At 40.1% G+C, this 202864-nt stretch overlaps 1 protein-coding gene and 1 pseudogene across 4 annotated transcripts; one reads left to right on the top strand and one right to left on the bottom strand.

Annotated features, from left to right (window-relative positions):
• The first annotated feature begins 61889 nt into the window (after window positions 1-61889).
• On the top strand, window positions 61890-201842 carry TMEM131 (transmembrane protein 131). Of its 4 annotated transcripts, none has more exons than XM_036225043.1 (41): window positions 61890-62350; window positions 92977-93038; window positions 101603-101643; window positions 108941-109009; window positions 120815-120938; window positions 131762-131878; window positions 134075-134197; window positions 138450-138530; window positions 140954-141104; window positions 141201-141257; window positions 142476-142537; window positions 149140-149248; window positions 151211-151319; window positions 152140-152293; window positions 152374-152544; window positions 153403-153513; window positions 153608-153742; window positions 155755-155859; window positions 157152-157238; window positions 160390-160542; window positions 160638-160713; window positions 160895-161012; window positions 162724-162862; window positions 162962-163071; window positions 163514-163580; window positions 167832-167983; window positions 168380-168522; window positions 168940-169126; window positions 170120-170305; window positions 170978-171136; window positions 171526-172100; window positions 180554-180729; window positions 183292-183419; window positions 188022-188143; window positions 188342-188488; window positions 192052-192217; window positions 193292-193413; window positions 193519-193612; window positions 194398-194495; window positions 195154-195314; window positions 200816-201842. In XM_036225043.1, exons 1-41 carry the CDS (start codon window positions 62173-62175, stop codon window positions 201089-201091), a joined length of 5601 nt encoding a protein of 1866 aa, XP_036080936.1. In that variant the 5' UTR covers window positions 61890-62172; the 3' UTR covers window positions 201092-201842. The 4 variants fall into 4 exon arrangements, with proteins under 4 accessions (XP_036080936.1, XP_036080935.1, XP_036080937.1 ...); XM_036225042.1 differs by having other exon boundaries at window positions 62139-62350; window positions 170978-171148; XM_036225044.1 differs by lacking the exon at window positions 153403-153513 and having other exon boundaries at window positions 62139-62350; window positions 170978-171148.
• Window positions 184216-184334, bottom strand: LOC118605775 (annotated as a pseudogene).
• Window positions 201843-202864: the final 1022 nt, after the last annotated feature.

The following is a 202864-nucleotide window of genomic DNA, read 5'->3' as shown; positions in this document are numbered from 1 at the left end:
TCACCACCAAAAAACAAAAACTCAACAGTACTAAAAATTCTGTTCAGAAGGGAGATAATACAGCAGCCACGCCCATATTTGCTAATGCCACATCAATCTCTGCTGTCATCACCCTACCAGACTCATATTCCTGGGATATATGGGTGTGGTAGAAAACATAGCATCCGCACAGCCAAACCCACTGCCTCCATTGTCCAGCCAGGTAGTCCCGTCCCCACCTTCAGCTCGTGCATTCTACCTTCCCTGGGACACTTGCCACTTACATGCAAGTAACTGCAGATGACTCTGCGTTTCTGTCAATTATGTTTATGTGTCTGTAAGCATAAATTCTCATAAAAATTTATAAATACTACTTAAATTTAGACAGATGATTGAGCAGAACTCTAGGTTATTCTGAACTATTACATAGCTGATACGGACTTGAGTTCAGCTACCTATAGGATGGTTCACCTCATTTTTGTTTGTTGAGTGGTTTGGAATAATACCTTTAGCACCATTGTGATATATCACTGTACTGAACTTTAACAAATGTGATTTGAATTTACATTTTACAGATCATTTGTATTCTACCCCCAACCTCAGTAATTGACACTCTTCCTATCAATCTCATCCTTAATGTCTAACCTAAGTGTGCCCTTCAGGGCCTAGATTATTCTTTCAGCCTCTTTGCTCACTGCCCACAATGCAAACCCTCCAGCAGAGATGCTGACCTGGTCCCTGCCTCTGCCCACAGATGCCTTTACTCAGACCACCCCCTTCACCAACCCTGGATTACTGAATTTTGGGGGCCACAGCCCCCCAGGTCTTTCAGGGTCAGCTCAAGTGCTTCTCTCTTCACAAAGCCTTCCATGGACACTCCAGCCCCAAACATTTCTCTCCCCCTATTCAGACACTACATCAGTCATCAGCACTGCACTTTGTCAACTACACTGCCTTGTGACAGCACTTACATTGTTATTTGACCTTTATGCTATTTACTTTTCAGGTTGGATGGTTTTTCTTTAAGCACGTCTATGACTGGCACTAGTTGGCCTTATGATCATGATTAGAATTTGAGGGGAACAGGGAGGGTGATAAATGAAATAAAAGGAGGAAAAGCAATTTTCCCTAACCCACCACAAAAACTGAGGCCAGAGAAAAAATAGAACATTCATTCAAGGGAATCGCATGTATGAGTGAAAAAGAATCTGAGATGGAATTCACAGAAACACTCCTAAAGAGGGAAGAAGAGGATGGAGAAAGCAGGGGAGTGGAGCAATGAAATAGGTGGCAGTTGCTGGTGAACCTTGGTTGGCACTGTTACTGCAGGGTATTTGGCTGTCAGGGCCTGCCTGAGAGAGGTGGGTGGGAGTGGAGGGAGGCAGAGTCTAACAGGCACTGTGTATATTGTCATGCTCTTCAGTTCAGTGTTTAGTATTTGGGGAGTGAATGCAGCCCATGGCTCTCAATCTAATACCCTTTGTGAGGGACAGAGCTTTAAGGATCATGTCCTACCCTTAACAATGACTCTGTTCTGCGTTGATCAACATTTAATAATAATAGCTAAAATTTATTGAATGCCAGACAATGTTCCAACCACTTTATCACTTTATTCAATCCTTTTGAAAGCTCGGTGAGGGAAATACCTTAATTACCCCCATTTTACAGATAAACTGAAACACAAGATTAAGCACCTTCTCCAAGACCACTCACTAGTGTAGGGTGGCTCCAGAACTTGAACCCAGGCAGCCTGCCTCAAAACCTTTCCCCCTTAATTATATGCCACATTGATCATTTGTTGGATTTCGTTTCCCCCAAAGAAACCATCTTGTCATCTCAATTGTACAGTGTTTATTTAGAACTGGATATAATGAAGACCTCACTGGATTTGAAAGGATTTTAAACGGCGTAAAGCTGGTCTATTCTCTAATTACCATTCCCTCCCACACTTCCTGCTAACCAATGTCTTTGCAATGTGGCCCTGCTTCCAAAGAACTGGATGCCTTTTAGTCTACTATCACATCCCAATGGCTAAATTAAGAAGAACTAAAGAAAGATACTTTATTTAAACAAAAAGTTTCAAACACTTGGAAATTTAAAAATTGCTCTTCAAAACAGATGCTCATACTAAAAGCTGCTGAAAACCATACTACTGGGATGTGATTTTGATCCTATGGATGTGATATTCAGGAATGGGCCTGTATCTTGCTTTGGCCCTGTCATCCTCTTTCTGTGACTCCTCAGGAGAGGAATACACGTGCCTGATGATGACGGTGAACAGTAAGTCATTTCCTTATTTTAAGTCCCTCTGACCCTAGCATAGGGCAACCTGGCAACCCTGTATGGGCACAGGGCTTGGGCACAAGTCTAGGACCTCTCTTCTTCTAAATTCAGATCTTTGTGCCAGATCCTTGCCAAGTGCAGAGAGACACATGTGTGGCACTGCTGAGTTGGAAGGAAGAGACAGAGGAGGTCTGCCACCACAAGTGGCAGGCTCTGGTCTGGCTGCTCTCTTTTCCCTTTTGAGAATGAGCTAAGTGCCAGAGGGACGACCACACCCAGGTGTGTCTCTTCACACCCGTAAACTTGTCACCATCAACATTCTGGAACCTGAGCCAATCAGATCAGTATTCCCACTTCTTGCAGAGTGAAGAAGAGAAAGAGAGGAAGAGGATAACATTAGAAGAATTGGGACATTCTCATTGATGAATATAATTATAAGGATCCTAGGGAAAATACCAGCGAATTGAATTTAGTAGAATATATTTTAAATTATTTTAAAATTCATAAAAGCACATGCCTTTCTGCCAAGCAATTCCACCTCCAGGTTTCCATGAGAACACACAAGGGTGTTTCTTGAAATAGTAAAAAAATGGAAATCATCTAAATGTCCATAAGGCAGTGGTTGAAATGGTATTCTCATTGTGATATGATAGCAGTTTAGAAGAATGAATTTATTTGTTATAGTCTAGAAAGATCTCCAAATATACTGTTGAGTTTTTTTAAATCAAGTTGCAGAACAAATACGTGCAATAAGTGCATTTTATGTTAAAACACATACACAATTATATTGATACATTCATATGTTTGCTTCCACTTATAGCTCACTGGTCAGAGCAAGTCACATGACCCCACTTAATGACTAGAAGATGGGGAAATATGGAGAGCACGGGATAACCACTGTGCACAGAATTTCTCTCTGCCGTATAAGCCAAGGCTTAGACTTTTGGAGAACAGCCAGAAGTTGTTGCAGGCACACTCAGCTTCCCACCGTGCTATGTGCATCACCTGAGGAAATTAAGTGGGGAACAGGCTGCCTGGTAGAATGTGGAGGCAAGGGCACCTGAAATATGCAGAGAGCAGGGAAAATACACTCACACCCTGCAACACACACACATCCCATAACACATACACACACACGTACACACATGTATACAAATCCAATTTCATCTAAAACTATATACTAAAATTTGCTTGCTAAAATAGAAATGCTGTCACAGAGACAAGTTTTATAATATTATATATCAAGGGCTTTTGTAAAATGTTAATATAATAACAATCATCTGAAGATTATCTTCTGACCAATGAATTAACCAGGTTCTTGAGTCATTAACCAATAGTGGAAGAATTGCTGATTGTTAACTGTGGTAAAAGTTTAAACAAGAGTCTCAGAGAGTCATTACCTAAAAGTCACTTTTTATCCTTTGAAGTCCTCTTTAATTGAAAAGAGGGTTTTAAAAGAGAACATACTCATAGGTGTTTTTTCCCTCCATGGAGAACTTCTCTAACTTTGTGATGAATGTCAGCTCTCATCCCTTGCGAAGCTCAAGCCTCAGTCTCTAAGATCCCAGTGCCCTTGGACCTACCCAAGACACTGGTTCAGAGGGCCAGTAAAGAAGTGAGCATCACATGCTCAAGGGCCCAATCACTGTAGAAATCCACCCCTTACCCCAATTCATATTTGACTTTTAAAACTATGTAATGGGAGTAGTATTTTAAATTGAGTGGAAAGAGACCTTTGTATTTACTCTCCCAGGAACGTTCTTCCATCAGACAGCCATGTGACTCATTCTCACCACCTTCAAATCCTTGCTCAAACGTCACCTTCTCATTGAGGCATTCCTTGATCAAGGCACTGAAAACAACAGACAACCCCACTTCCTCCCCTAACTCTCTGTCCACCTTCTCTTTTCTTCACAGGACACATCTCCACCTAACTTCTATAATAATTATGCATATTCTCTGTCTCTTCCCTATGGGATGTGAGCTCTTGAAGAACAGAGATCTTTGTTCCGTTCACTGCATATTTGCAGGGCCTAGAATAGTGCCTAGCATGCAATAGCTCCTCCAGGTATCTCTGTGGAATGAATTAAGATGTGAAGAACCTAAATCCAGTTTGTTTTGTTTTCTTTTTAAAGGATATTTCAGTAGAGTAACCATTTCATCAGACTAATTGAACTAATTACCTTTACTAGATAGTCCACATTGAAAGACTTGCCTTCCTCTTCGTAAGTAGAAACAGAGGGTCAACCATGGTGAACCAGAGGTTGCTCAAGATCTGTTTCATTGACTGTAGCTGCCATAACAGGTAAACCCAGAAATAGACAATGGGCCAAACACAATGGAAGTTAAAGTCTTGCTCGTGTAACATCCAAAGTGACACTTCTGATCAGCAGGTTCTCCAAGCAGCGATCTGGGGACCCAGTCTCCTTATGTCTTCTCACTCCACCATCTTTACCACTGACTTTAAAGCTGCTTGTCTCCTCAAGCCAGAAGGGAAAGAACACTGGAAAGCAGTACCCAGAAGAGGCATTTCTCTCTTTCACTTCAATTCCACTGGCTAGAATTCAGTCCCATGACCACACCAACTACAGCAGAGGCTAGAATATGAGGTCTAGCTGTGTACCCAGGAAGGAGAAAGGAATTTGGGGAAAAAACAGCCAATCTCTGCCACAGACTCTCTTAACCAGCTTCCCCTAAGCATGTTCACGAGATTAACCAGCCTGCAGCATGCTGCCAGAGCACAGCACTGCAGCTCCTAGGACCAGGAAGGCAGACATTCTAGGTTCTTCTCCAACCAACTGAGCTGTACATTTATCATGTCAGATGTGTTCATGTTCAAATTTACTCATGTTTGTTAGACCCTTATTACATAATTTAATTAAATGTTATAAATTAGTGAAAAATAAGTGTCACAAGAGAAAAGGTTCTCATTTTTGTACAATTTAGGATAAATGCTTTGGAAATACTAGATGGAAGTGAGTCTCTAAATTGCATTGCTATTGACCTATGGATGGATGAAACCCCAGTAGATGACTGGGGAAAGGTACAAGCACTTATATGAATCTAGAAGTATTTAGCTCTCCAATACATGTATCTTCACATCTCTATCTCCACTTTATTTTATTTTATTTTTTAATGCCTACAGCACCTGGTCTTCCTAGGTGGTCTCCCATCCAAGTACTAATCAGGTCCAACCCTCCTTAGCTTCAAGATCAGACGAGGTCAGACGAGGTTGGCATGGCCATAGGCACTCTATCTCCACTTCAGAGAGAGGGAAACTGGGGATCATTGTTGTCCATGGTATGAGTGTGATTTTTGAAAGAAAGAGGAGTAACTCTCAACAGTTGACAAATTATTCAAAGACAAAAGCCTTCACTCTATTAAAAGGTAAGTTTCAGAAAAAGATAAAATCATGACTCACTTAGACATAAAAATGAATGCATGTTAATATCCTACTAGACTCATCAAACAAAGGAACCGGGAAAATGTTATAATTGCTTCAAAAGAAAAGCAAAAAAAAAAAAAAAGAAAAATTATATAAAGTAATGTTGAATTAAACGTGCAAATGAACACAGACTGGCTTTTCCACAGGGAGAGCAAAGGCCATCCCTACCAGACAAGACATAATTTGCAAGTCTATCAGTTACCTATACTGTACAGATTTATAAAATAGTTCTCATAGAATCAATCTGATAAGGCAGAAGAGTACCCTATAGACAATGTATCATTTTCCATGGAAGTACAAACATTTTTTGTACAACTTGTTGACACCAGGTAGCCCCTGGACACCTGCCCAAAAGGACTCCACGTGATCAATAGGGCTCAAATTCATAACTACAGTCTAGCAGCCATTGTTTACAGAGGCCTCTCACATGTGCTGCACTTGAGGAAAAAACCACAGGACTGGACTGTCAAGCCTCTTCATCTGTGTTCTTGCCATCTGATTAGACCCTTATAAGAGAGTTCCTAGGATTGAAATTCCACCAATACAACTGAGACTTTCCCTGTCCAATTGGAGCTGTGCAGCTGTGTACTTATTTGCATTATTATCAACCAAGCAAAGTGGCTCCATTCCAACCAACCAGGATGATGTTATTTAGACCAATCAAACTGTGAACATTTGGAGTCCTCGTTTGCATAACAATGGACCAATCAGGGACCTGGGGCAGGCACACTTCTATATAAGCCCCCTGTTCCTCTGGCAACTACTTTCAATTTCTATGAAGGAACTGTTTCACTAGCTAAAAAGCTGAACCTCCCACAAGCTGTAATGCCTAAGCCTTCTCAGGCCCAAGCTGTGTCACAGCCCAGGGGTATTATAATTGAGCTATTTTCCCTAAATAAAGTCTCCCTGCTTCACCATACCTCAAATTGAGGATTTCTGATGGCATTGAATTGGTGGTGAAGACTTTCAGTTGACAAACTCTAGATCAAAAGCTTGAAGAATGCCTAATTAAAATGAGGTGTGTAAGAGCGTTCTTTTTTAAATGATTCCTACGTTTTCAATGAACTGGTTAACAATTACCCCCAGTCCCTTGAATAAGAGATATGTAGCCATGATAGATTTTCTTTCACTGAACAAAAGAAGTAAAGAAAGGTTTGATGTTTCCTAGTTTAAACCAAACCAAACAAAGCAGGAATTATCTTTTTTAAATGTAGTAACCTGATAAATGAGTCTTAAAGGAGAAACAAAGCGAAGGGTACTACGAACTTTGTATTATTTTTGCAACTTCTGTGAATCTATAATTATTTCAAAATGAAAAGTTAAACAAAAAGTTAAAGTACAGCACCAGAAGAAATTCCCAAAGATTTCACCTTATTTTTCTAGTAAAACAATTAGAAGGTGGTATGTAAGGGACAAGGGAGGCCTGCTCTACATTCAAGGCGAGCAATTAGCAAGTTTCACAAGAGACAGCATTTCTCTGTCCAAAGAAGGCAAAACCAAAATAGCCTGAGCAAAGGGGAGTGTGGAGAACTTGAACCAGGTAGTAGTAAATCTTAATAGGAGATGGATCTCATTCATTTTGTATACTGTCAGACATTGAAATGAATAGTGGTAATAGAACCAATGTCAATGTCCATTTCCTGGTTTTGGTGATGTACTGCAGTTATATATGTCACCATTGGAGGCCGGGGAAGAGTACAGGGAACTCTACTATTTTTACAACTTCTTGTATCTATAATTATTTTCAAATCAAAGTAAAAAAAAATAAAAAAGGTAGTATATATTTCAAAGTTTATATAATTGACCCTATCTATTTTGCTGATTATATCTTGTTCTTAACAGAGGCAGAACTGTAATCCTCTTGAGATGTTGAGTCCATTGTAAAGTCGGATGCATTTGAGGGTAAACATTGGCCAAGTTAGTGTTAAAGTATCATTTTGAAAGTATTGAAACTTTCTCCATCAGTGTCTTAAGGATCATCATTTTAAAAAAAGCAAAAATGCTTTTTATACTTTCAGGGAAAGACAGACCGGAGAAAGAGCTTCTTTCTGCATACAATAGTCAAAAGTTTAGTTTCCAGCAAAGAAAAAGCTTGTGATTGTGTCTCTTCTCTCTGCAAATGTTTTCAAAGTCAAAGACTTACAGGAGATACTTTTTCACATGCATAAGCCTAAACCTAGACTAGGGCCTGATTGTGAAAGGAACATGAGATGCCCAAGACTGCCATCATCCCTGATACTGGGCACTCAGTATTCCTTCCTGGTCTTCATGGCCATTTTTGTGACCAGGCATGGGACTTTGTCAACACAAGGGTGATCTCTAGACACTCATTTTGATTTGAAAGTTTAACTTTCTGCTGAGTCACAAGTCGAAATCCCATAAAAATCTGCTCTAACCGTCCTCCTCCTTTGCCAGTCTGTGCCTTGTGCTCAAAGCATCCTTTGTTCCCAGGTGGAGACTCACCGTTAAGGATGGGGAAAGTTTTTTTGCGGACTGAACAAACTAAAAGGGTTTTATTGCCTCATTTAGAACAATAATAAGCAAGACCACACTGAGGAGCAGGAGATAGTTTTGAGAAAATAGCTTTCTGTAATGTTTTAAATGGCATTGTTTGACAGCTACTGTGAAGAGTGTTTTATCTAATGTTTTTCAGCTGGTGTGAGTGTCCTACAACTTGTTTATTCCAGTGATACAAAGTGTATACTCTTTGTCCTATTACAGTAGGAATCACAGAAGGTGCTGCTTACTAAAACCAGAGGCCTTTTTTGTGACCTTGTCCTTTTATTTAAGACTCCTAGTCATAATTCTTCCTTTTATGAAAGAGGAGAAACCAACCTTTTTGTATCCTCCATAGCTATAGGTGGAAAAATACTGTCCTATCTTCCAAAAGCAACTTAAATGAGAAATCAGAAATCCAACACTTTCTGAGATTTAATTTCAGTTAAATAAATCCTTTTTGAGGTTTAATTTCATTTAAAATTTGCATTTTTTTTTATTGCAGATATGGTCTAATAGTTAAATTCACATAGCCAGGCACTGCACTCCAGGGATGTAAGTAATCAAGATGAGCATAATCTGTTCCCTCAGGAAACATGTCTAAATTACAAAGTCCTCGGTAAACACCAAATATCTATCAGGTAAAGATTTATAATGATATAAAATTGGAATCAACTTGAGTTTCAAATAAGAGGCTTTGACGAATTATGGTATATACAAACAAGCCATTAAAAACAAAGTATAGAGACACAATGACTTGGAAAGGCCGAAACACTATAATAAATGAAAACAAAAAGATGTCAATGTAATACATTGTATGCATAGTGTAAAAGTACCAGAAGGAAGTATAAATCATTGTAGGTTATCTCATGGTATGATAATAGGCAATTTTCATTTTCTTCCTTTTCCTTATTGCAGTTTGTAGGTTTTCTATAATAAATAGGCATTATTTTATCATTTGAAAAACAACCATTTCCCCATTAAGTGAAAGAAAATACATCCTTAAAGTTATTTAGGATTTGAAAGTCTGACATGAATCAATTTTTTAAGAACACATACGTGATTCCTTGTCTGCATAAGCTATCTCTGGAAGGGAATTCAAGACTCCAGGGAGGGGAAATGGGTGGTTATGGACACAGGCAGAAAGAAGGTTTTTTCAGTAAATATTGTTTTATATTTTTCTGAATTTTATACCATGCGAATGTGTAGCCCATTCAAAAAATTAACATAAGCTTGAAAATTAAAAATTTATTCAATATCAACTGGAAGTCATCTTTAGCAGGCTTAATCAAGTTCTTGTCTTAATGTCATTCACAAGCCTTTGGTGCCTGAGGCTTTAACCAGCATCTCCCATGAGGGCTGTTACCCTCTCACTCACTACAAGGGACAAGACTGCGCATTCCTAAAGCACAGTCATGGCTGCTCTTGCCAGGAACCTGACCTCTGTGGGTAGAATATTGAATATAATGTGGTCTGTGGGCTACAGTTGAGAGAGCAACCTGTCAGTTAATTCTGCTTGCTACACAGTTATTCTCCAGGTTAGAGAAAAGAAGGGGTGAAGGAAAGTCATAGATTTAATGACTGGGTAAAATATACTGACTTCGGTTATCAAAATTGAGCATAGCTTGACACCATTACACCATTGGCCATACCAGATCTTCTCATGTGTGCAGTTTCTTTATCAGGTTTGGGATGCCCTCAGGGCCCTCCTTTTATTGACAGCCCTTTGGAAGGCAGGTCACTCCGCAGAGTTTGTTCAGTTCAGTCCTCTTGGGCCTTATCCATACACCCCTCCCATGAAGCTCTTGGGACGCCCACCCCACTCCTGCCACTCTGGCTGCTTGCCACTCCTGCAGCATCTAGACTCTGAGCCACACTCCTTGTAGGTTCACTGTAGAATTAAGAAATCTTGGCTTTTATTGCCAACTGCGGTTTTGTCTATCCAACTAGATTCTCAGCTTCCTGAAAGCAGGGACATGAGCTTTATTGTGTCCCTTACTGAACTAAACACAAAGTAGGTACTCATTCTTGCTTAATTGACTTACTATAATTAATATAGAGCTGCAAACACATACAACCACTCATTTCAGGGATGCTGATCTCTCTGCCCTGAGTTCTCCTCTCTTATTCTCCACCTGGAGAATAGTTTGCCATTCATTAAGGCCGAGTACTGATGTCACCTACTTCATAAAGCTTTGCTGTGGTTTCTAGAGCACCATGCCTCTGCTGCTACATTGAACTGACTGCTGTGGTCCTCTCCCTCAGCCCCATTTAACTTCCCCTTTGAGTGTCTCACACTTAGCCATGTGTGGACATAAAGAGACCAATACATTTTTTAATACATCAGAGAACAACCAACAACAATGTTTCTCACAGTAGGATCCCAACCCTACATTCCTTAAATTTATTTTTGGACATCCATGAATGCTCTATGAAAATCTGTTAACTTTTTATTTTTTTTTCCATTATTAATCTTTTAAAAATATATATAACTATATTCTTGATTTATGAATATTTGAATGATATCCTACTAACCAATGGTTAATTTTTTCCCAAGGTATTTTTTTTTTTAATTATGGTGACATTGGTTAACAAAATCCAGTAAGTTTCAGGTGTACAATTCAACAGTAAGGTATATATATATTACATTGTGCATTCACCACCCATAGTTAAATTTCTTTCCGTCACTACATTCAATGATTAATTGAGTGACCATGTTTATATGTGTTTTTGATATTTTGGTATCAGAAATTAAATGTCTCAAAAATTAGACAAGAATCGGGAAAATACCATGAATGTGAAATAATGCATTCTACCAAGTAAAGGCCAAATGACGTCAAAGCTACCTCTATTAGAGAAAATTTCACTATAGTTTGATAGAGACCAGTGGTAGAAAATTAGAGTCATCATGTCACAAACAGTTACAGAGGGCAGTAGGAGCAGTCAGAACATTCCTCACTGCCAGCGGTAGTGTGGGCTCAGCAGAACAGTAGCATGTCCCAGTCGATGTCAGCTTGAATTTTGTGAGTTTTCATGGCTTCTATTTTGTAAATTTATTTTGATTTTAAAATTGTATAAATGTTATAAGCATGAAGAGTTTATTACTAGCTATATGTAAATGCATTTAGGAAATGTTACAATAAAGATAATGTAAGACAATAGTGTCTCTCTCCTTTTCCTTCAGGAGAGCTCATGTATCCCTGAAGATTAAGAAATCTTGACTTTTATTGTCTTCAGACCCCCATTCGTGCCAAGACTGTAAAAATCAGTGATTCTTTTTGGTTTGCTTGCTTCCTATATCACCTACTATAGAACTTAACAAATGTCTGTAGTAATTATTATAATAATTACAATGCCAAAAAATTAGCGCTCTAATAATGTGGCCCCTTTCCAACATTTTGGACATAAATGCAAGTTTCACGGTGATGTTTTTCAGTGACCCTACCCATATGTTCCACCACCTCAAATCAATTTCAAAGCCACGTTGTTCTTTGTAAAAACACCTGACTGGTGTTTTGGCTCTTGGTGATACTAGTAAATATTCTCTGAGAAAAGGTTTTATGGTGTATGGCCCGCTGACAGGTATAGGCAGATGGGCGCATTCATCCTAGTTCCCAGCACACACGCTATTTCATGAAAGGCCTCAAAACATCCATGGCCTACTGCCAGCCAGCACATGGTACGAAGGCTAGTGGAGCCAGCAGACAAGATGAAAGGAAAACCAAATACTAGTTTAGGGAAGGAGGAAGAATAATGTAAGAAACTCCCAAAACAGATGTGTTAACGATCTGTTCACATCCCTTTAATAGGGTAACTATATTCTTTATTTTAGGAGCTAAAGAAAAAACGTTCTTGATTTTGGTAAGAACTTGATGACTTCACTTGTATGTGACAGTTCAGAATATGTTCTCCTAGATGTTCTACTGCTCAAAGAGGTGTGGTTGAGATGACATTCTTTTGCACCCAGCAATTTTCAGCTCCTTATTAAATTTGTCATTATCATTCTTGATGACATTATCATTGCCATGAGGTAGGTATGGACTACATGCCCACATGTTCTAAGCTCTAGTCAGAACAGGAAGAATTCTTAACACTTTTTCTCAAGACAGGAAGGAGTTTATAGTTTAAATCTTCTGAATCTTAGATCCAGTACCATTTGGAGTAAACACCAGGAAAGGGGATAAAAATGAACACTCTTCTTGGCCAGAAGGACTTGTGGACTTGTGTATACTTGCTCATCACTAAAATCTTTGAAAAGATGAGTGAGTTTTTATTTAGACCATTTGCCTCCTTCTCTGTGTTTGTATCTCTATATCCAAAAAGCTCTTCTACTCAAGAAAGCTACAACTGTGAAAATGTAGGTAAAGCAATGAAAATTAAAACCAGCTTGAAGCCATGCATGGTCATTGCAGTCATGTGAAAAAGTGCTAAAGTTAGATTTTTAGAATCAGGATAAACCTTTAGAAATGATTGCTTCTCTCTGTCAAACCTGTACTCCAGGGTAGCATAGATTATTGGGGTGGAGCAATGACGGCTGGACAAGATGAGGAGAAGGAAATAGTTCACTCTATAGATGTCACGTGCAACATTTATGTCATAAAGCAGCAGTTCTCAATAAAATTAAGAAAAGAAGTGGAAAACTTACTCCAAAAATCTCATAACATTGTTGAAAGAAATTTTAAAAGACCTGATTAAGTGGAAATACATTCTAGGTACAAAGATTGGGAGCTTAAATATTGTTAAGATGGCAATATTCCCCATATTGACCTACAGATTCAATGCAATCTCTGTCAAAATCCCAGTTGATCTTTTCAGAAATTAACAAGCTGATCCTAAAATTCACTTGGAAATGCAAGTGAACAGCTAAAACAATCTTGAAAAAGAAGAATTAAGTTGGAAGACTCATACTTCTTGATTTCAGAACTTACCTACAAAGCTACAACAATCAACTAGCATCAGGATAGGTATATAGGCCAATAAAACAGAATTTAGAGCCCGAAAATAAATCCTTGCATTTATGGTCAATTTAATTTTTAAAAGGGTGCCAAGACCACCAATGGGGAAGAATGTTATTTTCAATATACGGTGTTGGGACAACTAGATTTCTTTATGCAAAAGAATGAAGTTGGACTCCTACTTAATAGACACAAAAATTAAAATGGATGAAAGACTTAAAATAAGTGCTAAAAATATAGAACTCTCACACACACACAAAAAAAATGTAGGTTTAAACTTCATGACTCTGTATTAGGCAATGGTTTCTTAAATATAACACCAAATGCACAAGAGGTAAAAGAAAAAAAAATACATAAATAGGTCATCACCAAAATGAAAAACTGCTTAAAAGGATACAACCAAAAAAGTGAAGTGACAACCCATAGAATGAGAGAAAATATTTGCAAATCACCTATCGAGAAAGGTCTTGTATCTAGAATATAAAGACTTACAATTCAATAAAACAACCCAATTTAAAAATGGACAAAGGATTTAAATAGACCTTTCTTCTAAGAAGATATACAATAGCCAACAAGCATATGAAAAGAAGCTTAAAATCATTAGTCATCGGGAAAATACAAATCAAAAGCACAGCGGACTAGCCCTTCATATTCACTGGGGCAGCAGAAATAAAAAAGGCAGGTAATTGCAAGCTTTGGAAAGGATGTGGAGAAGTTGGAACCCTCATACATTGCTGGTGGAATATAAAATGGAACATATATCTGGTGGAAAACAACCTGGCAGTTCCACAAAATGTTAAACACAGTTACCATATGACCCAGCAATTTCCCTGAGACATGTGTCCCAATGTCCCAAGACATTTTCCTAGGCATATACGGAAGAGAAATGAAAATATATATGTATACAGAAATTTGTACAAGAATCTTCATAGCAGCATTATTTCTAATAGTCAAAAAATGGAAATATGGCCAAATGTCTATCAACTGATGAATGGATAAACAAAATGTGAGATATGCATGCAATGAAATGTAGTGTCATTCAGGAATAAAAAGAAATGAATTACTGAAACACACTACAAAGTAGATGAACCTTGAAAACGTTATGCCAGGTGGAAAGACGCCAGTCACAAAAGACCGCATGTTGTATAATTTCATTTCTATTCTGGAAATGTCTAGAATAGATTAATCCACTGACACAGAATGTAGAATCATGAGTTTCCTAGGGTAGGGCCATGAGGTTGGAGGGCAAGTAGAAATGGTGAATGCTAATGGGTACAGTGCTTCTTTGGGGGGTAATGAAAATGTTTTAAAATTAATTGTGGTGATGCTTGTACAACTCCGTGAATATGTTAAAAAAAAACATTGAATTTTACAGTTTAAGTGGGTGAATGCTATGATGCGTAAATTAGATCTTGACAAAGCTATTATTTTAAAAAGTTGATGTGCAACTAGATATTTTCTATTGAGATATTAAAGAGATTTGCAAAATATAAAACAATGCCACTCTTCTCATTAAAGGTTTTTTAGAAAATATACTTATTTTTCTTAAAAATGTTTGTTAACATGTTTACTGTTATTTTTAAATGAATTAAATATTTTTAAAGTTTTCAGTTTTAATTTCTAATATGTTAAATGTTAATAAACATAAAATACCTAAATTGTTATAAGAGATTATAAATTAGGTTATTATATGAAAATGTATAAAGAAAAGGAGATGAGTTGAATAAAGAAATACCAAGGTGAACCCATTTACATACTAGTAGTAGCTACTATAAAAAGAAAAGAACACCGCCAAAAATTGTTCAGACCTTTATTTAAAAACAAACATCCTTTTATATTATTTTGAAAATGTATATTCTTTTAAAATTAAAAGTATATTTAGAATTACTGTAGATTAGTTTAGAAAAAAATTCTAGCAAAATGAATATGCCTATTTTTTTATATTTTAAGGCTAAATTACATTTCCAAAGGTGTCTTTAAAACTATTTTCATCTCATAAGACTTTGGTTAGCTGGTGATGCAGTAATAGCCCTGCCATGAAGGAGGACGTAGACGATGTCAGCCCAGGAGTACCAGACCCAACATACGGTCACTGTAAGAGATAGTGGGGCCCAGAGACATAGAGGACTGTGCCCAAGAAAATCAAGTTTCCAGTAGTTCGGTGGACATTTAAGTTTGTTTCTGTTTGCACTGAAAGCTAGCTGCACCTACAGCAACTCTCCTGTAGTTAGAAACAAAGGTTCCTGTGCTTGGCATACATTCTCCATGGTTATGAAGCTTCATCGCTAAGGAGGCAGGCAGTGTGGCTCCAGCGAAGGAAGCAGGAGCGCTGGGTGTTGTGGTCACTGCTAGTACACCTCCTTAACCCCTGAGCCCAGCCCCTCCTGGGATCTATGACCCCCTGCCCCTCTTCCTTTACATTACAAGTAAAGAGTACTTGAAAGGTTGGTCTTTCAAAGTCAAAGCCCAGAGCATCCCTCCCTCACAGTAGGCCTTCCCTCACAGTAGGCCTTCGCTATAGTAGTGTTCATTTGGTGGAGCTGGAGTGGATTCTTGGGATTGGAAAAGGGTTGAAAAAAACAAAGGAGCAGGTAAATCCTGAAATAAGTGATTGCCAGGGTCCGGGGGAGGGGAGAAGTGACTGCTACTGGGCACAAGGTTTCTTTTTGGGGTGATGGAAAGTTCTGGAATTAGATGGTAGTGATCGGTGTACAAGTCTGTGACTAAACTCAAACCACTAAACCGTACACTATAAATGGCTGGATTTTATGGTATGTGAATTATCTAAGTAAATCAATAAGTATAGGAGCTAGTCCACTGGCCAAAAATAGCAGAGGGAGCAGGGTGGTTTAGTAGCTTGAAAGGCTAGTTCACAGGCATTTTGAGCAACAGTTTTTCTTCAACTGAAAACTTAATTTGAGGGACCAGACTACACATTTTAAAGAAGATTTTGTGTGAGACTGAAGGAGCTGCACAGTTTCTCAGGAATGGAGAAGGTCGAAGCCATTTTTCTGACATTTGAAGATGAGATTACATAAGTATAAATTTATGCAGATCAATATTTGACTTTGCATTTGATCTGGGAGCAATTATGGAAGGATTGGTGGCTCTTATGAATGCACTAGGGTATTTTAAAGGATATGTTGGAAGCAGGGCAGACTTTAGTTTCTGGGCAAGAGAAGGCAGTGGCTCAGTGGAAGGAAGAGCTGTCTTGGACTGAAGGGGATTTGGAGCCGGGAATGAGACCTCAAGAGGGAAGGAGTGGCAGCGCCAATAATGGGATGTCCCTTCCCATAACGATTCACAAGCTCCACCTCAAGCATCCAAACCAGGGGGGTAAGAAGTTCAAGGCCCCAGAACACTCCTGCCTGAGAACTCGCACAAAGGGCTTTCTAAAATGGGTGTCTGAACTGGTATCCAACAGGATCTGATGTCTTGGGGAGATAGCCCTTGGGTTGATAGAGACGAGGGTCCTGACTCAAAGATACCCTGCCCATTCCTGGAAAGCAGACAAGGTGAAGGTCTGGCAAAGTCATGGGCAGACTTGCATATGTCTCTGTGTAATGGACTGAGCACCAACCCCCTTTGCCCCGGGGAGGGAACACGTCCTAGGCAGAGGGAGACAGCCCTATGAAACCAGTAAGTGTGGGCCCCCCCAGCCTTCTCTGGACTAGGGTTTGAGCCCCAGGGAAAGAAAAGGTGGTAAGTAAAAATGTAAGGTACAGGTTTTGCTTGAGATGGGACATATTTAGCTGAATGTAACACAAAAGAGAGAGTGACATTCTGTTTTCAACTGTGCTAAGCTAATCCCTAGGCCTAACGATTGTGCTGCTATTTTGGGCATCTCTCTAGGCTCTGCCAGTTGGAAGTGGGTGGCTGCTCTGCATTGCCTTCCCCACAACCTCTCAACTAGATGGTATGTGACAACTGGTGTTAGGCTCAGACGAGATTCTGCCACATATACATGTGTTAGCGATAAGGTCCCAAAAGTCTCATAGCCAGCCCTGTGGCCCCAGCGAGATTCCCACTCTCCCTTTGGTAAGGATTCTGGCACACACTGCCCTCGTTTCTTAGGGCAGCACTAAGGAAGCACCACCGTCTTGGTGGTTCAAACCACAAAAATATGCTCCCACAGTGGAACCAGGGTGTCAGCAGGGCCATGCTCCCTCCAAGACGCTGGGTAAAATCCTCTCTGGCCTCTCCCAGCTTTTGGCACTGGCCAGCAATTGTTGGTGTTCCTGGGTTTGAGCTGCTTCACTCCAATCTCTGCTTCTATCGTCACATGGCATTCTCCTCTTCTTATAAAGACACCAGCAATATTGAATTAGATTCCAGCATTACCTTATCTTTAACTTGATTATATTTACAAGACCCTATTTCCAAAAAGGGCATATTCACAGATGCCAGGTGTTAAGACTTCAATATGTCATTTTGGAGGACACCAACCCGTGACACACATCTTGCCAGAAGGAATCACTCCAAAGCCAACACAGAAATGTCTTGACCACAGGACTAGCCAGGCTTCTGGCTGAGCCAGGTGATCATGTCTTTTGTAAAGGGAAGACCAAGTTGGGTCCAAGGTCTTGGTCTAATTGACAAGTGTTGGACTGCAGTTTTAACTCTGGAGCATCAGTCTGTAAGAGCCAGACTCACAACTTGAACAGCTCTTATTAACATGGGAGAAAAATAATTTTTAACATTCTCGTGTTAATTAACCCTCTAGGGCAGGGTTTCTTGAACATTTTGTGCCATGGCCTTCTTTGGTAGTCTGGGAAGCCCATGGACCCCTTCTCAGAAAAAAAAAAAAAAAAGGTTTTAAATGAATAAAATACAATGCATAGAATTGTAGAGGAAACATATTGAAGTACAGTTCTCAAAATATTTATGCTCTACTAGTAATATATGTGCTTCTTTATAAACACTTTAAATAATAAGATCTGGTGGCAAGTCTAATGATTATTGTGGTTTTAAAGTCATGGTGAGTATAAATAGTCCTTGGAGGTACCACAACAACTAAGATCAAGGAAAACAACATTTGGCCCCTGTGGAACCACTGGGTGTGCCCCTCCTGCCACGGCATGCAGCCTGCTTTCACAATGGAGGGAAACGCAGTTTTTCAGTTTGAGGATAGTGAAAACGTAGGTAGATGTCATTTCTTCCCCATCCAAACTGACAGAACTGCGGAATTCTCTCCGTAGCCCCCCAGAAGGTCAGTGGACTCCAGGTGAAGAAGCCCTGCTCCACGTGGCTGCAGATCATATATTCCTGATTAGGGAGCTTCAAAAGGTAACTCACAGTCCTGGGTGGGGGGAGAAAAAGTTAAATACCATTACAATGTCTGCCCTGAATCATCTTAGCAGTACGTTATAGGTCCTCTAACTGCAGAATTCTGGGAGGCCAGGGCCCTGCAGGAGCCATGGAGAAGGCTGCAGATATAGGAATCCTGGCGGAGATGGGAGGGGCGAGAGTTTCAGAGAAACAGCATGGTCAGCAAGAAGCAGGGCTGGAGTGGAAAATGGAGATGATGGGGCTGACCAGTGGACAGGGCCAGCACAGGGGAAATTACATGGTGGAAATGGCCGACACTAGTTGTTAATTAACTAGATATGTTTGCAAGCACTTGGAAGGTACCCCTGTGGACCTCTAGGAATTAGCGGGGGACATTCCTGTATTATTTGGTAGCTAGCCAGAACCAATGAGATGCATGATGTGCTAGAATATTTCAGATGAATTTCATCTACAAACAGCACAAGTTCAAAGCATGAAGATGTATCATTTTACTACTACTCAGGGTCTATAAACATGAACTTAAATTTCAGAATGTATCGGCCTGCTTCAGTGATGATGCCTCAGAGAAGTGGGCCTTTTTGCTTTTAAAGTAGCAGAGACCGTTTCAGCAGAGAACCATCATGTCACCCACTTTCTAATGCATACAATCCGTGGCCGCCATTTAAAACTGTTCAAAATAGCACCTCAGCACATCATCTGATAGAGGAGAAGTAGGTGGAAGGCTGGCCCTGGTGGGGTTGCTGGAGGTGCATGGGAGGCTGATGCTGAATCCTGTCTCTAAACTTCTTGTTTCGCAATTGTGTCTGGCCAACAGTTGTATTCGTGAGTCAGTGGCCTGCAAAAGAAAATACGAAGCTCCCAGTCTCCGTTTTACAGGAAAACATCTGTATCCATTCATGTAGGGCTGAAATAATCCACCTTACCCTGAATCCCTTTTCTAAACAGCTGTGCGTTAGAAGGGGGCCTGGGTTGGACACCAGGAGATCTGGTGCTATCGCAGCCCTGCTGAGGATTAGTGTCTGACCTTGGGAAAGTCTTTAATCTCTTGGGGCTTCAGTTTCCTCTCTACTAAATCTCTGAAGAATTTTACAGTTCAAAAATTATTCTGTAACAGTCTATCGCCATGCTACCCTAAACAAGCCCAATCCCATCTGCTAAGCAGGGTCAGGCCTGGCTAGTACTTGAATGGAAGACCACCCAAGAAGACCAGGTGCTGTAGGCATAAAAATTTTTTTAAAAAGGGATTGTAAGCTGACAAGGTCCTTGCAATTCATGAGGTCAACCAAGGATTGCCTCGCCTAAAAAAGAAAAAAATTATTCTGTGACAACATAATGCTTGAAGGAAAGCATTCTGTGGACTTCGAGTATTTGCTACTTTATTGTTTTTGATTCTTTTAATAATAGTGTTTTGATTATTTTAATCAAAATGTTACTTAAATATGTAAACTTAAAACAAGATATAAATTCCTATGTGCAGTTTTAGAGATCTGAAACAAGCAAAGCAACAAATCCAATAAAATTTTAATCGTATATATTATTAATTTCAATTACTTTTATCTACTAATAATTGACATTACTAAGTCAATGTGATAAATAATATTGGTTTGCTGGATCTAAATTGCTGCTTACATCGGGAATATAATTTTCCACAGCCATGCCTTTACCACTGTGTTCTATTTAAGGACTCTCTTCTCCCATCATTGTCGCCCTTTGAACTATGGTGAAATTTTCTTCAAGCCATGGCATTATCTGGCCTGTTCTTTCAAAGAATGCACTGTTTAGATATTATGTCCTCCTTTTATCTTTTTTCTGAGTCTTCAATTACTTAAGTTCTTATCATGAATTGAATATTAAATGATTTTTCTGCTTCCATTAATATGATCATGTGACTTCTTTTTTAGCCTGTTGGACTATTTTAATTGATTTTTGGGTATTGCACCAGTCTTGAACCTCTAGAATAAATCCCACTTGTTTTTGTGGTATAATTCTTTTTATATATTGCTGAATTCTATTTGCTAATGTTGAGTTAAGAATTTTTGCATCTATTTTCATGAGGGGTATTGGTCTAATCTTTTTGTCCATTTTTTTAGCTTCATAAAATGAGTTGGAAAGTGTTCCCTCCCCTTCCGTTTCCAGTGTAGTTTGCGTAGAATTGGTGTTCAATCATCAACCTCTTGGTAGAATTTTTGGGACTGATTATTTTGGGGGAGGGGGCGGATTTTTAAATTATGAATTAAATTTCATAATATTTATTGGGCTATTCAAATGTGAGTTGGGATAGTTTGTGTATTTTGAGGAATTGGCTCATTTTGTCTAAGTTGTCAAATTTATGTGGGTAGAGTTGTTTGTAACATTCTCTTATTATTCTTTTAGTATGTACAAAGTCTATAATAATACCCTTGCTTTGTTTCTGATAATGGTAGTTTGTGTCATCTCTTTTTCCCCCTTGTCAATCTTGCCAGAGATTTTAAATTTTATTGATCTATTACAGAAACAGCTCTTCATTTCATTGGTTTCCTCTATTTTTTCAATTTCAATTTTATTGATTTCTGCTCTGATCTTTATTCCCTCCATTCTATTTGCTTCAGATTTGTTTTTCTCTTCTTTTTCTAGGTTCTTGTGGGTAGGAGCTGAGATTATTTGAGGCATTTCTTCTTTTCTAATGTTTACATTTAGTGCTACAAATTTCCCTCTTAGCACTCCTTTAGCTGTGTTCCACAAATTTTGAGTTCAATTTTTCATTCAATCCAATGTATTTTAAATTTCCCTTGAAAGTTCCTCTTTCACCTATGGATTATTTAAAAGTATTTTGTTTAGTTACCAAGTCTTTGGAGAGTTTCTTGTTCTCTTTCCATTATTAACAACGAGTTCGATTCTATTACTGTTGAAGAACACACAATCATTTAAACCCCTTTAAGTTTGTGGAGGTTTGTGTTATAGCCAAGGATGTGGTCTGTCTTGGTATATACACTGTGGACACTTGAAAAGAATGTGTACTTTACTGTGTGCAGAGCTTTCTATGAAGGCTAATTAAATCTCCCTGATTGATGGTGTTTAGCACTTCTAAATTGTTGCTGATTTTCTGTCTAGCAGTTCTATCAACTGTTGACAAAAAGGTATTGAATTTTCCAATTATGATTATGACTTTTTATGCTTTTTAAATTTATATCAATTTTCCTTCACATATTTTGCAGTTGTGTTGTTTGGTGCATACACATTTAGGATTACTCTGCCCTCTTGATGGTTGGCCCTTTTATTAAAAAATGACCCTTTCTATTCTTAGTCATTTTCTTTGCTCTCAAATCCCTCAGATTATTAATTTTAGATCTTTCTTCTTTTCTAATATATGCACCTAATGCTATAAGGTTTTCTCTAAACACTGATTTTCCTACATCCCACAAATTTTGGTAAGTTATATTTTATTTTTCATTTAGTTAAAAATATTTTAAAATTTTTCTTGAGACTTCTTTGACTCATTATTTAGAAGCATGTTATATAGTCTTCAAACATTTGGTGGTTTTTTCCAGCTCTCTTTCTGTTATTGATTTCTAATTTAGTTCTACTGTGGTCTGAGACCATATTTCATATGATTTCTATTGTTCTATATTTGTTCTGTGGCCTAGAATGTGATCTATCTTAGTGAATGTTCCAACTGAGCTTAAGAAAAATATGTATTCAATTACTAATAGAAAGGTGTTGAAGTCCCCAACAATAATAATAGAGTTGTCTTTTTTTTTTTTTTTTTTTTTTTTTTTGCAGTTCTATTATGTATTTTGATGCTCTGTTGTTGTTAGGTGCATGCACTTTAAGGACTGTTCTATCTATTTGGAAAATTGACCCTTTTATCATAATGTAAAGCTGCTTTTTTTTATCTCCATTGATTTTCCTTGCTCTGATGTCTAGTTGATCTGAAATTACTACGGCTACTCTAGAGTGTTATGGGTTGAATTGTTTTACCCCAAAGATGTTGAGACTCTAATCTCCAGTCCCTCAGAATGTGACTCTTCTTTAGAAAGAGTTTTTAAAGATGTGGTTAGTTAAGATGAGTTCACCCTGGAGTAGGGTGGAACTCTAATCCAACATATCTGACATCCTTACAGAAAGGTGGAATTTAGAGACAGGCATGTATGTAGTAGGGAGAACACCATTGAAGACTGGAGTTATATGGCCACAAGCCAGGGACTGATCAGAAGCTAGGAGAGAGTCCTGGACAAATCCTGTCCAAGCACCTTCAGAGGAAGTATGGCTCTACTCACACCTTAATCTTGGCCTTCTGACTTCCGGGACTGTAAGACAACAAATTCCTGTTGGTTAAGCCACTGACCTTATGGTATTTTGTTACAGCAGCCCTAGCAAACTATTTCATCCAGGTTTCTTTAATTGGTGTTAGCATGGCATATCTTGGGGCTTAAATCTGCCATTTGTTTTTTACTTTCTAGTTTTTTCTCTTTGCTTTTCATTGCTCTGTTGTCTTTTTCCTGAATTCCTTTGGGCTACTTGTATATTTTTGGAGTTTTGTTTTGATTTACCTATACTGTTTTTTAGTGTCTCTATTTTTATAGCATTTCTAATGGTTGCTCTAGATATTATATTACATATATATATTATTAGTCTTGTCCTCATTTTATTAGCTGAGTGAAGCATAAAAATTTATTTCCCTTTATCACCCTTTACTGTCCTCCACTAATAATATAATTTTCTTAAATATTTCCTCTACGTACATTTAAAACCACATCAGACAGTGTTACAAATTTTGCATCCATCATCAAATATAATTTAGGAAAATCAAGAGGAGAGAGAGACTATATTGTATTTATACTGTGTTCTCTCTTCCTTTCTGCTTTCGAAGGTTCCTTCTTTTACCACTTCCTTTCTGTTTATAGAAATTCTTTTCTTCATTATTTTGGCTTAGGTCTGCTGGCAACAAATTCTTCAGTTTTCTTTCATCTGAAAATATCTTGATTTCTTCTTCATTTTGAAAGAATATTTTCACTGGATATAGGATTGTTTCCTTTAGGTACTTGAAAAATATTGTGCCACTTTCTTCTGGTTTCCATGATTTCTAATAAAAAGTCTATTGTCATTCAAATTATTTTTCCCCATAGATAAAATGTTTCTTTCTTGCTGCTTTCAAGATTTTTATCTTCTCCTTAGTTTTCAGACTTTGACAATAACACATTTTGGTGTGGAGTGTGTGTGTGTGTGTGTGTGTGTGTGTGTGTGTGTGTGTGAGTGTGTTCTATTTTGAATTTTCTCAGCTTCTTCAATCTGTAGTTTTACATCTCTTACCAGATTTGGGAAGTTTTGGGCCATTATTTCTTCCAGGACTTTTTCAGTCCTGCCCTCTTTCTCCTCTCATCCTGGGAATCCAGTGAGATTCATAGTAAATCTTTTGTTACAGTCCCACAGGTTCTAGGGGCTCCTCAATTTTTTTCTCTCTGTTGCTCAGATTGAGTAATTTCTATTGTTCTATCTTAAAGTTTTTCCTCCATTTCATTCATTTTGATGTTCAGCCTATATATATAGCAGTTTAGGTTATTTACTTTTCAGTTATAAGATTTCCATTTGGTTCTTCTTTATATCTTCTTTTTTTTTTTTTTTTTTTTTTACTGAAACTAAAACGACCTGTGTCTTTGCTGAGAATCTCTACTTTTCATTTGCCTAAGCATGTTCGTAATTGTTCATTGAGCATTTTTATTGTGGCTGCTTTAAAACCTTACCAGCTAGCTCTAAAGTCTCTGTCATCTTGGCATTGCCATTGGCTGTCTATTTTCACTCAGTTCGATCTATTTCTGGTTCTTGACAAGATGAGTGATCTTTTAAAATTGAATCCTGGACATTCTGGGTATTATGTTATGAGACTCTGGATCTTCTTTAAATCTTCTACTCTAATTGGCTTCTTTAGATACCACTCCGGCAGGAGCGAGGTTGCTACCTTGTAACTGCCAGCTGAGGGTACAGTCCAGGTTCCCTACCTGGTCTCCTTTGACACTCAAGGGTGATGAGGCTTCTCATTACTGCTGGGTGGGGGTGGAAATCCTGGCTCCCCACTAGGCTGTACCCCCATGGCAGGATAAGTAAGAGTTTGTCATTTACTGCTTCCCACATGGCCTCCACTGACACCATCTGGGAGTGGCCTTGTGATTGTTGAGCAATAGTGAACATCCTGACTCTCCACTGGACTTCTCTAACCCCACCTAGGCAGAGGGTTGGGGAGGCTTCTTACACCTCGTTAGGCTAAAAGTCCAGGCTTTCCACTTAGTCTTTGCTGGAATGGGTGGCAGTGGACGCACAGGCTTTTTTATGTGGCATTTAGATGGAGGAGAGCAGTTTCTGTCTACAAGTTTTCTGTCTTGTAGGATGTCCCTTCTTGGTCCTTTCACTAGAAAAAGCAGGCTTAGTTGAGACTTTTTTTGTCTGCACAGTTGCCATCTCCAGGTTTCTAGCTTCTTCCACTCTGAGTCTAGAGTATATGAGGGAAAAACAATCCAGGGAACTCACCACATGTCATTTCTTGAAGCCCAAGCTAGTCTGTCTTTCTGTCCTCACCTTTCAGAGTCTCTAGGTTTGTGTTCTATATAATACCGATGGAATTTCGTGGGAGGGGCAGGTCAAGCACACCTACTCCAGCTTACCAGAAGTCTCCTGACACATCATTAAGATTTATTTTGGAAGTTTTTCTTGAAGAGAGAAAAGGGATGGAGAAGATAGCCGTGCCACATAAGACCATGGTGCCTTAGCGATAATGTTTCAGTGGTCATCCAACTAGAGCAGAGCCTTCCCTGCCTGTCTGAGTTCAGTTCCTGGGAAGACCTGAGATGGGATTTGGCCAAAAGGGATTGATGAGGAAGTGAATAGTAGGGTGTAGCAAATAAAAAACACCTTTTCAGGTTAAGAGATGGAGACTACAAATGAAAAGAAAAAGCCATTTTCCCCTTTATAAACAAAGGGACTCACATTTTCATCTTGCACTAGCCCTGCCGATGACCTAGCCAATGACCTAGCCAGCCTTGAAGGCAATGACACAACGTAGAGCATATATACAAGTAACTCACTAAGCCAAGGGGACCGTGGGAAGCTTGTTGTCACGCTTAACATAGCCCCTACACTCTAAAATATTAAAGACATCTTGCTTTAATGCCACAGGGATGACTGGCCTGTCACATTGCTCACAAATCGCTCCACAAAGGCTATGGGGCAGCTCCACAGCTCAGAGCTGCACATATCACCTACAGACCCCCTTACAAAGGGCCTCAGCCCACCTTCCTCGAGAGGGGGCTGTAACACATACTCTTCCATTTGTGATAGCCTATGTGTGAATAATGGCACTGTCCTTGTTTATTGCTAAATTTCATCAGCAGAGTCCTGGGGAGGCACATAAAATAAATCCTGAGCTCCGCCCTTGACTTTGACCTTGGGTGGAAACATGGAGGAGAGGCTCAGGTTGTCCTCCACCTTTTCACATTAAACGTAACTGCTGTTCAAAGTGGGGCTAATTTTTGCTCCAAGTCCACTGTGATCATTCCTGTGTTCTCTCCACTTTCTTATGTTGCTCTTGGGACGTTCAAGCTGTTCTTGTCACTGCTTCCAGTGACAGCTGACCAGCAGAACAGGCTCCTCCTGGGCCTTCCCCTGGATAGCAAGCAGGAGCAGAGGTGATGCACTTGAGCCCTGTCTACCAGTGCCTGGGCATAGAAGGGCAGCAAGTGGGCTGTCCAAGGCAACTGGGCAAGGGAGCTGGCTTGTTTACTGGCAGAGCATGGGGCATAGAGGACAGCAGGATGCACCCAAAGTAGGCAGAGGCTTCCCCATGCCAATCTTTGGAGGATGTCCATGGAGGACGTTTGCAGAAAGAATTGAGGCACAAGTAGAGAACCTGCCTCTGAGGGGCCACTGACTGACCGTGAGGCTGTGCCCCCACAGTAGACCCACCAAGTCTTGAGTCATGGGTCCTGGAAAATGAGCTCAGCCATTTAAGGTATTCACTTAGCCCACTTCCCCCAAAGTCACAATAAGACATATGCGCCACTGGGGACTGATGACAAATGAGTATGAGGGATTTTACCAGGGTGATGGAAATGTTCTAAAACTGGATTGTGGTGGTGGTTGCATAATTCTGTACATTTACTAAAATATACTGAGTTGTACACTTGAAACAGGTAAATTTTATGATGCATAAATTATACTTCAGTAAAGCTCTTTAAAGAAAAAACAGAAAAAAAGAAATGCGTATGTATGCATGTGTATGTATATTCGTATAGTCCCTTAAGAATTCTTTTTCATTCAGATCCTAGCTCCAGATTGAATTTATGTACTTGTTTTTAAGTCAATTTTATGGAGGTATAATTTATATATAAGCAAGTGTATAGTTTGATGAGTTTTGACAAATGTATATATATTTCTGTAACCACTGTCACAATCACGATATAGAACATTTCCACACTCCCAGAATATTCCCTCTGGGCTCTCTGCAGTCATGTCTCCCCCACACTCCAGCCCCAGGCCACCACTGATCTGCTTTTTGTCACTGTAAATTAGTTTCGAGTCTTCTAGAATTTTATAAAAATGTATCCTTTTGTGTCTGGCTTCTTTTGCTCAACATAATGTCTTTGAGATTTTTCCAATGCCCTCCTTTAAAAATAAACAAGACAAACTTGTGTTGTGGTTTCTCCAAAGTGAGAAATCCATCTCTACGACCTAGTGAGTTTTCTGAATGAGGAAACGACTTCCTTCATTGGTCTAAGGTTCCTGGTTGATAGTATTTTTCTTAATCATGAGTTTGAAAGAGGATCTTTCACTTCTAGTTTAGAATGAATTTTTATATTTGTTTAAATTATTTTCTAAAGCGAGAAATTGGGTCAGGTTGGAGGAAAAGAAACACATTAAGACAAAAGTATTTTAAACTAAAACACCTACGTAAGCTGTCACATATTTAAAGTTTTCAAGCCAAGTGAATAATACCATAGGAAAAGCAGAATATTTAATCTTATGCTAGGTACTAGACACTCAAGAACTGCTGAAAGGTTGAACGAATTTGAAAATATTTGTAATACGGAGCGTACAACGTTTCTCCCAAATTTGCCTGACTACTGTATGAAGCAGATGTGAAATATGCTTTTAGTTGTGGGAAAGCTTTGCTCACAAGGTAGCAAGCAATTTCTTTGAAGATGCAGAGTAACTTTTGAAAATAGCTAAACCAAATGGAACAAAACACGAATGTTGGCTGATGTAGAAGTATGCTAAGTTGAAAATGAAACTTGTTATTGAAGACAAGCAGTAGACCTCAAGTTGTTTAAGCCACTTGGAGGAAAAAACGAAACCATGAAAATTAGCAAAAGAGGGGTCCAGGCAGTGCCTTCCACAAAGATGAAAAAAAGTGGTTCTCAAGATGTCAGACATTTCTCTGCACTGTCCCCTGACACACACCACCAAGACATGCTCCTGGAAATAACACCTAGAAGGACATTTGATGCCTCTGCTTTGGCTTCCCTCTACTAACATTGTAACCAACTGTATTATTTTTCAAATATTTCAACTTAGCAGAGCACCTGGGGATCAAACACGCTTCTTTCCTGTGTTCTTTGTTTCCTGCGTGTCCCAGCTTCCATGAGGGATCATCTTCCTTTTCTCAATCTAACCATTATCATTGATTCATGTTGGGTCACCTGAATCCCGCAGCCTCCTTATCCCTCTTCACACGATAGCTTGGAGCCACCTACCCCACTGGCCCATGCCTCTTGGCATCAGGACAGAAATTTACACCAACATGAGTTTACACAGGCTCTTTCTACCCAAGGAGCTCTTACCAATCTGCGCCTGCACCCAAACTTCCCCGGGTTTTATGGGTTGTGTACCTGAAAAGAGCTGTTGAAGTTTTGACCCCATTACTTCAGGATGCGACTTTTTGGGAAATAAAGCCAATGAGATATAATCAGTTGACATGAGGTCATACTGGAGCACAGTGAGCTCCTAATCCAATATGACTGGTGCCCTAAAAGCTGGGGTTGCAGTCATCTGAAGGCTTGCCCGGGGCTGCAAGATTCACTTCCAGGATGGTGAAGAAGGCTTCAGTTACTCGTCATGTGAGATTCTTCACAAACTGTGTAGATGTTCTCATGACATGGCAGTAACTTCTACAGTGGCAAGCAATCTCAGAAAAGGTGGCAGCACCCACAGGTCTTTTAGGAGCTGGCCTTGGAAATGATAGACCGTCATTTCTGCCATATTCTCTTGGCCCCTCACATTGGTCCTGATCCTCTGTGGGAAACTGGGACTAAAGGAGGGTGTGGATACCAAGAAGCATGGCTCATGGGCGGCCATCATTGGCTATGCCTACTTTCATGGGATGTGTCTTCATGCAACTCACTCTCTCTAAGCCTTTGTTCCCTCATTTATAAGTAATAACATCTACTTCATAGGGATCTGGGAGGATTAGATGCTTAGAAGTGGCTTTGAGCTCTTCCACAGTGTCTGCCCCTGCCCCACATTTCCCAGCACTCTTCTGGGGAAGCCAATTGCAACCCATGTAGGAACAAAGTTGAGACGCCAGTGGAACATGGGGATTTGGGCTAGACAGAGGGAGCCAGAAGAGGAAGACTTTGAAGGCTGGTTTTGAAGATAGTTTCCCAGAGGGATGAGTTGAGGTATCAGAGTAATTAGTCCTTGCCTCCCAAGGGAGTGGTACCTTGTCTGAAAAGACATGAAAAATGCAGCCAAGAGGTAGAAAGCAAGTTAACTCCTGGTTGGGAAATCAGAACAGGCCTGTGGGGCTTTGAAAGAATAGCAGTTTTTATCAGCAGATTTGGTCATTGAAAAAGAGAAGAATTCCAAGTGGAGGAATCAAATATTAGAAAGTGCATAGCATGCTTGATGGACAGCACACATCGGTCACACATCAGTAGGGGAAGCAGAAAGAGAATGCTATCAAAACAAAAGGTATTTGATCATTTAACCCAATTTCTTCAGTTTAGTTTTATCTTCACGGTATTTAAGCGTTCTGTGGACAATGAGAAAACAAAGGATTTGTTGGAAAGCTGGTGTAGATTTCATTTCTCAGTTAAAGAACTGACATTCAATTCAGTAGAAAAGGAAGTGCCACATGCTGTAGAACTGTTTTCCCTCCCACTTGTGCTATTTTCTGTTTGGCTAAATCCATTCTAAAATCTCAGCCTTTACAAAAGTTAATGCTTCTCCATGGAATGAATTCACCTTCTTCACCAGCCAGTTGGATTCAGGCTGAACCGAAATGCCATAGACCAGGGGACCCCAACCCCCAGGCTGCTGACTGGTACCAGTCCATGGCCTGTTAAGAACTGGGCCACACAGCAGGAGGTGAACGATGGCTGAGCAAGCAAAGCTTCATCTGTATTTGCAGCTGATCCCCAGTGCTAGCATCACTGCCTCAGCTCCACCTCAGATTATCAGGTATTGGATTCTCTTTGGAGCACTGGTCCCCGGTGCCACAAAAATTAGAGACCTCATAGACTGTTTTTCCAAATTTTTACATTTTTATTAGCTTTCAAGTAGCAAAGTATACTGTGATGGGCTTGTCATTGCCTCCACATAAACAAATGTAGCCATGTGTGACAGCTTCTGATGATTTGATTGTCACATCAACTGAGTTATTTGCATTGGTAGCATCAGGTAAGATTGAATTTAAACTTGAATTCAATTCTCTATTTGCGACTTAATGTGCTTCTTGAAAGATTATATGCAATGCAGAACTGAAACTAAAAAGAATATTGTATGCAAAAGACTCCCTGAGGGTGAGCCTTCTGGTTTTAAAATGCAGCATAAAGAGAGCAGTTTCTCTCTTCTGAGAAATCACCCAAAATCAAGGAGAATAAGAACAGGAACAAAATTCTATCTTAAAAGAAATTAAGAGACATCTGCAACCAAAATAGGTAAGGAAGGGCTCCCAGGTGCAGCAAAGATCAAGCCAGCCGTTGGAAGATAACGAAGGAGGGTGTCCACATTGGGATTATCAAACAAATTCAGGAAGGCGTGGTTCCTCAAAGTAAGTGACACACCCTAAGGGACAATGGAAATCTCTTTTCAAAACAATGGGAATGGAAAACAGTATACAAGTTTGATTCTGTAGAGTGTGCTCAAATCCAAAGTCTTGACAAATAAGAAAGGCAAGGACCGAATGAGGAAGGACACAGGTAAATCACATTTGCATTCCGATGGTGAGACAGCATGGTGTGAGCAGTCCTGCCAATGCTTATTTCATCTGACTGGGGAGGATTAAAGAATAAAAGAATACTCATACACACAACCATCCTTAGCCTGGAAAATGACACTGGGCCCTCTTTGATCTAAACCTTCAGGAAGGATTCATATCTTTATAAACAAGTATTAATTTTTATTTTTTTAGGTGAGACAACCCTTGGTTGACCTCACAGATTGCAAGGAACTTGTCAGTTTACAATCCCTTATTTTTTTATTTTTTATGCCTACAGCACCTGGTCTTCCTAGGTGGTCTCCAAGTATTAATTTTTTAAAAATTACAAAATCTGAACAAAGGTAACACAATAAATAGAAAGACAAAAGTAACGGTGGAAGGAAGTGGCAAGTAAACAACACTTACAAAAAAGGCTATTGTCACAAAACAGGTGAAAAGTTGACTAAATATAGTATCAGAAATTTTATAAAGAAATGAAGTTATTTGCTTATGAAAAAATAAGAGTGCAATATGCTCAGATTGGGGAGCCCAGGAGAGAGAAGTTAAGCCCAGAGAAAAAAAGGAATATGAGTGAGCAGAGCATAGAACAGCAGTGAAATTAAAAAAAAAAAAAATACAGAAAATAGATGCATAGATGCAGCACATAAGAGAAGAGATTTAGCTGAAAATACAATAAGATAAAAAGAGAGAATTGAGAAAAATGAGCAAATTAAAATGACCAAGGAATTTTTCATGATTTGGCGATATCTCCAACTATAATGGAGTTGTTTATATCAGATCCACTTTCCCCACCCCACCTTCTCCTCCCCAAGAACAGCAGCACATTAGATGCAGAAGTGGGAATTAGGAAATTGCAAAATAGGTCAGTTGGAAATATTCAAATTAAAATCCTGAAAGGAAAAACAAAGAATAGAAATTCAATAAAGAGCATTAGAGACATATGGAATACAGTGGAAAAGTCTGACATACATGGAATTTGAGTCTCAGAAAGAGAAAATGAGAGAGAATGTGGCTGAAGAGAGTCTGGCTTATAATTTTCCCAAGGTGATGAAAGATATCAAGTCCCAGAGTCAAGAATTCTAACAGGATAAATACAAAGAAAACCACACTTAGGCACATCATTCAAAGGCTGAAAAAAAAAACAAAGATAAAGAGCAAGTCTTAAAAGCATTTTTAATTAGAAAAAGAGAATAAAAACACCTTACCTTCAAAGATACAATAATACCTCTAGCTGACTTTCAAGAGAAATTATGAAAGCCCAAGGAAATGCATTGTCATCTTTCAAGTACTGAAAGAATATAACTGCCTACCTGGAATTCTCTATTCAGGAAAAATAGCATTCAAAAATGAAAAAGAAATAAAGTCATTTTCAAAACAAAAACAAAAGAAAAATCCCCAAATCTGAGAAACTATAGTACCAGCAAATTACTAAATTGAGAAATAAATGAAGTTTACATTTTTAGAGTCAGATGAAAATTGGTCTTGACCGGAGGTATAGGAAGAAAACCAGAAAAATTAAAATGGAGGTAAATTCTAAATCATTATTGATTTTAAAATAGTATTTTTTTCTCAAGGAGTTTAAAATATATGTTCAAATATAATACACGATGACAATAGGACCAAAAAAAGTAGGAAGGAAATCAAGAATGAAAGTGTTCGAAGGTCCTCGCACTGCCTGGGATGTGGGGAAAGTATTTATTTATCTAAGGGGGACTCTAAAGAGTCAGAGAAGCATGTAGCCATGTCAAAAGTAAATAATAAGAGAATATGTAACTGCAATGAAGAGAGGGGCATGAATGACATGACAAAAGCACAACCAAAAAAAATCTAAAAGAAGTCAAGAAAGGAGAAATACAAGGAAACAATGAAAATTTAGGACAAGTAGAAAAATAGTAAATTAGTTGATTTGGACCCAAGTATGTTAGTAATTACATTAAATGTAAAGGAACTAGATAATTAAAAGACAACTCCCAGACTTCATTAAAATAAACCAAATTCTATAGTGCTTAAAAGAGACTTTTTATTTTTTTCAAGGCAAGGCAACCCTTGATTGACCTCACAGATTGCAAGGATCTTGTTGGCTTACAATCCCTTATATTTTATGCCTACAGCACCTGGTCTTCCTAGGTGGTCTCCCATCCAAGTACTAGCCAGACCTGACCCTGCTTAGCTTCCGAGATCAGAAGAGATTGGATTTGAAGACTAAAAGAGACATTTTAAATGTGGGGACTCAGAAAGAATTTTAAATAATAGAAAAGGTATATATGATGTAAACAGTAACCAAAAGTAAGCTATAATAGCTGTACTAATAGCACACAAAGTAGAGATTAAGACAAGAATTATTATTACAGATAAAGAATATTTTATAATAAAGAATCAATTTAACAGGAAGATATGATTATTCTAAGTAATCTAGAAGACTAAGTAGAAATTACGGTGGAAAATATGAAATATTTAAAGTTAATTGACAACAAAAAAAGATGTAATGTTCAGCCACAGCCATGCTTAGAGAGAAATCTCTAGTTTTAAAGGTATATATTATGAGAGAAAAATAGCTGAAAGTCAATTAGGTAAGCATCCATTTTGTTAATTAAACAAGGAGGCCATTATACTGAAATGGTTCTAATATCTTAGCAGCCTATGTAAGCAAACCAAACCCGAGCCTAGAAATGCCTCTAGGACTTTAAAAAATCAAAACCTAAGGACAGCGAATCGCAGAGAGTCATCTAGTCTTTTCCAAGTATGGCAAATACCTAAGCTATAGCCAATGAACTGATTTCTTTGCTTTGCTTCCAACTGTTCTCTGAGAGGCTCCCCCTAGTTCCTGTCATGGATCACTCCTAACCACTTTGGGTTTAGCATTGCCCAGCTCCAGTCAACTTTTCCTCAAATCAACTCTTAAAATTTTTAATTCCTCAATTTATTTTTTACCAATTTCAAGAAAACTAGAAAAAGATTATAAAATAAAACCAAAAGGGACAGAAAGAAGCTAATAAAAAGCAATAATCAATAAATAGTAAGAAATAGACTACACAGAAAAAACTTTAAAACCTAACATTAGTTTTCAGACTAATAAAACTGATAATCTCCTACCAGGAACAAAGAAGAAAAATTAGCATAAAAACAGCAATATAAACATTCTATAGACATTAAGAGGATAATGAAAAGATATTAAAAATATCATTATATCAATAATGGGAAAATCTTTGAAAGATACAACCTTTTGAAATTGTCTCATGAAAGAATAGAAAATATGAACAGTCCCCATTTATTAAATAAAATTGAATATATAATTAAAACTTTTCACAAAAAATTTCCAAGCCTTGATGGCTTCAACTGGACAATTTCTCCAAACATCAATAGGATCAATATTACACAAACTTTTCCAGAAAAAAAAAAAAAGACAAAAAGTTAAGAGACTGACATAAACTTAACCCCAACCTGACACTTCAATAAAAAAAAAAAAAAAGTTTAAAAAGAATCCACTTGAACAAAATAAATCTTCTAATCAGAAAACACATACACAGAAGTCAGACAACATGGTGAAAGGTTTTAAAAGGAATCCATCAAAACAAAAGGATAGCATAAACTATGACAATTGAGATCAAAGATATTAGTTAAATCAATAAATATAAATATTAAAAGGAAAATAATATCAGATTATCAAAAAAGTCCATGATTCTAATATGCGGAAATACACCTGGTGTCCATAAGAGAAACAGGCACCTGGAAACAGACACACAGAGGAGAGGGCCACATGACAACGGAAACAGAGACCAAAGTGACACACATGGACAAGCCAAGGAGCTTCAAGGATGCTGCCAACCACCAGAAGCTGAAGGGATAAGGAAGACCCTCCCTGGAGCCCTCAGAGGAGGCACGGCCCTGCGGCACCTTGACTGCAGATGCCTGGCCTCCAGAATGGGAGAGTATATGTTACCATTGTTATAAGCCACCTTCTATGCTTTCATTTCTTCCTGTGATGGGAGTGATGTCTGTGTGTTCCTCCCGGGGTTGTGAGGATTGCTTGTTCCATGGAAAGCCCTCAGAACAAACAATGCTGGCAGTAGGCGCAAGCTCTCTCAGTACTCCTGACCTGTCCCCACAGCGATGACTGGGCCTCCTCCCACACATGTCTTCCATGGTGAGGATAGGTGAGAAAGCCCCTGGGCTCAGAGGTGGTATTGCACACCTTTAATGCTCCTAAATTTTGTGGAGACTTTAAACCCTAACTTCCTCTCCTACTTCTTCTGAGATGACACTAACGTCCAAGGGAGTGGGAATGCCATAATTCGGTGACAGCACCACCTGGAAAAGGCAGCTCCAAACCTCTCCAGCTCCTCAAAGAGTCACATCAGAAGAATGCGACAGTGTGACTGTGCCGCTTACAATCCAGCAAACGTATGTGCAGTGCCCGCCGCGTGCTAGGCCCTGAGTTGGGGACTTTCATGGTCACCTCGTTTCACCCTCACAACAGCCTCGTCCTCACATAGCAGACAAATCCACAAGCTATCCTAAGCTACAGCTGTGGACTGTTAAAGCCAGAAGGGGTTGAAACTGTGGCTCCCAAATTTACCTAGAACCAGATTCCCTGGCAGAGTTGGTTAAAACTCAGATTGTCATTCAGAGTTCTGATCAAGTAGGTCTGATACGCTGGCCCTGAAGAGCACACTTTGAGAACCAAAGGAGGAAATGGTACAGGCAATCTAGAACTCCCTCCCCTCCCTGCTAGGAATGTTGTGGCCGTTGTAAGGGCAGGTACTTTGGATGCTTGCAAGTTTGCTTATGAACGTCCTACTTCTTCTTAGTCCATCTCAGCAGTGCCCACACTTCAGTTTCCCTGAGAATCTCTGTGTGGGGTTGTATAAATGAAACCAAAATTCATGATCTATGGCAGATTTAACAGAATTTCAAGGGCAGCTTTGCTCTACTTTTGCCTTCTGTGCTAATTACGGAACATAATGTGCTCATAGATTCCAATGCCACTACATAATAATACATAGAATATAACATGAAAAAGAAGATTTTGTATTAGGTGAATGCAGTCACAGGAGGAAACTAGAATCCTGTGGGAACATGTGACGAATCCCATGGTCCTGTCTGCTGCTCCACAATGTCTGCGCAGAGGAGGGAAGCTGGGCTGAGGTGTGAGGATACGCTGGAGTTAGAGCAAGAGGCTGAGAAGGGCCAAGCAGAGGAGGAAGCGCCTGTGGTCATCATGGAAATCACAGCCTGACCTGTGCTGCTGTTTAATCAAGCCACCAAACTATGGCAAGGAATTGCTATTTATTTAATTTATTTTTATACTTTATTTCAAAAAGAGTTAAGGGTTGTAAGCACAAACATACACAGGAGAATAAAAAGCACAAATCCTTTAGGCTGAAAAGAAAGTAAGGACAACAGAGGATGAACTCAGAGGGCTTCTGGGTTATCTTCAACCTTGGTGAGGTGGCAGAGGCATTAGTCATGAAGGAACCCCTGCCTGCTGTGACGGCTGGGATCCAAGGCACCTGATACAATGGCAGGGTACTGGGCAGGCTTCCCCAGGCAGCATCCAGCAGAAATTGTCCAAGATGGAGGTGATTTTGAGGAAGGCAGCAAGCACCACAGAGCTCCCCCAGTTCCGTAAGACAGGGAACAAGAACGTATAACCAAATCCTGAGGCCTAACACCCTGTGATGGGTTGAATTGTGTCCCTCAAAAAATCTATGCTGAAGTCCTAACCCCCAGTATTTCAGAATGTGACTTCGTTTGGAAATAGGGTCTTTGAGGATGTAATCAGGTGAAAATGAGGTCATTAGGGTAGACTCTGATCCAATCTTGTGTCCTTATGAAAGGGGGAAGTTTGGACACAGAGACAAACACAGAGGAGAAGGGGTCAGATGCAGAGGCAAGGCTGGATGTACCCACACGCCAAAGAAATGTGCTGCCAGCAGACTGCCAGAAGCTAGCAAGATCCCAGGGAGGGTCCTTCCCCTCTGGGTTCCAGAGGGGACGTGGCCCTGCCAATACCTTGATCTGGGACTTCCAGCCTCAAAAACTATAAGACAATAAATTTCTGTTGTTCTAAGCCACCCAGTTTGTGGTGCTCTGCTACAGCAGTTCTAGGAAACTAATTTACAATATGACTCACCATGTGCCTTAAAGACTGCTGGAGTCAGAGCTAGCTTGGAGATTGGGTGATCTGGGGACAAGGGATCGCGGAGAAGGGATCAGGGCACAATGTCTGGGGGAGAAGTTGAGTGCTTCAGCGACAGTGACTACCTCCACCCTAGAAACTTTCACCATTAATTTAATTTTTACTGTACCTCAAGGAATAGGAGTAGAGCGTGCACATGCACACACATGCACACACATACACGCACACAAACACACACTCAGTTTATACACACTCTTAGAAAGACTTCCTATTTCCTGATTAGTGCACCTCCTGTTTCTATTTTTGGTTTTGTTTTGTTTTCTCGTTCCTGATGTTTTCAATTAACCATTATTCTACATAGTCTGTAACATTTTATTTTAAAATACGAATAGCCAATTACAACTCATGGGTACCTTTCATCCCATGTTAGAATGTGGAGGGTGTTATTGGCTACACCAGAGAGTTCAGACGTGCCCCGAGGCGACTGAAGTCACTGGCATGAAATACAATACAAAAGAATAATAAAATGTTAAAAGTGGGCCTAAAGCCAACTAGTTGGTTTGCCTTAGAGTATAACAAAGCTTCAATGTTCATTGTGTAGGTTTTGATTTCTGAAATTTAGTTCAATAGCGTAAGTTGTAAGTTGTAACTTACAGCGTAAATTGGCCTTTGATCTTTTGGATACTTTTCTGTGCCTGCATATCCTTATCTGCAAAATAACAATGATCATGACACGGCCCCATGCGTTGTTGCGGACTTCACAGTTAACTTGGAACTGTGCCCGGCACACAGTTAGGGCTCCAGTGTGTTATGTTGCAATGGTCTTCCAGGTCCTGCCTGCCCACCAGGAGCTAACAATCAACTTTGAGGTACCAGCAAGCACAATACCAACAGGGCTTTCCTCTCTGCCCCAACCCTTCCCCCAACCTCTTCCTTGACCTAGAAGGAAGTCTTTCTTAGAAGATTTAAAAAGGCAGAGATGGGGGGGGGGGGGGGGCGGGGCTGAGAAAATGAAGTGAAGGGTTAAAGAAGATAGTTGGTCACAGGGGTGGGGAACACTGCAGAGGGAATGCAGTTAGCATTAATATGATGGCTAGGTGGAGGGCCAGGGGAGAGAGGGAGCAATTGGGGGGATCATTTTATGAACTATATAGATGTCTAACCATTGTACTATATATTTGAAACTAATTTAAAGTTTTAAAAAATTATGAAGAATCCTTTTTAGTAATAATAGGAAAGCATGTTCATGTAATTCATTTATGGAGAAAAAAGATTTTAAAGCTAAAGTTGGTAAAACAAATAGATTTGATGTGCTATATCCTTATCAGTGTTTTAATATTTATTGGAACAGCTGTATTCTTTAATTTACTCTTAACTTCGTAAGACTCAATTTTATTACAAATTTTCTGGTTGGAAAATTTTCAAAAACTACTAAGAAATAATAGTTACCAAATTATAGTTGTCAAATTATGGTTTTTGGGATATGGGCAAACAGGGTCCTTTGATTCCAAAGTACTGAACATAATAAAAATATTGATCTGGGAAAAAAAGACAGAGATTATGAAAGCAGATAAGTAATTTCATACTTCTTAGTTCATTCTCACTACGTGAGGGGTGTATTAGTGGAGATGTACAAAGCAGTCGAGGTTGGACAGACACCCCCAGGCTAAAAGGCACAGGCAGCCAGGAGGGAGAGGAGCAGCAGAGGTGAGAGATGAGGTAACTGCTGGGAGGTGACTGCTGGGGGAAGGGTGGATAAATGAGTGGGAGGTATGTGAGGTGACACAATCAGCAGTGAGGTACTGATACCATCTACAGAGGGAGACCGAGGAGTAGGGTCGGGTTTGGAGAGAAAGGTTATGAATTCGATTTTATTCCCATAGCTTGTGGTGTATTCTGTACAAGAGCTTGGAGTTGAATGCAGACCTCCTAGGTTACCTGGTCCAACTAACATGGGCACTCCTCTGCAACATCCCTAACTGGTGACCGCACTGCTGGCACTTGACCTTCACTGAGGACAGTGCCCTCACTAGCTCCTTGGATAGCCCATCTCAGTTTGAAGAGCTTAATGCTAAAATATTATTTCTTACTTTAAGACTATGAGATTTCACTAACTAGAAATTCAAAATTAAGAAATGGGTCAAAGCGTGGGCAAGATTTGTACACAAAAATGTAAACATGCAAATGTTTGCACTAGTGATGACTAGAACAGCTTAATTGCTCAACATTTGAAGTTTGTTGACTACAGCTATTGAAATTTTTTAGAATTATTTTTTAATTTCACCTAGTTGAGCTACACACATGTGCACACATGTGCAAGCACGCACACACACACACACACATACATGAATGCATGTAAAACTGTGAAACCTGAGTAAGCTCCGTGGATTTCGCAGTGTCAATTTCCTGACTTTGATAATATGCTACAGTGATATAAGATGTCACCAATGGGGGAGACGTGCGGCTTCATGTAATGACCACCACAATCACCATACAAAATTGCTGCATCACTGCAGAGACCTGCTCCATGTAACAAGCACCCCAACTCCTCACTTTCTTCTTAACCGCTGGCAGCCACTGATCTGTTCTCCATCACTAGAATTTGTCATTTCAAGAAAATTTTATAAACAAATTATATAATATGTAGCATTTTGAAGATGGCTTTTTTTCATCAGCATAACACCCTTGGGGACTCAAGTTCTTATGAGTATCAATAGTTCATTCCTTTTCATCTCCAAGTACTGTTCCACAGCCTGGATGTCCCACAGTTTGTTTAATCAGTCACCTGTTGAAGGACATCTAGATCAATTCTAGTTTTGGGCTATTATGAATAAAGCAGCTATGTACAGGTTTTTGTGAAAACATAAGTTTTTATTTCTCTAGGAAAAAATGTCTGTAAGTGCAATTGCTGGGTGTATAGTAGCTGAGTATTTAGTTTTACAAGAAATTCCCAAACTCTTTTCCAGAATGATTGTACCATTTTACATTCCCACCAGCAGTGTTTGAGTGATCCAATTTGTGTGAATCCTCACCAGTTTTCATTTTAGCCAATCTGATAGGTGGTGATACCTCACTGTGGTTTTAATTTTAATTTCCATTGTGGTAAAGATATTGGACACCTTTTAATATGCTTAGTTGCCATTTCGATGAAATGTTGTTTCATGTCTTTTGTCCGTGTTCCAGTTGGATGGTGTTTTGTTTTTTGCTGGTGAGCTTTGAGAGTTCTTTACATATTCTAGATGCAAGGACTTTGTTAGATATATGGTTCGCAAATATCTCTCCCAGATTTTTATCCTTTTTTTGTACTTCTTATCCTTTTGTAGAGCAAAAGTTTTAAATTTTTATGAGGCCTAAATGTATCCATTTTTCTTTTTATGGATCATGCTTTGGGTACTAATCCTAAAACTCTTTTTTTGCTGGGCTTAAGGACCCAAAGATTTTCTCTTGTGTTTTATTCTGTATATTCTGTAGCTTAAAGCCTGTGATACATTTTGAGTTAATTTTTGTTTAGTACATAAGGTTTAGGTCAAGATTTATTTTTTTGCCCGTGGAGGTCCAATTGCTCCAGTATCATTTGTAGAAAAGACTACCCTTCCTCTACTGAATTTATTCTGAAACTTTGTCAAAAATCAGTTGGGCATATTTATATGGACCTATTTCTAGGTTCTCTAGTCTATCTCATTGATCTATGTCTATATCTCTCCACTGATACCATACTGCCTTGATTAATATAAATAAGCCTTAATATCAGATACAGTGCTTTCTTCCACTTTACTTTTTCGAAATTTATTTACCTATTCTAGTTCCTTTACCTTTTCGAAAAATTCTAGAACTATTTGTTCATGTCTGGAAAAAATTTTGCTGTGATTTTGATAGGAATTACATTAAGTCTATAGATTATTGGGGAGAATTGACATCTTTATTATGTTGAGTATGACAATCCATGAATAAGATAGAACTCTACATTTATGTATTTCTTTGATTAACATTTTATAATTTGCAGCATACAGATCCTGTGTTTATTAGATTTATACCTATTTAATTTTCTTTGGATTAATTATATGTGGCAATTTTTTTAAAAAAATTTAATTCCATCTGTTTTTTGTTATATACAAGAATGTGACTAAATTCGTAAGTGTTGTTGGTCTTGTATCTTGTTATCTTGCTAAACTCACTTATCGAGGATATAATTTATATACCATAAAATTCACTCTTATAATGTGTACACTTCATTATTTTTTAGTATATTTACAAAGCAAGCACTTATCACCACTATCTTATTCCAGAACATTTTCATCATCTAAAAAGTACCGTCTATACATTAGCAGTCACTCTCCATCTACTCCTCCCCCAATCCTTGGCAACTACTAATCTACTTTTGCTTCTATGGATTTGCCTATTCTGGACACTTAATATAAATAGATTATAAAATGTGTACCCACTGTATCTGATTTGTTTCACCCAGTATAATATTTTCAAGGTTCACCCACACTGTAGAATGAATCAGTGCTTCCTTCTCTTTTATGATGGAATAACACTCTGTTGTACAGATATACCGCATTTTGTTTATCCATTTGTTGGTTGATGGAGATTTGGCTTCTTCCCCACTTTTAGTTATTATGAATAATGCTTAAATAAAAAGTATGTGCATATTTTTGTATAGACATACAAAAATATTTGTTTTCCATTCTCTTTGGTATAGATGTATACATAGAAGTAGAATTGCTGAATCCTATGTTTAAGTATTTAAGGAACTTCCAAATTATTATCCAAAGTGGCTGCATCATTTTATGTTCTCACCAGTGGAGTACCAGGGTTCTAATTTCTCCACATCCTTGCCAAGACTTGTTGTTTGTTAATTTATCGATGCTAGCTAGCATCCTGACAGATGTGAGATAACATCTCATTGTGGTTTTGATTTCCATTTCCCTGATGATTCGTGATGTTGAGCATCTTTTTATATACCTTTTGGCCATTTGTATATCTTCTTTGTTTTACAACTTTAAGTGTAGTGTAGAAACTTTCCATTTACCCACTTTAGAAATACAAGTCTTTGCTTGTATTTCTATATGAATAAATCACATCATATAGTGTTATGATTTTTGCTTCGACTATTAAATTTATTTAGGAAACTCATGAGGAATGAGTCCGTTACCTATACCCACCCCTCTTTATGGGTTTTTAAGATTCATTATATTATTCTTTCTTTTCTGTGGTTCCAAGCCTCCTTCTGTTATTGTTTCCTTGGAAAACTGTATTTGGCCTTTTTAAAAAGCTCAATTCATTAGCAAAAAGTTCTCCTAGTTTCCCTTTGTCCGAGAATGTATTTATTTCCCCTTAAATCTTGAAAACTACTTTTGCCAGATGTAGAATTCCTGGTTGACATTTATTTTTCTCAGCACTAAAAAAATACTGTGCCACTTCTGGCTTCCTTTGGTTCCTCATGAGAACCTGCTGTCATTCAGGTTGTTTTTCCCATATAGGTAAAGTGTCATCTCTTTCTGGATGCTTCAACATTTTTTATTTGTCCTTAGGTTTGACTATAATGTTTCCTGGTGTGAATTTCTTTGGGTTTTTCTGTTTGGGATTTACTCAAATTCTTGAATGTGTTGTTTTATGCTTTTTGCCAAAACTGGGAAAATTTTAGTCATTATTTTTTCAAATACTTTTTTATCTGCATTTCCTTTTTCCTCTCCTTCCAGGACCCTGAATATAAATGTTAGATTTTTTTTTTTTCATTATAGTCCACAGGTCCTGAGACTCTTGTTCTTTTTCTTTTCAGTGTATTTTCGATTGTCTCTCACTCAAATTGTAATTTTCTTGCTTGTTAGTATGATGAGGGATTTTCAGTTGCATTCTGGGCATTTTGATTTTTACATTGGGAGACTTGGGATCCTATTTCATCTTCTTTTTTAGCAGACACCCATTTCAGCATACAAGTGTAGCATACAGGTCAAGGTCAGTATACAGCTCCCTGATGGACCCCACTGATGCCATCCTGACAATGGTCAAGCAGTGACTCATACAGCCTCATTGTCTCCTATGGGGGTTAAGTTCACCCACCACTAGGCCTACGTGACACAGGGGTGGGGAGACGTGAAAGGTCAATAGCCCCTCCACACACTGCCTCCTTCAGAGTCATTGATGCTGGGCCCCACTGACAGTAACAAAGCAGGAGAATCAGAACACAGCCTGCGTCTGCTGGGAGGTCAAGGGAAGATTCGCTCCCTGTTTGGCCCAGCCAAAACCTCCCGGTGGATAAATCAGAGCCTTACTCTTGTTTCCTGTGGTTGCCAGGGGAAATGAAGCCTAGCCCCCCACTGGGCCTAGCAGAAACCTTGGGTGGGGATATTTGTCTGTTGATGTCTGGCCAGAATAGGGAAGATATTATTTAAAAAAAAAAAAAAAAAAAACTTTTCTATTCTCTTATGTATCTCTTTTCTTGGTCCTTCGTTCAGAGGGAATGGGCTCTTCTTGGGGCTGCTTTCCCCCTCTTCACCATCCTTGTAGGTGGTTCCAGGTTGTAGGCTTCTCCAATGCACCATTTATGTTGCGTGGGAGACAAGAAACTCAAGAACCTACCATCATATTGTTTCTCAAGTCCTGAAGTCCTTAAGGCAGGTTTTCTGCTTCTTTGCCCCTTTCTGAGTTTCCCGTGCTTGTTTGTCCTGTTACATCCAGGACTTTCTAGTTGTAGAAGGAAATCCTGGGAGGAATGCAGTATTCCATTATGGCTAGAACTAGAACTCTGACATTTCTTCTGTGGAGTTCTGTAATGCTATAAGAAATGCTTAATGTTAGGTAAAAAAAGAAAGATAGACTTTGCACGTATCACATAATCTTAACAACTTAATGCATCTCAAAACCGGATGGAAAAACACCACATGATCAACGATGCTCATGACTGAGTGGTGAGATCAGGAGTAGTTTTAGTTATCTTCGTGTGAATGTTTTACTTGTGTATTCCAGTTTTTCTAAAGGGTATACACATAACTTTCGCTATACAAAGGCAGGTTTACTTAAAGGCCCTTTATATTCTGAACGTTGAGGAATCTATTTTCCAATCAAGTGGTTATGAAGTAAATGAAAACTAAAGAGACTGAGTTTGTAAAACCCAGAACCATTGCTGACCAGTGAAGGACTCTGGCAACGCTGAGGGCGTGGTCAGGAGCCATCCCAGGAGGGTCACCAGGGACGCCCCCCTCCTGAGAGAGCTCACGTTGGGACCTCTGGTATTATCTCCAAACAAGGTTCTCCTAACAGTCCCAGAGACACCCCCAATGGCATAATGATACCCCATTGTCTGTTCTTGTTTAAAAGCATTCATTTGTTAAATTAAAGAAGTATTTAAAGCATGCTGCAAATATAGTAACCCTGTTTTAGAATTTCAACCTTTTTTGACATACCAGGAACCACCAACAATGGGAGTACCTGAGGGCCTTTCTCAAGCTTTAAGAAGCTGTGGTAACTGGAACCAGTATTCCCTGAGTTGCTGGTCACAATGGCTTGGAATACTATGTCCGCCGTTATCAGAGTTTGTCCTCCTGGGACAGTGAGCAAATGAAACAGCTTTGGGTGAGAATGTAGACCAGAGAAGGCATGATTAAATTGCGTTTGCCTCTTAGCACCTATATTTTCTTTAAGAGATGCCCTTCGGCTTTACAAGAGCTCAGGACATCAGGGGATCGAAGTATCCTGGCAGATTTTTCACCAGGTGACCTCTTCCTGTTAGGTTCTGTACACAACACAAGAGGCTTTTTTCCTCTCCAGCCACATTTTCTTTTTCATACTCCTGTGCAAACCTATGTATAACAAGCGGTTCATGTAATGAAGGCTATTTTTGGCTCTGAATGCCATTGTTTCTGTTTAAGAAAGGAAAAATACTTTCCTCTGGAGAACAGACATAGCTTAATAGCATTGTCCTAAGGTTCCGCTTTTTTTTTTTTTTTCTTATTTTTACACATTCTTCCCTTTGTACTTTTGTTGAAATTAGCCTTTTGGGAGAAGATGATTGAGCCCAGGAAACTTTAGAGATAAACAGGATGATTTCCCCTGCTGGAATATATGAGTTCTTATTACTAAAAATGGGACTAAAAATAAATATTAATTTAGACTATTATATCTCAAAGTACGTTTTTCAGACTGCTAGTTTCATATGCTGTTTAATAGTATTGTATTAAATCATCATTTGCATCACTGCATTATAATTATGTGTTTATATGACTCTCCTCCTTGTGACCTCCTTCTGGGAACCATCACCTCCTCCAGGGCTGTGATCACAATGATTCATCTCGATATCCTCAGCATACAACATAAGGCTAGGGATTGACAGCATCATAGGTATTTGTGGAGTGAGCATAGTCTTACTTCAGAAGATGACAGCCAATGAAAAGCAATGGTCAAAATGACACATGCCAATTTTTAGCAGCATCAAGGCAATGCACTAGAATCTCCTGAGGCATAGTATTTCCTGGCAATTAAGAACACAAATTCTAGGGCCAGAGTACCAAGGTTCAAATCTATACTTTATCACTTGCCACCTTTATAATCCAGGGCAACTTAATTAACTTTATTTGCCTTAGATTTCTCATCTGGAAAACGGGGATACTACCACCCTCTACCCCATCGACTATTTGAGGATTGAATGAGAAAACGCATGTCACATAGTTAGAACAAAGGCTTACACATAGGAAGCACTCTTGTTCGTCATCTGCCTGCCATCACCTTCCCTCCTAAGCATCAGTCAATTGTCAGTGTTCTCTCCTGTAGCTTCCTTATCCACCCACCCACCTGCTACCTTTTACTACCACCCCTTACCAGTGTCTGTCTACACACTAACACCAAAAGGGCTGCACAAGCTGTCAACATGTTGCAGCATGCATTTATTCCCACATACATCTGGAATGTTTAATGCACAGGCCCAATTCAGCCCTCAAGGCCAGATTAGATCCGAGCCTGCCCCCAAAGCTTTCCAGCTCTCGATCTTTCCCTTCCCTTCTGCAGCATTTATCTGGCCCACATAATTTGGCATTTGGCTGTGGGCTCCCATTGCTTCATATGTGCAAAGCTCTTCCCTCAGAAACACTGTGTCCTTCTGGACAGCGACCTAAGCTCATTTCATATTGTTCTGGAGTAGCCTCTTAGACTCAAGACCAGGAAAGGGCCATTGTAGGATATTCAAAGCGCAGTAGGGCATCAGACTAGCTCTGTAGATGTCCTTTGGGGTCACTGTGATTATATGGCAAGAGTTACATGCTCAACCGCCCACGGAGTCAGACAGCAGGTGAGTGTGTGAGACACTCAAGGTTTTAGATTACTGAATATTATAACTCACTGATGAGTTATAACGGCCTTGGGCTACTCAAGTAGAAGATAGGGTCTAGGACAAGGGCAAGAGTGCCATGTCCTCTCAGCTGGTGTGACATGTTGTATTCCACCCTTGCACACTGATGGATCATAGAGGCTTTCCCAAGCTCATACAAAGGAGGAAGCAAGAATGTTTAGCAGTCTAGAAAAGGCATCAGAGGGTGAACAGCTATAAGACGTGAAGATTTGAGAAAACATGTGGCTTAGCGTGTTGTCTCTTGGTAAAGACTGTTAGAATTTTATCTAACCCTGAAAATCTAGCCTTGATAGTGGCATAGCCATAGCGACTTAACAAGAGATTTTTTTTTATCAAGTTATCTTCTGTTAAACCTGTTGACCAAATGCCCTGGAAACGAGCTCTCTTCTTCCTTTTCTCCATCCCACTCCTAATTATAGAAACACCAGCCTATAGTATTCTTGTCAGATAAAGGCTTCAAGGTAATGTGAAGTGTCTCTCATAAAATGTGAGGTCTGGACACCAGTGGGAACAATATTCTCTAAACTGACCATTCATCATAAAAGACAGCGGCTCTTTTCTTGCAATGCTGGGATTATGTTACTATAGAAGTGTTGGCTACCACATGTGTTTTCATGAGATCATAAGGAAGACACTCAGCAGACACAACAATGGTAGAATTTACACTCCCAAAACTGATGACATAGTCTGGGAGATTTAAATTGTTCTAAAAGATAAAGTAATGAATAGAACCCATAAGGCAGGAAGAGAACATTGGGGAAAATAAGGAAGCAAACAGAAATTTTGAAAATAGAACAGAGAGTCATTAAAATTTAAAAACTCAATAGGCATGTTAAACTAGAAAACCAGAGAGAGAGCTAGTGGTTTGGAAGATGGGTCTGGTGACATCTCACCGAAGTACAGAGGGAGAAGAACAGAAATGAGGAAAGTGAAATCAGTGTGATGTGAAGAGTAGAGTGACAAAGCCATTATAAATCTGATAGGAGTTTCAAAGGAGAGAACAGAGAGATTTAGGGAGAGTCTACATTGAAGATGTTACACTCCAAAGCTGAATCCCAGCGGTGAAGAGAATTTACCAGAATTGAAGGAGGGTGAGTGCTCAGATTGAAAGAATACACTGGGTTATGAGCAGGCTAAGTAAAAGTAAACCTACCTATTGTCTCATCATAGTGAAACTGAAGGGCATCATTGACAAAATATTAAGGTTTTCTTAAGAAAAGGATGTAAAGTAGGTTGCCAAGAAGCCAGATCCCATCCGGCCTGTTGGTCTTGTGGTCTTCTTCAGCTTCCAGCCAGAGTTACGAGCAAGACCAAGAAACAACCAGTTACTCTCCAGATGAGGGTAAAAGATCTGATGGAAACACCCAAAAGAAGGTGATGGATTAATCAAGACTACTTTCAAAGCATCATTGTTAAGTTTTGTTGACAATATGGTCTGGGCTTTCACTCATTGTGTGTGTGTGGGTTGCGGGGCGGGGATTGGTTGCAGGAATCATAAATTGTCTACAGTTTATTTCCTCCTGTTTAGGACACGTGCATAAAATGACCATGGACCTGTCCTCCCGGAGCAAGGGCCTTCCTCCCTGGCTGTACCTGAGAATCACATGGAGAGAATTTTAACTATACTAACACCCAGGTGGGCCCAACACGCACATGCTATAAAAGCTTGCCAGGTGAATCTAATGTGCCCCTGTCATTGAAGTTCATTACCTTAGAATAACTCCTCAATTTTGGCACTGCTAATATTTGAAGCTAGATAATTCTTCATTTTAGGGGGCTGTCCTTTGTAATGCAAGATGTTTAGCAGCATTTATGGCCTCTGCCCAAATGATGTCAGTGGGAACCCTACCCACAGTGTGACAATGAAAAATGTCCCCAAACCAATCTCCTATTGTTTCTCAGGATCCTTTGACTATGAACCTCGGCTGGACACACTCACATGCCTGAAACACAAGCTTCAGAAAACAATTCTTGCCCCTAATAGAAGTGATGTATTCTGATTTTCTTTTCGTTCTTTAGTGACTTACTAAACCTCCCATCACTCTTCAAGCCACTCCAGTCTGACTTCTGCCTTATGGTATTATCAAAACTGTTTTTGGTGAAGACATCAGTGACCTCCTCACCCACTTGTCCCTTTACAGCCCTCGGTGTACCTGAGCATTCAGTGGCACTGCACAGAGGTGGCAACACTCCTTTTCTCAAATAGTCTCTCTCCTTAGCCACCTTGACATCACACCCCCTGGTTTTTCTTTGCCCCATTTTGGTCTATTTGTCTTCATTTCTGTATCTTCCTTCTTTGTCTAATCTCTATATCGGTAAGTTTCTTAGAGGTCTGTTGTGTCACTTCCTCTCTCCCCCTAGGTGACCCTCCACATCCCTATGGCTTTTAATACCAACCACATGCCAAATATCCCCAAATTTATGTTCAGCCCAGACCGCTCCTCTGAGCTTGACACCCATAAATCCAACTGCCTTATTAGCATCTCACTTTTGATGCTTCACAGACATCTAAAACAAGAAACTCTTGTCTTTTTTTTTTTTCAAGCCTTTTATTCTTCCGGCTTTTTAAACCTCAATTATGGCACCACTAATGCATGCAATTGCCTAAACCAGAAATCTAGAGGTTACACTTGACACCTCCCAGACATCCAACGTTCTGTCAACCTTCAAAATATATTCTGTCTTTCTACTTCCTTCCACCCCCAAGGCCACCATCCTACACTAAGTCACCATCACCTCTCACCTAAAGCTCTGCCATGGACTTCTAATGGCTTCTCTGTTTCCATTCTAGTCCAGTCTCCTGCCAACAGACAGCAATACTCTTGAAATGTAAATGTGATCATTTCTCTTCCCTGTGTAAATCCCTTCAATGACCTCCCTTTGCTTTTAGAGTCAAGACCAACAATCTCAGCCTGGCCTATGAGACTCTCCATGACCTCACTCCTTCCTGTGTCCCTAAACTCACTCAACACAGCTTAGGCACTAGGTCTACAGCTCTCAATGCACTGGCCCACCTTTATTCAGTTCTGTGAATTGCCTGCCTGTGCTCTGTCTTGCCTTGGGTCCTTTACTCTTGTTCCTCTGCCCAGCATACCCTTTCCTCACTTTTGCAGGCCAACTCCTGCTACTCTTTGAGGTATTAAATGGACTCCCACTTGTTCAAAGAGGCCCTCCTTGATCACCACCTTTCACCGCATCTAAAAGGGTCCTCCCAAAGCTCTCTACCTCCTTTGTTGTACCGTCAAGAGTTTGTAGCTGATTATTTGTGCTCCCCACCAGAAAGTAAGCTCTATGAGATAAGGACTATGTCTTTTTCGCTCACCTGGAGCTGCAGTCAGTGCCTGGCACAAGTCTGGCACTTTATAAATATTAACTGAATAAATAAATGAACAGTACTACTTTGCAGAAACTTGGACCACCTGGATGACTAATAGATGTTAAAGAGGTTAAGGTGGCAAATTCGCATTACTCTTTTGAGAAAATTGATGGTAACTTCTTAGAAAGGAGCAGAAGGGTCAAGAAAGTTTTTTTTATTTTAAACTATCTGGACAGTGATATCAATGAGGCATGCAGTGACCAAGAGCCAAGTGCCTGCCTCTCTGAGTGGCAGGTCTTGTTAGGTTCAACCATCTATGACAGAGTGGCTGGTCCCTTGCTCTCTTAGTCTTCTTCTAACCATGGTGTGTCCACTGAACACCCTGCCCTGTAAAGAACTCAGCACCACCTCATGCGAGACTGCAAGACCTTCTCTTTTCAGTCAATTGACTCTGGTAGAATATAAATATGACCTTTGGGAACACCCAACTTGAACATTTAGGGGTTGACTCTAATAGGAACTGAGAATTTTTACATCATTTTCACTTATAGAATTACAAAGTAATGATGAAAGTTGAGTTTTATAATGAGTTTAAATATCGTCATCCAGAAAATCTTTACCCCTGGCTGTAGGGTCACAGTCCACTGTAGTATAACTGGTGAAACTAGTTCTTTTATGTGTGTGAGGTTGGACAAATTACTTCAATTTCCTGAGCTTCAGTTTCTTCATCAGTGAAATGGATGAGGGAGCTGGATTGAACTTTGGGCTTGCAATAAGGATGCACACATGTTCAGACATCAAAATCAACCCTCGGAATCAGGATGTTTAAGAGCAGGACCAGGCCTGTGTATTTTAAGAAGCCTCTAGAGATGATTCTGACATACACTGCTGGTTATTGGCTTAGATTCTTTTAATTCCTGATTTTATATTAATACCCACAACTTGCTTAAAGTAAAATCTATCTGATAATAGTGCTAAAATTTCTCTCATGAAATTTAAATTGCTTTTAAGATATATTCAAATGAATAATTTGTTTATAATAAAAGAAAATCAGATGCAAATGCCTTATTAATCTATACGGCTCTGATATAACCCCATCATTCAAATGAAACTAAGTACTTGATTTCAGGATCATGCTACTGTAATAAATGAGATGTCTTAATTAGGAAATGTTCTATGACATTTGTGACGAAAAAGGGCAGTGTAGGCGTTTCTAGGCAAAGCTACCTTATTGCATCACCAAACCTTTAGCCTTAAGAATCGGAGGAAAGGTCTTACATTAGGGATGAGAATAGAGAACTGAAACTTACCATGGAATTGAGAACAGAAATTACAGGCATGGCTAAAAAGCAGAAAATCGCGGTATGGAAGCCACCTTCTTATAACAGGATTCAGAGGGTGAGTCAGAAAGAGCTGATGAAGGAGAAATCCGGGTGATATGGACTCAAAACTCTGCTGCATCCCAGGCTCTTTGGTCTGCGCAGGTAGGCAGGAACCTGGTCTCAGCCAGCGGAGGATGAAGTAATGCTCCACTCACCATGAGAAGCAGGTGCAGAACCCCAGCTCACACCCTTGGGCTGGGGGTGGTGGTGATGGGGAATGGGCAAGACAGTTCCTCTACTGCTGTTCAGTGTCTCCACCACATCCACGTCAAGCCTCAAAATTGGAATTGAGTTAAGTTATGGAAAAATAATGTTTCTCTGGCACAGCCAAGTTTATGAACTGGGATCCATTCCTGCCACAGAGCTGCTATTGTCATGACCTTTGTCATTTTATCCCTCCTTCTGGGAATCCTCTGCTCTGTGGTTCAGAAGGAGATCACTGACATGCTCAGGGTCCTTCCTGCTCATCTTTCCTCCTATTTTCCCAGGGACAGAGCCCTGCTTCCTCTCTCCATTAACAGTGGGAGAACTCAGTCATTCGCTCCTTCATTTCATTCACTCGGTCTAAAAGTGTCATGTGTTGGAGATCACATTAGGCAACAGAAATACAACAAGGAACAGACCAGTTCTTTCTCTCCTGAAGATTGCATTCTAAAGGTGAGAGACACGGTGAACAAATAAATATATGTATTGTAAATATGTATCAATTGCTCTGAAGATAAATACAGGGAAAAAAGTATGATAAAGAAAGGAAGAGAGATAGAAGGCAGATGCTATTTTGGAGGTGGTCCAGGAGGCCTCTCTGTTGAGCTGACATTTGAGCAGAGAGCTCTGTGAATTTATAAAAATGCTCTGTACACATGAAAATCACAGATAATCAGCCACCTGGCACCACAAGGGGACTGTCCTCTTGGCAATATACCTAGAGCCGGGTCACAATATGAGGCTAAATCAAATGACTCTGAAAGATGAGTGAATGCCACCAAGATGCACATCTTCATTGATGAAAAAGAAACTGGCCAGAAATAAAAACTGGTAGCAGCAGAAATGAGCTTCCATTAAAAACAACTTTCCTTTAAAGATAAATAAAATTGCTTACTAAAAGAATACAATTAGGACAAAATCTAAATACTTAAAACTATCAAATCATGTTTCTAAATAGTGTTTTTCCTTACACTGTTCTGATTTGAAAACATTAAGAGAAGATTTAGAAGTCGGTCCTAGTAATGTGAAAAAGGTTCCATAGGGAAACAGAGAAAAAAGCCAACAGAAGGCCTTCTCTCAACTGCAAGTGGGAGGAAAGATGGCGAAGTGGAGACAGTGAGGCTTTGGAATCAGGCAGATGTTGGTTTGAATGGAAACTGAGACAGGGGAGTTAAATAACTTGCCTGAATTCGCACCACCAGTAAGGCACAAAGCCAGGATTAAAGCTCAGGCAGGTCTCAAAAGAATTGTGCTGAGAGGGGAAAAGAATCAATCTCAAAACTGTTATATACTGTCTGATTCCGTTTATATAACATTCTTGAAGTAACAAAATTACAGAGCTAGAGGACAGATTAGTGGTTGCCAAAGGTTAGAGAGGGAGGTAGATTGCAGCTATAAAGGAGTACATGAGAGAGCCTGTGGCGATGGAACAGCTCTGGATCTTGATTATGATGGTAGTTACATAAATCTACATGTAATAAATGGATAGAATTAAATACACACACACACACACACACACACACACACACACGCATTAAAACTAGTGGAATCTGAAAAAGCTTTGTGCATTGCCCCAGTGTCAATTTCCTAGTTTTGACTGTACTGTATAGTGTATTTCTGCAAGATGTTACTATTGGGGGAAACTGGGTGAAAGGTACATAGGATTTCTCCTGTTCACAACTGCATGGGAAAACAATTATTTCAAAATTAAAAGTTAAAACAAACATCTTAGAGAGGAAGGCTAATTTGCTGGCCATTAGGAGTTAAAGTATTCATCTGCCATTCATGCCTACCCAGAATCTTCTAAACATGTTAGAAGAGTTCCTAGTTTTGATGAGCTCCTAGATTGTGAACTGAACCTTCAACATTACATGCCATCTCCTACCTTTCCACACACACCGCCCCGCCCCCCTTGCCCCCCACCCCTCCCCGTCCCATAGCGGTACAGGTCTGCTGATCAGAGGAAATCAGCATGTCACACCGTTTGGAAGGTGACTGCAGAGCTTAGGGCACACGTGTGGCTGGTGTGGTGGAGGCAGAGGCAGCGTGGTTCCGGAGGCAGATCTTCCTCAACATGTTGGCTCTGTACAGGAGCTTGGACGATGTCTCCAAAGGTCAAGACTAATATATACTTTCATCCCTTCTAAGGTCACCATGATCTTTCTAATATCTCCTAATAATCTCTTCTGGTTTAAACCAACTGGAGCAGTGGATACAGGATCTAGAAGCTCAAGTCTAGTTGTGAGGACAGAGATGAGTGTCATGTCCAATAATCAGCATAGTTTTCAGGACGGAAGGAAGAGTGAGTACAGTGGAAGGCCAGAATGATCTTTCAGACAACCAATTTGGGGATTAACTGATTTTTCTCTGCTGTTTGTTTTCTATTTCATTAATTTTTATTCCTATGTTTATTATTTCCTTCTTTCTATTTAATGGATCTTAATGTTCTACTTTTCTAGCTTCTTAAGATGCAAGCTTACCTTGTCGATTTTAAACTTTTCTTCTTTTCTAGTGTAAGCATTTAAAGTGATCCTTTTCCCTCTAAGCAATGCTCAGGCTTCATCCCACAAATTTTGATATGTCAGGTTTTCATTATCCTCCAGTTAGGAAAACATTCTAATTTCTCTTATGATTTCTTCCTTGACATTGTGCATTATTTAAAGAGTTTCATTTCCAAACATGTGGGGGGTTCATTTTCCTCATATCTTTCTAATGTTGATCTCTAGTTTACTTTTGCTGTGGTCAAAGAACATACATGGTCTGTATGATTTTAGTTCTGGTAAACTCATCAAGAATTGTTTTATGCCCCAGCAGATGGTGTACCTGGCTGAACACATATGCACTTGAAAAGACTGCATTCTGATCTTCCTAGGTGGGGTATTCCATAAACATCAATGAGGTCAAGTTGATAGACAGTGTTGTGTAAATCTCTATTTTCATGATTTCTGCTTACTTTTTCAGTTAAATACTGACAGAATGGTATTAAAATCAGTGCTGTAAGTTTGGAGTAGTCTAGGTCTCATTTCGTTTTTTATCAGTTTTTAAGATTTTCTTTTTATTTTGACTATTCATACTCTCTTGTATTAGTTACTTATTGCTGTGTAGCAAATTACTCCCAAATTTAGCAGCTTAAAACAACAAGCATTCATTTTCAGGGATCTGGGTATGGCTTCCAGGGGGTTTCTGGCTCAGGATTTCTCAGAAGTTTGTCATCGAAGTGTCAGCTTGGCCTGTAGTCATAGTCATCTTGAGGCTCCCAGGCAGCTTCCAGACTCACTTACGGGGCTGCTGGCAGGCCTCAGGTCCCAGCTGGCTGTGAGTTAGTACCTAAACTAGTGAGTCATCCACAGGGATGTAAATAACACGGCAGTTTCCTTCTCTAGAGGGGATAGAAATTTTTATAACCTAATCTGGAAGTAAACTCACATCACCACTGCTATATTCTTTTAATCAGAAGTGTTATTAGATTCAGCACACTGTCAACGTTGGAGGTACAGTTTATAGAAAGAAGTGAATAAGAGAATGTGGAGCTGACTAGAGGCCATCTTCAAGTCTTCTTAGAAGCACTCAACCAAGAAAGGAACCTCAGTTGTGTGTATAAATATATTTGGAGATACTGAGTTATTTCATGGCATCCGAGAAAATGATGAGTGACTAGACCTCAGCAGAGTGGAGCTCACGGCAGCCCTGAGGACTCTGCAGCTGGACTTTGTAGACAGTCGTGTGTAAGTTCCGCCAATTACATAACTCAGAATTTACCCTCCGTGGCCATATCTCTTAGGAAACATTTCAAGAGAAGCTGATCAGACTAGCCTGAGGCAGACTTCAGCAACCAGCCTGCTGCGGCAAGGAGGACAGGTCCAGAGGCCCGCCCCTGGGGTGAAGGAGCATTGCTGGCAGGCAAGGATTGTCCGGGCTAGGAGCTGCCCTGGCGACGCCCACAACCAGCACCTCTGATATGAATGGGATGGCAGTGATTAGAGCTGAGAGGGGGCTGGCTCAGGGGGAACATCTATGATGAAGAGCAGGGCCTTAAGAGGTGGGGATTGAGGGCGCTGGCGTCTGCAGTAGCCCATGTGTCACACCACAGGTCTATCTGTGGCCCCAGCTCATGCGCCACACATTTCTGCACACCTCAAGAATCTCTGCCCCATGTTAACCACCAACAGGACTACAGTGTCCTGCCAGGACCACAGAGTAACCCGAGGAGAAGAGTTTTCCAGAAAGTGAATTCTGCTTTCTCTAAATGTCGGCGCTTTAATTTCATGTGTTTTAATCACAGGCTAAATTGAGTGTTTTAAATCTGATATGTTTAAAACCAGTATGTTTGCCATATAACATGTCTAGTAAAATGTCTTCATGACCACGCGTTAACAAGTATTTGAATTATTCTTTAAAAAAAAAAAATGTCATCAAAGAACTGGTCTGTGCAAGTTCTCCAGGGGAATATTTGTGCTTCAGAGTCTGTCTATGTTATTATGGTCAGCGTTTGTATTCTGTCATAAGGTGGGCTTCTTTGAATCCCTTTGATAATACACAAGCCAGGGAACACAAATAGCAGAGTCCTTGATCTTCATATGTGTTCTGTCACACGACGGAATATATGATTGAAAAAAAAAACAAAACACAAAACAAAACAATTCTTGTTGGAGAAAATATTAATACATTTTGACTACATGTTCATCTCATTGTGACAACTTCCCACCAGAAATTCATAACTAGAAGAAATGGACCCAACTACTGCATGGAGGCTGGCTCTGGAGGGGTCCCCTCCACTTCCAGCTATTGTCTGGCAATTTCTAAGCCTTTCTAAATCTTGGTTCCCACAGTTTCTTGTCTAACTGGTAAAAATGACAACTGATGGCTAGTTGTAAGGACTGAAATAACCTAAGTTTCATGGAACTAGCTAACACTTGGCAGATGCTCAATGTCACTGTTGTAATAGTGATTATCACAACAGAAAAGGAAACAGAGGCCCATTCATGAAGCGACTTGTCCAAGATTATGGTGGGCAGAGACAAGAAGGACTCTCTAGGCCAGGGTTTCATCTTTGTTTCATCTTTAGGTCCATTTAATTTAATATATTATATGTCTATAGTGTTTTATTTAGCAGAGCACTCTTATAATTATCATATTAATTTTTGTATTGTAATAATGTATTATAGTAATGTCCGAGTGTGTGACATTACTAACCGTGTAACAGCTGGGATACCTTCTCTCAGGCTCCGTACCAAATGGCCAATTCTTGATTCCTGAGTTAAGGAACTAACACTAGGTTTGGTAGAGAGAATTGTATCTCTCTGACCTCGTCTTCATACCTGCACTGGTCATTATTTCACCATCTTATGCTATTAAAGTTTTCATCATTTCTGGTCTCCATCTGAGTTTCTTGATTGTATCAGTCCTCACCTTAATTGACCATTCCTGACATTTGTATAGTTGCAAACAGTTAAATAATGGGGAGAGGTAGAAACAAAGTGTTCCCCGATGCATTGTTCCATGTCCTTTTTTCCCCTGAATGATTTTATTTTCTAAGGCTGCTGATTATGACACATTCAGTACTATTGACACCCAGTCATGACATTTTCAGTACAATTGAATGATGGCTGAAGTAGGTTTCTTTAACAATGATGTTTAAGAACATTCAGGAATTCAGGGTAACCTAAGATTCAATTTCAAAATATTTACTGAGTGTTAGAACAAAGATGGGGGAGGTGGGAGGAACAAGAAAAATACAGAATACTACAAGCATCTTTTGTCCTCAAGAATATTATCCCTCCTTTTGATGAAAAAATCACCAAACCACATGAAACATCTAAAAAAGTCCCAAAGTTAATAATAAGTCTTCAAAAAGAGAAAAAAATTAGAGAGCTACTGGAGCCTGGTATGGAGAATTTGAAATGGAAGGCTGAAATGCTGATTTATTTCATACCAGTATGTTTGCCATGAAAACATTTCCTAAGAATGCTAGAAAGATTAATATAGGCTTGTAAAGTGTCGGTCAGCTCAGAAGGGAACTAGTGAACAGAGCCCAGTTAATTGTAACATCTAAATGCAATGTGCTTACTAACAGAGGCATGTATGTGGTAGCAGTTATGGTCATGACGAGGCCTTAGTTTGTGTGAATTTGAAAACTGCAAAGGAATCTAGTTTTCCTGAGGGATATGTGAGTAAAGAGGTTCAAATAGGATGGGATACATATAGGTAGCAAGTTCAGTCCCCACCTCACAAGCCACTGTCCTCACCTTACATAATGAACCGGTCCTCTCTAGCACTCTGGGTTTATTTGTCTCACCCTAGGTGATAGCAATTTACCTAGTAGGTTGAACAGACCTAAACCTAGGGCTTGTGAGTTGATTTCTTTTTCTTTTTAAGAATAACACCAAGAGAAACCTACCAAGGAATAAGGCACACGGCAGACAAAATGAGAAGATTGCTCTGTATATTGAAGAAGATTGTCAATATGCTACATTTCTTCTCATTCACTTGATTGCTGGGGGCCTTATTCACACCCTGAACTAGATGAAAAAGAAACAGAACTACAAAGAAAAATCAGTTGAAGAAGTTAGAAGGCTGAATAAATACAGAAATTGCTAGAACCTAGAGTTGTCTTTCTTTAATACTCCCTCTCCTCTTTTTTCCTTTAGTTCAGTCCCTCCTATCGTATTTTGTACATATCTATCTTATTCACTATATTTTTAAGGTCCTTTGAGGGGAAGGACTATGTCTTGCTGATCTTTATCTTTTGGTTCTATTTACTCATCCATCCACTCATCTAGAAGCTTGGAATACATCAGTGAACAAAACAGATGGGGCTGAAAGACATATAATAACAATACATAATGAATAAGTAAATTATATCGTATTATATAGTATTATATAGTTTTATGGAAAAAAAGAAAAATGACCACGGGGTAAGGAGGATTGGGCCTGGAAGGGGTGCGTATATTAATCCAAAGTTATCAGCAGTGGTGGTCAGAGCATACCTTGCTGAGAATGTGTTAACTGAGCCAAGACTGAAAGGAGGTGAGAAAGTGGGCGGAGCTGGACTGAAGGAAGAGAAAGCACTTTAGACTGAGGGAAGGTCTAGGACAGAGGCCCTGGAGCAGAAGCACACCTAGTGTGTTTGAGGAACAAGATGGTGGGGAGTTCAGCTGAATTGGCCTGAGTCTAGAGAAGTGCAGCAGAAATGCACATCAAGGCCATGGGGAACCAGACCGTGTAGAGCCACCCTGGACCATTGTAAGAGCTTTGGCTCTTTCCTTGAGATGGGAGCCCCAGCAGGAAGGACATAGGATGTCTTATGTTTTAAATGGGTCATTCTGGCTACTGCGTTAGACAAACGACCATTACCATGCAAATTTATGTCAAATATGAAGCAAACACCACTAGAATTCAAAAAAATGTTTTTTCAAAGCTGAGTGTATATACTTGCCAGGCGATCAAACACACCAATGAAAAAGTTCACTGAGTAATTCATGAGTTGGGAAAAGTCAGGTTTTTTAAATACTAGAAAGAGGGGAGGGGCTTCATGGTGGTTATGCTAATCAGGAATTGAAAACTAGCCCTTTTGCTAGAACAGCGTTGGGTAAAACCAAGTCCTTTGTTCCCTGGACCGGATTGAGTCTCCACTTATGTTTAACAAGGTTCTGGTCTGACTTGGAGGGTCACTAGAAGTTCACAGTCCTTCATCAGCTTCGGTTAGTTTGAACGCACTGAGGTGTAACACAGCATTCCATTTTGCTATCTCCTAGGCAAGTGCTGTAAGTAGAAAATTTTCCTCTTACAGTTAGAAACAGGGAGACCTGTTGGGAAACTCTTGCAGACACGATGAGGCTCATTCCAGCGCAGCCCATGGAGGCGGTGAGAAACTGTTCGATTCTGGGTATATCTGGAGTTAGTTGAAGAATGACTACTAGGCCTTTGGCCTGTGCAGCTTGATGGCTGGAGTTTCCCTGGAAAAACTGTGGGTGGAGCAGGTTTGGGGAGAAGATCAGGAGTTCATGGGAGTTCAAGGTATCTATTAGATGCCAGGGCCAGGGGGAAGCAACAGAGACAGGCCTGGCTGGTGACATAAAGTTGGGATTTGAAAGAGTTTGAGATGGTGTTGCATACCAGGGCCAGTGCATTCACCCAGGGAGCCAGTGAGATAGGGCTCTGGGGACTCCACAACAGTTTTCTCCTTCTGGCCCCAAGTTTTAATTTGTATATATTTTTATTATAGTAAAAGTATTTTTGTAAGCCACCTCAAATATTCTGTAGAATGAAATGGGAATATAAATCAATCATCTTTGAAACTCTAACTGTGCCTAACATGATGTTTTGAGAAAAGTAGGGACTCAGTAATAGCTACCTTTTACAATCGCCTATGGTGTGCTAGACACTATCTTATACATTTACCAACAAATCTTGCTTACACTTCCCAAATTTATTAGATTTCATTTTAAAGGTAGGGAAACTAAGGCCAGAAAAGTCGAGTAATTTTGCTAGCATCTTCTAGATAGCTAATAAAGGCAGGGTTGGGTTTAAGCCCAAATGCCTCTGAGTGCCTTTGAACTTCGCTTTCTGTAGTAGTTTACTAATCAGGGTAGAAAGCAAAGCCAGTATGTGAGGAGTCCCAACAGCTTGGAATTCCTGGCATTGATCAATTTATTGTGACAGCCTTCAAACTTGAGGGTCTATCGGAATCACTCAGGAGGCTTGTTAAAACACAGATTGCTGGACCTCAGCCCAGAGTTTCTGATTCCACAGGCCTGGGATGTGGCCTGCCAATTTGCATCTCTAATAAGCTCCCAGGTGAAGCTGATGTTGCTGGTCTGGGGATGACACTGAGAACCACTGGTTTAGCGGGTTTTCCCTGATTCTGCCAGCAAAATAGCCTGCCTCCACCTGCTAAATTCCTGAAAGGGGAGAAAGGAGGGCAGCAGCTAGTCAGAACTTCAGGAGGGCCCTTGGTAATAGTTCCTTCAGTTTTAACCAACAGCACTCTCCTCAAGGCCCAGAAGAGAGGAAATGAAGGGGTGATGGTGGCTCAGCTCCAGGTATTCCCCAACACACCGTTCACCAATCTGTCTAGTACAAGTTCTTTTATTGTCATGCTCCCAGCAGTCTCAGTGTCCTCTCCTGGGAACAAACTTCATTGTCCCTCCAGCTCCCAGCGGCCGTCAGGCACAGGGAAGTTTCAGGTATGGTGGACCTTAAAAGCTTCCACAACTATTGAGGGTGCCACAAACAAGAATCCAAGCTTATAAATACACAGTTAGGTACAGGGCCTTCTAAGGGACTTGTACAAGAGAGGGGTCCTATGGCTGAAGTGCCATTAACTTAATGGGAGAGCAGCCTCTGATCCAACATGTCTGTATATGCCTAAACTCCAATTACACACATATGCAGGTTATTTCCCATGGGGCTCTTGAGCCTCAGGCTAATCAGAGGACATGATTGATTCCTGTGAAAGAGAACCTGAACACTTCATGGTTTCTCTCCCCTGAACCTGGTGATAGGGGAGGGCTGCTGACTCCTTAGGGTGCACACTGGTAGGTAAGCTTGGACCCAGCTGAGGCACTCAGTTACCTTGGCAGCTCTTTGGCCTGTTGCCTTAGGCATATCTGAAAAGCCAACTTAGAGATAACAATTAATCTTATTTCATTATGTCAATAACAAAATTTGATTACTCAGTTTTAACGCTAATATTTGGAAAAATAAAACTGCTTTTCAGTCATTAGGTAAGGCCATTAAAAAAAAGACTAGCCAATTATGGTCCATTTCAAATTTGGAAAAAATATTAATTTATAAAGTGATTGCTTAACAGTAGCATTTGGAGTTCCTTTTGTAAGTCTTTCTAAAATCTATTTTCCCATGTAGTTTGTTTTAAGACCTATCGGGGGTGAGTTTAGGCTTTAAAATACATCAATTCACTTGACAAATACTTCTAAGTATAAGCAAATGGCTCTGGAGTTACAGGAAGCTACTAAAATAAGAGGGACTCCCTCAAGGAGCTGAAACTAAGTTTGGGAGAGGAGAGCCAAGTACACCGAGAACCTCCACGTAAGGGGTATCTGAGGCATGAGTCCTTTTTGTGAAGGAGACTAAAGAAGACAGCGGTTGATTTGGGCCTTGAAGAAAATATGTGAACTAAACGTCTTAAGAATTATTCCGAAGAGAAAGCCAACAGGGCCACTGGACACCTTCCTAGGGACCAATCTGCCTTCTTCTAGGATCCTTGCTGCTTTATACACACACAGAAAACTGGGAACAATCCAAGGGCAAGAGGGTTCCAGGATGCTCTCCTGAGCAGTCCCCACAGGGAACAGAGATGAATGGAGCAAGCAGGTTCCTGTACTCCATTCAGGAGGCCACCAGAAACTGAATCATGCCCGGGGTATTCCCCAAACGGCTGAGAGGCGGAGGTGCGACCTACAGGAGTCACTGGAATGGATTTTCAGCGCCAGGTCTCAGTGTTTCGAGACACACTCAGTCGTCTGGAAGGCTCTCGCATTGCAGTGCTAGAGCCGCAGGACCAAGACCCGGCAGCGGAGAAGGGACCAAGCCTCCGCAGCGCTCCGCGGCCCCGCCCAGGCCCCGCCCACACCACGGCGGCTGCGCAGCGAGACTTCCTGGCCTCCGCGAAGCGTGAGCCGCCATCATAAGTCCTGGCGGCCGGCCCGGGCCGCTTCCTTCCTCCTGCCCGCGGGGAAGCGGTGACGTGTTGGGTTTGTGTTACCGCCTCCCGGCTCCACAGGCTGTGGGCCTCCGAGAGCGAGACGAAGGGTTCGAGACCCCAGCGTTTCGGGCGGACAGCTGAGGTGTTGGCCCCCAGGTGACGCACAGCAGAGGAAGTGCCCAGGGTTGCGCCCCGCCCCTCGCAGGCCAGCGCCCGTGGCCCGTGCCCGTTTCCAGTATGGCCGCCTGCCGTGGTTGACCCGCGGCCTCTCCGCTTCGACTCCTCGCAGGCGATGCCGAGGCCGCGGCAGTGACTGACACTCTCGCTGACACGCACGCACGGACCCAGACCCACGCCCAGAGCCCGAGCCCTGGGCCCCGAGCTACGCTCTCTCCCGGCCCTGCTGCCTGAGCCCGGACCACGGCTCCCGCGCCGCCGCCTCGCCGAGAAGGGCCGCGCCGGATCTCGAGCGCGGCGGTCCCTGGCCGGCAGGGATGGGGAAGCGGGCGGGAGGAGCAACTGGAGCCGCCGCCGCCTCCACGTCCGCCGGGGCCGGTCTGGAGCCCGCGGCCGGCCGCGGCGGGGGCCCACGGAGCGCAGCCGCGGGCCTACTGGGAGCGCTGCACCTGGTGATGACCCTTGTTGTGGCCGCGGCGCGGGCGGAGAAGGAAGGTGGGTGTCACTGGCCGACGTCTCCCCGGCCCGGCCCCGCGCTGTCACCGCGCCCTCGCGGAGGCCGCTGCCGGGCTGCGACCTGGTGGCAGGGCCGCGGCGCGGGGCTCCGTTGGGCCGAAGTTGCTGGGTCGAGCCCTGTCTGGAGCCGCAGATGTCGTCCGGATGCCAAGTCGCGGCGTTGCCTGCTCGGAGTTGCTCTGTTGTCCGTGATTCCTTCCCCTTGCCCTCCCCTTGTCTGCTGTCATTGCCGTTTCAAAACTTCCTGACTTTTCGGGTATTCTTTCGACTTGGCCCACTCAGTGGGGTGCGGGGAGGGGGACATATTTTTAGACCTAACTTCTGTTAATAGGCAAATTTTAGGACAACTTTTTTTCTCGGTTGTGATTTTAATAACGGCTTGCAGACCGAGCTTACTTTGAAATGTAAAAATAGCGAGGCCGGTGGAAAGGCTTCTGAGTACAGCTTACAACATTTTACTTTGAATTTGTTCAAACATTTTTTGGAGAGGAATCTTGTTTCTTCACCTTCTCCAGTATCTCTTTGCAGTGTCGATGGTTGTTTAGCTAACAATTTTCTCTATGTATATATAAGTAATACAATTCTATTTAGCTTTCCAGTAAGCTCTTGGAAGTCTGTTTACATTTTTTATTTTAAGATAACGTAATTGGGTGTCATCGTCACTGTGAAAGACTTTAAAAACAAATGTCAGGTTTCTAGTTTGCAAACTTTATAATTTACAGTCAAGAGCTGGGCCCTGTTTTAAAAACTCATTAGAATTGCATGACTGTACACCGGTACTTTTTCAGAGTTAAATATTATTTTGTAACCTAAAGGACCAAATCTGTAAATTTGTCGATACTACTTGTTTTCGAACCTAGGGAAATGAGTCACAGAGCTTTTGTGAAGTTTAAGTTTTGTTTCAAACTGAACTGCCACTGCAAGGAAATAATTTCATGCTACAGAAACTTTATAGTTGATGTTTCACTTAAAAAAAAAAATCACTTTATCCTGAAAGCACCAGCAAGTACAAACCAAATTAATGTGAAAGGGCAAATGTGCTTCAGTTTACTATTTATTTTTGTTCAAAACATTACATTCCCTTATTTCACTCTAAGCAGCCTTAATCTGGATTAACATAGGTGGGAATTATTTAAAGAATTACCATCTATAGAAAGGATTAATTGATAGACAAGGCTATTTCTAGAACAAAATACTGCTGCTTTAGGACCAGTCAGGCTTGAGGTTGTCATACTTCATTATGGTTACAGATCTGTAGTTAGTTGATGATTCTTGTGTGTCCTAGGTGTCCAGCAACAGTCTGGTACAGAGCTGGTGTCCAGTAAACCTAAAATAGTACATTAATGTAATGGGCACGTCTCCTTGATTAAAGTTGTCCTTGGCAGGTATTGCATCCTTGTTTTTCTGTTCCTTTGCTTACCTTGCACGGTGCCAGGCACAGGGTAGGCATTTAACTTATGTTTGCATGAATGAGTAGCTTCATGGGCCATTATTAAATACACAGAGAAATAAATGAATGGTTGAGTGGAGTAAAACATTAAGTTTGTGTTATCCTGATGCATACCTTTCCAAGAACCATTATGCTAATTCTCTAGATATAGTCGTAGATATAGTTATAGATATAGTTAAGTAAACAAATCCCCTTTTTGAGAAATGTCAGCCTAAATTATATTTCCTGATTTCCCATTTGGGTAGTTGAAAAGTTTTATCACACATCTTTAATACCCCGTAAATGTCACAGGCAGGTGAGGAGACTACCTGTCAGGGTGTAAAGTATGAAAAGACGTGGTTGTATCAGCCATGGTCCTGGCAGAGTCAGACATCTTTTGTGGCCCATGTTGTAGCTGTATGAACAATCCAAATGTATGAACTGGCTGTTCAAGATACAGTAATTATCCTCATATAGAAAGAATGTAGGCCTCTGCTCATTGTGAATGGGTCTGGTTCAAACCAAGTATTCCTGAAGCTAGCTCCAAAAAACAGCTTGTGCTTGCAATCTTTCTGCTGATCAGACTCTCCTATTGTTTTTGTTTGAGTAAATAGGAGAAATGAGATTGATTTTCTTACATGATTGTGATACCATGAGTTTGGCATCTGATGGGGCACATGCACATTTGCCCCAAAAAGATGCTGTCGAGTTTTTTTTTTTTTTTTTTCAGAAAGTCTGGGCAGATTTTTAAAGGTAGCCAAGTTCAATGTGTCCACTGATACCCTAGGGATTTGTTGTGCTTATTTTAGTAATATAAACTAGTTTACTTTTTCAAAGTTAAGATTTACCTGCAATTGTAATGATGTTTCTCTGGATATTTTGTATGTTTGTATAGCTTTCCTCCACTGTATTAGAATTTCCCTAGAAAATCTTCAAAATGAAATAAAACATTGTCTTTTGAAGAAAACCAGCAGAAATAGCTAGATTACCTAATACACTTTTTAATGTTTGGACTACATGTTAATTTTCTTAAGTCAGAAGCATGAGCCATTCATTGTGTTAACATCCTATTTATCTTAACATTCCTGTATCTTAACATCCATCTTTACTAATCTATGGGGATGTATTATCACTAGTCCAGAGAAAAAAGACCTTTGAGAATGTTTGGGCTATGCTCTGTGGTTTGTAAGGACTTTGAAAGAGTTGCCAGAGGTAAAAGTTACTATAATTACTACATAGAACTCACTTATTCTGCATTGGTGTGAAGCTTTTTCTTGAAACTGAAATCTAGTTGTTGAGAATAGTGAAAGGAATGTGTGCGTGTGTGTGTGGTGAAAATAGATTTGAAAATATATAGCAAAACTGCGTATATATAAAATGTATAAATTTTGGTAGTATTTTGATTTATAAATGATTTGTAAATTATGACCAGCAAATAAGAACTTTTTTAAAAAACATGTTAGAGTTTCATTGTGAAATGGATTTGTAGAAGGCATGGTTGTCTTTAACTTTATAAGTAAAAAAGTACATTTTATGTTTCTAGTGAATATAAATGGATAAATTTTCAGGAATATGATTCTTTTAGTCTGTGACAATTTATATTTCAGTGTCACATGTTTTCATTAATTAGCTATTATGGCAGAGCCAAGTCTGACAGTTTTTATTAAGACTTTTAAATTCGTTTGCCAGATATTTTAGTTTCATGCACAAATTTTTGATTTAAGTCATATATGTGACAAGTGCTGAAGGACAGTACAATAATGTTTTATCTACAAAGCATATGAACAAAGTGCTCAGGAATAAAGGCCAGAAGAAAGAGAAAGCTAATTTAATTAGGTGATTTGTCTTAGGATGATAGAGTTGATCAGCAGTGATGTTTACTTTTTTAATCAAACTATTATGTAAATGTAAAAACTTTTTAAAAGTGATTTTCTTAATGTTTTAATCCTTTGGGGAGAGAGTAGCTATTATTTAATTTAGGGTCTGGTAAGTAGAATATTACTTCATTAATTTCGCTTTGCCAGTGTTCAGTTGCTTGTTCTAAAAGCTGTTGACTACTGTGAGGAAGGAGCCATGGAATCCTGTAGATGGAAAAAGTGTCTTCTTTCTCTTGCTAATGACTGTTTCCTCTTTATAATCCTTGCAGGGAATCCTTGCAGACATCTGCCAGGAGAGTCCGCTTTTGGAAGTAGATGTAAAATTTTATTTGTTATCATTTAGAGTACTAATAAGCCAAACTATTCTTAAGGAAAATTAAATCATTGCTGGGTGCTTGATATTTTAGAAATTCTCCATCTGCCTGTGACTTCAGCTTTCTGATTGGCCTTGTTGTACTGCTGAGAGAACTTTTTTCTGTGGCTGAATTTTCCCTATCTGTTGTAAGCAGTGTTAGGTACAGTTGATAGCTGCTGCTTGGAACTTTTTCTCCCTTGGTTTCTGTGACTTCATACTTGGTTATTATCCTGCCCTAGTTGTCAGTCACTGTTCTCCCAGCTGCTCAGTGGATGGTTATCTCCCTTCCTGTGCATGTCTAGCCACCAGCACACACTGCACATGGCCAGAGCAGAATTCACATGCCACCTCTGGTTTCTGTTTTTGTTAATGCCATGATTATTCTCTGCCACCTTGGTCTCATTTTTGACCCTTTACCATAGCTTCAATGCTTGTTAATTCTCTTGGTCAGCTCTCCCGCAGCCTCCAGCCTGGGGCACTGTAGTGGGCTGTCACCTCCCAACTTTCTCCAGTTTTGTTCATTCCCCCAGTCACCTCCCTGAATTTGCTTTGTCTTCATTACTCATCTGTCCTTCATTTTGATGCTGAAGTACACCATGTTTAGCTGCTTAAGTTATTTTATGGGTATCATTCTTTGCCCAGACTACAGTTTCTGTAGGGCAGAACCTCTGTCGACATCTGCCGGTGTACATAGCAGGCATTTGGTTTTAAATGAAGATTTACCTAAAACGACTTTACCCTTACCTTCTCGAACCCGAGACCTGGATTAAGAGTCAAGAGTATAGGTAAAAGTCTGAACTCAGATGCAGGTGTCATTAGGACATCTGCTATAATAAGACATAGGGTGACACCACCTCTTTCTTCCCTACATGGTGCTTTCCTTTGTAACTAAAGTGAGAAATAAATACTTACCTAAACCATCACTTTTGTAACTTTTGGATTTTAAGATTTCAGATTCTCATAAAACCCCAATTTATAGATTATGAAACAATCACAGAGAAATCAAGTCACAGAGGCAGATGTTGGCAGTAGTGCGGGTTGAGTTCCAGAACACAGCAGTAAAGTGAGTCTTAGTCTTTGTGCTGATGGAGAGTCTTGCCTTCAATTTGTAAAAAAACATAGGAGCACAATGAAGTGAAGCACAGTAAAATGAGATCTTCTGTATTCCCTAGGAAACAGCTGGTAGGTAGTTCAGCCAGACTTCCTGATGACACAGACCCATCTGCCCCTAAGCCAAGTTGTATGATCCTGAGTGAGCCCTTAAGGCAGTAGATTTTGTCATGCTGTATACCACCTGAAGGAAAAGCAGAGATGCCAGTTGGTGTAAAACCAGTACATTAAATATTCAAGTGAAGTGCTTTTTTTTTTTAACTGTCGCTGACATCCACCTCACTTTTTGTGGATAACCATTAAAATCACATACCATTCTGGATCATGTGTGCATTCCTATGAGGAGACCAAGGAACCCCCTAATGGCTGAATTAGGCACTTGATACTGGAAGCTACTGACTCTTTGCTCATGATTTAGGTGCCTGGTCCGTTGCTTAGGTTGAGTTTGGCTGTACCGTATTCTGTGAACATATCTTAGAACACATCTTAGAACACATTGTAGATTGGTGTGACAAGCTAGTCTAGACATGTAGAATAGTCTCAGAAACTGGCCCTGGATTAAAAGGAACTGGAGTAATCCAAAAGCTGATAGTGGAGATGGCTTTTGAAAATCAGAGGGCCGGGAGCTGCAGAAGTCTATTTCTGGTGCTTCGTTCTTTCCTTTGAAGGTGTTTTGGGGTTAGGTGGTCATTAGCTTCATCTGCGGTACTAGGTCAGTTTTTCTTTCTTTCCTGTGTGATTGTTTTAGAAGGATTTTCAGAAGATTGTACTCTTGGCTTGATGCATTTTGTTGCATATAACACTTAGGGCAAAAGTCTGAAAAACGCATAAGGTCTAAGAGAGCACTTGGCATGATCTGTTATGATGGAGTGTCACACCTGCTGTATTTGCTTTTTGTGATAGAAAACACAACATAAAATTTACTATCTTAACCGTTTTTAAGTGTTCAATCATGTTAAGTCTATTCACACAGTTGTACAACAAGTTTCCAAAACTTTTCCATCTTACATAACTAAACTCTGTCTTCATTAAACATAAACTCCCCGTTTCTTGTCTCCTCCACCCACCCACCCCAATCCCTGTCTCACAGCCCCTGCCAACCACCATTCTACTTTCTGTTTTTATGAATTCAGCTACTTTATGTAAGTCATGTAAGTGGAATCATGTAGGATTTGTCTTTTTATGACTGATTTATTTCACTTAGCATAATGTCCTCAAGGTTCATCCATGTTGTAGCATGTGACAGGATTTCTTTCCTTTTAAGGCCGAATAATATTCTATTGTATATATAGACCATTTTCTCATTTTCTTTATTCATTTGTCTATCAATAATACTGCTATGGGTGTGCAAATGTCTCTACAAGATCCTGCTTTAATTCTTTTAATTCTTTAATTGTATACCCAGAAATGGGATTGCTGCATCATGTAGTAGTTCTATTTTTAATTTTTCTGAGAAACTGCCATACTGTTTTTCCATTGCAGCTGTACCACTAACAGTGCATAGGGGTTCAGTTTACAATCCAACAGTGCACAAAGATTCAATTTCTCCACATTCTTGCCAACACTTGTTATTTTTTGTTCTTTTTTATAGTATTTTCTAATAGTTTTTATAGTGGCCATCCTAATGGATATGAGGTAATAACTCATTGTGTTTTTGATTTGCATATCTGTAGTAATTAGTGATATTGAGCATCGCTATTTATATATCTTTTTCTTTTTTTGGAGAAATCTCAAGTCCTTGTCCATTTTTTTAACTGGGTTATTTTTGTTGTTAAGTTGTAGGAGTTCTTTATATATTCTGGATATTAACTCCTTAGCAGATAAATGATTCGCAAATATCTTCTCTCATTCCATAGGTTGCCTTTTTATTTTGTTGTTTCTTTTGCTATGTAGAAGCTTTTAAGTTTGAGGTGGTCCCATTTGTCTATTTTTGCTTTTACTGCCTGTGCTTTTGATGTCATATCCAAGAAAATATTGCCAAATGCAATGTCATGAAGCATTTTCCCCATGCTCGCTTCCAGGAGTTTTACAGTTTGGGGTCTTATATTTTGTTCTTTAATCTGTTTTGAGTTAATTTTTATATATGATGTAAGATCAGGGTCCAAAGTCATTTGTTTGTATGTGGATGTCCTGTCTTCCCAGCACCATTTGTTGAAGAGATCATCCATTCACCTATTGAGTGGGCTTGGAACCCTTGTATGAAGATCGCATGGCCACATAGATGAGAGTTTATTTCTGGGCTCTCTATTTCATTGATCTGTTTGTCTTAATGCCAGTATACACTGTTTCGATTACTGTAGCTCTGTTACATGTTTTGAATACAGGATGAATGTGACCTCAAATTTTGTTCTCTTTTAAGATCATTTTGTTTATTTGGGGTCTCTTGAGAATTCTATATGAATTTTAGCATGGATATTTCTCTTTCTGCAAAAAATGCTGTTGTGGTTTTGATAGAGTGCATTGAACCTGTAGATTGCTTTGGGTAGTGTAGCCATCTTAACAGTGAGAAGTCTTCCAGTCCATGAACACAGGATGTCGTCCCATTTATTCGTGTCTTTAATTTCTTTCAGCGGCATTTTGTAGTTTTTAGTGTAGAGGTCTTTCACCTTGTTGATTATTAAATTTTTCGTAGATGTTTTATTCTTTCTGGTGCTATTGTAAATCAAACCTGCATTTTTGAATGGTTTCAATCATTATGTGACTAAGAGTTGTGAACTTGTAGTTTTTGATAAAAGAAGCATACTCTATTTGAAACAAAATTCTACATAAAGTATTTCCTTAGATTATCTACCTATAAAATGAGATGTAACAATTTGAGACTATTTTCTAAATCAGTTGTGACTTGCAATCTAATTTTGTTTCTTAAGAACTAATTTTTTTCAATATATAGTATTAGATTTGGATCAAAGCATGTACTGGTTAAAAATTGTCTTAGAAGTAAGGGTTGAGAAGTAGTCTGAGACGTATCTACCCCTACCAGTCTACCTGTACCAATTAATTAGCGGTTGCATTCATGGTATGACAAGGGTGACCCTACTTGGAGTGTCAGTTAGAGGACATGTGGTATGGACCATAGGTCTCTGGATGTTTTGGACAGAACCAAGTGTCGTGGAAGGGATTTTCTGTTTTGGAACTGATTAAATTGGATGCAGAAGGGAATTATTTATGGACAAAAGGGCTATTTAAAACTTAACTGCATTTTTAAAGACCTTTGAGATGTGGCTTAAGTTTGTCATTCAAAGTTATTCAATAGAGCAGCATTTAAGAAACTGTGCCACTTTAAAAAATGTTTCTCTGAGTTGAAGATGTGGGTTATCAGGGTATTACTTCCTGATTGGCAAATGGAGCATGAAGCGTAGTGGTCAGCACCACCAAGAGCTAACTTCTCTTTCCAGGGCCAGTGCAGCGGGGATGTTTCCCATGTCAGAGTTATTTGTATTGTTTACCTCACTTACTGGGGGCCTCTCTTGGGTTATGGCTGGAGGAGAAAATGGATTACTGAGAATTGTGTTGAAGAGAGAAAGATGTAAGAAGGAAGAAGCAGTTTGATCTTGTAACAGAAAATAATTTCTGGATATTTTCAGTTCCTTCCCAGGTATACCTGTGTTTATTTATACTTGCATGGGACCATGAGCTTCTGGAGGTCCTGTTTTTCCTGGACCTAGCATTTTAAGAGGTTCAACATATTGAGTTCTGTCTTGATAAGATAAGCTATGAACCATAACCAATTAAAGATGAACCAGAATAAGAAAAAGTTTATGAAATGGTAATATTTATCCAAGTTTGATTTTTATCATTCAGGAATATATTATGTAATCAGTCACTGCCTGTAATTGGTAATATAATTGCTTGATGATGGTGGCTCATACTTATCCAATAGCCTTTGTATTGAGCACCTTGCTGACTGCTTTGCATGCCTTATCCCGTGTAATTGTCACATCAGCCCTACGAAGGTGACAGTCCTTCCCTCACCTCTAGACCTGTTCGATCTTGGCTACAGTTCCTCTGGGGCTGTCAGGACTGCTGGGGCTGCTTGTTTCTGATAGTACACAATTTTAATCTCTAGTAAAATTAAATGCTATAATCTATAACAGTTCTTCCTGTGTATACAACTTAGAGGCCAATTTGGGGAAACTATATTTCACAAAAATTCACATTCATTGTAAAAATTAAACAAATTTTAAAATATAGATGAATAAATGAAGAAAGTTTTCTGTAATCTCTTAAGTAGAAAGAACTAGCATCAGTCATCAATGTCCTAGTCTTTATTCCCTCCTCATCTCTCTTCCTTCTCCCCTTTTTTTCAACGCCCTCCTCCCTATTTAAAAAATAGATATTGCCGAATTGCCTTTGAAGAAAACTATCAGTTCACATTTCAACAATTTTGTGTGCAAGTACCCACTTTCCCACATTGGTTGTTACCCTTCTTTTAGGTCCCTGCCAATCTGGCAAGAAAAGTTATCACACTGTTTTAACTGATTTTAAAAAATTACTAGTGTTTCTTAACCATGGTTTCATACCATGTTTGATGCAGTTAAATGTAAAACGTATCTCACGTATCTCACGTTCAGAGACAGAGGTGGGGTGGAGTGCCAGCTGGCCGACCAAGGTCACATAAGCTCGGGAAATTCTGGGTGACCTTAGGCAGTATTCTACATATGGACCAAAGTCAAAATGTGTGTCACTGAGGAAAGATTCTGGGAACCACTGTTCTACTGTACATGGCAAGGAGTTGGGGAAGGAAAGAAAAACCAGAACCAGTATGGGAGTTACCTAAGTTAATGAGACAGGATTCAGGGCCTGCTGGCACTCCAGGAGATGGTAAGTCAGGGAAAGAAACAGTGATGGAGAGGGCAGCTCTGGGCTCTGGCCATTCCCTCTTTCTGGCTTATTTTCTTTTAGGTAAGTATGATTACCACTTTGTTTCTCAGTTTCACTATCCATGGAGTAGGGATAACAATAGCACCTCTCATTGAGTTGTTGTGAAGATTGCTGCGGTATAGTGGGTGTAAAGCTCTTTTTAACACAGGGCTTGGCACATAAAAGTTACTAGTAAGACTGAATGCATATACATTTTTTGGCCTTTTGTATTGTTTGTTAATGTTTTGTCAGTTTTTCCATTGGTGGTTGAATTTTTCTTTTTGACTTAAATGTACACTTATCGAGGATTTTGTGTTTCTCCCGTTTCCATTTGTGCTTGGATTCTTTGTTTTAATTTTCAACTTACTTTTATTTTAAAATTTATTGATCAGATTTGTCATTCTTTTTCTTTATGGTTTGTGCCTTTTTACGCCTAAAAAACGTTGTGCGTGAAGTTTATATATTCACCAATATGTTATCCCATGCTTCTATCTTTAAATGCAAATCTCTAATTCTTCAGAGTCTATTGGTATCAGGTAGAGAATCAATTTTTCTGAAATGATTAGTTGCATTAACACTGCTTGTAGAATTATGCACAGTATTTCCCTTTAATATAAATTTTTTTGCATACTTGAATCTGTTTTTTTGATTTTTCTCTTTTTTTTCCCCTTCACTATTTCTATGTTTATGTTTTAAATTTAAAGTATTATATATTTGTCCATTTTATTATCTGGCTTTGTAGATCATTCCCTCCTCCCTAAATTATTATTCCAAAAGCATTTTCTTTTCCCTGTGAACCCTAAAACAATTTTTGAAGAAAACTGTAATTGAACCTGGTGGACTCTCTGAGTTGATAAGACAGAGCTCAGAGTCCAGAGGGAACCAAGGCAGTGAGAGTCGATAGAACAGAATACCAAAAAAAACAGAGAGCTGCCTTGGAAACAACCCTGGAGACCTACAGAGGATCTCCATCAAGTACTCAGCTAAGTACTGACGTTCGTGTAGGTTAACTACTAAGGTGGGAAAGAACAATCCAGAAGGATTAGAAGAACAGTGCCTGGTGCTTACACAAAGCCAGTTACACTGCCTGTTCCCACCAATTGGTCTGGGAAAACCCATAATTTGTGGGATTTTGGATAGAGTACCCAGAGGTACTCAGCTGTGACGAATAAGTAGTCCTAGACTGAGCACCTAACAAGTCTTAAAAGCAAGACCCAAAAAAGATCGAACTGCTTTCAAATTGGTGTTGCAGAGAGAACAACAGGAAAAATATTTAAAGAAATAATAGCTGAGATTTCCCAAACATAATAAAAACTGTAAATGCATAGATCCCAGAAACTCGACAAACCCTAAATATAAGAAACATGAAAAAAACTATACCAAGAGACATCAAATCAAATTGCTCAAAACAAGTAACAAAGAAAATCTTAAAAGTATCAAGAGAAAAAAGGATACGTGACATACAGAGGAACAGAGGTAAAAATGATGTCAAATTTCTAATGGGAAACAATGCAAGAGAGAAGACAGTGACGACAGCATCTCTGAAATACTAAAAGAAATTTAAAAACATGTCAACCTATATTTCTATACCCAGCAAAAATACCTTTTAAAAACCAAAGGCAAAATAAAAACATTTTCAGAAATATAAAAGCTGAAGAAAGTCATACTTATCAGATACACACAAGAAATGTTAAAGGAAATCCTCCAAGCAGAAGGAAATGATAACAAGTGGAAATATGGATATACACAAGAGTGAAAATTGCTGGAAATGGTAACTACATGTTAGCCACATACACTAAATGTAAACATAGGTATATACATATGATGTAAATCTCTTTAAAATCTTTTTAAAAATCATGGACAGCTAAACAAAAATAACAAACTGTGGGCATATGATGAGAGAAAAGCTGGGATAAAGCCAGATAGTGGAGTAAGGCGAGGAAAGGGCCACGAGGCGAGTGCAGGCGGCCTCTAGAAGCTGGAAAAGGCAAGGAACAGGCTCTCCCCTGAAGCCTCTAGAAGGAAATAGACCTGCCAACACCTTGATTTTAGAATTCAGCCTTCAAAACTATAAGTGAATAAATTTGTGTTGTTTTAAGCAACAGGAAACTACTAGAGGGTCCAAGGTTTTAATTGGGGGCTGATCACATAGGCACTCTCTGCTGAGCACATTCCAGACTCCCAGAAGCAAGGTGGGTGTCCAGCATAAATCACATGTACTTACGTCTATTTATAGAATTATTCTATTCCACTTATGAGTCTATTTTTATACCAATATCTTTGTCAGTTATATAATGGTTTAGAGTGTGTTTTAATAACTGCTTCTGCTTAGTCACACCTCATAACTTCTTTTTCACCATTTTCTCAGCTTTGCTACATGTTTATCTTTCCATACGAACATTCATATCAACTTCTCTGACTCTATAAAAAGTTGCTGATATTTTTAAGTTGCATTTGTGTTAAATTAATGTTAACTTAAAACCGACATCTTTATGACACTGAGTTCTATCCAAGCACAAGGAATGTGTTTTCACCATTCAACTCTACTTCTCTGCCTTCATGTTTCTTGTACTTGTATATTTAAGAGTTTTAGTTTTAAGAGATATTAGGGATACAAATGAAATATCTTATGCCTTTTTATTTTATTGATTTCTGCTGTTTGAATTACAGAAATGAACTATTAAGGCTTTTCTTAACACATTAAAAATATTTGAAACAAACTAACCTATACTTTAAAAAATGTGTTATGTAGCTTGTTTATCATACATATTTAGAAGTAGTTTATTTTAATTTCAGATACAATTCAAATGTAAATTTTAATAGATTACTTCACAAAATTGATGATTTGAGAATTTTCAGCTCATTGCATCTGATGAGCTTTAGAAACTTCTCAAGTTTGTGAAGTTTATTTATTGATATAGATGTAACTTTAGGCAGGTGTCAACCTACCTTATATTTCGTTATTTTTTTCCCTTTTAAAATCATATAATATCTCTCCCCTCCTCTTATCACATTACTTTCTTCTGCGCTTTGTCACTTTTTATCACCAGGAGCAGTTGGTCGGTTACTCCTTGTGTGTGTGCTTTTCCTATCAGGCCTTCAGCAGTGTCATCTCCCACATGTTACCAACTTCAGTGCTCTTTGACGAGTGTCCAATGCCTTAGATGCACGATTTTCTCCATGACCTTTACTCCTGGGAAGGGTTATGTATACTTAATATTGTTAGAGTAATTTATGTAAAAAGCTCTGAGTGATTTTACTTTCCCTTTCACAGCTGTCTCTATGTATTATATTTGACTCCCATCTTCCTCATAAGTCTAAATAAGTGTTTTTGGAATTCTAAAGTAGTTAATACAGAATTTCTTCATACTATTTAAGCCAGAAGTCAGTGCGCAAAATGAGTAGTAAGGGAGAATGGTAATGTAGAATTTAATCACCTCTGCCCACATTAAACACAAAACTAAATTTTTATATGTGCAAGCACAGTCGAAGGTCAGTAGGGCCAGTTTTTAGGCCACAGGGTCAAGCCAGTGACATTTGTTTTTGAAGCCTCCTACTTTGCTGCCCCTGGCACACCCCCAGCTAAGTGAGTCAAAGGTGCCCAGCATGGCAGACCACTAATAAGTTGGCCAGAGCACTTAGCACTTTGTCCCTGTTACAGGAGGCCTAGGGTTATCACCCTTCTCCAGCCACAGTTCTGAGCTATGGACCTTGATTGGCTGAGCACATGTTTTTCTACCTGGCTGGTCTCTGTCTGGGGTCTAGTGCCTGGTAAATAGACAAGGTCAAGGCTTTGCAGATGGATGACTTCTCTTCACATATTAGTTTATCATTTACTAGCCATGTGTGTCCTTGGGACAAATTATTTAATTGTGGACTTTCTTAGCTGTAAAATGGGCATACACATGCTTGATAGAGTTCTTCAGCACTTTACACAGGTGCCCAAATGTTAGTTTTTGATATATTTAGGGAGGATTCCTTTAAAAATGATTTTCCTCTTTCTGTGCTATTTCCTTTGGCCTGTACCTGTTTAAATCTTCCCACCCCTTTCACCCAGGGAAAGAAACTCTGTCTGGAGCTTTGGTCTGTTGGAGCAGCCCTAACACCCTCCTGTTCCCTCCCGAGCAGTTGATTGAGGGCAGGAGAAGCCTAGGGACATACCCCAAAGAGGTGGTCATTTCTTTAAGATGTCGTGTTTTGTTTTTAATGCTGTATGCACATTTTGCATCCCGTTTCATGCTGATTTCAATAGAAAGCCAAGCACAGTGGATTCTCCTAGTTCACAGTACACATTCCTGGAAACCTTTCTCCATTGGCTACAGTAGCCCTATTTGAGTACTTTTAAGCAGGGAGGGTGGAGTGGAGTGTAGCCAGGTCTTGGTTGGCAGAGGTAGACTAACATGCACCGTCTCGAGTCCCTGCACAGCAGCTCAGCATCAAATGCAGGCACAGAGGAAAAGTCGGAGATGTGGACTGTTTTGCATTACTTACAATGGCACCTCTTACTCTACCCCGACATAAGCCCTCCTGAAGACTTTCCCATTGTAAACTTTTGCATCAATGAGTAAACAGTTTTTAATTATAGGTAATTTGTTAATTACCTATTAAAATTCCTTATTTTCATGTGGTCTTTATACTTTGACTGTTTTTTTCTTTTCTGCCAATTGGTCTGTAGCCATGGAATTTAAATAAATGAAACCCTCTTAAACCATCCTATAATCACACATGAATAAATTTACACTCTATAGTGCTTTAAGTTACACTTCCTGTTCCTATCAGCATGCATCTTTCATGCAACCAGTATTTATAGAGCACACTGCTGGGCTTGGAACAAGTTTATGAGCAAGACATGATCATTAGCTTCCAAGAATGTCTTGTTAGAGAGACAGGCATAAACAAATAATTCCAATGTCAGGTTAAAGATGCAGATCAAGGTTTTGTGTGCCACAAGAGGGGCTGGGGTTGACTGGGTCAGTGAACTCGTGTGGGTCAGCTGCCGTAAGGGAGAGACCAGCACTGTGAGGATGTCATGTCTGGATCCATGGCACTTGGGTCCACAGCGATTCAGAACACTGCTCTGTATCCCACCCACCCCTGCCACTGTCCCATGAGCATACCCCCTTTCTATCACTTCAAGTGAGGGATGGCTGTGGCTGTATTCAGACCTGTGAGCACTCTTAGAAAAAGTTTACAGATATGTAAAAACATTAGAAAAGGATTCTCTCTTTTAAAAGTAAAATATCAGGTAGTTTAAGTAAAATTGCCCTGTCCAGACCATATGCACACCCTAGAAAGACTCATCAGTTGGATGCCAGACACCACACAGGGTGACAGTCTGAGGTGCTGCAGTGAGCAGAGAACAGATCAGTTCTTGAGACAAACAGTGTGCACTGTCAGCCCTGGTAATCAGATAGTTTGACATTACGTACCCATGATAAATTTTATGACAGGAAAAATGTAGATGCTCTTGTCAATGTCAAGTCATGATGACAATTTAAATTAAAAATTAAATTTGATAATCTCACATGTAAAGTTTTTCTATAATTTGTAATTTTCCTTTTAATTTTTTTCTTTGGGTTCTGCACACTCTTTTACTGACTTACCCTGGTATTACTGTTCTCTCTCTACTCTTCTAAGTGTTGAGATGTAGGCGGGAGTGCTACCCTGGGAAACTAGGCCAGTGCCATCCACTTCTGCCTTTATGTGAGTTTTAAGGTTGTGTTTGCACCTTTTCTCCACAGGCAGACTGACCGAAGGATAGAAGCTAGTTTTCAAAGTTAGGCTGTCAAAGAGTAGGCCAAATTCACTGGAGAAGTTCTTCAGATTTCTAGAAGCAGTGATTTCCATTATTCTAGGGAATTTTTAAACAGTCCGTGCAGTTTGTGAGATCAGATGAATTGGTGCCCAGTCATAGGGCTTGTCACACCATCCAGATTGATCATTCCTGGTATCCCCTAGCTGCTGAGCTAAGTGGCCTCATAAGTGGCACTGACAGTAGGTCCTTAGTGATTGGTGGCTTTTAGGTGCCAGCAGTGCCTGTTTTAACTTGAAATGTTTGCATGTTTTATATGCTGGGGTTTGGAGACCATGGGTCGCTGTTTCCCAGACTTTTCACATAGTAGTTAATGATCTATATTTAACCATTTTACTCTTTGATAATGTCTTCCTATTTTAGAGATGGACCTCCCTTCCCAGGATTTGTTGGGATCAAATACAAGTAGCACATGCAGGTTGCCTTTGACATGCTGAGCATGGGGCTGTGTGTTCAGTAGATGATGCTAGATGTTTTACTCTGATTAGTCTGTTGTGATGTGTGTTTCTGCCGTGAAGTGAAGAGGCAGTATAAGGAGAACAATTCGATTGCAGCAGGACTGACTTAGGGTTATTGTGTCTTCAGTATGCACATGACAAGCTCCAGTCCTAGTTACATATGATTTTCACTTCCTTCAGCAACATTTATTTGACTTTTAAGGAAATTATGGAAAATACTGATTTCTTCCCTAACTGTATTCCTCTGTGATTTGTTTACAGTAGGACTGAATTTACTCTAAAGGGGAGGTGTGTGACTTGTATACCAATTTCAGTAATAGGAAATGAGCAAAATTGCAAGGATAGAAGTCAGAGATCAGCCTTGAATATATATCCAGAATAAAAGTAGAATGTCATAACAGTTCTCCTAATTTCCTAAATTAACTTAACAGCAGTACTTTTGAACTTGTAGGTGGTAGTCTGGTTTATTTTCTTTTGTCTGGGGGCCTAGGGTTTCTGATTAAGAAAGAAAAAGAGACCTTTGGCTGCAGCTGTGTGTGGTGATGGGTGTGGCCAGATTGCTGCCATCCTTTCTGCAGAACATTCAAGAAAGTTTACCAGTTTTCTTGGAAGTAGATTGGAGTGTTGTAGAACATTGCTATATACCTATGTCACTTTTATGTAAGCCTGTGTGTCAGAAAACTGGATTGAGGAAAATCTTTATATTTGAGATGATAACATCATTCTTTCAAACATTAATTCATTCCATGTTCAAATATTTTGAACTTTTAACAGAAATTTACCACTCTACATTTGCATAGAGGAAAAACTTTTAATGTGTGATGTAGTATGGACATCATCTGGTTCTTAAAGTGAAAATCAAATTGTTCTAGTGATCTTTAAAATTTTTCAAGCTGACTACTTCCTCAGACCTTAAAATAAAAACCATCGAGAAGCAACATAACTCTTTTCTCTCCCCTTAACACAAAGAAACATAATGAAAGACACAAACTAGGTGACAACTGCATGCCTTAGTGGTATTTAGAGCACATATGTCTACAGTTATATGCACCTAAAACAGCCCTTTAAAGTGAGCAAACTTCATTGAACTTGTGTCAGTATTTTTGTTGTTTATTGGTTTTAACTAGCTTTATTGAAGTGTAATTTGCATACAATAAAATTGACCAGTTTTAAGTATGCACTTTGAATTGTTTCACAAACATACCCAGCTGTGAAGGTGCCACTGTCATAGGACATTTTTATTGTCTCAGGAAGTTCCCTTGTGCAGTGGATGCCTTCCCCTCACACTGGCCCCAGGCAACCACCTAACTGCTTTCTGTCACTATGGTTTTGCCTTATCTAGAATTTAAAATAAATGGAGCCAGCTGTGTGCAGTCTTTTGGGCCTGCTTGTTTCACTTTGAATAATGCTTTTGAGGTTCATCCATGTTGCATGTATAGAAGTTTCTTTTTATCACTAGGTAGTGACTCTTTGGATGGATGTACTACAATTTATGTATTTACCTGTTGGACATTTGGGTTGTTTCCACTTCTGGTCTGTTGTTAATGATTAAAGATTTTATGAACATTCAAGTAAAAGTCTTTTTCATTTCTTGTAAGTGAATACATAGGAGTGGGACTGATGAGTGTTTGCTAAGACTACCTTTCTGAGAAACTGCCAACCCATAACCAGCTGTGTGAGTGTTCCAGTTTTCTTGCTGGTGCTTGCTGTCAGTCATTTCTGTGTTTGTGTACTGGTGTTTCATAATGGTTTTCATTGGCTTTTGCCTAATGACTAGTGATGTGGGCATCTTTCCATGTGGTTCTAGGCTATTTATAGATCTTTTTTCATAACATTTCTACTTAAATCTTTTGCCTAATTTTTATTGAGCTGTTTTATTAACTTTTATAAGTTCTCTAATACTCAACATGTGATTCTTTTATTAGATGTATATTGCTAATATTTTTTTCCAAGTATATGCTTTGCTTTTACATTTTTTAACAGTGTTTTTTGAGAGCAGATATTTTAAATTTTAAAGAAGTCTGATTTTTCGACTTTTTCATTTATGGTTCTGTGCTATTTATGGTTCTGTGCTATTTGAGAGTTTTTGCTTACCACAGAGACATACAGATTTACTCTTTGCGTTTCTGCAGAAAATTATAGTTTTAGCTGTTAGATCTGTAATCCATTCTGAGCTAATTTTTGTATATATGGTATGATATAGTAAATATTCCTTGCTTGCATACAGATATTTAGCTCTTAAAGCACCATTTATGAAAAGACTTCCCTCCCACCCCCCGCACTGAAATTCTCTATATCTTACTGAAAATCAGTTAACCATATAGTATGCGTATTTCTGTTTTTTTGGATTCTCAGTTCTATGCCCTTGATTTATGTATCTGTCATTTTGTCAGTACCACACTGTCTTGATTATTATAAGTTTTAGTAAGTCTTTAAAAGGAGGTAGTGTTAAGTGTTCCAACTTTGCTCTTTTAAAACATTGCTTTAGCTGTTTTAGTTTATTTGCCTTTCCATATAAATTTTAGACATAAGTTGTCAATTTCCTTAAAAAAATAAGGCTGCTGGGATTTTGAATCTTTGAATCTATAGATCAGTTTGGAGAGAATTGACATAGCATCTTTATATATAAGTATTGCACATATTTTGTTAAGTTCATCTCTTGTATGTTTCTGAACGCTATTGTAAGTGGAATTATATTTTTATTTCATTTTTCAGTTGTTCACTACTAGTACATAGAAATGTAGTGTATTTTTCATATCAACATTATATCTTATAGTTTTAATCTCATTATTAATTTTAATAATGCCTTTTGGGAGGTAGATTCATTAGGATTTTCTATATACATGACTATGTCTATTTTTTTTAATCAGTTTTGCACCTTCCTTTCCAGTCTGTATTCCTTTGCCACTTTTTCTTGCCTCAGTTGCAGTGGCTAAGACTTCCAGAACAATGTTGAATTAGAGCGGCAAGAATGGACATTCTTGCCTTGCTGTCAGTTTTAGGGGGAAAGTGTTCATTCAGCCCCTCACCATTAAGTATGATATTAGTTGTGGGTTTTTCAGAGATGCCCATAATCAAGTTCCTTCCTATTCTTAGTTCACTGGTAGTTTTCATCATGAATTGTTCAAATGCTTTTTCCTTATCTCTTGGGATAGTTATGTATAGTTTTCCTTAGTATGGTTAGCATCTTTTTTAGTATGTATAGGGCAAATACATTTTTAAAAAATGTTAAATCAACCTTCCATTCTTGGTATTATCCTCATTCGGTCACTGTTACTCATTTTGTATATGTTGCTGTACTCAATTTGCTAAGGCATCGTTAAGTATTTTTGTGTCTCTGTTAGTGAGGGAATATTGGTTTTAGTTTTCTTAAATATTTTTGGTCTGTTTCTGGAGCCCAGATAATGTTGGGTTCAGAAAATCAGTTGGGAGGTGTTTTCTCCTATGTTGTTGAGATTTTTTAATAGAATTTACTTTGTGCCTTTTAAGCTGTGTCAGGAAATCTAGAGCTCTGATAGGAAAACTACAGGTGATCCTGTAACATTTTATTGTGCCAGAAAGCAAAGAAGTGCTCAAGGACTAACAGGAACAGGTCAGAAGGAGTAAGAACTGGTTGGAAGGGATTCCAGTTGGCCCTATGTGGGACATTTTGAGCATCTAAAAGAATAATAGCAGTAATCAGTTAGATTGGGAGAAAAATTCATAAGTTCATAGTGATATTCAAAAATGAAAAAGATGAAAGGAAAGGAAAATGACATTACCAAAAAATGTCATGTAGAAATGTATAAGGACTGAATTAGAAAATCACCATTTACAGCCACTAGTGTAATAATTCTTTCACTTGCCAAAATCGTCGGCGGATGCTATTATTGCGGGTGAAAGGGTGTTGGGTAGGTGCATACTGTCTCAGTGTTCTCCCTATGATTACTTATTAATTACAAGGAGAAAGAGGCATCTGTATGATAGGGAGGTCTGCTGGTTACCACATTAACTGAGTGATCCAGTTTAGCATCACCGGTGAGGTCAGACAGCGACACATCTGCTTGGTGGTGATAGATGGGATGCACACTGTCATCCATGTGTTATCCTTGCCAGAAATGTTTAATCTGAATCTGATCATGAGGACACAGTAAAGCAAATCAGGATTGTGAGACATTCTGTAAAACACTACGTCTTGATTCTTCAAAAATACGTCATGAAAGACCAGAAACTTGGAGGAGATTGTTCTAACTTAAAAGAAACAAATGCTTTGTATAAGTGGAGGGAATTCTGTTCTTATTTGCTGAGAATTTATATCATGAATGGATGTTTGATTGCACTAAAAGCTTTTTCTGCATCAACTATTTTGATCATATGATTTTCTTATTTAACTATTGGAATGGTGGATTCTGTTGATTAATTTTCGAATGTCAAGTCATTCTTGCATATGCCAAATCCCAGTCATCCATGGTATATAGTCATCTTCATGCACTGCTAGATTCAGTTTGCCAATTAGTTATTGAGGGGTTTTGTATCTGAGATAATGAGGGATGTTGGCCTGTAGCTTTAAAAAAATTTTTGGCATGTTTTTGTCTGGCTTTGGTATCAGGGTAAACTAGCCTCAGAAAGTGAGTTGGAAAGTATTCCATCTTCTATTTTCTTGAATAGATTATGTAAAATTGATGCTAATTCTTTTTTAAATGTTATGATAAAAGCCTCTACTAAAGCTATTCGTGCCTGCGGATTTCTCTTTTGAGGGAATCTTTCATTGACAAATTCACATAGTTTTTAGTGGCTGTACGTGTATGTTGGCCATCTATTTCTTCTTGGTTGAGCTTTGGTACTTTGGATTTTTTGATGACTTGGTCCATTTTTTCCTCCATTGTCGAATTTATAATCACATAGTTTTTCATAGTATTCACTTACCAATCTTTTAATGGCTGTAGTGTTAGCTCCTGCTTTGTTCCTGGTATTGGTGATTTTGGGCTTCTTTCTTTTGAGTGTGTGTCAGTCTTGCTAGAGGTTTGTCAATTTTGTTGACTTTTTTCAAAGAATCAGCTTTTGGTTTCATTTTTCTGTTATTTTCCTGTTTTCAGTTTCATTGATTTCTGCCTGTTTTTATTATTTCTTTCTTTCTACTTGCTTTGAGTTTATTTTGATTATCTTTTTTTAAAAGGAATTATTCTCTAAAGAATTCCATTTTATTTATGTCTTGTGAGTATATCACTTTTGTATATTTTTCTTAGTGGTTGCTCTACATGTCACAGTATACATATGTAGCTGCTCACAGCTTACGGATATCAGTGTTTTACCACTTTCACTTCAGTATCACAATCTTTCATTAAGATTTCATTGTCCTCCTCCCAACTTTTTAAAATATAATCTCCCAAAGTCTTTTCGCCTTATACATTAAACACAGGTGTCATTATAATTTTGTTTCAACCATCAAGTATGATTTAAGAAACTCATGTTTCTTATGTTTATTCCCTTTCTTTATTCTTTTTTTCTTTATGAAATTCCACGTCTTCTGTTATTGTTTCTTTTCTTTGGGGGAGCCCCCTTTAGCCATTCATTAGGGATAGGCACTGTAGTGACACAGTTTTTAGTTTTGCTTCATCTGATAATGTCTACTTATCTTCCTTTCCTGAAGGATGATTTTGTTGGATATAGAATTCACAACACTTAAAAAAAATGGCGTGCCACTTCCTGCAGGCCTACATGATTTCCGATGAGAAATCCACTGCCATTAGATTTGGTGTTCTGCCATAGCTAATGTAGATAGTGTCATTTCTCTTCGGTTGCCTTTAAGACTGTTTCTTTTTTAGTTTTTGGAAATTTAATTGTGTTGTGTCTTGGCTTGGATTTCTTTGAGTTTATCCTGTCTGAGATTTGCTCTGTAGGTTTATATCTTTCACCATATTTGGGGAATTTTCATTCATATAGAATTTCATTTTCAGTTCTTTACTCTTCAGTTCTATAATTCTAATTTTTTTAAATTTTATTTTTAGTTGCAAGGATATAGGACATTGGTTAGACATTTATGTAGTTTATGAAATGATCCCTTTGATTGCTCTTTCTCTCCTCTGGCTCCTATAATTTCCATTTGGTTTTTCTTTTTAACTTCTGTCTCTTTGCTGAGGTTTTGTGTTTCATTTGTAACTACTTATTGAAACAATATGATGGTGGCAGCTTTAGGATCTCTGTCAGTTCTCAATTAGATTCATCTTGAGCTTGGCTTAGGTGATCTTTTTTTATTCATGGTGTGCATTTTGGTATAATGAATGATTTTTTTTTTGTTATACTTGAACATGTCTATTATGTTAGAAAACTCTGGGTCGATTTAAATCTTTTATTATAGCGAGCGTTTACATTTTAGGTTTAGTGTGACAAAATGGCTTAGGCTTACTTTCCCCTGCCCATCTCCTCTAAATACAGCTAAATGCCTTAGGAGCAATTTAACGATCAGTGCAAGTTTCTGAAAGGTGGAAAAAAGGCAGACTGGATCAGGACTTCAAGATATGAAGAAAGACACTGGTGGATTCTGTGTTTTCTTTTTCTTTCCTATGTGTCCCAGGCTAGAGGGGCCTACAACTTAGAATCACCTCTAGGCATAGACACAGACAAACCTGCTTTTTCCAGCCAAAGGACCAGGAAAGGAGATGACAACAGGGACTTAGCAGTGAGACATCTACCCAGTGGTGTCGAAGGACTTGGTCTGCCCACAGCAGCCGCCCTAGCAGAGCTAGAGCAGGAAGCTCACTAGTGGGGGTCGGGGAGTGGGAGTTTGACCAGAGAACTGTCCAGTGTCCTGACCACCCTTAGGGCTGGCATTCCTCCACCCAGTCGTCTACTCATAGCATGTGGCCTAAAGAGATACCAGAAGGCATCCAGTGGGAGCTCAGGTGGAGCTAGTAAAATGAAGCAAATAAGACAGCATCACCTTGTTAGCTGCAGCAAGGCTCGTTACAAACCACAGATCAGAAGGTACGCTAGAACCTGCGTGCCGAACCTAAATGAAGCAACGTTTTCTAACCACTTTAGGTTATCGATTTCTCCTAACCAAAGAGAATCTTGCCATTGAAAATACTTCTGGTGGCACTTAACATCAGTCTCCACCATCAGTTGTTATTGGTTTGTTCAGATATCTTTGGTTCTGCTCTTATTGGTCAGTCATTTTAAATTTAAAATGTGCTACTCTGGTAAAGTCTAAAACAGCGGTGCATAGGTGCTCTCGGTGGTGTGTTCATCTCATCAGTCTGCTGGCCATGTCCAGTCTCACTGTACTCCCTCTATTGTAAATTTGGGCTGTTGCAGGAACATTTGTGCTTTAAAAAAAAAAAAAAAAGACACTAAGCTTAGTTCCCCTCTGTGCATCTTTATTGGCTAAAATTTTAGTCATCTTAGATTACAAGTTGACAACTGAGCAGTTTTTAATTCCATGGTGTAAAAAAACTAGGTCGGAGTCCTGGGCCTGCAAATCAAGATGTAGTTTTATACTGGGCTCTAAGATAGTAGAGTTATATCCCAGTTCTAGCCCCAAACTCAATTCAGTTTCTCTGTGTTTTCTGAGGTACCATTAACCTTTAAAAAAAAAAAAAAGAAGAAGAAGAAGAAGAAGAAGAAGTAGAAGAAGAAGTCAAAACAGTATTCCAGTATTCCTCCCAGTTTGTGGAGGTTAACTACTTCCCCAGTCTGTTACCACTTGGTGGAGAATACCCTGTAAAGAGACCCTTTCCTAATACTCTTGCTGGAGAATGTGTTTGGGGTGGGATGGATCATAGTGAGGAGAGGAAGTTTAGGGACCTGAGGATCATAGCATACTGGGGGGAGAATGGATGGGGTCACCAAGCCACAGAGACACATCTGAGAGTAGTCAGAGAGAGGGAAGGTAAGGAAGTCCATGAACTGATACCAGGAAACTAAAGCTTGATTTGTTTTGTTGTTGAAGCATAACTTATGTTCAGTGCACACATCTTAAGTGGCTTTTTTAGATATTATGTATATACAGTTGGCTCTTGAACAACATGGGTTTGAACAGCACAGGTCCATTTTTACACAGGTTTTTTTCGATAAATATTGTAAATGTTTTTTCTTTATCTTAATATTTTTTTCTTAGCTTATTTTATTGTAAGAATACAGTATGTAATACACATAACATAAAATATGTGTTAATTGACTGTTATGTTACCAGTAAAGCTTCCTGTTGACAGTAAGCTATTAGTAGTTAGATTTTTTGAGAGTCAGAAGTTGTACTTGGATTTTCACTGGTGCCAGGGATCAGCTTCCCTGGCCCCTTGTTGGTCAAGGATCACTGTACTTGTATGACTATCTCACAGATGAAACATGGACATAAAGCTGTCCCAGTGTTTTTCATTGGGAAACTTTTTTTCATTCACTAATGCAGTGGTTAAATACTAGCTTGATAGATGTTTATTTGCCTCTCTACCTTAACTGAAATTTTGAGTGTTCTATAGGAAAGACACTTTGGCTTAATGAGTCAGGGAGCCATCATCATCATATGACATAATGCATTTCTGAGGGGGCATTTTTAAGTTGAATAGGCATTTGGCATATAGGCATGAGAATAAGATGAGGAGGACAGGTGCAGTTTGGAAGACAAGACTTCATGTAGTTAATGTGAGTGGTGACTTCAAATCCCTCAAAAGCTGTTGTATAAAAATAACTGAAGAAACAAGCCATGTTTAGAGTATGGAAGGGAATATTAACTCTTAAAACAAGGTTTATCGCATACTTGACATGTGATAAACTTACACATTTTCCTTTCTAACATACTCAAAGTGGGTATTTAACATTTTTGTCTAGTTAAGTGTTAAGTCCTATTTCTGGACTTCCTCAGGGACAGTTTCTATTCATTGCATTTTTTCCTATGGGCCATATTTTTTATTTCTTTGCATTTTTTATAATCATTAAAAACTGGAGAATTTTGATCATTGTACTGTATACTTGGTTCTTTTCATTTCTTGTACATTTAATGTGGGGAGAAGATAAATTATGTGTATATTACATCTTTCAGATAAGAAAATCAGTAAGGGAAGCAACAAGTTTTCAGTTAAAGTATCTTTACAGATAGAAGAAACCATGTAAACCTAGTTCAGATGTTTAAAAATGTTTGTTACTGAGCCTTTTGCTGAAACTAAATCTTGAGCAAGTATAACTATAAAAGAAATATTAATATTATTATCAGTGCCATTACTCTAACCAATATTTCTTATCTTTCATTTTTTGACTTTGTGCTAGCATAGATGACAAATAGGCAAACCAGATTCTGTTACAGATTAGATAAGTTAAAAATGGTCTAGGGTGTAGTGGAACTGGGAGATGCTTGCAGCAGTCACAGAATGCCTCTCTGGGCTTTATTTAGGCAGACACTTGAAGGAGAAGAGACCATCCATGAGAATAGCCTTCCAGGCAGAGTGGCTCTTTGACACAGACTTTGGGGCCCTTCCCAGTTCTGGTTGTGTGGCCCTTTTCCTGTTTTTTTTTTTTTTTTTTTTTTAAATCACTGATTTAACTAGTTCATCCTCCCCTTATAGGTGAGGAGACAAGGCTAGAAGTAAAGATTTGATAGTAACAACCTATCAATATATCATATATGGGTATGTGTGTGTATGTGCCCCACACACATACACACACATACCCATATATGACATATTTCTAATGTTAGTTATAACATTCATTATTTTCGTGAATTATTTTTAAAGATGTGTGAAAACAGGTTGTATCTAGTCATCAGTTGCAATATTCGGGGCGGGGGGGTGGAATATCTAGGAAGAAACTGATTTAGTAGAGAAAGATGTCCTTTTGAAGGTATTTTTATTTTGTAAATGTCATTCTTTACTAAATGAAGTGGAGAAGTGGGAAGTAAATAAACTCAATTTTCTGAACTTCTGTTTTGAAAGTGAGTCATTAAACAACTGACACATTGAGATTTGCACATGGAGAATAAGTGGCTGTGTTACTCAGACATCACAGCGATTTGGTCAGTCTGAGGAGCCTACAGCAGGTCTTGGTGAGCCCAGCCTCATGGAGCAAATGCCCTTTGACTCAACAAGGCCCACAGAAATCTCTGGTTTACATACCCTCTTTTCCTTGTTTGTTATTGAAAATAACATGTGCCTAAATTTTAAAATTAGATTTGTTTGATGGTGCTGCTAATTGGAAGCATCAATGTTGCATTTACTTTGAAAGTAAATAGTGAGGGGTTTAGAAGCATACATTTTGGAGCCCCATTGCTGAAATTTGTGTCCATCTCTGGTCACTCTCTTTGCTGAGTGACCCGGAGCATGACCTCACTGTGCCTGTTTACCTTTAAATAAGACCCATTGTCTCCATCACAGGATTAGTTTGAAGCCTAATAACAGTGACCAATAATTATTAGATGTTATTTTTATTTCTATTCCATCTGGTTGCTGCTTGAACCAGGGAGCATTGGAACTGTTTGAGATTTGTCTAGAGTTTAAAATTTGGTGGGTGGGGGGAAGGGCAGGGAAATTCTTAGGAAAGTAGCTGCCAGTTGTAGTTTCGAATCCAAAGATGTGGGGATGTGGGAACTTGACTTGCTTTGGTTATTTTTCATATTTTATAGCTTAATAACTGTCTAACACATTAAATGATTAAGTATATATCTAGTGTCAGTGCTTTTTTCTAGGGATCTAATTTAAAATTATTATAATTGATCATTTAAAGCAATATGTTCTGTATTGTTTCATATCAGAGTTGAATCCTATTCGTTTCTACATCTTTCAAGGAAAGCTCATGATGTGTAACAGTATTTTCCTTTTATGACTTTATATGTCCGCTGCTGCTATTATTTTTTTTTTCAGCTAAGTTAATTCATGTTTTTTAAAAAGCTCCTAATTAAAAATACAGTACATCCAAATTATGCCACTGCCTTTATTTTTTTTAATTAAGTTCTCACCAGTGAGATAAAGGTCTCATTTAGCTCAATGATGGGAACTTATGCAGTGGTTGCATATCGTATCTGTAACAGCAGCCACCAGATGCATTATGTTTCCAGTACTTTCTCATTGCTTTCCTTTGTTACTAAACAGAAACCTTCTACTTCTTATCTGTTACATTAAGAGAATCAGGTTATTCACTTGATTCTCGTTAGTTCATTGTGTTTTTACATCAATAAATCTGTCTTCAACAGGAGTATAAATGATTTTCTGGATAATTTGAAATTTCATTTTATATTAAAAGATGAGGAAAGGGATGAGAACTGGGATGCAGGAGCTGGGCAGAGCCTTTTACCCTCACAGTCCGTCCTTCTGAATAGCTTTTCACTTTCTTCAGAGACATTCTTGCGCACGCCATATGCACTTTGTCAGTGATCCTGTTACTGCCATCAGCTCTGGCCTCAATTTTGAAATTCAGCTATAAGCCAGGACTAGAAACAGCAACCAGGAAGAGGTCACATGGATCGATGAGTGCAGATAGCAGTACTTACACCTGAGCACAGAAGTGAATTTCAGTCATACACATTTATCCATTGTATGTTCTCTATATAGTAACTGGTGGGGAATGAGCAGGAGTAGAACAGGTTGTGTGAAGAAGGGACTATCCCATGAGGTGACCGCTGCTGGACACACAAGCCAGATCCAGGACAGAACAGAGATTGCATCCTGTAAACCCCCTCCGAGACAGTGACTGACCCATCCCTGGGCCCAGACCCTCACCCCACCCAGGCCTGGCCTGTGAAGTGTTCTGTATTGGGGGGCAGTCGCGCCCAGCACCCTGTCCATCCTACCTTGCTCTGTAGAACTCTTCAGCACCTGCCACAGGCCATGGAGGATATCTGTGTCCTTGACAGTGACGCTCCTCGTCTATAAGTTCCCTTAGTGAACTCTGGATGTAATGATGGAGTTGTCAGCCCCTCTTGGTGTCTCAGCCCCAGGAAATTTTACGCACGGGTTAACTCTCGATGAAGAGAAGCCTGAGAAATGGAGGATGCGGGTTTCCCAGAATAAAACCAGGATGTGGTTACGAAAATAAGGGAAGAGCATGCTCCATCCACTTCTGTAAACTAGCTGCTTTCTCACCCTGCTGCTTGGCTCTCAGCCTCAGCCCTACTGGAAAAGGCAAGTACCTGGGACTGGACAGTGAGCCCGTCCCTGGCCACCTGAAAGCTAATGAAAAGGAGTCAGTAAATGCCTTGGTTGGCCAGATGAAGTATTATTGTTTTGTGCTTTTTAAAATTAACTTTTTATTTTCAGATAATCTCAGTTTTATATAAGAATTTCAAAGATAGTACCGAATTCTTATACCCCCTCCACTTTTACCTAATAGGTACTTTGTTTTATAATTAATGAATATATTATTATAAAGTATTAATACATTATTATTAACTAAAGTTCATATTTTATTCCAGTTTTCTTAGCTTTTACTTAATTTTCTTTTATGTGTCCTATCCATTAAATTTGGTAGGCATGGCCCCTGAGACTCCTCTGGTCTATGACAGTTTCTCAGACTTGTTTTTGATGACCTTGGCAGTTTCTGGGACTACTAGCCGGGCACTTCATAGAATGTTCCTCTGTTGAAATTTGTCTGATATTTTTCTTTTGATGAGACTGGGGTTAAGTGATTTGAGGAGGAAGACCAGAGAAATAAAGTGCCATTTTTAAGAAATGTCATATCAAAGGCACATACTGTCAGCATGACTTTGCCCTGTGTATATTGACCTTGATCACCTTACTGGGGTAACGTTTGTCAGGTGTCAGGTGTCTGTCTCCACTGTGAAGTTACCTTTTATTTCTCTCCATACTATTTTCTTTGGAAGGAAGTCACTATGTGCAAACCAGGGTTAAGGAGTTGGGCGTTATACTCCACCATCTAGATAGAAGAGTTTCTATGTAAATTATTTTGAAATCTTCTGCCTTGGAGTTTGTCTCCTCCCCTACTTATGTATATATTCAGTCATTTATTTTTATCAGTATGGACTCTGGACATTTATTCTTCAGATTATAATCCAATACCATGATTTATTGTTCAGGTTGTTTCGGCTTTGGCCATTTGAGAATTCTTTCTGGTGTTAACTCTTATGTCCCTTTGACATATTCCCATCAGTGTAGGTTTTTTGTTTTTAATTATCACTTTCTGGCACCACAGGAGCTCCAGTTTCATCTTGTGTGTTTCCTGCCCCAGTCCTAGATTCAGCCACTTATCCAAGAAGCTCTGGTTCATTTTCAGCAAGAGTAGTATTAGAAACCAAGACCTAAGTGCTAGGTGTGCTCTTTGCTACTGGGGTGTCATCACTTTCAGACGCTGTCAGCTGACAGCTAGATGTGTGTGTACTGACCTGTGTGTACACACAAGCACACATTCCTGCATCTGTGTTGGGCTAAACATGAGTTCATGCTGATGTTGCCGACACTGACCGATGACCACATGGGTCAGTGCAGCTCCTTTCCTCATTTTTGTATACATACTCCTCCTTCTGACTCCCACTATCCACTACCATGTATGTAATCATTTGGTCCCTGTGTACCTGTATCAGCATCCGGATTGTTAAGCCCTGTGGGAAATGGCTTTGTCAGCTAGATTGCAGTGCTTATATGATTTCTTTCACCTGCAGCCTTACAGATTCCACTCATTTCCAAATTTCTTAGATCAGCATCTTTCCCTTCCCTACCCCCTTCATTGAGTTGGTTTCATGCATTCGTAATATAGTTAAGTTGTTTTGTCACATACTGCACTCCATCCTGAGATCCCCTGATCTCCCAAATGATTTTAATCGTATAAGGTTCACTCTTTGTGTTGTAGAGTTCTGTTTTGACAAGTGCATGGTATCATGTTATCCATTACTGCGTCCTGAGAAGTTTCTTGTGCTTCACTTTTTCAGCCCTTCCTTTCTCTTCCCAAACCCCTAGCAACCACTAACCATTTTATCATCTGTATATTATTACCTTTTCCAGAATGTCATATACTTGGAACATACAGTATGTAGCCTTTTCTTTTTATCAGTGAATAATAGTCCATTTGTGGATGTCTGCAGTTTGTCCTCACCTATTGAAGGACATCTTGATTATGTTCAGTTTTTGATGATTATGAATAAAGCCGCCATAAAGAATTACATGCAGATCATTATGTGGACATAAGTTTTTAAGTCAGTCAGGTAAATAAATACCTAGGAACATAGTTGCTAGATTGTATGGTAAAAGTGTGTGAGTTCTTTAAATATCTTAGCTTTGCCTTGTGCTCATTTTCTTGGAACAGAATAGTCTTTTGCCATTTTCCTTGCCCCTCCCCCCCAAGTCTCTTTTGAATATTGATCCCAGGTCATATCAGCCCTACAAATAAAATGTCAATTTATCATTTTTGAGGGAAATATATCACTCTAATGATCTTTCTGTGTACTTATGGAATTGCCAGTACTCTATCGGTAACAATAATCACCTGTGTCTAGTCGAATTTGAGTAAAGTAAATATGTGACCTAAACTGGCAGTATAGTAGGAATAGGTATTTTGCAGGTGGTTTACATAGCCTGTATGTTGTTAAAACTAGTTTCTAATTGGGTTGAATTGTTTTATTTTAAGGCATTTCACTGTTGCTAAAATCCTGATGTATTAGTCATATTTCTTTCTTTATCGCCATCAAGCAGTGTATTTTTAAAATATAAAATTGTATTAACTTTAAGGTAAAATATTTTATTTAAATAAAATTTATGTTTCTGTCAAGTAATAGTGTGTTTCATTTCCTTCACAGCATTTATCCAGTCAGAGAGCATAATAGAAGTACTGCGTTTTGATGATGGAGGGCTACTACAGGTAATTTTATTTTAAGTTGAATTATCTTTGTCAAGCCTTAAATAATATCTGATTTTTATTTCTTTTAAATATATAAATGGCTTCTGTGAAATATATTTTATGGGCTTTACGTGCAGGTCGGTAAGCAGAGTTATTGGTAATATAAAAACCTCCTTAGCTATATGAATGATCTTTTAAATGAGATAAGGGTAAAGAGGGTCAAATATATGGTGAAGAAGGAGATTTAACTTTGAGTGATGCGCATGCAATGCAATAAATATATGTTATTATTGAGTTGTACACTCGAAACCTATGTAATTTTATTAACTAGTATCACTCTAATAAATTGAAAAAAATTTTTTTAAGGAATTTTTCTGGATGTTGTTGGGAGGCTGTGGGGAGTCAGACCAGGAGCTCTAGAGTCGGTGGTGAGCTCTGCATGTGTGGAGCCAGTGAGTAACACACCAAATTTTGATGTTGGCCCTCAAAATATCTAGCTGGACGAGAGCTTTTCTAGATAGTGTAAGTTCTGTAGGTTTATGTCTATGTCACCCTTCCACCTGCCATCCTAAGCCCATTTTTAAATGTATTTTACATAAACTAAGCAGTGTAGCCTGATAAAACCCTGTCCTTCCCTTTCTGACCCCACTCAGATGTCACCAAAAAGCCTGTTTAGTCTTCCCAGCTAAAAATCTGTTTTGACTTTCAGAGCTGAAAGGGACAGTAAAAGCCATCTTAACCAGTCTTCTGATGTTTATAGCTGAGGTGTTTCATCCTTTCTTCCAAACTGTTGTCATAGTCTATACTTATCTTACAGTACTTGCCACTTTGTAGTGAAAGCATTTGTTTCCAGGTACCATGTTAATTGGTAGCATGACTGATAATTTTTTCTTCACTTTATATTCAAGGGACGCCTAGTTTTAGATTTAAAAAGTCTCCCAAGATCCCATAACTGCGGTGGACTGGCACTATAGTTCTGACCTTCTCACTCTAGGTGTGACTGTTGGTTTCACTGTTCATGATGCTGCCTATGATGTATTTGTTTACTTGTTCATAACTAAATATGTGACTTAATCAGTGCTGCAGAAATATTTCCAGTCGTTTATAATAAAGACAGGAGGGTAAAAAAGTTAGATTAAGGCTATAGAGAAATAATTCTGCTAGGGACCTGGAATAAGATTTCTATTTGCATTTTAGCGTAAATTTAGATTTCAGACATTAAGCCAAACAGAACAAGATAACAAGTGATGTGTTTTAAGGTTCTTTTTCTCAGACAATGAAACAAATAAGTGTTCTGGATAACAATGGTTTTCCTGCTTTTACATTTTTAAATAAATGTATCATTCATACCTTTATATGAGATGTTGAAAGACACAGCAGGCAGTGCCTGCATGGTACTTGCAGAAAGTCTTTCCAAGGCTTTTATATTTTGAGACTGTATAAAAACTAAAGATAATATAAAGATCTCTAATTTTGTAATACCTTCTTAGTACAAAGTGATCTGTCTTTTATCCCCCCAGTTCTTTAATCTGTTACATGGTGAGAACTCAGAGAACCTATAAGAATGACTGTTTTAAATATCTCCCTTCAGGTGGTTGTTTGCAGGATCTGTCTGGCAGGGAAATCAAGACTGATTTCTGGGGCGTTCTCCAAGTGTAGTTGTTCTTTGTTGATTGAGAAAGGGTCCGTGACCTTTAGAGACTAGACATCTAGTCTGCAGGTTGTTCATTCATTTAGAAAATTATGGATCCCGATTTGTATTTTTGCTAAGGGAGGCTGTCAGTCCATATCTAAGTGGATTTGACTGTGGTTTGCTCATACTCTTGGGTCCCCTAAACTGTGCAAGCAAGAGCTTGACTGAGACCTCAGCGTTCTGTGGCAAAGGTGATTTTGGACTGGAAAAGTGCCAGGGGCAGGTGGTTATCTCAGCTACCGTAAAACCTCACTGAGACTCCTGCAGAACGTCCAGTGTTAAACTGCCATGTTATATGTCCCCAAGTAGCAGGACATAAGATCCTTTGGAATACATGCATAAAAATTGTTTAATGTTGAAGGATGGTTCCTAGGAACAGCTTCGATTTAGACATAATATCATTCTTTCTGATGATAATTTCCCAATAGATTTAGCTAATTCTTAACACCTGGATTCTTACGGTACAATTAGAACAGAAGTATGTACCTGTAGCAGAGTTTATATCAGGTTTCTCCAAATTAAATCAAAGCTAAAGCAGAGAAGGAGTCAAGGCAAAGTTATTTAAAATGAGAATTTTGCCTGAGATCACTCCTTCCCAGGTCCTAGAACTTACTTTATGCTCATGTGGCCTGGCAGTTGTTTTAGCCTCAAAAATTAGGTGATGATACATCAGCAAAAATAGCCAAACCTCATTTAAAAATTGCTACAAAGATTGGATTTGCTTTGATTTTTTTTTTTTTTAAGATAAGGAAACAGACTCATAGAAGTTAAATAATTTGCTCAATATTCCATTGCTAGAGCAGGAACCCGACCCCCAGGAAGTAGCCTGTTTTGATTCAGCACTCTTTCCACAGCACAGCACACATGCTCCTCTGCAGCACATTCCATGGGTCACCACTGATAGCATTAGGTTGCGATTCGACACAGTAGGCGTCCTCTTAGTCCACATTTTCTACAGTTAGTGCTTTGGCCATTGTCCTTCCTACTCGGCAAGACTAGTAAGATTAGGCGTATAGCATATATAAAAGTCAGCAGTTCCTAAGATGAACACAGAGCAAGTACTTCCCCATCTCAACAGAAGAAATGTTCGTGAAGACTCATCACTATATGAAGTCCTGGCTGTATTTCAAACCATTATTCCGAAAGTCCTAGTTGATCAGAGTGGTTGGCTCTTCCTGACTTGTCCCTTTGAAAGATGGTAAGATTAAATTTTAAAAGGTATTCTTTTATTTAAAAGCACTAATCTATTTCCTAATCTAACTTTCTTATAAACAGATGAAGACAAAGCCCAAGGAAAAGTCTAGCTTTGTATTTTCTTCATTGCTCTGCCAGAATAATTAACAGAATTTTAAGATATTGGAAGGCAGGCTCCATAGTGTTCATGAATTGAGAGCACATGCAGAGTTTAGTGTGTTCTTTCAAAGCCTGTAACTATAGGAATCCATAATTTTGTGTTCTAACTTTGGCCAAAAACAGTGGTCATAAATATTATCTGAGTGCTCATTGTGTGTTCACTGGTTGTTCTGATAACTTACAGGCATTTTATATCTCTACTCACCCGACTTTGCAGGGGTAGGAAACCCTGAGTGAATGGCAGCAAGCTGCAACTAGCATTTTTTTGAGCACTTGTTGGAGTCTCAGCTAGCTCATTAATTTGCTCCAAATCTCAGTACTAATAAGGGAGACAGGGGGAGTAAGAAACAAGCTTGATTCCAGAGCTCTTACATTTGTTTCCCTGGTGCCTGAGGGTTGACAGGGTTGCCTTAGTAGAAAGAGATAAATTCCTAATTGGTGAACACAGAAGGTAGGTTGGTCTGAGAGGTCTTTTTTGTACACACACAACAGATAACAAACTTCTGAAAGATGGAGAGAATCTTGAAAGCAGCAAGAGGGAAGTGACTCATCACACACAAGGGATCCCCATTAAGGTTGCCAACAGATGTCTCATCGCAAACTCTGCAGGCCAGAAGGCAGTGGGCCAGTACATTCATAGTTATAAACGAAACAAAACTTTAAACCGAGGATTTACCAATCTGTTCTTCAAAAGTGAGGGAGAAATTAGGACATTCTCAGACAGACAAAAGCCAAGGGGTTCACTACCAATGGCCCTGCCTTGCAAAAAGCACTAAAGTGAGTCCTGTAGGCTAAAATGAAAGGACAGCAGCTCGAGCCATATGAAAAAGCAAAGATGTCAGTGAAAGTAAGTACATGGACAGTTATAAAAGCTAGTGTTACTGTAACAATGGTTTGAAACTCCACTTTTTGTTTTCTACATGTTTTAAGAGACTAATATGCTAAAAAGTGGGATTTATCCCTAGAATGTAAGGATGGTTCAACATACAAAAATCAGTGTAAGATATCACATTAACAGAAAGAAGGACAAAACCCACATGATCATCTCAACTGATGCAGAAAAAACATTTGACAAAATTCAGCGTTCTTCCATGGTAAAAACACCCAATGAACCAGGAACAGACAGAAACTACCTCAACGTAATAAAAGCCATATAGGAAAATTCCAAAGTAAATATCATACTCTATAGTGAAAAAAAAATTAAAGCTTTACCTTTAAGTCAACAAGGCTGGGATGCCCACTCTATTCAACATTGTACTGGAGGGTCTAGCCAGACTGCTTAGGCAAGAAAAAGAAAGGCTTACAAATTGTCCATTTGCAAATGATATGATCTTATATGTAGAAAATCTAAAGTTGCTACAAAAATTGTTAGAACTAATAAATTCAGCAAAGTAGCAGGATATAAAGTCAACACAAAAATCAGTATGTATTTTTTACTTAAAAGAGATAATGTAAAGTGCTGAAGAAAAACATTTTAGGCAGGGGAGATAATTCAGAAAAGTTTTACTCTAAAAGTGTCTACTTACTTTAACCCAAAGTATTAAAATCAAAGCTAACAGTTTCAGAACCAAATGTAGTTTTGTTTCCCTGGGAGAAGTAAACTTCCTGTTACTGGAAGTGTTCAAGCATCCAGGTGACTTGACAGGGCTTCAGCATTTCTGCTGAAGGAAGCTGAACTAGGGGAGATGTGTTCAGCTTCGCATGTACTACACTACACAGGCACACCTCAGACAGTACAGGTTCAGCTCCAGACCATTGCAGTAAAGTGAGTCACATGAAGTTTTTGGTTTCCTAGTGCACATAAAAATTACATTACACTGCGCTGTAGTCTATTAGCATGTAATAGCATATGTCTAAAAAAACCCAACAATGTACATACCTGAATTTAAAAATACTTTATTGCTAGAAATGCCAACCATTCTCTAAGCCTATAGTGAGTTGTAATTTTTTGCACTTGGAGGAGGATCTTGCCTTGATGTTGATGAAAATGTAGTACCTGCGAAGTGCAATAAAGCAAAGCACAATAAAATGAGGTTTGCCTATATACCAACAATGAACAATGCAAAAAGGAATTAGAAAAACAAGTTCATTTATAGTAGCACCATAAAGAATAAAATATTTAGGAAGTAATCAAAGAGGTGAAAGACTTGTACAATGAAGTCTACAAACACTGCTGAAAGCAATTAAAGAAGACATAAATAATTAAAACACAGCCCATGTTCATGGATTGTAGGACTTAATACTAAGATGTAAATACTATCCAAAGCAATTTACAGATCTAGTGCAACCTCTATCAAAATTCCAATGATATATTTTTCAGACACAGACAAACCCATTCTAAATTTCATATAGAAACTCAGGGTACCTCGAGTAGTCAAAAAATCCTTGAAGAAGAAGATCAAAGCCAAAGGACTCACATATCCTAATTTCAAAACTGACTACAAGCTACAATAATCAAAACAGTGCTCCTGGCATGAAGACAGACATCCAGATTGGTGGAGTGGAGCCAAGAGCCCAGAAATGAGCCTTTGTGTGTTCAGTTAGATAATTTTCAAATATTGTGATTGAAATGATTGCTTTAGAAATAGAATAGTTCCTGTCGTGGTCTCTGTCCTCTCAGTACTTAGGGTGTGTTGACATGTCCTGAGATTTCTGTTTTTATTGCAGTTCAATGATTATTTTTGTTTTGTGGTTTATTCTTCAAAAACATTTAGTTTTGCTATTCTAACCTTATTTCCACAGTTCATTTACCTTGAGTATCTGCTTATCTTTCATTAAGACAGTCTTCTCATTTGCAATTTTTCATGAATAACCTTTTGGGCTGATTGTCTTCATGAGGATTTTTTTCTCTCAGTGTACATGGGTGACACACGTCCTGAGCCCCTTTTCTCACCCTCAAATGGGAGCCAGTTCCGCTGTTCTAGGTTGATTGGGTTATGCTCTTTATTTGAAGTATAGTGACATACAATGAAATGTATGTGTTTGAAGTGTACAGTTTGAAAAGTTTGACGTATTTATACACCTGTGAAACTATCACTACAATTGAGATAATGAACATACCCATCACCCACAAAAGTTTACTTATGACACTTGGTGATCCCTCACTCTCACTCTCCATCTCTGAGCAACTGCTGACCTGCTTTATTTCTCCATCAGTTTGTATTTTAAACTGCTTTATAAAAATGGAATCATACAGAGTGTACTTTTTTGGGGGGTCTGATGCAGCATAATTATTTTGAGATTTATCCATGTTGTATATTATTAATCGATTGTTTTTTTCACTCAAATGTTATTTTCTGTTCTTTAAAAAATAATACATATTGTAAAAAATAAATAAATAAATATTTAATGGAAAAAACAAGGTTCCTAGTCTTGTTTATTCTTTTTATGGCTGAGTACTATTTCATTGAGTAGATATAACACATTTCATGTATCCACTCACCTGTTGAATGGAAATTTGGTTTGTTCCACTGTTAACTTATTACAGCTAAAGCTACTATAAATATTCATGTACAAGTCTTTGGATGGACATATGCTTTTTGCTTTCAGTTCTTTTGAGTCTATACTCAGAAGTGGGATTGCTGGATCATGTGTTAATTGTTTAATTTTTTGAGGAACCGCCATACTGTTCAGCACATTTTACATTCCCACTAGCAGGCACAAGAGTTCCAACTTCTCCGCATTCCTACCAACACTTGTTATTTTCTGTGTTTTCTTTCTGTTGTTTTTTGTTTGTTTGTTTGTTTTATAATAACCATCTTGATGGAAGTGAAGTGATACCTCATTGCGGTTTTAATTTCTATTTCCCTGATCATTAGTAATGTTGAGCATCTTTTCATGTGCCTACTGGCCAGGTGTATATTTTCTTTGGAGAAATGTCTATTCAAGTCCTCTCCATTTTTAAATCAGGTTTGTTGTTGTTGTCAGTTGTATTAAGGACATTTCCTTAGATGTGTCATATTCCCCATATACATTCTCCAAAACACAATTTTTAAAATAACATTAATGGGAAAAATAATACCATAACTTTGCTACTTTTTCCAATTGTAATGTAGAGGCTAACCTTTTAGGATAGGTTCACTGATGGTATTCCTTAGAGTTTAAGCATTTCTCACACATCATTAATTATTAAGCATTTAATTTCCTTCAACAGTCGCCTCCCACCTTCTTGCTTTCTCTGCCTTCCTCTAATCCACACTCTATACTAAATCCAGAACAGTGTCTTCAGAACCATGTCTGCCTTCGTCTTTCTCATTCCTCCAGACCCCACATGTTGCCTTTAGAAGATAGAAGTCCAGGCCTCTGCCCAGAGTGCAAGGGCATCTGGCTTGGCCTCCCTCGGCCTATTTCTTCTTCTCCCCCCTTCCCTTGAGACTCCAGCCAAGCAGATCTGCTCTCTGTTTCTTGGGTGTCCAGCCCTTCCCTTTGTGGGGACCCTGTGCCCACAGGCCCTTTTTCTCATCAGGCTTAGTGTGGACAGTGTCTGCACATAGGTCTGCCCTCAGCGTATCTGGCCATCACCTGTGTGTTCTCTGACACAGTGCCTGTCCATTGTTTCCACAGCCCCTTACTCAGCGTGTGAACACATATTTACTTTAGTTCTAGAATGACTACTCCCCCACTTCCCGCACCTTAAGCTTCATGACAAAGAACCTGTCCATCCTACACCAGCAGTGCCTGGTGGCGAGCACTGAGGGTGAGAGGCCCGCAGCCTCACGAAGCAGTTATGAGGAGGGCTCCCCTCACCAGAGATGGTGGTCTGGCTAACTTTGAAAAACCAGCCATGTGACTTTGTACCATTTCCACAAGTGTTTACAATGTAATCCAGTTACTCTCGCACTCTCTAAAAGTAGAGGTTCCAGTAAAACCTTCCATAAGCTGAAATGACATAAAGCAAAGACGCACTTACCAGTAATTTCTACGGGAAATTTGTTGTGTTCCCAAACTCAAAATTCAGTGCAGACACGTCTTTGTTTTGTTCATCATGATTGAAACGCTTAATCATGTCCAGTTTTATGCTGAGCAAAACACCCTTACAGGCTCTCAGGCTTTTCTGGGACCTGCACAGATTCAGTGGTGATGAGCCTCTGAGGCTCCTGGACACACGCAAAGACCTGGGGCTGGGTGCCTAGGGGCCCAGCGCAGCCCTGGGAATGATCTGATGGGGGCGGGGCAGGGGGGCGGAGCATGGTACTCTATAAAAGCTTCTGTGGAACAAGTGCAGAATGCTGTTTTCACTTTCTCCTTTTCTTATAAATGTGAAAATTCTGGTTTTTTTTTTTTTTGATTAGCAAAAACAAGCACTGATATAGGTCCTTTGTAAATTGAAGTGACATAATTATGAACTTAGAAAAAGCAGAGGACATGTATATATAGTGTGACAGATCATTTAATATGATTTGGGGATCAGGTTTAACCTGAAAATCCAGGTAAGCATTATATCAAAGCTGAAGCTACAGTAAAATGTTTTGAGTATTTCATATGTCTGTTATAAAGATTTGGTTTCACTATTTTCACCATTGTTTTCTTCCTTTCACAGACTGAGACAACACTTGGGCTCAGTTCATATCAGCAGAAAAGGTAAGGAAGGGTGTGTGTGTGTGTGTGTGTGTGTGTAATATAAAATTCTATAGATTTAGTAAAACATTAACATACTTTCAGTTCTTTCTGGGGGATTCCTGTAATGTGCCCCTTCTCTTTCTTTGTACTTTTTTGGCGAAGAGGGAAAGCATATTATAAATCAGATAGCATGTATTTCAAGTTTTTCATAAGGGAAACCAGGTTGAAATTTGAATCTGCGTGCAATGTGTTGTGTGGCATTTGACCCTGTCACATCCCAGGGGCTCTTGCTTGGCTAAAACTCCTGCCTTAGTCAGCAAGTCAGCTGCGTAATTCCCTAGTGTCTCTTGTGGCTTCCCTGCCTTTTATGGACTACCCATTTCTGCCCTTTGTGTCACCAGGGTCTCTCTGTCTACAGGCCCCTGGAGGAGGATCTGAGAGCAGTGAAACCCAGTCTTGGGACTAAAAGATCCCTTCAAACACAAAGTCTCTGTGATTGGGGGGGTTGCTTTCCCCTCAGGTATTATGAGAACATCTGCATACATGGAAACTTGAAGGTGCCTGGCCATCTTCAGATTCTTTGGTCTTCTGGTAGCTTCTCACATCTGTTATGGAGACACCATAAAGAATGATTCTACCCAATTTCCCTTTGTGGCCAGTGAGGGCCTGCCACTGGTGTCTGAAGGGGAAGACAGCTCTCTGTAAGTTCCAGGTCCTTGATGCTCCTCCATCTTGGAATGTCCTCAGACTAATGAAATTCAGGTGGTGTTGACAGAATTTTTTTTGAGACAAAAGTAGCACATATTCAGATGAAGACTAGGACAGCTAAAATTTCACAAATATAATGATGAAACTCCTTCAGTAGTCATTTTTTGCTCTTTTATATTCACAGTTATATGGCCCTGCTTCCCCATTTCTCAGTCCTTCTCCCCAGTATTATGTGCCTGTTGGGACATGCTCTGCCCATGGACATGGCCACTGCCGACAGGCTGGCACAGACTCTCTGCTGTGTGATTATAAAGCACGATACTCTGATCTCGCATTCTACTTACCTGTTTCTTGCATGTGTCTGACAAAGTACCCCTGAGCTTACTGGCATAAAGCCGTCATCTTCCTATGCTGTCAAACTCTGCTGATAGGGAGTTAGGTGGAGCACAGCACAGCTTCCTCTGCTACCCATTGGCCAGGGCCTCAGTTGGGGAGACTGTAGAGCTGGGAATGACTCAATGGCTAGGAGCTGGAGGCACGAGCACTCACATGTTGATGTTTGCTTGTTGCCCAGGACCTCCACTGGGCTGTCACCTAGAATGCCTACACGCGGGCTCTCGCTGCTGTCATTTCACAGAGGTTCGTTTGGGTTTCCTCATAGTGTGATGGCTGGATTCCATGAACGAGCACCTCAGAGAAAGCCAGTGGAAGCCCGATCACTTTTTATGACCTACCCTCTGAAGTCCTGGAGTGTGACTCCTGCCATTTACTCTTGGTCAACCAACCACTTACGTTGACATGAATTCAGGGCATCGGGGGCATGGGGAAGTGGCCCCCTCTTTATCAACTGCAAGGCTATCAGAGGATTTGCAGATACAATTTAAAATAATCACAGTTCACTATTTTTTTCTGACCAAGACCATGAATTGGATAAATATTAGGTTCAAATTGGTATGCAGCCCCCTATGGGTATGGACCTAGATCAGGCACTAAATGTGTTTTAGTCAGTACTGGCTGCTATAATAAAATTCCACACACACTGGGTGGCTGAACAACAAATGCCGTTTCTCAGTTTTGGAGTCCGAGGAGTCCAGAGTCAAGGTACCAGCAGATTTGGTTCTCAGTGGGAGCTCTTTTCTTGGCTTGCATAGGGCTACCATCTCTCATATCTCCTCACATGGCAAGGGGAGAGAGGAAGCAAGCTTTCTAGTGTCTCTTATTTTAAGGGCACTAATCCCATCACAAGGGCCTCACCCTTATGACTTCATCTAACCCTCATCACCTCCCCGAGGCCTCACCCCCAAATGCCATCACACTGGGGGTTAGGGCTTCATATGAATTTGGGGAGGATATAATTCAGTTCATAACAAACAAGTCTAAATTTAGATTTTAGCCTCATATCAACCAACTAAAAATTTAAACTGAAGAGCTGTATTTATGAATTACCTGTAATGAGTATGAGTCATCTATTTAAAACATGCGACATGGAATAAATATAGTCTCTGTATGTACCTAGCATGTGATGATCAGAACATAGCTTCCACACTGGAAGAATTTATCCATTTCATTTCCTATGTGGCTCAGTGCTGCACTGTCAAGTTAAACAGTGCCAGAGCTCTTGTTTAAACATGCGTGACTTCAATGAAAATGTATATGTAAAATAAAATGTGAAATGAAAATATAAAATGTGCAGTTGTATAGCAACAGAAATTGTAATCTTGTTTTTGTTTTTGTTTTAGTTCTATAAAAGTGTCAGGGTTTGGGTTTGGTTCGAAAATTTCAGTAAGACAGAAGTTACCATTTAATTAGAGATGATTCTTAACCTGAGACCACAATGGATTGCCTTGTCGAGCCCCTTTGTTTGACATGTAGGAAGCTAAGATTTGGAACCGAGGATGTGCCCAAGTTAGAGGGGCCGCATTGCAGCTCGAGTTTATTGACTTCTCACCACCCGCCCAGGGTTTTAGTTGTCAGGGTCAAGATGCCTAAGACACATGTGCTTCACATGATGTCTGAGGTTCATCATCAAAACAGTCCGTAAGGCCCAAGTCATGGCCGAGGTGAAGCTTGACTTCTGAATGCAGAGTCTGGTCTGCACCTCTGGACCCTGTCCTTGGGCGCCCCAGTGTCACTGAGCATTAGATTGCTGAGATAGACCCTTTCTGTCTTTTGATCTTCTATGGTCTTTCTGCATCACTTCCTCACTTCTCACGGCCCACTGAGCTCCCTGGCCAGACAGAGCCACTGGCTAGGATCCCTACTTGGGTATCGTTGCAAGGAGCAATGCAATCTGCCAGGAACCCAGCACTGGCTGCTATGAGCCCCACCCCCTTCTCCATCCCAATCTTATCTCCAGGAGTCAAGCCCCACAGATTCCCCTGCAGATTTACCCCCACATACTCCCCCCGCAGTCCCAAAGTGGGCCTTCCAGGAAGTGGGGAGGCTGGATGTCTACGTTGGGCTCTCTCTTTCCCACCAGAGAAACCACAGGTCTCTGGGGGCCCTCTCAGTGCATGCTGTGCTGGCACGGTGGAGGGGCAGCCTGGTCAAAGTTTAGCCCTTCCTCTTCTCTTTCTAATGTTGTCCTTTTCTGTCTCTGCAACCCAGGGTGGGGGTGGGGTCTTCAGCCTCACCCCTCTGTTTTTGTGGATCATTGCTAGTTGGTCTTGTGAGAGAGACTGAAGTTGAAATGGCATATGTTGTTATCTTGGTTGTGCCCCTCCCTAAAAGACACCATTAATAGGAGAAGAAAGGACAGGGAGAAAATATTCACAGTAGGTCTCTTTGACAAAGGACATGTATCTAGAATACATAAAGAAATCTTACATCTACAATTCAATCATAAGACAAACATCCCAATTTAAAAAAAAAAAAAAACAACAGATGCTTTACAAAAGAAGACATTTAATTGGACAATAAATGAAAAGATGTCCAACATTTTTAGTCCTTAGGAAAATGCAAATTTAAGCTAAAATGTATTTATAGTAGAATATATTATGTAGGAGTAATCTATATCATTTCTCTTAAGTCACTTTTTTTAGCTTTCTCTAATAAAAATCATATTTGGAACCATTTTAAATTGTTGGTGAGTTTGAAAATTTTACTTAAGGTATTTTTCCCCCTTCTTAATTTTGCTTAACATGCTTATTGTGGATCAGGATACAAGAGTAGTTCCCAAACGTGAGAGCACACGTGCAAACACAGGTGTCTGGGTTCTGCAATGGGTATAAGGAACCAGATTCTGGAGATGGGGCCTCAGAAACTGCACTTGTACAAGCATTTTAGATGATGAAGGTGTAGGTAGACAGCAAACCATTCTTTAAGAAATATTGGGCCATAGAGTACCTTTTATTCAGGTAGTAACTACGCTGAGGACAACATCTTAAATTTCCTAGTTTAAACAAACTCCCAAAGCCCAAGAAGGCCTATGTGCTTCACGGGGGGAGCTGGTGGCCTGACTTTGACCTGGTGGTTCTCCCAGGGGCCTACACCTGGTCCTGCAAGGCTTCCTGCCCCTCCGCTTCTGGTCAGAAAGTAGTCTTTGATCCTTTCCTTATCTCCCAATAAAGTCATATTTTAGTGCAAATAGAAACATTGTATCAAGACTTTCAAAACAAATACCATTGATGCAGAAAGTGTAAAATCATGCCATGTATTATTATTATGTTTCAGATTTTATTTCTTTGAAATTGCCAAAGGGTACCAGTTTTCACATTGCTTCTCCAGTTTATTTTTCAATATTATGGGTTTGCAAACACTTTCTTTCTGTTAATAAAGCACTAAACAATGTCATGCCTTTTCTAAATAAACAGTTGTGGATACATGACAGTTACATTATTGAATTTTTGATTTTATTAATATAAATTATATTTATGCCAACTTGTGTTGTACCCACTCAGATATGAAGATGTTTCTTAGGTGTAGATCTGCCATTGCTTTGAAAATATGCATTTATTTATGAAGGAACTATCTTTTTCTATATATGTTTTCCTCTATCTCATTCTGTGAGCATTCTGTAAATATCATAGTGGTAATTGCTGGCCACCATTTCTATGGAGCATTAATGGGTTATCAGAGCCCACACAATGCATAAGAAAAAAGAGAGAACAAGGTCTCAGGATTTGAAAGGAAGAAATAGAATTGTTACTTGCAAATGATTTGTCTGCAGATATCATTCAAGATAGTGAACATTTTGGCAGCACATATAGCAACAGGGGACATCTAAGAGAATTTGTATACAAACTATTACAATTAACTCACCAAAGTGATTGGGGATAAAATCAGTACATAAAGTCAATAGCTTTTTCATATAAAGCAATAACCATGTCTATCCAGCTGCCTGTTCGACATCTCCATCTACATAAGACATCTCAAATTTAAATGTCAGAAACAATACTCTTGAACATCTATCCACTTTCCTTCCCCCACTTCCAACCTCTCTTCCCATGTGATGACCTTGCATCCAGCTTCTCAGGCCAAAATCTTAGAATCGAGTCATCCTTGCTTCCTCTCTTCATTCTCTCACACTCCACAGTCAACATGTCCACACAAACTAAACATAAAAGAGTGACTTGTCACCCCCCTGCCTAGACCACGGTTACCACCCCCTTTTGTCTGGGTGACTACGTGACTTCCCTGCTTCCACTGTGGGGCTCCTTCAGTCTGTTCTTCACATAGCAGCCAGAATAACCTGGTTATGTATCAGATCATGTTACTTCCTTGCTCGAAATCCTGTAGGGGCTTTTTGTCATGCTCGGAATAAAATCTAGACCTGGCCTTCACACGTCTCTGCTCTCGGCCCCTACCTACTTCCCTTCCCGCACTCGGGCCACATAGCCTCCTGTCCTCAACGTTCCAAGTCACCTCACTTCCTCTCACCAGATCTCTACCATTAGGTCAGCTCTAGTGACCCTCCTCAGAGAGGCCTTCTTTGTTCCTGCTGCATGTGGTTTGCCTTTATATGTCACACATGATCACCTGCTGTGTTCCACTTTTGTCTCCCCCACTGGGAGGTTAGTGCCATGAGAGCAAGCCCTTGGCTTTGTCCTTGTCCTGTGACCCCATCACTAGACAGTCCCTGGCGTTCAGTATATTTGTGTCGAATGAACAGGGTGCACTTTTTCTACCTTGTCTGGCCACTTGAGACATTTTCATTTGCACCTTGAGGAGTAGACACTCAGTTCTGTGAGAGAAAAAACTGTGTCTTGACCTCCTTTGCAGCTTCTAACAACCAGTGTTTATGTATGAATTTGACACACATTTACTTTATGTATTATACTTTTTTCACCTTGATTGGATTAAGATTTTATAGAAGTTTGGATTTCACACCATGAAAACTGATGAGCTGATCAGTATCTCTTGTTTTAAAGGAGCCAGAGTCCTGTTATGACATATCTAAGGGCAGAAATCAGGGTGGATTTTGTACCTCTTGGTTTCATGTGGCAACTGTCTTATGAGGACTCTTGCCTTTTTTGTCCCAGTGTCTTTAGTTTTGTGCCTTAGTAAAGCGGAATCTTATGTTTGATATCTTCCTTCTTGTGTGTATGTCATCTTTTGCTCCCTGTATGTAGCGGGCAGCACGGAGAACTATTCTTAATTGGTAGGGCAAAAACACCTTTGGATTTTATGACTCTTAGCTCAGTTATTCCCTGACTCAGACTATTTAATCTCTGTAGAACTGAGTTAAAGCTAAACTTCCTGTACACTTTTGTTTGTTTCTAATGCATGCCCTCTGTTTCCTGAATGAAATGACTATCATTTGAAGCTTGTGTTCTTGTCAATGGTAGCAGTGACGGAAATAGCCATCTCACAAAGCGAGTTTTGTTCTTAGAGCATTTCGTAAAATGCAACAGAAAGGTAAACATCAACCATTTAGAAACTTTAGTGGCTAGCTGAACTTATGTAAACAGATGACTGTAGGTGTGCTGGTTCCCTTTCCACTCCAGGCCCCAGTCAGTCGTACTTTGCACCACCATCAGGTCGTGGTGATGTCGAGGTTTGCTGTCCCAGACTGTCTGAGTGGGAAGTTCTGATATCAAATGGGACAGTGAGAAATGGTCCTCAAGTATGTAGGCCAAGATTGCTGTAGATCAGTGTGTTCTAGGCTCTCACATTACAAAGGTGTTTTGGTTCTTGGAAATTTCTGTCCCTGAGTTCATTTTTGATTAGTTCCTTTACCACTCTAGTTACAATGTAATCCTTGTTTTTCCTCTATGTATATTACCTTCCAAGTATGTGTAGTTATATAACTAGTTATTGTTCATTATACCTGTATCAGAAATTTCATGTGAGTATATTAAGTAAGGTATATCGTTATCAACTATATCAACCAACATAAATTTCAACATTCAGTCTACCTGAGCATTTTCTGGAGTTTTTTTGTGTGTGTAACAGAAACAGAAAAATATTCCTATTTCTTCTTTGCATTTAAAAAAAAACCACAACATTAATTGATTTGCTCTAATAAAAAAGAGTAATGCACACATTGAATAGAGAATTAGACTTCACTTTTGTAGAGATACTTTCTCATGACAACATGTAGGTGTCTGGCTTTGGTTTGGGGAAATATTTTGAAGACTTGCCCTTTACACTGCTTTCTTCTCATTTGCAGTGTGTCCCGGTACCGTGGCCACTGCAGGCCCATACGGTTCGAGCCACCAATGCTGGACTTCCACGAGCAGTAAGTCTACAGTGTTCACACCAGTGTTTCCTGTTGGCATGTTGTGTGTGTTTTACTCATGTATTTGTCTTGCCTTTTGCCTGTGTTACTTGTATGAGAAAGTTAGTGTTGAAGCTTTCAGGGACACAGTGGTGTTGAAAGCACTTTGCAAATGGGAAGTGCATCTAACATATAATACTAACTTTTGAAGTTTGGAAACTACCCGCATATTAGAGAGTCCCTGGTTCAGAGGCTCTTATCTTTAGAAGCAGCATAAAATTTATAAGTTACCTTTTCTGATTAGCACTTCATTTCCACTTTTATGATCTAAATTTTTCCTCATGGATAAAGAGGATATATTATTTATTTGATGCATATGTTTTTAAAGTACAAACATATATAAATAATTATATCACCAACTCAGAAGAGCAGACAAAAGCAGATCCTACAGAAAGACATGGTTCAGCTACAGCCTTGCTTCCCCAAACCACCCTTCAGGCTCACCTCCTACCTCTGGGTCTCAGGCTTATGCATCACAGATACACTGTGGGGATAATAGATCTTCACCCATGTTTTGTTCCAACCCAATCCAGCAGGCAGGTGAAGAAATATCATATCTTAAATGGTATCCCTACTAGAGCCCCTCTGGTAAGTTCATAGAGAAAAGAATTTGAAAGGGTAGTGGTGGCAGGGGGCCAAAGCTGTATGGAAATCTACTCTGATTCAATAGATGAAAATTGTAATTTTCTTTAATGTTGTCGAAATTGTTTGTCACATTTTTTACTATAGTAAGCACATTAATTTAAAACTATTTATAATCTCAAACCCAGAATAATCAAATACATCCATCATACTTGTACAAAACCATGGTGGAGTAGCTAGCATTAGTAAAATTCTCTTTGAGTCTTTTCTTTCATTCTAGAGTGCCTCAATAAAAGTTGATGAACTCCATTCTGAGACTGTGGCATGAACGATATGAGGGTACATGAGTGTGTCTGAGGGTGGGGACCGATGAGATCAGTATTTAGTACCAAAATTTTTAGTCAGAAAGAGTGAGTATTTTTACTTTGAAAAGCTTAGAAGTGACCATTCTAGAGAAATTGTTTCAAAAGTTACGGCCAACTGTTGTTGAGTTCGTTATTTGTTTTTTTGAGGGAGTTTTGCAAACTTCTTGCATCCCTTGAGATAAAGAAGGATCAGGTATACAAAATATACCTGGAATTGGGAATTCCTGTTGCAAATTGTCCTTCAACCCTTTAAATAATGACACACACACACACACGCACGCACACATGCACGCACATCACCCCAAATAAGAGAGATTGAGATAAGGTCAGCAAGATTCTGGACATGGTGGCTTTCACCTTTCTGGAACCATGGATATCTTTAGGAATAGATGAAAACTATAGAACTTGTTCTCTCCTCTTCCCAAATGGGCACACACACACACACACATGCACACAAATAGCGCCTTGCATGTGGGTTCAAGGGTTTTATAGCTATCCCCCTCAAAGTCTGTGTTTGGAGTCTTAAAGCTAGTGAAGAATTCCGGTTTAAGGCCATAGGTTATTAAATCACCACTGCAGAGCATATTGGGGCTTTGCTTATCATACTAGCAATATGTATCCACTGCAATAAACTCAGAAGTGCTTATCAGGAGAAAGAAGGCAGTGAAAAATCACCTACAGTCCAGCCACTCAAAAACACTCACACCAGCTTTTATCCTTCAGGTTCTTTTTCTGTGGATCTATGCATTTATTGAGTTACAAAAACGTAATTATGTTTTCTGAATATAAACTATTATAACTTGCTTTACTAACATAATATATTGTACATTCTTTTTATTCCACTGAATTTGCCGTTACATTATTTTTTGGTATCAAAAAGCGTCAGATTTTATGGATATATTTGTTAAATTTATTTATTGTTTTAAATTTTTTAAAATCAGTGCTGAAACTAATGATTTAAATACAACCCTATCTCCTCAGGAAAGAGTCCTAATAGTGGAATTGTAGTATGAAAGGATATGCAGAATACAGTGGTTTTTACTTAATATTCAGGCTAGAGAAGAATTTGGGGAACTGATAAACAAGAACTAGTAGTAAAAAATGAATTTATGACTAGAGAGGAAATTAATGAGATTTCTTAGGTGACTGGTGCTGGCTGGGCTTAGAAAAATCTCCCAAGTTGAGAGAATCTAGATCTGTTGACGTGTGGGCAGGTGAAGTCCAGTACAAACATAGTCGGGTGACACGCTGACGCGAGTCACTGAGACCTAACATGAGCCCCTGGTTACAGTACAGGGAAGGATCGTGGTTACGCTGGACTGTCCCCTGAAACAGCAGATATACATGCTGCTCCAAGATAGTAGGAACAAAAGAAAAAGAAAACCATTTCGCCATTATTTGAACTTTTCTGTGTCCAGTCTGGCAGCACTGATGGGGTTTGTTTTATCTCCCAGGGGTAGAAGTGGGTCTTGTGAAAGTTGGATCTGGGAGCAGATGAGGATGTGTGTAGAGGATCCTGTGTCAGAGACACAGGAGCAGCCAGAGGGTTATGTGTGTGTGTACACATATGTACATGTGGAGGTTTTATGGGGAAGTGGCTTACAGAGTTGTGGAGCTGGAGGAGGCAGAGGGGAGATTGTGAGCAGACTGGCACCCCGACACAGCTGAAGCTGATGTCCACAGGCAGGTGCTCAGGAATGTCCCAAGGGAGCAGAGCAATTGCAGATTCAGCTACTGTTTGCAGTCTGGGAGCTAAGGCAAGGCCAAGCTCTCTTCGAAAGGGCTTCCTGCTGATTAAGACGCCAGCCTAGAACTATCTCCCTTTTCATTAACTTAATGTCAACTGATTAGGGGCTTTGATTATGTGTGCACAGCCCCTTCCCAACAGCACCTGGGTCAGTGTTTGGAAGAAAGTGTGCATGTACTACAAATGACTGCTGCCCCACCCCCATCTTCTAGCTCTCAGAAGAGACCCTCAAGCCAGCAGATACACGAAGGGAATTCTGGGGACTGTAGCTCAGCCCAGCCAAGTTGTGCTCTCACAGCCACCACACAGATGTAAACAGAGAGGTTCCCAAGTTCAGAACTTTTGACTCTAGGGAATTGGAAGGGATGTGAATAAAAGAGTTTGCCCAGCGTTTTTAGAGCTAAGGTTCTTTTTATGAAACCTGAAAGTAGTTTTAGGGCAAACAGAATGAAGTTATGTGTTTTCACTGCAGAAAGTAAATTACCAGTGGGTCCGGAAGTAACTGATTGCTAAAGGAGATCAGAGAAGTTTTAGGTCATATTTTCTTTTAAAGTTGTTGTGTGTTTACTATTTTTTTTTCACTATCAGAAGTGTCAAATTTAGTTGATTGAAATTTTCTCCTGCATTGACTGTTTTTCTTTCTGCCTCCAGAAGTCCCTGCTCTTTCTTAAATGAATATTATTTTGTGGATTAAGAATCACACTGTAATACTTTATTACAGAATGGCCCCCCTTCATGCCTGTTAGTTACTAGGCAACATCCACCCTGACCCCCTTTTTGTTACCATAACCCCAGCCTTTTCAGTTATCCAGTTCTTGGGGAAATAAATCCTGATTAACAAACATCATTTGTAGTAATCCCATTCTTCTTGTATGTGATCAATTCAGGGTAGATGTGACTTCATTCTACCCAGGCATGTGAGGTCAGGTCAACTAAAGGATTTCTGGGTAGGATTTTTTTCCCCCCACTCTAAAAAAAGATGCAAGAAAGAGATACCCCTCTTCCATCTTGGATATTGCCTGCATGTGGTGCCTGGGTTGGGCACTGTGGCAGTCATCTTGCAATCAGTCACAGGTGCTAGTCTGAGAAAAAGCAAGCAAAGTTTATTTAGCAGGAAAAATGAAAACTCATGCCCTTGACCATATTGTCCAACTACTGAGTAATCAGCCTGGGAACTGCCCGAGTTTAGGTCTTTGTCAGATAACCCTTACCAACAAGCAAGTGTTGCCTGCTTGATCTTCTTTGGAGCTCATGGACTGCTGACCTCTCCCTTCTTCTCAGCTCTTCCCCTGCCACTACGTTGTGAACCACTGTCTCTCCCACCTGAGGCTGTTTTTTCTTCATCTCTTTCAGGAGTCTGCTCCTCTGTCACCTAACTGTGGCTGTGTCTCTTTTCTCAGCCCTTTCAGCCAGTTCCATACTTTCCTACGAGTCGATCTCCCATGCCTTTGGCATATGCCTATGGTTTCCCAAGCTGTATTGCTCTTCTCCCTGCCATTCACTCACCGGGGGTCCCCAGCAACACCTTAACCTCAATGTGCCTTGCTTCTGTATGTCCAGTCTCAGTGCGATGGTGCCAGCCAGTCACCAAAGCCTGAATCCTGACAGTCCCAGGATTCCCTCCTTCCATCAAGGCACCCCATCCTCTCCACCACCAAGTCCATTGTCTGGATCCTATCAGTTCTTCCTTTCACTCTTCTCTAACCTTCCTGCTCACCTTCTTCCTCTTAATTCAGGCCCTCATTGTTTCTTGCCTAGACTGTCACCATGTGCCTGCCATATTCTAGTTCATGGCCTGTGCTATCAACAGAGAAATCGCTTTACCATTAATCGTAACATGTCACCCACACACAAAAAATCTCCCCACAAAAAAATCCTTTAATAGTTTCCTCTTGTCTTCAGGATAAATGCTAAACTTTTTAACATTAAAACCATCCTTTACCTTTCTCAGGTGTCACCCCACCCTGAACTACACCTGTAGAGGACTGCTTACCATCTTCTCAACACCTGATCTTTCCAAGCTCTAGGCATGTTACACATACTTTAAGAATTTTTTGTGAGCATCACAAAAAATAGATAATGAATACACTGTTAATCTATGTTCAGTAATTAACATTTTTGCCATGTTAATATTTTGTTGATTTTGAATCATTTGAAATTGGCAGTCATAATGACATTTCATTACTTATACTCATCAGCACACATTTCCTTATATAAAGACAGTCTTCAAATACTGGTGTAGAAAGTTAACAGTAGCTACAGAGTGCCTTCAACTCTTCCATTTTGGTCTGTGCTATAGTCGTTTAGTTCTGAGTGATAGAAATTTTACTCAAACTAGTTGGAGCAAAGATGAGTGGATTGGAAGGACTACTGAGAAGTGTAAGTGTCTGCGGGAAGGTTAGGGGTGCAGCTGGGACCTGGGGAACAGCAGGACCCACCTTATCCCATGCTGCAAGACTCCTTGTGTCTTACCGCTATAGACTACCTCCTTCAGAGAAGAATCACTGCTTTGTCTTTAGTTTGAAAAATTCCAGAGTAGCAGTGGCCACCCGGTTAGACCAAAGGTCTGTCCCACCGGTCAGACAAGGACGTTGTGGTAGCAGACGTGTCTCTCAGATGTTGTCCCTGTGTTCCACCCAGAAAAGAAGAATCACACAGCAGCAGCTGCTACGGTTGGAGTCCATAGCAGCTGGAGTCCACCTCCCTAATGACTGCTGGTGCCATGGAGAAGGGAGAACCCCCTGTGTGAAGCAGCCTCCCCAGCCTGCCCAGCAGGGTGGATGCTGCCTTCTCTATGCCTCCGTGGTGCTGAGTTCACCGCAGGGTAGGATGGGGCCCCACCTAAACCTTGTTTCAGGTGTTAAGACTGATGACATCACATGCACACACACCAAGAGGGTTGAAAAGATTTGTGATGCTCACAGAACAGAGCTTTCTGGGAGAGTGGGGCTGGCTCCCAGCAGGGAGAAAAATGGCCTGAGAGAGCGTAGAGGAGACTGGCTTGCTTGGATGGTGCTTGGAGAGGCTGGATGGCCTGCAGGTTTGAATGACTCACTCGATCCAGGAGGGAGAGTGTGCAGGCTTTCTTTTTGGTTGCGGCTATGTGGGTGTAAGATGAAGAGACACTCTAGGCCTTGAAAGCTGTCAGCAGTCAGACATCAGACATGGAGTCAGACCCTTCTCCTTGTTACATTTGACATCTACTGACTCCTGCCAGTGCACTGGTGACCACTCTGATTGGTTTAATATCTGCTGCCCCACTAGGCCAGGCTATCGAGATAAATATACACTGTACATCTCTGCATCTCTGGCCCTTATTTCACAATTTAATGCTTGTGCACAGTACATTAAGGCCAACACATCTGCCTGCTGATTTCCTCTGTTTCAGTTAGATTCATTTTACATCTTCAAGTGTTAGACATTTGCTGTGCCTTTTTGTGATTCAGCATGTACTGCATGCGCATGCTCTAAATGTGTTATTGGCTTGCTATGGATGCCAGTGAGTTTAGGACCTGAGAAGTATCCTTAATACTTTCTCATGTTTTTCCCAGAAATTTTAAGTCGAGTTGTCATTGCTCACTACCTTGGCAGATGCACTGGAGTTCCACCTTGTTTTCTCTGACCCTTCTCCACTACTTGTGATCATTTTTACTAAACTGGAGTCACTCTAAATTTTAAAATACATTTTGCAGTATCTGGAAGACAGTTAAATTGGCTGAGGTTGCATCCAGCTGCCATCCAGAGCCTCCAGGAAGGTTTCAGGCTCTGCAGCAAGGACGCACTCTAATGTCTGGCTGCTTGTTAGACGCCCGGTTGCTGGTGCCTCCCACTACCTGATCCTCCTTCTAGGACTTCCTTCCCAGTAATTAATCAAACTTTCATCAAAAATAGGCTTTGTTTTCACCTGTTTTGTTTAAATTTATTCTTTAATTCTACCTCTTGTTCAACTTTTCACTTCCTCTCTCTCCTCCCCTTCTTTTCTTCCTTCCCCTCCCATCGCCCCCTTTAACAATTATCTGGAGCAGTCTGGGCAAGACCATCTCCCCTCTCCCCCTCAGTTATTTATGCCAATGCAGTTAAATATTTTCTTTTTCCATAACAACTCCTTTTTTCAAACATATCCTGCAGACTGTAGAAGATGTTTTGGGTAGAAACTTGGCTTACTGAGTTGTTCGATTTATCAGGGATCCCCACCCCTATCACTCCCTGCTACACAGCAGGAGGTAAGCGGGAAGTGAGCCAAAGCTTCATCTGTAATTGCAGCCTGCTCCACAGTGCTAGCATCACTGCCTCAGCTCCATCTCAGATGATCAGGAATTAGATTGTCATTGGAGCACTTGTCCCTGCTGCCAAAAAGGTTGAGGACCACTGGTTTGCATAATTATTAAATGCAGAAAATCTGATATCAAATCTAAAGCTTAAAATGGACACTTAATGGCTTAAAGAAAATAGAAACTGAATAGACTCACTAAAAATGGATATCTTTATTGTCAAGTTAATTTCAGTTCGTGAAAGGCATTTCTCCCTTAACACTTTTTAGTATTCCAAGAAAATCAAGGAGACCCTCTTTTCTAGAGGGATGTTTGATGCCTTTTAGCTTTTCAGTTTCTAACTGTCCCACCAGCACAGCACTCAGTCCTCAGTCTAAAATGTTTGAAAACATGATTGGGTTTTGTGGTGATTGAATGGCACAAGGTAGTGCATTTTGATTTGGTGCAACTTCCTGACAAAAGTTGTGTTATTCAGAATGTTTCGTCCAATCAGAAACAGACTCATAGATACAGAGACCAAACTAATGGTTGCCAGATTGAAAGGGGCTGGTATGGGTGAAAAAGGGAAGAGATTAAGAAGTACAAGTTGGCAGTTACAAAATAATCACGGGGATGTAAATTACAGCTTAGGGAATATAGTCAGTAAGATCATAATAACTATACATAGTGTTGAGTGCCTACTAGGCTAATAGGTGGGATCACTTTATAAATTGTATGAATGTCTCACCACAGTGCTGTATACCTGTTATAAAATAATATTGAATATAAACTCTAATTGAAAAGTAAAATTAAAAAGTGCTGTGTCACTGTCATTCATAAGGTTTGTTTCAAGGCCACGCTCAGCCATCTCCATCTGTTTCCTGGCATTGAATGTCATCCTTCTGTGGCATAGGAAACCTGCCATTGACAGCAGACTTGCAGCTTACTTTCTAAGCTGATTTCTAATTTGTAGCTGCTTCTTACTCTTGTGAGCCTCAGACTCTTCTAAAATGTGAATAGTCAGTGGCTCTGCTCTGACAGTAGATAGCAGCTGTATACTTGATACAGCTTGGTTTGTCCATAAATAATTTACACAGTCCCCTTTGGGTTTACTTCTGTCTTTGAGCAGCTCGTAATGGAAACAAACAGAACTATGGCAGATACTTGGAAATTGTCATTTTATTTTTAAATCTAGCTGTCTAACCAAGCAGTCACACACTCCACTTACAACAAGCAAAATTCTAAGACAATCCACAGACTCCTGGTCTCAGAAGTGCATACAAACCTCTTTCCAATTGTAGTCAAACACTAATCTGGGTGTTGCTGTAAAGGATTTGCAAATGTAATTAAGATCCCAAATCAATTGACCTTTAAAAGGGGGAGGTGATGGCGGCCTGACCTGATCACCTGAGCCCTCTCAAATCTGGTGGAAACAGTCAGAAATGTCACAGGGGAAGTGTGAGAGGCATTCGATGCAAGGGAGTTTCTTTGTGCTAGCTTTGGAAATGGGGTGGGTGGCAGGAGGCTGAGAGCAACCTGAACTTTGCCAGAACCTGAATGAGCTTAGAAGGGACTTTGAGCTTTGGTGAGTGAGACTCTGAGTAGACAGAGCAGTCCTATTTTATTCATGCTAGACTTTTGACTATCAAAATTGTAAGCTGATAACTTGCGACACTGTAAGCCTCTATGTGGTGATATGTTATGTAGCAGGAAATGTAGACACCCCTTACTCCCTTCCAAGTGAGCACATGTCTGTTAGCACCCAGCATAAGTTCCTCTCTCTTCAGCCTCCTGCTCTATCATGGGTTCTGCACACATCGCCTCAGGAGGCTGTCCTTTGGGCTCTGTCAGCAGGGCTATCAGGGAGAGCACCCTCCGCTGCCGTGGACCACTCAGAACTGCAGGGGCCTGCTATTGGAGCACGCAGGGTGAGACTGGCCTGCTGACACTTTCCTGAGACCTTCCCTCAGGTTCTTGTTCCTCCAGACTTCTTTGAGCAACCTAACTAGATGACCCTTCTCCTCTGAGCAAGGGTTTATTTCTATAAGGTGTAGCCCAGGGCCTTTCCTACTTGATCCCTGTAAGAAAGGGCTGCAAGGCAGCGGCAAGCCATCCACCCCTGCTCCCGGGCTCCTAGGACTTGAGAGGCTTGTCTCCTTAGCCTAGTCTTTTCTTGCAGGGGCCATCTCCTGACTTGTCTTAAAGTTTCCCCAGATTACCCAGCCAACTTACACCTTGTCTTCTTTATCTTAACTGAGATTGATTGCACAGATATCACTGGAGGAAAACATTAAGAATGAATTCACAGAGAGGCAAATGACTGGTTGTCACTTAATCTTCTACAGGATATTTGAATTGTAAGAGCATATTTGTTGAAGAAAGCACACAATTGGCGAACTTTGCGGATTTAAGGGGGACGTTGTTATTACTGTGGACCCTTATTCTCCTTATACATCTGTGTAAAGCTTGAGGAAGAAGAATCCATCTTCCATATTGTCTGTCTACAGCTTCTCCTTGCGGCATCATGGCCATAGTTTGAGGCCTCAGCTGGATCACCCAATTCCCTAATTGTGTTGTGGTCCTGTGACCCCACCTTGAATTGATGACCCTGTTGGGTGAGGGCCCAGCGCCAGGGTTTGAGGAGTTTCTAAGGGCACTCAGCTTCCTGCTTCCAGACCCTAAGTGTGTTGTCTCAGACCACATTCTGGATGCCCCTCTGCCCTTCCTCAGGACCCAAGCCCTAGTTCCACCTTTGGGTTTTTCCTCATAGTTGGACTATTAAGCCACAGACAGACGTTGGCCCTGGAGATGGCCAGGCTGTAAGCCAGGGGATGGCTTGGCGCAGGTTTTGCTTCTCTGGAGAAGCGGAGCACATTTCCTGTGGGACCCCTCCCGGCCTGGCCTTCCCAGGATGAGAGTGCAACAAGTTGCCAGCTCTCAACGGGGAAACTCGGGTGTCCCTCTCCATACCCTCCTGCTTTGGCAAAAGATGGCAGCATCTCCAGTGATGAGCTCTCAGAGGGAATAGGGTTTGGCATAGGACTTAAAGGAACCAGAAAGCATTTAACCTTAACAACAACAAAACTTCACATCAGCATTATAAAAAAATCCTCAAAGTGGTGCATGAAATGAACAGCAGCACAAACTGTTAGGAAAGCCTGAAAAGTATGTTAGAAAAGACAGTGGAGAGTCTGTATTTACATAATTTGGGGACCTCACACATATTTACCTGACTTTTTTGGGTAATATGGAGAAAAGTTATTGTTATTTCATTCCAGAAAAGACGAAATATTTAAAATAATCCAAGACTCAACAGTCGATGAAGCTTAAGAAGAAAATGAGTAAAGTGCTGGTGAATTAAATTTTGATGTTGTAGCTTATGTCACAAACCCTTTCGATAAGAATTATTTTGTCTTTTTAAATTTTGGGTTTTGCTTTTATTTTTGCCCATATTCTTCAAATGTTTCTATGTCCCATTTTCCAAATAGTAACACTTCCAGCAATGCCATGCATCTCCTTTTCTTTTGGTTTATAGCTGTATCTTTAAAAACATTCTAAATATACTTTTGCTGAATTCTGAACTAAATTGTCCATCAGATCTTCCAACTCATTAATAGATTTTTATCTGCCTATCCTATCTATTATTTTTATATATTATATTTTTATACTAATGTTTTCTCTTGTTTTTTTTACTTCATTTTCCTAATGTCTCACCATATCTCTTTAACATGTTACATTATACTTATTTTTCATTCTTGGTTCAACTTTTCTGACTTCAGGTCTGCATTATTCGGCCTTTACAAAGTTATGCCATGACCACACCAACCCCCAAATCTCAGTGGGATTTAGACTGAAAAGGTGCTCCTGTCTGGGAAATGCCATTTTTCTTGGCAGAGGGAAAAAGAGTATGAGAGGGCTCTTAAAACTTAATGATAGAGGCAACTTTGGCTTACATTTCTTTAGCCAAGCAAATCACGCAACCAAACCTAATGCTGCAGAGGGTGAAGCATCGTCCTCTCACAGGCCCCACGAGCAAATAGCACAGCGATGTAGTCTGTCCCAGCATAGCATGTGTTTTCTAACTCATTGTCTTCCGTGCAGATTCTGTTACTTGAAGTGAACTTAGGAGCCCCTGTCTTGTAATGTGTGCTGAGGCAGGGTGAAGAAGGGGATGACTCTGGGGGTTGGGGCAGTTCCACACCCAGACCAGCGAGTCTATGTCATAGTGACCCTTTGAGAGGAGGTGATTAATATAGTGGGTTAGATGTGGACTGGAGCCAGATGACCTAGATTCAAATTTAGGCTCCACTTTGGGCAAGCCGAAAGTGCCTCAGTGTCCTCATCTGTAAAACAAGGTTAATGATAGCCCCCAACTCAGGGCAGATCGGCTCACAGAATTTTGCCAGTTTTTCCTCCTAAATTTAAGAGCATATACCAGTGGAATTTGGGGAGAAGAGGACACGATTCAGAATTAACAGGAAGGCGGAGCGATGTCACAGAAAGAAAGAAAAGGACCTGACTATTTTGTCCCCTGCCAGCTTCCTCACTAGATTTAAGCTTCACCTGGATGGAAACTTGCTTCTAACACACCCAGCACCTGGCTGGCTGTGTGCCATGCAATTGGCACTCAGTAAATATTTGTTGAATGGCTAAATGCATTTTTATGCATAACTTTAAACCAATTTGATAAGTAGTTTTACATATTTGGATATGTCATTTCTAAGAGTTTGTGTTTAAGTTAACTAAGTTAACATCAACTTTTTTAACAACTAGAAACTCTCTTTGAAGTATTTATGTGACAATTTTCTTTTTGTTTATACAGGCCGGTTGGAATGCCAAAAATGGAAAAAGTTTACTTACATAATCCTAGCTCTGAAGAAACTATTACTTTAGTATCAATATCTGCTACAACATCACATTTTCATGCATCATTTTTTCAAAATAGGGTAAGTCTCCGATTTATAGCAGATTTCTCTAGAGTTTGAAATTTAAATGTCTAGATTTTTTAATGTAAAATTTTATTTTGCTGTAATTGAAATCTCATTTGAATATCTCAGATTTGTTCTTGATTTCAGGTTGCCTTATTTCCTAAGAATTATCATTTCTACTCTTAAACACATTTTTCTCAACATGAAACAGCTTAACAAATCAGCTGTGGTCCTTAAGCACTGAAAATGTGACATTAATATATTTAGTTGATTTTCTTTTCTTTCCTGATAATAGGTAATTTTCCGCCATAGTGTTAGTTTTCTGTTGCTGTATAATAAATTCCCACGAACACATCGGCTTAAAATGACACCCATTAATTAGCACATAGTTCTATAAGTCATAGGTCCTTTGGGTTCTTTGCTCAGAGTATCACAAGGTTGTAATTAAGATGTCAGCTGGGCTGAGTTTTGGACTGGAGACTCGGAAAATCCACTTCCAGGCTCATTCAGGTTATTGGCAGAGCCTCAGTTACATCTGCAAAACCTATTTATTGTGTAATGTAGACAACCCCAGGGGTAGTATCACCTCATATTGACAATCTCAGAAATTAGGGCAGGAAGTTTGGGGGGGCTATTTTAGGGTTCTGCCTAACCACAGCTGTCCTCTAAAATTTTACTTATAATCATTTTGTAGGTAGTATGCACACTCGTCAACCTTAATAAATTTTGAATTTGAGAGAATATATTAAGCTGTATAATATACAGATTTCCAAAATAATTGGCTAAATATCAGAGTGGAGTAAATAAATGGAACCTAATTTCATCTTTCTTGGGTGTTCGTTCACTGACTCCTTTGAAGCAATATGACTAAATAACTAAGGAAGTAATATGACTAAATAACTAAGCTTTTTTTAAGCACATAAAATTATACCGGTTATTTAGATTTGTACATTTCTCCTTTTAGAATCCTGTTTCGCCATATGTTGTCATAAGCTAGCAGCTTCTAGAATAAAAAAAAAAGTGACATTATTGGCTTTTTTGAATTTAAAGTATTTTATATACAAGGAATTGGTAAGTTAGCATAATTTTGATAATAAACATTTTAATTTTTTTCTGGTACTCATAGAAAACATCCCTTCTTAAATTTGTTTTTAATTATAGTTGACATACAATATTATATTAGTTTCAGGTGTACAAAATAGTGATTAGACATTTATATACTTTACAAAATGTTCATCACAATAACTAGCACCCACCTGACACCATACATAGTTGTTACAGTATTACTATGTTCCCTGTGCTATGCTTCACATCCCTGTGGGTTATTATAACTGTCAGTTTGTATTTCTTAATTCTTCACCTTTTTCATCTCATCCCCTCAACCCCACTTTCATTGATGACCATCAATTTATTCTCTGTATCTGTGAGTGTGTTTCTGTTTTGTTAGTTGTTTTATTTTTCAGATTCCACATATGGGTGAAATCATATGGTATTTGTCTTTCTCTGTCTGACTTATTTCACTTAGAATACCCTCTAGGTCCATCAGTGTCAAAGGTGGCAAGATTTCATTCTTTTTCATGGCCAAGTAATATCATTGTTTTTGTATGTAAGAATGTGTGTTGTACATACATACATATACACATCTACTTTATTTATCTATTGATGGACACCTACATTGCTTCCATATCTTGACTATTATAGATGATGCTGCAGTGAACATAGGGGTGCATATATCTTTTTGAATTAATTCTTTTGATTTCTTCAAAAATTACCCTGAAGTGGGAATGCTGGGTCCTACAGTTGTTCTGTTTTTAATTTTTTGAGTAACCTCTATAATGTGTTCCATAGTGGCTGCACCTATTTATAATCCCACCAACAGTGCTCGAAGGTTCCCTTTTCTCCGCTTCCTCACCACCATTTGTTCTGTTTGTCGATTTATTGATAATAGCCATTTTGACAAGTGTGAGGTGATACCATGGTTTTGATTTGAATTTCTCTGATAGTTAGTGAAGTTGAATGTCGTTTCATGTGTCTGTTAGCCATGAGTGTGTCCTCTTTGGAGAAATATCTATTCAGGTCCTCTGCCTATTTGTTAATTGGATTGTTTGCAGGGCGAGGGGGGGGGGCGGTTGATGTTGAGTTGTATGAGTTCTTTGTACATTTTGGATATTAACCCCTTATTGGATATGTCATTTGCAAATATCTTCTTCCATTAAGTAGGTTGCCTATTTGTTTTGTTGAAAGTTTCCTTTGCTGTGCAAAATCTTCTTAGTTTGATGTAGTCCCAGTTGCTTATTTTTGCTTTTGTTGTCTTTGCCCTAGGAGACATATCCAAAAAAAACATCGTTAAGACTGATGTGAAAGAGTTTGCTGCTTGTGTTTTATTATAGTTCTTTGGTTTCAGGTCTTACATTTAAGTCTTTAATCCATTTTTAGTTTATTTTTGTATATGATGTAAGAAAGTTGTCTAGTTTCATTTTTTCATATATCTGTTCAGTTTTCCCAACACCATTTATCGAAGACACTGTCTTTACCCCACTGTATATTCTTGCCTCCTTTGTCATAGGTTAAATGACTATATAAGCGTAGGTTTATTTCTGGACTCTTTATTTTGTTCCATTGATTTTTGTGTCTGTTTTTGTCCCACTACCATGCTATTTTGATTACATTAGCCTTGTAGTGTAGTTTGATATCTGAGCATGATACCAACTTTGTTCCTCTTAGGATTGCTTTGGCTCCTTGGAGTCTTTTGTGTTTCTATATAAATTTTAAGATTATTTGTTTTAGGTCTATGAAAAATGCCATTGGTATTTTCATAGGGATTGCCTTGATTCTGTAGATCACTTTGGGTAGTACGGACATTTTAACAGTAAATATTCTTCCAATCCATGAACATGATATATCCTTCTGTTTATTTGTATCTTTGGTTTCTTTCATCAATGTCTTGCAGTTTTCTTAATTTCTCCTTTCAGTGATTTATTACTAATGTATAGAAACACAATGGATTTCTGTATATTTTGTATCCTGCAACTTTACTGAATTCATTTGTTCTAATAGCTTTTTGGTAGAATCTTTATACAGAGTATCATGTCATCTTAAAATAATGAGAATTTTACTTTTTCATTTCCAATTTGAATGCCTTTTATTCCTTGTCTGACTACTGTGGCTAGGACTTCAATAATATGTTTAATAAAAGTGGTGAAAGTGGACATTCTTGTTCCTGATCTTAAGAAAAAAATGCTTTAGCTTTTTACCATCGAATGTGATGTTAGCTGTGGATCTGTCACATGTGGCCTTTTATTATGTTGAGGTACATTTCCTCTATACTCATTTTGTTGAGAGTTTTTATCATAAATGGATGTGGAGTTTTTTCATGTTTTTTTTCTGCATCTGTTGATATAATCATATGATTTTTATCCTTTTTGTTTATGTGGTATATTATATTGATTTGTGGATATTGAACCAACCTTACATTCCTAGAATAAATCCCACTTGATCATGTTGTATGATCTTTTTAATGTATTGCTGAATTTGGTTTGCTAATATTTTGTTGAGGATTTTTACATCTGTGTTCATCCAGGGACATTTGGCCTGTAATTTACCTTTTCTTTCTAGTGTCTTTGTCTGGTTTCAGTATCAGGATTAAGCTGGCCTCATGGAATAAGTTTTGAAGCTTTCCCTCTTCAATTTTTTGGAATAGTTTGGGAAGGACAGGTATTAATTCTTCTTTAAATGTTTGGTGGAATCACCTGTGAAGCCATCTGGTTCTGAAAACATCTCTTTTCTACAATAATCCTTTAAATAAATTTCTCCCGTTATTCTTCATTGTTACATAAAAGACGTTTTCACAATTTTTATAATTACATAAAATATTTCTTAAAGTGAGAGTTCCCTCAAGCCATTTTTCACATTGTTACCTAAGAGATGTTTTAACAACTTTTTAAAATTAGCTAATAGTCTTAAATAATAGAATCTCAGTATTGGGAGAGTCCTGTGTATTCATCCAGTCCAGTAATGTCACTATATAAATCAAGAGCTAAAGCCCAGAGGGGTTTGCCCCTGGTCATGCAGTTAGGGTCTAGGTGTTCTATTGGCCTAACCTAGTGATTTATATTGTATTAAACCACAGTTTCCAGCATATATATATATATATATATATATATATATATATATATATATATATATATATAAAACAGATTGTTTATAGAGATGCACATGTATGAATGGAAGCACCCAGCTTTCAGGCATTGCCAGTGTACAGAGACATGTTAGGTTAAAGGGCAAATAGTGAAGTGAAAATGGAAACAGTTTAAAAATAGTTCACAGCCACACTACAGATTTTTATTTTTAACTTGTTAACTGTCCTCGCTAATTCAAGCAACATTTTGTTTTTTCTAAACATCCAGCTACACCTTGTTAAAGGTCAGGGCTTTTTGCTTTTTTCATGGAGCTATTACAATACAGAGACTAGCCCAAGAGTTACAAACACAGATTCTTACAGAGGCCAGGTAAACAATGTAAGCAGTAAAAACAGGCCAAGTGGCATGGGGGGACCTGGAGAGCACATGGCCTATCTGAAGATATCAGCCCTCATTTGGCTCCAACCAGTGGTTGCCATGTAGGGGTGTAAGCCCACACACAGTTTTTCTGATTTGCCAAGAAGATAAGAAATAGGAATTTTTATATTTGGATTTATCAGTGAACACTAGAGATTCTTCTTATGACAGTATGAGGTCTTATGTTTAAGTCTTATTCTATTTCAGTTTTGGTGAAGATAGTGTAAGATAGGGTTCCAGTTTTATTTTTCTACGTGCGATTATCCAGGTTTCTCAGCACCATTTGTTGGAGATTATCCTCTTCCCATTGAGTGTTCTTGGCTCCTTTGTCAAATGTTAGTTAACCATATATGCAGGGCTTCAGTTTTAAGCTCTCTATGCTATTCCATTGGTCTATGTGTCTGTTTCTATACCAGCATCATGCTGTTTTAATTACTACAGCTTTGTTCCTTCTCATGATTGCTTTGGCTTTTTGGGGTCTTCTGTGTTCCATACAAACTCAGTGATGTCCATTTTGTTTAATAATTAAATTTGAGTTTTTTGTCTACCAAGAATTAAACCCAGACATTCAATTACTTGTCCTTGTTCCAGGGAACATGCAAGCTGAGTCTCATTTAAAAATGTGGGGCAGGGGAGCAAGGTACAGGCTGAAATACTATTTTGGGTGAATCCACAAATATATACCTTTTTATTACAGTATACCTTCAGTAAAATTCAACCATTGTAGTGTACAGTCATGCACTCCATAATGACATTTCTTTTGTTCAGTGATGCACCACAGATACCAGAGTGGTTCCATAAGATTATAATGGGGCTAAACAGCTCTCGTCATCTAGTGATGTTGTGGCCCTCCAAGAGTCACAGCGCATGACTGTTCTCTGTCTGCTCCTTCTTTCGATAGCAGTGCTATTGGCTAGAAACGCCTGGGAGCACTCACATGGAAGCAGGCAAGCCTCCCAGATGACTTCCCTCTCTGCACCAGTGGTACGACTGTGCTGACCCCTGGGGTTCTTACTATGATTGCAGGATGCCCTTTGGCTATAACCATTAGGAAACTGAAGAAAAATGAGTTTATTACTGACAGGCCCTGGAGCATACAGTGGGGTCATGGGTAGAAAGAGCGTGTCAGGGGCTTGGGGTTCTGCTTTTATTGGAGTCGAAGGTGAGGGCTCACAGTTTTGCAGGCTCACTCTTTATTGATGAATTTAAAACATCATAAGAGATGGAATTCAAAGCACAGGAAGAGAAAAAATAAGGAGTCCATTTGGTCAGTTATCTGAATGAACCAGGATCGCTAAAACAAAGGAGCTTCATTGGGGATGGCATCGCACTTTATCTAGTTGTGTATCTGGAGATCCCCTTGTCAGAGATGCTAGCCCTGAAGTGGGTGCCTCTGCAATCACAGTGTAAGGCGGGCACTTGCATCACAAAAAGTAAAGCCAGTTATTAGGGCTTATACTACAGTTACTTGTTTGTGGTGATGCTGGTGTAAACAAAGCTGCTGCTCCCCTAGTCCTGGAAGGCACAGCATACAACTACAGTTGTAGGCCATACCATCCAGGCTTGTGTAAGTCATTCTGATGGCTACATAGCAATGAAGTCACCTCCTGGCACACTTCTCAGAATGCATCCCTGTTAAAGTGGTGCGTGACCGTATAGTTCTGAGTTATGAGAAACTCACAGGCATCTCATCACCTCCTCCATCAACTCCAGCCTCTGAGGGTGGCCTGTTCCAGGTTATGTCAGTAGAACTGTGTGTGTACAGCTTTTTGAATTGGCTTCTTCCTTTAGCATAATGCCTTTTACATTATTCTCGGAGGTAGATGTAACTGTTCTTTGTACCGCTTTATTGCTGAGTGACACCTCATCAAATGGCAATATTGCAGTTTGTCCATTCACCACTTTGGGTTATCTCCACTTTGGAGTTATAATAAAGTCACCGTAAACATTTATGTAGAAGTCTTTGTATGAACATAAGTTTTCATTTCCCTTGCATAAATATTTAGAAGTGCAATTGTTGGGTCATATGCCAGGTGTGTGTTTAACAGTTTTCACAGTGGCCGTCTCATTTTGCATTCCCGACAGAAAGGACAGCATCATTTTAGTGCTGGGTACTGTTAAGTTTAGGGTGGTTTGTGTTCTAGTCACTCAAATAGGTGCACAGTGTTTGTTTTCTTTATCTTAATTTACATTTTCCAGTGACTAGTGACATTGAGCATCTTTTCCTTTGACAAAATCCTTTTGTCACATGCATTATTTGCAGATCTCTTCTTCTAGTCTCTGTCATATCCTTAGAGTCTCTTTATAGAATTTTTCAAAGAACAGAAGTTTTTCAAGTCCATTTTATGGATTATGTTTTTGGAGTTGTAGCTAAGAACTCTTTGCCTAAACCAGGGTTACAAAAATTTCTTTCCAGTTTTTCTTCCAGAAGTTTAATAGTTTGAGATTTTACATTTAGGTCTGTGATCCATTTTCAGTTAATGCTTGTTTATGGTGTAAGATATGCATCAAGAATTATTTTGTTTTGTTTGGCAAATGGATATATAGCTGTTCCTGCACCATTGGTTAAAAAGACTATTCTTGTTCATTAAAATCCCTCTGCAATTTTTTCAAAAATCAGTTGACCTTGTATGTGTGGGTCTGTTTCTTAGACTCTCCATGGTTTTCCGATATGTCTACCCATTCACAAGTACCACACCGTCTTTATTATTGTAGCTTTTTAGTCATTACTAGAATCAGGTAGTATGAGTCCTCTGATTTTGTTTTTCTTTTTCAAAATTGTATTGCTCTTCTTATCCCCTTTTCTTATCTAAATTTTAAAATCAACTTGTCGATATCTTTTTCAAAATCTTGCTCAGATTTTTTGGTTTTTTGAATTAAATGTGCAGAAAAGTACAGACGGTGCATCCTTCACTCAATTTCTCCTAATGCTAACATCTTATGTAATCATAGTGCAGTTATCAAAACCAGGAACTTAACATTGGGACAGCACTACCAACTAAAAACTTATACAAATTTCATCAGTTTTTCTGTCAATGTTCTTTTTCTGTTGTAGGATCTTATTTCACAATGCATTTAATTATTTGTCCTTAGATCAAAATTTTTATTGCGATTGCATTGGATATGTAAACCAGCTTGGGAGTATTAATATCTTAACAATATTGAATCTTCTGATCTATAAAAACAGTATTTTCTCTCCATTTTTTAAAGTCGTCTTTGATTACTTTAAGCAAAGTGTTATAGTTTTCAGCTTTTAGAATTTGCATGTCATTAGATTTATACCTCAGTATTTCTTTGTGTGTGTGCACATTATTGTAAATGATACTTTTTTAAGAATTACAATTCCAACATTAATTGCTAGGGAAGTACACTTAATTGATTGTAATACATAGACCTTGATTCCTGCAACTTTGATAAAGTCTTTCATTAGTTCTAAGAACATTTTTGAAGGTATTTTGGGGATTCTTTCTATAGACATTCATATTGTCTGTGAATGACAACAGATTTTCCTTTCCTTCTAATGTGTATGCCTTTTATTTTTCTTGCGTCATTGCACTGGCTAGAACTTTCTGTATAAAGTTGAATATCTGTCATGAGAGATGACAGTCTTGCCTTGTTCCAGATTTTGGGGGGTAGCATTCAGTCATTCACCATAAAATATGGTAGCTCTAGGTCTTTTATAGATGCTCTTTATCAGGTTGAGGAAGTTCTCTTCTATTCATCTAGTTTACTGAGATTTTTAATCATAATGGATATAGCATTTTGTCTAATTATTTTATGCACCTATTAAAATGACCATAGGGTTTTTTTTCTTTAGTAAGTTAATAATATCAGTTAAATCAATTTAATTTTTGAATGTTGAACTCAGATTGCATTGCCAAGATAAAAACCACTTGGTCATGATGTATTGTCCTTTTTCATATATTGCTTTTTCATATATTGGCTGGATTCGGTTTGCCAGTACTCAGGTGATTATATATCTATGTCTGTGAGGGATGTTGACTGCAATTTTCTTTTCTTGTCAAGTTTTTGTGTGGTGTTGGTATCAGTGTCGTGCTGGACTCATAAAATGAGGTAGAGAATGTTCTCTCTTCTGTAAGCGTGAAAGTTTATGCAAATAGATATCATTTCTTTAATGGTTGGTAGAAAATTCTGCCTTTCTACCACTGAAACCATCTGGGCTTGGACTTCTCTTTGTGGGAAGAGTTTTTAAATTACTTTTTTTTCAATTACAGTTGACATGCAATATATTAGTTTGAGGCATACAATAGGGTGATGAGACATTTATATAGCTTGCACAGTGATCACCTTGGAAAGTCTAGTACCCACTTGACACCATAGATAGTTATTTATTTCAGTTTTGTTGACTGTATTCCCTACACTGTACTTCACATCCCTATGACTTTTATATCTGGAAGTTGGTTTTGTGGGAAGGTTTTTTTTAACTATAAATTTCTTAAATGGATGAGAACTGTTATGGTTACCTATTTCATGTTGAGTGAGTTTGGCAGATTGTTTTTTAGAGAATGTATCCATTTCTTCTAGTTATTAAATTTATAGGCAGAGAATTATTTGTAACATTCCTTTGTCATCCTTTTTATGAGTAAAGAGAATATGATGATGTCCACATTTCAGCTTCTTATATTTTTGCCGTCTTCCTTTTTATTTTTGGTCATTCTGTCTAGGATTTTATCAGATTTGTGGAGCTTTTTGAAGCATTAGCTTCTGATTCTATAGATTTTTTTTTCTGTTTTCTATTTCATTTCTGCTGTTTTCTATTATTTTCTTCCTTTTGTATATTTGGAGTTTAATGTGCCCTTTTTATAGTTTTTATAAGGTGGAAGCATAGATTATTGATTTGAGACTTTTTTTTTCAAAATAAGCATTCAGTACTGTAAATTTCCCTCCAAGTGTTGCTTTAGTTGTAGCCAACAAATTTTGATATGTTACTTTTTTTTTTCCAGTTGATTCAAAACATTTTACCATTTCCGTTGTGACTACTACTTTGACCAATGGGTTCTTTAGAATGTAGTGTTTCATTTCAAACTATTAAAGGATTTACCAGATATTTTTCTATTACTGATTATTGGCTCAGATGCAAACCTCCATCTAGTGTTAGCTTCCAAGGGTTCTATACTCTCATTTTAACCCACACTTGGCCTTAGCTGTGTGTAAAAGTTTTAGCTGAATTTGTTTTGCACTCTCATCTGGAATCCTCACCATCTTGTTCTCTGCTGTGGGGGAGCCAGTGCTCACATCGCCCCTTGGAAGTACTTGCCTTACCTTAGATTCTGGGCTAGTTGTGCACAGACTTAGTGGGAAGTTCAAGAAAAGTTATTTTTTGTTGCTGTTGATAATGTAGGAGAAAAGTTCTTTCCAACTTTCTATATCCTAAGATGAAGCTGGAAGTCTCAATGCCTTGTATTTTTTTGTTTTTGTGTTTTGGTTGAGTTTTTGTTAAATTAATTGGGGTGACACTGGTTAATAAAATTATGTAGGTTTCATGGTAATGGAAAGAGATTTGACTTTGGATAGTGCCATGTAATTTGGGAAGTATGTTAGAGTTCTAGCCATTAAGGCAGAATGAGAGAGATTGATGACTTCACATATTAAAATGCATTTTAAGGCTTCCTTGCGGACAGAACTGCAGTTGCAATCTCTCAGACTTCTTGAGCAGCCGTGTTTTGTTGTAATAAAATTTCATTTTGCTAACTGCAGTGACATTCTCAGTCTGCACAAGATAACAGGACTGAGTTCTTGTACATCCTGTCACCCCTGCCATCTGTCCCAACATAAGTTGCTGGCACATTTTGTGCCTTGTGTGAATAGGTAACAGAAGTCAAGGGCTTGCAGTCTGGGCTCATTTCTTCTTTGGAATAATTCAAGTCACTGCTTAGTCATATGATGTACATATACAAAAAGTTCAGCTTCACCTCAGTCCTACTTGACTGTGTGCTGATGGAACACCCTATAATTAGGCTCTTCGTTTCAGCCCAGCGATTCCTGAATGAACAGAATCCAAGGAAACCACCTGTTGTGTGGGGTTTTAGGTTGGTAATTGACAAAGATACATGACTGTAGATGTCCAGCCTGAAGACATTTTTTTCATTATTTTCCATTGCAAAATAGTTTGGCTAATTTAAAGCTTAATCCTTTTAGGGGAAAAAGCTAGTTTATGGAAATGATTCTAAGTTCTAAGAGAAATTCAGCTGTATAATTGTTGTCGGCATGATCTGATTTTTTTTGGTCAGTAATTTAACTTTATTTATTGCTATTCTTTTTCAGAAAATTCTTCCAGGAGGAAATACATCATTCGATGTAGTTTTTCTTGCAAGAGTAGTAGGAAATGTAGAAAATACATTATTTATTAACACATCTAATCATGGGATATTCACCTACCAGGTAAGAACCAGAATTAAAACCTTTATTTATTTTGTAAAATACAGTCATCATCTCCGACCTGTCATATGACTACCTTTTAAGACCTCTCTTCAAAAACTCAGGGAAAATAGAAAATATAAGAGTTTAGACGTAGAGCATTTTTATACCTTACTATTGTGTCTGTGAATATCCTTGTTCAAATTAGACCAAATAAACAATCCGAAAGCTACAACTAAAGTGTTAATGTAAGATTGGTTGGCAAAAGAATAGTAAAAAACATTTTCACACTAAATTTTTTACTTTTTGCACCTTGTGAAACATATTCATAGTTTTAAGATTAAAACATACATTCCTGCTTTTCTTAGTAAATATATTGTTTACAATTTTTTGATAAACTTATTTTTTAAGTCATTGTTTAGGTTAGTAAAGTTACTGTTTTGTGATTCAGGATTTTAAAATCAAGGTTATTGAAATTAGTAAGAATAATTGCTTATGGCACTATACTCCGAACTTTACATGTGTTAGAGATACTGTTGTCACTTTTTTAGAGGAGGAAGATGAAGCTTAGACAGGTTAGGTAATTTGCCCACATTATGCTGCTAGTAGGTTGTTGAGCAGGGATTCCAGCTCATGTCTTTGTAGCTGCAAAGACCACCCTCTTAACCACTGTACTGTGATGCCCATGGAACTCAGCTGCTTAGATGTCTTTGTAGTTTCTGTGCTTTTTGAACATTTCCCCAGTCCCCAGAATACTTCCTGTATTTTAAAAATTGTTGTCAGAGTAAACATTCCATTTTAGTCTTAAACATATCTTGTGCTTATTTACTGTGAAGAAGTCTTTCATGGTTATTGAGTAAGCCAGAGTAAACTTTCGAAGATCTGTAGCAATGAATAACTTGGTCAGCATATAGATGACACTCATTCAACATACTCTTGTTGAGTAAATGAAAAGACTGTCATAAGAGTTTGAAGCATCCCCAAGTGATCTAGGTGACCGCAGCCAGTCCGGACCACCTGCAGGTCGTGATCAGTTTGTCCTGTCCTCAAGGTGAGCCTCTGCGGCCCAGTTCTCTTTCTTTACTTCTACAACCCTTCCTCCTAAATACATCTCGAGTACGCCTACCTCTGTCCTCTTCACTGCCACTGCTGTCTTCTGAGCCATCATCCCCTCACTGGATTGCACAGTGGCCTTTAACAGGCCTTCCTCACCTCCCCAGCCCCTACCATAGTCCATCATTCACTCTAGTCAGAGTGATCTCTGAGCATAAATCAGATCTTGGCAGCTTCCCCGTGTAAATGCTTGTGTTTTCTCATTGCTCTTTGAGCAAAAAGTGAACTTCTGACCAAGGCCAACGAGGACTTAAGGCTGACTCTCGTAATAATTCCCAACCTCGTCCCATTTGACCCTGCGCCTCTTCAGACAAGCCAAGCCCCTTCTCGCCTTGTGCCTTTTGCCTGAGTCCACTCCCAGTGCTGGCTTTTTTCATCTTTCAAGTGACAACAACTCACGTCACCTCCCCAGAGAAGATGACCCTGACCACCCTAAAAGAATATTCCCATCTTCCCTCAAGTAGTTACTGTATGTCATTTTTTAAACTTTTCTTTTGTTATCTAATCTATCCCTCATAGTAGGATGTAAGTTTCATGAGAGTGGGACTTTATCTGCTGTACTCATTATTGAATTGTTCACCCCTGTGTCTATTTGAGCCCAGCACATCATAGGCCTTAACATTTGTCACCCGCTGAGTCAACTTAGAGCCTTCCCCCATGGAGTGACATGGGGTGGGGGTGGGGGGCTGTGCCTCATGCTGGAGGGCTCATCTGAGCCCCAGAATCAGTTTCCTACAGGGTGACTGGGGACTGGGCCTCATGCTTGGGGGCTTGTCTGAGCCCCAGATTGAGCTTCCTCCAGTCAGGGCAGGGAGCTCTTTAGACTCACTGTTTTCTCCTCTTGTCTGCCTCACAACTTCAAGAAGGACTGCTGTCCTGTTACCATCCAGCATGTTTTAGAAATCGTTCCAAGTTCACTTCTGTTTAGTAAATGAAGTATGTAACCAAATCAGATATGGAAACTACATGTGTGCTCTTTTTAAAGGGATTTGAGATTTGTTTCATATAAATTATACTCACCAGTTTTCCCTAGATCAATCAATTTTAACTGTAAAAATGTTAGTTATAAAACCAGCTCAAATTGTGTATTTTTCCTCCTTTAAACAGGTATTTGGTGTTGGTATTCCAAATCCTTATCGATTGAGGCCATTCCTTGGGGCCAGAGTCCCTGTGAATAGCAGTTTCTCACCTATAATAAACATACACAATCCTCACAGTGAGCCTTTGCAGGTAAGTTTGTGATGCTATTTTTGATTGGGCTTCATTTTGGTGGAATTTAATACTTAGCATGAAATCTCAACCTATTATAGTTTTTAAGACTATTTAAAATAATAGGGTTGTAAAGATGTATTGAAGTGGCATATTAATACATCTTGCTGTGGTCTGAATTTAGGACTACAGCAGTCCAGATATTGAATTTTTGGAACCATTTTTAAAACGATTATGATAGCTTTTCTGGAGTTAGCTTAGGCAGCTCTGCATTTGATTTAAGAAAAGTTTTCAGCTATACTTTTCTTAAATGTAAGCTCTCTCTGGTCCAATATAAAATTTTTTTTCAATATGAATTGTTTAAAAAACAATTTGTACTTATTTCTGATAGTAATAAATTTTTAGTGATGGCAGCCTGGAAATTGAAATCCAATGGTAAGATAATAGAGAATTATAACTAAAAGCAAACTTATTTTTTTATCTAAAATATTCAACTCCTTATCTTACCCAATATTTTAGTAGTAATCATTCTCAAATTTGAAATCCTTCCTCTCTAGTTCCTTGTCTCTTGCAAAGTAAGTGAGGCTGGTGCCATTTCTTCAGATAGTTCCCATAATCCCTACCCACGTCTCCAGTGACTTCCAACTATATGACATTTGCTGCCTCTATAGCTTCTAGTTGTGTTGTCTGTGTTGGAAGGAGGTAAGGGATGCTTTCCAGAATGGTCTGTATTGCCCACACCCAGGGCCCCCAGAGTTCTTTAGGACCAACACTGCAAGACTTTGCAGTAGCTTGGAAAGGACAGGCACAGAGAAATCCTGCCTGTCCTTTTGCAGCCAAAATGAGTTTTGTCATCCTAGAACCCCTGGTAGAAATGTTCATAAACAATGAAAGGGAAAATGAGGAAGAACGAGAGATTTTCAGAGCCTGACTTAGGTATTATACACTAAAGTAGCACAAAAGAGGTTTCTCCCCAACACCTGGCTGGCATTGGGTGAGGATAGCTACTAATAAAAATACCCTGCCCAAGTTGTCATTGTTTTCTAGTTAGAGACCTTCATCACAGAGGAGGGACATGCTCTTGTGTCCTGCTTTTACAAGGGAAAGTGTTTCCTCTTCATCATTACTCTGTCACCTGTGTCCTTTTGCTACTGAATCAGGTGTACTGTCCCTCTTCTGACTAACTTTTATTACAGATCTATACAGAAACCTCATAAATTCTTGCTACTTTCTTTGTTTGACTGTTTTTAGTTAAAGATATAAAAAAACTCTTTCTTCATTCTGTCAGACTCTGCCACCTGAGTTGGCACACTGCTCCAGCTAGAGGGTGACATTATGACAGAGCCACCCCGGGTGCCCTCAGTGTGGTGGCCAGACCACAGACCCAGCTGCTTCTTGGTGGAAGGATGAGGGTGTGGGTCACAGACTCAGCAAGTCGGGGCCAGCCTACCATTGTTTACATGGCCTGACAGTCTGTGCGTTTTCTCCTCGGCCTTCCAGCCACCAGGTTATCAGCTAACAGCTGTGTCTTTGAATTCAATACCGACTTTTTTCTTTTGTTTACCTAGTCTTTTTCCAATTACAATATTTTTAATTCAGGAAGATTTAGCACGATGGACTTTTCACCAGCAGTCAGGAAAGCAAATAGAAAATCAAAGCTGCCTTGTTACAATCAGTGCAGGCTATCTGGAAAGCACTCTTTTTGAGGGAAACTATCTAACTTTCTAATCGGTGTTTTTTTTGGTTTTTTTGTTTTATTGAAGTGTAATTGACGTACAACATTATATGAGTTTCAGGTATACAAACATAATAAATCGATATACCCTATGGCAAAATGATCATCACAGTGAGTCTGGTTAATATCTGTCATTGCACACAGTTAAAATTTTTTTCTTGTGATGCGAACTTTTAAGATATCCTCTCTTAGCAACTTTCCAGTATGCAAAATAGCATCATTAACTACATTCATCATGCTGTCCCTCACATCTCCAGGACATATTTAATAATTGGAAGTATGTAATAATGGAAGGCACTATTAACCTGATAGTCCTGTAATACATTGTATTGTCATTAGTCTTGTCCTTAAATGTAAGAAAATACTATAAAGCAAGAAATTGCATTTGATCATTATACAGCACAAACACACAAATGCGTTCTCCTTGGGAAAAGTGTTAAGAATTCAAACAACTGTGAAGCAAAAGTCCCCTTGAACTTCCTACCTTCCAATCCAGCACCGTCCAGTAGAACTTGCCCTGACGATTAAATAAAAAGTTATGCTTTGTCCAGCACCCATGGCTATTGAGCAACTTGAATGTGTGGCTAGAGTGGCTGAGGAATTGACCATTTAATTTTATTTCAATTAATTGAAACTGAAATAACTACATGTAGCTGGTAACTGCTGTATTAGCACAGCTCCAGTGCTTAACTCTTCCTCATGAATACTACTCATGTGATCTCAGTGTGTGTCATAACAGACCTTTTCCTGTGCGTTTGCATGCATATATGTAGGCACACAAAAATTAACATTCTTTGTGGGAATTTTTTAAAATAAATTATGTATATATTCTTGGGTTCCTGTTTTCCCTAAACTTTATTGAATTAGGATAAATAGCAATGGACTAAAAATCAGGAATGTGTCATGTACCTAGTTTTAATGTAATCCTTCCTTTGATTTTATAACTTAGCCTTTTCCTGTCCCTATTTCCTCATTTGTTTTCCTATCATCAGTAGTCTACCTTTCAGTTTTCTGTTTCCAAACATTGTTATGCTTGCTTTCCTAATACCTTGGAAGATTAAAGGAAATAATATTTTCTGGCTTTTCAGAAAAAGTTCCCCAGTTACCCTGTGGGTTAAGTAAGGTGCTGTTGCTATTAATATTTTAAGTTGGTACTTAAGGGAATACCGTAAGAAACTGGATGGCAGGTAGTAATACTCAGAAAACCTTAGCTCGTCCACCTCTACCCAGTGCTTTCCTTAACACCACACACCAGAAACCTTTAAGCTTATACTAACATACTGCAGTTTTTCCTGCTGTGTCCTTTTTTTACATATCCCTGGAGGACTTTTGTGATGAAATAAGTGAAGGTTTTCCAAAGCCCGTTCTCTTATTATTTCACCCCAAATTTGCATTTAATTAAGTATATCATTTCTTATTAAGAGATAGAGTGACCTGTCTTTAAAGGAAGGTCTTTAGCCACATGACCCTTTCTGTCCCCAGGCCTACCTAAGAGAAAGGAAAGCAGATGTCCACACAGACATACAGTTCAGGGTTCATAACAGCTTTATCTGTAATGACCAAAAGCTGGAAATGACCCAGATGTTCACCACTAGGCGAATGGATTAAAAATTGTGGCACATCCATTAAATTGAAGAGGAATAAACTATTAATACATACAACAATGTGGTGGATCTCAAAATAATTACGCCAAATAAAAACAGCTAGATAAGAGTACAGACTGTGCAACTTCATTTACATAAAACTCTAGAAGATACCAATGAATCTGGAGTGGCCAAGAGCAACTCAGCAGTTACCTGGGGATGAGAGGGGCCAGAGAGAGACAGGTGGATTGCAGAGGGCATGAGGAAACTAGGGGAAGCAGTAGGAATATTTAGTATCTTAATTTCAGTGGTAGCTTTATGCCAGGCAGCATATGGATGTCAGAGTTCATCAAATTGCACACTTTAATATTGTACATCAGTTATACCTAATTAAAAGCGTTTTAAAAAATAATGAGTGTAGGTATAAACCACAGAGGTATTAACAGTTGCTGTGATTTTACCATCTATAGAATCTAACCAGATATTTTCATATTGCGTTGATTGTTGCATATATCTCAGAATAACAAGCTCTTCACTGGTTCACAATTATGGTAGTTATTAGAACCACTGTTAGATCTTGTTCTAAATGAGTAAGGCAGAACTTGAGTTACTATAAGAAATAACAAAATTTGTATTTCTAAATTTGGTAATTTACATCGGTAGTGTAAGCATCCTATGGATGGATTGTCTAAAATCCAGTCTCAGACAGCGACACTGTTTTTGAGTTTAATATTTCAAAGTTACCTTGTTTTCATTAAAAATATCACCGTTGCTTACACATATGCGGCACTGACTGGTGATATGACATGACATTTAACCCACATTTATATCTGTAAATATTTTTAAATTGTTCCTGGTAAACAATTAAGGTGTCACACTTATTTCTTATGACAGCAAATTACATGCATTGAGAATATGATTTTGAATTTAACCATCAAGTGCTCCTTTGTCACAGGTGGTAGAAATGTACTCTAGTGGAGGGGATCTTCACCTAGAACTTCCAACAGGTCAACAGGGAGGTACCAGAAAACTGTGGGTGAGTGCTAACACATTTCTCTCTCACATGTCACATGAAACCAATCATTTTCTTAAATACTCCAGAAAATACTTAACTCTTTATCACCTGAAGAAATCTGACTTAATATTAAATTTATATCAAATATGCTTGAAAATTGAAGGAGAGAGTAAAAGTAATTTTTTCAATTAAATTTTTGGGGTGACTTTGGTTAATAAAATTATGTAGGTTTCAAGTGTACACTTCTATAATACGTCATCTATGTATTGCATTGTGTATTCAGCACCCAAAGTCAAATCTCCTACCGTCACCATGTATTTAATCCCCTTTACCCTTTTCTATCTCCCACTTCCCTTCTCCCCACTTTCCCTCTGGTAACCACTAAACTGTTATCTGTGTCTATGAGTTTTTTTGTTTGTCTTGATTGTCTGTTGCTTGGTTCTATATGTAGGATAAGTACTAAGTTTTGGAAAGATTAGTGAACAAAATTGGTGGGTGCTTTATACCACTGTGCAGAAAAGAAGAGTCCAACTACTCTTTTTCAGAATTATATTGGTAAAGTTGTTTCTGAATCTAATCATTTATAATATGTTTTACACTAAGATTTAAAAAAAAAAAAACCTGTAAACCTGTGGTAAGGATATATTCTATTTTTGAAGGTAGAGAATTGAATGTTCAGACTTATTGTTGGCAGAGGAGATCGTATTTGCAGAGAGAACATAGTCAGGCCCTGGTGACTTAGAAATTTTTAAATCCTTAGGTGATCCTCATCCTCCTTTAATATTATTGAATATTTAATAATAATTTTTGTCAGTGCATAGTGAACTACTTTTTCTTAGAGAATACTAGCAAATATTAACCAAATTAAGGAATATATAGCAACTACCTTATTTGTAAGGATTCCTGCCATAGGAGAGGGTGTGTGTGTGTAATGATGTCTACCACACTTTGATCAGAAGAGAAAGACATAGCAAATGTATTTCTTATACCAGTGTCACCCACGTTCCTGCTCAGCCATTATAAAAGGCACTCTGACTGCAGCACTATAAGCTCTGAGGATGGACATTTCTTTGTGGGTCACTCTGTTAAACATGCACAGCCTTTCAATTCTGTCTTCTGCCCAGTCTCAATCAGGGAAGGGACATGCAGAGGACATTTTTATAGGGTGTTGACTTAAGCATCGAGAAACAAATTTGTCAGTGATTGGCTAACTGCTAGAATATAGAAATCCACTAGCAAATAGAAATATATAGTGATGGTCCATTAATATTCTTTCACAAAAATATTTTTCCTTGAAATTATGTTATGCAAAAAGCTTTTGGGAGAAATAGTGTATAAAAAAGTGTTTCAGAGAATTAACTGTAAGCTGTTAAATTTGTATTATAATTCTGGATAGAAGAACTAAGAATTTACTATGAAATATAATTGGTATCTACTAAACAAACATAAGACAATTCAGGTTTTTGATTAGTTAAGAACTACAATGAATGGTAGCCGAGACGGCTTAATGTTTTAATAATCCCAGTGGCTACAAGAGAAGATACAGTGATTCTTATTTCTGTAAAGCCGGAGTGAGAAAAAATTCAATTGGCTTTGACTTCACCCCCAGCACATTTCAGTGCATGAGAAAACCCAGAGGCCATGTCAGCTCCCTAGAACTGGGCAAGCTGGACAAATGGAAGGTCCCTCTCCAGTGGCCCCAGGAGGGTTCTGATCACCGCTTTCCTACTTTAGGACTAAAATATTGTGAGTAGAGGTAAATGAAGAGCAATAAAATCTAAAACATGGGGAGATTCTAAACTACGCCAAAAGATGCGTTCAGAGAAATTCTGGTCATCTCAGAGAGTTTGGATTGTTCTAAAATCAGGAAAAGAATTATACCTCAAAAAATTTTTTTTCAGTGAATCTTCCTTCAGTGTATATGTGAGTGTTCTCTGGTTTCACTTGAAAGTTGATGCCATCTTCCATGCCTGGAGCTCTCCTGACCAGTTGGTAAACTGCAGATTTGCTAGGGAAGCTTGGTTTGTTGGGGTTTAGGAAACCTTAGGTTGGGAAGCAGAGTCTCAGCTCTCTCTCAGTTACCATTCAAAGAAACTCCTGTGGATTCCCTCCGATGGCAATCTCTCTCTGTAGGTTAGAGCATTTCAGGACTGAGTTATATGCCTAGGCACCACCAGTGTATTAAAGAGCCACTGATTTTATAGATTAGTTATATCTTTTAATGATTTCGCAACTGACAGCGCACATTTTTTCACCTGTTAACATCCTCAAAAATTGGAATGTGTGTTACAGTCAGTGACTATGTTTAATTAGCAATATACTTTTTTCTTAGTTGGTACATAAAATACTGGTGCATCATTTAGTCAATGTCCTCTTATTTAATAAACTGGTGGTTCTGCATGATTACCAGAGCCGTGCTACATTGTGGTCTGTTAACTTGTCAGGAAATCCCTCCTTATGAAACCAAGGGCGTGATGAGGGCCAGCTTTTCATCCCGAGAAGCAGATAACCACACAGCCTTCATACGAATCAAGACTAATGCCTCCGATAGCACAGAGTTCATCATTCTTCCTGTCGAGGTTGAAGTTACAACAGGTTAGCGGAAAATGGAGTCATTGCAAGTGTGTTTTGTTTTCATTTCTCTTACTTAGGCAAAGTGAAATATAATTGTTTCCTTTTCTTTTTTCCAAGCTCCTGGAATTTATTCCTCAACAGAAATGTTAGATTTTGGTACACTGCGAACACAAGGTAAAAAAAAAGAGACGTCTTTATGGGTCTTTTAAAAAAAACTTTGTTCGGTGCTAAATGGTTCTACACTTACTCCCCTGTAAGGCAGCTTTGAAAGTTCTTTCTGGCGGGTCACATGGCCTTGTAGAAACCTGCTTTGGGGACTCAGAGCCCTTGCAGGTTCTGCCCCATCCTCCGAGGGACACCACCACTTACCTGGAAAGCCAGGCCCAGGTGACAGAGGTAAAGTCTGCCCAACCAGGGACCAAGGAGGAAAGTCGGTTCCATTTCACAATCCAGCTCCTCACCTACTTCTAGATTTTTATTTGGATATGGATTATTCCGTTGCGTTATAATGAAATCATGTTAAAATTTTGTCCCAGATGGTCAGAGAAAGAATTCAGATTCTAAAATTGCAAACAATCAAGTTAAGGAATAATTAAGAAAAAAGAGTAGTACAGTGGACTATTGAACAGCATGGGTTTGAGCTGCGCAGGTCCCCTTCACTTTCGCACGGATTTTATCAATAACTTTGCCTTCGGCCATTCATATCCGGGTTTCACATCCACAGATTCAACCAGCTGTGGATCAAAAACAGTTTTTTCCGGTGTAGGCTAGAAGTCTGGGTGCAGGCAGCCGACTGCACACCCTGTTCTATGCCATTTATTTCAGGGACCCGAGCCTCCAGAGATTTTAGCGTCTATCAGGCCCTGGAGCTGATTCTCATAGATACAGAGGGAGGGTAGTTAGGTTTGGGGAAGAGTCAGAAGGTACACATGGCTTTTCTTCTGTGTTTGAGGTCAACACTCCTAACCACGCATTGCTCAAGGGTCAGCTGAACTTGTATTTGGGGTGTCTGTGTGCCATTTGTAATTAAAATTTGATCATTTGGGATTAAAGGCCTATTTTTGAAAATTAGATTTGGTTTTAATATGATGATTTCACATTTTACATTATCAATTTGCTTCTTTGTGATTTTCTTGAAAACTAAAAGCTTAGTAATGATGACAGTTTCACTAAAGAAGTCTGTTTTGATCTGGGTGTTTGGGGTGGAGCAGTTCTTATAATACAGTATCCTTATGAGTCAGGTGATTCCTAGCTACTATCCCTTTTTATTGATGTGATTGTCATTTTATTTCACATTCTAGAACAGATTTGATCTGATATCTAATAACATAAAGATTCTAACGTGCTATAAAAACACAATTTTTAAGAAATATTTTTTTTCAATTTTAACAGATCTACCAAAAGTTTTAAATCTTCATTTATTAAATTCAGGAACAAAAGATGTACCAATAACAGTAAGTTTTTACTTATTTTTTTTCCTAATTGATATATATTGTTCTTAAACTTATGGCAAAGTTAAAAATAATTAAACTCTTCTTCTAAAGGAATTTGTTTTGTGGTGACCTGGTGATACTTTAGTTCTGAGTGTGATGTGAGGAACCTGTTCTGCCTCTAACTGTCAGATGTTATGAGTGAGAAGGGAAAGTAGAGGGTCTTCTCCATGCCACATGCGAGCCAAAGCTCACGAGGCTTTTGTGTGGGTAGAGTCATGTAGGAGGTCGGTTGCTCCGGTTGAATCCTAGAGTCTGTGTGCTATGTGCAAAGCAAACAGGTTAGAAGGATTTCATCAGGTTTGGCTTCTAGACTTAAGGTATACAAGTAAATAAAAAGAGAAAAAAGAATCAAATGTGTTGGGAAGGGAAATCGTGAAGCAAAGAAGAGAAGTAGGTGATGATAGAGTGCTGTTAAGATTTGCTGCAGGTGACTGATGTAGTTACCCTGGATTGCATGCTGTAAACTAGAGCCCCCTCTGCCCCTCACACACACAAAACAGATGGCCTTGTTGTGGAACTGAGGTGCCATTAGATGGTTTTAAGCAAAAAAAAAAAAAAAAAAAAAAAAGACAATATCTAAACTGCTTTAGCCACAACCTTACCTCCTAGCGAGGTCCCCAGGATACAATCATAGGGAATAATGGGAAGGGAAAGCAGCACATTTTATTATAAGCTGTGCTGATCAGAAACCTAAATTTAGAAAACTCTCATAAAATGAGGTAGATCAGATGTAGGCTTCAGACTTAAGTAAGTAAGGGACCTTTGTCCATCCGCAGCCGACTCAGTGTTGACCACCGGGCAATGGAGTAGAGACCAAAAACGAGAAAGTATTACAAACCCCAAATGAGCAGGTGAAAGGTGGTCATCCCAGATCACCACATTTTAATGCACAGTGACCTTGCTCACTAATGGGGTCAGAGGCCAGGCAGTGTCTCGCTAGCTGACCTAGTATCTCCTCTTGCTAGCTGGAGGAATTGAGGATGGGTTAAGGGAGTGGGGCCTGATAGAGAGCTCCCCCATCCACATGGGGCTGAAACGCCTCGCCTTCTGTAAATGCACAGTAGTATTCACCATGAAGCATCTGGACCCAGGCTTTTCTTGTGGAAAGTTTTTAAATTACTGATTCAATCTCTTTACCTGCTGTAGGTCTATTCTTTATTTCTTCTTGAGTCAGTTTCTGTGTTTATGTCTTCCTAGGAATTTTTTCTAAGTTACCTAATTTGTTGGCATACCACCGTTCATAGTATTTTCTTGTAATACTTTTTTTTCTTGTGCAATAAGTAGTAATGTCCCATCTTTCATTCTTAATTTTAGTAATTTGAGTCTTCTCTATATTTAAAATAACATTTTGGTCAATTTAGCTAAAGGTTTATCAATTTTGCTGATTCAGAGAATTAACTTTTATCAATTCTATTACTTTGACATTAAAATATCCTTTATTTTATGAATAGAGGTAGTAGAGAGTAGGAGATTGTTCTTTCCCAGCCACGAATATACTTACATTTGCAAAATAAAACTTAGAAAACCTTAGACTCTAGATTTTACCACTCACTGAAATGTAAAGACCTAAGAATCACTGCTCTGAGGTGCCATTTTAAAATCTTATTTTTTACCCAGAATTGTGATTGATTTAGTTCAAAATTTTACAGTTCCATATATCAGAGTTTTCTCTATCATGACATATAATTCCTTCTGCTGGATCTGTCCAGGTTGTTTTGGCCTAACCTGCATCCCTGTTGCTGGAATCCTTCTTTAGCTTGTTGGCTGTGCGAAGCACATTTAGGCATACCTGGCACATGTTGGGAGCACATTTACACATACATGGTGATGTGTGCACACGCCTCTTCCAGTCATCCTCCTGTGCTCAGGTCACTAGCCTCCACACAGGAAGCATGGTGAGAGCCCTCTTCAGCTGTGGACGGCAGTGTCTGCCCATCAGACAGACACTGGCTGTTGGAGGACCACCCTGTGAGTGCCTCAGTTTGAGATATCATTTATCAGATCATTTTTATTTTTTGTGTGTTCTGTATGCTATCTGTTCCTGGTTCCTTCAATCTGTGGAGGCCATTGCACAGAGCAGGGTCAGAGTCAGGATTTCTGTGCTTGCTAGGCAGACTTTAGGCCTGCAGTCACTTCTTCAAATGTGAGGATTTAGAGATTTGATGGAAAGTGCCTTTACATAGTGCAAGCAGTCTGGTCTAGCTTTTTACATATAACGAATGGACCAAAACAATTGTCTTTTCAGTAAACATTTTTCTAGAAAAAAGAAATTAGCAATTAATTAGAAAACGAACGGGGAAAAATATAATATTCAGTTTCTTTCTGACAAGGAATTAAATAGGTCCGTGTTCCCCTTTTTCTCTTTTATTTGCTCTTCCTATGAGTCCGGTACTGTGCAAGGTTCTATACATGAATTGCCTTATTTAATAAAACAATCCTATAAGGTGCACAGATCCTACTTTTCAAAATAGGGAAAATGAGTCAGAGCTTTTTTTAAGTGATATATTGAGCTATAAAAACTCAGGGGTTACATGGAAGTAGTATATTAGGTATGTAATGGCAATCAGATCTTTATGAATGTGTCATTTTAATTTCAAATTCAGTGTTTCTATTAAAAACCTATTGATCTATGTATATATCTGTATATCTACATTTGTATCTACCTATTTATGTATTTTATCTAATATCCAAAGCCTACACCCAGCCAGTGTGTATAGTTTTGTCTTACTTCCTCATTCATTCATCCTGTTTTTTAATAAATATTTAATGAGCACCAATTACATGCCACTTCCTATGCTGAGAATACGGCAGTGAATCAGACAGCCAAGGTTATGCAACGTCATTGTAAACTGAGCCTAGTTCTTTTTTTTTTTCAGTTCAACACATTTCTTATTCATTAAAGAACTGTTTTGTGTAAGATGCTAGTTATACATTGAGTTCAATGCTAAAGTTACAATGAATTGCCATAATCATAGAAATCGAGCCCAGTTCTATGAAAGATATCAAAAGAAAGGCATGTAAGTGGGGAAGGGAGCTGGTTTAGATAGGCTTGTCTGTGAAACTGACATTTAAGGTCATAGCTAAATAGGCACCCATAAGAACTGGCAGAACCAGCACAGGGAACATCAGGTGTGAGGCAGGAACAGTTTTGGTTGTCATGGGAGACACAAGAGGTTGAATGTAAAAGGTGAGGGCTGGACAGTCACACTAGGTTGCCTGGGGCTCTGGGCAAATTTAGGCTTTATTGTAAGTGCAATGGGGAATTATAGGTTTTTAGGCATCCGTGTGTTGCAAAGGATAACCACCACCGCTTTGTGGAGAGTGACCTACAGGAAGTTAGAAATCTGTCACAGAGGTTCACTTGAAAGATGCTTCTTTCCCTATCAGTCAGGGGACAAGCCATCTACCCTGGGACCCGAGCCGTCAGAGAGTTCGTTGAAGCCATCCTTGCTTTTTCTGCTTGATGCACCAGACTTAGAGGTTGGCGCACTCTGGAAGGGCCTCTGCCTTCCTCCACTAAGCAAACACGCAGTTTTTAGAATAGACTAGACAGTGATGGAAGCTGGAGGGTTTTTTTTAAATTTTACTTCAGGAATTCAGCCTCTTCATCTCTCTCATCAGAGGACCAAAAAAGCAAATTGTTCCAGATACAGGTTCCTGACCTGTCAGTGGGCAGGACACACAGGTCCAGGCCTTCCTGACATTGATCGTCTATAGTGCAACTTAGAGAATACCTGTGAAACACTAATGCTGCATAAAATACAGAGTGATTTTGCTTGACACATCCTAAGAGGAATATTTGCGTGGTTTCTTTACTAATTTAACTGATGAATAAGAATCCTAGATGCACTTCTTTATTTTATGAATATCAACTTGATATAAGCTTTAGCAGATTTGTGCTATTGTATATAATTATTGTGTACTAAGAAGTTATTTTCCTTGCTTGCTCAAATGTTTTTGTAAATAGCTTCAGAAAGTCCTGGGCCCTGGGGTCTCCCTTGAGAGTCACTGAACATTACTTGGGTATGAGTGTCATGAGTAAAGCTAGAACTCTAGAACATGTGCAAGGCTGCCTTTCCTGGAGATCTTGCCATATTTTTTTTACTTCTTGATTATCTTTAAGCAACAGCTAGTGACTGATAATAAAATAGATGTTAGTATAAATATGCTTATCACAAGTTAATGATTATATGCTATTTTTCATTTAAAGCCACGGGAGTGAGCCACCTATTTAAGTGTTTTGCTTGTTTTGCTTTGTTTTTGTTTCCTTGGAGAATGGGTTTTAACTGATTTAGGGTGGAGTTAACAGTAATAGATGCACAATACAGACCATTTATATAAAACACGAGTCAACTGAATATTTGCTTACTATTAGTGCAATGTATTTTAAGGTAGTAATAGTGAATATAAATTTTTTTTCTGGTAAGGAAAATTTTAAACTGGTATTTCATGTGACTGTATTTTAATAATTATCTTTTCTCAGATATTTCTGGCATGATGCTATGCAAGATGATAACACTCAGAAAGCATGTGGTTGTTTCTGCCACACGCAGTCTTTACATTTATTTGAAATGGTCAGGGCTTGTCAGCACTTGTCCTGGCCAGAGCAAGTAAGAGTTGGACCACACCTGTGAGGCCCACAGGAAAGCACAGAGCTCTGTGAGGTGGCTGCGAATAGTCATGACCTCAGGATGAGAGGGGCTAATTTGAAAAAACAGCAAAATTAATAGAATCACAAAATTGTGTAGCTAGTGAGCTCTTAGAAAATAGCTAATCTGAGCCTCTAGGATTTTACAGGTGGAGAAAATCAGGCCCAGAGTAGCCAGCAGCACACTCAAGCTCACACTTGTAGTTAAATAGGTAACACACTTTTGTTGCATAAACGGATCCCTGCAGATTGTCACACATGCTTCCCTTTCCTACAGGACAGGTATTAGCAGAACAGTACCACGTAATAGAACCAGATGAAACAGCACCTAGCTGTTGTTTATCTTACAGTTTACACACACACACACACAACCTTTGAGCAGTGAAAATGTGGCGAGCTTCCTGGTAGTAAATATGATACGAGTGAGTCTCCGCAGCCTGTTAGGGAGCAGAACTGAGAGCCACCCTCCGGGGCGAAGGGAGTGGAGAGCCAAGGGCGCTCTCCGGGAAGATGGCACAGAGGCCTTCAGAGCCCCCAGAAGCAGGGCCCAGGCCGGGTCAGGACCCATGGACACTGGGACTGACCGGCAGTAGGAGGGAGCAGCTCAACCTGGTCATAGAGGCAGTGTCTGCATTGGCTCCCGGGGTCCTGACGGTGTGAAGGGGTGGGTTGCTTTCTTGCTCTCCACAGGAGTGGCTTGTGCTTTGGGGATCCTCCGTGTTCAGTGTCAGGAGACCCTAGCTGCTTAGACCAGCCAAAGGCATGGGTGGAAAGCCAGGGTGTTGTGCCCAGCAAGGACCCGACCGTGCAGTGTTAGTGCACATGCCTAAGGTTCTTAGAGAAGAACAGGGCTCTCCATGGGAACCGTCAGGCTTTGGCGATGAGTTTATGAACCCCTGAAAATTCCACAAAAACCTCAGTTGGGTTTTGAGACCAGAGTAAGATTCTAAGCAAATTCTAAAGGGAGATTCGTGACCAAGATTGGTGTGCAGCACCAGTTTTGCTGGTACTGGTTTGGGCAGCAAGCTGCCAGCAGGAGAGCACTGCGTGGACCAAGCTGGCCTGGCTTCCAGCCCACCTCCTGTGCCCAGCTGGTGAAACATCACTCAGCGCTGTACCCCTATACCTAGAAGGAGGTTGCAACCTTCTGAGTCCCCTCCCAGGAAAAATGCGTGTCATTGAAGGTCACCTGTTAAAAAGTTACTGCACATAAAATGCAGTGATTTTTATGCTTGCTCGAAAATTACAAGCTTCTGCTGGTTTCTTTTATTTTTGGTTACTTTAGGGTTGTTTTTTTTTAATAGAAAGTTATTTGTTAAGTTTAAAGAGTTCTGACCTCTTCCAGCTTACACACCCCTGCGGTCAGCTCACTGCTCAGTCCCACAGCAGCCCTGCCTCTGGACAGCAGCATTTCACACAGGTGCTCAGAAGAGTACAGGGAACCCCGTTAGGAATGGGATCTGCGCCTACAATGGCAAAAGGGCCCCAGCTCCCCAGTTCATGTTCAGTCTTCATCTTCACGTAGCCAGGAGGTTACAGTTAGCCTGGTGCATATCTTCAAGAGCAACCCCACCGCACATCTTCATGCCTCCTCCTCTTATGTCTACGCCAGGCATTCATTTGGAAAATAAATGCCCTTTTTTGTGTTTTATGTTCTCACACCCAGTTTACTAGTTTGTCTTTAGATTTTCATGCTCACTTATCTATCATACATTTTTCTTCTGGTCATCATTTTCAGAAGGATATTCTAATGAATTTTTATTGAAGTTTTATTAGTTTGGCTACTCCATTTAAAGAGACCACATAAAGTTAAACTTTTCAGATTCCAATTCTACTGCCTTTTCCAGTGTGCTTGTCCATGTAATGTAACTAAACCATCAGATTAAAACAATGTTATATGTGCTTTTCTCTGCAGAGTATTCGACCCACACCACAAAATGATGCTATAACAGTGTACTTTAAACCAATTACCTTAAAAGCTTCAGAAAGTAAATATACCAAGGTTGCAAGTATTAGTTTTGATGGTAAGTATTCAGCTTTTTCTAACAGAATGATCTTATTTTGATAAACTGGTAGGCATCTGTGTCAACATCTTAATATAGAAATCCAGACCATATTACAATCAGATTTTATATTACTACTTAGGTTGGTTTTCTTGTAAACCATCACCAACTCTTATTGTTGCATAAAAGAAAATATAATGTTATAAACCTAAATTAGTATCGGCAAATATATTAGAATTGGAATTAAATTTTTGTAATATGTGCTCTTCCATATATATATATTCCAATTATACTTTGCTTAAGTCATTAATTTTTATAATTAAGTGATAACATATTTGAATTTCAGAAGCATGTTTGAATTTGAGAGCAGAAATAACATTTTTATATATTGACTTTTATAAGCTATTCAGACAGTCCTGCATAAGCTAAAATAATAGTCTTTATGATAGAATTATCAAATTAGGTCATTGTTATACTGTCTCTTTTGACATTTGGAATATTAACCCAGACCTTAACATATTTTAATAACATGTTTTTATATTCATTTTTGCTCCCTTTACTAGAATATGTATTGAATTTGCGGTCACAAAATTTTTCTGATAGTGACTTAATAGCTGCTAGACTATTAAATTTAATAAGAGTGAAACCTTGAATGGGGCTTTTATCTTCGACCAGTGCAAGGGAGGAGCCCAGAAGCTTAGCCTTAGGCTTGACAGTAGATCCGCCTCTGCTTACAGTCCCCATTTCTCAGCTGGACAGCAGCACATGAGGGTATTTGATCACCGAGTGTTCTGATGCCCAGCAGAGTGGCCGCACTTATGGTTCACACATGAGGGTTCTCGGGGTCTAGGCACAGCTCAGTCCTCAGTCCATGAGTTCTGAGAACACTCCCAAGGAAATCAAGGAGAACTATGTGGCATACCGTCATAACCCGGCTGTCAAGAAGTAGTATTATAGAGATTTTGGTGCCGCAGTTATTTCCGAGTCTGTGATTAAACTGTCTTCATTGTTGCTAAGATACTGCAGCCATGACTACCAGTGTCTGCATGAGCAGGCACATTCTCTTCTTTTGCCAAGAAAAGAGAGCGGCTAGTGGTGACTCCTGACCCTGAGAAGGCCTAGGACCCCCAGTGGGGGCGCACAGGGCATGGTCTGCTGTCCCAGCCTCCCACACCCTCCTCTCTAGCTCTTGAACTGAGGACAGCGAATGTTTCCATTCTTGAAATAAATGGATGTCAGGAATGCTGGCTCTTCTGAGATCACAGACTCTAAAACAAGTGCTTCTTAAGGAAGCTCTATAAAATTAAATACAAAGACAAGGGGAAGCATCTTTTAAAACAAAGGCTACATTTCTTAAACTCATTATATCATCATGGGAGAATCCCTGCACCTCCTACCTCATAACTCTGCTTGATCAGTATTTACAGAAAGAATCTGGCCATACAAGGAATGTTATTTCTCAGTGCAGCTATAAACCAGCAGATCTCAGTGAGGGGCACTTTTCCTCCCGGTGGACATTTGGCAGTGTCTGCAGACATTTCTGATTGTCACAACTGGAGGTGCCACTGATATCTAGCAAGTTAAGGCCTGGGATGCAGCTAAACACCCTGCAGTACACAGGCAGCCACCCCACTCCACCACCCCCCACAGCAAAGTATTAGTCTGGTCCAAATGGCATTCATATGGAGGTTGAGAAACCATGCTATCAGCAAAGCCTAAGCTTAGAGAAATAGCTCAAATACAGTGTTTTTCCTCCTGAATTGTGGTCACTTGCTAATTCCTTGTTTATCCCATTACATGAAAATCGAAACATTTTTCTTATTTTGTATGATATTTGATATTTGATTTTAAATGTTATAAAAGTATTCTCTTTGTCAATTTGAAATCTCAGCTTGATTTTTAAGATTTTGTTAGTCCACATAGCCACTCTCTTTGGCTGCAAAAGACAACAGAGATTTTATGTGTGTGTGTTCTTCCTTTCAGCATCAAAGGCAAAAAAACCGTCTCAGTTTTCTGGGAAAATCACTGTTAAAGCAAAGGAAAAAAGTTATTCTAAACTTGAAATACCATATCAAGTAGAAGTGTTGGATGGGTGAGTTTCTCTTTAAAGTCAGCTTTGTAACTTTTTACTAATCAATAAATTTTGTTTTCCTGCTAACTGCTTTTAGCAAAAGTAGTAGCCAAAATCACAGTAACTCCATGAAATTATTGTTGAAAAGAACAACTTCAACTATATAAAGGAGAAAAATCTCCATTTTATTTTTTACTTTCTTAGAAGAAAAAGGTAAATGAGATAATATAATTTGGGCTAACATGAAATCTTACTGATTTGATAATATGATAGAAAAATGAATCTGATTCTAAAATAATATTTAAATCATTTGAACCATTACCTTTTTATAATTCCTTTTGTAACATGGAAGTGGTTGTGGCTTATTATTAAAGTATATTATCATTCGAAACAAAATCATTTATATTCCTTTATAAACTCATACACTGTTCTAGAATTATAAGTTTTCATAAATGAATACTAATATTTTCTAATTATACTGTAACTAATAATAGTTATATATCCAACTTAATAAGGACTTATTTTAACAAAGCTGGTTGCAACTGAATAAACATGATTCTTTTTAAAGTAGCTTGAAACTTTTTCTGTTATTATATTCATTTTAATGTTTTATTGCATATAATTCAGTAGGGAAAAATTCTTTATACTACATTTCAATATTTTGCAAGTTAATTTTATTTTTAATCATGTGGTCAATCACTAAAATATTTATAGTTCTAATTCTCTAATAACAGCCCTTAATGCTAAACATAAGTTATAACAACAAAAGAACTTGGATTTTAAATTAATACATGGAAATAAAAATAATTTATTTTGTTTATATTTTTGTGTTTTCAAATAGTTACTTGGGATTCGATCATGCTGCAACATTGTTTCACATCCAAGACAGTCCTGCTGACCCTGTGGAAAGGCGGGTTCACCTTACTAACACTTTTAGTTTTGCCATCCTTATTCATGATGTGTTGCTACCAGAGGAAGCCAAAACAATGTTTAAAGTAAGTCTGGGACCCTCCTACTTTCAGCTTTACTGATCTAACCAAGGAGGTGATACTGATGCATTATTTTCTCTCCCTAGGTTCACAACTTTAGCAAACCAGTCTTAATTCTTCCAAACGAATCAGGATACATTTTTACCCTGTTTTTTATGCCATCCACATCATCTGTGCACATAGATAACAACATTTTACTTATTACCAATGCTTCTAAATTTCATTTGCCTGTGCGGGTGTATACAGGCTTTTTAGATGTAAGTATGTTATCTACCTTTAAAATGTAAACCCCTCCCCATCTTTTGTGTTTTCAGGTATTTTTAGGCAGTGGTCCAGGCACCCTTGCACTTTGCCATTTTCTATGCTTTTTAAGTAGATCTGATTCCTCCCCAGTCAGTACTTCCAGGTATTTGGGTTCACTCTTCCCAGCAGCCGCCTCCCCTTGTGATGGAGCTGAACCTTCTAGTTACAGTCTCCATTTAAACTTCTCCACATTCTGCTTGCTTTTAATTTTGCTTTTAATATATAATATTCATGGGGAAGCTAAAAAATGAACAAAATGGGGGGGGGAATAATGAGCAGGAAAAAAAACAATACAAGGAGAATGTGGAGGGAACTGTGTAGGGAAGAGATGTCCAAAATTAGAACATATCAAGTGAAGGAAAGAACCAGGTAATAAGACAGAAGGAAGGCAGTAAAGGCACACAGTTGGAACTGTGACTGATACTTGATATCGAAGGGAAGAAGAAAGGTCTTTCTAGTACAGAAAATAAGCCAGAAAAACCATCCAGAGTATTCTTAGTGTAATCAGTGAAGAAGTATAGATCTCTAGGAAGTGAGACTGCTAGGAAAGAGACCCCTCCTAGGATTTCAGTTTCCTGCTGTTTGTCTGTGCCCTCAAAGGAGAAAGCTGTTCAGTAGAGGCCATGAGAGTTTTCATTTTGATGACTCAAAATATTTCCATTGTACAAAGTTCTTAATTACGTTTTGTATATGTGTATATTTACACAAATATAGAAACCTTGGTATACCTTACTATAGTCACTTTCTCCTGATAACATTCTCTTAAGTAAGTGTGATTTCACATTTAATCTAGTTCTTTTGTATTTTTCCAGTACTTTGTATTACCCCCAAAAATTGAGGAGCGTTTCATAGATTTTGGTGTACTGAGTGCAACAGAAACAAGTAATATTTTATTTGCAATTATAAACAGCAATCCAATTGAGGTAAAAAAAAAAATACATTCTTTAAACTCTAAATCACGTTTAAGAAATTTATACTATAATATAAATAACCACTGATACTTTTCTCTTTTTTAAGTTGGCTATAAAAAGTTGGCACATCATAGGAGATGGTTTATCAATAGAACTCATCGCTACTGAAAGAGGCAATAGGACTACAATAATTTCAAGCCTCCCAGAGTTAGAAAAATCTTCTTCATCAGACCAGTCATCAGTAAGTAGACTTTCTTATTGTTCTCTTCAACTTTAGATGTGTGTTTAAACCACATACGTCAACTCAGTGTGGATGGGCTCCATAACAACACTGATTATTTGATGTTGGACGGACCTCATAAGTCATCTGCTTTAACCATCCCCCTCCCCACCCCACTCTTGTTATGAGGCACTTGACACCCAAAGGAGTTAAGTTCTGCCTTGTCATAAAAAGTTCTATATCAAGCAAAATTTAAGTTACCCTTTTGTAACACAGGTGTCATTACAGGAGAAATTCACAGAAGTTCTGCACTAACCCTGTGCTCGTTGAATTCGCTGGGCAAAAGAGAGAGCCCTGCACATCGGTAGAAAGTGTTTTTAATTATACACCAATATTTCTGGCCAGTTTTCTCATATTCCCTTCTGATTCGAAGGGAATATCAGTGAGGCAAACATTGTTTGTTGATCTCTGCCAATGTCCTTTTTTGTCTTATAAGTGTGGACAGCTGGATATGTAAGAAGACGAAACAAGGGAGAGTGAATGTAGTGTCAGCCTAAGCCCCCAGCACTGTCAAGAAGGGAGCTTGGAGTTTATACCTACCTGGAGCATAACTAGAATCCCCTGGTACGAGAGGGAACTGACAGGCCTCATCTGTAGCTTAAGCTAGAATTTCTAGCAGCCATTTTACAAAAGGAACTGCAGATGTCCTGATGCACAGAGACTAATGTCAGAAACACCTCCACAGATCTGTTTGCACTGGGAGAGCCCCCAAAGCAGTGTTTTTGGAGGGCAATTTGGCAATATATACCATTCCTCTGAATTCTTTCTGTGGAAGCAAAGTAATTTAAAGAACCAAAGCTGTGAGAATAAAGATGTTTGTATAAATGTCATTAATGATTCCAAACAAGAAGAAACATCCAAATGCATAAAGCCAGTCATGATTTTATGATTACTTATTGGAGCAAATAGAAAATTGTAAATATGATTGTGTATATCAACTTGGAAAAGAACTTATGAAGAAGTAAGAAACAATACTAAGTAATATATATTCTAATTGCAACTATGTAGCATTCATCGGATATTCATGAATAGTAGTAGATTTATGGGTGTTCATATTTTAATAATTTAATGATTTAAATTTGACTCAGAAATAAAGCCTTTTAAAACAAAAAAGGATATGCTCATGAGAGGTAATATTTGTCATTCCAGCTGAAATTTTATTTTTAATACAGATAAAATGCCAAATAAAGATAATAATGAGGCCAGCCATTAATGAGTTTCTTTAAACGGTGAAGAGTAAAATATAGTATGTATGTCTCATCCCAAATGGTTGCATTACACTGTTGCCTAATAAGACATTATAAATTAATAATAGGATTAGGGTAGCAGTGGGTGGCATGTGGTAACACACACACTCTTTAAATTTGAGAGATTTATTTAACAATATAAAACCTGTTTGGCAATTTAAGGTTTTAGAGTTCATTTTTATATAAAATCGTAAATGTTAAAATGAGGGACAGAATGATGAGGTCACTGTTATGAACGCTCACTTAAAATAGGATATTGTAGTGAGTTGCCAACTTCAAAATAGCAACTCTACAAAATGAATTTTAAGTTTGAAATGCCTGAACTTTCTACTGTTTGATAACCATTTTCTAAAAAGCCAAACCCATGAACTAAGTCATGTACATAGGCCAGTCGCAGCTCTGTGCCCCTTAGACCTGTTGCCTGGCTTGGACAGTTATAGAATCATGGTGAAAACTTTAGAATTGCACAAAACTAACACAGAAATGCATCTGAAAAGGGGAAAGTATCAACATCCGTTATTTTGCTGTAAATGTGATTTCTAGATAAATTATTGCCTCGAATGGGTGTTGTTTAGAGATCTTGGTGTAGGGTGGCATGGTGACTCAGTGTCATCCTGCTGCACATTAGGGTTCAGAAGTCAGTGCACCACTACAGGCTTCTTTTCCATTTCTATAGGAACTTCAGCTAGCAGTACTAATGAATCATGTCATTTCTGCTACATACAGGTAATATTAGCTTCAAGCTATTTTGCTGTGTTCAGAGTCAAACTTACTGCAAAAAAACTGGAAGGGGTTCATGATGGAGCCATACAGATCACAACAGACTATGAGGTAAGGGCTTTGTGGGGACCCATGTCAATGGGGTTTTTCTAAAAAATTCAATTCTTTTTCATTTTTTTGTAGAAACAGAACTGAGTTTACTCGTGAAGTTACAGTGTACCTGTTTTATGCCTTAACTGAGTTTTTGAGAATAGTTTACAGAATATTGGTGTTCGTTAACTCATAGTTTTCTGATAAAACCCAAACCTCTTAACTAAAAATACATTTAGAATTCCTCTGCTAGAAACCTGCTTACCAACGGTTGTAGCATCGCACAGACCCAGGCTGAAATTCCTGAGTCAGATCTCTGATTCTTTATGCAATCATAAATACCCTTCTGTGTTAGCATTTCTGGAAAGGAAGATACAATCAGGAAGGCACATCCCCATTTGAGTTCTTCTGAGTGCATTTATATGCTTCATTCTCAGGGGACGCAGTGAAGATCACTGAGCTCTCTAAGGGCTCTGTGGGGTGTTGCAGGGACTGATGATAAATGGATATATGTTTGCCACACCTGAAGATTTCAGTTTAATGTTTAAAAGCTCCTTGGGAAGTTGTGCACTGCTAAATTCAGCAGGTTGCTACCCTTGTTCTCCTACCCATTTGCAGTACATACAGCCCCCACATGAAAGAAAATTAATTCAGAATAAACAGAATTGGTTATTTATTAATAAATGATTTATCGAGAGTCTGTCAATTAATTACCTCCAAAAGTAAGGAATTCGTGTTTATTACTTATGATAGAAATAAGTGTATTTCATAGTTAAGACAAGTTTTTGTTCATATGGATGAAAATAAGAATTAGAAAAAATAACTTAGAGAAATATCTTTACGAGTTACAGATGAGTGAGTTAAGATTCAAAATCTCGAATATTCAACTCGTTTTTTAAATTAGGTTGATATTCATTGCTTACAAAAAACAGCTATATAACTAGAAAAGCTGAATTTTTCATATATCATTTTAGGAGTACAATTTGACTTTCCTTTTTAAATAATCTACTAAATGACCCATATTATTAAAAAAAAAAAATCTGTCCTTTATTCCTTCCCCATTGTTTGGTCTTGTTTACTATGTTTTCATTGAATCACTGAGAAATACATGAAAATGTATTTTTGTGCATTTTATGAAGTATATTGGACAGATTAAACATATCCTTGAGTGATTTTACTATTGCTTTAGAGCTAGTTATTGCTAATGTAAGTGCCAAGATCAGTTTTTTCAATCCCCAAAAATAATGCAACAGTCACAGTTAATCTCAGACTTAAAACACTTATGCTTTATGGCCTACCTCTTCACCCCACAGATCCTGACGATTCCTGTGAAGGCTGTGATTGCAGTGGGGTCGCTGACTTGCTTCCCAAAGCATATGATCCTTCCTCCATCCTTTCCAGTAAGACAGTTCTTTTACAGACTTTTGCTTACTAATTTTTTTCCTTGCCTTTACTTTTGCATTCCTCAAATCCAGCAGAAAAGTCAGTTATTCTTTATTAATCGCTTTAAGGTTAGACACTGTACCAAGTTCTTTAGGAGATAGAAAGAAGAATAGGAAATGGTCCCTCTCTAAAAAAGCTTTTATCTGGAATGGGAAATAGGCCCATGATTCAGAAATGTGAAGCAGGATATAAAAATTGCCCAAATCGGTGAAAAACTAAAGCGCTGTGAGGAAAACACACATCCAGTTGATGAAAGTGCCTTGGGAGCTAGCCTAGAATGTCTCCTAGGTGGTGAGAACTTGCACTCAGGGCCCAGGGGACAACCTGAGAGGTGATACAGAGCAGTGAAGTCTGGATGGCTATAGACTGTAGCGAGTTGCCCAAACTGGCAAGAGTAGAGGAAAGTTGCAGGAAAGAAGATGGATTGGTCTGTTGGAGTGATAGTATAAAAAAAACATTAAATGTTTAAATCCAGGAAAATGTAAAGTTTAAAATGTAAAGTTTTTGAGTAGAGAATTGACATCATAGTTGGATCTTTAGCCGTAATAAGTACAGGATGTATTGGGAAGAACAGAGTGCCTGGAGGCCCGGAGACTCTGGCTGGAGTCCACATGAAGAGCAGAGGGGAGGTTTGAGTTTAGGGTGTTGGCAGACAGCAAATCCCTTACATACCTGCTGGCCTTTGCTGTTAGTCTGCTTTGAGTGCCCTCCGTCCTCACCTCCCTTTGGGGAATTCCTGCAAATCTTTCAAAAGTTACTTCCCTCATCATCTCTGAGGACATCTCAACTCCACTGGACATCACTGCTTATTTCATGGGTGATCTTAGAACAGTTTGAAATTGCCCCTCGCAGCAAGCCTCACATTGTGCCATAAATATTGCCATGTGTATTGGTCTCCCCAGAGGGACTCTGAGATCCACTAACAAAGAAATAGAGGGGTCTTTAGTCCCTGACAGCAGGCTCTTAGAAGAGGATGGATGGATGGGTGGATGAAAGAGCAGAAGACAGAGAAGAACACATAAGCAAGAAGCATTTCAGATGAATCATTTGAACTGTGCTTGAGTATCCTGAGGGTCATACTGATTGAAGCAGGTGAGAGGTATTCGGGTGGACAGAGGAACAAAAACCATGACTTAGAGTCTGAGCCTGAAGAACAAAGAATAAAAGAAACATGGAAACCAGGAAATGGCCTCTGCCTTTTGCAGGAAGATGGTATGGTCAATTCAGGGCACATTGGGGCAAATGTAGAAGTGTCTCATCCTCTGGTAAGGGACACAGTGGGTTAAGAGAAATAGTGCATTTAGAATCTTATGTGCTATGTTCAGTAAAACCCAAATTCAAATTTTAGCTCCTTAAAAATATAAATTTTCAATTAATAGGTTCAGCACATTTAAGGGTAAGTCTTAATTCAGTCTTTCCACTTTGCACTGACTATATAGAACTCATGACTTCATTGTTTACCCAAAAAGACCTCACTCCTTCCTTCAATTGCCTTTTCAATCAGTGTTCTCCTTAATCACTACAGAAACTACGCGGTAAATGAGGCAACATCTGTGTCTGAACTACTCCAGATGAAGCTGTCAGGTGTCTTACAGGACAAGATATTTGCTTAGAATTACAAATTAACTTGATATTGCTGTGTTAGTCAGGCTACTATCACAAAGTGTCATAGACTGGGTGGCTTAAACAACAAATGTTTATTTCTCATGGTCCTGGAGGTTGGGAAGTCCAAGATCAAGGCACTAGCAGATCAGTTGTCTGCAGGCCTCCACCTGGTTTTGCAGATAGCCGTCTTCTCGTATTGTCACTTACAAGAGCAGAGCATTGATCCCTCCATGGTTTCCACCCTCCTGACCTACTCACTTCCCAAAGGCCCAACTCTTAACACCTTCACATTGGGGGTGAGGATTTCAACATATGAATTTTGGCGGGGCGGGGGGGTGGGGGTTGGGTGGGGGGGGGACACAGACATCCAGTCGGTAACAATTACCAAATTCTGTAGTCTTTTATCAGATGGAGAACAAGAGCTAATGGATGAAAACAATCCTTTAGAATAAACATTTCAAATAACTCATAGTATAATACTTCATATTTGAATACCGTTGTATAAAATGAACTTTTCTATTTGTTACCTCCTTTGATCCCCACCATACCCCATGTAAGACAAGACATGGACACAAGAGAAGTCATTATAACAGGTGCATGAAGACACAGCTGTGCAACTTGGCACAGGCCTTCTGCTCTCATGGTCTCTCTATCTCAGCCGCTGCCTGCCCCTCATGTCTTCCCACTGCAGTTCACTCGGGCTACACTGGAAATGATGAGTGTTAGTCTCAACCTCACCACCATTCAACTCTTGTTCCTGTGCATTCTCTTAACTTCTTATCTTTTAATGCCAGTGGGTGTGATCAGATTATAAGACGTAAAATTCTGTATTCAAACAAAAGAAAGTAAAAGATTATAACAATTCTTACTAAGAATTTTTTTAAATCATGTAACTTTTTACTTAAAATCTGCTATCCTATCATAGGGAGAAGCATGCCGCTAATAAAAACAATCATTGATTGTTTAATGATTTAATCTGTATGCTGTTTTAATAAGATACTGTCAAGCCTATATTTTTAAAAGGTTTTGGTTTGGCACAGTGATATTTTTATTTTTTAAAGAAAATACTTATAAGGAAAATAAATCTGATTTTTTTCAATTGAGTTATCCTGAATTCAGATACTTTTAGGGCCTCCTGTCCTGGTATAAACAGGCCTTGCTTAACAAAATGACAGTAAACATTTATTCAGTGCTATATCTATAACCTTTGTTAGCATCCTCAATATTTCAACATGAAATGTGAACATTTTTACTTTAATTCATTTTCACAAATTGCAGAGGTTTGTCCTGTTAATTTTTCTATAACAGGCCATAAAAATGATAACAACTGCAAAGTTGGGGCACTCTGATTGCAAAGTTAGAGGTTCTCAGCCAATGGAAGTTCTAAATGTCTTTTGAACTTTGGTTTCCCGGAAACATGTCTGTCAACTCTTAAGTGTATGTTTGTAAGGAAATCAAACCAGGTGCAAGTAGATTTGTTGTTTGTTTGTTTTCCTCTTTCAGGGGAAAATAGTCCATCAAAGTTTAAATATCATGAACTCGTTCTCGCAGAAGGTAAAGATACAGCAAATACGATCTTTGTCAGAAGATGTGCGGTTTTACTACAAACGCTTACGGGGCAATAAGGAAGACTTGGAGCCAGGGAAGAAATCAAAGGTTTGAAATATTCCATTTGCAAACTGCCCTCCGTGAGTACCTCATTGTGGCCTTCCACAGACTTAGAGTCACGGTTCTCCTGTGCCTCTTTGTAGATTGCAAACATTTATTTCGATCCGGGACTGCAGTGTGGGGATCATTGCTATGTTGGCTTGCCTTTTCTGTCCAAATGTAAGTTACCTTGTTCTTTCTCATGCCCTTCACACCCCTCAAAATATTCCTTAATGAACAGCTGCCACTTTCTAAGTCTGTCCCTATCTCTTGGGCTGTAGAAATCATTTGAAAGAAATTCAGCAAGGGGATATGACATGGGGCTGGCTGGGTGTGTCGTAACTTATGTCCTCTGCTTTAGCTGAAGCCAAGGTGCAGCCTGGGGCAGCCATGCAGGAGGAAATGTGGGACGCCGACTGGGGTCTGCACCAAAGCCTGTTCAAGGGCTGGATGGAGATAAAGGACAACTCAGGTCATAGGTGAGAACTTCTCCTTTTAATATTTTAGCTCCCTTTACAAGTTTGAAACATTTCTGTTGAAGTTACTTCTTCAATGTTACTACGTTTAGAGAGGTTACTTCTCTATAGCTAAGAAAATATGCCTACTCTTCAGAAAATTAAGGGGGTGGCTTGAATGCCATTTTAATGGTATATTGCTCAGAAATATTCACACTATCATTTTCCCCTTTACTCCAACACTCTAGATACTTAAAACCAAAGAAGCCATGTGAAATTGTGTTTACGTAGTATAATAACAGTGTCCACCTTGGGCACAGCTATTTGCTACCACTGACCTCCATAAAGGCCAGGAAAACATGTCCCCACAGGAGACCAAGCGAGTGTTTGCTAGAGGTGAGAGGGGCTCTCCTCCCTCCAAGTGCTGAGTGAGGGGCCAGGGCCCAGTTCAGATGGACTCTGCCTGCTAACAACAGACCCCTGCTTCCCCTGGGTTCAAACCCAGAGACAGTATAGAAATCTGATATTTTCATGTACTTCAGAAGAGAATTCAACTAGCACACAGAGAATATGACAGCTGAGGAAAACCGCTCCTCACAGTTGGCTAATCTGAAGTGAATTTGTCAGTATTACCAAGATACTGCAGCTTGCACTACTATAAAATTTGCCAACCATTAACAGTTAAACCAGAGAGTTGCTGTTTTTCTGAACTATCTCCCGTGAAAAGTTTTCTTAAGACAAAGGAAGTTAAATTTCTTCTCTAAAATGGTTAAAATAAGTACATAGAAACTTTTTGCAGTGAACTCACTGGGAGAATACTAAAGCATTTTCATAGTGGACATTATGGACAGGCCAGCTCCAAACGTTAATGTCCAGTTATGAATAAGCGACTTGTGACACTGCACAAGGCTCAGCAGCCAAGGGACCTCTTCAACTCCCACCCAGCGAAGCCCCCACCTTCCCCCTGTGCCCTTGCTGTGCCTCCAGGTCCCAGTCGCACAATGGATGGAGCATTCTCCCCGCGTCACTGAGTCAGTGTGCATGTGATAGAGAGTTCCTGTTACTTGTCTTACGGAACAACTTGCACTCTTACCAACGTCAGAACATCACAGTCCAATTGTGTTGTGGATTAGAACAGGCCTCCATCTCCAGGCCTGTCTGGGCCCGCAGCTTAGCCTGTTTATAGCATTGTTCCCTTGGGGAATATGTTGTGAGTTCTAAACAGCTGGTTTATAAACACTCATAAGTAGGAAAATATTCAAATGAGGTCCTGAATATTACTGATAACCTTACATGTATCTGCCCCAAACCTGCATGTGTATTACCTCTTCAGCTGACATCTTCATTGCATATCAGGGAGGAGAAACCATATACTAAGCAGTGCACTCACTGTCTTCTCATTAGCTCTGCTTACAGTGTCCTTAGCACCCTGCTGTTGGCTTCCAGTTCTTTCCACCAAACATGCAGGATCCTGCCTTTTCCTTTACATGTTCAGTGCAGAACAGTGCAGGTAATCAGTGATAGATATTTTGGCATCTCTTTGTGACAAAATAGAAACATCTTCATACCTGTCTCTATTAAAAGCGTACGTAGTAAAATATTAGAGCAAATAAACCTGTGTTTATTCAGGCCCAGAATAAGATTTCTCAAGTACACAAACCTAATAGAATTTCTTGTTTTCAGAAAGCGCAAATATTTCATTTGGATACAGTGACTTACAAACTCTTTTCTCTAGATTGAGCGCATTATTTGAAGTTAATACAGACCTTCAAAAAAACATACTATCAAAAATCACTGCTGAGCTCTCATGGCCTTCCATACTTAGCTCGCCACGGCACTTGAAATTTCCACTTACGAATACAAACTGCTCCTCGGTAAGTATTCCAAGTGACATATGGAAATATGTAAGAGGACTGTAAAATTACACTTTTAAGTGGAAGTCTTTCATTTACAGTTGCGTTATTTTGTTTAAGGAAGAAGAGATTACTTTAGAAAATCCTGCAGATGTTCCTGTTTATATCCAGTTTATTCCTCTGGCTTTATATTCCAATCCTTCAGTCTTCGTAGATAAATTAATATCAAGGTAAGCATTGCTTTAGGTAATCAAAATGTCTCTATAATAATATTGAATTATTGTTTTACAAACTTAAGATGATTGCAGCGCATATAGTAATAGGTTTGGCTTAAAGTCTGGATCTATAAATAAAGTTGAGGGAGGGCTCTGGGAAGAGAGATTGATATTAAGTATCTAGAAAAGCTTTTATTTTAAGACAGAACAGGTAATGTTGAACTTCCTACAAAATTATAAAGAGAAAACAAGTGGGACCCTGTAAATGTTAATTTTTAAAAGTGGGCAAAATAATAACTATAAATTGTGGCTATTAATATTTGAAGGCTATTAATCTGATAATATCAATCTCAAATCTGTCAAAAGATAATTTGCAAACAAAGTACAAACAATAATTCTATCACCCCTTTAATTATGATGCTGCTTACAGAGAAATATATGTACATTTTTATTTTAGGTTTAACTTGAGTAAGGTGGCAAAGATAGATTTAAGAACACTAGAATTTCAAGTCTTCAGAAACAGTGTAAGTATTCAGACCTTGTACTATTCCACAGAAATCATTCTGTAAGATGGTCAGAGCTCATGTGAGGGCATGTGAGGGGAAAGTGTTGGCCGCCCCGAGCTGGCCAAGGGCAGGTCCCTGCGGGGTCAGGACTCCTGGACAGGGTGGGTAGGGTTTAGGTCAGCAGGAGGGCTGCTGGGCAGGAGGTTCCTGCTTGCAGGCATTATAAAGTTAAGGCTGTAACTCTTCATAAGAACAGCTACCTGACACTCGGAGACCGTAGATAGGGGGTGGTGTGCATGTGGGTGCTACATGCTCTGGCTCCTGGCAACACCGTGAGCGAGTGCCATCACAGTATCATGTCCCCAGCTGCCCTGCTCAGCTCCTGCAGACTGAGCCTGTGGCTTCTCTTAGGAAGTCTGTCCAGGTCATGTTTGGTCTTCCTCTTTCCCTGCTGTCTTCTGTTTTCCTGCGTTATCGTCTTTCCCAGAGAACCCTGCCTTGTCACGGTGTGCCTGAAGCAGGACAGCACAGTTTTGTCATTTGCCTCCAGTGATGTCTCAGGCTTAACTTGCTCCAGGACCCATTGGTTCCTCTTTCTGGAGGTCTGGGGTCTCTGTGGAGCCCTCCCCCAAGGCCAGATTTCAGATTAATCCATGTTTTCCTATCAGTCTTCCTCACTGTCCAGCTTTCACATCCATACTAGGAACTGGGAAGGCGGAGGTGTGGATGGTCGCAACCTCGGTCCTTGATGACATTTCTGTGCCCTTGGGGACCCTTCCTCCTTCTCTCTTTGCTGCCTTTTGGAGTCTCCACCTCCTGGTTTCTTGGCTGCCGTCCCCATTTGAACTGATGTCCAACCCATCAAAATCTAACAACTTCAGTGTCTTCACTACCTGTGTTAAAGTCAAATGTTTCTTCTGTGGTCATCTTGCCTTCTTGGTGTTTGGATGCACCTTCTTTCACTCTCATCAGAATTCATTTCAAACCTCTGCTTCTTCCTGACAGTAAATTGGTATCAGTTATTGATATTTCTTCCACCAGTTTTTATTCCTCCTACCTTTGAGTCTCGCCCAGTTTTTCGTATTATATGTTCTGCGTACAGGTTAAACAAACAGGGAGATAAAATGCACCCTGTCTGACACCTTTGCCTATAGGAAACTATTCTGTTTCTCCATATTTTATCCTGACAGTGACTTCCTGTCCACAGTACAGGTTATATATACAACGAGGTATATCAGTATATAATTTATTTTTATCAAACCTCAAAATAGTAAGCTTGATCATTTAAATTTTTATTTTGGATACTTACTAATAAAATTGTAAGTTCCACAGATGCCAGACCCATGGCTGGCTGTATTCACACATAACATAGTAGCATGCATAGTTTTCACTCAATAGATATTCTTGAATTAGTAAATGTATACATAAACTGGTTTGTTCTAGGAACAAATATTCTCTATTACAGGCCAGGGTGAGCAGCCACTAAACATTCATTCTGTAAGGCCCTAGGGTATAGAGTATGCATTAGGCAGAAACGAGCCCTCGGACTAAAGCCGCCTGCACACTGGCCCTGTCTCTTGGCCCTGCGCGCCCCTGAGCAGCCTGCTGGTGTCACCACGGCTCTGAAGCCTCACCGAGGAAACTGTCTTGATTCTCCCTGGCCCTTCTTTACACCTGGGCCAGCTTCTTTTTGTTGTTGTTGTAAGATACTTTGTTTCCCAAATCTTGGCATAAGCTCCTTGGCAGCTTGTCTTCTGTTTATCTTACTTCCTTCCTGTATTAATATCGTGAACGCTATTGAATGAATGAGGGTCAGAATCCAGCTAATCCTCCATCCTCTGAGTTACTTCGAGTGAATGATCACCTCCTTCCTCTCCTTATTGTGGGCTCTGGCTGAATGTGGGTCACAGTCACCACACAGCAGCAGGGTGCCTTCCTGCTGTTGTAGCTTTGCTTCCCACTTATAACAAGGGAGGCTGGCTCCTAACGTAGTCACGGCGTTGTACCTATGAGCTTTGTCACCTTGACCAAGCACATAAATCTTTGTTAACTTGAGCTTCCTTTCTTGTAACATGAAATTGATTATGTGTATTTTACAGAGTTGTTGAATAAATGAAACAAACTCACAGGGAAGCCCTGAAGTTGGTCTGCGGCATACAGTGAATGCTGCCTGGAGAAGTCCTACTAAGCCTAACGAGGCCAGGGCAGAGGCAGCGGGAGGGTCTCAGTATTTTGGGGCTGTAGTGAAGAGCCCTTCCCAGGGTTCCATGAGCACCTGGGATATGCCCGTGCTGGGCCGGGGATGCACATTGATCATTTCATGCAGCCAGCAGCCAGCCTGAGCAGTTAGTTACCAGCCACTGTAATATGTCCCTCATTCTGTCAGTGGGAAACTCAAAGCTCAGGAAGTAACTTGCCAGGCCTGTACATGTGATAACTGGCAAGGCCAAGTGCAATTCTGGCGCTCAGGTCCCAGAGCCTTGCCCCGTACAGTTGCTGACCATTGCAGACCAGGTGTCACTGGTTAGCCTGTCAGGCCAGGTGTTTTAATAGTTCTTGAAACATTTGTGTTCTTCCCCTTGCTTTGTGTTTTAATTTTTAAGGCATATGTTACACAAATCATTGTAGAAAAACTTTGTAAGTCTTTGTTTAAGTCAATCTTGTATGGGAATATAATTTTCAGTGTATTTTTTTTCTGATGAATAATGGAGAGAACACTAGACTGAAATTTAGATAGTCATATTCTAGCCTCATGGCCTTCTCTTAAAATCTTTTTGTACTTTGCTTTTTCTGGCCATAAAATGCCTACATAATAAGGTTAATATTTATTACTGCTTAATCCAGAACTTGTCTCTCCCAACCGCAAATGCACACAGTAAACAAGACAGTGGCTTCTCAGGAAGTTTGACACCACTGCCTAGCATCGTGCCAGAGGGTTAACAGTTCCGCCCACTTGCTTTTGCTGACCACCAGTGCATATGTCAACACTCTGAAAAAGACAGATGGTAACTGTCAGTGATGTAAAACAATTCTGACATGATAGTTACCCTAAAAAGATCTCTAAGATCCCCTGGATCTGTGGGTCACTCTGTGAACACCACATCTGTCAAGTTAGGGAGAGTTGCCAAACCCCTCAACCCTCTTCCTGAGGCATCAGCGTCTTGAAGTGTTCCCGCACAATCAGGTCCAGATGAGTTGGTGTGTGTTGGGGATACACATGTTGTATATGATGTGTCTCTCAGTTACTCAGAATAGTTTGTTTAAAAGGGAACTCGTGACTGACCCTTTCAGAGTAGTCAGAACATTCTGCTGCCCTGGCAGACACTAACAGAAGAGTGCCCGACACAGGGCATGAGCCTCCAGAGTGACGTGCCATACCCATCTGCGGCCCTCGTAATGCATGTACAGTCGGGCTGAGCATGGGAGGGGTCAGTGTGGGTCAGACCTGAGGTGCCAGGTGGGGTGGACAGTCCAACAGAAGCCAGTTTGCTTCCACACAGTAGCAGAGCCATGACAAGCACAGACACAGCCAAGCATTGCCACCCCTTCCCACAAAAAGGTTTAATGTTGCTTAAAAGTCAGGACACTATTCTCAAGTGTGAAGTCTGATTTTTTTTTTTTTAATAACCTGGCCATCAAGAAGCCATATTTTAACTATTAAACTAAGCTTTTCTTTAAACTTTAAACTGAGTGTTCATGAAACAGGTATTATGTGCTTAGTTTCAAAATAAAATTTAAAGATAGAAGACTATAAATCGGAAATATTTTTACAAATAATATGACACAGCTTTAGACCCTTGAGCTGATACCTTCCAGAGGAGGGACAGGAAAGCGATGGCCAAGTGGGGACAGCACCAGTGGGACATGGCGTGCCGGGTGTTGGCTACACAGCTTTTTGCTTTATGCTAAAATGTTGAGCTGTTCATCTTACATTTATGTCCTTTTCTGTGTGTGTGTTATGTTTAAAATTAAAAGTTAAAAGATCTGTATAAAAACAAAAACGTATAACAAACATGAAGACTTTGGACACCTGTCCCCTTCAGTGTCCTGGGAAACAAAGTCCCTTGAGACTTAATGGACAATATGAAGTGTAAATCACTGGCTGCCTACCTCTGTTTATCAACTAACCAATACCTAAATGAGAGAGGAAATGGTTTATGTATTTAATCCATTCAAGAAACTAGTAGCACTAGGCTGTAGGTGGAGTAAGGGGAAAGGCATTTCTCCAGAGACTGTCAGTGACTCCTGTTTGTTTACCACACAATCAAGGCTCATCCACTGCCAGATTCAACAGGATTCACAGAGGGCCTCTCCCGACATTTAATCTTAAACCTAATTTTAAAACCTGGAGAAAAGAAGTCTGTCAGAGTAAAGTTTACTCCGATTCACAACAGAACTGTCTCTTCACTCATCGTGATCAGGTAGGGTCTACGACTTAAGTGCCCGTGGTTTTAGCACTTATATAGAAACTCTTACTTGATTTGTTTCAATGTGAGTTACAAACTTATTTATGGAAGAGGTTTTTTTACCTTATCCAAACCATGCAAACACCACAAGTGACTAAACATACCTTTGTGATTATATATATAGCTGGAAAATCTGAAAAGTACCTTAGTGTACCACGTGTGACCCTTAAAAATGAAAAACTCTTACTCTCCATATAAATATTCTTAAATTCTTAAAGTATAAATGCCTCACTTTTAAATTTAGTGTATTAATTTCTGCATGGTAGTTGATAAATGAATTGTAAAAATTATAGCTCAAAAGATTGTGCATTTTTAATAGGAGAAAAATCTGTGATTCTTGTTCCTGCATAGAAATAACCTGACCGTGATGGATGCTGTGATGGTGCAAGGGCAAGGAACCACTGAGAACCTGAGGGTGGCAGGCAAGCTTCCAGGCCCAGGGAGTTCCTTACGCTTTAAAATCACAGAAGCATTGTTGAAAGACTGTACAGAGAGTGAGTATTCCTAACAGGACCAAGGGCACAAATTCTAGCACTTGCTTTCAATAGGAAACAATTACAAAAAACAAGAGTATTTCCATATGTGCACACGTATATATGTTAGTGATGCCTACTTAAGATTTTTAAGGCAACACGCTTCAGGGTGGTTTAGTTGGATCTTAAAAGATGAGAGTATCAGTATTCATTGCGTGCCTCAGATGGTGTGCTCTGAGAGTGAGAGGTAAAGCACAGACTTTTGCTATCAGGAAGGGCGTGTAGAGCAGTGTACTTCCTGCCAAAGTCTGAGTGAAGCTGACCCCTGCCCTGTGAGGCACTTCCGAACCTCACAGGCTCACAGAGAATGTGGTCTTCATTTGGACCAGGGATACAGGGTCACAAGATTTATACTCACTCCACATTTTTTTCCTTTAGGTTTGAAACTAAGAGAGCCAAATTTCACGTTGAAACGAACATTTAAAGTAGAAAACACAGGACAACTTCGAATTCACATAGAAACCATCGAAGTCAGTGGGTGCTCATGTGAGGGGTATGGCTTTAAAGTCGTTAATTGCCGAGCGTTTGCACTGAGCGCCAACGCCTCTAAAGACATAGTTATATTGTAAGTATTTTTTTTTTATAAGGCATAACGAATCACTAGCTTGTTAACGTTTTATACTAGAGTTGTTCAAACTCCGCACAAATGTTTTCAGACTCACCAAAAAGGTCTTTACCCACAAATGTATTTGCTTAATTTTTTTTTTACTTAATCTTTGGTTATTTCTTTCTATCTTTGTTTTCAAGATTGTGAGACTTCCTCTGTCCCCAGAGTGGATCAGATAATCTTAGAGACCAGTTTCAGAATTATTTTCAGGCTTGTGTCATTGGTAAGAAATTGACTATAAATTCAGTCTCACCATCAGGGCAGTCACTTGTATCACACCACGTATGGTGCAGGACGTGATATTCTGACCAGAAGACAATTTTAATGCCTGTGTCTCAATAGTTGCAATAAATTTTAACAACTAATTGATAACTTGTTATGTTGTAAAGTTTATGTAACAAAAGGTAACCTTGTCCCCTTAGTTGAATGATGGTTTCATGATCTTAAGTGGACATTTCCTTGACAGGCAACTGCATTGCTCCACGTAAGGCACGGTGCTTGGTACCTCAAGGTACAATGAGGATTAGGTCACTTTTCCTCGGGGGCACATCGTCCGGTTGGGGAGCATGCAGTTAACAAAAATAAAAATAAAGTAACTGGGCAGAAAGCAGCAGTGCAGGAAACAAAGAGAGGAGGTCACTGGGGCTTGGATGGGCATTTAAAGGCACTTTTAGGGGATGTGCTCTGGAGAGAATGGCTTTGGAGAAATGTCTGAATTCATTATGGAAGCAGACTGTCATTTTATATATATATAGATATAGATATAGATATAGTTATTTTTATTGTTAACTTCATGGGAAAATACTTTCTCTGTCTTACAGTGAGGAAGTTAATGGTAGTATTGAGCTCTAACATTCTGTGTTATGTTTCAGAGGCATGTGGGACCAGTATGATGTTTAAATTCATGGTATATTTTTAAAACTTGGTCTTACTGCCGTTTTTCTGTTTTAGGTTTACTCCTGATTTCACAGCTTCTAGAGTTATTCGTGAACTGAAGTTCGTAACAACCAGCGGTTCTGAATTTGTATTTGTATTGAATGCCTCTCTTCCATACCATATGTTAGCAACTTGTGCAGAAGCCCTTCCCAGACCCAACTGGGAGCTAGCCCTATATATCATCATCTCAGGAATAATGAGGTACTTGCTTCTCTTTGAGGTTGGTATGCAGCCACTGTTCTGAGCACTGGGATCCGCCCACAGACAAACAGGCCTCTCACTATAGTCGGGCTGCTCACTGCTCGTCTGGGGGGAGGCACAGAAGTCTTGGTGGCAGAAGTCTTGTCTATCTCTGAAATCTGTTATACAAATTAAGTATATGTTAACTTCTTTAAGAGAAAAAAAAAAAACAGCACTAGTTCACCAGGTGGAGTTACTTGATTTGGTCTCAAGTGATTTCCTGAAGATAGTGTGTTCTTCATGATTCCAACCTGAGCAAAGGAAATTGATTAGAAATCCTTTTTAAACCCTCAGCATCCTTATCTTTTTTCAGTGTATTTCTTTCCATGTTTTGAGACTCAGAGATATCTCTGAGTCTCAAAAAATTAATTTTCAGAGTTACGCCAACATATCCTTTAATATAAAGAGCTGGCCTGGAGTTAAAACTAAAAGGAAAGATAAAGGCTTCCCCTTGGTAAAAGGGAAAGTGTCCTCCAGTGTGTGCTCTGATGCAGTAATTACCGCCTCCACATGAGCCCTGTAAATTGGCATTCTGTAGAAGGCGGTGTGCAGACTTTTGCCACCAGCTTTGCCTTTACTATTAACCTTGGCTCCTCGTGGGCCACCATAACCCGCTTTTCCCTGTCCCCACAGTGCACTGTTTCTTCTGGTCATTGGAACAGCTTATCTAGAAGCTCAAGGAATCTGGGAGCCATTTCGAAGGCGTCTGTCCTTTGAGGCTTCAAACCCGCCCTTTGACGTGGGGAGACCATTTGATCTCAGGAGGATCGTTGGTATTTCATCTGAAGGAAAGTATGTTTACAGGTTGGAAATAAATTCTCTAGCACTTATAGACGGGGCTGATATGATTAAAACAGAAAAATTTCTTCTGATCACCTTCTTTTGGGGGGAGGGAATCTTAGTTCTAATGACCTAACGACATGCTACATGTGGCTCTCAGTTGCTCAGAGCTCACAGCAGACATTGCGCTGCTATCATGTTGATGAGGGCTGAAATACCCTTAGACCCTAACACGGTTCTGGAGTCTTCAAATGGAACAGACTGTAGAGTTCTGAGAAGTACCCTTGTTTCTCGCTGTCGCTCCTTAGAATTTATATCTGGTTGGATATACTGACGAAATCTTTTCTTAATCTTAGATTTTGTAGGTTGCTCTTTACTGACTACAGTTGGTCCTTTTTCAGCTTGAACACACTCAGCTGTGACCCCAGTCACAGTCGGTTCTGTGGGCCATCATCCCGGCCCAGCGCAGGGAGCCACAAGCAGTGTGGACCATCAGTCCACCCACACAGCAGCCACAGCAGTAGAAACTCAGTTGATGTGGACATCAGAGCCAAAAACAGCTCCAGTACCTCTAGCAGGACTTCTGCACAATCTGTTAGCAAAGCAAGCCCCCTTGTCATTGACTCAAACACAGTGGCCCAGGGTCACACAGCTGGCAGAAAGTCCAAAGGGGCAAAACAGAGCCAGCACAGCAGCCAGCATCACGTCCACAGCCCTCTGGAGCAGCACTCGCCCCCTCCACCACCACCACCACCACCAGTGCCTCAGCACCAAGAGCCACAGCCAGGAAGGCTGTCACCCGCCCCCCTCACGCATCCTGCCCACCCAGAACATGCCAACAGCACAAGGCACAGCTCAGAAGACTCCGACATCACTAGTCTCATAGAAGCCATGGACAAAGACTTCGACCACCATGATTCCCCACCTCTAGATGTGTTTACAGAGCAGCCGCCATCACCACTGTCAAAAAACAAAGGTGAGCACCAGCGCACTGTAGGGGCGGCATGCACGTGAGGGGACAGCCCCACACGTCTGTGCAACTGCCGCATTCAGAGCTGCGCTGCACAGGTAATCAGTGGGTGTGTGTTTTCCATGTCAGAATGCAAACAGGTGCTCGTTTGTCATGAAATATAGCTATGTTGCTCAGATTGCTGACCAAATTCAGAAGTTCATTAGATATCCGTTTTCCTTTCAACCTCACGTGACTATTGTGTTACTGTGATAGGTTGAGCGTTTTTTTAATTGTTAAAATAATTTTTAACACAGTGGTAAAAAGATCATTTTAACGCCAAAATAGGAGTTCCACACAACCTGTACCTTAGAGCAACAGCCAGTGGGCCACAACCACCCATTTTTGTAAATGGGGGTCTCCCTAGAACACAGACGTGCCCGCTCACTCACACACTATGGCCGTCTTCGTGCCGCAGCAGCACAGGTGAGGCTGCGACAGAGACCTCAAGGTCCACCAGCCTAAAAATACTGTCTTGCCCTTGACAGAGAAAGTGTACAGCCCTTGTATTAGAGGCCCTTGTGCTCTAACAGTTGTCTGTTTCTACCTCACAGTTCAGTGGGGTCAGCATCAGATGCAGCATAGCTGTGTTCTCCAGCTCACACCAGGCCTCAGTCAGGGTGTTGGCCTGGGATGAAGGCATCTCAGGATTCAGGTGAAGGGGTATCAGCTTCCGAGTTTACCCACCTGGTTGGCAGCAGCATGTCACGAGTCCTCTCCCTAGGGCAACTCAAAGTGGTTAGCTTCCCCAGAGCAAACAAGCAAGAAGGCAAGAGAGAAAACATGCTAGCAGGACAGGAGTCAATCTTTTGTGACCTAACCTTGGGATTGACACCCCATCACTTCCACAGTACTCTTCTCATTAGAAGTATGGTCCAGCACGCAGTCCAGGAGGGAGAATTCTATAGAAGCACGGGTACCAGGAGGTAGGGTGCTGGGAGCCATCTTAGAAATCTCTGCACAGCACATATACAGGCTGATGGGCCACCTCCAGAATCAGATATAAAAGGCAGTAAGTGGCCTCTTAACAGTATATCCATTAAATCCTTTATATTCTGAACTTTTTGTGCCTTCTTTTCTCTCCTGTGGCAGCTATGCCAGTGCACATGACTCCACGCCTACTCAAGCACCTTCCTCACAGAGATTTGCTTTTGGTTTACACGGGTGACATGGAAATTGGTAGCTACAAGAGGCCAGAGGAAACCTGGCGCCCCTGAGTCCATGAGCTTTCTTTCAGAGAGTCGCTTAACCCCAGTGATGCAAAGATGGTTACATGCCATCCTCTTAGAAGTGCATGATTTGGATTTGTAAAACAGTAACACGTCTTCAGTATTAACGTCACAGAAATTTTTTCCTTGTCGACTCATTAACTATTTTAGGGTAATTTTTATAGTAATATTAATGCTTAAAGTCTTTTTTATTAGATCAAGTTACTGACTGTGTTTTTCACATATTGAGGGAATGAATAAGATAAGTGCGTGTCATCCTCCCTTACCACAAGGAAGGGGGTCTAGCGGCTGGATTGAACCCCTCCTCACCTATGTCTCAGATGGACCACTCACACCAGAGTGATAGTTCGTGTTTATTTTCAGGGTCATTTGTTTAGAACATAAATTTTAAAATTAAAAAACATGTTTTAATTTTAGCAGTGGTCCTAGAGTTGAGCTTCTAAAAGACTTTGATGGCACATGGGTGCCATGTTGTCAGTGAGTCTTGTGCCCATGAGGACACAGTAACCACAGGCTGCATGGCAGCGGCCACGCTGCTTGTCGTCCTCACTGCTGCTGTCGTGAAGTAGGGAAGGGTCAGATCCTTAATTCAATAAATGTTTTATTGAAGTATAACATGCATGCAGAAATCCTGTTTTTCAAATGAACTTTAAAAGGCAGGTACTGACCTTGGGTTGCAGTGTAGTGTGTGTCATACTCTAACCATAGGCCTCCAGGTGACAGAACCTTCTCATTGTTCCAGAGCCCCCCGACACTGGGAGGCAGTCGTAGTGTTTACATGAATGTGACCCTCCTTATGTCAGAAGGACCCTGTCCTTCCCCCACGCATAGTATCTCAAAGGACAGAATCTTCCTCGCAGTGAGCTCATGTCACTTGTGGCTTAGGGAGACTATTCAAAATGACCTCCTTTCAGGTGGACGTGATGTATGCCCTCTCTGGACTTGGGTGGCTTGCAGGCCATCCAGCCATTTCCCTGGTCTTTCCTCCAGTTGCTCTCCTTATGGAAGGTGGCACCCAGAGTGTCCTCTGTTCATGGCTGGCCTGAGTAGGGCCTCATACAGCTTGCTGGACAGTCCTTAGAGTTCTTTTGTGGTTTCTCCCCTGTAAGCCATAGGGACTAGACAGAGGCCATTGCCAAACTAAGCATTACATCTTGAGAAAGCTCTGAACGTGGTGTGGTCATCTCTCAGTGTCGGCACTGATAGAGGAGATGGTGGCATTCACAGCCGTCGTCATATCTGGCTTTGGCAGTCTGAGCAGCAGCTTTATCAAGATGGGAGAAGCAGAATGGTATGGGTCACGAGGCCAGGCTCTGCCGTCAGGCAGGCCCAGATCAGATCCTGGCTCTGCCATTTTGTGACTTTAGAGAAAATTACTTCTCCAAGCCTCCACTTGTCATCTTTAAAGTAGAGGGAACAGCTGCTACTGCCATGGTTATTAGTGGGGCAGGAAAGGCTGCGTCCCAGGCTTAGCCTGCTGAGCTGAAGGTGGCTGTGCAACTTCCCAGCAGAGGTGTCAGCTTGGAACTTGGCCTTGAGGATGAGAAATGGGACAGTGTGCAGAGGGCTGAAGACAGAGTTCTGAGGGCAAGGCCCACAAAAGGTGGTCAGCAGACAGTGTGACAGAAAGTAGGTGGGACGTGAGGGTAACAGATCCCAGCAAGGCCCAAAGCGATGGCAGAACAGCTCCACAGAGGAAGTGACAGCTAGGACATGATTCAACCTTGGCGAGAATAGTTTTCATGGAATGATAGAACTAGAAACCAGGTTACGTGGCTTGGGGAGTACCTGTCACATCAGGCCGTCAGCAGTGGCTACCTAGTGTACATTTGGGTTAGGGGCTGTTTACCCTTTCATCTATAGCTTCACCGTTCTTTAATTTTTTAATAGGAAAAAGGGGTGCTGTGTATATTGTAGTAGCATTTTTAATGGAAAAAAAAATAATAATGAGCCTGGTACTTGAAAATATCTATGGCCCAAGGACAAAAAGCCAGCAGAGTTGAGAGCATCGGTGTTGGTGAGCACTTACTAACGTCACAGAGGCAGACACGTGAGCCTCGCACACCTCATCTGGCATCAGTGTGCCCCTGTGTGTCCAGCAAGGGAGCCTTGTGTAAGATAGTTACGTCAGGCAGGTGTGAGGCCAGCCCAGGCCTAATTTATGTATCCCATCAGTTTACACGGCAGCACCCTACCTCCAGGAGGGGAGGAGGCAGTGAGGAGACAGTGAAACCACATGTCTATGGAGGCAGGTGGGGTGAGACCCAGTTCAGTAGATGACAGAAGAAGGGACACTGGGTCCACAAGTACAGGGGTGCAGGTGATTTGGTAGAGGCGAGGAGACCCTACAGGGCAGGGGAGCTGTCATCTGAGCTGAGGTAACAGCTCTTAGACTGAGGGAGAGACAGTCGGGTGAAAACAGAAAGAGTTTGGAGAAGTCAAGTTCCAGGCAGTGAAATTCCCGTGGACTGGAGTTGGTAGGACAGGAAGGTTGGGCTTGCAGAGTGGCCCCCAGGTAACATCAGGGACACAGCCGATGATTACCATGGCACTGCTTCATGCCATGTCATTTCTCTCAGTGTGCTCTGCAGCTCAAGGGCAAATGAGTAGTAAGACAGTGCCGGACAGGGACAGTAAAGGGGCAGCAGGAAGGCACAGGGTGAGGATGTCACGGGATGTTGGCAGGAGGCTGATGGATGTGCCGTCCTATGCAGAATTAGCAAGATAGGGAAAGACCTTAAGTCAGAAGGGACTTTCCAGCCCCAGAGAACATGGGCAGTCCAGGGCTGGTAGACCCACCAGGCTCTGCAGGGACGGCGGAGGTCCCTGGTGGTTTTCAGGCGGATGGACATTGCCTGGTCAGAGGAGTATAGGCCTAAGCAAGATCGGAGGCTGTCCTTCCCCACACTAAACTGTAGTGAGTTGGCTCTTGAATATCCATGATATTTTATTTCTACAATAAATCCAAAATTTAATTGAACGTAATTATATGATAACCCTGAAATACTGAACTCTATTATGAAGTTTTGGTTGTGCAGCCTTTTTCCCTAGTCCTGTCACCTTATTGGTTCTGCTGGTGCCACAGATGCTACCCAGAAACAAAGAACAAAGAAGAGGATGCATCTCCTTGCTGGTGGGATAGAAGTAAATCTTTTCACTTAATAGGAATTCCTGTCGCCCTTCTATTAAGCTGAACAGGTTCTTCTTCACGATCTAAGCACACAGCTTACTAGGACAAAGTAATAATAGTAATCGCTATAAAACTTTGAAAACATTTACTTTAGGTTGAAGAACTCCTGGAGAGTTTTTTCACATGTGTTTTTGGTGCATTTTAGCTGATCATACTCATAAAAAAGTGTATTTTTCAGAACTCAAGGGGAAAATAAATTTACACAACCCATACAGACCCCAGTAAATCATGTGTTGGTCTTTATTATTTATTAGCCTCACATAAGCTTTTGAAGCAGCCAAAAGATGAGAAAGGCAGATTCCCACCAGAATTAGTGATGTTTGAGAATCTCTTGTTGGGTTTCGTACCTGGCTTTGTACCTCCCAGTTCAGCTCCATAGCTTCCAGGGGCCACTCAGGCTCAGAGAAACTGTTTGCTAATAATTAAAACTTCCTGGAGTAATTCTTTTGGGTAGAAGGTAAATGAAATGATATAAAATGAGAGAGAGACAGAGACAATCAAAGCAACTTGCCCAAACTGGTGATGACAAATTCATATGTATACCACTTAGTGAAGACAAGGATAAGTAAATTAGTGGGACATACTTTTTAAATTTAAAATTCCTCCTTTTCCTCCTTTTGAAATGATTGGAGATGGTTTAAATTATTAAAGCACATGTAAGACAGTGAGTAAAAGACAAGAAGTAGTCTTTGGCATTTTATATGTTTGTTTTAAATTATGGTGCCACCTCAACAGAAACCTGAAGTAAGATTAGTCGTTTCCGTCGAGTGTTAAATTGAGCTGCAAATTTTCTGGCAGCTTATCTGGAAGGAAACTAGGGTTCTCGTGTAGGACGAGGAAGTGTGCGAGCTCATGGAAAAAGGCAGGCTTTGCTGGCGTTGGCCTCCTGCTTGACTGAGGCTGACTAATGGAATGGGCCTTGTGCATGTTGAAGAGAATACGGGAATGCTCTCCCTACAGATGCTTTGCAGTGGCCTATAGGTAAAGTCATAACTCCTCCCCTACACCCTGCAGCTAAGATGCAGCCTCCACCTCACCCACACGCACAGCTTGGTGATTTGGGTCCAAGTCAGATTATCTGATAAGGGTTGAGGTGTCACCACTACATGAAGGTGCTGGACCCATAAGCAGTGGTGGCACCCTGTCCTAAACACTCAGCAGAGCTTTGCACATGAGGTCCGCTCAAGGTGACCTGTAAGGAGAAACAGATGGCTTCTGTCGGTAAGGAGCCGAACCCACTCAACAACCAGGGAAACTTGGGCTTTAAGGCAGCAAAGACACTGTTCACACTGACCATTTTTCAAAGGAGGAATGGCAGCCCCTTTCCCCCACCACCACCCCAATCTCTAGTTTTGAGGAGAAATGTAGCCTGTCATCTCGCCAAGATAAAGTGTCTGCAGAACGTATCCCCTCTCCAAGCTGGGTGCAGTTGTTGCATATTGGCCATTTGAGTTTTGACAAATGCTTGTCAGACAGGAGCACTGTGAAGCGCTCAGGTCGCTGCCACAGTGCACACACAAGGAGCACACCATTCCACTTGTTCTGGTCACCAGTCAGGCACTCTATAACCTCTATAACCTCCTGCCACCTTCCTGCCCACAATGGAACTAAGGTGCTTAGAGTCCAAGCGAAGCTTATTGTTTCCCTCCCGGGTCTAAAACTTCTCATCAGAATGTGTGTGTTTGGGGCTGGCGGGAGAGCATTAGGCCTGGAGTCGGGGCTTCAGAAGGTGCCTCAGATTTGCTTTCCAGCTATCCTTGTGAGTGGGTGAGAATAGATGCGGGGAGGGACCCACAGAAACACCAAGCTGCTTCTTACTCCTAGAGTCAGGACATGAAGACAGGGAGGGGCAAAAGAGCTCATCGCACGGGCATTGCCCAACTGTGTGTTACAGTCTGTTCTAGCTGATTATAATAGTCATGCCTTCGGCAGCTCATCTTTAACACACTGTGGTGGATGGGTTTACCCAGGTTCATTGTTGGCGATTGGCACTTGCCCTGTCAAATAACTATTCTCTCTTTAATTTAGGCATGCAAGTGATAGATTTCTAAAAGCATGAATAGTCTAGGGTCCATGGATTACATAAAGAAAATAATTCTCAGTGGTAGTTACATTAAAAAGTTTATATATTTATAAATTGTGGGAAGCAGCAAGTTTTCTGAAGCATGTCCGAAGCCATAAATATAGAACAATGCACATACTTTTTGAACCAGCAAGCTCATATCTGGACATTTAATACCAGGAAATAATCTTACATACATTGTATTTTATAATAGTGAAAAACGGTAACTGCCTAAATGTCTTAAGAGCAAGGGATTTGTAATTAGGATATCAAAATGAGATCCAGTCCTTGGCATGTTGAAAAGAAACCAGGAACAGAGCCTTTCTTGTTTATTAAAGAGGTTTCCAGTTGTTGTAAATAGTAGATTATTTGTGCAGATAGTTTCTGTCATCCATGTACCTAATTTGGTAAAATAGTGTCATGGCAAGCAGGCCGTTCATGGCCTGGGGGTTGATTTTGATCATGTGGGAAAGACTGAGGTATCCTCAGCATCAACTCTTAGACTCACAGAATCTGAGAAATCATAGGGCCAGTATGGCCAGAGCAAGGTGGGCCAAGGGCTATGACAGAGAAACCAGCTGACCAGTCTTCTGCTCAGACAGATACTTCTCAATTTTTAAGACTTAATATCTCAGTTAATGGTTGCAAATCTAGTCTTGGAGGCACAGTGAAAAGAGATGATGAAGTGACTTTCCCAACAGGCAGGCAGAGCCTTACTTCTTTTTCTAGATCAGGCTCAGTGAACTTTTTCTAGTAAAGGGCCAGATAGTAAATATTTGGGGCTCGATGTGCCACAAACTGTCTCCGTCACTCATTCTTCATTTCTTTTTCTCATCTACTTAAAACTGTAAAACTCCTTGTCGGTTCTCAGCCGTGTAGACCAAGCAGGAGGTCAGAGTTGGCCAGTGGCCCTGGTTTGCAAACCTTGTTCTAGATGCCAAAACGAGAGTCTCAGGCCACTAAAAGCAACCGTAAAACAGTCCAGGTTTAATTAAGCTGGATTACGTCAACATCATCAAAAGGGTATGTTTAGAAATATACATATACAGGGTGGGTGAACCTGTGGTTTGTGTGGCTTCTGTGGCTTTCCCCAGCAGCCCACCCAGGTGCTTGCAGGTGCAGGCCGAGGTTCTGGAGTTGGGAGTTTCTCTGCCATTGGCGAGTCTGTCAGGAACATGAGCTCCGTGAGGAACTGGACTGTTTTGCTGGTACTCACCACTGTGTTCCCAGGACATGGGACAATGTCTGGGAATGGCAGCACTCACATAGGTTGTAGGCTGAGTTCTTACTGGTCTTGGAGGCATCCACATCTTTTAAAATACTGGGCACTTTGTAGCCATGTGGTACTCTCTCCCTGTGTGGCATTGATGTACCAGGCACTGTTTCGAGGGCCTCATGTCATTTTTTAACATGACCCCAGGAAGGCCACCTACCCCGGCATGCATACACAAGGCCAAGATCACATGGCCAATTAGGGTAGAGCCAGGGTTCGGACCCAGCCAGCACCGCTCTGCCACCCAAGTGATGCATGGGCAACTCATCCTGTGTCACCATCGAGCTTCCATCTCGAAACAGATTTGAAAAGATTTCTGGTTTTCACTTTTGTGACTTTTCAAAACTGCATTACTCTCTGTGGTATAAAGTATTCTAAGACAGATATATGGATTTGTCAAAACTTCTGAGTTTATCAAAACTCGTTGAACTGTATTACTTAAAATAGGTATATCTTATACAAAAATGGCACCTCAACCAAATTGATTTTTAAACTATTCTAATCAAAAGTCACATGTAATTTGGAAAGCTTTGAGAAAGAATAAGGTAGCCAAGAAACCTTTATTAATCAGGAAAGGAGTCCAGCCTCTTTAAAAAATCGTTAAAGGTTGTGTTTGCTAAGCTATTTTAAAACCAAGAGTTATTTTTCTGTGATTTTCATCCTCAGGGAAAGGAAAACCTCTCCAGCGCAAGGGTAAGCCACCCAAGAAGCAAGAGGAGAAGGAGAGGAAAGGAAAGGGGAAGCCACAGGAAGATGAGCTGAAAGGCTCCTTGGCTGATGATGACAGCTCCTCCAGCACCACAGAGACCTCCATCCCAGACACAGAGCCCCTCCTCAAGGAGGTAGGAGGCCAGGTCTGCAGACGCCACAGCAGGCCGGGTTTGTTAGCGCAGAGGGGATGCTTTATAATAAAGTTGGTGCGCACCTGTGCTCGGAGGGCCTGAACAGTCACCCCCCTGTAGGAAGGGTCACAGCCCTGGTGATGAATGTCTTCACTCTCCTGGGAAGAACACTGGGAAGCGTGTTAATAAAGAGAAATTGTTAGAAATTGGAAATACTGCCTGAAAGTTAGGACTGTCTGGACCATGAAATTTGTTTCAGGCTTTTAAGTATTGAAGAGGACGAGGAGGAATCACACCATGCTCAGTAGATGGGACGTCCCTGTTGTAGACCTACTATAGCTCACTCCCTGCGCAAGCAGAGTGGTGACTGTCCTGGGGGGACCATGACCCAGGGAAAGGACCCAGGCTTTAGCAGCCCTAGCTCTGGGGACTCAGCCCTGCACTCACCAGCACACCAGGAGGGCTGCTCACCCCTCTAGTCCCTAGCTCCACTGGTGTCAGCCTCAGGCCCAGCGAGCAGGGTGCTGGTGCTGGTGCTGGTGCTGGTGGGCGTCTGCGCGTCTGGTGATGGCGGCTAATACCCTATTGGTGACATGTTTCAGAGGCCGCATGCAGGAAGCAAAGGCTTAAGTTCATGTTAGCATTTTTATTTTTAGATAACTTTGTCAAATTTAAAATAATCCTCATATAGCCTTTAATACTGTAGGCCAGAATTTCTTCTTCAGTTTTAATCTAGTGGCCTAAGGTATCATTTCTTAAAGATATCCCAGTGTCATCTGCATAAGATTTATATGTAACTTTTTCTTGTCAACTGCCTGCACTCTTGTACCCCTCATTCACATTTGGGTGTCCTGCTCTGTGCACCTCAGTACAGTTGGTAGCTGGTGTTGGAGCTCTGTACTCAGGTCCCTTTAACAGATGACTTCAGAGAGGCGGAGTGCCATCTACTAATCTTTGAGTGGAGTCCCAGCAGTTTCAGTGACAGGGATAAGCATTTGAAGGCATTTTCAGCACATGCTTTCTTCACAACCTTCCTCACGTCCTGTGCTGCCTCCCTGCCTTTTGTTCTGATCCCTTCGCAGTGGCCCCTCCAGCCACCCATCTTCATGTTCTCTGGGCCCCCCTGGCTGGCCTAATTCCTGCCTCTGTTGTCTTTCCTCCTGCTTCTCCTCACTGTCATTTGCTTCCTTACAGACACGGCTCAGGACTTGCAGCCTCTGTGCTTGTTACCCTTATCCTGCTAATCGGTTTTCGTCTCCCTCCTTGATACTCTTCCAAGGGACCTGTGCTCTATTTCTTTGTGATAGACCTGTTTGCTAGTTGTGTGTTTTCTTCCCCACTAGGTTACCAACCTCGCAGGTCATTTTCTCTTGTGTATCTTTTCCCACTCAGTTTTACCCATTCAATGAGTAGGTGCTGAGAGTCGAATGCCAGGCCTTGTGCCCAGAGCTTGGCAGACAACAGTGGACAAAGACTAGGTTTTGCCCTCGAGGAGCTCACAGTCCCCAGGGTTCTTGATGAGTGAAGTGCTCAGGAAATGCTTCTTGACTGAGAATAGTATCGAAAGTGTGTAGGCAGAGGCTATTCTGGCCCTTTCTCTGGTTATTCACTCTTGACAATGAAATAGATGAACCTAGTGTGACCCATTCACATCCAGCCTGCCTCAATAACTACATCCTGTAAAGCCAGACACTGTCGGGTCGAGTCCGATTTGCCATGTGCCTATAATTCCTCACACCCACAGCTGTCCCTCTTGCTGCACCTGTCCTTCCTGTCTGTCCCTCTGGTTAGCCTCAGTGCATCCTTGAACACAGTGCTGCTCAAACCAGTTTTTATTTCCACACGGTCCTGCTACGCTTGCACAGTGTGCACCTGCCCCACTCGCTGCCCAGGAGACAGCCATAGCAGCGTCAGGCTACTGTGAACAAGAGTAAGGGCAGCTCCTGTACCTCTCTGGGCTTGGACCAGAGGAGCAGCTGGCAGGCCAGTCGAACAGCACAGCTTTAGGAAAAGCTGGGTGTGGCCTTGTCTCCCAGGCCCCACATTCCAGCCATGCAAGCCAGCTCTGCACTGCCATCATGGCCCATGGGCTTTTCCATACGAGGGTACAAGTTGGTCCATCCCTCTAGTGTCTCCCTCCTGGGAAGGGACCGGCCCCTCCTGGTAACCCCTCAGCTGGCACCAAGTCGGTGACCCATAAGTTTGTTGAGTGAGTGGGTAACCCATCCCCTCCCATTGGTGGTGAATGGTTATTAGCCGTAACACTAGTGTCAGTCTCACCATCACTGTGAGCGCTCAGCGAATAGGTGTGAACACTTATTCTTGACCTGGGTATAAATTAAAATGATGCTCTCTATAACTCAGACTCACCAAAACACAATTGTAATAAGTCACAGGCTGAAAATTGATAGAACCACATGGCTATGTTAGCTTTGAAGAAAGTTTATCATTTTTATGTATACGATATATATATATCTACTGCATCTTTGTGTCTCTAAGTTTAAATAGGACTATATCATTTTTATTAATTCTTCCCAACAATTAAGTGTACATTTCTTACAGGATACAGAAAAGCAAAAGGGAAAACAAGCCATGCCTGAAAAACATGAAAATGAAATGTCTCAAGTGAAGCAAAAAAGCAAAAAACTCTTGAATGTTAAGAAAGAAGTCCCAACAGATGTGAAACCCAGGTGAGAAAAAGAAGTGTAGAGAATTAAGGCATGTAAAAGACTTTACTGGTGAAAAGTAGGTAATGTTTTTGCTTGGTTGGTTGGTTTGGGGGAAGTTTGCAGCAAAAGCCCTGTTCTACACTACATTTCTCGTGGCCTATTTCTGGTGCTTGGTGTCCTCTGATTAGGGTCACATGCTTCTGATGTCTGACACATAAAAGGGAGAGCTAACAACTTGTAAAAATTGAGGTTAGTAGCTCATCCCAGGCAGGGAGCCAGTCCACCTCAGCACACAGGTGACCTTGATGGTTTTGCCACGGCTGAGGCTTAGAGGGCTCTGGCGCGGCAGTCAGACCTAGAATTCTATGCTATAAAACTTGGAAGAACCTGTGCGTAGGTGATCAGGGCAGATGGTAGCCATCAGACAAGGCTGCCATGCAGTGACTCCGACCAGACCCCGAGGGACGAGATTGTGGCAGCCCCCAGGGAAGCCTTGCTGCTGAATGCTTCCTTGAGTAAACAGAGGAGTTGAACTGTTGAGTTATTAAATCAGGTCTCTTCACAGTTTTATTAAACTTGGATCTGCCTAATCAACTCATTTTAGTTGAGCATTATTAACAGCACCCTTCCTGGTTCGTCATATAAGATGGCCATCAGCGCAAAAGCCAGCATCTGCCTTCTTGTGTGGTTGCACGGGCATCAACCCAGGAAGTCTAAGGACCTAGGTGTAAGGCAGTAAAGGAAGACACACAGTGTATTTGTCATTAGGACCGGCCGTAGAATTCTTACTCTGGAGCTGATTTTTTTTTTTTTTTAATACCTACAGCACCTGGTCTTCCTAGGTGGTCTCCCATCCAAGTACTAACCAGGCCCGACCTCGCTTTGCTTCCGAGATCAGACGGGATCGAGTGTGTTCAGGGTGGCATGGCTCTGGACTGGAACTGAATCTTAAGCTTCGAAAAAGCCTTAGTAACCGAAACTCCTCAGATTATACAGCATAACTCAGGCGGGCAGACTACTCTGTAGAACTGAAAACTGACCAGAAATTAGTGATTTCTGCAGTGAAATTTCACCTTGTCCCTGAGCTTAGTAATAGAGTGTCTAAAATTTACTCTTCTGTGCAAATTGTTAGTTTCAGTGACTCAGTCCCACAATTCATTGAAAACAGTCTGACCCAGCAAGGAGTGTCACGTGTAGTCATGGCTGACACACTTGGATCTCTCCTGAAAGAGTAAGCCTGAGGCACTAGTTGGTGCTGTTCCTTTGGCCTCTGGAGGCCAGGAGTGATGCTCAGCTGGTGGCTAGGAATTATTTTTCTAGGTCTTTTTCAGGCTCAAGTGATTGATCAGGCATTTTAAAATAGATGAGGCTAAAAAATGCAAATTATGAAAAACCCTCGTTTTTACAAAGGCAGAGCTCTTATGAGAATAGACAGTCCTGCAATAATTCTCATGATCATAAACTTGAAAACCAAGCTTCTGAGAATTTTCTCACCTAATTGTCTCAACCATTCGTAGTTGACTTTCCCAAAATCTGCTTTGTTTATGAGCCCAGATGCCTGAGCTCAGTACCTGAGAGATGTTTTTAAACAGTACATGTTAACCACACCCTCATCACTCTTCCACTGATTTCTGTTGTGTTCTGATTTTCTCTTTAATAAATCGACCATTAGCAGATTTGATTTTAAAAAGTTTGTAGAAGACTTTACTGGAGTATAGTAACCTCACCAGGGTTTGTGAGTTCTCTGGTCAACCTCAAGCTGGAGTAGCCAGTTCTCTGCCACTGCTCAGGGGACAGTCACAGTGACAACTCGTTCCCCTCATTGCCAGACAGTTGCCAGACAGTTTAAGTGGTGTGCTCTGAATTGTCTTTATAAGTGGAGAAATCCATATGCAGCCCTAAAAAGAGATGTCATTAATAAGGCATAGACTATTACTTTCTTTGGGAAGCTTTATCCAATTGAGACTAAATTTCATTGTCAGCCAAAAAAGTCAATCTTCTACTGTCAATTAAATCTGTGGACTTAACTCACATTTGCTTTAACAAAAATTAGTCTAAGTATTATCAATATTATTGGAATACCATATCACCTCTAGGCTTGGAGACCCAAACCCTCAAATGTTGAAGAATTCCTTTTCCTATAAGTACGTGCGACAGAGCCGAAGAGACACCTCAGTCTCTGCCCGTGCAGCCCTCCTGTCAGACTCCCAGGAGTTGACTTCACAGAAACCATTTTCTAGGAGTGTAGAGCATTGGGTAGTAGTGGCAGAGAGCTGGTCCACCATTTTTCCCAGTTCAGCACACAGAAGTGGGCCTACGGGCTGCAGAAGACTGCAGGTACTGAGAGAGCGGGCCTCCACAGGACACGGGCAGGCTGGGGAGTCACTGGTTTAGGACAACAGCTGTCCTTGGTCCTTTTGTTTTCTGTTTGTTTATCAGTATTTTACATTTAGATAACTTAGATGTAGCAATCTAAAATAAGCAAAATGTCTAATAGAAAAGTTGTACTCTCTGACAATCTGCTCAGCTCAGGGCCTGGGCGCCACATTCCACGTCCTGGGCTCCAGCCTGTCAGCACAGGGAATGCCCCGGCCTGCCCTCAGCTCCCTGCCTCCCCAGATGGCCCATGCCCTGTATTGTGGGAGTTGAAACAAAGCCCGGCATCTGAACCACCTTCCTGGTTCTCCCTTTTAGAAAGAATCATTTAAATTCATTTGACTCTTATCCACTTACTCAGAAGCCTGAAAAAAGGTTTCTTAATTTAAGTTTAATTTGGCTTTAGGAAAGCATGAGTCAGCAAAAATAAAATAGTTGTCTAGCACTTTTTTTCTTAAGAATCAATTAATTTTACAATGACACACAGTTAAGCTTAGTATAAATAAATAGCCCCCCCCCCCCCCCCCAGTTATAAACAGCTCACTTAAAAATAACTCATACCCACCCACCTCCACTAGAGGGCTGGTGTCTGTCTTGGGAGTTTTTGTGTTTTTTTAAAAGATGAGGTTTTTAAATAACACTTGTCAGTCAGAAGTGGGAGAGGGATGGAAGTTTTATAAAACTGTAGCATTAATGCTCTCACTCATAAACAGTGCATTTTTTCATGTCAGTTTGTTATTCTGCCTAAAATTCTTATTCAGGTTAACTTTGAATTTTTGCTTAGCTCTTCTACTAATCCAAATAGTAATCCTCTTTATGATAGAAAATTTGTGAAGTATAGAGAAACACAAAAATGAAAATGGCCTTTGACCTAGTCCCTTATAAAATGTTTGTAGATAGCCTCCATTTCAATATATTTATCTGTTTATGAGGTTACACATTTAATATTGTTCTGTGACCTGCTCTGGAGGAGGGGTATACTGGGTTCCTGTGAAGCAGAACCATTTGAACCATTCTGACCTTTGAAATCTAGTGTGAATTATCTGCCTTCTGAGTGAGAAAGAACCTTGGTGACAGTGGAACGAAAGTGATGTGGTACATAAAGAACCTGAGGGACATGGCTGGTAGAGGCCTGACTGGTGTGGAATCACACACCTGAGGTTTGGGTGCACAGAGGTGGAAAGTGCCAGAGACACACAGTTTTAGAACAGCTGCATCAGATTTTTTAACAAAAAGCAAGTTCTCAGCTCAGCCTTGAACTGAAGGCTTCTCCACCTTCACCAGGAGCATGGTGGAGGTCACTGATGAGTTTGGCATAATTCTTGTAAGGAGCCACCGGGTTCTCAGCTATGCCCAGCCTTCACCAGAAAATGCCCTTCCTGGACTGGTTTGCTTAGCTCCTGCAACTTGGTCTTGCGCATTATGGAAGTACTTTGCAAAGACTGTCATTGTAGCCCTCACAGTCACATTCACATGCTGCCACCCACCCAGTCCATTCCCCAAGAGATTGCTTCTCTCTCAGCAGACAAATGTTTTCTCTCCAGGCTGTGGACACTCAGAGTAGCCCACCATTCCTCCCATCTCTCATTGGCTGACAGGAATTTCAGAGCTGATTATCCTGGCTACACACGTTTATGATGTTAAGCTTACAGCTCAATTTTTTTGAAAGCACATATACTCTTAATAAAAATCATAAATTTTTGCTGAGTTCAAGAATAAAGAAAATCCATCTCTCCCCCCACTCTCCCTGGACCTTAGGCAGATACTGCATCCTGCTCTCTGCCGTAGTGTTCATAGGTAACCCAGGAACTCAGCCTGGTTCATTCTGTAGTCTCTACAACAGAAATGCATTCAGAGTTATGAGTAGCAGAACCCCAACGTTGGTAAGTCTGAGACCTTTCCAGGTCTCCATATTCAAGGCCCACCAGTCATCTAGATGCCAGGAGAGACTCAGCAACCCCAAAAGGGCATATTTGTCCTGATAGCTTTGTGCACATTCCCTGAGGCAGGTGCTCCCACCCTCACGTGCATTGTCAGCTCTTAGAGCAGTGGAGGTGGCAGGATTTGCCAGTGCCAGGTCTTCTGGGTGGCCCAGCCACTCCTGCATCAGGCCTGCAGGCAAGCAGTGCCTCAGGGAGCCGGGTCAGGAAAACACGCAGCCTGTGCAGTGGGAGAGCAGTCAGGGCCACTACCTCTGCTCTAGCACAAAGGCATGAACTTGAATTTCCGTCCACACTTGTCTTTCAGTTGTTTAGAGCTGCTGTACCCACCCCCACTGGACAGTAAACGGAGAAACCTCCCAACCAAGATTCCTCTTCCAACTGCATTGACAAGTAGCTCCAAACCACGGAATTCCCAGAAAGCAAAAGGTACTTTCCTCTTGATCATACTGATTCTTTCCTGATTGATTGTCTGAACAGCTGTTAGTTGTGAATTACCAGTGATCAGTGAAGAGTTAGTCACACACAAGGCCGCAGTTCTGTTCTCTCTTTGGAAGGTTCGCTGAAGTAGGCTCAAATAAAGCAGTCGGCCTCCATTAACAACTTCCTTTCTGGATTTCTGTGCAGGTACAAATAAGTTAGTGGATAACAGGCCTCCTGCCCCAGCGAAACTCCTCCCAAATGGTGAAGAACCAGGCAGCACCAGCAGCTCAGAGGGTGAAAAGGACTCTCCGCCAGAGTGGGACTCCGTACCAGTCCACAAACCAGGCAGCTGTAAGTATGGAGACTTGGGCATCTCTCCATGTGTGACAACTCTGCAGGGACATCTTACTTTATATGGAGACCCAGTATCTGGTTTGCTGGAGCAAGCTCATACCAGCCAGCACTGGTTGTTAAGTGGTCTGCCAGGTGTTAACCTGTTGTAGCTTAACTGGCTGTGGTGGAACTGTGCCCACCAGACACAGTAGACCATTCACACCAGGGTTTTTGCTTCCCGGAGGCTGGTGCACCGGCACACTGCTGCCCTGCGCCCAAGGTGGGGCAGCCTGTCTGGACAAGGAGTTGTCCACAGAGCCACTGCTTTCTGAGCATTAACCGCACAGCCCTTGGCCTGCTCATTCCTCACACTGTCTTGGTGCAGGTATTACTCTCAGCTTCACCCACATAGATGAACTGTTTCTCTTATGTGAACAGCCTATGCAACAGCTTCCTTATTTTCTCCTCATTGGTATCTTGACCTTGTTTGTTGGATGTGGCCTGCGGTAAACATGACAGCAGCACAGTCTACTAAAATAAGGTAGAGGGCCTCGCCTGAAATAGGAGATGGAGAGACAGCACAGGGAGGGACCTCATGGCAGGATTTAGGGTGAAGACAAGGCCAGCCTTAGGGCTGACTTGTCTATGCACTCTGCAGCGTTAGACTTAACTCACATTTGGCCTGTCTGCACCAAAGGCAAAGTCAAGGTTGACCAACAGGATAGTTTAAGGTGAAGGGGATTAAATGAAGAGGTTATTGAAGCCAGTAAGCTGGATGGAGGCCAAGAACTTGGAAATTCAGGTGAGATGTACAGGTATGGGAGCTCCACGAGGGGACAGGTCATTTCTGGTGATGTGTGGGGAGGTCAGAGAAGGTGGCTATGGAAGTATCAGGACAACTGTGCAACTGTAGTGCAACTGTAGTGACCCTACAGTGTAGATGTGGCATCAAGTGGGCCCACTGCTTTGGGTGCTGGCACAGAGGGCAGGGGGGCATTTGAGCAGGGCTCGTATAAGAGATGGCTTTTGAGATGGGCCGCAAGCATGGTGTTAGTCAGCAAGCAGCAGAGCAGATGAGGGAAGGGATTAGCCACATGGTCAGCCACTTCCTGACACCTCGTTTGGTTGCAGCGGCTAGGCTAGCACTCAGGTCACATGGTAGATATGTCAGGTGATGGCTTTTTCTAATTTTTCTTTTTTTTACAATTTTAACTTACAGTTGACATGTATTACGTTAGTTTCAGGCATACAACATAGTGGTTAATTTATATACCTTTCAAAGCGATCACCCTGGTAAGTCTAGTGCCCACTCAACACCGTATGTGGCTATTACAGTGTCACTGACTAGTCCCTCTGCTGTGCTTTACACCCCTGTGACTGTTTTTATAACTGGCAATTTGTACTTCTTTATCTCTTCCCCTTTTTTACCCACCCCTTAACCCCCATTTCATCTAGCAATCCTCACTTTATTCTCTGTATCCATGATTGTTTTGTTTGTTCATATATTTTGTTCTGTAGATTTCACATATGAGATCACATGTGTTTGTCTGACTTATTTCCACTTACCATAATCTATCTCTAGGTCCATCCATGTTTCACAAATGGTAAGATTTCTTTTTTTTTTTTTTTATGGCTAAGTAATATTCCATTGTATATATGTACCATATATTCTTTATCAAATCGTCTATTGATGGGCACCTAGGTTGCTTCCATGTCTTAGCTATTGTAAATAATGCTGCAGTGAACATGAGGGCACATATATCTTCTCAAATTGTTGTTTTGGGTTTTTTCAAATACCTACCCAGAAATGGGATTGCCAAGTCATAAGGTAATTCTATTTTTAATTTTTTTAATTTTGATCCTCCATACAACTTTTCAGTGTCTACACTAATTTACATTCCCATCAGCAGTGCACAAGGTTCCCTTTTCTTCACATCCTCACCAATATTTAATTTATTAATGATAGCTGTTCTGACAGATGTGAGGTGATATCTCATTGTGGTTTTAATTTGCATTTTCCTGATGATTTGGTGTGTTGAGCATCTTTTCGTATGTTTATTGACCATCCATATGTCCTCTTTGGAGAAGGGTCTGTTCAGGTCTCTGCCTATTTTTAAATTGGATTGTTTGGGGTTTTTTGGTGTTACAGGAATTCTTTATATATTTTGGATATTAACCCCTATTGGATGTATCATTAGCAAATATCTTCTCCCATTGAGTAGGTTGTCTTTTCATTTTGTTGATGGTTTCCTTTGCTATGCAAAACTTTAGTTTGAGCAAGTCCCATTTGTTTATTTTTCTTTTGTTTTCTTTGGGAGAGAAGAGGAGACATAACCAAAAAAGTATTGCTAAGAACAATGTCAGGGGTTTTATGGTTTGGGACATATGATCTCTTTAATATATTGCTGAATTCAGTTTGCTAATATTTTGCTGAAGATTTTCTTATCTGTGTTCATCGGGGATATTGGACTTTAATTTTTCATTTATTGTCTTTGTCCGGTTTTGGTAACAGGGTAATGCTGGCCTCGTAAAATGAGTTAGAGAGCCTTCCCTTCTCGAATTTTGTAATAGTTTGAGAAGGACAGGTATTAATTTTTCTTTGAATATTTGGTAAAATTCACCTCTGAGGCCGTCTGGTCCAGGACTTATTTGTTGGGAGTTTTTTGATTACTGATTCTATTTCATTAGTAGTTAATCAGTCTGTTCAGATTTTTTGTTTCTTCTTGATTGAGTCTTGGAAGATTGAATGTTTTAGGAATTTATCCATTTTTTCCAGGTTGTCCAATTTATTGGCATATAATCATTTCTTATACTGCTTTGTATTTCTGTGGTGTCAGTCATCACTTCTTCATTTCTGATTTTATTTGGGTTCTCAGTTTTTCTTGATTTCATTGATTTTTGTTCTTGTTCTTTTAGACTTATTTCTGCTCTGATTTTTATGATTTTCTTCTACTCACTTTTGGGCTTTATTCTCTTTCTAGTAAATTTGATCTAGTCATGGGAGGAGGTGGGTGCAATGTTTACCTGCTCCACTATCTTAGTAGTTATATGTGTTTCTGTTTAGTGAGTGCAGAGGAAATATTCACAACACTAAAATGTTTTGTTTTAAGCCTTGGGAACTGCTGTGTAGGCATGACCCTGAAGAGCAAGAGGAGTGTTATCAGGGGTTTCTGTCTTTGGAAACCATGCACCAGGAACAGCAATAGGTGTGGCAGAGTGCAAGCACTGTGTGGGAACTCAGGGATGTTTTGACTGGGGTCCCACATCTGCCACAGGTGTAAACCTGTGTGGAAGCAGGCTTTCAGGTCCTGCACAGTGATCTCGCCTGCCCGTCCCTGAAAGACAGGGGAAGAAGACCGATCATCTGGAGGTCCCGCACGTGCAGCAGAGCAGGACCCCCAGAATACAGAGATGCCACTTCCCTTGTTTCCTTTAAACCTTTGAACAGAAACATGAAGCTTTAACTTTGCTTTCCTATAGAAGTACTTGAGTTCTGTGTAGTATCAGCTGGAACACCAAAAGTAACTGATTGTAAAGAGCAAACTATCACATCAGTGAGACCTTTTGTTCTTACTTTTCAGCTACCGATAGCCTTTATAAACTTTCTCTGCAAACCCTCAACGCAGACATTTTCTTAAAACAACGCCAGGCCTCACCGACACCGGCCTCCCCGTCTCCCCCCGCCGCACCTTGCCCGCTCACATCCCGCAGCAGCTACAGCAGCATTGTTAACAGCAGCTCCAGCAGGTAGGCCCTCCAGTCACTTCCTGTTCCTGGAAACCTGAGCCTCATTCCATACAATGGAAGCCCTTGGTGACCTCAGGCTGCTGTCTTGTCTTGCCTCCTATATTTGCCAGTGACAGCTATTCCGCCCTTTTACTTGGGGTCAGCTCTCCCAGCCACATGTTGGTTCTGGACCCCAGCAGCTCCCCTTCCTCCCCTTGGCACGTCTCACCCAAGGATTGGAGATGCATTGCTAACTGATAGAATTATGCCCTGGGTCAGGAGTCACTAGCATGCTAAGCATTAATGAAGGGCTAGAGGAGATGGGCAGATGGGACAGTCATTTTGACCTCATGGCAGTTTTATTTAGCAGTTAACATGGCAGGATCTAGAATAAGACGGCTGCCAGAGGTGGCAAGCGTACAGCAAGGTAGTCTCCTGACAGGCAGGTGGGATCCCTCAGCCAGTACTCCTCACTGGGGCACAGGCACCTTGTGTTTGAAGAGTTTTTAGAGTAACAGTAGTAATTGTGAACATGTAGCAAGTTCTTACCATGTGTCAGCGTGGTTCTTGTAACCACACAGCTGTCTCTGCATTTCATCCTCCCAACAGGCATGGGGTAGGTGCTGTTACCACCCAGCTTTGCATGTGAGGAAGCAAAGGCTGCAGTGTGCCTGCTGGGTTTTTAATTCTGCCAGATAGAGGCTGGGGAGACCACCACGCGCCCCCAGGGCTCCTCCACTATCCAGAGGGCAGGAGACCCTCTCAGACCTGGTCCATCGTGCGCCATCTACTGTTCACTGCCAAGCACCCCTTCCTGAGCTCACCTCTAAAACAGCCTTTTCAGTCCCTAATGTGTGACCTTCTCCCTGGTGTCTTCTGTAGTGACCTTGTACTTTACCTTCCCTCACCTGACTGCACAGTCACAGGGCCCAGAGCGTTCACGTGAGGCCAGCCGTGCCCTGTACCTGCCCCAGCAAAGGCACCAACTGCCTGGGCTCAGTCCTGCAGGAACCACAGCTCTGAGACAGGTGTCCCCCAGTCTTCTGCGAGTGGTACTGATGGGAAATGCATTATTCTCTTTGCTTTTTCCTTCAGTGACCCTAAAATCAAGCAGCCAAGTGGAAGCAAACACAAATTGACAAAAGCAGCCTCGCTCCCTGGGAAGAATGGCAACCCCACTTTTGCTGCAGTCACAGCCGGCTACGATAAGAGCCCCGGTGAGTGCCCTGGCATCAGAAAGCCTGTCGCAGCAGGGCTTCAGGCCTGGTGGAATTACCTTTGGCCCAGTTTGCCTTTAATTGATTCATAGTCCATTGTTACAGGTGGGAATGGCTTCGCTAAAGTTTCTTCCAACAAAACAGACTTTTCCAGCAGCCTTGGCATCTCACACACTCCTGACAGCGATGGCTCTGACAGGTACAGTGGGCCATTCTCAGGAGAAAGAGGGACAGCTTCTGTGGTCAAGTTAGCATCTCTGTCCGTACCTGTGTCCCAGGCATCTTGCCCTAGATTATGAGTGGGCACGTGTCAGAAGCAGCCCCAGCCTCTGGGAGCTCATCTGGTGAGCGGAAGCAGAAGGCCCAGTTGCTGTGCCTTCCCCACCAGCTCCCCTGACAAGAGGTTCACGTCCCCATTTTAAATCTTTTCGCATCCTTCTCTGATATCGTCATCTCCTGTAGAAAAGGATGTGATCTGATCATTAGAAATAGAAGAACAGAAATGTATATGACAGGAGAGAAATTGGAGCAAATACTAGACAATTAAGAGTAAATTATCGAACATGCCACTTTGATGACCCTGAGCCCCTGGGCTTGGCCTGGTGCTGGGCAATGAGCACCACACTTAGCCTTCCCAGGGAAATAACAGGTATAAGAACTGCCAGTAAGCAGAGCTCTAATTGTACCTGCTCGGCACTAAGAGGAAATGAGTCCCGGATTTGAAATAGTTTTTTAATAAATCTTCCATTATCAAAAAGTAAACATAAGGATGAAATGTCTTCTTACTGCACAACTCACTTGGAACCAGGCCCTCAGCTTGTGATGAGGAGTCTGGAGCTCTGTGTGCCTTGATCCTCTGTGGAGGAGCGCTGTTCCTCTATCCCCCATTCTTGTGTTTTATGTTCGAGCCACCCCAGTTGTGAGGCCATTCTGAATGGACCTGTTTCCACTAACTGTCATACATTTTCCTCTTGTAATATTTAGCTCAGGTTTGTGGAGTCCCGTCAGCAACCCCAGCAGCCCTGACTTCACACCCCTCAATTCGTTCTCTGCCTTTGGGAATTCTTTTAACCTAACTGGTGGTAAGTGTTTGACACTGGACCTGTCACTAATAAGCCTGTGGACAACAGAAGAATAGGGCTCGTGTCGTGTATGGAGGAACACGCCAAGAGCACAAGCGTGCATGTCATTCAGTGGACACGTTGAGGAGATGCAGTTCTTCATCCTTGCAGCCAGGCACTAGTAGACATAGATGTGTGGGCCGACCTTAGGGGGCCCCCGCAGGAGCCTCTCAAGAGGGTCTCCTCCCGCTCCCTGCCCAGCCCAGGGGTGCCATGGGACAGGCTTGAGGCCATGAGTCCTGGCTGGCTTGTGCTCCCCAGCACACACTTAACTTCAAATACAGAATCCTTTGTTGAAGTGACTCCTGGTTACACTGGGGCTCCATATATTTTCTTGCTGTCCAGAATTAGAGGCCACTATATGAGTTTTGCATTAGCTGTGACCATAATGGTAGACTTGGGGATGTTTGCTTTTGATGTCACACAGTGGGAGGTTTGGGTGAAGTATTCAAATCCTGTGACATGCGCCTGAGCTCTGGGGAACGTCACCCCCCTGCCCCAAGTGTGGTGGGAGCTGGCAAAGTAGGTGGAACACGTGCCACTGAGGGAGTGGCCCATCCTGTTATAAGTGAGCAAGGCAAAATACAGTATGGACTTGAGGTTGTGTCTTTATTTTCAGAAGTGTTCAGCAAACTTGGGTTATCACGATCATGCAATCAAGCCTCACAGAGGAGCTGGAATGAGTTCGGTACAGGCCCAGCATACCTTTGGGACTCCCCAGCGACAGATCCCAGCCCTCCCTGGCCAGCCAGTTCCGGTTCCCCAACCCCCACGGCTACAGTAAGTACCCAGGGCCTAGCCATCGCTGTTGCCGCTCTGTCTCTTGGATGACTCTGACACAGTTATAAACAACAGATGGTGGGGGTGGGGTGAGCGCCATAATTGGCTCCCGTCTGTGTCTTCATATCTGCCAAAATGACCCAGCAGTGTCCTTCGGAGCCATTGTAATCAAGGAAGGGGAGGCTTCCAGTCACCATGGTGGATAGGTCAGCACTGTGAGGTGTCCATAACCACATCAAAATTAACTGAATTATAGAATCACCACCACTGAGAACCACCTGAAGTTCAGCTGAAGAGTCCTGTAACCAAGGCCTTCCAGAGAGGCCATGGCAAGATTGGTAGGACAGTGGAAACAGAACAAGGAGCCCACCCCCAAGGAGCCAGGGGTGCCAGCCTCATATCAGGCCCCCCAGCCCAGGGCACCAATGCTGGCAAGAGGAGTCCCCATAACAACTGGCTATGAAAGTGGCAGATTTTCTTCTTAAGGGCTCTCAAGGACTTATGTCAATGGATTCGCTCACTCTACGCTCCAACTCTAGGGACATGGCCCGAACAGTCCCAGGGAAATGGAGCTGAGTCATCTAACCTCAGGGTGAGGTCTGGAGGGGCAGGAGTCAGGGCAGCTCTTTCTGGAGACAGAATTACTGGCAGGTGACAGTGTTCCTTTATTAAGAGCTCTCATTACAGGGAATCAACAGGTTAGATCAAGCAGAGGATCGAATCAGCACTCTGGAAGACAGAGTAGCAGAAAACACCCAATCAGAACAGCAAATTTTTTAAAATGAGGGTGGTTTAAGGGGCCTCTGGGACATCATCAAGCGTACCAACATTTGCATCATAGGGGTTCTAGAAAAAGAAGAGAGCAAGGCATTGAAAACCTAGCTGAAGAAATAACAGAAAACTTCCCTAACCTGGCAAAGGAAATATACAAGTCCAGGAAGCGCAGAGTCCCTAAGAGGCCCACACTAAGACACAGCATAATTAAAATGCCAAAGGTTAAAGACAAAGAATTTTAAAAGCAAGAGAAATAAAGTTACCTGCAAGGGAGCTCCCATAAGACTAGCAGCTGATTTCTCAGCAGAAACTTTGCAAGCCAGAAGGAACTGGCACAAAATATTCAAAAGTGACGAAAAGCAAGGACCTACATCTGAGATTGCTCTACCCAGCAAAGCTATCATTTAGAATCAAAGAATGGATAAAGAGCTTCTCAGACAAGAAAAAGCTAAAGGAGTTCACCACCACCAAGCCAGCATTACAGGAAATATTAGAGGGACTTCTTTAAGAAGAAAAGATCAAAAATATGAGTAAGAAAATAATAGGAGAGAAATATTCTCACTAACAAAGGCAAACAACTATGGATCAGCCAACTACAAAGCTAGTTCAAAGGTGAAAAGGCAAAAGTAGGACGATCATATGCCATTACAGTAAGTTAAAGGATACACACAAACACAGAAAAGGGAAAAATGACGCAAACATTAACATCAAGGGAGTGAGTAAAAATTGCTGTGATTTTAGAATGTGTTCAAACTTAAGTGACTATCAGACAGAATAATGTACATACACATAGCTCAGTATGTAGGTAACACAGGTCAACCAACCATGAACTAAACATCTATGAAACATACAAGAAATGGAGAGAAAGGAATCCAGACACAGCACTACCAAAAGTCACCAATACACTAGAGCAAGAGAATAAGAAAGGAACAGGAAATACTACTCAATCAGAAAACAATAAAATAGCAGTAACTATATACCTATCAAGACTATTTTAAATGCAAGTGGACTAAAGTGAGAATTAAAGAAATAATAAAGATCAGAGCAGAAATAAATGAAATCGAGTCTAAAAAAACAATAGCAAAGATCAATGAAACCAAGAGCTGGTTCTTTGAAAAGATAAACAAAATTGATAAACCTTTAGCTAGACTCATCAAGAAAAAAAAACCTAGTAAAATCAGAAATGAATGAGGGAGGTGGCAACCGATACCACAAAAATACAAAGGCTTATAACAAAATAGTGTGAACAGTTATAGGCTAACAAATTGAACATCCTGGTGGAAATGGATAAATTCCTTGAAACATGCAATCTTCTAAGACTGAGTCAAGAAGAAAAAAATCTGAACAAACATATCTACAAACAAAATGGAATCGGTAATTTAAAAAAAAAAAAAAACTCCCAGCAAACAGAAGTTCTGCACCAGGTGGCTTCATGGGTGAATTCTACTAAAAATTTAAAGAATTAATACCTGTCTTTCTCAAACCATTCCAAAAAATTGAAGAGGAGGGAGAGCTTCCAAACTTATTCTACGAGGCCAGCATTATCCTGATACCAAAACAAGACAAAGATACTACAAAGAAAAGGTAAATTACAGGTTATATGTTGCTGGATGAACACAGATGCAAAACTTCTCAACATGATCTTAACAAACCAAATTCAGCAATACATTAAAAAGATCATATACCATGATCAAGTGGGATTTATCCCAGAAATGTAAGGTGGATTTGATATCCACAAATTAATATGATACACCACATAACAAAATGAAGGACAAAAATCATATCAGTAGATGCAGAAAAAGTATTTGACAGAATACAACATCCATTTATGATAAAAACTCAGTAAAGAGGGAACATACCTCAATAATAAAGACCATATATGACAAGCTCACAGCTAACATCATAATGATGAAAAACTGAAAGCTTGTTGAGATCAAAAATAAGACTAGGATCACTTTTATTCAATGTATTACTGAAGTACTAGCCACAACAGTCAGACAAGAAAAGGAAAGTCATGCAAATTGGAAAGAAGTGAAACTGTCATTGTTTGCAGATGACATGATACTTTATAGAACAAACTGTAAAGATTCCATCAAAAAACTATTAAAATAAATTCAGTAAAATAACAGGATACAAAATTATTCAGAAATCAGTTGCATTTGTATATATCAATAACAAAATATCAGAGAAATTAAGACGACAATCCCATTTATAACAACATCAAAAAGAATAAAATATCTAGGAATAATTTAAACAAGGTAAAAGACCTATACTTGGAAAAGTATTAGACATTATAGAAAGAAATTGAAGAAGACACAAATATATGGAAGATATACTGTGCTCATGGATAGGAATAATTAGCATCCTTAAAATATCCATACTATCCAAAGCAATCTACAGATTCATTGCAATCCCTATCAAAATACCAATGGTATTCTTCACAGAACGAGAACAAATAATCCTGAAATTTATATGGAACCACAAAAGACCCCAAATAGCAATCTTAGAAAGAAGAAGAAAGTTGAAAGTATCATGCTCCCTGATGTCAGACTATACTTACAAGGCTATAGTAATCAAAACAGCATGGTACTGGCATAAAAACAGACACACAGATCAGTGGAATGGAATAGAGAGCACAGAAATAAAACCACACCTACACAGTCAATCTATGACAAAAGAGACAAGAATATACAATGGGGTAAAAGACAGCCTCTCAGTAAGTGGTGCTGAAAACTGGACTATCACTTTCTTACATAATTTCAAAATGGATTAAAGACTGAAATGTACGACACAAAACCATAAAACTAGAGGAAAACATAGGCAGTAAACTCTTTGACAGTGCTCTTAGCAGTAATTTTTTGGCTATGTCTCCTTGGGCAAGTGAAACAAAAAAATTAACAAATGGGATTACATCAAACTAAAAAGATTTTTGCACAGCAAAAGAAACCAACAAAACAGAAAGACAACCTACCGAATGGGAGAAGATATTCGCCCATGATACATCTGATAATGGGTTACTATCCAAACTATGTAAAGAACTCATATAACAAAAAAATAATAATATGATTTAAAAATGGGCAGAGGACCTGAATAGACATTTCTCTAAAGAGGACGTACACATGGCCAATAGACATATGAAAAGGTGCTCAGCATCACTAATCAGAGAAATGCAAATCAAAACCACAGTGAGATACCACCTCACACTTGTGAGAATGGCTATTATCAAAAAGACTACAAACAGGTGTTGGTGAGGATGTGGAGAAAATGGAAACTTTGTGCACTGCTGGTGGGATTGCGAATTGGTGCAGCCAATTTTTTCTTCAAAAAATTAAAACTAGAACTACCTTATTGACACAACAGTTTCACTTCTGGGTATTTATCTGAAGAAATCCAAAACACTAATTGGAAAAGACACGTACGTGCATCCTTGTGTTCACTGCAGCATTATTTACAATAGCCAAGATATGGAAGCAATCTGAGTGTCCATCAGTAGATAACCGGATAAGGAAGATATGGTACATATGTACAATGGAATATTACCCGGCCATAAAAAAGAATGAAATCTTGCCATTTGCAACAACATGATGGACCTTGAAGGTATTATGGCAAGTGAAATAAGTCAGAGAAAGACAAATACATAATGTCTCACTTACTGTGGAATCTGTAAAACCAAACAAAACAAACTTATAGATACAGAGAACAAACTGAAGGTTGCCAGACAGGAGGGGGTGAGGGGATGAGTGAAAAAGGGGAAGGGATGAAGAAGTACACATTGGCAGTTAGAAAACAGCCACGGGAGTGTGAAGCACAGGGACTAGTCAGTGACACTGTAATAACCATGCATAATGTCAGGTGGGTCCTCGACTTACCAGGGCGATCACTTTGCAGGTTGTATAAATGTCTATCCACTATGCTGTACACCTAAAACTATCGTAATATTATATTTAAACTATAATTGAAGTTTTGTTTTTTAAAAAAAATTATGAGAAGAACAACTGAGCGGCTGTGGGATTGGCATCTGGAGTCTCTCCCAGCAGAGCAGGTCACTTCAGCTTCTTCCCAACTTGTAAACCAACCACAAGTGAGGCTGTGGGCCTGTCCTCAGGTCTCCCCTGTCCTAGGTCGGACAACAACCAAGTGCAGCCTCACGGTCCACGTAGAACAGCCCAGGCACCACAGAAGCAGACTGCTGCAGTGGCCTCAGTTTTGTTTGAGGAACCTGTGTCCTCATTTGAGCTTTCTGATGTGCATTTGTTTGCTTTTCGGCTATTTGTTTTTTTGTAAAAATCATGCTCCAGAAAAGCATTCTTACCAAGGGAAATAGTTACTGGTTTCAGCTTTTACAAAATGACAAGAAAAATATCTTCTCGTGCTTATACTTCTTCCTTCTCAGGAAAACTGAATTAGACGAGCAAGGTTTAACCATACTAATTCAGAGTCCAAAGTTTGTTCCCACTTGCGATCATTTTGGATTCAGTTTTAAAAGCATCTCAGCCATTCTTTAAAATGAGGCTGTCAGTATTTCAGCTTTACAGGCCATGCTGTTCTGCCACCGCAGTGCCAGCAGCCACGACAGCACATGACAAACGCATGGCTGTGCTCCAGAGGGAACAGGCAGGGCAGGACTTGGGTCCTCTGTAACGTCACAGCCCTGTGCTCAGTCTCTGGGAGGGCTGCATGCATAACATCTCTGATTTCACCTCACGCATGTCATTTTGTCCCACCAGCCCGTCCTCAGCAGTCCCAGCGGCCTGTGGTCCACCACCCCGTTCAGCAGCTCCATCTGGTCCAGCAACACCCTCCCCTTCACCACTCCCGCCGGCACGCTGACCAGCATCGGCCTCCTGGGCGCAGAGACCAGCTCCGGCTCCCACGCCCCTTCCGCTTCTGGCCCCGCCGATGACTTGGGACAGACCTACAACCCATGGCGGGTGTGGAGCCCCACAATCGGGAGGAGGAGCTCCGACCCATGGTCTAATTCGCACTTCCCTCATGAGAATTGAAATTAGACCCCCAAAAAAAAAGGCAGGGCCCCTGGTCTAGATCATGACAGGCCGGTCCCCAGATATCCATCTGCCGTAGCTCCCCTCCCTCACCTTCATCTTGGCCACACAGACTCCAGCAGAGCGGGCTATAACCGCCTGCTGCTTTCAGACCCTACTCACAATTATGATACTGAGATTTGCTGTTGTGCTTTTAGAAAAGTCTGGACTCAGCCACACTCTGATAAGACCTGTACACCTGGAAATCTTACCTGTTACCAAGTTTCCACCTCCCTTCCATTCTTTACTTACCCATATGAACACAAATTTGACATTGCAACTAAGGAAGTAATTTGAGTTGATTCAGAAGTCCTGGCATGTGACAATTTTATTAAATTACCAAGTCTGGTTTTTAATAGTTTCAAATATTATGCGCCAAGATCTAATTTTAAAAACGTATGAGGACTTTGTGCTGAAAAATACAGAGTATTTTTTTAAAATAAGGCTGTCCTGGTTTAAAAGCAAGTTACAGAAATGTAAGTTGACTTTAAGAACAGTGAATGAATGTGAAAACATTCAGTCAAGACCATTTGCATTTTCTGTGCTGTTTGTACTTGAGGTATGTAACATTTGTATACCTGAATTTATTTTAAAAGATAAACTGAAATGCACATAGCCAAGTCTTGAGATACAAGATTAAATGTGTATTTCTTAAAAATACAACTTTGTGTTGTACTTTGAAATAAATGATGCTTTTTTCAAAAGCCTTGAATTGTTGTATGCCTTTCCTTTTTTACATGCAAGATGCATTCGTTTGATTGTTTCACACCGAAGTAAACCATGCTGTCATTGCCTTCATCTGTGGAGTTTGCTTTATTGTGGCTGGAACCATCTGTGCTGATTAAATTCTGTATTTCAATGACAGTCCCTGAAGGTGCCTGATAGATAAAAGGTTACACATCTAAAACATGTCTTTCCTTTTAAATAGAAGTGTGTTGGCCCTTTTCCAATTTTAAAACTCCCACACTACTTCCAGATGGTACCTGTATTGGCTACACAGATACCAGGCAGGACTAGAATGCCTTAAAATAGAGAACAATCTTAGAAATTAAATTATCTCAAATGAAAAATACCCACACCTGGGCAAGTTGGCAAAAAATAAATAGTATAATAAATGATTGTGTTTAGAGATAGTCCACCCAATTCGAATGTTTTAGAAACAAGCTTCTAACCTTGACAAAAGCCTATAAAAATTTAATGACCAAGACATTTTAGATCCTTTGCTACCAAGAAAATACTATAAGAGCAATGAAAGAACACAAAGCCACAGACCCTGATGGCAACACTTGGGCTGACCACTGTGCCGAAGAAATAAGATTCACCGTGAGAAATCTTCCTATAATCTCACTGGTAAGTGAAATTGGACAAACAGGATTTTATTAACTATCAGAACAAGCCTCTGATTAGGGAAATAGAAAATGGGGGGAGTCATGATGTGCATTACTTATATCACCAAAAAGTTTACAGCGGAGTCTAACAATTTTTCATCATATTACCTTAACAACAGATAAAATTGGCAACAGTATTAAACTAGTGCTCATGGGGTAAGGTTTGAGGTATCATCAAGGATGTCTCTAAATCTGCCCTCTGTGCAAATGAAACAATTTTGACAAAATGTAAAGACACGGAGGGAACCAGAGCCTCAGAGGCCCTAAGACACTTCCACAAGGACTTCCTACAAATGCCTCCTGCCAGGAGTTGTAAATACGTCTGATTGTGGTTTATTTGCACTGT

This window comes from Rousettus aegyptiacus, unplaced genomic scaffold, assembly GCF_014176215.1.
Source record: "Rousettus aegyptiacus isolate mRouAeg1 unplaced genomic scaffold, mRouAeg1.p scaffold_m13_p_7, whole genome shotgun sequence".
Classification (NCBI taxonomy): domain Eukaryota; kingdom Metazoa; phylum Chordata; class Mammalia; order Chiroptera; family Pteropodidae; genus Rousettus; species Rousettus aegyptiacus.
Note: the sequence above shows the minus strand (reverse complement) of the source record. Positions and strands in the feature narration are given on the sequence as shown.

Excerpts from the sequence above, each read along its gene's own strand:
- TMEM131 (XM_036225042.1), top strand. The coding sequence starts at position 62,173 with ATGGGGAAGCGGGCGGGAGGAGCAACTGGAGCCGCCGCCGCCTCCACG. Across the intron at positions 160,543-160,637 it reads AGCCAGGGAAGAAATCAAAG|ATTGCAAACATTTATTTCGA; the intron begins GTTTGAAATATT and ends GCCTCTTTGTAG. Across the intron at positions 162,863-162,961 it reads CGAATACAAACTGCTCCTCG|GAAGAAGAGATTACTTTAGA; the intron begins GTAAGTATTCCA and ends ATTTTGTTTAAG.